The 288,358-nt window shown below is 41.0% G+C and overlaps 1 protein-coding gene across 1 annotated transcript; it reads right to left on the reverse strand.

Moving 5' to 3' along the window:
• Positions 1-64,747: 64,747 nt before the first annotated feature.
• Positions 64,748-222,578, reverse strand: TBC1D32 (TBC1 domain family member 32). Its single transcript, XM_065401287.1, is given in 34 exon segments — positions 64,748-64,867; positions 92,892-93,080; positions 96,802-96,942; positions 98,614-98,768; positions 99,990-100,105; positions 101,681-101,750; positions 116,921-117,004; positions 131,983-132,108; positions 141,975-142,068; positions 143,016-143,124; positions 145,645-145,767; positions 166,051-166,139; positions 168,509-168,625; positions 169,539-169,657; positions 174,688-174,775; positions 176,257-176,395; positions 178,333-178,415; positions 184,145-184,346; positions 185,601-185,728; positions 186,970-187,112; positions 187,373-187,465; positions 188,156-188,315; positions 188,686-188,757; positions 192,222-192,281; positions 193,069-193,213; positions 195,306-195,367; positions 195,457-195,560; positions 195,694-195,772; positions 197,801-197,926; positions 198,936-199,007; positions 201,882-202,059; positions 210,482-210,643; positions 219,593-219,751; positions 222,542-222,578. Coding segments are annotated over 33 exon segments (3,903 nt in total). The 5' UTR covers positions 219,748-219,751; positions 222,542-222,578.
• Positions 222,579-288,358: the final 65,780 nt, after the last annotated feature.

The following is a 288,358-nucleotide window of genomic DNA, read 5'->3' on the forward strand; positions in this document are numbered from 1 at the left end:
TTTCTGGATTTGTCCTAATTTAGTTAAAGGCTTTTGGAGACTTTAGACAATCCCACCTCCTGCTTTTACTAAATAAAATGCTTTCCTCATTATGCATTCCAGCTCTGCAATTGTCCTTTGGAGAGCACTGGGTTATGGGGTTTCATGACTGAGAGCTCCATAAATCATAGAAGCCCAAGTGCTGATGAGTAAGTGTTCTTACACAATTGTTTTAAAGTGACTACTTATTGCTAGCTGTAGTTATTGTGTTACATTGGCAATTAATGATTTAGGAAGCTTGTCTGAAGAACACTTAATGCTATTTTTTAGCATATAGACTGCTAATTTGCCATTGTAAAAAGATTATGGAGTACAGCAGTTATTCACCATTTTGGGATCCACAGTGAAATAACATGAGAGGGGGAGGGAACCAGCGAAATTGGGGATAAGAGAGGATAAGCGGGAGAGAGAGAGAAGGCTTCTGAAAGAGACATAAAAGCAGTAAACAGAATTGTGTTGAAGGAATAAAGCAGTCAGCTATTTACATGGCACTAGCAGAGTACATTAAGCAGGGGGTGGATGAATAATCTATTGTTTTTGCATGCAGCATCATTGGGTCTTAATAACAAAATCCTGCCCTAACTCCCTGAATGTGCACTGGGGAAAAGGAGAAGCTGAACACAGGGCCAGAGCCATCCTGTTGGCTCGGGGCAGGACTGTTTGGAGTCCCTGGGGAAATCAATTCTTCCACACTCCTTAGTGATACTCCAAAAAGGAGTAATGTATGCCCCCTCGCCAGCACCTGCTCCCAACTCTAGCAAGCATGCAGGGAATTGGTCTTGATTACAGCCCCTGGGGGCTGACGAGCTCCAGCAGGTTCCTTACCAAGGGGCCCACAGTGGGAAAGGCACTCAGCTTTCACGCCCAGTTCTTCTGTTGGCAGGTATATCAAGACCTATCTTTTCTCTGATTGGTCCTGTCTAAGCAAGCGAAAGACATCTGTGACAGAAAAGAGAGAATAATCCTGTATTCAGAGAATCACTGCAAGTAAGACGGTAAGCCCCGTCTCTTGAGTTTTAAACACCTCTTAGGTGGCAGGTCTTGCCTCCCTTTTTCCAAAAGATTTCTCTTTGGATTTAGTCGTAAAACTTGATTTAAGTTTCCCAAAATGTTGAACAGGGCAGTAAAGTGCTTTAAATAAATTGCTTGTTAAATGTTTTATGGAAGAAATTCTGTGAAGCCCCAAAGAAGGACACTTCTTGGCCTGAAAGCAAATGTGTAATAAATTATTTATTGGTCCAGCACAAGGTAGCACATTCTCTACCCTGTCTGTAAATTTTGACATTCACAGTACTTGGCCCTTGCCCTACAGCACGTAAATCCTTTTGATAAATTACTAATGAAAAGCTGAATGTCCAGTGGGCACAATGAGAATGGTGTCTCTTTCTTCTCCTCCCCTATTGATAAGGTGATACAGCATATTTGGCTTTACACTAAGTTACTGTTTTCTAAAAAGATCATAGTAATTGAATCAACAAATAGTCACAGCAGTGGCCCTGGCACAAGAGTGTCACCTTTGTGAATAGCTTCCATTGTTTTGCATTTCCCAGCTCTCAGTGGTTCCCCCATCTCTTTCTGCCAAGGGAAATACCAACTTATTTATACCTTCTAACTTACATTTTAGCCCTTAGAAAACTCCAACAAAGGGACACATCTCCTTAGCAACATGGGCTACCATGAACACATCAAACCTGTCCTCCACTCCCAACATTGGATTCCCAATAGAATATTGAGTCAAGTTCAAGGCCTCAATTCTGATTTTCAGATCGATCAATGGCCAGGGCCCAGCATATCTAAAAGATTGCCCAAAACTCTGGGACAAAGACTATATCTGACAACTCGGCTCCTCTGGCATAGTGGAACCTACTACCATACGGGTAAACCTCATCTGTGCAGGAGACAGAGGTTTCTCAGGGGCAAGTTCACAATGGTGGAATAAACTCCCACAGGAACAAAGGACCAACACCAACCTCATCACCTTCCTCTAAGTGGAAGATGCACATCCTTGACCTTGCTTTTTCTAGCGCTAAGACATAGCAGTATGTACATTTAATAGGGAGATTTCCGTAGCTCATTTAACAACACTAGGAAAGAAAAAATCTGATCAGGTGCTACAACAAACTCTGGTGACCTTATGAAGACAACTCACTGAGATTTCACATAAAGATTTTTGAGCTAATTCAAGTCACTGGGCTGGAAAAAAACACTCTTTAAAATGGATACACATAGTCTGTGGGGGAAAAGAATAGAAAAGTAAGGCCGAATTTAGATGGTGACATTTTCTCTCATTTCTCTTTTGTGGTCTTTAAGGTCTTGCCCACTAACCATGCATGGATGCGGGATGAATAACTGTGACCTTAAAGCACATTCCATCCAAAGTTGTGGGTAACTTTGTTTGACTTGGTGGCAGTGATTGCTATGTTAATGAGCTGTCTTGCAATAACTGGTCTGATCTGTATGAAAATGTCACATGCTATAATTGAGAGGGCAAGGCTACAGTTGAAACTAAATTTAACTTTCTTCCCCCCCACACACACACACATTTTCTTTTTAAGTTGCTCCTGCTGTTTTAAAAAACTTCAAAATGCCACAACAATTCCATGATCTTTTGCACAGAGCCTGGAGCTTACAGTATTAAAGCTTTTTTTTTTTTTTTTTTTTTGGTGGGGAGGGATGGCAAGGAGTCTGTAATAGCTTGAGGTTTTAAACTGTGGTCTTATCTACTCTCATGGCTCCTCTCTTGCTGGCTTGCCTTTCTCCCTCTTTAAGATGGAGGGGATAGGGAAAGCTTTAGAAGTGAGTGGGAACATCAGCACTTGCTCCTCCACTTTAGGAATGCGGCAACCCACCAAAAAACCCCACATTGTTTCATAGGTCAGAATAGTTGGGCAGAATGTTTCCTGCCTTGAAAGGCTTGTCAGTGCAAAAAAATCCCTAACTGTATCATGGCAAATGCTGGATAATGCCTCTTTTATTTAACCTGCTGGGAAATCAATTCATTTGAAAAGGGTGCCTTCATCGTCAGTTACCCAGACTGGTCCATTATTTTGGTCAGAGCTTTCTAATATCTTATACTTAATGGAAATAATAACTTTGCACTTATCTCAAGAGGCTTTTTATTAATTTTGTCTCACCACACCCCTGTGAGGCAGGTGAGTATTATTAGCCTCCATTTACAGATAGGGAAGCTGAAGTACAGTGAGAGCAAGGGCTAGACTCACACAGAGGATTAACTCCAATGCACTCTGCTGCCTAATGTAACTCACAGCCTTGAGCTGGGCACCCAGATTCCCTATACAATACATGTGGAGAGTTAGAAGCCTAAGAATGGGATCCACAGAAGCCACCTTAGTCAACGTTGTTGTTCTGAGGGTGTAGCCTTAAGCCCTGCCCCTCAAAGGAAATTAGGCACCTATCACCTATCTCCACTCAGGATTCTCAGCTATGAACCTTTTCCTGGAGTTAGGTTGCCTAAGCCAGGTCAGTTGTTTATCCTGAAAAACCAAGGTGGTGGAGGAGATGACGGTGGTGCCCCCATCCCTGTGACTTCTCAACTAGTGACTGGTGCACTCACCCAGGATATGGGAGTCCCAGGTTAAATTCTCCCCTCTGGCAGATACAAAGGAATTTGAACTTGTGTCTCCTACCTCTTAGGAGAGTGCTCTAATCACTGGGCTATGAGGTATCATGGAGCAGTTTGCTCTCAGTCTCTCCTGCTTGAAGCTGTTCCACTGTGTATAAAGAATTAAATATTCACTGGGCTAAAGAGAGCATGAGAGACTCTAGTGCCCAGTGGTTGGGCACTCAGTTGGTAGGTGTAGGACCCCCAGGTTCAAATCCCTGGTTCACATCAGGTAGAGGGGGGAACTGAACATCGATCTCCTGCCTCGCAGGTGAGTGCACTTATCACTGGTCTAAAAGTTACAGTGGGGAAACTACCATCATCTCCTTAGCCATGCTCTGAGCACACCTACCCACTCAAGTCCCAGAGGCAAGATAGGCACGAGAGCGCCTAGCTTGTGAATCCTGTTGGGACTTAGGCATGAGCTAGCTGCCAAGCACCTCAGTGGTGTCAGGACTTAGATGGCTGTGTGTGTTCCCAGCTGCTGAAATTTAGGTGCCACAGCAACTTTAATAGGGGAAACTCAGGTGCTTAGGGACTTTACACACCTACAGTGTTAGGCGGCAGCTGAGCGGCTTTGGGAATGTCATTGGCACCGAAATATTGGACATAGGAGCCTAAAGAGGCAGTGAGATTTGTGAATCTAACCTTTTGACTTGCTTCAGGTCACATGGTGAGTCTGTGGCAGAGCTGCTGTGATTGACAACTACTGAGCCTCATTCTCCTACTCTCATCTCTAGACCATATTGCCGCCCCAGAGCAAAGAAATGGTTCAGTATACGGTTTTTGTTTTGGGGGTGGGTACAGAATATTTGAAGTATAGTGAAGTAGGGGTGGATAGATGTGTGTTTGGGTTGCATTTCTTTCTCTCATTATTAAAAATAGCTGGAATATCAGCAATGGCAATAGCTAAGGTTGCTGATGGGTTTCTTCCATAGCCATTATACTTTTTTTTTTTTAGAGTTTCACCTCTCAGGCTGAAATTATCCAGGCTTGGTTTTTGTTGTTTTGGTATTCCAATGAAAATGGGTTGCAATTTAGACAAGGTGTATGAGACTTTAAAAATCTCACTTTACTCATGCCAGTAAATGTAATAGCGGCATTATTAAACTTACAAATGGATGGTCATACATTTAGGAATAAAAATATTGGTCACATTGACAAGATGGGTCACATTCAGAATGTAGTCACACTGAAAAAGAATTGGGATTCATGGCAGATAACCAGATGACCATAAATGCCTAATATGATATGGTAAGTGGGTGAACACAATCCTTGGATGTTATAAGCCAGCGAATATCAAGTAAGAGTGATGGAGGTGGGGCGGGTATTACTGCTGAATACAGCATAAGTGAGACCATTAAAAGAATACTGTGTTCAGTTCTGGTGTCCACATTTCTAAAAGGCTGTTGATAATTTGGAAAAGGTTCAGAAAAGGGCTACAAGAATGAGCTGAGCTCTGAAAATCATTCCTTATAAGTTAGAGACTTAAAAAAAGCTCAATCTGTTTAGTTTTCAAAGAAGGGCATAAAATATGACTTGATCAAGGGTCAGCAAGTACCTACATGAATTTCTGATATTAGATGGCTTTTTATCTAGCAGGAAAATGCATAGCTGGATCCAGTGGCTAGAAACAGAAGGTAGCCAAATTCAGACTAGAAATAAGGTGCAACATTTTAAGTGATGGTAATTAAGCGATGGAACAACTTATCTAGTGGCATAATGGATTCTTCATCACTTCAGGTCTTTAATGATTGTCCATCTTTTTAAAATATATCTGATAGTGCAAACAGAAGTTATGGACTCGATACAAAAATTAAAAGGTGAGGTTTTCACAGCTGTATTATGCAGGAGGTCAGACCAAATGATCATTATGGTTCCTTCTGGTTAAAAATCTGAGTTTTATGAGTTCATTCTATTAATGAAATATATTCTACTAGTGGGCACTCAAATCCTTGTGTACTAGGAAAACATTTTTTTCTCTTAGCCCCAATTTATCTCATTGCTTCCCACAGCCACATCTTTGTTACTAATGAGACAGACACCCCTTCAAGAAAAAAGTATGTGCTATGTAATACTCACTGTCTATGCTGGATCAAGGTGCATGGTTTGCAGGCAGCTGTGGCAGTTTTGCCTGTCCCTGCTTGGAGGAGGGCCCATCAACAGCAGAACCCTGGCTTCATAGACAGTGATGAGGAAAGACTGCCACAGGTCAGTAAAACTATATGCAGACAGCTGCATGTATAGCCAATACCATTATGGCTCCATTGGCCAGCTGTTCAGGTCCAGAGTGTCTGATGTCCCATCTATCCCTGCCTTCCTTGGATGCTGCTAAGCACAACATTTCTCATCCCATATCTTAACCTCGATCAGCCAGATCTGAGAGCTAAGTTTGTCACAGCCCAATTAATTGCTGTAGGCAGGGGCCCAGTGCTGAATAGAAAAAGATTATCTTGCATGATCAACACAATAGGATAGAGAAAGGAAAAGACAGCAGAGAATGTCAGGCAGGAAAGTCTCTGTACAACTGGGTATGTGTCAGATCTTTTTTCTAAGTCTTCAGTCTTAACCAGGACTTTATAGCATCCTTAGATGTGCAGTCAATCTGTGTCAGGCCATACAGTGCAAATAATGGGGACTGGCAGTTCACAGATTAAGTGATAGATGAAAAGACTTGGACTCCGTCGTCATTTAATTTAGTTCCAGGTTGATGAGCTTCAGGTGGCTTTGCATTAAATTCTGACATGGAAATCTTTAACTTTACTTTTGATGGAAGAAAGCTAGTCACCGGGGAGCTTCATATCTGGCTGAGAGAAGTAAATGGACTATAGGCCCTGAAACCCAGCGGGGTAGAATCATTTATGAAGTGGTAAGAACAAGACATTCTGTGAAGTCTTTACAATCTCTAGTATGATTAGTTTCTTATTGATCTGTGTGTTACATGTCCAGAGACTATCATTTCTGAGAGCTGCAACTAACCAAGGGGCCCCCAAAGCAATGAACAGGTCAATTTCACTTTTCTGCAATGACATTCCTCATCTTGGCTTTTACTGCCTGATTTGTTTAGACTGGAAAGGCTGCATAATCCCCATTTATGGTATTTCATCATGTTGATAGGGAAAGAGAATGTGCCGTGATAATTTTGGTGTGTTTAGTTTGTAGTTAGATACATTTGCCACACCGTGCTGTGCTTTCCAGATGTATGCTGAAACAATTTCTGTAGTTGTTTACATCTTCTTCATTTATTAGGCATGAGGGGACTAGAGGCCAAATGCAATATGTCTCTTCAGCTGAATTCAATCTGTGATTCTGGAAGGAACACTTGGCTGTTTTTTAAAAAGTTTGGAGTGAGGCTGAGGACTGTAAAGATAAGTCCTTTTGCTCTTTCTGCCACTCATTTTTGAGACTGAAATGTAAAGCCTGAACTTTTGCAAAGGTGCAGAACAGCAGTTTGGATTTCTTTTGTACAGGCTGTTCTTCATAATGGGCTTTTAAAAAAACTATTCTGAGTTTTTCAAATCATGGCTTATTTCAGGTTTTATCTAGCACTCCCAGCTTTACCTCACAACAACCCTTATTGTGGTAGCCAGAGACTGTGCATTAAATATGTGTTGCAGGGGAAGGTGGAGATAATTTTTTTTTTCTGAGGCATCACTTCTTATTTTTGAACAGCAGGGCATTTATTTGCTTTGTGTTGATTCACGTTGCTTGGTGCAGTGGTGCAAGTAGAAATCATTTCTTGCCAGTACGCTGCACTCATGGGAGGGACACAAAGGGGGACCTCCCTATGTGACCCCCCCTGTGGCTCCTCCCCTCCCCATGATTCACATCCATCCCAGGTTACCTGGGGAGAGGGAGGCTCTGTCCTCCTCCCGCTGCGCCAGAGACTTCTGCTGTACAGACCTCAGGTAGGACGACTCAGGAGACACAACTGCCTGGAAGGGTTGGGGGCGGGGCTGGGAGAGGGCTCCTCCTGTGTCTTTCAGGTACGCCATACCAGCTATAAATATCTTACTGGTATGGCGTACCGTACTGTACCACCATACTTGCACTGCTGGCTCAGATAGCAGTTTTTAAATTAATCCTGGGTACAGTTTTAGGGGCTGGCTTAAATTGTCATAGTTCCATGAGGTCAGGGTACCTGTGACAATTTACATCAGTTGAGGATCTGCCCCACTGAGCCTTAACATTCCACCCATGCTATATAGCTTCCTATCCTGCAGGGTCAATTCCATTGGAAGACACTGGGTTCCTATATTTAAAAAAAAAAGGTTCTCTTCTTGAGGAAAGGTAGAATTTTAAGAGTCAAAAGGCCATATTCTCAGTGGCTGTAAATCATTACCGTGCCTTGAAGCTATGCTGAGCTATACCTACTGAGGATTTGGCTTCAGGACTGGAACACCGTAGAGAAAAGTGAACTATAAAATCAGTGTTGTTTTGTGTTCATTACCATACATCACTTCTTTAAAAAGGACCTAACAAGAGCTGAGCTGGTGATGCGTCAACAAACGCAGCCCAGAAAACAGATAATATCCAAGTATTATATTAAAGAACGATGTGATGGAACAGCACTTATCATGCCTCACCTGTACTCTGCCCACAAATTAATCTCTGTCGGGATTATTGCATTCCAAATATCTAGAAAACATCCAAAAGCTGCATTTTTAAAACAAAACAAAACAAAAAAAGAAAAATTTTCCCCACCAAATTGGACTGACCCAAACTGAAGGAAATGAATATTCAGTCCTATGTCAGTGACAGCTTCAAAAGGGCCAAATTGTCATAAACCACCATGGCTAGGAGTAGGTGTGTTATACCATAGGACAGCCATTTCCTGCCCACCTGCAAAAGGAAAGCACATGTAGTCCTAGCCCTGACATGCTATAAAATATCAGACATTAAAATTATAAATCTATGCTTCATACCAAAGCAATTATACATAATTTTAGCAGTTTCTGAATCAAAGTTATAATTTTCCTTTCTCTCACCTAGCATGAGGGTGGAGGAGGTGACCAATATGGAAGCCAGCAAGGTTCAAATGCACCACTAACAGCACAGGAAATGCCAAAGACCTGTTAGCCTGCAAAAATGTGTTTTGTGTGTACTTGTTTGTATTCCTAGAAAATCTATATTAAGATGCGGGTTACGGTTGTGAGCACATATCAGTAATTTATGGTAACATACATTACAACAATGTTGTAATTATCCCAAAGGCAAGTGTTATAGATGCAGAAAATCCAGAGTAAAGGTTACATTTAAAAGAAATCTAAGCATATTAAGCTATATAAATGTACAGTTAGGACACCCAAACTTAGCTCTGCACTGCAGGGTCACCATGCATAGCCATACAGTAACAATTGACACATATTATTGATTGTGCTTCCAGATTAGATGACATATTTTTTTAAAAATACATTGGATAATTTCATAGGTTTTTTTCCTCCCCTCATGGTGTCACTACAGGGCAGTTATGTCTTTTTTTGTAAATAATTTTAGATTATTATGGAGGCAATGGCCACAATGCCATAGTTAATGATACACATGCGTCAAACTACTGCACCAAATGTCCACATCTGGGAGAAGGTAGTGCAGTGGGGGGGGGGGGGGGAAGATTGAGGGTTAATCTGGTGGTGTTTGGCGGGCGTAACTTGCTAAAAGGGGATCGGGAAGGTGGGAAGCCCAAAGTACCATGCTGCCCCCTGAGGAGAATAACAAGCTCCTGTGCTGCCCTCACAATTGGCCTTGGTGCTGACACCATGAGCTGCTTCTGAGTCTGTCCAGGGAGGCCCCTGGAATAGCCCTAAATTAAAGTAAGAAGAAAAGAATGGCAGGATAGGCAGGCAGCCTTCCCAAATGTGGTATGTGATGTGGGAATGTATCCTGTAGCCAAAGATTTTCCATCCCTACTGGATATGTAATCAGGTGGGCAACTTTACCAACAGGTGATGAATAACAGTATGTGAGAGAGGAATTGTTTTGGATTATTCAGATGGTGAGAATTAGGAGCACATCAGATGCATTGCAATCTGCATGGAACTTGGAGGGAGAAGCAAAGTTTGCAGGAGAGAAGATTTTGGAGGAGACACCAGGAAGTCAGGTTGTTTGCACATGGCTGTAATGCTGGCTGCAATTGCATCATTTCAGTAAATAATTCTCTTAATGTATCACCACTTTACTTTTAGAAACATAGTGTATGTTCATGTTATTCCACAGCATGCAGTATACAAACCAAGATTTACACCAGGCCTGCACAACTCGTAAAGCGGCGAGGGCCATATTACTCCAAAGAAAACAGCTGAGGGCCGAAACCCCCCCGAGCGCCGCCAACCCCCCACCCCAGCGCCACCCAGCCCCCCCCGAAACACAACACTCCCCCCCCCCAGCGCCACCCGCCCCACGGAAACAATCCCCCCAGCGCTGCCGAAACACACACACCCCAGCGCCACCTGCCCCGCGGAAACAAATCCTCCTTCCCCAGCGCCGCCCCACTGAAACAGCAGTATTGAACCTCGGTAATTTGTTATAGCGGGCCCCTAAGGTAGTATAATTAAGGTAAAAGAAAAATGTCTTTTTGCTAGAAGTAGAATAAGATCTTCCCCCCACTTTGTAATCAATGGCCCTGTTGAATGAATGAGGTGCGAATGAGGAAGGCGTGGAAGGCAGGCACCTCCAGACAGCTGCAACCCTTGGAGAGGGCAGGGCCAGCTCTAGGATTTTTGCCGCCCCAAGCAAAATAAATGTTGGCCGCCCCGCCCCTGCCCCAACTCCAGCCCTTCCAAACCCCTTCCCCAAATCCCCACCCCCGCCTCCTCCCCCGGTGTGCCGCACTTCCCCCCCCCCATTGCTTCCTGCGGGCCTCCCGCCATAGCTCACCTCCGCTCCGCCTGCTCCCCCGGGCATGCTGCCACTCCGCTTCTCCCCCCTTCCACTCAGGCGAGGGAGGGCGGAGAAGCAGAGCAGCGGCGCATTCAGGGGAGCAGGCGGAGCGGAGGTGAGCTAGGGTGGGGGGGCGCAGGAAGTAACGGGGGGGGGTAGAGGAACCGCTCCCCGCTCCAGCTCACCTCCGCCACCTCCCCCGAGCGCCCCGCCGCTCGGCTTCTCCTCCCTCCCCGCCGCTCGGCTTCTCCTCCCTCCCAGCCTTGCTGCGCAAAACACCTGGGAGGGAGGGGGGAGAAGTGGAGCGGCGGCGGCGTGCTCAGGGGAGCAGGTGGAGGCAAGCTGGGGCGGCGGGGCACTTTTTCCCCATGCCCCGGAGTCAGCGCCTGTGATGGCTGATGCCAGAATGCCACCCCTAGAAATGTGCCGCCCCAAGAACCTGCTTGTTTTGCTGGTGCCTGGAGCCGGCCCTGGGAGAGGGGATGGGAGCTAGACCAGATCAGTAGAACAGGTCAGCCACTGATTCGCTGCTCGCCTCCTCAGCCCCCCTCCCCCGGCTCACCTCCTCAGCCCCCCTCCCCTGGCTCGCCTCCTCACCCCCCGCCACTGCCCGCGCGCTCGCCTCCTCAGCCCCCCCACCCCTCCCGGCTCGCCTACTCACCCCCCGCCACTGCCCGCTTGCTCGCCTCCTCAGCCTCCCACCCCTCCGGCTCACCTGCCCCCCCCGCCACTGCCCGCCCACTCGCCTCCTCAGCCCCCCACCTGCCCGGCTCGCCTACTCACTCCCCACCACTGCCCGCCCACTCACCTACTCAGCCCCTCTCCCTCACCCGCCGCTTGCCTACTCACCCCCCGCGGGCCGCACAGTGAGCCCACCTACTCAACCCCTGCGGGCCGCACAGTGAGCCCACGAGGGCCGCATGCGGCCCCCGGGCCACATGTTGTGCAGGCCTGATTTACACCTAGCCTCATGAGCTGCTGCGCCCTGCCTCCTCTCTTCATTTTCCCTTTCACTGCACTCCCTCACTCTTGTCCCTGTGTTCTTCCACAGGGGGGAGGGATAGCTCAGTGGTTTGAGCATTGGCCTGCTAAACCCAGGGTTGTGAGCTCAATCCTTGAGGGGGCCACTTAGGGATCTGGGGCAAAATCAGTACTTGGTCCTGCTAGTGAAGGCAGGGGGCTGGACTCAATGACCTTTCAAGGTCCCTTCCAGTTCTAGGAGATAGATAGAATATCTCCATACATTTAATTTATGTTATTCCCTTCCTGTCTCAGCTAATTAAAATGTAATTGTATCACTTCAGCTCCCATCCATTTCATGTGTGTGTGGCGGCGGGGGGATCACATGCTAACTGTCACCAACACTGCTTCATGTTACATTCTGTCCCCATATCAGGTTAGACACTTAACTCTCATATGAAAATCAATGGGTCTAAGGCACCTAACTTGCTTAGGTGCTTTTGAAAATCCCACTCAGCCCCTATCTGCATCATTAGGCAACCTAAGTACCTTTTGAAATCTGGCCCTAAATCCTTTGGGAGCAGTGAACTTGTCTTTGTATGTGTCTGTAAAATGCCTGGTGCACAGTTGGCAGTGTACAAATACTGCAAACACTTAATAGTGAATTTAAAATATTAATCCACAGGCATAGTGGTATCAAACCCAGAGCAGAGTTAAGGTTGTTTGGGTGTGACCTTGCTGACTGTAGTTGATGTGCTAGAAGAATGGTTAGTGTGTGCTAGAAGGTAATGTGTGTAGATATGTGGCTTTACAATGTGTTTTCTGTTTTGTTGTGGCTTTGAGTTTTGAGTTATTGCCCCATAGCAATATTATCTGGTATTTTTAATCTGAATAATAAAATAAGAAATGGAAAATTTAGACTGAGCATCAGGAAGGTGGGTTTTTTCCTAGTTTTTGGAACCCATCGGGCTGTGGAGCTCTTATTAAAAACAAAGCACAGAAGATTCCTCACTAGGCAAGTACATGTCAAACATCCTCTCCCCCCCCCCTAATACCCACCCTCCCACTGCACGAAACAGCAAGAAAAGCTGGAGGATCTGTCTTCTCAGAATAACCCTTATATAGAGATGTAGCTCTGCAGTATCAGTGTCTACATCTCCTTCCCCTCCCCTCACCCCGCAACTCTTGAGTCCCAGGTGCAGGAGGTATGTCTTGGAAAGCATGGCCAGGCAATTCCTACTTTGGGATAGTCCCTTGGGGCCTTGGGAAACCTGGTGTAGGTTAGATTAGGCCAGAGGCTTAAGGGCATCTTTTCTCCAACCCCATTCTGGTCCTATGCCAACTACAGGTTGACCAGAATACAAAATTTGATCCATTGTCTTCTGAATGCAGCATAGCTGTGAAATAACTGCCCCCCCTCCAATATTAAAATACAGCAACATTTGTAATTATCCTGACTGCTGCTGCTCTCCTTACATATCTGGCAGACCTCTAGTTCCCTCCTATATACTGCTCTTAGTGGCCATCTTACATCTCCTCCTCCAAAGAAGCGAGTTGTCGTAGCCTCTTTGAAAGCTTTTACAGTCATATTTTAGCTGCAGAAATCCTATTTCAAGGCATTAGTAATGCTCCCTGTAGTGGAAGTAAAAATGCTAGTCTGTTAATGTGATATACCAGGAGACATTCATGTGATAGAATGTTGTCACAAATCTGCGGTCTCTAAGCACTTTAATGGTTCTCCTGTTATGCACCAAGACTACCTGGAACTTAATGGTGGAAGTTGATCCTCAATATAGATTCTTCTACTCCAAAAGCACAGGCTGTTACTAGTTCAGCTAAAGAAGAATCTTTGTTAGTTAATAATTAGCTAAGCAAAGCCTGTAACATACAATCAAGCAGTTATGATTCCATTGAGCTCCAGCCAATTCATCACCATACAAACATTTGTAGCCATATTTGCAGTCATCTCTTATGTACGAAGAGCAAAGCACAAGAAAACTTTGATTATTAGAAGGCTCAAGAGCCATCACAAACGTTTTCAGCTTTGGAGTTATGATCCTCATTTATGTCACCAGGGGTCTTTGGTGTCTCTCTGGCCTGTGTCCCACACTAGGGACAACTAGTATATTCCTATATCTGCCTATATGTTAAAATATAATCTCCCAGTCACCAAGAGAGGCACTTATGACACATTGGTGCAGAGTAACATGAGGAGAGTCAAACAGTTAGCTAACTAACCCTGTTCCAAATACTGAGCCTATTTGTGCAGACTTCTCTAGTAGTGCTGACACAAAGAGGGTGAAATCACTCCTGAAAGTCACAATAGGACTTAAGTAGAAGGACCTGTCTGTAATGGACAAACTGGAGTTCCCTGCTCCTTTTGGGTACAGATTATCTCTTGGTACCGAGACCTCAATCTCCAGACCACCATCATCCAGTATCACAGGACTCTACCCTTTTCTGCAGGTGCTCCTCCATTGGGTGATACTGAGGAGGATGAGAGAGACATCCAGTCAGTCTCTTCTATTTCTGTTCAGGTTTCCCAACATATCCTTTCAGAAACCCATTCTTTGACAGTCACAAGGAAGATCACACTCATCATCCAGTGTGGTAGCAACAACCCTGTATACCACCCCCATTCCCCCCTCCCAAAAAGGGCCACACAGGGAACCCTGAGCTGCTTATTGTCAGCAATTAACCAGACCACCGATACCATCTCATAGAGAGACTAGAGTCTTACAGTCCTCTCCGCTCATCCCACAGGAGGGGATGTTTGAGGAGTTGAAGGCCAGGACAGATAAAGAGGCCACTCCTCAAATACTGATATAATCTTCATCTCCAGACAAGGCGGTTATGCCTCTGCCACCTTCCATGGCTGGTGATTTTGAGAAACTTCAAAAAGAGGGTAGCAGATGCTCTTCAGACTCCACTTGAAGAGATTAAGGTGTCTCAGCAAAAACTGTTGGATATCCTGCAGTCAGCAACACATTCTGGAGTGGCTTTAGTGAGGCTCTCCTGGATCCAACTAAGACTATATGGCAAACACCTGCTACCATACCACCAACTTGTAAGCAGGTGGATAAGAAATATTATGTCCCTTCTAAGGATTCTAATTTTTTTGGGTCTCCCACCTCTCACCTAACTTTTTGGTGGTGGATGCAGTAAATGAGCAGGGTAGGTAACACTTTTCAAGTCTGCCCCATATAACAAAGTTAAAAAAGAATTGTTTCTCTTTGGACAGAAGTCCGACTTGTCAACAACCCTGCAATTCAGGCAGTCAAGCCCAAATATAATTTTACAATTAATAATGGATTTACTCCCTTTACTGAGCATCTGCTGCAATTCCAGTCTGTCATCTTGGAGGGCTAATTAGTGGCCAGACCACCCTTCAAGAAGCTTTGGATGATGTGGACATTGCTGACAGGTTCCTCTCCATAGCAGCTATTATGTATAAGGCATCATAGCTCCAGCTTTTGTGGTTTCCTAGAGAAGAACAGAACATCATTGAGAACCTCCTCTTGGACAGTTGTAAGCTTTTCTCAGAGACCAAGGATGAGTCCTTGCACACACTGAAGGACTCTAGAGCCACTTCATGATCCCTGGGCATATATACACCTATACATAAGAGAGAGTTTAGTACATTACAGGCGGCCCCCAAAATATGTCCTGATTAGTTCTCTGGATTCCACGGATTGACTGAACCACACAGGAAAAGACAAATTTCAAAGAAAGAGGGCAGCTCACCCACTGTCTACAACCACCCAGTCATCATCAAAACAACAATTTTGATGGGTTTGTATCCTCTTGCTTCTCTGGTTTTACAGCTGCATCCATTTTCCCACCTCCCCCACTTCGGAGACTGCCTTTCTCAACATGCTTGGAGGCAGATCACAACAGACAAGTGGGTCATATAGAGGTCATAACATCAGGATATACCATCTACTTTATGTCACTCCCTCCTTTCCACCCCTGACTTCCCCATCCCTCATTAGGGACCCCTATGACAAGCATTTCTTGAGACAAAAAGTTAACTCTCTCCTTTGATTAGGAGCAATAGAGCCACTCCATCCTCCTAACAAGGGTAAGGGGTTTTACCCAAAATATTTTCTCGTGCTAAAGAAGGATGGAGGGTGGAGACCAATATTAGATCGAAGAGTTCTAAACAAATTAACAAAGTCCCAAAAGTTCAGGATGGTGACTCTGGCAGCTATAATTTCACCACTGGAGAAAGGGGATGGGTCTTCAGCACTCGTACAAGATGCCTATTTCCATATAACGATACACCAGGGGTTGGCAACCTTTCATAAGTGGTGTGCCGAGTCTTCATTTATTCACTCTAATTTAAGGTTTCGTGTGCCGGTAATACATTTTAACGTTTTTAGAAGGTCTCTTTCTATAAGTCTATATTATATAACTAAACTATTGTATGTAAAGTAAACAAGGTTTTCAAAATGTTTAAGAAGCGTCATTTAAAATTAAATTAAAATGCTGATCTTACGCCACCAGCCTGCTCAGCTCGCTGCCAGCCTGGGGTTCTGTTCACCTAGGCCGGCAGAGGGCTGATCAGGGCCTGCGGCCGGGACCCCAGACCTGGGGGGGGGGGGTGTTTCAGGGGTCAGGTCAGAGGGCTGGGGGAGGGGGTTCAGGGCAGAAGGCTGGTGTGTGTGTGTGGGGGGGGGTTCCGAGATCAGGGCAGAGGGCTGTGGGGGTTCAGAGGGATGGGGTGCTTGGCTCATGGGGGAGCTCCCAGCCCCCTGCCCTGAGTGGCTCAGGGCAGGGGGCTGGAAGGGATATGCCCTGTTCCACCCTCTTCCCCCAGGCTCCGTCCCTACCTCTCTCTGCGTCCTCTATGGAGCTCTGTGCACGCTGCCGCTCTTCCCCCTCCCCCTCGCTAGGGCCATCAGCTGATTGGCCAGGGACGGAGAGGAGGAGGGGCAGGAAAGCACCGCTGGGGGAAGAAGCGGGGGAGGGGGGAAGCTTGGCTGCTGCAGAACCAAGCTTCTGCCTCCTGCCCCCGCAGGGGAGAGCGGTGGGCGGGGGGGCTGAGTGGGGCTGGGGGCCGGGACCACGGCAGGGAGCTGCGTGCCACTTAAAATCGGCTCGCATGCCGTGTTTGGCACGCGTGCCGTAGGTTGCCGACCCCTGCGATACACCAATCACCAGGGCAGTACCTACACTTCACTATTCACCAGGATACTTTCCAATTCCGAGTGCTTTCCTTTGGCTTTTCTTGGCCCTAAGGGTGTTCTCAAAGGTCTTGGCAGTAGTGGCTGCTTATCTCTGACAGGGAGTCCTTCTAGTCTTCCTGTATCTTGACTGGCTACTCAAGGGCTACTCCTATGAAGCAGTGCTATCTTCCACCCAGATGACCCTTGCTTTATTCCAGGAGTGGATCTGCAGCTGAATGTACAAAAATCCAATTGACCTCTTTTCAGAAGATGCAGTTCATAGGGGCGTATTTGGACGCATTGACAGCAAGGGCCTACCTTCCCTTAGACAAATCCGTAACTTTGTCAGATCTGGTGTAGGCAATTCAGGGGAGCCCTCAGATTACAATAAGGAACTGTCTCCTGGCAGTTTGTACCTTTGTGACTGATCACGCAAGGCTACACCTCCTCTGCTTTCAAGGTTGGCTCAGAAAGACCTATTCTCCAGTGAGAGACACCTTGGACAAACAGGTGATGGTCCCTCTACAAGTTAGACACTCCCTAGACTGATGGAAGATCAACTAAGTTTCCATGCAGGGATTCCTTTCTGTGGCCCAGCTCCATCAGTAGCTTTAACAACAGACACATCACTGTTGGGATAGGGAACCCATCTCAAAAGCCTCACCACTCAGGGCAGATGGACAACTCAGGAAAGTTGCCAAGGTGTTGGAGCTCAGTGCTGTCAGGAATACATGTCTTCATTTCCTATCTCTCCATCAAGGGCAAATCAATCAGGGTCATGACTGACAATGTGTCCTGAATGTTTTATATCAACAAGTAGGGAGGCACAAGATCCCCCTCCCTGTGTGCTGAAGCCATGAAACTATGGAACTGGAGCATAGCTTATCAGATCCAAATTTCAATGGTCTACTCCTAGGTATTCATAACACTACAACTCAGCAGACAGTTCTCACAGGACTATGAATGGGAGCTAGAGGATCAAGTTCTCCACAGCATATTCCAAAGATGGGGACTGCCAGAGGTGAATATCTTGGCCACTTCCAGGAACAAGCTCTTTTCTGCTCAAGAAGAAGTCTGGGCCACCACTCTTTTGGAGATGCTTTTCTTCAATCTTGGAAGAAAGGTCTGTTCTATGTGTTTTCTCCACCACCACTGATACTAAGGGTGACAAACAAAATCAGACAGTACAGGGACAGAATTGTCCTTGCAGTGCTGACCTGGCCGAGACAAGCTTGGTACTGTTAATTGCTTCACCTACATGTTCAACAACCGCTCAAGGTCCTGACCACACCTCATGTCCTCTCATAGGATGCGGGTCATGTGCTTCACCCCAATTTGGGGGTTCTCCATATCATGGCATGGTTCCTTGATAGTTCTCACGGGGTAGAATCCTCCACTTCTATTCAGTAACACCCATTGCAGTTTCGTAGTAGAAAAAGTTCAACCTGTACTACCTACCTATAGAAATGTAAAAGGTGTTGTCGTCGCTTCCCCCTGCCTGAATCTGTGCCACTTTGAGTCATTCTGGATTACCTGTTGGATTACCTAGTAGCCATCATTCCTTCCCCCTCCCCAGTATTCTTCAAGGACAAAGTGTCTTTACGTCCAGACCCAAAATTCTTACCTAACGTTGTATTGGAGTTCCACCTTAACCAATCCATTCATCTACCAGTGTTTTTTCCCGAAGCCGCATAGCTCTCTGCAGGAGTCCTGTTTTCATACCCTGAATGTTAGAGGGGTGTTGGCTTTCTACTTAGATAGGATCAAGCAATTTTGAAAGTCACCTAGGCTCCTGCTTCATGGATAGATCCCAGGGGTCCATGGTCTCTGGTCAGAGACTATCAAGATGGATATCTGGATGTATTATCACTTGTAATGATGCTGCAGATATTCATCCTCCCACCCCCCACAAATGGTGATAGCACATTTGACCAGATCACAAGCAATGTCTACTGCATTTCTTAAGAATATGCCAGTATCTGAGATATGTAGGGCCACTTCATGGACTTCAATACATACATTTTTGAAACATTATGCTTTAATCCATGCCGCCAGATCCGATACAGCACTTGGTACTTCAGCACTATCTTCAGTTCTAGACTCAGTTCTGAAGCTCCCTCCTCCCTCTGAGGATACATGAAGTGGAGAACACATAGGGATGCTACTTGAAGAAGAAGAAGTGGTTACTAACTTGGCGCAGTAACTGTGGTTCTTTGGTCAATGTGTTCCTATGTATGATCAATGTGTTCCTATGTATGCTCCATTATCCATCCTCCTTCACCTCTGCTTCAAACTCTGGGATGTTGTGGTGAAGTAGGAACTGAGGCCAGTTCGCCCATGAATCCCTATATAGCCTCAGTGTCCAGCACGAGGAGGTATAGGCCTCATGCACGAGTCGAACAGACACTGCTAATGGAAAATCTCCAATCAAGGGCTCGAGAGTCGCGCACACACCGAAGTGGAGCACCCATAGGGAGAACACATCTCAAAGAACTTCAGTTGCTGCACAAAATGAGTAATCTCTTCCTTGTAGAGTGTATGTTTTCAGGCCAGAAGGGACCACTGTGATCATCCAGTTGGACCTCCTGCAGAACATAAGCCATAGCATTTCCCTGTATCAATTCCTGCTTCAAGTCCAATAGCTGTGCTAGGAAAAGCAGTTTTCTTTTATCCTTGCTCAGATGCCATCAGAAGTAATGGAAAAATAGAAAGGTACACGAGAGTGTCCCTTTAAGTTCTACTAAGATTTAACAGAGGGGGGAAGGAACTAACTCCTGTTTTCTTTCTGATGGGAGGGAATACAACTTCTGAATGTGCTGGTGGAGGTCAGCAGAGTAACTTTATTCAGAGCAGTATTCTTCCTTTAACAAGGGCCAATGTGATTTTTATGGTGTGGATAAGGAAGACTAACACTTTAGTCAGAGTCTAGTGTAAATAATAGTTCATAGTGAGCTACAGTAATACATAATTTTTGAATTAAGACAGGGCCACCAAAGAGTTGCTGAGACTTTTTTCATGTACAGACCAGCAAAGGAATGAATTATTATCCTCATCTGCCTTTGAGCTATCTGTGTCACATTCATTATACCCAATCAATGCATCAGCAGTGACATTCTATAGCAAGAGTCTCACTGCCTATTAGTCATGCAGTAAAATATCCTATTGTTTAAGTCCAGGTTGTTAAGCAAAATGAAAGTATTCCATTTTCTCTCTATCATAAGGGCTGTGCTTTTGATGATGACATTTACTACTCTTGCACGAGGGAATATGTCTCAGCTATTTCTGACAGCACTAAGTGCCTCAAACAGGCCAACTCACTAAATCACTCTCTATATCAGCTGAACTGCGATCAATCTCAGTAATCAACAACAGGAACCAAATGTCAATTTGTTCTGACCCATTGAACATCTAACATTTGCTTATTGCTCATAAAATCTCTGTCCTCCTCTCTCTCTCTCTCAACTATGTTTTACCAGACATCAATGGGCTACACAGACCGAAGATTAGAGTAGTGAAAAAAATGCTTTAACTTATTTTATTGACACACCATGGTGTAAAATGGATTCAGGTAGGGTGAAATTAACACGCCTGTGCTGAGCTAGTGATCTGGGACCAGGATACCTTCAGAAATCAGTTCTTGGCAGAGTTCACCTTGGTCTGGGTACATGTATGGGCTGCTAGATGTCTGATTTGCAGTTTAGTACTAATCTGGAGCTAATAATTGTGGGCAGAATTGCAAAGCAGAAAGAACATATAATGACTTTCAAATAAAGCAAAATAAATATATGCTAAGTGGAGGAAAGGATTCCAGTCTTTGCCTGGAAAATTTGTTTCTGTCACTGACCTACTGCTAAAGGCAGTAGCATTAAAGTGGAACTGGGATATTAATAACTTTTCCTCAGTTCTTTCTGATGATTTAGACATTACACACCTTTAATTAAATTTATTGGAACACACACTCTGCTTTTCTTGGAAAGGTGAAAAATGTCGATAAAGATGCATTGCTAATTTGGGTGTTGCATTTTCTAACAATCAATGCAATTAGTGATGGGTCCTTGGGTAGTTTGCAGCAAAATGTAATGTCATGGCTTTTGCATGTTTTCCATAAGCTTTTTAGAAAGTGTAACTGTTTGCTTGCTGCAAAATAAAATAGCAGCAAGACATAGTGGAAATACCTATTATTCCTTATTAATCTCACCATACCTGCATAAAGGTTAAATTGTTATTCGCCTTAGACAAGTAGAGTAATGAAGTATCATTCTCAAAGTTTTAAGTCATTTCCCCTTCTTATGATACAGAAGTGTTGCTTAAGTTTTATCTGTTAATTATAACTGATGTAACCTTTGTACCAGTTGGACGCAACAGCAATAAGGGACAGGTTCAATATCTAGGAGGTTCCTCTTCACAACACAGAACAGTACCATCTTAAGCCCTACTCAGTAATCTGGAAAAACTAAACACCATTCCTGGGTGCTTCAAAGAGGCAATACTTTCCCACTCACAAGCATAGAGTCTGTGTACAACAAAAGAAAAACCTAGCATTAATTTGGGAAAACATCACACCCAAATTGAAAACCATCAGCAAATACTCACCCTATAGTATGTTGGGCACTATTCTTTGCCTCTGTTTCCCACCTTGCGGTGTGAAAGTGTTGAAACACTGTACCTCAAAGTAGCACCCTGGAGCCCCCATATTCACTACTGATGTATGATTATGATATGCTTTGTACAATGCGTGAATTGTGAGGTGTCATTGTAAGAGTCTTGATGAGTAGAACGTTAATATGCTCTTGGATTGTATGTACTTTCATTGTATGGAAAGTTATGAAGTATTTTTGTATGTGGTACTGAAATATGTTGTGAGGTTGGGAGATGCCCAGAGCTGGCCTTTCAGTTGCAACAAAGGAGCAGCCATCACTGGCCAGACTGACGTTAATGGCTTATTAAGAAGAATCCACTATCCCAGACGCTTCTCAAAGAGGGCACGTACACAATGAGGTGGCCTAACCCACCTCACAGCAAGGATCTTTCTAGCAGCTGGAAGAAAGTATAAAAGAAGGGCAGTGGCATCATCACTTGGCCTCTCTTCCCCCCCCCGATCTGAACAGCTGGAAGGATCATCTGTAAGACAAAGACATGGAACTAGGGAGATTGGTCCCAGGCTGGAAGGGAGTTCAGTCTAAGTATTGAGAACTGTAAGCTCCCTGTAACAGCGCTTATGGTTATTCAAATCTTGCTTAGTCTGTTAAAGTTAGAATTTTGACTGTTTCTGTTTTTGTTTCTTAGGTAACCAACTTTGATCTCTATGCCTGCTACTTATAATCACTTAAAATCTTTCTGTAGTTAATAATCTGTTTTATATTTTGCCTAAAAGTGTGTTTGTAGTTGAAATGCTTGGGGGATCTCAGCTCAGATTACAAAGGCTGGTGAATGTACACTTTCCTATGAACAAGTGGTGAACTTATTAATGAGCTTGCACTGTCCAAGGGAACCTTGAGCAGTGTAAGCCGGTATATTTGTGGGGCGCAAGGTTGGGAGCTGGGGCAATTTGCTGGTGCCTCTCTCTGTATGATTCATGAGTGGCTATGGGAGTATTCATGCAATGTAGCTGGGCGTGCGGCGCCACATGTTGACGGCTGAGTGATCACAGCACCTGTAAGGGCGTTGCTGCTTGTCACTGGCATAGCATTGTATGAGACAACCCAGGCTAGAAGATAGGTAAGGAAGCACAGCAATCCCACAATTCCAGGTTGTACCCATCACAAGTGTAATGAACAAATATCTCTTTAACATCCTATTCCCCTTTCCCTCTGTCACACCCCACCCACAGTTGGTTGTCCTGGGTCAGCGAAGACTCAGAGTTCAGAGTTATGGTCACATGGCTTCACCTCCTACTCCTGAAAAGGGCAGGGGGTGGCATCAAGTAATGCCTCTGCTGCAGCCACCACCTCTGCAACTGGCTCAGTGCCGCTGCCACTCAGCATTTCTGCTGTTATTGCTGCTGCTGCTCACTGCCACTTCTGTGATGCCATGTTTTGAGGTTCCCCCACTTAGCCCAGCGCTAGTGATTTCAGCTATTACTGATTTGCCTAAATAGTGAGTAACTTCTCTGCTGCTGCCTCATTGTTTCACTTCATTACAGTACTGTCCCCAAGCCATGTCTAAGGCTTAGCCCCTAGACCTGCTCATCAGTAATATCAGTTCTAACAATCACTGAACTGCAACAAGGACTCTAAAGACAATGCAGATGTAGCACAATTGAAACACTAGAGAGGAAATGGCTAAATGACATACAGGACTCTTTAGTCAGCAGCCACACCATGAGATAGGAACACCTATTTTCACCCTCTCTCATTTTCACTGGGATTTGACATCCATACCCTTTGCTTAGCAAGTGAAGTTTAAGTTAGCATACCTTTATTGAGGGGGTTAATGTAAGTAAAGATCTGCTGCCCTTTATTCATACAATAAGGATAAAAACATTTCATTACCCCTGCATTCAATACTAAAGTGAATTGTAACCCAAATTCAGCCTAAACTGGTCACTTTGCCAAAGCAGCTCTGTCCCCGAGCACCCAGGCAGGGTAGGTGTGTCTATGCAAATACAGTTTGTTCCTGAAGTGTTCCCCCCCCCCCCCACTATGTCACTAGATGTCAGGGGAGAGTTCATTGAGACCCTGCTTATACTGGGTAAAATGCAATGAGTGAACTCTTGACTCCACTGAAGTAAGTGGCAGAACTCCCATTGATTTAAGCAGGGCCAGGATTTCATCAAAATAACTTAGAATTACAAAAATGAACACAAAACCCTCTGGTAGATGCCTCCCAGATTCCTAACTTATGTAGAGATTTGCACATTTATTCAAATGTTGGTTGAAATGGGGGTAAGAATTTGGATAGGATTTTCAAAAGACCCTAAAGGACAGATTTTTAAAGGTATTTAGGCATCTAAGGAGGCAGACTGGGATTTTCAAAATTGCCTAGGCATTTTAAAAATCCTACTAGGTGCTTATATGCCTCTATGGACATCTAAGTACCTTTAAAATCTTGCCCTAAGTGACTTAGAAGCACAAGTCCCACTAACTTGCACTTGTATTTGGGTGTTTTGGAATGTCCCTCCAACAATCCCATCCAGAGCCAAGGTTAGCATTTTGGGGAGAAACAGTGAGATGAATTATTTGTCCTCTTTCCCTCCTACCCCCCAACTTAATCAACATTTGAAAATTATTTCAGTGCACATTAAAATAAAGTTAAGGATGAGAACATCTATTAGTAACTGAGTGGTAAAAAAAATTACAGGATGTTACAATTGAACCAAAACCAATCATTATAAACTCAAGGTTACACTTAAAAGAAATGCCAACATGTTAACATGTCAGAAATGCAGCGTTAATGCACAGAACCTCAACTCCATCCTGGAGCAACACTAAGCCACATGATTATGATTAAAGCATCTTAAGGTTTGTGGTCCCAGATTATATTAAATTGATTTTTAAAGATGCATTAGATATTTTTTCATATTTTTTCTGCCTTGCAGGACAGGACAGCGTTAAGGTTATTTGAATGTCTTAAATGTGCTTTTTCAGACCTTAACATATACATATATTTTTTCCCCTTGAAATATCCTTATTTTGTAAAAAGCGACAAAGAGTCCTGTGGCACCTTATAGACTAACAAAAGTATTGGAGCATAAGGTTTCGTGGGTGAATACCCACTTCGTCAGACGCATCATAATATTATTTTGTAAATATTATTAAAAACTTCAAACATAAGCACCCCCATACACCCACAAATGAAAATTCTTCATGGGCTATTCCAAATAACTTGAAGATATGTACAATAAATCTTAAGTAATTTTACATTCTAACTGTTAAGGGCACATTCACCAGTTACACCAAAGCAGCCAGACCACACTAACCAGTTAAGGTGAGTTTATTGATGCTTTGCATCACTAGAGCAATGCAAAGCAGATGAAGTATACAGGTGAACTCTTGACTTCAATTTACTTTTAGAGGGCTGTGTTACAGAGAGCTGTACTATGTGAGACAAGGGGCAAAAGAAGCCCAGTCTGTGCAGGTTAAAGGCTACCCATCATGTTTCCTGTCTCAGCTCCACTGTGCACCATGGTAGCACTGCCAGGGGAACTGAGACAGCAAGCCATGGGTGCAGCCATGAACTGTTTAAAGAGCAAGGACACTTGGGAAAAATAATGAGAACTCTTGATACATGTTTCCTGTCTCCCTTATACCTCTGCATCATTCTATCCAATAGAACTGCTGCATGTGACTTAGCTGTAGAGCCAGGCTGGTGATTGGTTGAGTTACCAATGATGTTCCAGTGGCCCCACATAAGAGTCTCTACTTTCTTTGTAGATACAGCAGTCTTTAGAAATTGAATGTAACTACCACCCACTTTAAAAAAAATATGGCCTATGAACAAGAACGTTTAAATGATACGCCATTGTTATCATCATTTGGGACAAAAACTGACACAGATGCTAAATTTCATGAATCCCATTCTAATCAAATTAAGCTCAACCTAATTAACAAATATACTTATAAATGCACCTGAAATTCATATTCAAAGTGCTGTAAGTTTGGCGAGAATACACTCTATATTTTGTAGAACTCAACCTTAACTATGGAGTCTTTAATCAGAGAATCATAGGACTGGAAGGGAGGTCATCTAGTCCAGTCCCCTGCACTCATGGCAGGACTAAGTATTATCTAGACCATCCCTGACAGATGTTTGTCTAACTTGCTCTTAAAAATCTATGACAGAGATTCCACAACCTCCCTAGGCAATTTATTCCAGTGCTTAACCACCCTGACAGTTAGGAAGTTTTTCCTAATGTCCAACCTAAGCCACCCTTGTTGCAATTTGAGCCCATTGCTTCTTATCCTATCCTCAGAGGTTAAGGAGAACAAGTTTTCTCCCTCCTCCTTGTGACAACCTTTTATGTACTTGAAAACTGTTATGTCCCCTCTCAGGCTTCTCTTCTCCAGAAGAGGGAGTGAACTTTACCATCATGGCTGCCAACTCCACTGTTTTCTGGGATCTCAGGGTCCACCACAATACAACTGAGCCTTTGCTGTCCTAATCCTGAAGGAAGACCTGGCCAGACCAAGCCAAAGAAAGGGACCTAGATGACACGGTCACCTCCACTATTTCCAGCTAAATTTCAACCACCACCTGGAATCTGAGGCTTTATCTCACACACACATCCCATCCCTCACGTTCTTTTCCTTCCACATCATATTTCTTCTCTTTCCCATCCATCTCTTTTTTTCTTCTGTCTAATAGAAGCCTGGCTTAGCAGGCCAAAAGTGTATATTTTGCAAAATTGCTGTAACCTGTGCCCAGAAAGAGGAAGCTAAAGACAATGCTTTAAATAGCCCAATGCTGGTACAAGTTTTCCTGGTATTGGACTGGCTAAGAAGACCATGTGCCATGCTTGTGTTTTTCCAGTACTGAAGTTGCAAGTAAGAGTCAGCACCCAAGACAGAAGCTGCATTTTCTATCTTTGCTGTTGTTTTCTCTTCCCTCGAGTGTGTTCGTCTTGTTCTGTCTTATAAGAAATGGAAATGGACTTCTCACAACAGCACCAACAACAACAACAGCTCCAGCCCATTTCAACTAACTGCTTCTCTTCCCCCCACCCCAACCAAAAAGGACAAGTATTACCATCTTTAACAAATGCCACCAAAGACTGTCAAGCATTTTTTTTTCCTTCTAACTTTCTGTATCTAAAAGGAAAGGTAGTAAGAGATTCTGTTCCAATGAAAGCCTTATTTACTGCTTTACATTTCAAATGCTTTAACTGTTTTTCCTTCTATTTCTGTATATTTAATAAAAAATGAAAATGTTGTATTTACTATAACTCTAAGCAGACTTAGGTCTCTGTATACCAAATGCCAAACCATGTTTAAGATTGTTTAATATTCGAGATTGATAAGCTCATCCAACACCCTTGATTTTGGGGCCCATTTACACCATCAAGATTTAATAGAACAGTACTTAATATCCATAAGGAAACATGGGTTCTGAATATTTGTCTACTACCAAAAAGAATCATTCTGCATTGTCAATCTGAACTATTTCCCAGCTAATCAGAGGTATTGCCAATCTCAGTCTACACACTGTCTCACTGATCATTGGTTTCTTGCACATCTAATAGGACAAAGAAGACAATGGCAGATTAGAAACCACCCTATAAGGGTAAAAAGTTAGTGCAAGTAGAAGGGTTTAAAGTTTTTGGGACTAAAACCAAACCTGGCACCCTACAGAGGGGGTTCCTTTCCCCTATGCAGATGCTGGCTGTCACTTATCCATGCAGTGCTGGTTAGGGAGAAGAATTGCATCCCAGGCACTAGGACCAGGTGTATGCTGTCTCCTTTCCTAATTCAATCTTCTCCAAGCTTGTAGGTTAGGTTCCTTCTCCCAGAGGTGATGAAGAGCAGTTACCCCGTTCATAGTCTCCTCATCCAGTTTGTTACCATAAATAAATGGAAAGTGGATAGAAAATACAGATAACATCACAAGATGAAAGATAATAGTAAATAAATACATCTAGCCACACTCTGTAAGAAGCCCTGCTAGGAAGGTATAAACCTTGCTATACAAAATATGAAACTATTGGGCCAGATCCTCAGCTAGTGTAAATTAATATAGCTCCATTGAAATATGGCATAACAACATCTGTCCCAATTTCCCCAGGAGAAAATAAAGATGCAGCAATTGCTGAAGGGGTACTTGGTTATACCTTCTGTCACAAGACTCAGTTTTTCAAAGGGAACATTGTTTATTAAACTGTGATTGGGCAGCTGTCCCTCACTGGCAGAAAAGGGTTTAAAAGCAGCCTGAGGAGGCAGCCAATTAGAATGGGGCTGAGAGAAGCAGCCAATCATGGCTCGGCAGGCTCATATAAGAAGGGCTGCAGGACGGCGCAGAATTCAGTAGCTGATGAGCTCAAGAAGAGAAGACCAGGCTCTTAGCAGGAGGAAGATGTGCTAGCACCTTAGACAAAGCAGCACTGCAAGCAGGGACTGGGGGAGCTAGAGAGAGCTCCTGGCAGGCTGCTAGAGCCCACAGGCTGAGGCCCTGAAGTAAGGGCAGAAGAGGGTGCTGCAGCTGCATGGGAAGCAGCCCCAGGACAATGGACTGCAGTTGCCACTTGGGGAGTGGCTGGCCAGAGATTGCAGGTCCCCCAGAAGAGGAGAACACAGAGCGAGGCACAGAGGGCAGTGTCACTGAAGAGGATGCTGCAGTCCTGGGAGTAGTAAGGATTCTGGAACAAAAGTGATGGTGGCGAGACACCACCAGAGGAGGGCGTTCTGGTGAGCAGAGCTAATTCTCATGACACATGGCAGGAGGTGTCAGAGTAGTGAGTCTCACCCTGTCACATAAACTTTGTCCATAAGCAGTATCTTTCAGTCAGAGAGCTCAGTACACAGCAATGGGCCAGCTTCCCCTTGTTATAGCAAAACACTCTCTCTGCACACTTTAGCCCCTGCAGTAGCTCACTCACCATGCTCCCACCCTATTCCGAAATGGGAAGCTCCCATTCTTCTATTACAGATCACCATTAATAATAAATAAATAAATAAATAATGATGATACACATATTCAAAATTACTAAATATAAACCATATGAATCTATTTCTAAGACATCTATTCCAGGCACCTCACACTCTGTGCTGGTTAAATAAATATTGTCTCACCATTAAACAGCTACTCCATTACATATTTCTATTTTTTTCCAAAATGCAGCTTAGCATGGTGACAGGCCATGTCCACCAAACTCTATACTTGTATAAGATGTTTGTCCCAAATGATCATATGTCACTGTCTCCTTTGGCTGTTGTATTTTATCTAATTGTCTTTGAAGTTTTCCTACAGATGGTGTCCTTTTGTACGCTCATTTCCTGATACGCTGAGCTATGTCTGTTTCCAAATGTTCTGAAACAGAGTCATTGGCATGCAGTTCAAGGTCAGTAGGCCTTGTCGTCAGATATTCAACTGCGTGTGTGTTCTTCCTGTGTGCTGTCCCAGCTCTGTGCAGACAGCTGGCACAGCAGACCTCGAGCGAATGACCAATCACCACAAAATCTGTTAAGGTGTGAAAGTGCTTGGTCAGGTTTATTGTCCACAAAGCACAGTCCTAGTTCCCCAGATCAATGTCTACAGTTACACTAGCATATGTATTCCCGTGACAATGGATGCAGCTCAGTCAGTGGCAGGACTTTTCACTGTCCCCTCAGCTGGACAAAGACACTTCCTCTGAGATACACCAATACAAACAAATTACATTTCACCTGTGACGTATCAGGGTGCCACCCTCAGACATATTAGGGTGCCACCCGTTGACTTGTATCTGTAGCTTCAAGCAAAACATCTCTATTCATCATGCTGTCATCCTGAACTTATCCTTAAGATGGGACGGCATGTTCCTGTTATCTTTGGGGAATGTGTTTATCGGGGTGTTCTGGTACCACCCTTCTGGAATATGCTTGTGTGGGTGTTTTGTGCCTATCACCTACTAGGAATATGTGTTTTTGCAATATCAACCCTATGCTTGCCAAATTCTGTGAGCAGGGCCTGCCTCTTGCTCACAGCTTAACTTTGCTTTATATCAACAAGGTTTTGACTACTTTAGCCCAGGCCTCAGAACTCATACCAGGCCTCTGATACATGGGCTTATATTTCAGGTCCTCTTCCTACTACAGGCCTCAGTCTGTCTGGGCATGGTTGGAGCTAGTAATGAACTCTCTTGCTTCAGGAGTCAGTGCTGACCTTGTTTCTTTGTGAAGAATGTTTTGTCATCTGCTAAGCAGATGGCCAGCTGGATCGCCTCATGAAGCTGGTCCAATTCCAAAATCCTCCCCTTCTGAGTTATCAGAGTCCTACAGAATACTCCGCAATTCCTACAGTCTTTTCTGTGAAGACATTCCCTTTACTTTGGAAACATGTTTCCCATTGGATGGTTCTTGGCTGATGAATGATCGTACACCTCCCTGCTCCATTTTCTGGTTTGACCTCACATATGGGGCTACCTTTTCTCTTAGCGGCTATATGAATCTGATACTCCCCAGATGCTCAAAGTTTTCCTGGACCTCCCCTCTCTGACAGATTCCTGGCAAATATGCAGTCTCTGGGCTGAAGATCAGGTTCTCGCAGTTTCCTGTTGTAGAATTCTTTTCCTCTAATCACTGATTTCAGACTTGTGTGCGTGCGCAATCTGATAAATATCTTTTATCTGCTTCTTTCTGTGCTTAACATATCCATGTTAGGTGACAATTTCTTGATCTGGCTTCAGTCCAAATAATAAGTCAATAGGTAACTTTGGGTGTCTCCCATACAAAAGGAAGAAGGGTGAGAAACCTGTTGCTTTGCCAACTGTAGGCATGCACCACTTTGTTCAGCCATTCCTTCCAGTTTGCTTTCTTGTATATTTCTAGAGCTCTGAGCTGGGATTCAGCTGGATTTGCTTAAGAAAGGTATCTAAACCAGTGCCTTACCAGTGTATTTCTGCAGTTTTTAAAACAACTGGTTCTGAAATTTGTTCTCAATTGGTTCGCTCCTTTGTCCTGGTATATCTTTGAAGGGAATCAAAATTTCATTGAGAAGTCATTGAAGATTTTCTCAACAGTAGTTTTACCAGACTTCTTTGTTGTAGAGTATACTTCGGCAAATTTTGTGACGTTATCTGCAATCACCAGGATTTATTCATACCCTTCTTTACTCCTCTCCAAATAAAAATAGTCAGTGCAAATCATTTCAAAGGGTGCTGTAGAGAGGACACTGTGTAGATGCTCTGCTAGGTAACTAGGCCTGTCTTGCTTCACACACTTACAAACTCTTGTGATATAATATTCTGTGTCCTGTCACGTATTAGGCCAAAAGAACCTGCCTCTTGTTAGGTGTACTACTTGTTCTGTTCCCAAGTGTAACCTTTTGAGGTTCACTCAGGCCAAGGAGTGATTCAGTAAACATATGCCTTGTAACCCTGGGTGTCTTGTGGCTGTGTGCTTTGGTCCAGAGCTCTGACCCCAACAGCCTGCCAGCAGGCCACAAGCCTCACCCTGGATTTGCTCAAATTGGATACTCCTTGCAGGCTGGCCTTAGTGCCCTTCCAGCCCCAAATTCATCCCAAAATCCTCATTCTCCTTCAGGGCCCTGTCCCTCTCACTGGCCCCTCACAGAAAACTTATTAAGTTCTCTGTCTTTACTGTGACAGTGTAACACTCCCACCTGTCAGCTTACTAGAAGCACACACACTTTACTGAACTCACCCAATACTGATGATTTATAATGAATGCAAAACAAGTTTATTAACAAAAGAGCATGGATTAAGTGATACCAAGTAAAAGAGGTAAAGGCAGAGCTGGTTACAGTCAAATAAAAGTGAAAACAGGCACCTACAAGTCTACAACTTAATCTAGCAAAGAGTATTTATTCAAGATGTTTTTTTCTCTCATTCACAGCCTTCTTTCCAGCTCTTTAGTGGCTGGCCTTAAGGCAAAGGATATTTTACAGGTTCACTCCCTGTCTCTTTATAGTTCAGTGAACCTTTGAAATGTATTCTCTTGAAGGGAACCCCCAGATAAAGTTCATTAGTTGAAACTGAGTAAAGGAGCCATGAGGTCTGGAGAATGAGGCTCCATGCTGGTTCCTCCCCTGCTGGTGGTTGCAACTATGCAAATTGTCTATTCCTGTTGCAACCGCCAGTACAAATGAATAGCCCATTGAATTTGGCCACACACGAGAGGTCAGCCTCTTTCCTTTGTCTGGAGAAAATGTGTTATCAATTCTCACTGATATGCCTGGGTTTTAGTCATAGAATTTCAAGCATAATATCGATGAGTAGCCATAATTTCACATACAGCATTGTTACATATATTGTGAAATGATATTATTGACCAGTATGGTGTTAGTTTTCAAATGATACCTCAGAAGGCATGTTTTGTTCAAAAATCATTGCAGTAGTGTGTGGAGTCTGAATGAATGTCTAGGGTCACACCAAGTATGTCATTGTTTCATCCAGTTGTCTATATACTAGCTCCTTATATTGCCTTGGCAACCCAAGTTGGGGCCGTTGGCTTCCTTGTGCCTCAAAATATCATTACAGTCAATATGAATTGGAGTCAACTTGTTAAAGTCCATAGGATTCCTTTTTCCTTTATTTCCTTCAGACTCAATGTATGGTTGCTTTTCTTTAAGGCTATAATTCTGCCAGTTGCAGAAGTGCTTGCTTGAGCTGATTTTAATTCATTGGACGCCTCCACCCCAACTACTGAGGTCAATATGTTCTATTCACTCGCTTGCAGAGTAGATAGATTTGCTGAAATTCACTCCATGACCCTCATATTGGGCTTTCACAGCTTGAACCACTGATGAGATATTCTCAAGCTCATCTTCTTACGTGCATTCTCCCATATATGCTTCCATATTTAAAGGTTCCCTGGCTAAATAGTCTGCATCAATGTTCATTTCCCCAGGACAATATTTAATGGCAAAGTTGAAATCTGCAATCTCTGAAACCCATCTATGACTTGAAGCATTCAGCTTAACCAATGTCATCACATACATTAGTGAGTTATTATCACTACAGTCTGTAAAGGAAGATGCATAGAAGAGGTAGTCTCTGAACCATTCTATTATAGACCACTTCATAGTTAGGAACTCTAGTTTCTCAGAATGTGAGTTATAGTTTACCTATGGATCCAGAACCCTAACAAATGAAGAGAAAACCATGTAAAGTTACCTGTATTGATGCCGATAAAGGGCTGTCCCTATGTCTACATTTGAGGCATCAGTAAGCAAGATGAATGGTTTCTGGAAATCTGGGTAGGCCATGATCAGAGGATTGGACAGAGTGTGAAGCAATTGTTTTAAAACTCTGGTATAGTTCTGTTCATACCACTGATTGATTGTTCCCTTGACATTTTTGTCTTTTTATTTTTGAAGTCAGGATGTTTGTTTGGGATTGGAAAGGTGATTATAATGTGGTTTTGCTATCTTCAAAAGATTCTTTATAAATTCTCTGTAATAGATAAGGAACCCAGGCATTTTTTTTATCTTCCTGCACTGTTGCAAAGCCTGTACAGCAGCTATGTCTTCCAGGTCCAGTTTATACCCCTCAATTGACACCATCCATGCACAATAGCATACCACCTCCTTGAACAGATCACATTTACTTGGTTTCCATTTGAGACCACTTTTCTACTGGCTTTTGAAAATTTTCCTAACATCTTCCACCTGGTCCCTGAAATCTTTGTTGTAGATGAGCACATCATCAAGGTACAGTATGCATATTTTGCCTCTCAAATGTCCCAGGCATTCTTTCTTGCAGCTCTGGAATGCTTCCAGGGCATTAGTGAGTCCCAAAGGAATGTGAAACCATTCATATAATCCTCACAGTGTGATGAACACAGTTATAAACCCCTGGTAGTAAGTTTTACCTTGATAAAGGACAAAGAAGCATGAGTTTTTGCCTAACCTGTTGAGGGTCTCTTGAATTCTGGGTATAGGATGTTTGTCTGGAATGGTATTTTTGTTTCACTCTTTATATTCTATGTATAGTCATAATATGTCATCTTTTTTCTGATACAAACCATAGGTGAGGAATGTGGTGACTTGGACTCTTTATCCAGCCTCTGGGGATGTAGATCTTCACTTCATTATAAAATGGTCAGGGGACAGCATTGTGTGTTTCTGGACAGGAGTCTTATCAGCCAGTTTAATGTCCATTTTCAAAGTTTCAGTATACCCTACACTCGTCACACAACATTTCTCTGACCACTTCCTATTCTTCTTCTGTGAGATGTAAGTTGACAGGAAGGTCCTATATTTAACTAGGGATTGGTGAGGTGTCTTTCTGCTTGGCTAACATTGTTGATTGGTTATTGTAATGTTCATTACCTTTCAATGGAGGGTCACTTTCTGGTTGCTGTGGTAATTGCATAGAATAGACCACACTGAAATGCTGTAAATTGTCCTCATAGACTCAGACTTTAAGGCCAGAAGTTATAGTTCTCCCCATTAGTGTGATATCATGTTTAGTGACATTCTCAACATTTATTCCAATCTGATAAGCATTTCCTTTTGGGAGACATATTAGGTGTATTCTATAAAACTAGACCTTCAGCCCATAGTGCTATTTCATTTGGAAGAAATAGTACTATGGTATTTCCCTCTGTGCAAATTGGTTCTCATTATACATTTCACTTCAACTGCTTGTCCTCTTGGAATAGTGATATCTCTTGCTCCTTTCTTAACAGTGCAAATATCCTATGCCCTTTTGCTGCACGCTTTTGCTCGATTTGCCTCTGTATGAAGTGCTGAGGTTAAGAATTGCACACATTGTGAGAAATGGGAATTAGCTTTTCCTTGAGTCACACTAATAACACTGGTCTACAATTTTTGAGCAGTCATCTGCTTCAGAGATAAAATGTGCTATTTATTATGTATTTTGATGTGCTGAATTCAAATATGACAATTAAAACAACTGATTGGCTACTGTTGCTAAGTTATTTAAGTTTTTACATTTTATGTCTATGTATATTGTGTAGATAGTAGAGTTTTAATCATAAATTGTAAACCTAGGTCTCTTTATGTGTTTATGGTTGCTTTACATGATAATATTTCACCTGTCCTGTTTATGTAACACTTTAAAAATCAGCAAAGGGGTTATATAAATAAAATTTATTATGAAACAAAAGGCAAAAAACTATTCTGTACATACTTTAGTCCTATTCAGTGTCTACTCGGTGCTTCTTGGCTTGTCTCTTGTATTCATTAAATGGAGCATCTCTTGTCACTGTCCAGCAATAGTCTGCAAGCATTGATGGGCTCCATTTGCCCTGATAGCATTTCTCCATTGTTGCAATGTCCTGGTGAAATCGCTCGCCGTGCTCGTCGCTCACTGCTCCGCAGTTCAGTGGAAAAAAATCTAGATGAGAGTGCAAAAAATGTATCTTTAGTGACATGTTGCAACCAAGGCTTTTGTATGCCTTGAGGAGGTTTTCCACCAACAACCTGTAGTTGTCTGCCTTGTTGTTTCTGAGAAAATTTATTGCCACTAACTGGAAGGCTTTCCATGCCGTCTTTTCCTTGCCACGCAGTGCATGGTCAAATGCATCATCTCGAAGAAGTTCACGAATCTGAGGACCAACAAAGACACCTTCCTTTATCTTAGCTTCACTTAACCTTGGAAATTTTCCACGGAGGTACTTGAAAGCTGCTTGTGTTTTGTCAATGGCCTAGACAAAGTTCTTCATCAGACCCAGCTTGATGTGTAAGGGTGGTAACAAAATCTTCCTTGATTCAACAAGTGGTGGATGCTGAACACTTTTCCTCCCAGGCTCCAATGACTGTCGGCGTGGCCAATCTTTCTTGATGTAGTGGGAATCTCTTGCACGACTATCCCATTCGCAGAGAAAACAGCAGTACTTTGTGTATCCAGTCTGCAGACCAAGCAAGAGAGCAACAACCTTCAAATCGCCACAAAGCTGCCACTGATGTTGGTCATAGTTTATGCACCTCAAAAGTTGTTTCATGTTGTCATAGGTTCCCTTCATATGGACTGCATGACCAACTGGAATTGATAGCAAAACATTGCCATTATGAAGTAAAACAGCTTTAAGACTCGTCTTTGATGAATCAATGTTGAGGGCTGCCATTACACCATCGATGTTGTTGCAGGCTACAAGATCACCTTCCATGAAGAAGAATGGGACAAGATCCTTTTGACGGTCATGGAACATGGAAAGCCTAACATCACCTGCCAGGAGATTCCACTGCTGTAGTCTGGAGCCCAACAGCCCTGCCTTACTCTTGGGTAGTTCCAAAACCCTGACAAGGTCATTCAGTTCACCTTGTGTTATGAGGTGTGGTTCAGAGGAGGAGGATGGGAGAAAATGTGGCTCCTGTGACATTGATGGTTCAGGACCAGAAGTTTCATCCTCTTCCTCGTCTGACTCAAGTGAGAATGATTCTGGTGCATCAGGAACCGGCAGTCCTTCTCCGTGGGGTACTGGGCGTATAGCTGATGGAATGTTTGGATAATGCACAGTCCACTTTTTCTTCTTTGACACACCTTTCCCAACTGGAGGCACCATGCAGAAGTAACAATTGCTGGTATGATCTGTTGGCTCTCTCCAAATCATTGGCACTGCAAAAGGCATAGATTTCCTTTTCCTGTTCAACCACTGGCGAAGATTTGTTGCACAAGTGTTGCAGCATATGTGTGGGGCCCACCTCTTGTCCTGATCTCCAATTCTGCAGCCAAAAGAAAGGTGATAGGCTTTCTTAACCATAGTGGTTATACTGCGCTTTTGTGATGCAAAAGTCACTTCACCACAAACATAGCAGAAGTTATCTGCACTGTTCACACAAGTACGAGGCATCTCTGCTCACTTTGGCTAAACAGAAATGTGTCCCTTTGCAAAATCAAACACTGACAAATAAGAGAGCACGACACTGTATGATTTCTAGAGCTGATATAGGGCAATTTGTTCAGCAGAGTGATGTAAGCTTTGTTATGATTGCATCATCCATGACTTCTAGGAATAACATGATGCAATTCATATCATGTATGACGCAATACCAGCTTCAGATTGCATCATTCATTGTTTTGCCTAAAAAGCAAGTACTGTCCAAACCCAGTCATAGATTTATTCATAGATCCAGTCAAAGATGTATTTTAGTCATTTCTGGTTTAAATTGAGATCCCTTCCCTTTATAACTCACTTATCCTCCGCCATTCCCAAGTCAAGGGTCGTATATACTGACCCAATAGCATATCTTGAAAACTAGAGCCAATCAACAATTTTAAGCATCATTTTCGTTCTCAGTGACCCAGAATTAGTAAAGTTTGACTACATTTATTTCAGAAGCATTTTGGCTGTAGAGCAGTGTAATCTCTTAAATGACACTGAAGCCTTGCTCCATCTCCCACAACTCACCATCATAGGAACACATAACTTAGTCATATGATTGGCAGTGGGTGTTGACAAGCAGAATTCTATTTCAACCCAGTCTTCAAAAGGACCTTCAGTATCATTCACTGCTTTTATATCTGGTCTCCCTTCGATGCCTAACAGTTCTTCAATAGGTCTTATGTTCCGCTCTGGGAGATGGTACTTTTTCCATTTTTATCAATCACTTATACTTGGGCGCCTGTGTCCCATAATGCTGTTACTGTCCTATCATTAAGAACACCACACTAAACACCATTTTCCAGCTAATTTGACAACTTTTCCTTGCTGTATGCAAGCAACTACGTTAAAGCTTTCAGTCCCAGGTTTGGATAAGTTATTAATGTTCTCTGTGGAACCTTGCTGGCTTTGGCAGACAGTTTTTTATGTTTTCTCCAGTGGTGCATTTGATAATCCCTTGAACAATACATTTCCTGAAGATACTTTAAACACTGCATAAGCTGTCCTTCATTTCCTTTTTGTTGGCAAAAAGAGCAAATATACTGCGACTTCTGCTTTCCTGTCCCACTGGTGTTGGCCCTCTTTCATTACCCAGTTGCTGATATTGACTTTGCACGCAACATCCTCTTACCCAGTGTTCATGCTACTGTACTTGTGGCAGTGATCACATCTTTCAGTTCTGTTTCCCCATTGACACTTCTGACCGTTTCTCTGATCATTATTTTGCATTTGTCCTTTCTGATCAGCATAACTTGGGGAATTTATTATATGTCTTCCCTGACTCCTGGTCTTTGAGAGCAGCTATTTTCAATTGCTAGTTGTTAGATTGCTTCATTTTTATGTTCCACCTGAGTAACTATGAATTTTGGTGGCAAGACCTTTATTTTCTCCTCTCTTTCAAAACAGATTGCATGACATTTATTTGTAAAGGCATCTGTTGCCCCAATGCTCTTAATTTTTTGCTGGTGTTTCATTTCAGTGCTACAGGCAGTATTCAATTTTTTCCAACAAAAGTTCATCTACATTTAAGAATAGTTTTAGGTCCGCTCCAACAGAGTGTAGAAAGTGACTGAACCAGTTCAAGCTGATATTTTAGTGTAGGATCTGCTTTCTCTGGTGCAAAGAAAATGTTTTGATGAAGATCCCACTGCACACACCAAGAAATCCAGTGGCTTCTCTTTGGATTTTTTAAATTCTTTTTAGCTGTGTGTAGTTAATTAAAATCCCTTATTGCTTCTGGTTTGTACCAAACCATTCACAAATGCCACACAAATGGTGGTAATGGCTGCATAATAAATTGCTCTTATCATTCACTTTTCAATATATACTCTTTGCATGAATCTAAGTGCACAGAGACTTACTCTGACATTCACATTTTAGTATCATCACCGTAGTGGAACTGTGGATTCTCATCCTCATTCATTAGAATCAGGTGAGGAGCATGCATCCAAATTCATGCTTCAAAAGAGCAGAAGCAAAAGCACTTACCACTGCTATATTCCTATTCCTTTTCCTTTTTTGTTTGTAGGCTGGGTTCTCTGTAATCAACTCTCTATGTATGTTTCATCAGAGGCTTGTGCAGATCGAGTTACTCTGTCACAGCAATGAATTGCAGGGAGAGAAGGTGGAGGCTTTACTTGCCATTTGACTAATCAGGAAAAAAACATTCTCCTGAATAAATTCTTTTTAGCTGTGTGTAGTTAATTAAAATCTCTTATTGCTTCTGGTTTGTACAAAACCATTCACTTGGATTATTGGTGGCTTGTCAGTGAAACCTGAAAAATGCCAGATTGAGAAAGAGCAAACTATTTGCAGCCAGATGTTAATTAGAAAGCAATGTAGTAGCAAGAGCTAACTGGGATTATCAACCATGAAGGATCATAAAATCAAAGACAGCAAACACTTGGGGTCCAATTTTCAAACCTCCATACATCATTTAAACTGACCCCATATTTGGCATCTAACCATCCAAATACAAACTTTAAACATTTAGCCCTCATCCAGCAGTGGTCACCTGCTTAAATGCTTTGCTGAAGCAGGGCCTTACTCTGCATGCTGGGCATATGTGGAACTGAGTGGCTAAATACTGATGCCCAAGCTTGACAACTGGGCTCTCAGAAAGAATCTTGAGAGGGGTGTTTGATACCAGAAACTTTTTTTATGCTGTTGGACTACATTTCCTTGCACGGTACAAGAGCAAAGAGACGATCCTACCCTCCCATTGGGTAAGGGGTGTATTGTTTTAATTTGCATTGGGTGGGGGGGGGGGGGAGGTTGCTTGTGGGCAAAGGCATGGCCTATATTGTTCCTTATCCATTGGGACTGCAAAATGAAATTCTGACAGATAAACAGTGCTATTCTCTGATTATTTTATGAAGTGCTTTATTTTGTTCCTTCATACTGACATACTAATTTGCTAGTTACTCCTATTCTAATTTTTTAGCACCAGACCACGTTTACACTTCCTCTAATTGTTTTTTTTATTAATGCACTGACTGTTTTAAATTCTAGTGTCTCTGTGTAACTTAAGTACCTGGTTGCCAGTGCCACATCTTTGCTATACCTCTGTGCCTGTGCACACACTGTTGACCACTTGTGTTTGCATAATGAGCTAATCTTTGTTGGATGATTACTTTGTGGATAGACTTGAATATTTAACTGATAATAATTGCAGTATATCAAACATAGACTCACCTTCTGTGGCACACTGTACCTCACAATGGCACCCTGTAACTCCCATATTCATTATTCCTATATGGTAGTGATATTTCATACAAAGCATGCCATGTAAGGTATATCAGAGGTCATGATCTGCTGAAATTGGTTGTTCAATACAAATATGTGTCTCATTAGTGTGTATAAAGTTATGAGGTTGTGCTGTATGGTTGTAAGTTTGCTAGTGGCATGCAAAGGATGCTTGCCCAGATGGGTGTTGACCGTCCGTTAATCAACTGTGTGACTCCACTATGCAAGCATCACACAATGGGAACTGATCGTTCACTGTGTCTCAGAAAAGCCCACCAGGACATGCCTGGGATAGTGTCTGCCAGGCACATGGGCCAAGGGTATAAAATAAAGGACAGTTGCAGCAAGCTGGGGCCTTTCTCCTCTAACACCTATGCTGGACACAACTGGGACGCCATTTTAATGAAGATCTGAGGAGACTGGTTGAGACTTCAGGAGGGAAGTCTGTGCATTGAGGACTGTAACATCCAGTGGGGTGAGAATATTGCTTAATTCAAATCCTGTTTAGTTAATAGAATATAGATTGGGTGCTTATTTTTATTTTCTTTGGTGACAATCTCTGTCCTTTTATGCCTACCACTTAAGACCGCTTAAAATCTATCTTTCTGTAGTTAATAAACCTGTTTTATATTTTACTTAAAACACAGTGTTTTGCTTGAAGTGTTTGGGAAACCTCAGCTCAGGAACAATAGCTGGTGCACATCCTCTCCACACTGAGGGAGGGGCAGATTGGGTTATGAATTTACACTGGCCAGGCTTCGGACAGGGCAAGATGGTAGAGCTCTGGGGCCCTAGTCTGGGGAACTGTGGGGAATTGGCTGGAGCCTTTCTGCTGTTGGTTCATGATAAGCATTCATGTAACTCAGCTGGGTGTGTCCCTGCCTATGGATGTCTGTGTAAGTGCAGTATATGGAGAGGTTTTCAGTTTGTCACAACATCACAGTGTGAGAGGCAGCACAGGTTGGTAAACCAGAGGGCTCAGAGGTACCCTTACTCGAGGTTGCACTTGAGGGAACCCATCACACCGTCCAAGTGACTTCACTGTGTTTGGAAAGAACATATGTTGCATTTTGTATGAGCTTTAAGTAAGTATCCTGGCAGCTGGTTAGAAATGCTTAACACAGAACTCTCTGAGAAGAACACCTGGGATTTCTGCAACTGAATTAATTTGTTTCACTGAAGGCAATAGATTTCTACAAACCCCTTAATCCACTTTCGGATGTGTTTGAGATTCCAAAAAAATCCATTCAGCACTACTGTTTCATACTCTTTGTTAAATGAATCAACTGTCATATATTAACATATAACACATATTTGAGATGAATAGGGGAAAGTACACAATTCTGAGATTCAGACAGTCAGCAGACTCAGGCAGATACCTTTTGCCTGCACTTTTTTTACACACAGTTCACATTTTGAAGCTGCTTTTTTGTTGTTTTTGTTGTTTTGTTTTGGGTTTTTTTTGCAACCAAAAGAGCTGAAGACTTAAAAAAAATAATATTTTTTTTGGAGAACTTAGATCCTTTCTTGATAGACTTCATGATTCTAAGGAATGGAAGGAGTCAGAGGAGCAGAATAGGGACAACGGACTTCAAAAAACAAACTCCAATGAACTCAGAATACTGGTAGGTAAGGTCCTGTGGGAAGATAATCTAAGAGAATAAATTCAGGAGAGCTGGCAGTTTCTCATGACAATATTAAAACCATAAATACAAACTATCCTGATGCAAAGAAAGAATAGTAAGAGACCAATATGGCTCCATCAGGAGCTCTTTAATTGCCTGAAAACCAAAAAGGAATCCTACAAAAAGTGGAAACACAGACAAATTGCTAAGGAGGAGTACAAAATAATAGTACAACCATGTAGGAACAAAATAAGAAAGGCTCAGGCACAAAATGAGTTACACCTAGCAAGAGACAAAAGCAATGTGAAGAGGTTCTTTAAGTACAATAGGAGCAAGAGAAAGATGAAGGAAAGTGTAGGTCCTCTACTTAGCAGGGAAGGAGAGCTAATAACTGATGACATCAAGAAAGCTGAGATGTTGAATGCCTATTTTGCTTCATTATTCATTAAAGTTAATGGTGACCAGATACTCAACACAAATAATATTAACAATAAGGGGAAAGGAATTCTATCCAAAATAGGGAAAGAACAAGTTAGAGAATATTTAGATAAGTAAGTTAGATGTATTCAAGTTGACAGGGCCTGATTAAATTCATCCTAGTGTACTTAAGGAACTAGCTGAAGCAATCTCACAACTGTTAGCAATTATCTTTGAGAACTCCTAGAGGATGGCTAAAGTCTCAGAAGACTGGAGAAGGGCAAACAAAATGCCTATCTTTAAAAAGGGGAACAAAGAGGACCCAGGGAATTATAGACCAGTCAGTCTGGAAAACTACTGGAAGACATTATTAAACAATCAATTTGTAAGTACTGAGAAGATAATAGGGTTATAAGGAATAGCCAGCATGGATTTATCAAGAATAAATCATGCCAAACCAACCTAGTTTCCTTCTTTGACATGGTTACTTGGCCAGTGAATGGATGTGGGGAGTGGAGCAATAGATCTGATATATATATATATATATAGAGAGAGAGAGAGCTTGATTTAAGTAAGGCTTTTGACACAGTCATATCACAGTCTCCAGCAAACTGTTGTCTAGATGAAGTTGCTATAAAGTGGGTCTATAACTGGTTGAAAGACTGTACTCAAAGAGTAGTTATCAATGGTGCATTATCGAACTGTGAGGGTGTATCTAGTGGGGTCCCACAGGAGTTATCACTGGGTCTGGGACAATTGAATATAAATAAAAATAAATAAATAAATGGAGATATCCTATCTCCTAGAACTGGAAGGGACCTTGAAAGGTCATTGAGTCCAGCCCCCTGCTTTCACTAGCAGGACCAAGTACTGATTTTGCCCCAGATCCCTAAGTGGCCCCCTCAAGGATTGATCTCACAACCCTGGGTTTAGCAGGCCAATGCTCAAACCACTGAGCTATCCCTCCCCCCGAAGAAGGAAAGAAAGAAAGAAAGAAAGAAAGAAAGAAAGAAAAAAAATTACTATTTTCATTAATGATTTGGATAATATGCTTATAAAATTTGCAAATGACACCAAGCTGGGTGGCGTTGCTAGCACTTTGGAGGACAGGATTAGAGATCAAAACAACCTCAGCAAATTGAAGCATTGTTTTGAAATCAACGAGATGACATTCAATAAAGGCAACTGTAAAGTACTTCACTTAGGAAGGCAAAGTAAAATACACAACTACAAAATGGGGAATGACTGACTAGGTGGTAGTACTGCTGAAAAGAATCTGGGATTATAGTGCATCACAAATTGAATATGTCTTAACAATGTGATGCATCTACAAAAAAGGCTAATCTCATTCTGGTGTGCATTAGCAGGAATGTTGTACTTAAGACACAGTACTTGATTCCTCTAATTTGTAAGAACTGGCTTGACCCTATCTTTTGTGTTATTCTACAAAGTATAAGTATTGTAAATGTGTTTCTTGGAACAGTAAAACACAGTTTTAATGTCTAAAATCATAGTAGAGCTATATTCACTTTTTCCCATTGGTGTTTTGACAAAACACCCCTACTATCCTTAGAAGAATAGTATTTTAACTTTACTATTGCCACAATGTTTGAGGGAGAAACCTCAATGATTTTTCAGATGCTGGGACGATTCCTCCAGAGCTACTCTGCCACTATGTTTATTCAAACCTTGGACAGGCTAAAGAGAAGAAACAAATTTGAAATCACCTGTCAGACTGGAGGATAGGACTATCTTAAAGAAGAACATGGTTATGTTGTGGGATGTCCCATTGCATTTAAAATGACCATAAGAACAGCCATACTGGGTCAGACCAAAGGTCCATCTAGCCCAGTATCCTGACTTCCAACAGTGGCTAATGCCATGTGCTTCAGAGAGGATGAACAGAACAGATAATCATCAAGTGATCCATCCTGTCACCCATTCCCAGCTTCTGGCACCAACCCTGCCCATCCTGGCCAATAGCCATTAATGGACCTATCCTCCATGAATTCATCTAGTTCTTTTTTTAACCCTGTTAGTGTCTTGGCCTTCACAACATCATCTGGCAAGGAGTTCCAGAGGTTGACTGTGCATTGTGTGAAGAAAGACTTCCTTTGTTTGTTTTAAACCTGCTTCCTATTAATTTCATTTGGTGACCCCTAGTTCGTGTGTTATGAGGAGTAAATCAGACGTCCTTATTTACTTTCTCCACACCAGTCTTGATTTTATAGACCTCTATCATATCCCCCCATTAGTTGTCTCTGTTCCAAACTGAAAAGTCTCAGTCTTATTAATCTGGCCTCATATGGAAAAATATATACAAAATATTTTAGAACTGCTTTTTTTAAAAACAATACTTATTTAATAGGCTATTCTTCTATTGTGAAAGTATATCATTGAGCTATATACAAATATTTTAAGAAAGTCTGATGGCACAAATTCACAATTGACCCAATTTTAAAGTCATTATTCATAGATAATAGAAATGTGGAAAACGAACAATGGTATAAACATAACTCTATTGTGTGCTTGAGTGTGCTGTTATTGCAACTGAATTGTCAGTGACTAGTTCAAGAAGTAACCTCACAGAGGAAAAGTGGTTGGCCCTGAACAAAGGAACTCCACACTTGTAGCATGTTGGGAGTGTCTCTGATTTATACTCCTACACAAATTCATTTGTTTGGGTATTTGCAGTCCTCCGTCAGATACCTATAGAATGATATGCAAATGATCAGTTTATTAAAACATACACAAATGTTGATCTTCAGCAGTAGAATTATTAAGAAAATAATACTTTATAGAGCACCTGTCAACAGGGGAGTGTAAAATGGGTAGGTAGTGTGGCATAGCTATTGCATAGAGCTCCATTTTGAATTCAGCTATGAAGCATTTTAAGAGTCCATAAGAAAACTAAGTTTGAAATTACAAAAATATAGCTAGTAATATGACTGCTTTAAAAAGATTAAGACAAAGAAAATGTTCAACATAATATAAAACCAGTACTTGAAAATAAAGCAATTTATGTCTATTTTTCATACCACTTCTTTCTGGCTCTGCAGAATAAAAGCACATCATCATCTTTGTTATTTTTTCAGCAGAGCTCTGGTTGTGTTGACTTTTCTAAGGACTGCATCTTGCATTGTGTTCTTATGCAGGGCAGTCTATGGTTTTATGGGGAAAAAACACCTTGGTAAGGGGTGTCGATGAATCATTTTAAACAGATTAGTTTGAGGGCCTGGAGTTTTATCTTAAATAAATTCTGGATAAATGGACTCCATGTCAAATTCGTTCCTTGAAGCTGAGAGCTCCTTATTGTCTCTTAGTTGTTGCAAGAACTAAATATTCGGAACACTATGAGACCAACTCATTGCACTGTGTGGATGTGCTAATATGTAGGCAACAAACAACTGCTGTTACCTGTTTGGGGTCAGATACTCAAGTCTAAGCAACATATCTATAAAACGTTTGCTACATATTATCATGGGTTTTGTACAAATCTTTTGAAACAGAGACAGTCAGCCAGAGAGTTGCTTTAAGAAAAAGACAGCTACATGCCTACTTTTTAATGAAGTGAAGTTAGTGCTTATAAAAAGCATGGCCTGTTGACCACTGAACAGGAAGCTGTGGTGCCATCAGACCTGATCAGGAGTGACCACCAGTACAGGTGAGTGTATGCGTCAGTTCCCATGTATGCATTGCCTCTCTGCAGAAGAATGCCAACTGTAGTAGGGTTTTTCCACTGTGAACCTCTTCCTATTAGAAACTGGAAGATTATTGATTGATTTCACCTAGAGTAACAGCTGGAAGCTGTGTTTGATCAAACTGACCAGGCCAATATGGGGAACTAATAATGGAGAGGAAGTAGCTTCACTGTCTTGTTGTCAGACTACTGAGGTGCCGGTGATATCTTCTTTCTCCTCCCCCAGCAGCTCTAGAGAGTATTTTTAACATCTGTTCTGTAGAGTAGGAGACAGAATAAGTAAATCTTCCATTGAAAAATACAAAGTAGTGAGCTGTGCTACTTTAACAACTTCCTGGCTGCATCCGGTTAGGTAGCATCCCCCAAACAGAGTCCGTCAGATAGGTTGCTTCAGGTCACCTAGTTTAACTGGAATGAAGATATTCCACTAGAAGTGTATGCAAAGAAAGTCCCTGCACTAAGTTTAAACAAGATAAGAATAGGAAATTTCTTGCTGCACAGAACTTCCTGTCCAAATTCAGCAGCTTAAGTACTGTGGCATGTTTCTTGTTCTGCGTACTACAAAAGATAAAACATGTGTAGCCTTCTTTTACTACTGGTATTTATCAAGTGGGAATCACTCAGTCAAAACATAAACTAGGGATCGGCAACCTTTGGCCTGCGGCCTGCCAGGGTAAGCACCCTGGCAGGCCAGGCCGGTTTGTTTACCTGCCGCGTCCGCAGGTTTGGCCGATTGCGGCTCCCACTGGCCGCGGTTCGCTGCTCCAGGCCAATGGGGGCTGCGAGAAGCAGCGCAGGCCAAGGGATGTGCTGGCCGCCGCTTCCCACAGCCCCCATTGGCCTGGCGGCGAACCGTGGCCAATAGGAGCCGCAATCAGCCGAACCTGTGGACGCGGCAGGTAAACAAAGCGGCCCGGCCCGCCAGGGTGCTTACCTGGCAGGCCGTGGGCCAAAGGTTGCCGATCCCTGACATAAACTATTAAAAGGTTTAATATCAGCTGCAGGAAGTTGCCCAACAGGGGAGTGAATCCAAAATGGCGGCCTTCACCCTCTGCAGTGACATTTCACAGTTCCTGTAATGCAGTGTTCTGTGGGAGCTTCAGTTCCAGCACACAATTAAAGTGAAAGCAATGAATCTGGATACAAAATTAATTTCTCTAAAGGAGAAGTTGTTTCTTTGGCTCCAAATGATTTGGCTGAAACATTCATTAAATTTCATTTTCAGTGGGGTCCTGAAAGGGTTTAGGCATCTGGGGACTGTGGTTTCCCCTCATCTCCCTGATCTATACAAAATGAATTTCCTAAGAGTAATTGAATACATCCAAAGTGCTCTAGACAGATGGTCTCACTTTCTGCTCACTTGCTGTCTGGGTGCATAATTTCCCTAAAAACGAATTCCTTGCCAGAGACATTGTATTGATTCCAAATCTTGCTTTGCTGTTTTCCAGCAGGAGACTTTTCTCTGTTGACTTGGAACAGGAGAAAAATGAAGTAGAAGCTAAACACTGTCATGAATGAAAATGTAGAAATAGGTATGCTGGGCCTAGGGAGATGTCATAATTAATGCTGTAGCGCCTGCAGCTGTAACATCTTGCATTGTTAATATCAGTGGATTTTAGAAGCAACAATAGAATTAAACTAAAAAAACTTCTCCAGGAACCCTCCAAGGGAAATCTCTGCTGCAAGAGGTAGTCTGGGTGACTCCAAAGAAGGTACCGTATACAGTCTATGAAGAATTTGGAGAGCGGTTTTTTTGGTTTTTTTAGATTAAAGATACTAATATGATAAAAATGGTGCGTAAATTACTGGGTAAATTGGACACAAGATTTGGTTTGGTAACAGTCTGAATTCTCTCTGGGTTTTTTCTCCCTTCTCACTTCCTTGTCAGAAGTTTTACTTGTCTTTTGTTCTTTGAAGTAGGCAATTAAGTTCTGTTAACAAGAAGCTTTCTCCTTTCAAGAAGTACCCTTTTCCTGAGTTGGTGAGATCCTCAACCTTCTGCTAGCTCCCTTGTAATCCCCCCCAAACACTTTCCCTGATGTCCAATGAACAGCTGCCACTCCCTTAACACACACTTTAAAAGAAAATTGCAGAGTCTATATACAGCAGTATAGGCTTACTAATGAATATATTAAATTACATAGTGAAAAATCACTAAAATAAATCAAGTCAAATGTAATAAAGGCAATAACACATCCATAAGGAAGCTGCCATCATGATAGGTTGTATCTGAGGATACAGGAAGTGCCAATAGAAGATAAAGTCTTTCAGAATTGTAATAAAAAAATAAAAAAGTAGCTTATAACAAATGTCTCTAGTCTTTCAATTCGTTATTCTGAATGAATTTCATACATTTCCTATGTCTCATTCTATTTTCAAACACCAAGCCCAGCCTGATGAAGTATTTGCAAAGTGTCAGCACCTACTTTTACCCTGTCTAAACTAATTTTTCAGATCATGTCAGCACCATCAGGTGGCCTTTTTGTGCTGAACCTGAGTCAAGCAGAATTGTGTTCCGGACCTGCTTTTGGGGGGGAGGAAAACTTACTCCTCATTGTCTGAGATGCCAAAATATCACACATGGAACTTGCAAACATACAAATCATACTTGCTAACATACAAAAGCCAGTAGGAGAACACTTCAATCTCCCTGGATACTCAATAAAAGTAGCCATTCTTCAACAAAAAAACTTCAAAAACAGATGTCAAAGAGAAACTGCAGAGCTACAATTCATTTGCAAATTTAACACCATTAATTTGGGCTTGAATAGTGACTGGAAGTGGCTGGCTCACTACAAAAACAATTTTCCCTCTCTTGGTATTGATACCTCCTCATCATTTATTGGGAGTTGACCACATCCACCCTGACTAAATTGCCCTTCAACATTAGTTATCCACTTGTAAGGTAACTCCCTTCTCTTTATGTGTCAATATATATTTATGCCTGTATCTAATTTTCACTCCATGCATCTGAAGAAGTGGGTTTTTTTTTTTACACAAGAAAGCTTATGCCCAAATAAATCTGTTGGTCTTTAAGGTGCCACTTGACTCCTTGTTGTTTTTGTGCATACAGATTAACACGACTACCCCTCTGATACTCAGGAATATGTCACACATATTTTTTTTGGGGTTTTGTAGAACTTCTGTTGTACTCTACAAATGGCTTCCTCTGTGTACCACTTTATATGGAGTTTTTACCAATAACTTTTTTTTGACATTGGTATAAAGCTATCAGATTCCAACCAGTTTTGATTTTTTTGTTCCATCTGTTCAGGCTGGTTAACACTGTTGTGCAATTCAAATCCTACATATTTTTATATACTGTAACTGTTATTTTGAAAAATGCCTACTGTCTTTACCATCCAATATAAATCCCTTTTTAAAGAATGTTCCAGCTAACATTAGTTTCTACCTTGTCCTGCTCTTATTTTGTTAGAATTTCACAAAAAATGTATTGAGAGAATAAGTGTAGACCTCACTCAATCAACTCTAAGCTATTTTAATAGCCATTTTTAACAGATTCGGATAGTTTTAAGGCCATAAAAATCAATCATCATATAGTCTGACTTCCTGCATAACTCAGGCCATACACTATCACCTACTTATTTCTGTGTTAGACCTGTAACTTCTGTTTGGCTATCTTTCTAAAATATATGCTCTAGCCCAATCTTGATTTAAAGATTCAAGGCTCAGATGCACAAAGAGACCTAGGTGTTGCAACATGGAGCATTGCAATGCCTAACTTTTAAGCACCTAGAAAATCACTGGAATAACACTAGGATCCACAAAGCTTGAGTTAGGTGTCTAGGTGAATGAGGGGAGATAAGCGACTGGGATTCACAAAAGCCAGCATGCTAGGCAGCTCCTTGCCTAAACCAGCCAATGGGAGATGCTGATGAGAAGGGTATATCCTCAGCTCTGCCCCACTCGCAGAGGTAGGTGCAGCCTTGCAACCCAGAGGCACCTATCTAGTGATCCACAGCTGGCAACCCCTCTCCGAGTCAGGCAGCTTCTTGCGGGGGGGGGGGGGGGGGGAAGGCGGAAGTGGTGACTCCCTTATCATTTTTAGCCCACTCAAGAGGGCACTAACCTGGCATGTGGGACACCTGGCTTCACTTTCCCCTCCTGCCTGATGGGAAGAAAATACTTTAAAAGAGGTCTTCTACTTCTAATGTGAGTGCCTTAACAAATAGGCGATGAGACATTCTGATCTGGGGGCTCTCTCAGTCTCACCTATTGAAGCTGCTCCACTGTGGATACATACTTAGAGCCAATGGATCAAAAAGAGAAAGACTGAGAATGTCTCTGCAGCCTGATGCTTAGGGCACTTACCTGGAAAGTGAGAGACCCAATGCCCAGTCCCCCTGCGCCAAAGACTCATTAATTATTTATCTAACATGGAAGCAGCTTCAACAGGAGAGACAGCAGGAGCCCCACATAAGACTGTCTCCTGCCCATGGTAGGGTTGCCAACTTTCCAATTGCAGAATACCGGACACCCTAGTATACGGGAATGAACGATCCAGGCCCTTTAGAAGGCGGGAGGTCATATTGTGGGAAAAGACCGAGTGGCCCTGCACCGGCAGGTGGAAGGCTGATATAGCCGCCAAATGCACCCTGATGGAGGCGGGAGCTAGCCCTTGAGTCCTAAGGGACAGTAGATAATCGAGGATGAGTTGGAGAGATGCAGATGATGGGGAGGTTCCCCACTCCCCTGCCCACCGAGAGAACCTGGACCATTTGGCCAGGTATGTCTGCCGTGTGGACGGCTTTCTGCTTTCCCACAGAACTCATTTGACGTTCTCCGAACACCTCCCTGCCTCCTCATCTAACCACAGAGCAACCATGCTGTCAGGTGAAGCGCGGCCATGTTGGGGTGGAGGAGGTATCCCCCTTCCTGGGAGAGGAGATCCGGGCGAAGTGGCAGCCTGCGCAGGGGAGCTGCTAAGAGTTGCAGGAGGGTCCCAAAGCAGTATTGATGGGCCCAATCTGGGGCTATGAGGATGACCCGCGTCCTGTCTGCTTTTCCTTTTTGCAGGACTTTGCCTATCAGGGGGAAAAGTGGGAAGGCATAGAAAAGTTGGCCCAACCACTGAAGGAAGAAGGCGTCCGAGATCGCCCCCCTTCCCGCCCCTCCCCTGGAGCAGAACTGGGGGCAGCGTCGGTTCTGGTTGGTTTCAAAGAGGTCAACCCGGGGAATTCCCCACTCTCGGAAGAGCTGTAGGGCGACCTCCCAGTGGAGTGACCACTTGTACTGGTGGGGAAAAAACCCTGCTGAGATGATCGGCTCGCACATTGCAGATGCCGGGTAGGTGGAAGGCTCGCAGGGAGATATCGTGGGCTATACAGAACTCCCATAGGCTCAGGGCTTCCAGGCATAGGGCTGAGGAGTGCGTTCCTCCCTGTCTGTTGATGTAATACATCGCAGCCGTATTGTCCGTGAGGACTCTGACCACCTTCCCGTGAAGGTGCATGCTGAAAGATACGCACACCAACCGTATTGCCCTGAGCTCCCTGACGTTTATATGTAGGGAAAATTCCGAGGCCGACCATCTCCCTTGGGTTTGAATGTTCCCTATATGGGCTCCCCAGCCCAGGTCCGAGGCATCCAACACCAGGTCTAGTGAGGGGGAGGTTTCTCGGAAGGGGACCCCTTGCAGCATGTTGTGCGGGAGGGACCACCATTGCAGGGCAGCAACTACTTGGGACGGTATCGTGACAACCTTGTCCAGCCCATCCCGGGCCTGGGAATACTGGGAGGCTAGCCAGAGCTGGAGGGGCCTCATTCTGAGCCTGGCATGGCGAACCACGTACGTGCATGCCGCCATTTGACCGAGGATCTAAAGGCACACCCTCGCCGTCGTCATGGGGAAGGCTGTGACCTAGGCAATGAGACCTTTGAGGGTCTCGAACCTGTCTTGGGGAACAGAGGCTGTGGCCTCTGAGTCCAGTAGCGCCCCTATAAATTCTATGCGCTGAACTGGAACTAATGTAGACTTGGTCTCGTTCACCACTAGGCCAAGATCTGCGCCCGTGGACAGAAGTCCCACCTGGGTCTGCACCTGGGACTGGGAGTTGCCCTTGAGAAGCCAATAGTCCAGGTTTGGGGAAATCTGCACCCCTTTCCTCTGGAGGTAGGCTGCTACCACCGCCATGCATTTGGTAAAAACCCTGGGGGCCGTGGAAAGGCCAAATGGGAGGACCGTGAACTGGTAATGGTCCCCCCCTACCAGGAATCAGAAGAAGCGCCTGTGTCCCTCAAATATATGGATATGGAAATACGTGTCCTGGAGGTCCAGGGCCACAAACCAATCCCCCGGGTCCAGGGAGGGAATGATAGAGGCCAGGGATACCATCTGGAACCTGTAGCGGACCATAAAGCTGTTGAGATCCCATAGGTCTAGGATGGGTCTGAGCCCTCCTCTCGCCTTCGGGATCAGGAAATACCAGGAGTGGAAAACCTTGCCCTGGAATTCTACTGGTACCCTTTCCACCGCCCCTAGATGGAGGAGGTGTGCCACCTCCTGGTCTAGGAGGCGGGCGTGCTCTGGGTCCCCGAGGCTCACCCGGGGCGGAGGATGGTGGTGGGGGGGTGAGGTGAACTGCAACATGTAGCCCTTGGAGATAGTGTTGAGGACCCACTGGTCTGACGTTATACGGGACCACTCCACTCGGAAGGCAGACAAGGCGTTGCAGACCACAAACTTTATTAACTAGGGGGTTTCCCTGGCAACAGGCCCGGTGGCCCCCTGCAAAGAGTAAAAACCGCCTCTTTCCCTGCCTTTTGCCCTTCGAGGGTCCTGGCCGCGGGGCCAAGTGGGACTGAAGTTGGGACCTACGCCTCTGTTCCCTCAGTCTCTTGGGCGGGGGCTCGTATCTGCTCCTAGCAGGAGGAGCCGAAGTTTGTGGCCTGGGCTTGTCCTTCACCGGAGGGACACACAGGCCCACGGTTTGCAGGGTGGTGCAGGAATCTTTCATCCCATGCAGGCGGACATCTTTTTGGTCCGCGAACAACACTTTCCCATCACAGGGAAGGTCCTGCATCAGCGACTGGGACTCTGCGGACAGACCGGACAGGAGAAGCCACGACGCCCTGCGCATGGATATGGCAGAGGCCATCGAGCGGGCTGCCATGTCGACCACGTCTGACGCAGCCTAGAGGGCTGCTTTTGCCACTGCTGCTCCTTCCTCTACCAGAGCCCCGAACTCCTTTTTGTCACGCTCCGGGAGGAGAGGTTCAAACTTTGGTAGGGACCCCCATAAATTGAAGTCATACTGATTCAGTAGGGCTTGATGGTTGGCCACCCGGAGCTGGAAACTCACCGAGGAATAAACCTTCCTGCCAAACATATCCAGTCTCCTGGCATCCTTGTCTTTGGGGGTGGGCGCGGGCTGACCGTGATGTTCCCAGCGACTGTGCCGTGTCGGGGAGGTCTGTTGTGCTCCCAGTGGCGGCTTCCCTCGAGACCGGGGGCCCCAGGTACCGGGAGGATTAAGATGTCACGCGCGGCCTGTGCGGCCTCCGGTGTCAACGGCATCCTCTCTGCAGGGGAGGCACGCACGCACGGACGGGACCGGGCTGCTCCGCTCAACGCGAGTTGGAGGCCTGGGTCCCGAGGGGGATCACGGGCTACCCAGCTCGGGTCCGGCCTCACCCCTTTCCTTCTCTCAGCGCTGCTGAGTCTTCCCCTGCTTCTTGGAGGGGGAGCAGTGCCCGCTAGTGGAAGGGACTTCACTATGCCCTGAAGACGCGGTGCCGGGCACCGAGTCCGTTTGGCGTGCCAGTGCCGGGGCCAGCACTGATTCCATTAGGAGAGCGCGAAGCCTAATGTCCCTCTCCTTCTTAGTCCGCGGCTTGAATGATCTACAGATCCTGCAGCGCTCACTTACGTGAGTTTCGCCCAAGCAGCGGAGACACTGAGTGCGCGGGTCGCTTCTTGGCATAGAATTGTGACAGGAGTCGCATGACTTGAAGCCTGGGGCATGGGGCACGCCCCGAGCCCAGTCAACTAACTTGAGAAACTATTCAACTATTGGAACAACTGTACTACTAAGGCTATCTAGAGAAGCTGCAGCAAGGCTGGAGCCTGAAGTTCCAACTACCTTCACTGGCAGCAAGAAGGAACTGAGGGTGGGGGAAGTGCGCAGCTCCCCTTATAGCGCGATATAGAGGCGCCACTCCAGGGGTTGCAGTGGTGGCCCTCCCCCCCCCCATATGGCTACTGCTAAGGGAAAAACTTCCGGCACCGGTGCACGTGGCGAGCACGCACACCTACTGTGGAATACACCTGAGCAATCACTCGAAGAAGTGTGGATGCCAGAACTGGACATAGAAAAGGGGTCACTGATGCCATAAATAGTGGTAATACCTCCTCCCTACTTCTACTTGACATTTCCCTGCTTATGTAGCCAAGGATTGCATTAATCGTTTTAACTATAATACAGCATTGGCAGCTCAGGCACTACATTCCAGGATACTTTCTCTTATCTTGTAAGTCTGACCTATATTCTTTGTTACTAGATGTGACATCTTGCATTGGGCTGTATTAAAACACGTTGTTCAAATCAATCCACCTTACCAAGTGATCCAGATCAATCTGCATAACCATATTGCCATCATTATTTACCACTGCAATAATTCGTCATTTTCAAATTGTACCAGCATACAATTAGTTTTGTGATAATTCCTCCCCATTGAGGCCTAAGAATTCTGTACACATGCTTTTACATATGCTTGTCCATGTGGGATGGAAAAGACTGATTAGCTGCCCTTTTCCTTAAGAAATGCAGCTTGAAATAATTGCTTCTAATGAATGGTTTCAGTAGTGACATTCAGTGACTTATGTTTTGCTCAACCATTGACAGAATTCATTTCCTTCCCTTGGGAAGAGCTATTGATCTAACTCATATGGATGATCTAGGGCCCCCCTCTAATCTCATCACTGTCACTTCGATAGGGCTAGATGATCCAGGTCTCTGGAGCCCATCTTGAATCTCGGAAGGAGGCAGCTCTGCTTCTCCCACCAAATTCCTTGCCAACTTTGTAACGTCATCTCTATGTATAAAAAAAATAGTGATGCAAACAAATAACTAGCATATCATACAGCTCTATTGCTTCTAGCTAGATGTGGAGGAATGGATGATGCAGGGCTTGGCCAAATACAAAGGAATTGGAAATGAACCAGTATGTCATCGATTTGCAACATATCAGGGTGCAAGCTTTCCCTGTAGGCTTGCTATTGCAACTCCCTCACAACTGCCAAGGCAGACTTAACCTCTGCCCTCACTTTGAATGTGGCTTGGGCTCCTCCTATTAGTGAGAACATAAAACAGAAACAAACTGTCCATTTTAAAAAAAAGGTGTGTATACTGAATTTAAGCTCAGTAGGTGGGATTTTCAGAGTTTAGTGTTGGCCTAATACTTCTTCTGAAGTCAGTGAAAGTGGGAGCAGATTGAGACCAAGACTGAATGTGTTTTATAATCTCAGTTTCCATTGTCCTAAGCAATGCTTACCTTGAACATCTTAAAATATTGACAAATCAGATTTTACAATTTAAAGAACTGACCTCAATTTTGTTTTCTCCATTGAACTTAAGCTGCCATTTAAAGTGTTTATAACTGTTTTTGTGTCTCCTTCACAATATAATTTGACTAGTGTTTCCTCATTATAATGTTATTATTTAGTTCTTTTCATTTACAGAGCTGTCTGGAGCTAAAGGCAGGGCACTAGGATTCATCATACCCACATCTGTTTGCCCACCAGCACCTGCTGTTAATGCCTTCATGTCCTTCCTTCTGGACCCTGGGGACATGACTTTACACTCCTCTCTGGTTTGAGCCAGAGGCATTTGTTCTGGTCAGCAAACTTCTGTTGCCTCAGCTTGGCAAAGTAATTTTACCAATGTCTTAGCCTGATTTTATAGACAGGGTAGCTGAAGCAAACATGGGTGAAGTCTACTGTTATAGAATTTAGATAGCCCTGTTCACAACTAGCAACTCTTGAATGGAATCCTTGCTGAACAGGGTAATATGCTATGCTTTAGGGCCTGATCCAAAGCCCACTGAAGTCAGTGGAAAGACTCCCATTAACTTTAGTGGGCTTAGGAACAGGTCCTTAAGCTGCAAAAGTTAGGAGGATGAGGTAAATTAAAAGATACTTAATTTATTCTACATGGGGAAAGGGAACATTTCAAGAGGTGGACAAACTGGAGAAAGTCCAGAGATGAGCAACAAAAATGATTAAAGGTCTAGAAAACATGATCTCTGAGGAAAAAATGGGTTTGGTTAGTCTGGAGAAGAGAAGGCTGAGGGGGAATACAATAGCAGTTTTCAAGTACATAAAAGGTTGTTAAAAGGAGGAGAGTGAAAAATGTTCTTGGTAACCTCTGAGGATAAGACAAGAAGTAATAAGCTTAAATTGCAGCAGGGCAGGTTTAGATTGGACACTAGGAAAAACTTCCTGTCAGGGTAGTTAAGCATTGGAACCAATTGGTTGTGAAATCTCCATCATTGGAGGTTTTTTAAGAACATGAGATAAACACCTGTCAGGAATAGTCTAGGTATTATGTAGTCCTACCTTGAGTGGCCGGGACTGGACTAGATGACCTATTGAGGTCCCTTCCAGTCCTACACTACTATGATTCTACGTCTGGGACTCTTTATGGTTTCCAGTTAATGAGATTTGGGGTTGGTAGGGTTCTGTATTCTTTTTATGGACTTGAACAGCTGATTAATAAAATTGCAGGCTTCTGCCATTTGATGTTGATTCGGATGTATATTCTGTGAACAAAACACTGACATAGGAAGTCAAACCACTTTAAAACAAAACAGTCTTTCTGCAATCAGAGGAAGACTCTGGGTTGGCTAAACAGGTGTGGGGGTGGGAATGGTGCAGGGGACAGAGGGCTATGAATAGAGATAAAGGCCACTTGGTTAGAAGAAAGTATGAGACAGAGGTGAGAAAATGATAAAAGGGGAAAACTGATACACAAGAAGAAAAAGAAAATATGAAGATTAAAGTGAACAATAGCAAGGGAAGAAGAGAGAGGAGCAGAAGGATAGCACCAGAGAGAGAGAGAAGTAAATAGATCAGGGAGAAAAAGCAACATACAACTGTAAGGTTAGAAAACTGTATTTTATTTCCTTATATTCCTGCATTAAATTGTATTTCACTGCTAGAAAAGGGGAATCTCACCAGAGAGCAGAAGCTATTTTTAAATCCTCCAGGGCTGGAGGGAGGAATATTGCAGCTGAATTTCACTCAGGGAGTGGATGTATCTTGATGTTTGTGGCCCAGGTAGTGTTGGAGTGTTTTAGGCTGATCATCGAGAGGACATAGCAGCAGTTTTTCTTCTTAGTTCAAGCTCTGCTTCCCTCTGTCCCATAGTTGGATGCATGTCAGTGGTGCTGTCTCTCATTCATAAAGCGCTCTGGAATCTTTTTGATTTTATACTGTAAGATATTAATAATTAGCTCTTATACAGCACGTTTCATTTTCTGAGTGCTCTACAGATATTCCCTAATTAATCATCACAACACCCATATGAAATGACTATTATTGTTCTCATTTTACAGATGGGGAAATTTGAAGTTAACTGACTTGCCCAAGGCAACACAGCAGGACTCTGTCAAAATTAGCATTGGCACTCAGGAACTCCTGAGTCTTGGCTCTGTACTCACACCTCACCTGTCTTTCTGATTATTTAATGTGTTTTTGAAGTACTGTACCTTTTAACTCCTTCAAATCATCCACTGTGTTTTAGTAGCAGCTGTCTTTGAATATATAAATCTTATTATTCCTGATGATTTGAAGATGTGGTGGTGATGCTGAAAGCTGTTTTTGAATTGGCAGCTTTATATATAAGCGGTGTTTTAATGACCTCTTTTCAATGCCTATTATTTGTGAGTGGGGGTGGTTGCTGATAAACTGGTAACAGTCCCCTGGGTGTCCCAATGCCTGTGGCAGGAGACATTAATTTCTGTAGTGCATATTTGCCAATGATATGTGGATTAATGGTTATATAATGGATGAGTAATATAATAGCTATCATCCTCAATATATCCAAAATGCACAACTTTGCTAAATATTCACGTTTTAACAGCCTAGCACGCAACAACTGCCTGGACAATTGCTAGCTGGTATAGCTATAGAGCATTGTGGCAATGAAGTTAGGTACTTTAAAAATCAAATAAGAGACAGTACTAGCATTGAGAACATAGGTTTGATAGTCTGACACTGATTTTAGATAAATATGTGGTAGCATTAACTATTGTCATAATTCTTTTATTTCACTCTACAGTACACATAACTGACGTGTGAAATCCACCCAGCAGTTTAAGAAACTATTTTAATCAAGTTTAAGAGTTTCACTTTCTTTCTATTAAAAAAGCCCCTACCAAACACATTTTATAGACAGAAAAAAGCAGCAGCAATGGAAAATGTCAGTAATTTCTGGCTCATCCTCAAATTTACATATAGAAAAAACCAAACCAAAACCCCAAACCTGAAAAACCCAGCTCTACTGAATGCAAGTATTAGTTAATATTTTACCTTTGAGTGTGTTCATATGTATGTATTCATTTCACACCGGTGGAAATATAGGAAAAAAATCAAGAGACATTAAGAGTGGAATTAACTGTCCCCAAACTGACAGTACTGCTTCATTCACATTACGAGAAAGTGTTGTGATGACATTGGGTAACCTCAAATACAGCTGAGATGCTTTATTTTTTTCTGCCATAGATTTCAATTTTAAAAAGTTCTGATGAAACCACACCTAATTTGTATAGCTAGCTAGCTTTATTCATAGGTGGCAATCCCTTAGTGCATTGCAACATGTTCTGTAACCAAGTACTTCCCAAACTTAAACTTTCCTGAGCACCCCATTTCACCTGGTAATTCTGCCTACATATACAGGAGGCACTATGGTAGTTTATATTGCTTTGCTACTAGAACTAACCACAGCATGCCCTTTGTTTCCAATATTAGTGTGTTCTTCAGGGTGAACTGTTATGCTGGATACTTGCACCTATCAAAATAGAAAATCTTTGTGGAAAGCCTCTATACTCTTGCACAGTAATCTGACTAAGATTTCTTAGTGCAAAAAGGAAAATGTAGTTTGAACTATCAGACATAATTTGTGCCTTCTTGTTATTTTAGAGAGACTGTATTCAGAATGGCAGCAATAGAAGCTGCCACCACGAATATCACACACACACAATCTATCACTTAAATGGGGAATAAAACCCCATTATAGGGTGCTGTTCATGTGACTAGTCACATGCACAGATCGACTTAGAGAAACCACATCATTTTTCTTCCATTCTGAGACATTACTGTAATAGATGGTGGCATAAGAACAACTTTTGCAGCATACTGAATTTTCTCTCTTTGTGGTTTTAATTTTTGGCAGATAGTACACAATTATCTTGAGCTGTCTAGCCACATTTAAAGTTCACAGTCAATATGGCCCATCCAGGTATTGTAAAGGTTAGGTTTCTACTTGAAATTTTCTTCTTGAAATTTGATAAACAGATTTGATAGACAACCTGGCATCATCCTGTGACCTTTTAATCTTTTTATTTTCTATCTAAATCCTTTGCTGATTTAGCAGAGGTTGGGTAAAAAGCCCACCTGTTTGCTAACAGAACAATAATTTTGAGTGAAATACAAATCTGATGTTCTGTAATTACTAGTGGGACTACTGCAGTGTTCAGTTGGAACATGTTGACACTTAGCTGCTAATGTTCCTTATTGGCTCAACATCCTGCTCCAAGACTTGGCTTCAGAAAGGTGACTGAAATTAGTGCACAAAGATTGTACTGCTTTCATTTTTAAAAAAAATCTGATCTTTAGGGCCAGATTATGGTTTAGGCGAAGGGGCAGGGGAAAGAGGGTTCTGGGAATCTCTCCCAAGCGCACCCACACAATTCTCTCCCAAACCAATTCTTCAAAGTCAACGAAGGAAGACAGGATGCAATTCTGGCCTCAGTTAAATCAATGGGAATTTTGCCACTGATTTCAATTGGAACAAGATTTCACCAATGACATGATGGTTTCTGGTAGTCCTATTACTGATGAGAAGCAATAGGAGATGAAGCTCCTTCTGACGAGATTTCTCTCCATCCTGAAGAAGAGATGTGCTGCTTACACTGCTCTACAGCCAAAATGCTTCTGAAATAAATGTAGTCAAACTTTACTAATTCTGGGTCACTGAGAACGAAAATGATGCTTAAAATTGTTGATTGGCTCTAGTTTTCAAGATATGCTATTGGGTCAGTATATACAACCCTTGACTTGGGAATGGCGGAGGATAAGTGAGTTATAAAGGGAAGGGATCTCAATTTAAACCAGAAATGACTAAAATACATCTTTGACTGGATCTATGAATAAATCTATGACTGGGTTTGGACACTACTTGCTTTTTAGGCAAAACAATGAATGATGCAATCTGAAGCTGGTATTGCGTCATACATGATATGAATTGCATCATGTTATTCCTAGAAGTCATGGATGATGCAATCATAACGAAGCTTACATCACTCTGCTGAACAAATTGCCCTATATCAGCTCTCGAAATCATACAGTGTCGTGCTCTCTTATTTGTCAGTGTTCGATTTTGCAAAGGGACACATTTCTGTTTAGTCAAAGTGAGCAGAGATGCCTCGTACTTGTGTGAACAGTGCAGATAACTTCTGCTATGTTTGTGGTGAAGTGACTTTTGCATCACAAAAGCGCAGTATAACCACTATGGTTAAGAAAGCCTATCACCTTTATTTTGGCTGCAAAATTGGAGATGAGGACAAGAGGTGGGCCCCACACATATGCTGCAACACATCTTCGCCAGTGGTTGAACAGGAAAAGGAAATCTATGCCTTTTGCAGTGCCAATGATTTGGAGAGAGCCAACAGATCATACCAGCAATTGTTACTTCTGCATGGTGCCTCCAGTTGGGAAAGGTGTGTCAAAGAAGAAAAAGTGGACTGTGCATTATCCAAACATTCCATCAGCTATACGCCCAGTACCCCACGGAGAAGGACTGCCAGTTCCTGATGCACCAGAATCATTCTCATTTGAGTCAGACGAGGAAGAAGAAGAGAATGAAACTTCTGGTCCTGAACCATCAATGTCACAGGACCCACATTTTCTCTCATCCTCCTCCTCTGAACCACACCTCATAACACAAGGTGAACTGAATGACCTTGTCAGGGATTTGGAACTACCCAAGAGTAAGGCAGAGCTGTTGGGCTCCAGACTACAGCAGTGGAATCTCCTGGCAGGTGATGTTAGGGTTTCCATATTCCGTGACCGTCAAAAGGATCTTGTCCCATTCTTCTTCATGGAAGGTGATCTTGTAGCCTGCAACAACATCGATGGTGTGATTGCAGCCCTCAACATTGATTCATCAAAGACGAGTCTTAAAGCTGTTTTACTGCATAATGGCAATGTTTTGCCATCAATTCCAGTTGGTCATGCAGTCCATATGAAGGAAACCTATGACAACATGAAACAACTTTTGAGGTGCATAAACTATGACCAACATCAGTGGCAGCTTTGTGGCGATTTGAAGGTTGTTGCTGTCTTGCTTGGTCTGCAGACTGGATACACAAAGTACTGCTGTTTTCTCTGTGAATGGGATAGTCATGCAAGAGATTCCCACTACATCAAGAAAGATTGGCCGCTCCGACAGTCATTGGAGCCTGGGAGGAAAAGTGTTCAGCATCCACCACTTGTTGAATCAAGGAAGATTTTGTTACCACCCTTACACATCAAGCTGGGTCTGATGAAGAACTTTGTCAAGGCCATTGACAAAACACAAGCAGCTTTCAAGTACCTCCATGGAAAATTTCCAATGTTAAGTGAAGCTAAGATAAAGGAAGGTGTCTTTGTTGGTCCTCAGATTCGTGAACTTCTTCGAGACGATGCATTTGACCATGCACTGCGTGGCAAGGAAAAGACGGCATGGAAAGCCTTCCAATTAGTGGCAATAAATTTTCTCGGAAACAACAAGGCAGACAACTACAGGTTGTTGGTGGAAAACCTCCTCAAGGCATACAAAAGCCTTGGTTGCAACATGTCACTAAAGATACATTTTTTGCACTCTCATCTAGATTTTTTTCCACCGAACTGCGGAGCAGTGAGCGACGAGCACGGCAAGCGATTTCACCAGGACATTGTAACAATGGAGAAACGCTATCAGGGCAAATGGAGCCCATCACTGCTTGCAGGCTATTGCTGGACAGTGACAAGAGATGCTCCATTTAATGAATACAAGAGACAAGCCAAGAAGCGCCGAGTAGACACTGAATAGGACTAAACTATGTACAGAATAGTTTTTTGCCTTTTGTTTCATAATCAATTTTATTTATATAACCCTTTTGCTGATTTTTAAAGTGTTACATAAACAGGACAGGTGAAATATTATCATGTAAAGCAACCATAAACACATGAAAAGACCTAGGTTTACAATTTATGATTAAAACTCTACTATCTACACAATATACATAGACATAAAATGTAAAAACTTAAATATCTTAGAAACAGTAGCCAATCAGTTGTTTTAATTGTCATATTTGAATTCAGTACATCAAAACACATAATAAATAGCACATTTTATCTCTGAAGCAGACAACTTCTCAAAAATTGTAGACCAGTGTTATTATTGAAGGGGAGAAACTGGGGTATGAAGTCCCTCTAAATGAAGAGAAGCAGCTTTTGTCACTTGATCCTAACCCTGGTCTAGAAAGTCAGCAGATGTCTCCTTCTCATCCACTGAATCACAGACTTTGTAAAGGGTAAGGGGTCGTTTTCTCAAGTCCGACTCCTTGGGGTTTGATGGATTTAAAGATGTGATTATGCTCCAGATCATCTTTCAACATTTCACATTAGTTGTCTTGGTGTTTAAAATGTTGTTTAAAAAAAGAATAATTAATAACCTTTCTGCATTTACTCCATATTTAGCCTACAACAAAACAATTTGATCAAAATTATTATTGGCTCTGTATTGTCTAAGGAACATCTAATGGAAAAAAGAATGCATATACAAATGCTCAAAACTACAATGCATAAATGAATAGCTGTGGCTGAGATCACAAATGCGCACAGCCCTCACTCGGCTAAAGCAGGGAACCGTTTTTGGAGGTATGCAGGTAAGTACATCATCCACAGTTATAAGACTAATAGTTGTCTGTCAGGGAAGGAAAACTGGAACAAGATACACATTATTTAATCTGGAATAAATTGGTACATTCAAGTTACATTTCTGAATTTAAATGAGATAAAATAATGACCTCCTCCTACTGATGTACATGAATAAAGTTCCAATTGGAGTTCATCTTCTGCATATGCAAGCACATCCATGCGTACCCACTTAGCCTTTGACAAGTCAGCATTTGCTAGCTTGCCCCACAGTCATTTCCTGTTCTAAGTACAGGTGCAAACTCTTCTCTTAGATTTCACTGTGGAATGAAAGTGAGCAAATATTGACCAGAGTACATCGCCTATAAACACACTAGCAAAAATGAACATTTAGAACCCAATCTTCTCCCAGCATGCTAGGGCAAGATGTAGCCAAAATACCATATTTCTAATATGTTAATGGGGAAGGCAATGGAGAACCAGCCAAAGGAGACTCTATAACCTCATGTTCACTATGGACATATGAGTAACCCACATAGTTACAGGAAGGGTGGAGAGCAATGGCTGTTGCTAGTGAGTCTGCACAGAGCACAAATCTGTATATCTCAAATTCAATGGAGTAGCTGAACAGTGCTCTGCTTTGTCTCCTCCCTTTGATACCTGGGGCAGCATCCCAGCTGTGAGAGCCTTTGGGATCTTACCAGCAGGTAAGCACTGAAAATCCAATTCCTTTGCTATTCCAGGAAAGCACAAGCCTTCGTTCATAACTACATGGTACTTAAGTCTTAGAAATCCAAGAAACTGTTGGACAGTCATTTTTGGTCTTAACTCAGTTGTTAAAATCAGAGGATGTGTATGGTACAAAATTAAGGTGAAAAAGACTCTCAGTAGTTGGCACAGTTAACAACTGTTATCAACTAATCAAACTGTTGTATATTTAGTCAAAAGACTTTCCATGGTGACATAAAATTTGGCCTCTCAGCATAAGATGAATTCAGATTTCTGCAGTGTAATTGTTACCTGCTTCATCTTTCCTCAGATCCCAATCAAGAGAGGGAGAGAGCGTTTCAAAATTAATTTATAGCCCCTTTTTTCTATTCAGTTTTTCTTGTTATTGTGATGCAGCTTTTTAAAAACAGTAACAAAGCACTGCAAGATTCTCTACACCAAATACAATAACTCACCAGTATAATGGAAAGAAAGGGAACCATAAACTTATATTATACATTGGGAAACAAGTTTGGAAAATGTAATTTTAAAGTAGTTCTTGTGCTTTTAGTACCATTTTTAGGACTCCTTTGTTAAATTCATATCAGTTGGGGCAAAAAGTCCAGTATGTCAAGCTAACTCACTGAATTTTTTTTTTATAGACTTGCCATGCTATTGTAATAACAGAACTATAGGTTACATTGTAATGGAATTATTTTTATATACTCCAATTTTCAAGTCAGTATTTTAACTGTCTGAAGTCACAATGAACAGAAAAGATAAAACAAGTAAATGAACCTTAATGAACATTTGTTTTGCAAAAAGTATTTTAGATTAATTGCCATTTTTTGTATTAGTGATACATAACAAAATTATTTTGACTTCTGTTTCAGAAACCCAGGCTTATACACACCAAAACACACATTTCAGAATGTTGAAATCAATCATTGTATAAAAACACAAATGAATCACTAATTTCCAGAATTGATGTCACACTCATCTTTGACATGTTTTCTGAAGTTGACTCCAGATCGGACAGAAGAGTAATCCACACTGTTCATTTATTTACCTCAGAATTACCTTGCTTTTATTAGTGCAAGGTTTTATATAATGGTAATATGTACAAGTCAAGCCAATCAATAAAATGACTGTACTGAATAATGCATATTTTAGTAATCTGCCTTCCCATTTATCCATTCTGAGAATATAAAATTAGCATATAAGATTACAAATATATATTTATGGTATAGAAATATTTTTAAAACCATTATGGCTGAGGGCAGTATCAGTCCTTTGTTCCACTTGGATTTAACTATTCTTCCTCAGCCAAACCACAAGGTCAGATCAGCTGCATCCAGGAAAGCTGCTTTGCTTTTGCTCATCCCCATTCACATAAATACAGGATACCCAAGTGATTATTCTCAGTACTGCTTCTTATTGCCAGACCGGTGCAGAATTTTAAAGTTTTAGGTAAGATGGTGTAGGTAGGAGATGACCAAAATGTTTTAGTTTGGGAACAGCTTCCAGAGAATACAAACAAGACCCTGACGTTAGCTAAGGGCAGATTCTCAAGCAATCTACCAAATAAAAATAAGGCAATACATACAGTATGGCTGGAAAAATTAATTATTTTTCAGTTGATTCAATTCAGATGATGTCCCCTTGAAAAACCTATATTCTGAAAACTTTATTATGGATTTTAACATATGTGTATTTCCACAGCATGAATTTTTATGAAGACTGATATAAAACAATCGGCATTCCCTTTCAGAACTTAACTAAAGCTTGAAGATGAAATGCTTGTTTGCTTGATCTATGTGCTCTGCATTCTAATGTTCCTCATGTCTCTCAGCAACACTGGCCTGTAGGTTGCCTCCAAGCTTTCCATGTATTCTAAATAATCACTCACTCGAAATCTATGGAGTGCTTCTTCCTGCACAAATACACACAAAAAATTATTAGCTATGACAAAAGATGCACTATTACAGTATAATTAATTTTAGACGTTTCAAGGTAGCTTATTTTACTTTTGCATGTCACTGCCTTGGTGTTTTATAGTGCAAACAGATACTCTATTTCCCTTTGTTTAAAAGTGAAAAATCAGTGTGCTCATGTTCAGACAGCTCTTCCTAATTAGAAATTTGCTAACAAATGGCTTTTTCAGACTGAACCCATTTCTTCACTATTAGGAGAGCATTCCATTTGATGATTTCAAGGAATAAAAAATAAGCCTTAAATAGAAAATGACAGGTTACAAAAACACTCTTTTCTCAAAGTGTATACTAGCTCTGGAAGCCCTAAGGTTGTTAATGTGCTAGGTATAATGAATAGGTTCCCAGTACATTGATCCACCCTTTTTGCTAACAGCTAGCTAGGAGAATAGCACTAGTTATATATTTTAAAAGCCAATTATGAACACTGATCTTCAAAATATGCTCTTTTAAAGCAGGCTAAGATACTTTTGCTTCATCATCATCATAAACAATGAACATTCTATAAAGCTCTGGATTTCATGTCCATATTTAACAGGGCAAAATAAGTCTGTTTGAAAAAAAAGATAATCAGGCCAAATCCTTCCATGGGACTGACAAGGTAGACAAGGGAGAGGGATGCTGGCAGATGTATCCTCTGCAAGAAGAAACCAAGAGTAGAGCTGGATTCAACAGGGACACCAAGAAAAAACTCTCTGGTACACTTTGATACTGCTTAGAGCAGGAACAACCTGTGTGCTGACCATCTGCTGAGCAGTGTTATTGCTAAGGCAGCATATGCTGTAACAAGCATTTAGGAGCTAGACAGTGCTAGGCCACATGGCATACAGGCTGGTGCATTAGCTGAGCATCTCCCCTAACTAGTGGTCTGCTGAGCCTAGGGTGACCAGATGTCCTGATTTTATTGGGACAGTCCTGATATTCAGGGTTTTGTCTTATATAGGCACCTATTACTCCCACTCTCTGTACCGATTTTTCACACTTGCTATCTGGTCACCCTAGCTGAGCCCATGGACCACAATTTCCTACAGGCCGAAAGTCTGCGCATCCCTGTTTGAATAAGGGTCTAAGGATGTCCTTACCCTTTTCCTCGCCTCCTCACAAGTGCAAACAAGGGCACAATTTTGTTCTATTTGGGGAATCTTTTTTGCATATTGGAATGGGAGAGGATTACACTAGGCACTGGAGGAAAAAGATCCTGTTGTAGGAGGAGTTTAACTCCCTTTTTCAGGCAGCCAAGTTTGTATTGATTAAATGTGTGTGTGCTCTATACTGGATGTCTAATAGAAACTAAATAAAATAATTGCATTTGTTATTAATTATTCCAGATAATGTTTATTTCAGCTACCTTTGAAACAGTCTGCAAAACTGTTTTGAGTCCCTCTGCATATTTTATGCAAGGGAGAATAAGAAGCTAATTAAAGTACCTACTGACCACACTTCATGGCCATATTTGACTTCTGAAATAAAATGGTCCTTGAGTTAAACTCCTTTTACATTCCCAAGTAGGAACCCATCTTAGTTCCTTAAAAAGAAGAAAGAAAAGGTACCTGATATATTGCCTCTCCAGACCCACATTACAGAACCTCTTTGTTGCATGACAAGACCCATGAAACATCCTAAAGCAGTTTGACTGTTAGAGGATGCACACACATCAGTACAAAGAACCAACATATTGGTAAAAGCTGACCAACTGTGATTACAAAAGGCCCCATCCCTGTAACCATTCCCAGTTCCCCTCTGCTTCACCTAAACTAGCTATAATACACCATAGATTCAGAGAAGGATGGCGAGTAAATGTGGATTTGCAGAGGCAGTGGGCTAGAGTACCCAGACCCTCATGTGGATGGATGGAAATAGGAAAGGTAAAAGTAGCTTTGCCCCAACCCCCATGCAAGGGCCAGTGATAATCAAAGACCTTGCACTTAAGGAAGCACCACAAGACCTGTTGATTGAAGTAATTCTGGGGCGGCAAGACACCTCAAAGAGAGAGGAGACATAGCCTTCCCCACCAACACACTGGCCAGTGGATCAGCTAGACACAGAGAAAGGAAAAGGCTGTACTATCCTAAGGGAAAGTGCAGCATGCACAATCCCCAAGTGCTCCCTGGAGCTTTGGCCTGGATTGTGCTTCCCAAGACACATCCCCTCTCAAAGCTCTCAGCTTCATAACGCCCCCACTGAATACAGTTGTGTAAATATACAATCTTCTGGAGAATTCCAGTTACTAAGTACACTTTGTTTCTTCCTGAAGAACTCCACTGTAGGAGGGTAGCAAGCGGAAGCTATTCCCTGGGGGAGGGTTAAGGAACGTTTAACTCAAGAAGGCTGCCTACTCCCACTGAAAACAAACATCCAATTTAGCTTCAGAATCAGAGAGCATTGCTGAGTAAAAGTGTAAATTTAATTCCAAATGGTGATTTGAAGCCTTACAAATCTCAGACATACAGCAGCAGCCAATAAAATCAACATCTGTCACAAGTTACTATAAACTGGTCTTAGCTACTCACGTTACTTCCTTGGGGGGAGGGATAGCTCCAGGGTTGTGAGTTCAATCCTTGAGGGGGCCACTTAGGGATCTAGGACAAAATCAGTACTTGGTCCTGCTAGTGAAGGCAGGGGGCTGGACTCAATGACCTTTCAGGGTCCCTTCCAGTTCTATGAGATAGGTATATCTCCATAAATATGGACAATAACCTCAGTATCTCAGATACCAATGTGTGATAAATTCTTGGAAAACACTGACCTTCTAACAGAATGAACCTAATGTGGATATATTATGGAGATGAGTCTTGGAGGGGACTATATCTCTGATAGAATGGACTCTAAATGTATCTATTTTAGGATTATGTATTGGAGCCCTTCTACATAATAATCTCCATCTTTCTGGAATGAGCCTCAGCTACCTAGATTTCAATTTAAGCCTCTCTGTTGGCTAGACTCTTTCAGGGATGCTCCTAAGTGATGTCAAGTAGACAGAAAATGAAGTCTTATGTCCGAAGAGCCATAAACAGTACATTGAACATAAGGGCCCATACCTGACAAATTTGTTCCCCGTATGGCTGGGGAAGATTTGGGAGGAAGATTCTTGCAAATATGAAGAAACTGGAGTCCCTGAACCATTGGAAGTAGGAGCTGAGTAAGAGAGAGACTGATCAATATGAATTTCCTGGGTTTTAGGTTGCACCTAAAGGAGGGAAGATCTTCACAACAAAGGCTCTGATTCAATAGAGGTGGTTCTGGATGGATGAAGCAGACTTAGTGTCTTGGATCTGAGCAGCTATACTTTGTCTCTCAGATCAGAAAGCATAAGTAGGAGCCAGAGAATCCTTCCATTTTGGTGAGTGTTATATCAAAGGATTAGGTGGGACCTCTCAAGAAACCTTCCTGATCTCACTGACAACTCCACAAATGGTGAATAAGGTCTTTAAAGGCATCAAATGCAAAACTTCCTCCCATGCCTAACATACACATTGGCACTCTACATTAAACAGTGGCTAAATCCCTCATAATCAATAAAACTGAATGTACTGAACCACCTCACATCCCTAAACCATATCTGCAAACAGAAAGTTGAAGAAATCCCTTCTGTTTGCCTAGATTTGGAGCTCTTCTTGAAGATCACTATTTCAGAGTGAAACGGAGTCTCAAGTACTGCTTCTGTTTGAGTAAAGACTCTAGGTCTCTTTCGCTAATCTATTCATAGAGGTGGCAAGTATTTATCTTGGGACCTAGAACAGGTTAGTGGAAGATAGGGTTATTCACTTTGTGTAGTAACTGAAGTCCTTCAAGATGGTTGTCCCTATGGGTGCTCCACTTTAGGTGTTTTGCTGCCCTGTGCTTGTAATCGGAGATTTGTGGTAGCAGTGCCCGGTTGGGCTGCGCAAGCGCCGTAGCCGTCTCGTGTCACTCCGAGCGGTTACATAGCGGTGCGCAGCCAACTGTCCCCATGTTCCTTCTCTACCTCAGAGAATCGGCCTGAAATTCTGAAGTAAAGGGGAGGAGGGAAGACAGTGGAGCACTCACAGGGATAACCATCTCGAAGAACCTCAGTTACTACACTAGGGCCTTGTCTACACTACGAGAGTACTTCGATTTTAGTTAATTCGACTATGTGGAATCGATATTACTAAGTCGAACGTGTGTGTCCACACTAAGGACAGTAATTCGACTTTGTGAGACTTTGTGAGTCCACACTAACGGGGCAAGCGTCGACATTGGAAGCGGTGCACTGTGGGCAGCTATCCCACAGTTCCCGCAGTCCCCCCTGCCCATTGGAATTCTGGGTCGAGCCCCAAATGCCTTCTGGGTAAAAAAATGTGTCGAGGGTGCTTTTGGGCGCCTGTCGTCATCCGTCCGTCACTCAAGCCCTCCCTCCCTCCCTCCCTGAAAGCGCCGGCGGGAAATCAGTTCGCGCGCTTTTCTGATTACTGACAGCGCGGACGCCACAGCAGTGCGAGCATGGATCCCGCTGCGACCATCGCTGCAGTTGTGGCAGTTCTCAACGCCTCGCAGCTTCTCCTCCACCTGTACCAGAGGCAGCTGCAGATCAATCATGAGAGGAGGCTACGGCACTACCGTGACGGCATGAAGTCGGACACTAGCTCCGACCTCTCTGAGAACATGAGACCCAGCGCCCAGGACATCTCGCTGTCACTGGGTCTTGTTGATACTGTTGAACGGCGATTCTGGGCCCGTGAAACCAGCACGGAATGGTGGGACCGCATAGTGCTGCAGGTCTGGGATGAATCCCAGTGGCTGCGCAACTTTCGCATGCGGAAGGGGACTTTCCTCGAACTGTGTGAGTTGCTGTCCCCTGCCCTGAAGCGAAAGGACACCCGGATGTGGGCAGCCCTGACTGTCCAGAAGCGAGTGGCCATAGCCCTCTGGAAGCTCGCAACGCCAGACAGCTACCGGTCCGTCGCTAACCAGTTTGGCGTGGGCAAGTCTACCGTGGGGGTTGCTGTTATGCAAGTAGCCAGGGCAATCGTCAAGCTACTGCTATCTAAGGTAGTGACCCTGGGAAACGTGGAGCTCATCAGAGATGGCTTTGCCGAGATGGGATTCCCAAACTGCGGTGGGGCTATAGATGGGACTCACATCCCTATCCTGGCACCGGACCACCAGGCTAGCCAGTACATCAACCGGAAGGGCTACTTTTCCATGGTGCTGCAAGCACTGGTGGACCATCGGGGACGTTTTACCAATATCTACGTTGGATGGCCTGGCAAGGTTCATGACGCTAGGGTGTTCAGGAACTCTGGTCTGTGTAGACGGCTGCAGGAAGGTATTTACTTCCCGGACCACAAAGTAACTGTTGGGGATGTGGAGATGCCTACAGTCATCCTCGGGGACCCTGCATACCCGCTAATGCCCTGGCTCATGAAGCCCTACACTGGCGCACTGGACTCAGGGAAAGAACTATTCAACTACCGGCTCAGCAAGTGCAGAATGGTGGTGGAGTGTGCTTTTGGCCGTCTCAAGGGCAGATGGAGAAGCCTACTCACTCGCTGTGATCTCAGCGAGACCAATATCCCCATTGTGATAGCTGCTTGCTGTGTGCTCCACAATTTGTGTGAGAGCAAGGGGGAGACCTATATGTCGGGGTGGGAGGTTGAGGCAAATAGCCTGGCTTCTGATTACGTCCAGCCAGACAGCAGGGCGATTAGAAGATCACAGCGGGACGCACTGTGCATCAGGGAGGCTTTGAAAGCCAGGTTCCTGACTGAACAGGGTCTCCAGTGACTTTTTACTTTGTGGACACAGATGCTGAACCTGCCCCCGTTTCTTTACCCAGTTACTGTTGACTATCCTTCCAAGTTACATACCCCCTTCCCCACCTTCCCAACAAATAAAATCTGTTCTGTTCTGTTAATGAACAAGGTTCTCTTTTTTACTGTTTTCGCGGGAATGTTTTAAACCGGGGACGCAGACTGTGGCGGGGGGCGGGCTTACTGTTTTGATGCAAATGATGCTTCTAAAGTCCGGGAATGACAGGCTCCGCAGTGCTGCATTGGTTGTTTCAACGCAGCCTGCCAGCAGTCCTGGGCGGGACTGGATGTATGTGTCGGCCAAGTGACTTTCTGGCAGGGGGCGGAGGGTAACAGATCCCCTGCTGCGTGGCTCTGTGATCCAGGATAAGGACCGCGGCATAGGATCTCTAACTGCCCTCCCCCGACACAAAGTCACAGATCAATCCCCCTCGCACCCCAGAACAAGAAAACCGCCTCCCAGACTGACCAGGGTAACTGGTGACTGTGCTGTGTATGTGTCCTGATGCTGGACCTGCCCCCGCCTCTGTAGCCTGCTACAGGTGACTGTCCTGTCCAAGTAACAAACCCCTTCCCCCCCTTCAGACAGAATCCCCTCCAAAAGACACTCTCGGAAACAGTACTTAACAGAAACCGATGTTTTATTACGAACCGCACATGAAAAGGGGGGGGGGGAAGGAAACTTGGACATGGGCTAGTGTGAGATGGGTAGGAAAGGACTTTTCAAACTTTGGAACGAGAGCCTTCCATTGCTGCAGCAGTGTGCAGTGGCCGACTGACAGTTTTAACGGCCCTTGCCGCCCCTCCTTCTTTGTACTTTTGGTGAGGGGGGTGTGGGACTTGGTGGCGGGGGAGGGCGGTTAGAGATAGACAGCAGCAGTGCTCTGTCCTCCTGCCTCCGGTCTTGCAGAACATCCACTAGGCGCCGGAGCGTCTCCGTTTGCTCCCTCATTAGTCCAAGCAGGGTTTGAGTAGCCTGCTGGTCCTCCTGGCGCCACCTCTCCTCCCGTTCCATGACTGCTCTGTGCATTTGTGACAAGTTCTCCCTCCACTGTGTCGTCTGGGCTGCCTGCTCTCGTGAGCACTCCATAAGTTCATAAAACATGTCTTCACGAGTTTTTCTCTTCCTTCTTCTAATCTGCGCTAGCCTCTGGGAGTGTGATGCCAGGCTGGGTTGGGAGACAGTCGCAGATGTGTCTGTGGGAATGGGAAAAAGGGAGTAAATTCCTGAGCCAGATAAATGAAGTTGCTAACAAAGAGCATAGTCTTTCTCTGTGAACAACACCATGCACTGCACCTTTCACATGCGCACTCAGGACAAGGTCGAATTTTCGGCCCTCGCCTTATGTGTCTGGGGTCCTGCAGTTGCGATCAGAGAAGCGTTGCAGGACACCTCTACTTCTGCTGCGGGCAAATATGGTAAGCCGTAGACTTGTGGCAGCTTAAACATGTAATAGTAGCACTGGGCTCCTTTCGCACTGAATGCAAGGCCACTCTCTGCTGGCAGCAATCAGGGAAGCATGAGCTCTGCCCCTGTCCCACCACCTCGCGGCTGTCCCCGGGAAAGATCCCTGTATGCTGCCCCTCTGCCGCCTCCACCGCGTGGCTGTAAAGCAGTCCAAATACTAACATTCCCCTCCCTAATTTAAAGCAGGGCGTCATGTGTGACATAACCCTCATGAGGATCTCGGAGACCGAGAGGGGAAGGATGCTGCGTGAATGCATGCAGAGGCCTGGGCCATATGCCGCCATGCTGTGCCGCGCACTGATCCCCGACTACCTCATGGACTCATGGCGTGGGAACGTGTGCTACCACGGGGGACCAAACAAGATTGCCCTGCCGTTGAACCTCGTGCGCATGCTGGAGCGGTACCTCCAGGAGAGCTATGCGGAGCTATCCCAGGAGGACTGTCTGTCCATTCCCGGGCACATTGACCGCCTTTTCCTTTAAGTTGAGCATAACGGACTACAGAGTGGAGGGGCCGTGTTGTGGACTAATCATGAATATCCGGACAGTACTTGATTTTCTATACATAGTTAGTAGTAAAAAGTTTACTAAGCCAAATAAATCATGAACAACAAATTACTGAAATAGTTATTATTCCTGTTTTGTTATAAATAAAAGTTTCTATGTTTAACTGAGTGACTGAAAAGCCCATTCTTAACAATATAAATATTCCACTTATGTTAAAATGAAATGTTTAGATGTTTAAAGCACTCACTGCTTGATCCTTCCCCTGATTCGGTGTCCGGGGTAAGGGCTGTGGACGGTTGGTAGGGGATCTCGGTAAGGGTGATGAAGAGCTCCTGGCTGTCGTTGAAATCAGCCGTGCAAGCGCTGTCGACTGCCTCGTCCTCCTCATCTCCTTCCTCATCTTCCCCGTCACCTAACATTTCCGAGGAGGAACCGGTCGTGGACAATATCCCATCCTCGGAGTCCACGGTCACTGGTGGGGTAGTGGTGGCGGCCGCACCTAGGATGGAATGCAGTGCCTCGTAGAAACGTGATGTGTGGGGCTGGGATCCGGAGCGTCGGTTTGCCTCTTTGGTTTTTTGGTAGCCTTGTCTCAGCTCCTTGATTTTCACGCGGCACTGCGTTGCATCCCGGCTGTATCCTCTCTCTGCCATGGCTTTAGAGATCTTCTCATAGATCTTTGCATTCCTTCTTTTGGAGCGCAGCTCTGAAAGCACGGACTCATCGCCCCACACAGCGATGAGATCCAACACCTCCCGATCAGTCCATGCTGGGGCCCTCTTTCTATTAGATTGCACGGCCAACTCTGCTGGAGAGCTCTGCATCGTTGCTAGTGCTGCTGAGCTCTCCACGCTGTCCAAACAGAAAATGAGATTCAAAGTGGCCAGACAGGAAAAGGAATTCAAATTTTCCCGGGGCTTTTCCTGTGTGGCTGGTCAGAGCATCCGAGCTCAGACTGCTGTCCAGAGCGTCAACAGAGTGGTGCACTGTGGGATAGCTCCCGGAGCTATTACCGTCGATTTCCATCCACACCTAGCCTAATTCGATATTGCCATTTCGAATTTAGCGCTACTCCTCTCGTTTTCGAGGATTACAGAAGTCGAATTTAAAAGAGCTCTATTTCGAACTAAGTAGCTTCCTGGTGTGGACGGGTGCAGGGTTAATTCGATGTAACGGCGCTAAATTCGATATAAGCTCCTAGTGTAGACCAGGCCTAGGTGGTTAACCCTCTCTTGCTCTTTGAGGAGTGTCCCTGTGGGTGCTCCACTTTAGGTGACTGTGCCCTTCAGTGGAGGCAAGGGGCTTTGGAGTTGCTCTATTGATAGTGGATTACACAGTAATTCCAAAGTGAGCATCTGACACTGATTGTTGTTCTAAAGCATAGTGTTTAATGAAAGTATGGACTGATGCCCAGGTAGCCGCTCTGCAAATGTCAAGTGATAGGGACATTATTGAGAAAGGCCACAGATGCTGCTATTGCTCTGGTGAAGTGTGTGTGAACTCCTGGGAGAGGCTGTAGACTATTGTTTTGGTAGCACAAATGGACACATCCTGATATCCATTTGGATAGTCTCTGTTTTTTGATGGTTTGACCCATCGAGCATTCTATTATGGAAACAAATAGTCTACGTGATTTTCTAAATGTTTTTATTCTTTCAATGTAGAAAACTAATGCTCTGAGAACATCCAATGTGTGCAGTGAGGCCTCCTTCCTGTCCGCATATGGCTTAGGAAAAAATACAGGTAAGTAAATGGGTTGGCTTAAATGAAAAGGGGAGGTGACTTTGGATATGAATTTAGGATGGGGTCATAGGATTATTTTATCTTTAAAGAATATTTTATAAGGTGGGTATGCCATTAGGGCACCTAGTTCTGCCACCCATCCGGTGGACGTGATGGCAATGAGAAAAGCCACCTTCATGGATAAGTGCAACAAAGAGCAAGTTGCAAGGGGTTCAAGAAGTTTTCCCATGAGTCCTTGTAGAACAAGGTTGAGGTCCCACATGGGTGTATGGTTTATCATTGTCGGATAAGTGTTTTCAATGCCTTTAAGGAAGTGTTTAATCATTGGGTGAGCAAATACGGTGACCCTGTCCACCTTGTCATGGAAGGAGGTAATAATAGCCAAGTGTACTCTGATGGAGCTTGTGGATAGTCTGTCATCTGATGCAAGTATGGGAACCACATTTGTCTGGGCCACGTGGGCGCTATGAGAATGACCCTGGATTTGTCCTGCTTGATCTAGTGAATGACTCGGCTTAGGAGTGGGGTCGGAGAAAATGCATACATCAGTGGTGCCTCCCATTTTAGGAGGAGAGCGTCGCCTAGGGAGTGGTATCCCATTCCCGCTCTGGAGCAATATTGTGGGCACTTGGCATTCTGAGCTGTTTCAAATAGATCTGTGGTGGGGAACCCCCATCGTTTTAATACGGATTTGAGAGTTTGGGGATCCATCTACCACTTGTGGGTTTGTGAGAAATCCTGGGTTAGTACATCCACTGTTGTATTCGGACATCCTGGCACATAGGATGCCAATATCTCTATGTTGTTGGTGATGCACCATTTCCAAAGGCATATCACCTCTGTACATGATCGTGCTCCCCCTTGGCAGTTTATATAAAACATGCATGCTATATTGTCCATGAAGATCTTGATTGTATTGTTCTTGATTAGAGGGAGAAAGTGATCACATGCATTTCGGACTGCCCTTAGTTCCAGTAAGTTTATGTGCAGGTTGGACTCCGCTGGGGACTAGCGGCCTTGGACCGTATTGTTGAGTAGATGTACTCCCCATACCAATTAGGGAAGCCTCTGTCGTGATTGTCATGGTTGGAGTTCCTTGTTGGAAATGGACTCCTGAGCAGATGTTCTTTGGTTGTGTTCACCATGTTAACGAATCTTTTACTCTGCGTGGCATTATGAGGTATCTGTTGAGAGAGTGTCTGTGCGGTATATACACCGTTCGAAGCCAGGCCTGCAAGCCTCTCATGTGGAGTCTGGCATGCTTGACAACAAATGTTGTTGCCAACATGTGCCCCAAGAGTTGTAAACATGTTCTGGCGGATGTTTGTGGGCTTTCCCTCATCGTTGAAATTAGGTTGACTAGGGTGAGGAAGCGTTGTTGGGGTAGCATTGCTATTACTGTTAGACAGTCGAGACAGGCTCCTATGAATTCCAACTTTTGGACAGGAACCAATGTGGACTTTTGCACGCTTATTTGCAATCCTAGGTTTGTGAAAAGTGTTATTGTGCTCTGTGTGGCGTTCATTGTTTCTTGCTGTGTTGGTGCCAGTATGAGGTAGTCATCCAGGTATAGAAATATCAGTACTCCGTGTCAGCATAGGTGAGCTGAAATGACAGCAAGAACCTTGGGAAAAAAAACCCTTGGGGCAGTGGATAGGCCGAAGGGTAGTAGTCTGTGGTGGAAATACTGTTTTCCCTAGGGTGAATCTCAGGAATCTTCTGTGTGACGAGTGGATAGTAATATGAAAATTAGCGTCCTGAAGGTCGAGGACTGAGAATCAATCAATCTCCTTTCTCTAATGCTGGAATTATTGTGCTAGAGTCACCATTTTTAAACGTGTTCTCACAAATTTGTTGAGTTTTCATAAATCCAGGATGGGTCTCCACCCACCAGTCTTTTTCTGAGTTAGTAAGTAATGTGAATAAAAACCTCTCCCCCTATGTTGTAATGGTACAGGTTCCACGGCACCTAATTGCACGAGGTGGTTTATTTTCTGTTGTAACAAGTGCTCATGAGAGGGGTCCCTGAAGAGGGACGAGGAAGGCGGGATAGAAATAAAGAGGATGGAGTAGTCCCTTCTGGATAATCTCCAAAAATCATTTGTCTGTCGTGATGGTGTTCCAGACTGGGTAGTATGGTGACAGAGTCTCCAAATGGGCGGGGGACTGGTTCTGGAGTCAGAGTGAGTGGCGGTCTCGTGCCCTTGACCACACCTTCAAAATAATTCTTTAGAGGTGGATTGTTGAGATGTCAAAGACTGATCTTGGTTCTGCCGACATCTGTTCTGTTTTTGTTTACGCCATTGGTCATACTGTCTTTGGGGCTGAGAGTATGGCGTAGACCGGAATCTCTGATTGTAAAACCTGCTCTGTTTGCAGGTATGTAAATGCCACGGGTTTTTAAGGTCGCCCTTGAGTCTTTAAGTGTGTGTAATGAAACATTGGTTTTGTCAGCAAATAGTTTCCGCCCCTTGAAGGGTAAGTCCTCGACCGTTGCCTGGAACCTCCCTTGGGAACCCGGAGAGGTGGAGCCCATGACCACAGATATCACAATGGCTCATGCTGCTGTGTCTGGCCGAGTCAAGGGAGGGCTGGAGGGCTGTCCTAGCGATGAGAGACCCTTCAGAAAAGTTTGCCTTGTACTGTACTTTTTTGTCATCTGGTAAATTTTCAATAGAAGTTGACATTTTGGTGAGCAACTTGTGTGTATATTTGGCTGGCAGGGCAGCATAGTTGGCTATGCGGAACTGAAGTGTAGCTGAAGAATAAGCTTTCCGCCTGAAAAGGTCTAGCCTTTTCCAGTCCTCATCGTATGGGGTCGTTTGAGACTGGTATTGTTTCCCCCCTTTGGTTGACCGCTTCTACTATTAAGAAGTTTGGTGCGGGGTGTGTAAATAGGAACTCAACGCCTTTTGGTGGTACGTAATATTTTTTGTCAGATCTTTTACATGAGGGTGGTGCTGTAGCCGGTGTCTGCCAGACTATTTTTGAAGGCTCCATGATTGCATCATTAATTGGCACTATCTTTTCCAAAGGGGATGCCTGGAGTATGTCTGTGAGCTTGTGTTGGGCTTCTGGTAGCTGAGCCAATGAAATGTCCAGGAATTCAGCAACCCTTTTGAAGAGGTCCTGAAAGGATTTGAAATCATCCCTCATGGTGTGTGTGTGGGGGACATTATGGTTTCGTCCAGTGTTGAAGATGAGAGGTGAGTAGGCAGCAAAGTATCATGTTTGGCTGTGTCCTCAGGTTCCTCAGTGACTTTCCTCTTGTGTTTCGGAAGGTGCCGGGACAGTTGGTGAAGGGGACCAGGATGTTCTGGACCTAGGCTGGTTAGGGCGGCTGCGGTTTTCAGTCCTATACATTGCCCATGGATCCCAGTATGACCAGTAAGGTGGGAATGGTATGGGGGGTGGTGCCCATGGGTGACCATACCATCCTCATATATCTGCAGGTGGTTGGCGATGAGATGGTCCTGGCTTGGGTGAGAAGTGGCGAAGAGTATTTATTACTGTGTAAGCAGAGTCAGGATGAGCTCTACCCTGACATCTGGTGGTGAATTATGGCGAGTGTGGAAAAGAACTCCAGGGGCTGATCTTGTTTGCATAGGCACACCCACCCGCCTGGCATGAGACAACAGCAACTGATAGTGGTTACTTTGGATGGGGTGGGATCCCCCGTTTCTCTGTTATTGGGGCAAGAGGAATAAAGTGTTGTTACCCTGATTATGTGAATCAAGGACAATGAAACTGTTTTATGACAGAGGGTCTCACCATCACCTAAGTCGCACTCGCTAGACAAGCGACATGGGTTCCACAACTCAGTGAATTGAGAGAGGATGGGGATGGGTATTTGTACCTGATGGTATGGGCCCCTTTTGAGGGCCTGAAACACCAATTCTTCTCTCCACTTTTGAATGTCAGAGCTAACTTTGATACCATTAGGAGTCTAGTTACAGGCTACTGAGCTGAATTCACTTTGGGCCAATGGTGCACCAGCACTAGGGCTCCCCTACTACGAGCTGAAATCCCTAACAGCTGAAATCACAAAAGAGCTAAAGTTACTAAGAGCTGAGATCACTGAGTGCTTTGTTAACTAGTGGGGGAGCCTGAAGATATATTGCTAAGCGGCTGGCGGAGCAGTTTGTGGGGACGGCTGGAGGAGCAGCGAGCGGCGCGGAGCCTTGCGGGGACGGTTGGAGCGGCTCACAGGTCGGTGAGCGGAGCGGAGCCATTTGCAGGGATGGCCGGAGCAGCTCACAGGTCGGTGAGCGGAGCGGAGCAGCTCGTAGAGCAGAGCAGTTCATGGGACGGCAGGAAGTGGACTGGCTCGTGGTGAAGGCTGCGGCGGAACCCCATGGAGAGACGGCCGGTCGGCCTCGGATCACATAAGGTGCCCCTTAACACCCTGCGTGCCCCCCTTTTACTCTGGGGCTGCACTGACCAGGGACAGAGAATTTGGGGGTTGTTGGACTTTTGGTGGTTGCTGGACCCAAGAGACTTGGGGGGTGTTGGACTTTGGGGACTCTGGGTGATTTTTGGGTTGCTGGATTCAAGAACCAAAGGGAAAGGACACGGCCCAATTTGCTGGGGTGGGACTTTTGCTCATGGTTTGTGTTATGAATCCTGTTTGTGGTGTTTTTTCCAATTTAATGCTGATGTCGTTTACCTCATGTTATTAAACATTTTCTGCTACACTCAGACTCCGTGCTTGCGAGAGGGGAAGAATTGCCTCTTAGAGGCGCCCAGGGGGTTGTATGTAATTGTCCCAGGTCACTGGGTGGGGGCTCGAGCCGGTTTTGCATTGCATTATTGAAATGGAACCCCTAGATACAGAACCCGGCCCTTGTTGCTGCCAACTTAGATGGGCAGAAAGGTTACAACTGCATCATCCTCTTCTTCCTCAACACCAACCACCTGCAGATATATAGTGGGGGGGCTGAGTTGCAAGGAGTAGTAAGCTGGCTTACTAGTGATCTAGATGGGGTACCCTCGGTGTCAAGTAGAGGAGATTCAGGCGTTGAGGCCACTATCAGGTCTACATGCCTCGTGAATTGCTGCGGAACCGTGAAGTTCGGTGCGGGGGACGGCATGGTGGACAGCCCAGGAGCATGAGTTGAAACTGCCAGTGCCGAGGATTTAGAGCTGTGAGGCATAGGTACAGCAGGTGGCGCCATTGTAACGCTCAGTGCCAAGATTTTTTTCAGCTCTGTGGGTGCCAAGCTGGAAGATTTCACTTTAGTGTGTGAACTCTGGGTTCTTCTTCAAGGAGTGTCCTTGTGGGTGCTCCAATTTAGGTGCCTTGACGTCCTGCGCTTGCAATCGGAGATTTGTGGTAGCAGTGTCCAGTTGTGCCATGCACACACCATTGCCGTCTCGCGCCGCTCCAAGCAGTTACATAGCGGTGCGCAGCCAGCTATCCCCCAGTTCCTTCTCTACCGCCTTTGGCTTGAGTCGGCGCAATCAGCAGCGCCCTATCTTACCTCAGATAAGATTTATAGTAGATAGTTCACAGTGATAGTGTTAGCTTAGTTGTAGTTAGTTTCCCTAGCCCCTTGCATTATTCTAATTTCTTTACAATTAAAAAAAAATCCTTTACTTTCCCTATCTACCCCTGCCTCTCTCACAGGCATACAGCCTTAGTCTCAGACAGGGTTTACCCTTGTTTTTTTTCTCTAAGAGACCGACTCTCAGGCATGCCCAGCTCACCTGGCTTTAAACGCTGCCTGACTTGCAGATTCTGGTCTCGGATTATCACACTCAGTGTTGTCCACTGCCTTGGTGAGACACACATTACTCAAAAGTGCCCATACTGCAGAAAACTGACAGCTAGGACAAGAAAAGCCAGGGATCTCCAACTGAAGCGCCTCATGATGGAGAAATACCTCAGGCCAGCCTCCAACCCTGAGTTCAGGTCACCCTCTGGCCAATGGTCGCCAGCAGTAGCCTCTGATAGGGGCTCCGCTTCAACAATGGCTGCCAAGAAACCTGCTCCTAGAAAGGCTACCAAAAAGCAGTTGCAGACATCCCCACACCGAGAATTACTAAAAGAAAGCGATCTCCAATTGAAAAATCTGCCCCAGTACTGATGGCACCGAAATCACTGGACCGCAAGGCACTGGGAACCTCCAGCACTGAGAGTTCCCGAAGAGCTAAAGCCTCTATGCGGGCAAGCTGTAATGGATGTTTTTTCCTTTCTTTTCAGTGATTGATGTACTGGCATCTGATGACTCCAGCTTTTTGATACAGAAAGTTGAACAAATAAGGCGTCCTCCAAAAGGATTAAGTCTGTCTCTCTTGCTTCTTGCCCGCGCCACGGAGCTACGGGAGGCCGTGCCTGCGTACGGTCGATGTAAACAAACTGTCTCGCAGCCCGCCAGTGGATTACCCTGACAGGCCGGGTGTGGTCCGCGGGCCGCAGGTTGCCCACCACTGATCTACTCTATTATTTTATTAATTCAAGTTCAGCAATTTTATGGACTGCCAATAGGGTTAATTCGGTTTAATACCCATAATGCTGTTGGCCAGCTACTAGTTTTCTTGAGTTTTAACTTCCCAGTGCAGGGATTATCCACTTACTGTACTGAAACAGTACTAATAAAATAGAAGTATAAAAGTTTCTGCATACATAGTAATTGCAAAAGGAGTTGACTATACATTTTACCATTTCTTTAGATGTGCTACATCTCCTCCATTTCTTATTAATAGGAGTCATTTGATATGTACAGAATCCCCAACCCTCCCTATCATATATAAATATATGGTATAGTGCTTGATGGTTGTATATTTTATTTTTTCACCCTCTGCCACTTATATTTTCTCAAGTAAAGGATCATGATTGGTCAGCAAACAAATTATTTATCTTGCTTATAACCACCACTGTCTTTCCATACTGGCCTACCTTACTATTCCAATTTCAAAAAAATATACTTTTCCTTAAAAATATGAGGAGAGTTTTATTTGCACACAAAAAAAGAAGCTACAGACAAGCATTACATTCAGCACCAGGTAATATTAGCCCTAACTCTTAAAATTCTCTAAATATTCACATGTTATGAACATTATATGGTTCAAGAATCTTTTCCATTATACATAAAAAAATAGGAGCTAAAATGTGAAAGAGACAAATTTTTAAAGTACCTTAGTCTGATAATTTGCCCGTTCTATAGAGCCCTAACCACTTTCTTTTCGTCTGTAAATAATAAGATGCACTGTTCCTGACATAAGATTTATTTTTTCTTTTGCCGCTCTCTTCCTCCTTTGTTGTCTTGGCATCTCCTTTTCTTTTCTCCTACCTTCTCCTACCTTGGACTCTCCCTCAAAGCACTTACTATCATACTCCCCTCCAAACACAAATCAGCCCTGGATATTCAGTGCGGCATGTGGGTGGCACTTCTAGTGTATAATACAAGAGAATCTCAATTTTTATGAACACCAGTACTACAAATGATGACTTATATGAACCATTTTTCCTGATTAAAAAAAAAAAAAGATATAACATCCCTTCACATTCTAATGCCTTTAGTACACTGGAAATGCCTTGCCATGGTTTGAAAAACAAGAAAGCAATTACTTCTGTCAGAATTCCAGAATTCATATAGCCCACATTTTTCTGTGCAGAAAAATGCAAAAAAAAATAAAAATCTGCCAGCAATACGTGGTTTTTCTGAGGTGTCTCAACAGGAGCTAAAATTGTACAGGGAAAAGATTGTGCCTGAAGCTATTCAAAGTCAACCTATTTTTGTTGACCTCCATCACAGGACCTAACCAGATCAGCTACAACATCACCGGCTCATTCACCTGCACGTCCACCAATGTTATATATGCCATCATGTGCCAGCAATGCCCCTCTGCTATGTACATTGGCCAAACTGGACAGTCACTACGCAAGAGGATAAATGGACACAAGTCAGATATCAGGAATGGCAATATACAAAAACCTGTAGGAGAACACTTCAACCTCCCTGGCCACACAATAGCAGATGTAAAGGTAGCCATCTTACAGCAAAAAAACTTCAGGACCAGACTCCAAAGAGAAACTGCTGTGCTCCAGTTCATTTGCAAATTTGACACCATCAGATCAGGATTAAACAAAGACTGTGAATGGCTATCCAACTACAGAAGCAGTTTCTCCTCCCTTGGTGTTCACACCTGAACTGCTAGCAGAGCACCTCACCCTCCCTGATTGAACTAACCTCGTTATCTCCATACTGATTTATACCTGCCTCTGGAAATTTCCATTACTTGCGTCTGATGAAGTGGGCATTCACCCACGAAAGCTTATGCTCCAATACTACTGTTAGTTTTAAAGGTGCCACAGGACCCTCTGTTGCTTTTTACAGATTCAGACTAACACGGCTACCCCTCTCTGTTACTTGACTCCAAGTGTTTTGACTTTCAGTGACACAGAGAATTCCAAATATCGCCAAACTGGCCTTGAATTGCATAAATGCTATCTCAAATTCTGCAGATGTAGAGAGAAGTTTTTCACTGTACAATTGGATCCTTTCTAGCAGAAGGAAATCACTAAGTGAGAAAAACTTGAAGGCTCTGTTTTCTGTACTATAATTTAAATGAAAATACTGGATTGCACAGAAATGCAGGACAATGATTAGCAAAACTGTATGACTTTCATGTGTGAAAGTCTGAGCAATTTAAAATGACATTCTCCTTTTTTTTTTTTGGCTGTTTGGTGTTCTGTAATGTAATTTAAATGAAATTCCAGAATTATAACTGGAATGCAGGGTATTAGTTACCAACTGTTTGTAACTTAAATTTCATGTGTTTAGGAAATGCTGAATAGTTATTGTGACTTTTTTCTGTATTGTAGTTTAAATAAATTACCCAACAAATTGAAACTGGTGTGAGTGTATTGCATTATTTTGACAAATAAAATATGCAGAATTTTGAATTTTTTGGTGCAGAATCCCCCCAGGAGTAAGCAATACAGCACATCATACTGCAACTTATGTACCATACCTACTGTAATATTGTAAGACCCCTTACATCTTTCCAAAAATTGTCATGTAGCATCAACAACTTCTTTAATAACTATTTAAGCTAAGGACATTCTTTAAAAATATTTAGTATTAAAAGTGCATTTTAAAAACTGAAAACGTTTACATAAAGAACAGGAGGTTTTGGACTTTTTGAAAAGAGAATTTTATTTACTGTGAAACTCTAATAAAATTGAAGGAATATCTCAAAAATGGACTGAATAAAAAGTTAAAACTAACTTTTAAAAGTTATCTGATGGTTTCCAGCCATAAGAAGAACAAAGGCAGTTAACAATGTTCTGTTTCCATTAGACTGCATATTCAGGAACTGAAGGCATCACCTAAGACAGAGGTGGGCAAACTACGGCCTGCAAGCCACATCCGGCCCGCGAGATCCTCCTGCCCGGCCCCTGAGCTCCTGCCCTGGGAGGCTAGCCCCCAGCCCCTCCCCTGCAACCTCAGCTCGCCCCACCGCCGGCGCAATGCTCTGGGCGCGGGGCTGCGAGCTCCTGGGGCAGTGCTCTGTGATGCGCAGTGCGTGGCTGTAGTGCCGCCAGCCACCAGTGCTCCAGGCAGCGCAGTAAGGGGGCAAGGGTGTTGGATAGAGGGCAGGGGAGTTCAGGGTGGTAGTCAGGGGGCGGGGGTGTGGATAGGGGGCGGGGCGGTCAGAGGGCAGGGAACAGGGGAATTGAATGGGGGCAGGGGTCCGGGGGGGCAGTCAGGAAGGGGGAGGGTTGGATGGGGCGGCGGGGGACAGTCAGGGGTTCCGGGAGCAGTGGGCGTGGGCCGTCAGGGGGCGAGAAGCGGGGGGGGGGCTGATAGGAGGTGGCGGCCAGGCCACGCCCCCCTCCCCTAACCGGCCCTCCCCTGTCCGGCCCTCCATACAATTTCCAAAACCCAATGTGGCCCTCAGGCCAAAAAGTTCGCTCGCCCCTTACCTAAGACAACCCTGAAGGCATGGAGTCAATGGAAGAGTGATAGCAACCAACTTTGGATCTAAACAACCCTGAAAGAGGTGCATTTTCCTATAATTTAATGAAAATAGGAAGGAGATGAGTATTAAAAAAAAACCTTTGAATTGAGCACCTCTCCCTCTCACACACATACTCTCTGCTATCCTGCTTAAAGAGCTAGTATTCATCAACTCATCCTGTCCATCTCTACAAGCAAGCTGCCACAATGGGTCAGAAAAACAGAACACTCAAGAAGAAACTAACCCAAGGAAAACTTCCCAAAGACCTCTCATGGATTGGTGAGAGAAAGTTAACTAAGACACTCACAAGGGATTAGATACTGTATAAAACTCTTGTAATGATTTTACTGGCATATGGAAATATTATTATAACTTATTTAACAGTTTCTCCTGGATTTAAGATTCTTAATATTCAGAATTTGCCTGTCTCAAGACAGCTCCTTAAATGTCTTCTATTAAATAACTGACTCAAACACTTTCTTCGATGTCACAGGATTTAGTTAATATTGCTTACTTTGCCTAATTAAAAAATGTCTGGCTATTATTAATAACCAACAATATCCACCTTTCCTTAAAAAAAATATTTTGCCTATTTATAAACCTTCTTAGTTACTTAAGGATGTACTAAGACTGGCTTCAGGATAATTTTGGAAAATAAGATATTGGTCTCAATTTACCAAGAGAAAAGTGCCCCATCAAAGGCAGCCTCATTCTCAGAGGTGAAATCTCTGCTCAAAGCTCTCCACAGAACATCATACAGAAGAGAATGTAATGCAAATAACCAGTTTATCAGTTATGTTCTGTCACTTGTGTTGTTTTATGTTTCACTTCCTTTCTTTAATAATAAAATAGCCACAGTGAATAATTGTGATTATTTTGCTTGGTCTCAATCATGCGATTCTTACGGTGTGTAAAGAATCCCTTTGACTAAAATAGTGGGAGTTGCATGACTGAGTTTAGATTAGTAAGAGCTGGCCTACAATTTCTTGTTTCTAAATATTTTTAATACCTTTTAAAATAAAATCACTTGCCATCCAACAATTTAATATTACCCCTTTCCAGCTCACAAGATCCTTTACTAACAGGATTTGTGCACCATGTAAAAACAATGATTATGGAAGTGAAAAGCAAAACAGAAGCAATTTCTAGTATACAGTAGTATTTACCACAGAGGATTATTCACTGCACAGTGCTTTTAAACAATCTTTTCTCTCATTCCTGCTTCCTATAAAGTGTGGTACAAGGAAACCAGGACCTAAGTTTCTCAGTAATCAAACAGTGAATATACAAATCTCGGTTCTCTAATTAAAATCATAGAATATCAGGGTTGGAAGGGTCCGCAGGAGGTCATCTAGTCCAACCCCCTGCTCAAAGCAGGACAAATCCCCAACTAAATCATCCCAGCCAGAGCTTTGTCAAGCCTGACCTTAAAAACCTCTAAGGAAGAAGATACCACCACCTCCCTAGGTAACCCATTTCAGTGCTTCACCACCCCCTAGTGAAAAAGTTTTTCCTAATATCCAACCTACATCTCCCACACTGGCCACCCCCACTAGCCACTATAATCCCTCTGCTCATCAATGTGTTAAACAGAAAAGAAAAAATATGAACTACAAACAAGCAAAACAAGAAATGCATGTAAAATTGCTACAAAGTTGCTTAGTGCCAAATTGGGGCATAAGCGGCATGGTAACACAGGGATGCAAAACACCCCCTTACTTTCCTATACCAGCTACTTCTTGTATTGCTACACAGGTAGCAGCACAAAAGGGGAAGCAAGCTCAACACAGCCACTACATCCCTTTCCTTTGCAAGTGGGAGCAAGACGTAGGTGCAGTTTTGATCCTGGCCCACCAATTTGCCACCAGAGCAGCTATGTTGGTGTGGTGGGGAGCATATGCCGTGGCAGGGATAGATCTGTCATGATATACTCCATCCCCAAAGCAGTGGGGAGACTGATTCCATGCTGCAGAAAAACAGCACTGCTCCTTGCAATGAGCTATATCATAAACTGATGATTTAGCCCTTATTTTGTAAGTACTTTTAAACAACCTTTCCAGGGCTACCCAGAGGGGGGGGGGGGGCAAGTGGGGCAATTTGCCCCAGGCCCCGCAGGGGCCCCCGGCCCCATGTTTGATGCTCCCCCGCCCCGGGGCCATGGGGCCCTGCCCCATCTTCCCCCGGCGCCTCAGCGCGCCGCCACGTAGGAGCGGTCCTGGAAGCGCTGCAGCGTGGCGTGGCTCCAGCAGGACCTGAGCTCCGCCTCCTTCGGCTGAGCCAGAGCCGCTCAGCCGCGTGGTAAAGGGGCGGGGCTGCGACGCGAACTCCGGTCCCACTGGAGTCACGCCCCTGTAGTGCTGTCGAGGGCAGCTCGTGGACAGCAGCGCACGCTGAGGCTCTGAGAGAGGGGAGAGGCAGGGGTAAGCGGCATGGGGGACCGGGGCCAGGGGGGCAACACGGGGTACATAAGGAAAGAAACCCCTTGGGAGGGAGCTGCCACCACCCCACCTGATGTGCCCAGAGAGACTACTTCTAGCCAGGGCCGGCTCCAGGCACCAGCCGACCAAGCACGTGCTTGGGGCGGTACCTTGTAAGGGGCGGCCAATCTTGGGGTGGCGGGGCGGTGCTCGGGTTTTTTTTGTTTGTTTGCTTGTTTTGTTTCGGCAGGGCGGCGCTCGGTTTTTTTTTTTTTTTGGTTCAGCAGGGCAGCGCTGGGGGGAGGTTGTTTTCGTTTTTGGTTTGGCGGGACGGCGCTTGGTTCGGCGGGGCAGCACTGGGGGGAGGTTGTTTTCATTTTTGGTTTGGCGGGGCGGCGCTGGGGGGGTTGTTAGGGCGGGGCAGCGCTTTTTTTTTTTGCTTGGGGTGGCTAAAAAGTTAGAGCTGGCCGTGGGCACATGGAATGCCCCCGCCGTCCGCGGTGGCAATTCGGCGCGCTGCTTGGGGCGGCAAAAACAGTAAAGCCGGCCCTGCTTCTAGCCCTGCTTTCCCTGCCAGCTCAGGACTCCAGCACCCTGTCTTGCTGAGCCAGACACTCCTGCTCCAACAAAGACCCAGGGTCTGAATTACTTGCCCCAAAGCTGCAGGTTTACATGTCAGGAAAATTTCAGGGAGTAAAGACAAGAATTTTGGAAGAAAATGCCCAAGCCTATTTTTCTCCATGCAGCGCTCACATGCTGAACCTCTGTGGCACCCACACTATGGAAACCAGTGCAGAGGTAAAAACATATTTTGGAAATGTTCAGAAACTCTATAAAGTATTTGCTCTTAGCCCTGCGAGATGGAAAATTTTGCAGACCACTGTGAATATATCTCTTCACTCTGTATCTAAAACTAGTTGGAGCACAAGAGTTGATGCTGTTTGCCCCCTAATCAAAAATCACACAGGCATGCTGGAAAGTTTAATTAAAATTGAAGAGGAGCTTCATTTACCTCCCGAAATCCAGGCAGATGTTGACTGTTTGATTAAGTGGCTTAAGTCATTTGAATTTGTACTTCTTACTACAATATGGTTTAAAGTGCTTCATTGTATTGATGATAAGAACAAGGTCCTACAAAGTGCCAAATTAACAGTGGAAGAGGGAGCTAAACACGTGAGCAACTTAGTAAAGGAAATTCAAACATTGAAAGATTCTTGGCCAATTTTTTTTGAAGAAGCCAAACAAGTCGCTTCAAGCCTCGGCATTGACCCAAAAATGAAAAGTGACTCAAGGATCCGGAAGAACAAGCGATTCTTTGACTACACAGGGGATGCAGACTATACGTTTGACTCTCCCCATATTCAGTTCAAAGTACAGGTGTTCTTCCCGACAATGGATTTGCTTCTGTCTGAGCTAGCTTGGTGAAAGAATGGCTGAAGTCTCAAATTTATTTTCACTCATTTTGTGTCCGCCAGATAAAGTGGATGAATCTTCTATAGAAAATTTTGTTGACACTTTGGCCACAGCATATCCAAAAGACCTCCAGAGAGAAGATCTTAAAGAGGAACTTAGAATCTTTTACAAAATAAAAGAAGATTCCAACTTAAGAGTTGATGGACATATAACCTCTGCACTTACACTTCTTAATGCTCTCTTCAAAAAAGGGTTGGAAAATGTGTTTCCACAGATTTGTATTTGTTTACGCCTACTAACAGTAGGCGTAAACATCGGTAGCATCGGGAGAGCATGCATTTAGTAAGCTAACATTGATTAAAAATCGTTTGCGTTCAGCCATCGGGGAAGAAAGGCTGAACCATTTGCTCACCTTGAGCATAGAATATGAAATGGCCAAAGACATAAGTTTTGATGACATTATTAATGAGTTCGCCAAAATGAAAGCGAGGAAAAAAATTGCAGCTGTATAATTAACGTTCAGAACAATTTGTAAAAAAATGATTTCATAAGAAGCATTATGTAATTGCAATACATACCATTAAAGCATTTAATGTTTTTAAATAATATATTTTGTCTATTTTCAATTTATTAAAAATTAATTTTTGAATGTATTTCACTGGTTATTTTTTACATTTCCAAATACATGTTACTATAGTATTGCAACTTTTTTTTATGGAAGGGGCCCCCGAAATTGCTTTGCCCCAGGCCCCCTGAATCCTCTGGGCAGCCCTGAACCTTTCAGCTGCTCCTGTTTCTTTTCCATCACCCTGTCAGCCAAGTTCACCCTCTTCCCTCGCTAGCAAATCAGATCATTTGACAGCTTGCTGATTGCGTGGAAATTAATCTGATTATTTTAAAATTATTAATTCTTTTTAACATAATACACAGGATTTACTTGAAGTATTTTAATTAAGTACTTTGCTTTTCAAAAGCCTGATTTTTACTGGAGTGGAGTACAGTCTTTCTTCCATGGTCAGGGATTGCATTGAAGCTCATTTCCTTGGTGAATGTACAGATGGTTGTTGAGTCCACCTGCTGATGCTTAGTCTTTTCAGGTGTCTTGCCAATCTACTGGTTATTTTGATTGGGAAGCAGAGCATTTTGTTCAACTATTTTGATCTATATTTTCACAATAATAAACAGGAAACATTCACCATATGTGTTTCTAAATCAGAATATGCTGCTTGCTTCTCCATCAGCATGGTATAAAAGTTTTGTGCTTTTTATGTTTGTCATGGCAGTGGTTCTCTAATGATGCTAATCATTAAAGCTCACCACCATCTGGAATATTGCAGTGTCAACATAGAAACCTGATCTTTGTCCATCCCCAGAAGGAGGAAATCAATGACCAATGATACCAGTGGAGAAAAGGGAAAGTCCAGAACAGAATAGTGATTGGTGCCGCTATTAACTTTAAATAATGACTTCTTGAACAAGGGCTCAAACCATTACTTTGTTTAGAGGAAGCTGGCACCTTCACCTCCTAAAGTGAAGCATTAACAAAGAGAACATGGAGGTTGAATAAGGGGGTTGAATCCCATAGGTCATAGTTTGCAGATTCTTTAGAACATCTAAAACCACTATTAAAAAAAAAACCTGAATGAAACTCAGCCAGCCAGGATGGTATGTTTGTCTTGTTCCTGTTCTATAACTGCTCTCACAGACATAGCCAAACTGATCTTGAACCAGTCAATATTACCTGTGAACTAGGAGGAAAACTACCCATTGCAAGTAATGTGCAACTTTGTTTATCAAGTCTACAAATCTATGAAATAAATCAAAATCTATATTTTAATATTTTAAATTAGATTTCAAATTCTCAATTCACCTTCTTTCTCCAAATCTTAAACTGGTGGCATGCTGTACAAACAATATTTGTGGAAATGAATGAAGGGTAGAGATCATCTTGGCAGCTGTTCAAGGTTTAGTATAAAATATCTTAAGATTTTATTGAAAAGACAGTTTCCCTCCCAGGCTTTATAATCCATCCAGGTGATATTCATGGCAGGAGGAACGCTAACTATAAGCCTACAATAATAGAAATGAGCAAACCTTGCAAAGTCCTTCTAAAGAGGCAGCTATCAAAATAACAATCATCTGAAGGGAAAACTTTGTGATTCAAATGTTTTCAAGCTTCAGTAGGAGGATACTGCATAACTCTACACCTCTGAAACACACCTAATTCTGAATGGAAGCCACGTACATACAGAGGGAGTTAGAGTCCAATCCACTTCCCATTGGAGTCAATAGGAATTTTTCCACTGATTCCAATAGGAGCTGGAAAAGGCCTATATGTATCAGTACTTTTCTCTGGAGAACACTATACTTTTTTGCCCTGCTTGATGAAGAAATATAACTACAGTATAAGTGAATGACAAGTGAAAAAAGGGTCATATAGTGAAGTTTCCAAAGAAAGGAGACTTCAGTAAGGGTAAAAACTGGAGGGGCATTCAATTGCTTTCTATTCCAAGTAAGGTATTTAAAGGTATTATTCTAGATAGAATAAAGAAAGTGGTAGGGTCACAATTTCAACAAGAAGAGGTATTGTTCAAACAAGAGAAATCATGTATAGATCAAATAGTAACCCTATGTGTCATCATAGAACTGTTGATCAAATGGCATTTACCACTTTATATTGATTTTATAGATTTCCAAAAAGCCATATAGAGGATAAAACTGTTTTATGGAAGTTGTTGTGCCATTATGGAAATTTCCCTCAGAAATATGTGAACATCATTCAGAGCGTCTATGAAAATATGACTTGCTAAGTAATACAAAGCAGTGAACTGATTAAATCATTCAAGATTACTGTAGGTGTCAGACAAGAATGTCTTATGTCACCTATGTTCTTTTTTACTGGTAGGGGATTGGGTAATGAGAAAGACCACAGGGTCAGACAATGGACTGCCACACAAGTTAACAGGAGCTTGACTTTGCAGATTACATCAACTTGCTATACCATACTCACAGAGACATGAAAGCTCCAACGTCTGACCGCCAGGCCTCTGCAGAGTTAGTAAGATTGAAAAATCAACACCAAGAAAACTAAAACCATGAGAATCAACACACAACATGGAACACCAACAGAAATTTCAGAGACTGACAAAGAAGAAGCCTGCTATTTTAAATATCTTGGCAACACTGTAAATACAATGGGTGGAACAGATGAAGACTTTAAAACCAGAAGAGTAAAAGCCAGACGTGTTTGTAACTCTAAAGCCAATCTGGAGAAACAGAAATCTTTCCCTCCAAACTAAACTTTGAATATATAACACCACTGTACAGTTGGTCTTACTATGTGGCACTGAAACTTGGAGACCTATTATGACCATATTATTTAAATTCCAAGTTTTCATTAACAGCCGCCTTAGACAAATCTTCAATATCAGATGGCTAGAAAAAAGTCACAAATAAACAACTCTGGAGAATGACGAAACAGAAACCAATAGGAAAGCAAATTACATAAAAACAATTAAGTTGGCTAGAACATAGATCAGGGGTGGGCAAACTACAGCCCGCGGGACTGTCCTGCCCGGCCCCCAAGTTCCTGGCCCTGGAGGCTAGCCCCCGGCCCCTCCCCCACTGTTCCCCCTCCCCCGCAGCCTTAGCTCGCTCGCTCCGCCGCTGGCGCAATGCTCTGGGCGGCAGGTCTGTGAGCTCCTGGGGCAGCACAGCTGCAGAGCCCGGCCTGACCCAGTGTTCTGTGCTATGTGGTGGTGGCGGCGGCGGCGGCAGCGTGGCCCAGCTCCAGCCAGGCGGCGCAGCTGTAGCACCGCCAGCCACCGGTGCTCCAGGCAGCACGGTAAGGGGGCAGGGAGCAGGGGGGTTGGATAGAGAGCAGGGGAGTTTGGGGTGGTGGTCAGGGGGCGCGGGTGTGGATGGCGGTCAGGGGGAAAACAGGGGGTTGAATGGGGCAGGGCAGGAATCCCGGGGGGCAGTCAGGAAGGAGGGGGGGTTGGATGGGGCGGCAGGGGGTAGTCAGGGGCAGGGGTTCTGGGGGCAATCAGGGGACAGGGAGAAGGTGTGGTTGGATGGGGCAGGGGTCTCGGGGGGGGGCGTCAGGAATGAGAGGAGGGATTGGATGGGGCAGCGGGGGTCCAGGAGCAGTCAGGGGACAGGGAGCGGGGGTGTGTGGATGGGGCAGGGGTCCCGGGGGGGGGGCAGACAGGAGGTGTGGGCCAGGCCACGACCCCCTCCCCTAACCGGTCCTCCATACACTTTACAAAACCCGATGCGGCCCTCAGGCCAAAAAGTTTGCCCGCCCTGATACAGATGGAGGAAAGACCTGAATAACATAGCAGTAGAGGCCTTGGACTGGAATTCCCAGGGCAAGAGACAATGATGTAGACGAAGGATAACATGAAAATGCACAAAAGAAACAGAACTGAAAGCTATCAGAATGACATGGGAACAAGCTAAGAATGCAGCAGGAGATCAGCAAAGATAGCAGGTAGTGGTGAAGGCCCTTTGTTCCTCATGGAAAACAGACATGAGAGAGAGAGAGAGAGAGAGAGAGAGATGAATGAGACTAAAATAAAATCAATACTGGAAATTCAGTTGTTTGGCAAAATAATATCTCTTTTCAGTCTGGAAAGTGTAGCTTTCCTCTAATCTGGTAATCTAAAGAAAAAAACATTACTTTGAGAAAAACCTGTAGATCTTGGGTCTGTGTGTGCTGCAGAATATCTTGCTGAAGATGTTTGAACACAGATATACTCATATAGATCTGATAATCAGGACCAAGGAAAATACATGTAGCAATGTAGTGACAGATCTCACTCCAGTCCAAGTAATTCCAGAAACACTGAGCTAGCCACTGCTGACAAATCTAGAAAAATACAAAAACAAATTCAATTTCTTACAGTAATTCAGTGATTAATTAATAACTTTTCTATACCACAAACCCCTTTTCCATACCAAGACCATCCCATGCCCCCTTCTCATCCAGCCAGAACCCCTACCCAACCCATAAGTTGGTGGTCATGACTAACAGGCAGAGAACCCCGGCTTAATATATGCATTTAAAAATTATACACTACGTGGTTGGTATATTGAATAAAAATATTATTTACCATAGTAACTGTGGTTCTTGAAGAGAGGCCTGTGTAGATCCCCACTCTTAAGAAAAGTGTGCCTCTACTGCACAAACACAGAAGTTTGTAGCAAGCAGTGTCGGTCTTAAACTCTTCCCTTGTACTGGGATGTAAGAGCATAAAAGAGGTGTGGCTCCCAATGCCCTTTAGTCATTCCCATGTATTGAAGACTCCCTCACCTGAGACTCTAAAGAAGGTATACAGGGAGTCTGAATTCCGATGGACAACCATCTCAAAGAACTGCAGTTAGCACACTAAGTTCAGTAACTATTTTCCTCCTTTGAGAACTTCCCATATGGCTCACAACTCTTGGGAGTTTAAAAAGAACAAGTGACTCTCCAGGAGGTGGTCAGAGAAGGATAAGATCAAAAATAATTCAAAGCCAGCTACTGGCTTCAGTCATGTTGGTCTCAATAGTGTCTGGGTTGGAACAATGCAAAAGTGATACATAACAGTGCTGTCCTAACCAACAAAGTCAATCCAACAAAACAAATTTACCCCCAAAGTGAAAAAACCTCCAGATTAATTGTCCTAAACGTATTCTCTTCTTAACACCTATTGTTCTGCTAACAGGAAAAAGGGGTTTTGAAAAAGGATCATGAAGTGAGCTTTGAAGTTTGGCCTCACTGCTTATGATGGTTAAAAAGAACTGAGGTGCAGCAGGGACCATGATCCTCATTTGATATCAATGGCCCTGAAATAATGCATGTACAGACCTGATGGACACTGCTATATAGAAGAACCCAATGCATGTATTCCAGTAATGTACATCTATACAGGCAATTGTTTAAGTTGAAACACAACTTTCAAAGTTTAATGACAGAAAAAATAAACTATTCTTTATGTATTGAATTTTCTTAAGATTTTTTTAAATGGCATGGATGTCTTTGAAGGTGTATTTAATGTGTGTTTCCCTTTAAATTAAAGAATTTCTGTGCCTTGTAAATGAATGGTAGGTCCTTCCCTGAGGCACCTTTGGATTTAATTGAATGGTATGGAAGACGCGGGCTTTAGCAGCTCTTGTTTTTTCCATTTCTAAATCACAATTTGTTGCTTAATCCCTTGTGTATAGCACACTTCATTTAGCTCTAGACCACAAATCCTTTGTTAATCAGCCCCTAAGTGTTTAAAAATATGCAGCAGCAGAAAGTACTGTGTTTCTAATTAGATTACAACGGCTATGCTTTGGAATGAGATTGCATTCAGTTGTGTATTCCTATACACTGACATTTATATATGTTAAAGTTGCTTTCATAGTTAATTGAAGCATTATTTTTTGCAATAAAATAACACAATAATGTAGCCAGAGGATGTGTGCTTATTACAGTGGTGTCCATTCTACGTGTTTCCATTAAAAACTTATTCTTGCTGTGGGTATTACTGTGAATTGTGATAAAACTTGGCATACAAGTTATCTTATATATTTTTGCAAAGACAGATTATTTATTATTTTTAAAAGTAAGTGCAGTGTTTGTGAGAGTGATATTCCTGGAGGGAAAGCCTCTATTCCACTCAATAGCCTGCATTATTGCTGCTTGTGCAGTACCTTTCTCCACACTGCCCCACAAATATGCCTCAGCCCTGACCCTGGAGGGACTGCATGGAGGCTAGTTCAATCTCCATGTTCATTCAGTCTTTAACATCCCTGAGACTTCCAATAAGGGTGTTAATGCCAATATTGATTTATTTAGTTAGTAGGTTGTTCAACTGCTCATCGCTGTAGTATTTCAACACCTCACGTACAATGATTTTATCCACATAACACCCCTGTGGAGGTAGGGAAATATTACTACCTCCACTTAACAGATGGGGAACTGAAGAATAAAGAAATTAAGGAACTGATTTTCAGATGAGTTGAGCAGCAACAACTCTCATTGACTTGGGAATTCTTGACCTCAACACCTTTGATAATGAGGCCTTAAAGTGACTTGCTCAAGATTGCACAAGGAGGCTTTGGGACAGATGGGAAAAGAGCCCAGATCTCCTGAATCCCAGTCCAATGCTTTAATACACGACATTCATTCCCTTCATGTGAGCTTTTTTGTGATAAGAACATCTGTCCTGTAGGAACTAGAATCCAGTGGGAGTTGGGAATGCTCAGCATCTCTGAAACTCAGGCAATTAGCCTTTACTGGGACCAGATCCTGCTCACTATGCTTGTCTAAAGGAGGAGAAAAGGTGTGTTGTAAGGATATGTTCATTAACAGGTACTAACAAAGTATTTTTAATCCTAAACTAGACAAGGACAATTGACTTCAATGATAGCTGGATCAGGTCATGTGTGAACTGTGCTATTACACTTCCTCCCCTTTCTTATTTTAAAAAAAACAGTCCGTTCCTTTCACTTTGAAAGGCAGCTTTTTCTTATATTTTAAATTTTGTCCTTTATGGGTAAGACTGAGCAGTACACATAAGGAAGTAGAATCAAATTCAGACATTGTAAATCTTGATGAGTTCATGTTTTCTCTCTTTTAATCAATTCTTGCATCACATCCACACCCATTCCCATAAAGAACACACTTGGGCCCCCAAGTCTTGGCACAAAATGACCTTTTTAATGGGTTAAGCCCAGGGCGAAGAAGAGCCTGGGTGTTTGTTCATCCATAGCCTTGAGTAAATCTCTAGAAGCAACAGCACTTACATTGGACTTTACATCTTCAAAGCACGAGAGGACCTACGGTTGCTGTGTTTGAGTCATATCTCAGCCTTAGTATTACATTAATATATGACAGGTTTCAGACAGGTTTGTGTGGCACAAGTACTCCTGTTCTTTTTGCGGATACAGACTAACACAGCTGCTACTCTGAAACCTGTCATTATGCAAGGCACTGCATTTAGCCATATGGAGTGGAAATATATTTTAAATTTGTTAGTCTCTAAGGTGCCACAAGTACTCCTGTTCTTTTTATTAATATATGAATTTGGGTTTGCTTTTTCACCTAATTGAAATGATTGGTTGTGATATCAGGAACTTTAACTCCAATATAAGCTGAATTGTCTTATACCATACATCATACAAATGTACTACGGAATTTAAGACCCTACTGGAAATGACCGTGCCACTGAGATTTTTTTACCCCTTATGATTCCATTAAAAAAATCCAGCACATTTTGGTCAAGTTTTTGCATAAAACAGGAAGGGGCAGCTCCTCAGCTGAAGTTCCATTGAAGTCAACTGTTTTCCATTTTAAAATGTTTTAACTGTGTACTTTTAGTCCTAAACATAAAAATCTATATTAAAAAAACCTACAAAATGAATAGTTACCTGATTTTCATAACAATTTACTTTGTGTGGCTGAAGACTAAAACTTTATTCTTTAGTCATTTTATTGTGGCTGGGTTTTATAGCTTGTTACGTAGCTGAGCCATAGTAGCTTCAACCTTTTCTGAATATCCTTGATTTTGTGGATTTAAGTCAAACATTTAACAATGCTTTAATATGCTTTTGTAAATTACCTGTGATGGAGTGAAACCAGACATGTGGAAAGCTGAAAAGACAAGTGGCAACTCAGCCTTCAGCAACATCTCAATGTAGTGAACACTGCAAAAATAGATGGGGTGGATGCCAGATTCTGCTGTGTCAGTAGGTAGGTGTACCTGACCAACAAAGCAAACAACAAATAATAATTGTTAGTTACTATAAAAGAAAATGTATGATTTTACTTTAAAAGACACTACTAAATAAGTAAATATTCTTTGGTAGCAGGAGAAAAGTGTGGCAAAATGTGTGGAAAACTGTAAAGAGAGTAACTGTTACAAAAATGTTTACCAGCTATTTCTCTCGGTTGACAGCCCAATTCCTTATTACATATATGGTTTAATGAATGTTACCTTTGTGAGTAGGAAGTGTGATTCCCACCCCCCTCCGTTGCCCAAGCAGACACACGGAGACTGTTTATAAATGAAGGAGCGGAGAATACGAGAGGGTTTCTTTTTGCAATTCTATATAGTGGGTAGAGAGTTCAGTTGGATGGAGCTGTCATGATTTGCCCAGGTGTGGTGTGTGTATGTGGAGGAGAATATATATGGAGGGTAGGAGTGAAGTTCTATTTGAATGGGAGAAAAGAATGAGAGGTTACCAATGTGGAATGTTCTGGGTAGATGGATGTGTGGTTTGTAAGTAATGTGGTTTTGGCTTGGGGAAGATGTGCATTCCTTTGAACTTTTCCTTCTTCCGCCTTTGGGTCCTGGCTCACAGGAGGTTGCATGTATACTACAATCCCCCACTCCATATAGGTGATAACTCAGTTGGGATTGAGTTACATAATGGGAGAGATTAAGATTTCTGTTTGGGGCAAGAAGGAGGTAGAGTTGGGTTCTGGATTGTACATGTTAATGTTTTGTTGGAGCTAATTAACATTTAATGTGGGGATCTTTAGCCTAAAACTCCGTTATACTTTTGCCTGTAGTTTCCACACTTGTTAATATAGCTATGAAGATACCAAACTCCTCAGTACGGAGGATGGTCAGCACAAACAAGACTCACAAAATGAAGCCAACCTTCTCAGTGCTGGAACAGCCACAGAACTGGACCAGGTGCTGTTCATATGGTATGTACTACAAGTGGGAATATACAAACACCCTCTTGAAAAAAAACTAGAGAATCATCTAATAAACCCACATTTTTCTAGTGACTGACTATAGCTGATAGTTTAATTTACACCAGTTACAGAACCTGACAATGTACAATACCTAACCAAACCAAAAAGATTTTTTAAAATAGATGACATCATATTTAACAAAGGATGAAAATTATGGAGCTTGTGTAACTAGCTTGATTTAAATACCAGCCATTTGAAATATGGAATCATTTAGTACTTGGTCAGTACAGAAGTTTCTAATTACTAAAAGCATTTTAGTATTTTTCTGTACAACTCTGATATTTTGTGGTGTTTATTGATTTTATAATACAACAAAGCTAATAATCAAAACAATGAACTTGCACAGTGTAATAATAATAAAAAAGGCCACTCAATAGTACCTTCTCCCTACACAAAGAATTTAACACAACTAATAAAGTTTATTTTATTGCCAACTTTAACATTCAATAACACTGCCATTACCATTAGTCTACCTGTTATTTCACTGCCTTTAAACAACCATTTGAACAAATGTCAAATCTATATTTTTCTGAGAGAATTTTTAAGGGACAAGCATTCACTTAGAGGATGTTAATGAAAAGTGAAACAACAACTCAGTGAAACTGATAAACATTCCTTTTAAAATTTTCAAAGCCACCTTTAAAAAGAAAAGCTTTTAAAGTCTTACAGAAACATGCAGTCTTCGCAGCCAGAGAAATGCTGAGATGAGAAGACTGGAAAATTGCTGAAGAAATGTTAATGTTTTCTCTCTCTCTCCTGACATTATCAGAAATACAGACGATGCAAACCAGTCATAGCCAGCATAACCTTCCTGCAGACAACCTGTAGGAGAACGTTAAGGAACTCTGACCAACGACCAACTATTGCTGGCATATAAAATAATCAGCTAAATAAAAAAAAAATTAAAATAGATTGTGAATCACAACAAATCAGGTACTTTAAAAAAAATGGGATTCTGAAAGTTAATAGAACAATTCAAACAGAACAATGTCAATATGTGTAGACCTAGGGTCCTATTGCAGCAGCTCCAGTGTTGCACCAGTGTAGCTACACTGAAGATGGTTTCTTGAACATAAAAAGTCCATTAAAGTTAAATCAGCATAAAACTGGAGTAAAATTCACTGGGATAAATTAGGCCCCTAGACTTTGAACTATCTAATTTTCCTCTCCGCAAAGTCCACATAATTCTTCCATGACCCTTGGAAAAACAAAAACAAAAACACACAAACCTAGGTTCTTGTATGCTTATTTTAAGGTAACGCCAGTAGCCCAACACCCATAAGTACTTTTATAACACTAAACAAGTGTGTGCATGCAATAAAGAGGAGGGTGGAAAAAAACATTTCAGTAAGAAAACAGGTTGCAGCTTCCAAACTTCCAAGGAGATATAAAACAATAGTAAACATAAAAAATTGAAAGGCTTTAAAAATGAAGTATATTTTGCCAGCGTCCTTAAATATTTTATAAAATAATAAATCAAACACATTACTAGGTAAGATAGCCTGTCAAAGCGTTTTTTTGTTTTGTGTTTCTTTTATACAAACAAGTAAAATACACAATTATATGAAAAAATGTTAGATCAAAACCTTAGTGCAAATCAAATTATAATTACAGATGACTAAATGTTCAATATTAGTAATATTATCATCAATATTACAGAAGAAACTAGCAGACCTAATGGGGATCAGAGCTAATTGCTCTGGGCACTGTACAAGCATATTAAAAGACATGATTCTGCCCCGAAGAGCTTAAAATCAAAACCAGACAAGACACGCAAGCAAGTTTAATAATCAAATGAAAGGGAAGGATGAAGATTACAGTCAAAGATCATACAGTTAATCTGTCAAGTTCACATTTTAGTGATAGAAAGGTTTCATAATAATGGATTTTTCTTTTGTGTGTGCACAAAATGTAATGAAAAATACTATGTAGTCTGCACCACCACCAGGAATTCAAAGAACAAGATATATGAAAAATTTCTTTGACAGTTCAACTGTCACTAATGTCTTGGTCAATCTAACTTGTGTCATCAAAAAAGGATACGAAGTGAGGACTGTACAGATGTTTGCTGTTGTTTCAGAAATTTGTCACAGTGCATTAACACCAGGCACAGATCATTTTCAGCACCATCTTTCAGCAAATTTAAATATTTACCATACCTAATAAAATAAAGTTTAAACAAACGTAGACACTTAAGTTTAAATAAAAGTAAAACATAAAATGTCTATTCTTTAAAAACAAGAACACATTTTCCTGGATGCATTTAATATAGTTCTAGAATTTATGAAAAGTTAAGAACTCATAGCTCTATATGTCATAAAGTGTATACTGTGGTTAGGGCAGGGGACTCAATCTGGTGACAGTTCGGGAAGCAACTGGTGAACTGATCTAGATTTCATTGAAGGAGCACAGCAGACATTCATTACTAAGGGCTTGTCTACATTACCCGCTGGATCGACGGGCAGGGATCGATCCAGCGGGGGTCGATTTATCGCGTCTAGTCTACATGCGATAAATCAACTGCCAAGCGCTCTCCCATCGACTCTGGTACTCCACCAGGGCGAGAGGCGCAGCCGTCGACTTTCCGCAGTGAAGACACCACGGTAAGTAGATCTAAGTACGTTAATTTCAGCTATGTTATTCACGTAGCTGAAGTTGCGTAACTTAGATTGGACACCCCCCACCCCACCCCACCCCCGTAGTGTAGACCAGGCCTAAGGTTTGCAACCTATCATAGGAGTCTTATTATATCCACAGCTGTCCCTGGACATTCAGATTGCAGCAGTTGACAAAACTGTATTTTTTTTTCAATCTGCACTGTGCTAGAAGGCCTCAACCATTTGTTTCAGACACAGACCTTGCTTCCATTATCCATTTCTTTGTGATTTCAAGATAAGACTATTGCAAAGTCCTACATATGAGGCAATTCTTTAAGATCATTTGGAAATTTAGGCCTCAAACCTTCACACACTTATGCAACCTCGCTCACATGAGCTCTCCTATTGACTTTAATAGGATTACACGTGTTTAAAGTTAAGCATGGATGTGATCCTTTGCAAGGTCAGGGTCTGAAATTCCTATAGAAAGTGGTATAGAAATTTGGTAAAGAAATAATCTGCTTAATCTGCAGCAAGGGAGATTTAGGTTAGATATTAGGAAAATATTTCTAATAGTAGGATAGTTAAGCATTGGAATACAGGGCTTTGGAGCGGAGCCCAGAGCAGCTCCGGAGCAGTGGAGCTGCAGGTTTTTGCCTGGAGCTGGAGCAGAGCCGGAGCACAGCTCCAAAGCCCTGTATGGAATAGGCTTCTAAGGGAGGCCGTGGAATCTCCATTGTTGGAGGTTTTTAAGAACAGGTTAGACAAGCATCGGTCAGAGACATTCTTTGTCCTGCCTCAGAGCAGGGGAATAGACTATATGACCTCTCGAGGTCCTCTCCAGCCCTATATTTCTATGATTCTATAATGTAAGTTTAGCTGTAAATCTTGCTAAACAAGTTGCAATTAGCCCTTAGAACAATCATGAATAATAACCTATTTAATTTGTTGCAGATAATTTAATCATGTACTAATACCTTTTTCATCTTTAAAATAAGAATTCATTCGCTCAAAAATGATCTTTAGATTTAAATGGTACAAAATGTTGAGTTGATGGATTAAATATCATTAAAGTCATTGCAAAGAAATCAAACAAACTCTAGAAATACACAAGGGAAATAGTTTAATACAATGTACCTGACTGTCATTTTAATGCCAAGCTGCTGCACAGATGAAAGGCTTTCATTCTTCACATTTGCATCATCAGCTAAAAACAAAAGAAAAAAGAATTATAAACATGTAAAAAGTCTGCATTATAATGATCATTTTAAATGAAAATGGATGAAAGTAATATTTTTACATATTTTAATGCCAAGTCTAGAACATTGTTTTGTATCTGAAGTGCTGTCAGTAATCTCTGCAAAGATTATTACAGGAAACTATATACAACTGAACCCTCTGATTTTTTTCTAAAAAAGATGTTTGAAAACAAAAAGCAAGTATGTGCATGTTTCTCATGGTCACAACCAGCCTTCAGCACAACTAGAACAAACAACTAGTTGGGGCACTACTTGGTGATACCTCCATTCTCAGCATAACATCCTCTCTCTGGCAGGTGAAACAGACAAAACTGTAACTCCTGGCCCAATTGCCTCCCTTCCAGCAGTTTGAGACCTCACAAGTATAAAGCCAACCTTGTTTGCACATACAGTGTTGTAAATCTCACCAAATATATTAAAAATATTGAACTGAAAGGGATCTACAATTACTTTCATCATTTCTTAAAAATGTTTTTGTGGAAACAGACTAACACGGCTACCCCTCTGATACTTGTTCATCATTTATTGTTCTGCGTGACTGTAATGTACGCATCTACTTTAGGCACTTTGTATTGGATTAAAAAGCTGTAAAGTAGAGCAAAAAACTAAGAAATCTGGTGCATTAAAACTAAGCATCCTCTATAAATGTTATTTTTTCACACATTTAAATCCTAAATGCAAAAGACCTAACAAAAGGATATTCTCTCACACACACATTATAATCAAAGACAAGTGTAGATTCCTCAGCAAACAATTAGCACATAATAAATGTTCTGAGTTGGAGGGGTCCAGGGTCAAACAGGTTCTGATTTTCATTTTCTAGTTTAGTTTCTGTTCCTGGCTAGAAAGTACTAATAAATTTACAATAAGCAGGTTTTTGTCATCTATCCAGTGGATGGCATGATTCTCTTAATATTCGTGATTGTTTTTCACATTTTTAATATATCTCAGCAGAAACCAATATATACCATTTTCCCGGGATGGAAGTGATAATTCTGTGATGGATCAGATCACTTTCTAATTTGATGGGTATTTTCTCCCATCCCACTTGAACAGCCATAAGAAACTAAACTAAGGGCAGGTCTACACTAACCCCCCAATTCGAACTAAGGTACGCAACTTCAGCTATGTGAATAACGTAGCTGAAGTTCGAAGTACCTTAGTTCGAACTTACCTCCGTCCAGACGCGGCAGGCAGGCTCCCCCGTCGACTTCGCGTACTCCTCTCGCCGAGCTGGAGTACCGCAGTCGACAGCGAGCACTTCCGGGTTCGACTTATCGCGTCCAGACAAGACGCGATAAGTCGAACCCAGAAGTTCGATTTGCTTGCCGCCGAACTACCGGGTAAGTGTAGACCTACCCTAAAGGTGCTACTAGTACCAATTTAAGTGAGCTCTCTAGTTTCCTTGTTTGCATACAAGCCATGGACACCATTGTACTAAAGATAAAATATTTACAAGCTGGGGGAGGTGAAGTCCTGGCTGGAATGAAAAAGGTTAAGAAGAGCAACTAAGAAAATAAGCCCTCCATTTGGATCAGAGGAAATAGATCAAAATGTTATTGAAAGAGTGAAGAAAACACAATACAGGAAAATTACATTTAACAAAGAAGAGAGACAGTTCAACAGTAGAACAGTGATAAGGAAACACAAGCTGTGTATTAAAACATTAATAAGTAAGATATAACCATCAAAGAACATGGGTCATTAGAAACTGACCTTGTCCATCTGTGAAACATCATTTATAGGTAAGAAAAATAATTTGTTCTCTGAGCAAGACAAGGTCTTTCTCTAATGGGCTCTAAATAGCAAACCCACAACAATAGGAGGGAATTATTTTTCCAGGCACCCAAGTCAGAATGCCTTGTGTAATTAGGGCCAATGATACTATGAAAAATGACTGCATCACAGCCCAGAGTCTGAGACTCTTTTTCAATTTACAACAGTGAGTTATTATTATCCACTTGGTATTCAAAGAACATAATTGATTTCATTGATTTTATTTGCCTTTTATTCTCCATTGTCATAATTTCTTAGTTGCTGGAAAATATTTTCCCTTTATTATATTCCCTTTTATATTTTTCTCTGCATTTTAAAGGAAGATAAAATTAACATGGGGTTTGGATTTAATAACAATTCCACATTATATAGTACCTTGTCAAGCCAAAAACTCTTGCTTTTGTGTAATAGCATATCTGATGTAATCATAGCTCTGAACATAGTGCAGGTTAACTGCAAATCCAGCGCTAGCAAAGGGAACATAAAAATTGTACTTTTCATCCTATGTAAAGAGTCATGACTTTTCATTTTTTCAATTAACGGACTGGAAATGAAGATTTAACAAAACAAAACAAAACAAAAATATTTAGAATCCAGAGGACTATCACCATCTACTTAAAAAACTGGAGCTATAAAACCTTAGTGTTCCTTTAAGATTACCAAAAAATTGTATGGGATACTTAAATATTGTAGATCACAATCCATGGACAACAGGTGGATTTTTGTTCTTGGGAAGAAAGATTGACTGTGATTGTAATGGAGTCCAAACTGTCTGATTCAATATGCACAATTTAATTTTCCACAAAACTGATCTGACAGACATTTATCAATAAAACTGTTATGTTTAACTGTCTTGAAACACTACGGTTTTCAATACTCGAGCCTCAAAAGATCAATTTTCTCAATAAGAACATGATTTCTCTTCAAACAAAAGGCAGAACATCTCTGAAATGTCAATTAGATGGAGAGGTGATACAGGAACTGTAATTAAACAGAAGAAAATAGGCTATAGTAGCATTTTCCCATATGTCGAATCCAGCAAAAGAATTAAATATAAGGGACAGATTCACTTTCCTTTCACAGTTCACAGGAAAAAAAGAACTATACTGAACATGTGTAATCTGATTTTTAAAAAGAATGAAATGTAAAATAGATGTTTCTTAATCCATGTAAAATTTCATGATTTGATGGATGTCAGGATTCCACACATACACCCTTTAAAAACTCATACTGAGAATAATATAATATATGGCAATAAAAAAGTCAGATAATCTTTCCCACTCTATGACACAGACTGGACAATTTATTAGTAGAGGAGAGAGATTTTTGAAATATCGTTACCTGCTCTTTGGATGAAAATACCCATTATTTAGTGCAATCCGGTTAATTAAAAAAATAAAATTTTCTTCAGAATATCTTTATACACCAAGGACAAAAGTCATCCCTGGCAATGAATAGTTTAGCAACAACCAGAAAAGGGGATAAATTCTACAAGAGATTTTTTTCTGCCTTTTTTAAAATCTGAAAATATTTTTATCATCTGTACCCATCACATCTAATTTCCAAGAATACCATGTTGCCAAGTATCAGAGGGTAGCCGTGTTAGTCTGCATCCACAAAAACAATCTTAAAGACTAACAGATTTATTTGGGCATAAGCTTTTGTGGGTAAAAACCCCCACTTCTTCAGATGCATAGAGTGAAAATTACAGATACAGGCATAATATACTGACACATGCAGAGAAGGGAGTTACCTTACAAGTGGAGAACCAGTGTTGACAGGGCCAATTCAATCAGGGTGGATGTGGTCCACTCCCAATAATTGATGAGGAGGTGTCAATACCAAGAGAGGGCAAAACTGCTTTTGTAGTGAGCCAGCCACTCCCAGTCCCTATTCAAGCCCAAATAATGGTGTTAAATTTGCAAATGAATTGTAGCTCTCCAGTTTCTCTTTGAAGTCTGTTTTTGAAGGCTTTTTTGTTGAAGGATGGCTACTTTTAAATCTGTTATTGAATGTCCACACGAGGATGGACAACAAGCTTTCAGGAACAGTATCCCTGATGAGGCTACGACACACCTGGTCTCATCAGGTGTCCTCTTTGTCCTCTCCCACAACGATTTCAGATTTGGGGACAAATTATACCTTCAGCGGCTCTGCTATGGGTACCCGCATGGCCCCACAGTACGCCAACATTCTTATGGCTGACTTAGAACACTTCCTCAGCTTTCGTCCCCCAGCGCCCCTCCTCTGCTTGCGTTACATTGATGACATCTTCATCATATGGACCCATGGGAAGGAGGCCCTTGAAGAATTCCACCTGGATTTCAACAATTTCCACAGCACCATCAACCTCAGCCTGGACCAGTCCACACAAGAGATCCACTTCCTGGACACTACAGTGCAAATAAGTGATGGCCACATAAACACCACCTTCTACCGGAAACCTGCTTACCGCTATACTTACCTACATGCCTCCAGCTTCCATCTAGGACACATCACACGATCCATTGTCTACAGCCAAGCCCTAAGATACAACCAAATTTGCTCCAATCCCTCAGACAGAGACGAACACCTACAGTATCTTTATCAAGCATTCTTAAAACTACAATACCCACCTGGGGGAAGTGAGGAAACAGATTGACATAGTGAGACGGGTACCCAGATGCCACTTACTACAGGACAGGCCCAACAAGGAAAATAACAGAACACCACTGGCACGTACAGCCCACAGCTAAAACTTCTCCAGCACATCATCAGCGATCTACAACCTATCCTGGAAAACAATCCCTTACTCTCACAGACCTTGGGAGGCAGGCCAGTCCTCGCATATAGACAGCCCCCCAACCTGAAGCAAATACTCACCAGCAACTACATACCACACCACAGAAATGGTCTGAACAGGAGACCTAGGCTGAAGACCTTGAGATGTTATCTCTTAATTTAGTGGAAACTAATCAAGTTATAAAGATGCCAACCACATCCCTCTTTAGCACACTGCAGAGGCCAATTAACTGAATATGAATAAATCCAGTTATTCATTAAGTCATGCATACTAGTCTTCTAAAGAAGCTACAACAGCAGTCAGGAGCTGAAAGAGCTACAATACCAAGTAGCAATGGAGGTCATGCTTGGATACCAGTCTCCTTGCTGATAAAAATATAGTTAGTAAAACTGATAATGATTGAAAGATAAGAACTTTTTAAAATTATAATACTAATTTCTGAATGAAACTGTGCAATAAGTATGGACAAATTGCATTTTAGTGATGGGGAAAAAAACAGAAAGTTTACTATTTAACTTAAATTAGTATTCATTTCCATTTCACATCATTCTGCTTCATAACATCTTCACTAGTCTATCTCCTCTACAGTTAAACTGGAAAAACCTCAAGTTCAACGAAGCTATTAGTTGCATTGACAGCCATTGCTAATGCAACTCAGACATTCTGACCCAGATTATCACATAGTGTAAATGGGCTCAGCTCCACTGACTTCAGTGGAATTACACCAGTTTACCCCCAGATAAGGATCTGGCTATCCCTCTTTCCAGCAGGAGGACCACGTGGTGGCAGCAAGCTTATCAACTGTGGTTTATTAGTATAATTTAATATTAATAATACAGGAGTGCCAAGATACCCCAGTCGGAAACGGGGCCCAGTGTCTTGGTTCTGTATGTAGACAGATATGTTTAGGGCCCTACCAAATTCACAGCCAGGAAAAACGCATCGGACCATGAAATCTGGTCTCCCCCCGTGAAATCTGGTCTTTTGTGTGTGCTTTTACCTTATATTACACAGATTTCACGGGGGAGACCAGCGTTCCTCAAATTGGGTGTCCTGACCCAAAAGGAAGTTGAAGGGGAGTCACAAGGTTATTTTATGGGGGGGGGGCACGGTAGCCACCCCTTACTCTCCACTGCCTTCAGAGCTGGGTGGTTAGAGAGCGGTGCCTGTTAGCAAGGCACCCAGCTCTGAAGGCAGCGCCCTCCCAGCAGCAGCACATAAGTAAAGGTGGCAATACCATACCATACCACCCTTACTTCTGTGCTGCTGCCTTCAGAGCTGGGTGGCCGGAGAGTGGTGGCTTCTGACTGAGGGCCCAGCTCTGCAGGCAACAGCACAGAAGTAAAGGTGGCAATACCTTACCATGCAATCCTTATTTCTGCACTGCTTCTGGCGGTGGCTCTGCCCTCATAGGTGGGCTTCTGGCCAACAACTGCTGCTCTCCAGCTGCCCAGCGCTGAAGGCAGCACTCCTGCCAGCAGCAGCGCAGAAGTAAGGATAGCAGTATCACAACCCCCCCTACAATAGCCTTGTGACACCCCCCCCCAACTCCTTTTTGGGTCAGGACCCCTACAATTACAATACTGTGAAATTTCAGATTTAAACAAATGAAATCATGAAATTTACGATTTTTAAAGTCCTATTACCATGAAATTGACCAAAAAGTGAATTTGGTAGGGCCCTAGATATGTTTCCTGACAGCAAGAATTTGTAATCTAAGACAAACAACATAAGAAGGTCTGTGCAGTTGCAGTTTAACATATATTTGTATTTTTTATTTTAAACAATTATAAATAAAGGGCCAACCCCCTCCCACCCTGTCAAGCTATCATTAATTGGCTGATTTCTTATAGACATTATTACATAGTCCATATTCATGTTTGATATTTACCTCTTATACAAAATAAAACTCTATTTGTATTACATGTGGATTGATTATTTTGGTGGGTTGTACTAGAATCTTGCTAGAACTCTCTTTACTGATACCTCTCCTCTTTCCCCACTATGCAACACCATGACAGAGCTCACAAACAAGCACAGCTCCAAGGCAAATAAGTGTTCCATTTGTGAGGCAGCTACTGAATCCTCAGCAAACACGGAATTATGCCTACCCTGTTCTCAGCTCATGAATCCATAATGTGCCAGAGAAAAGGGTCCCAAGTCTGATGCAGAACAAGGCCTCCTCCACACAACATAGCCAGGATTCCACAAAATGGTACAAGGAACACTTTCAGTCTCTGCTCAGATTAGTTACACATAGGGCTAGTCAATATGGGGGAAAAGCCCACAGTAGGTGGTGTGCAGCAGCTCCCTGCACAGTCAGAGTGTGCACATGGAGAGTTAGTGCAGAGAAGCTAATGGACTTTTTTAGAGCACCGAGGGCACACTCCAAAGTGCCTTAAGCTAATGATTTAAAGTTTATTTCTGCGAAAATCTCTTCGCAGAAGCATAGCAAGGAGCGGAAAAATCCTCCCAGATCTTCAAGTGGGTACTATGTAATCTTGGCAAACAGACAAGCATCCACTCTGAGTCCCAGAAGGAACTGCCTGACTTAAAAGGTTTTCCCCCAATATTCATTAATTGTATGTCTCACAATAATTAAAAACCAAGCAAGTCTGTTCTCATTTCAGATCCACTGAGGTATTGGGATACTTTTAGAAAACACAAAGCTTCCCCCATCTCTGAATGGCCTGTGGTTCCACTTAAGAAATAAAGCACCCCCAAAATAAGAAAAAAAATCTATATAATCATTCCTCCTCAATCCTTCCTGAAAGCAGACAAGTTTTCCAGTTCTGAGCATAAGCAGATACAACCAGACAGAGGATTTTTTCCCCTTCCAAACATGTAAACAATACACTAAATGGTGATTGCTACTTAGACATACTGCTGGCAAAAGTAAAAACCAAAGGGAAGAAGAGAAAAGATCAAAACCAAAATGAAAATAACTAGGTTTTTTAGGTAGTGGTTTTCGTATTTTTTATAAACCATTATTTACTTCAAAGTTAGAAAACCTAGACCAAAACCAAAGGAGAAAATAAACAGTTCATTACATTTGATAAGTTTCAGGATCTCAAACTCTGATGGCTAAGGCCACTAAGGTCAAGGATCAGTTTCAATGGGAAAGGAAATGACCAATACCATCTGAAAGAGATTTTTCCCCAACGATATCTCTTGATTGGAAATGCTAAGCATACTCTGAAGCATATGTGGCTCGTATCTCTGGCAAGAATCGGATTCACAATTTGTCCTGATGCAATGACTTAAAGAACACAAACTTTGAACCAACAAGAATTCCTATCAGTAGTGAAGGAAATTGGTTGTGAGCTTACTAACTGTAAAGGTTTATTTACTAAATTAGGTTTCATAATATTAAATTTAAGTTGAACTTGTGCAAGGATTATCTTTAGCTGTCTGGGTATTAATAGGAAGTGGCAGGGCTAAATGGACAAATTGCTAACCAACATTTTGAGCCACTCCCACTCACCTCTAAAGAAGGGAGTTAACCAAGTATTTTGGACTAATGGACTATGTTAAGAACAGAAAGAAATTATTAGATAATAAACTTTACCTCACACTCTATGGTATTCAGTACAGGCATTCCCTTATGGTGGAGTGTTGAGTACAGGCACTACATGTGTAGCTACACACCACAGTGAAAAGCAGGCTACCTCCAGTATCACTGCAGAGGGGAAAGTCTCCAGCAGGGAGGAGATAGCAGGGAAACTCTCCAGAAGCGGGGAAGCAGCAGGGAAAGGCTTCCCTCTGCCAGAGCCTTTCCCCACTGCCTCCCTACTACCAAAACCTCTCCTTTCTGCTGGAGCCTTTGGCTGAGGCAGGGAAAGGCTTTGACAGTGGGTATGCAGAAGCACACTACATTGCTAAAATAGCAATGTAAGTGTGGGAGACGCTGCTTGAGCATGTAAAAAGCTATGTAGGACACATACAATAAGGGTTCAAGTATTTATGACACTCTACTCGCCAAGCCGTGTCTCACCCTCTATGCTGCTCTTTATACCCAAGCTAGCTGTCTGTATTCTCCACACAACTATAACTGCAGATGTAGCCTTTGCATCAAATTGTATCTGCTCCTGAGCAGGTAGGAGAAGGAGAGGAACAGAGGACTGGCACTCAATTCCTCAGCCCAGTGCAACTGTGATGGAGGCAGCCATAATGAGGTTGCTTGTACTTCCTGCATGTAAGGAGAGGCTGCTAGAGCTACTGGCATATTCCAAGAAGGACATGTCTGGCTGGGGGTTGGACTGGGAATTCAGCATTGGGACAAAGGGAAAACTGCATCTGTGCTACAAGTATAGGAAGTGGTTATTTCAAGACTGGGGTCTCTCTTCCCTTCTGGAGACGCTATACCTCCCCCTCCACCACCACTGCAGTTTTCCATTCCTTGCCCTGCTCAGTGCTACACTTGCTACAAGAGCCACAGTTTAGCTCTAGACTATTCATTACTTAGGTCAGAGGAAAAATAAAAGCAAAAAGGAAAGTACCAGTGGCAGGAGGCGGATAGAGAGAATTCATTAACTTGTAATGCCATACTATGTGCATGTGCTCTCATCTGAGTACAAATCAGAGTCCATTTTCAATGCTGATAACAGAAACTTAGCTTCAGTTAAGATTTGTGTTGCTGTTTATAATTAAGTATTGCAACTGCATAAAGATTTATCGGTTTTTTTTCTCCTCTGATCTTTGAAGGGATAACAACCCAACCTAATTTGATTTTTTCAGATTTGCAAATTTTACAATAGATTGAAATCCTGAGGGAGTCCACAACAGATGGATGATTGTGTTATTCTAATTTCAGCTACCTAAGGGCTGTCATTTTTTTAAAGATAATAAATTTCTTATTTCAAGGAACATGATAAACACTGAGTATCCATGCATTGTACTGAAACTACTTTCATACAAATTATAGCTTCTGTTTATTAAAATAAAACATCTGGCTTCTGTTAAAGCCTCTGTTGTTCAATGTTCAAATCCCAAGGAGTAACGTCAGAAGGAGGATGGAGCATACCACCATCCATCAGATATTCTGTGAGCTTCTTTGGAGGTGGAGGTGGGAGAGGTGTTTGGGAAAAGATGTGATCCTAAAATCTACTTATACATTATTGGCTAAATATTACGTAGTAATTCTTGTATTTTTGTTTCTGTAGATTGACTGATTTGTTTTTGTTTTGGGCTGATTCTTTTTTTACACACACCCCATGGGCTAATTCCTTAATAATGCACTAGCTGGTAGGGAAGCAGCCATTCCTTATTTTTGTATTAAATATTAGTATTTATAAGACTTGGCTCAGATTGCATTAACAGGCTAGTGAAGGAACGACAATATCATGTAACACAAGCAATACAATTAGTCTTGGTCAAGAATTAGTTGTCCCCTTTCTTAGAAAAATTCTTCCAAAACACCTTCTGATAGAGGTTCTTGGAAAGTCTGGGTATTAAGGTGGTCATTCATTATCAGATCAATCAGAGAGTGGCAAACTTGATATCCAAGAGAAAAGGAAACTCAGTTCCTAATGATCATGGGTTTCTATTTTTCTTTCATTATTTTGCCGCTGGAACCTAACATTTAAATTTGTCATGGAAGCATAGGTCCTGATTCCCATTTCATTCAGCACTGGAACAAAAACAAGTTCCAAACCTTGAAAGCTTTCAAGGAACAAAATTGCTTTCTGGCTGGCCCTACTCATTTCATAGCATATGAGGGGAAAAGGGCTTATTTTTTGCCCTTAAGTGTATTAATTTGTAAGCAGGATCTGAATGAGTTCTCCCCTGACAGCTAGCTGGGAGGGGGAAGAGACTTCAGGAGCAAATTATATTTATGAATGAATCCCACCTTTCCAACAGAATCTAGGACTTACATCTAGCTCTGAAAGATCTTGAGACACAGAACTTTAAAATCATGAACACACCTACTCTGCCTAGATATCCAGCAGATAGAGCAGTGTTGCTCAAAGTGATCAACTTTGGCTGGTGTTGGGTTACAAATCACTTTAGTACTGAATGCAGGGGTAGTGAAATGTTGTTATGAGTGTTGTTGTCTTTATTGTATAAATAAATGGGAGCAGAACTGTGCTTAACCTGTCCCAAATGAGGGGGTCACCCTCAGCTGAAAGGACCTCATGAAGCCAGGGGTTTTAATGCCAGACCCCTGTGAAAGTAAGAGGGGTGGGGACAGGTATCCCAGCCAGGAGGTGCGGACTCTCCCTAAGGATCCCCGGTCTGATTTTACCTGTTCCTCCCCACTGTTCAAAGATAGAGCTAAACAGGCTCCATTAGGAGCCTTCTGTTATTTATGTCAAAAGAGCTGACAATCACTTGTAGTGGGGCAGCGTATCTGCCCAGCCTAAGAGCTGCAAAACACCGAGAGCTGGGTGAAACCTCAAGAGACTGACGTGCAGAGGTCATAGTAGAGAGGCGGCCAGCAGAGAAGAACTGCAGCTAGTGGGGTGGCCAGAAGAGAGGAACCACAGCTGGCGGGGCAGCCAGCCACAGCAAATGGTCAGATGGTAGAGCAAGCAAGGTGCCTTCTTCCCCAGGTGGGAGGTGAACTCACACAGATGCACCTTTGAGCCCTGGCTCACAGACCAAGGACAGCCACTGTGAATGGGGTATGAGGAGGGAGCAGTGAGGGGCACAGAAAAGGAACTTTTGGCGGTAGAACTCAAGAACATGAGGCAGAAGACACTGCCCCATGTACTCTGGGGTGGGTGTCCTGCTCACAGTTTTATGATTATGAATCATGCTTGTGGCATTTTCCCTAATTAATGTTAGGTGACTTCACTCCTTTCAATTTAAAGTTTCTTTTCTACACTCAACACTTGCGAGTGGGGAAGTATCGTCTCTCAGAGGCACCCAGGAGTGGTGTGTAATTTTCCCAGATTACTGGGTGGGGCTTGAGCTGGTTCTGTATCGTATTGTTGAAAAGGAACCTCTAGATATTGAACCCGGCCCTGGTTGCTGCCGGCTCCACCTGTCAGAAGGGTTACACGTTACTTTCAAACTTCTGTATGTCACAATACTGTCTAATACTATGTTCTTCATAATCATAACAAATATATTTGTTTTATGACCTAGACGGAGTGGAGGACTTTATACAGGGCAAGAATAAGAAATCTAATACAAATCGGGGTATCACTATTTGTGACAATGGCACAGATACAACTGTGGAAAAGAGACTGATAAAAACTAATCCTTTACGGATAATGAATTCTCAGAGAGCCTGGTACCAGTAATGTTAAGGAACAACACAATGTATACTGGAATGTTTGTTTTGAGAACTGAACATTCAGTCATGTTCCAAGAATGTGTGTCCAACTTTGCTTTGTTTATAAGAATGATTATGTTAAAATACTGCTGGGAAACTCTGAAAAGGGCTGTCATGCAGCCTGAGTTGTTTACCATGGAAAGAGGAAGTGTAAAACCCAAGGTAACCCAGAAATGAGGCCTTTGCTTTTGTCCGTTTTTTTTTCTTGCTGTGTCCATACTTTTTTACTTTTTCCAGCTCTGAGTAATGAAGCTAATGAGTATAAAGCCTACTGAATATTGAAGTTGGGTGTTTCCCAAGCCTAACATGCATCCTAACATTTCCCTTGCCTATTCACTCTTTCTACTGTACTTGACATGTGCAGGAGAAACTCCATCTTATCTACAAATTGATCAGAATTGGGCTTGTCTTCTGATCCCGCTTTCTAGCCTCCCACACTTTAGAGGGACCAGGATGCAGTGCCTGCTTGAAGGATTTTTCTCTCAGGAGGAAGCTGGTAACTATTATCCAAACCTCTTTCATTCACAGCTTTATTGTAGGGTTTTGAGAATAAAGCACAAAATATATGGTTTTGAGTGGATAATTAAATTATGCTGTAGTCCTGGCGTTTCTGTTCAAAGTAATACAAAATCATACAGTAATTCTACATGAATTTACATAATTCTATACATCATTAAAACTGCGATTGGAATCCAAGAATATAATATATTTATATCGGCAATATACAAGTGATAAATTGGCTAGGCTTGTACAATTTTTCACATGCTTATAGCTGTATCACTTGCTTACTAACCCCTGGATTTATTCTAACATTCCAAACTCCTGAGCAGCTTTTAAAGCATGTCATTTAAAAAAGAAAATCAATCCATCAAGGAAATATTTCTTCTTTCTCTCCAGAAATGTGGAACAACCCTCTCTCCTTCTACCAGCCCAAGGTGAGAGCAGGCAAGATTGAGTGTGTCTACACTGCAATTAAAAACCCACGGCTGGCCCGTGCCAGCTAACTCATGCTTCCGGGGCTCAAGCTAAGGGGCTGTTTAATTGCGGTGTAGATATTCAGGCTCAGACTGCAGCCCAAGCTCTGGAACTCTCCCCTCTTGCAGGATTCTACACCACATTTCTAAACCACAATTATACAGCCCCTTAGCCCAAGCCCCGGGAGCCCGAGTCACCTGGCATGGGCCAGTCACAGGTTTTTAATTGCAGAGTAGTCATACTCATTAAGACCTGGCCCAGATTTTCTATACATACAAATGTCACAACTCTGAATTCTGATACCTTGCGTCCCTACAAGGCTATACATGTAAGTTTTATATCACTAGAAAGTGGGTTGAATCCCACCTTTCCAACAGAATTTAGGATGATATGATGTGCAAAGAGATTTGGGGCCAACTGAAGCTAGAGAAATTTACATTAACCGAGTATCTGTTCCTTTACCTGCATTGATTTGGGCTGATGATAAAATTTTCAGAAGTACCTAAGTCTCTTAGGAGGCTAAGCTAGATTCATTTTCAATAGGACACAGGCGCTTTTGAAAATTTTACTTCATAAAACTCATTCATGAATAACTACCCTAAGCTCACAAAAAATTAATGAAGCTGGGAAGAAAATGGTAATTCCATTTCATGGAGGATTTAAAGATCTTTAAATTTGTCTTTACTCTGATTTGGAATAAAACCAAAAATTTTCAAAATTCTTTGATAAACTGTTCTCCACCCAGCTATACAGGGAACCTTGGCTCTAGGGCAGTCTACCTGGGTTCTGTCAGAATTTAAGCAAAATCAAACCATTTCTGCAACATATTTAGATTTTGACAATTTGGCAAATTCTAATACAAAATGTCTTACTTAATTTTTTCTGACCAGCTCTCAATTAACCCTTATGCTATACTACATATTTTGTGGTGATAAAAATGCTGTTAAACTGCAGAGCCAGGTGATAAAATTTTATTTATCCTTTATCTTTGACTAACTCACCTGCACTCTGCTCACTAATCTATATGCATCAATATTTATTCAGATATTAATAACTTCTGAGTAGTTTCCAAGAGCTGCAATTAAACAAAAACAAACCCCTTACCAAAAAAAAAAGTCTTTCTTCCTTCACAAAATTCTCCCTATGAACTTGTACTGAGGTTCAAGATGGACAACATCGCACAAGAAACAGATTTAAGGTAAGGTATCTTCTGATCTAGTAGTGTAACATGGTGCTGGCCAAAAGGCACTGACTCAGCCCCTGTTAGCTCAGAGCCTGCTAGCTCAGCTCCCAGTAAGGGGAAGAGATTGGAGCTGACAGGCTGTGGCTGATTAAAGCCCTAAAGGAGAGACACCTGTGAGCTTGATGGGGGAAGGCCTATAAAGCTAGCAGGAAGGAAGTAGGAGGAGAGGAACAGGAAAGTGAGGCGTGAAGGCCTGTTGCTCTCAGCTAGCTGTAAGAGCAAGCTATTCCCCAAGGGGCTACCTGCCTGATAGCGAACTGTATAAAGCTGTATATAAGTGAAGGTGGGAAAATACAAGGAAATAAAAGGGCACTGGTGTTTGAAAGAGTGGTCTCCCGTGAATTTGTACCGTGAGCAACGGGGGGCATGTCTACAAGTAGGGATAGAAAAAGGAGCTTAAGACCATTCAAAATGGGAAGATTACCAGGTTTCCAATAGGACACACAATATTTCCTTCTAGTATGGAGAAAATTTAATTATAAAGTCTTAGCATTTAATGTACGGGAAAGTTAGTTTGGGTCATTCTTAGAGTTTTAAAAAGTATGTTAATTGTATTTTTAGTTCCCTGACACATGTAGATGGACTCACAGTAACTAGAAGGGAGGGCTGGCATTACAAGAAACCAGCCCTCACTTGCAATTAAACTATTTAAGACATTTCTAAAATAGCTGTTGGTTAAATGTGTGACTTATAAACAATACATGATGGGTTTTACTGGCATTTGTTTGGAATGGCAGCATTACTCAGTCACCTATGTAATTAATTCCTAAACAAGCATCCATAAGACCTTTATACCACACCATCATTTATTCTGTATCTCTCTTTATGTACTGTACATATATTACAAGAAGGTTCAAAATTTCATTAACATTAGTCATACTATGCTTCAACAAACAGGTGCGGTTCCAGAAGGACACTAAATGTTCCCCATGATTTGAATAATGAATAAATGAACTGTTAAACAAAGAATATTAAAGATGTCTAGCTACTTTTTTAATAGTCAAAAAGCTATGGATATATTATTCTTCTTTTAAATTCAAATATGAAGTGCCTGCAAACTTACCTTCATATTCTTCAGTGCTGAAGTAACATTCTGATGGGTTTTCAGAAAGATGCAACACAAACTTTTCAATTAATTCTGCCAAAACTGTAATAAGCAAAAACCCATTAAAACATTAGCGGCAATGAATGGAATGTGGAACTACATTACCCAACAAAATTACAAAATGTGGACAACTAAAGCAATTTGAACTCCTGAATGTTTATGCACATTTGTATGGGGAAACAATTCAAAATATTGTGCTCTTGGATTCATAACATTCCTGATTCAAATTAAAATTGTAATAGCTTCACTGAGAATCTATTCAGTGTTAACTGAAAGGGAATTATTTATTATCTTTAGATCCTCCAAGGATTACTTCAGAATTTGTTACATGGTTTCAATATACAAAGAAAATTAACTCTAATTAGGCTACAATAACTTACCACATTTGTATGTGGATGTAGACTGTGCATAAAAATGTTACTTGAAGACAAAAGACAAGAGGCAATGCACTTTAAGGGTTCTGTCCTTCCTTCTGATAAGCAGTGCAAAATCAATTGTTTGCATATTTATACAAGAGTAATGGCCAACTTTCCAAAATATGAAAAATACAGTATATATTATTAGATATTAGAGGAAAAGAACAAATCTTAAGGGATGCTTCTACGCTTTATTATTACTACAATCTTACTCAAAGATCTGCTCCTTCCATGGAAGCTCCCATGGGGATTGTGCTCCACTCTGAATGTCTGTATTGTGGGGTCAAGCAGGATGCTGGAAGTTGGTCACTACTCGTGGCCCTAAGCACCCCTCTACAAAATATGCCTTGTGATATATCATTTGAAAACTAATAACTTGCAGGTTAATAACATCATGGTAAAATGTATATAGCAATATTATATGTAAATGTATGAATTCCCCTTATAGGATGTCATTGTCATATGTTCAAGACCAGGTTCCCTAGACTAGGTAAAGGTATTAAACAAGTTTATCTCAGACAAAGGAATGTAGTTTCCTTACCTAGGAGTTACTTCCATAGTACTTTGTAAGACAATGAGACTGTATTTACATAACGTGTGAATAGACCCATCAAGCTAACAAGTGGTGGAGACAAACCCTACATTATCACGACAGAGGAGGACATTTTTTAATGCTCATTAAGTTGCACCGGAGGGAGCAGGAACTAAAATAATTTGCATTTTAGCAGACAACTCCAGGAGGGGAAGAAGCAACAGAAAACTTCCTTCAAGTTGCTGGGAATAGACTTATCTGACATATTCTTCAGAAGAATCCATTTCAAAGATTTATTTAAAGAGAGGGGCCAAGGAACCCCAAGTTATTTATCTTTCACCTAAGAAGACAAAGCCCTTTGACACATGAAGAGATAGATCCTGGCCCAGGGGTTCTGTCAGCCATCTTGGTGAAAGCACATGGTGAGGATTTTACCTTGAATCAAGTCTAGCTTGTTAAGTTTTAGTTGCTAGAAAGCATTTTATCTTTATTTCTCCTGTAACCATTTCTTACTTTAATCCTTATACTTGTACTCACTTAATATTCATCTCTTTGGAATTAAATAAACTTGCTTTATTTTTAATCTAAACCAACCCAGTGCTGTGTTTGAACTGAACTGTTTGGTAACTCCAGTTAACGTAAAAAACTGTTGTATATTGACTCTTCAAAGGACAACAAACCTTATCATTCCTCTGGTTGTTCCATGACAAGGTTGGACATTTCAGAACACGTTTTGGGGAAAAATTCGGGGCTGAGGAGAGTGTGGAGTCACCTTACCAGTTGTTAACCAAGGCGGGGGGTGGGGGTGGGGGGTAAGTGGAAGTCCAGTATCCCAGGCAGAGGGCTACAGTAGCAAGACATTGTGAGGCACTCAGGGTTACAGGGTAAGAGGTGACAATTCCTCACTGGTCTGTATTTCACCCCAGAATGTGACACTACCCAGGGAATTGTACCTCCCTCCCTTGTACGATAATAGCCAATAACTTAGTGCTCACCCTGTCAGCATTAGCTTACCCTGCTTTTCTTGATCATGTCCTGAAATGCGTCCTGAAAAACTGCTAAGAGGTTGAGAGCCACTGCAATTGCACAGGCTCTTCTCAAACTTAAAATTGCCTGTAGGTTTGGGGAGGCTGCGTCCCTTTATACTTCTGTAGCTGGGCAAAGTACATCACTATTTTAAACAGAAGAATGTAAATGAAGCTTTCCCATCTCCTCTATGGGAATATCCCATGTAGGGAACAATAATGACCTACATTAAAAACTCAAGGTAGCACCAGTGAAAATGTAACAAGGAGAGCATGACCCAAAGCCAGGTATCATCACCAGGACAATTCAGATTTAAAAAGGCTTTGATCTCACCCTCAATTTACAATATCCCCTCACCACTCCTAAAACTAACAATTAAAAAACTATAAAGACAATCATTTTTACAGTTTCTCCAGCCACTGTTTAACCTAATCTTTTCTCATTAAATTATACACATTGATGGTTTAATTGTCCAAAAGGTTCATAGGAATCACATTTTTACAGATCTAGTCTATTAAAAATGCCTTAATTAAGGAAGAAAAATGCCACTAAGAAAGACTGTCTATTTTTGCATACAGAAATCTATGTCTTGTCAATCCACAGTTGTAAATATTGTAGGAAGTTGCTGGGAGATTACAGAGACTACTCTGTGTGCCAGAGTTTTCCCCATTGGGGAAACAGACCCATATGGAATTTTAATGCATAGGAATCAGCTCAAAAGAAGTCTTCAAGAACTTTAATTATACCACTATTGATTTCACTGCAGTAGTAACAAAGAGAGTATATGCAGTGGCAGTTGGTATAGAAAATGATGATTGTTGCAACACCAAGTTCACATTGAGAAGCATTACATTTTTATTGAGAAAGATCAGTCTCTTGCTACATCAAAGCAATAGAGACTGCACAGAAATTGGGTTATTTCCCTCTTCTGTTTGAATAGGATGGTTGAATATATTTAATATCATTCTTTTCCCCCTGAAATCATGCCTCTATAAAAATTAATGTAGACAGCACAAGCATATTTATTCTATGAGACTCATTAAAGCACAGCCTTATGTTCATTTTGTGGGTACCTGAAAAAAAATCAATTTAGAGACTGCAATATTTTCTAGTCAAGAGCATAGGAGTTTGGATCCCTGAAGATGGCGAACTCTGCCAAATTGTTGCTTGTTCTGTATTTTTTTCAAAAGAAATACTATTTTCAGAACTATCACATAAAAGCCCCTTCTGCTGCTGCCATAGTTCAGCCACTCCGTGATGCAGCATTTGCCTTTGAAATTAGACATTTGTAAAAGCTTTCTTCTTCTTCCTCTTCTTGGAATCAAGTAAATCCTCCAATATAGATTAACATGTTAATATGAATGTAGCAGCATGGACCCCACTATTGAAAATATATGCATGTGTTTAACTTTACATTCTGAGAGTAACCCTACCATTGTACTTAAGCCTTTGTATGATTGGGGCCACAATTAGCATAACATAATTAAAATAAGAAAAAAATTACTGCTTAGACTAAGACATAGAAACTAAAGAGTTTCTCTTGGGAAAACTTGCAGTTCACTTGTAACAGTACAATTAATATATGACTGTTCACATTCAGATCAATGAAATATGTTATGCTCGAATAATAAATAGGAGCAATGTCGCAAGATTAAAATATTGCATAATTCACAAAATTTAAAGTCAACAGAGAATATTTTAATTTGATCTTTTTTATTGGAAGGCATCCACATGCTTGACCCAACAGCCAAATACTTCAGTTCAGTTTATGAGTTATTGGGAGAAGTACAGTTCAACTGCTAAGCAGGTTATTTTTTTTTTCAAATTCTAGAACAAAATTGATTTCAGCCATCTGTAAGTATTCATCTAAGTGCCCAACAGGGGTCTGTGAAAACTCAATCAAATTTGTGAGAGAAAAAAATACGTAAGTGGAGTGTATTGAAATAAACTTGGTTATGAAGTAAATTGAGGGCTTTCACGGGACAAGACATTTCTTTTGAGATAATATTTATGTAAAATGATAGGCTGTTCTAAGTTGCTGTAGTTTGTGTGCTTTAACACCTACAAGTTTACTTTAGCTACTTATGCTAAAGCTACTTTCAGTTGGGCACCTTCTGGAATCCAGAGCTCTCTGGTTTCGGAAGTAATAAATATTGCAGAGCAAAGTAAATCTTCATTAAAATGAAAATCAATTCAGTGATTGGTCATTTTTTTCAACCAGATCAAAAAAAAAAATTGTGGCATACTCATGGCATACAAACTCAGTATTGCTACATTACTGCAAGTAATACAGTCTACTGCAAGACACAACCACTGTTCCATTGCTGTCCGTCATGGTACTGTGCGTAGAAGTATACCTGGACAGAAAGTTTCATACACTCCCTTCTCTAAACTCCCTTCAAAACTTAATGTTTGTTGCTTTTGTTCATCTTCATAAATAAAAAAAAAAGGAAAAAAATAATCCTAATACATTTATTCACTCATAAAACACATGCGAGCAAACAACATACCAAGTCTCCCATAAAATATATTTTATTAAAAACCAAGCGTTCCCAAACCAACACAGTTAGCTGGAATTTTGCTGGTTCTGAAATAGCCCCATTCAGATCTACTGTATTTGAACAAGAGCTTTTAGCACCCTGGGGTTAGCAGTATCTTCCTCGGTTAAAGTATTATCTTGTGGTAGTATTTTTGGGAATAATTAAATTGCTTTTCAAGTCATTCAGTTTCCATTGCTGTAATGTTCTCTTCATGTACCATAACATTTCTTTATGCATTTCCAGAATCCATGTGATATATGCTTTTATGGGTACTTTCTTGCTTAGCTATTCCCCATGCTGTTCAATGCAAAGATATTTATACAGTATATAGCTTTTGGATTCATGTTAACAAAATGCAATATTTGCTTGAAATTCTCAGTTGTCACTTTTGATATCTTTTCAGTGATGTTATGGAAAATAATGCACATCAGCTTTTGACATTGGATATGGCCCACTACAAAGCACAAAAGAATAAATCTCTGTTCTTTCCTTTGGAAGCTCACTGTTTAAAACATCAAGTGTTCTTTTTTAGAGATTAAAATTGTTTTTCTTCGCAATTGCTTGTTTCTTTTTATACTCAGTAGGATACACTGACAATTTTCAACACTAATTTCATATACCCCAAGCAAAGAGAGCAAACTAGTAAAAATGCTGCGTTCAAATAAATTGATTATGCACACATTCCAATTATTTTATATTCTGCATGATGCACAACTTTTAAGAAAAACTGCTTAGAAGGTTGGGAGGTCAATGTGAGAGATGCAAGAAAGTAGGTGTGAAAAAGTCAGCATATTTTTATGCTAGAAAAAATCTATTTTAAAATGTATTACATTTCAATTTATCTTTATTATACTGACAGAAGTTCATATAAAATGCACTTATTGGTTTGAGTTGTGGACCTCCATTTGTTTATCCTTTCTACGGAGTGCTTGGGAAAGAAAAACCCTGACTCTCAGTGAACTACAGTCATCAAAAACTATAAACTCATAACACAGAGTTTATGAGAAGGAAAAGCCCTGAGAATTTAGCAACTTTTGATCACTGCTGACTTGAGCCACATTAAAACAAACTAGTAGTGGAAAGTTCCTTATTTCATTATCTTTACACTGAATCTCTTCCTTTACAGATTACTTACTAAGTTTTCTGTTACTTTGGCACTAAAGCCCCTAGATTATTTTACCTTATAAGTAAAGGTGAAATTCTGGTCCCCTGGGTTGCACTGTCTCTCTATAAAGGGAACACATATTGGCTTTCCTTTAAGCTTTCTTATGTTTGTTAATTATATTGACCACCTTTCTAAAGTATGACATACTTTGAAAAGTGACTTTCTGAAAATGCCACCTTTTTACTCAACCGTTCTGTTCCTATGTGAGTTGTATCTGTTCCTACTTTAGTGGCAAAAATATTTATACTCTTTACTCTCATCAGCACTGAAGAGGCAACTCAGTTAAGACGGAGTGAGGTGGATTCCATTCCTTTTTGTGCATCACCAACACAGAAGTTTACATTCCCATCTACACTCTCATTCACCAGCCTTCTGAGTTCCTAATATTTCCATGGTGGAGAGAGATTTCATCAGGTTAGAGGCTTTCTTCCATAGATTCACCTGGCCATTGTCTAAGAAGCTCTGGTAATCTACAGCTTTGAGGACTGCAACCATAGCTTGGTAAAAATGACACCAAAAAAATCCCAACACTGAAGGTCATGGTTTTGGGTGCAGTACCATGAGAACAGTCTGCCTTCTCTCCAGCCATCATTGTTTCCAAACACCAACCTTTTGTGTTGAAGGTAGGAGAGACAACCAATGACCTGGTCAGGGCGGAAATATTTTTTTCAATTGCAAATGCTACTGTACGTCCAGAGGAACACCTCAATGCTGAAACTTGAAGAATTTGTGGCCTAGTGTGACTTAGCTAAATTGATGAGCACATATTGCATATGGAATCACTGTCTCCATCCCAAGAATACGAATGAACAATAGGAACACCCATTACCATCAACTTCCAAATATTAGGGCTCAGTGTGTTGAGCAGCTTATATTTGACAAAGACCTTGACTTTGAACAAGGAAGTGTGGAACGTTTCCATGACAAAGCTGCTCCCTTACTCTTCCCAGAAGGAAACTGGGGTTTGGTGGTGACACTGAATTACAGGTGATCGGTGTCTTGGCTGACTCGTACTTCTGTTTCAATGATTTACCCTTCAAAATACTCTGGGGTAGCTTCATGCTGGACATAGTGGAAACTGCTTGGGGTGTCTTAAAAAGGGCTTAGAGGCATTTCTCATTCTTCCATAAAGCTCAGGATCACATCTGGAAGCGAACCTGGCATCCTTTGACTTTGTGATCAGTTCCCAGATGATAATGTAACTGATTTTGTGGTCAGTCACTGGCATCGTTTACTGCCAAACACAGGCACTAAAGGCACTAAGGCAGGCTATCACAGTTACAGGGTGAGCTGCACTTTAGATTCTTTGCAATCCTTCTCAAATGCACTTGCCAGGTGACAGGCTTGGCTTCCTTCACCTCTTTCAAGGGTGGAAGCCACTCTTAGATTGGAGCTCTGTTTCCCAAATGCAGCTCCTCTGGCAGGTACATTTGAACTTGGTTCCGCACAATATTTCCCTTTTGGAGGTGGGACCAGCAGCTGATTAAAGTGACTCAAAATAGATTCAAACAAACAAACAACTTGTTTCATCACCCAAAGAAACTGGGTCTTACCTAAACCTTATTTTTTCCTTGCAAGTTTTGTAAGTTCCAATTATGTAAGCCACTCCTATTTCTAGACTGGGATATTGTTTCCTCCGCTTCTTTGAAGTTCTTTATCTAGAAATGGATTATCACTGACCATTGTTTCGTTTCATTTCCTGCTTCTTTCCTAACAATCCCTTATTAAACTGAACCAGTTCATTCACACATTTCAATAACCTAATATTGCTATGCATAACTACCTTAATAACTAGGTCACATATTCATAAAATTATTACAAATTATAAACCCATGTTCTCCACACAGGCACTGGAAAACAGTCGTATCAGAAGTGCAAGACAGATGTGGGAACACCTTGAAACACTGGTATCAAAACATCATAAAGAGTCAGAGAAAAGAGCCTGGCCCCAAACATTGAAAATGATCACAGCTAATGCACGGAGTTAACAAAACTGGAAGAGGAGGATTAAGACAGTTATAGATGCAACAGGGCACTGAAAACACAGGTACCAAAGCACAGGAAGAACTGGATGACCTTGAAGACTGAAGTAATGAAAATGGGATGAAATTTAATAGTAGTGCAAGGTCATCCACTTAGGATCTCATAATATGAATTTCTGCTATAAGCCAGGGGCTCATCAGCTGGAAGTTAGTGAGGAAAGAGACCTGGTTGTGTTGGTTGATCACAACATGACTATGAGCCACTGTAATGTGGCTGCAAAAAAGGCAAATGTAATCCTAGGATACATCAGGCGAGGCATTTCCTGTACAGAAAAAAGTATTAATGCCATTGTACAAGGCACTGATAAGACCTCATTTGGAATACTGTGTACAATTCTGGTCATCCATGTTCAAGAAAGATTAATTCAAATTGGATAACTGCAGAGAAGAGGATGATCAGGAGGACTTATTTTATGACACTAAAAAGAGGCTGTTTAGCTTAGCAAAATGAAGGCAGAGAGGGGATATGCTTGCTCTCTATAAATACATCAGGCTGATAAACATCAGGGAGGGTAAAGAGAGAGGTATTTAATCTAAAGGATAATTCTGGCACAAGAACAAGGAGTCATGGGCAGGGCCGGCACCAGCGCAGCAAGCAGGTGCCTGGGGCAGCCAACGGAAAGGGGCGGCACGTCCGGCTCTTCGGCAGCAATTCAGTGGCGGGTCCCCCAGTCCCTCTCGGAGGGAAGGACCTGCCGCCGAAGTGCCGCCAAAGAAGCGGCGGTGGTAGAGCTGCCGCCGAAGTGACGCTGATTGCGGGATTTTTTTTTTATTTTTTTTTGCTGCTTGGGGCGGCAAAAACGCTGGAGCTGGCCCTGGTCATGGGGGCAAACAACTTAATTTTTTAAAGAGAGAACTGAACAAATTTATGAGTGCAATCATATGACCAGGCTGCTTGTGATGGTGAGGGAAGGGCTCAGCAGTCCTGGGGGTCGCTTCTGGTTCATGTCAGATGTTCCTAAAATCTTATGCTTCAGGGGTTCAGTCGGTCACTGACGGTTCTCAGGGTGCCCAGAACTGAGAATCACCTTGTTACCTCCCTGCCTCCAGACAGAGAGATTTGCTGGTGCTTAACTGGGTGTCAGCTCCCTGACCCCTCCAGTCTGTTAGCTACCCAAACAACATCCTCTGAGCTATGCCAGCCCTTACTTTGCCTTGCAAGTTAACAAACGGTGCACTCCAGACCCCTAGTCCTTGTGAAGCATTCCCCCTGTAGTGTTCAGCCCATTATCCACTGATCACACCCAGTAAAACCAGGTTTGCTGTTCCCAAAGGAACAGTATACCCACTAGCTTGAAGGATTCAACCTAGGATCAGCTCTTTGTATAATACCAGAACATTGAGTTATATTTATAGTGAAAACAATCATAAGTTTATTATCAAAGATTAAGATTTAAGAGATAGTGAGTAAGGATAATGGAAACAGAAGGGTTGCATATAAAACAAAATCATAAGATACTTAGATACTAAACTTAACTTTAACAAGCTAACCATCTGTCTAAAGTAGCTTATCTCACCACAAATGTCCTTTGCAGCATTTCCAAGCAGGCTGGTTGGGATGCCGTTTTCATAAATGTAAACATGTTATCCATTTACTTGCTCGGTGCAGAACACAGTGCTTTTCTGTCTTCCTCTTAAATTTTCCAAAGTTCACTGTCTGCCTCATGAGACAGGGCAACCCCCTGTGGTTCAATTTCATGTGTCTTGTCTCCCTATTGACTTCCGACACTCCTGTTGACTTCCCACATAAATGGGGCTTGATTGTGCTAGCTTACAGTGCTTAATTTACATTTTGACAGAGATACACATCTTACCTCCTGCCTGGAAGAAACCTATTTTTCTCTTTGGTTGGTGACAAACTTTAAATCATATTTTTAGTACATATACACAGCTCCTTATATATTATTTGTATATGCAGCTTGTTATGATTATGACAAAAGCTTTTATTAGAGACCTCACATGATATCTGTCAGAGCCTGTAACAGGGTGGTCTGACCAAGTGGTCGGAGCCAAGGGTAGAATCAGGGTCATGGTTGGAAGTCACACCAAATTGAAAACCAGAATCAGAGGCCACACCAAGTGTGAGAGCCAGAGTCATGCTAAGGATTAAGCCGTAGTTAGACTCAAAAGTCACACCAAAGGTCAAGAATGGAGACAGCTGCAGGGGTCAAGAAAAGGAATCAGGAACAAGGCGCAGGGCATGGTAAAAGGAGAAAGGATGAGGGGTGGTGAAAGAAACAAGGAATAGAAACCAAGCAAAGAAGCAAGAACTTGGTTTCAGAGAGCTCGGCGGTAACAGACCTAGCAACTAATTGTTCAGACAAAGGGTGGGATAGGAATAAGAATATGTATGCCCAGAGGGGTCCAATCAGCAGTCTGCTTCAAGTCATTTGATCCCATTGATTCAGCAGGTGTAGCCTCTGGTACTGGGGTCTCAGTTGCAGTTCCCTCATTTGACCTTGCAATGTTTGGGCATAGAGGGTAAGGCTCTTACTTAGCAATCTTGTGAGCCTGGGTTCAACACCTAAGGAGCCTGACAACACCATTTATGGGCAAATACCATGAAAGTGGTATGCCAGGTACAGTGAATTTGTCAGGCCCGTTAGGAGTTGTTGCTGTTAGGAGTTGCTGACCTACTAAGTGTGATATGTACAGGGGTGGCTCTATGTGTTTTGCCGCCCCAAGCACAGCAGCGAGGCGGCTTTCGGCGGCACACCTGCGTTCAGTCCGCTGGTCACACCGATTCGGATTTGGTCAAATGAAATAAAGACGGATTTGGTCAAATGAAATAAAAGCAAAACGCATTCTAAGATGATCTTAACACTTTCAGTGCCCTTACAAACTTAGAAGCTTCTCACCACAGGCTGGCTGATGGTGTCGCTAGAGTAGATATGGGGACAGAGTAGGCAACAAGGTTTGCTACAGGGATTGGTTCCTGGGTTGGCGTTTCTGTGGTGTGGTGTGTAGTTGCTGGTGAGTAATTGCTTCAGGTTGGGGGGTTGGCCATGTCAACACTGGTTCTCCACTTGTGAGGTACTCCCTTCTCTTCATGTGTCATTATATAATGCCTGCATCTGTAACCTTCACGCCATGCATCTGAAGAAGTGAGGTTTTTTACCAATGAAAGCTAATGCCCAAATAAATCTGTTAGTCTTTAAGGTGCCACCGGACTCCTTGTTGCTTTTGTGGATAGAGACTCACAGGACTACCCCCTGATACTTGAATAGCAAATGTAACTTTTCTTGTCTGCATAGTAAACATTGGCATTTTTATCTGTTTGAATAATCAAAGTGGTGCTTTCCGTGCCTTCTTGGTTGCAAAGATTTGAACTGCTTTCTGCTGAAGGTCCACAGTCTGGACCAGCTCATGCTCTATTGAGATGGTTGCAAGGCCAACCAGCCTCTCCTGTGTCATTGTAGAGCGTAGATGTGTTTTTATTAACTTCAGCTTGGAGAAGCTGCATTCTCCACTGGCAACTGTTACAGGAAGTGTTAGAAGTATGCGCAGAGCAACAAAAGCATTTGGAAAGAGGGTGGTCATCTTATTTGTGCACATATATTCCAGAACAGCCTTTGGAGTTGATCCTGCTGAAATGTATCTTGAAAGGGCTCTCAGTTCATCACCTAAATCACTCGCATCAATATCGCGCATGTCAGCATGTGTCAACACTGTCTCTAGTGCCCTGCATTGCTGGTGTAGATATTCTTCAGGTATAGTGAGGAGTTTTGGAGTATCATACAACATACCAAATATACTGCTGTGTTTCTTGAGCTGCATGAAACGTTCTTCAACTGACTGTATTGCACAATCTAGCACCTGGTTAAAGAATTCAACTTTGAATTGTTGTTTGGGGTCTCTTATGGGATTATCCCATGCCTCGTAATCAAAATGTCTTCTTCTTCAGTGACTCTTGTATTCTTGAATGGGTGGGAAAATAGCTTCAATGTGAAGTTCCTCTGCCAACTTCTGTGCACTCTTCAAAACATTTTGAAATCCCTCATCTGACCAGTAAGACTAGGTATGACTTTGCTTTGTCCGGTTGTTCCATTGCTCCAGATATATCGAGGTCGACACCTTAGAGTCTCTTGCTTACAACATTTATTTCAAACAGTATGTCATGCCACAACACTAAGCCACAAAGAAATTTGAAGTTATGCATGTTTCTGGTGATTCCATTTACCTCTGCCACTGTTCTCTCATGAACAGTTCCTGTCATAGCATTATCCTCCATGATGGCAACTATGGCATCATCAATCTTCCCAATTTGGTGTTTGATAGGCTTTATCGCCTCCACTCGACTTTCCCATCGTGTGGCACTCAGTGGTTTCAGTGTCAGAGAGGGTGTTCCCAGATGTTGCTTCAAAATTTGCCATAGATGAGTTGATGCAGAGAAAAATACATAGATGCTTTGAATTACATTAAAAAAATCAGCAGCCTCACTAGAAGCTGATGCTGCATCACTGACCACCAAGTTCCATGAATGAGAACTGCATGGGACAAAAAACAGCTTGAGGGTTTAACTCTCGGATCCGTGTCTGCACTCCTCTGTTCTTTCCTCTCATGTTGGCACCATTATCGTAGCCCTGACCTCTCATGTCAGCTATGGCAATTCCCGTATCTTCCAGCTTTTTAAGAAGCACATTTGTCATACCAGCTCCTGTAGTATCATCAATGTCAATTAATTCTAGAAAATGTTCTCTGACAGTCACCATTGCAGGGACATTTTCACTAGGTTCTGTTGTTGTTACAAAATGCACCATTAAAGTCATTTGTTCCGTATGGCTGATGTCAGGTGTGCAGTCCAGAATAACAGAGTAATATCTTGCTGACTTCAGATCTGCCACAATCTTCTGTTTGACTTTTGTTGCCAGTAACTGTATGATCTCATTTTGAATTGTTTTTTCAAGGTAGTGGTGTGTGTACATTTCTTGGCTGGTGACTCTTCTTAGATGCTCCTGGAGTACAGCATCAAACTCAGCCATCAGCTCCACAATTTTAAGGAAGTTTCCATTGTTTGGCACATACAGCTGATCTGAAGTTCCACACAGTGCTAGGTTTTGTGTAGCAAGCATTCTCACAATCGCAATGAGCCTTTTCAGAAATTTTGCCAGTAAAAAGACTCTGATGCAATCTTCTCTTGATGCTGATCATCTATGGTGGCCTTTAACTGTAGTCTCATCTCAAGCTTTTTCCACCTATGGAATGCTCTCTGGTGATTTGCTGCCTTCTCATGGCATGCCAGATTTCTAGCCCGATTTTTCCAGTCCTTTGTTCCTGGAGAACCCAATGTGGCTGGAACATTAGACTGGAAGAGTTTGCAACAAAAGCAGTATGCAGCATTCTGGGTTTTTGAGTACATAAGCCATGGCCTCTTCACTTTGTCACCATTGGGGATTTCATGCCAGTAATGTGTTGGATGGAAACGTCTATTTTCATTGTCTTTGGGGAACATGAAGTTTTTCCACTTGCTGTGGCCCATGCAGTACAATGAAGTCCCTCAGGCTACTGCTGAAGTGGGTCCACAGTCCTAGATTTAAGGAACTAAACTCAGCAGCAGCTGTTTCTTGCGCCTCCACCACACTCTTCTCTGATCTACACTTTTCTTCAGGAAAGTGCATGGTTACATCCATTTGAGATGGAGATATGGATGCTGCAGTAGCTGCCAGGTCACCTGCACTCTGACTAACTGGAAGATCAGGCATCTCTTCACCACTCACATCCTCACTGGGGGCGGAAGGCTCACCGTGAACATTTGCATCTATGTATCTCAGGAGAGCTCCTTCCTGCTTAGATAGAAAAGCTTCCTTTGCTTTCTTTTTTGTACTGAATGCTGCCCCAGAAGGGCTTTTTCTTCTTTCACTCATGACTGCTGGTCTGTGCCAGTTATAGTGGCTCTCAACACTCAACTGAAGAGCACAAATAAGCAGGCTGGTATCAGGGCCTGAGTGAGGAAAGATATCAGCGTCTTAAAGGCCTAACTGTCTCCTACTACTTCAGTTGACTGCCTGTTCTCCGCAAGTGGGTTCAGAGAAGCAGCAGGAAACAGGAAGCTCCCTGAGAAGCTGGTGTTAATCAGTCCAGGCTCCTGGGGGTGCTAGAGAGGTACATAAGAGGCTCCTCCTCCTCTCTCTCCCTGCAGCTCCTGCTGCTTTCTGTTATTCCCTCTCACCTTTTCTCCTGCCTGCCTGTTATGTCTCTTGTGCCCTCCTTCCTCCAGCACAGCACTCCACCATCTCTGTGCATCTAGAGCAGAGAGAATACATATGCACCAGCAGCAGACACAATTTTCTACACTCTGTGTCCTAGTGGCGCCCCACCACAGTCTGGCACCTGAGGCGGCTGCCTCAGTTCGCCTCATGGTAAGGCCAGCGCTGTCCATCACAGACTTTAAATCCTTACTAAACCTCTGAACATATTCAGCCACTGGCCCCCCTTTAACCTCAGTACCACCCTGCCAGGAGTCTATGATGAAATCCAAGGGACTTTTGACCTTTCTCCCAAACAGGATATCAAATGGGAGTCCTTGTGGACTCTTGGGGTACTTCCCGCTAAGCTAATAACAGATAGGGTAACGTTATATCCCAGACATTTGCCCTCTTGGTTGCATTTATTCCCAGCAGAGTTTTTAGAGTCCCATAAAAACCTTTCAACTGAACCACTTGTCTCTGAGTGATATGGAGTAGATCTCAGCTGTTTTACCCCACATATTCTCCATAATTTAGTAAATAACTGGGAGATGAAATCTGATCCATAATCTGACACAGTCTCCTTTGGAAAATCTACTCAGCTGAAAATAGTGAACAGAGCCGTAGCCACTGTGTCAGCCTCTATATTAGACAGTGCAACTCCCTCTGAGTATCTGTGGGATACACCAAAAATGACATGTGTGATAGTCATAAAAATGGTACTGAGTGCATTAGTCCACCAGTATTTCCAGTGCTGCAGCATCTTTCCCTGATGTTCTACTTTAAGGTGTGACAAAGTGGTAGCCTTTATATCTGAATGTTAATGTATGACAATGCTAACCTGAGACCACAAGCAAAATACCAATCCCTGTTCTTCCTAAACAATGCTGTTAAAAGAAATGAAACTTTTCTCATCTGTTTGGTCATTTTCAAAAATGTACTGGCTGAACCTTGGGAAACAGTAATTTGCTGATAGTAAGGGGGGGAAAAGTAACCATAACCAGAGTCAATGCATAATTAGATACAGTAAAAGCAATGCAGTCCTCAGTGAAAATGTGAAAAATAGTTGTTTACAAGTGCCTAGTGGGGGGGTGGAGGGAGGAAATATACTCACTGGTTCCACTGATGACATCAGGTTTGGCTTTCATGATTTTGCAAAACTGTCTTCTACAGTTTTCAATCCACACTGGCTGTTTTTCTGGATTTTTTAAGGATGCCAACAGCTTGTTGAGATCACTATCTAAAATAAAAATGAAACACACATTGTGTTTTTCTAGAACACAAATCAGCTTTACCATAGCAACATTTTTAAAAATAAACAGTAAAAAAGATACAAGCTACAGACAGGCCTGAGGGCTACTGCTCCTTAGCTTCACAGGGAGTGAGTACAGACACTAGTACTGTTCAGAGAGGAACAGGAAACTCGGCTGACTCCTCCATCTCTTTGCTATTATCTTAGCCAATGTTTGAGCAGCCCTCAAATGCGCTCACGGAAAAAAGACTGTTCAGCACTCCATAAATAACAATCATGTATATCCCATGCTGGCTGTTCACCATCACATGGGGGACGTAACCAATCCAACTGTGGAGATAGGAAGCAGGATTTTTTGTGCTTTATCCCAGGTCTTTGTACCCACCACATCTGATGGAGGACTCTGGGTCATGTCTCACCTCCAGAATTCCCACACCACCTCCTACTGAGAATGGGGAAGTGCCTTGACACTGGCATTCGTAAGTGCTGCTGTTGAAGAGTATTTGGCTTTTTTCAGGAGTGCACCTGAGCCTGGACACATCTTACTAAAGGATCAGTGCCTTGATTATCCCCTTTCTAGGTTTTAAAAGTAACTCTTCAGAAATGAAGTCAGGCAATTGCAAGTGACTTATCTTTAGGAATCAACAAGCTATCTTGTTTGTTTTATCAAGAAAATGACCTTTTACAAATGTTCTTATTTTTTACTTCTTAATAATACCTTAATATTCAATTTTAAATTATCCTACAGCAAAAACACTTCTTGCAAGTAACCTTATTGCTTTGAACCGAGCGAGGATATTTATTTTTTGGTTTTCACAGAATTATTACATTGCACATCATTTATTTTAAACCAGTCTCAGGATTTTAACAGTTTACTCATTATAAATTGTTTCCCTGTCACTGGGATTTATTTAACCAATTCAGAATAAATCAGAAAAGCTGATTACACTACTTAACTATTAACATTAATAATTCTTCCAAATTAATTAACAAGGAAATTCCCTTGTTATCTCCAAATAATTAAATCCTCAGTCAATGTCTTTCCAAATAATATGTGCTGACTTTAATAGTTGGTTATGAGAGCCTGAATATTTAATGTGAGGCAGGATTATAGGACTTGTAGTTGTTTCTTTCCCCTTTGCCATAATATGTTGCAAAGGCTAGGGTTTAAGATAATTTCAGAACAGTGCAGAAGTATCAATTTACAAGTTAATTAGTTATTTTGCTTTACAAAGTCTTCTGGTGGAATTAAAGTTGGCAACTAAGGATCGGCTGGTATGTAGTTATACCCAGATGTACAGACACTCTTTTCTTAACCTGTGTATTATATAATCTTTTAACATTAGCTTTAATAAACATTTTAAATCTGAGATTTTTGTTGCAGGAGAGCAAAATAAAAGATCAGGGTGAAATCCTGACTCCATTGAAGTCAATGGCACAATTCCCAATGACTCAACAGAGCTAGGATTTCATCCATTTCACCATCGCTGCTGGTTCCTCCTGGTCTCTTAATCTGATTTTTTGTCTCTTATCTCTCTTCACATAGTTACTCAGTCAGTCTCGATGGCTTTTTCAGTAATGTTTTTCTACATGTTCTGTTTTATTCCTGTCTTTCGCCTATAGTCTTTACAACAATTGAGTCTTCACTGTGCTTAGGTTATGTCTCCCAGAATTCTGCCTCCACTTTATATCCACACAATCTCTTCACAAATCACAGTCAATCATGCAGATAGAGTTTAGTGATAAACTCATTCCTGGAACTTCATTCCCCAAAACACTTCATCTGATCCTGCAAAAGCAGCTAGCATCTGGCTTGCTCATGTCTCATACAGCTGATATGCATAAAAAGTACCAGTGGAGTCAGTGGACACAAGACCTTGCAATGTAACTTTTTTGTGGGTGTAACATTTTGCAATTCTATGTCACATGATCAGAGAGGGGGGGAAAAAAAAAAGACCAGACTCTTATCAGCATTCCTGTATATAACACCCTTACTGCAGCACAGGTAGAAGTTTCTCTCTGTCCTTGGAAAGAGTCCAGATGTCAGACAAGCACCTTTCTGAAGATTCTTTTTTTTTTTTTTTTTTTTTTTTAAGTAAATCTCCAACTGGAAAGAAAATCTCAAAAATGTGAACAAAGTGTAGTTGATGTAGAGATGCCTACTTGAGTCTGCAGAGGGTCTGGAAAGGTGAATGGCTCTGAGAGGTGTAAATTGCCCCATTTCACCTCATTGAAGTGTTAACTCGGACAGACAGATTATAATTTATATGTCAACATTGTTAACTTTCCTTTCTCATGTAACAAAGGACAGATCTGAACAATTCACTCTGAGTGACGTCTCATTTTAATGCTACAAATGGTGTTTGGGGGATATCCCCTCCCCCCTCCAAAAATAAAATGGTGAAGGAACCAAACCCAAGGAGTCTAGCACAGCTCAGAGGCATATTCAGGCTCCCCCAATGGGGAGCCAAGATCTAGGAGCCAAGACGCACGCATAATCATGTTTTTATATCTGCATTAGGTACTGTGAGAACGGTCTCATTTTGGCACATGGATGGAGTTTATTTTATGGACAGAATTTCAAGGATTATCACCATCTCTTTTCCTCCACCCAGGTTTCTCTTAACAGTTTGTAGTTAAATAGACAATGTCATTTCTTCCAACTTAGAATGTAAAATATATTTCAGTTGATTCTGTAATAAACCAACGTATCTTGATTTAACTTTTGAATTGCAATGGTTACCTCCAACAGAACTTGTGAGAAAATAGTTAAGTTTCAGAAGTTGCTAGGCAAGAGTATCCTGCCCTAAGGCTATGATCAGCCAGTTAGAACTCCAGTTACATAATACATCTATAATGTGCTCTATTGGTTAAGTGGGTTAGTACTCAATTTCCTGCAGTGCATTTGTATATGTACAGTTTCTCTGAAACTGGTCTGAACCAGAACATTGTAGCTCTCCTAAAGTTAAATTAATCTCTCTCCATAAAAGAAACTATTTTCTAATTCTCCTCCAAACTCTACTATTACTCAGATAGCTTTTGTGTCTAAAGTGTCTTGGCATGAACTAGGGAACATAAATGCCACAAGCCTTTATATCTGATTGCTTTTATTGTGAAAATCTGAATGAGTTTCTTCTGCATTCAAGGGACAATAGCAAAGTCCCACTGTGATCAATTTAAAACCTGCAAATTCACATGGATAATAACCAAAATAATAAGCCTAATGGGCAAAGTGTCCAACTTATAATTCACAAGCTATTGAATACAAATCCTATTAAGGGTATTTTTTAACTAAGGACTTTATACAAGGTTTTTCTCTCGGTGTCAACTGGGTCACCATTTAATTATCTTTATCAGCTGTCTTAAAATGGTGGACAAAGGACGGAAGCAGGGAAGGAAGACCAGGTCATAGAAGAGAAATGCAGGTGAGGAAGATAGTTGTGTTCAGAGTTTTGAGCAGGGCACCAGGAAGACAGAAATAGCTGGTAACTGGAGCGAGGGAGGAAAGAGCAGGACAGCTTGATGATAGGATTGAGGAGTATGTAAAGGGTGTGGGGCTGGGTAAAGGAGGGAAGCAGAATCCAAAAAGGGCAAGTCCTTAGAGAAGTAGGTGCTCCCCACCCCAAAAGTTGAAGGAAAAGCTCTAGATAGGGGAGGGGAGGGGAAAGCTCAGGGAACAAGGGCTGAGGGGGGGTGTATGGGTAAAAGGTTCTGAGCAGAGAAACAGGGTTGGGAACAGGGTCTGAAGAGGTCTGTTGTGGGGATTCTAGGCTTTGAGAGGCAGAAAAAGAAGGAAGCTTTGGGAGCAGGGGCTGATGAGGTCTGTGTGTGGAGGGTCCTGAGCTGTGGGATTGCTGCTCTAGGAACTTCATGAACTCTATATGGCTAGATTTCCAGTCTTGCACAGGTCCTGAATTATACTGGAGGCCTAATGCTCCCACCCTTGCACAGTTCCTTAGCTAGAGAGGAGAGAATGACAGTGGGGTCTTTGGCGCAATAGAGGAGCAAATGTTACTGTAGACAACACGAGGATGTTGTACACTCACAATGGAAAAACAGAAAAGTTGGGAGAGGAGGTGGTCCATGCAATTCTAAATAGAAAAGAAGTTTCAGTGAGATAACTATCTACACACCAGAAAGTTTGAGAAACCCTGATCTTTATCATCAAAACATACTGCTCCTGAAAATTAGACAATGCATCTATTAAATGTAATTTTGCATGTGACAAGAAATGCAAAATGCAAATTAAAAGCATAAATCATGATAAGTTAATTTTATTTTTAGTATTATTTTGCTTGGAATAACTTATGGTATCGTTAATACCACAGATAAAGAAATCTCACTTATTTTTAATTTGGTATTGCCCCTAAACAACAAGAGGATTGTGTGTATCATTCTAAACACTTACCCCTTAGCAGTTCTACCCCAAATTATATTACTGAAATATAATTGAACACTTAAAATAAAAGAAAAGTAACAGGGTATCTTGCTACAGTGTAAACAGGTGGAATTTACATAATTTATTTCCTCATGCAAATAATGGCCTAAGTCATTTGAAGTTTCATCATAAATTATGTTTCAAATTCACACTAACAGAAGAGACACACAATATATTATTCTCCAGTGCTTCAGCCTGTAGGTCTCTAACTCCTGGCTGTGATAATTCTTGCAAATAAATCACATTTTATGATTTTATTTTCCACATATCCTTTCCTAATAAAACAGAAACCACATAGACAAATGCCTAGCACCTGCCAGAACAGAGTAGCTTCTTGGAAAGTTTGAAGCAGTATGTCCTTTGGGTAAATCCTGCCAGCTCAAGTTTCTGCCATAAAGGGGAGCTGGGTGATATTTCTGCCTGCATCACAAGAACCTCATTTTCAATCCAGTGAACAAAGATGTCTGGTTGCCACAAAGGGCTCATCATTAAGAGAAAGGGCTCTCTTCCTTCATATTCCCCATTTATTGAAAGGGTATGTTCTGCACAAGGCAGGTTAAAACCACTGGACATGTTTTTGACTATAATCTTTCCATGCAAAGCTACAGGTCCAACATGGCATGAAAATGTTTTCACTTTTCATGCCATCAGAATGCACATGTATTTATCTTTCAACAGCTTCAAATGAGTTCAGGGTGACAAGGCTTGAATATTTTAATTCCCTTTTAGTAGGGCTTCCATCAGCGTTCTCACCTTACAGTAAATACTGAGTCCAACTGTACACCTGCTGAGTAGCTGTGATCATCTTACGCACATCCTGCATTCTTTGATGGCTGTCTATAAAGTGACAGACTGACTTTATATTGTCTTTGGTGGTCTATACACTCTTACAACAGGGGAGAAACCTAGCTATTTTTGGGAACTCCTCTGTGAATCTGACAGGTATCTACATGCTGACACTACCCACAATAGCTTTGCAGATTATTTGGTTTTATTGTAGCAACAACAAAATGCAGAACTTGCTCCCCTGGACATCCATCCATCTTAGCTTATTCACCCCTGCATTGTAACATGGTATCGCAGAACTTTACTTTTTCAGGCATTTTCAGCTTTAAATCGTTTTGAAGCCCCCACATTCCTTTTAAAATATCATCAAATTGTTTGACTTTTTAAATAGTTTATCCAGTTTTCTTATATTTGTTTTACAAAATTATTAGTCACAATTTCTTTAAAATGGTTGTGAGCACCTTAGCAAGGGGGGAAGTGGTGATATAGGAGTAACTACAGTATTATTACTGTTATCAATAGTTACTGGATGTCAAGAAGCTTGACATCTAAAATGTGTCTGATATGATAAGGGCTTGCTATGCTAAGTAATGAATGAGCTCAATGACTATGGCAGAAAAATTTCATATAAGTGGATGAATCACAGAAATAATAACCCATTTGAATCATTCTGACAATTGTTATTTTAAAAGGAATCTCTTTTCCATTTGTTGGTGTTTTTACTCCCAGAAGGCACAAGCTTGTCTTTAAGAAGAGAGTTATGAACTAGAATTCACTTAATGTGTATCAGCCCTTCAAAGGATTTATAAACTCATACCTTAGAGTTGACAGCTGGGATTCAGTGACCCCAATGGAATCCCATTAAACTTATTCTATTTATTTATGTATTTATTAAGTAAACAAATAAATACATAAATACATAAATAAATAGAATATCATTCCTCACCCCAGAACTTTCACTGTCTTCCACCCATGCAAAACATATTTATTTTAACAAGTAAACAGTATCAGGCTGCTGTCTGCATCTCATAACAATGCCATCCTTGGAATGTGCATGTGCATGACAAGAATGGTCAGCAGTGCTTCCCGTATTATAGGCTTCAGGCCAAAGCACTAACAGGAGTTCCTGATGCACCGCAGGCTTCTCCAACAAAAGACGAACAGGAGCCACTGCTCTGTTTCGTCCAGTGGGGAAAAGGGGACCAGCTGCCCTTGAGGTCCTTGCCAGAGGGGACAGCGAATAGGAGACACTGGTCCAGACTTCCTCCTCTTCTCCATAGGGTTGGAGAGAGAAGCGGCACAGACCACCAGTGAACTGCAAGAAGTGAGAAAAAAAATTTTGCACTCTTGGCCGGCAGGTAATAACATTTCTCTGCCCCTTTGGGGCTAGAAGCACAGGTGTGTGTGTGGAGGGGGGGAGGGAAAGGGGGGGCAAACTGTCCTAGCTGGCTCCAGAATGGCTTCATTAATGGGGAGAGCTATTCTGTTGGGTCTGGGAGCATGCAGAATGTCTACGAGTTTGTGCTGGGAGTCTTGGATCTCCTCGAAAGGAATCTAAAGTTCTTCAGCAACTCTGCAGAGACGGTCCTGGAATTTCTTGAAGTCATGGGGGGCGAGGAGGGGATGTAGAAGTCACCACTTTGTCTTGGGATGACGATGCCAGTCTTGCAGGTTCTGGCAGAACTGCTGGATCTGGAGCTTAATGTTCCTCCTCCTCTGTCGGATCTGGTGACAGATCTGAGCATTCCCTTGGTGGGAGGGGAGACAAGAAGTGACTCCCTGGCAGATTGGATCGACTCTGTAGGAGAGTACTCTTCCCAAGCCTCCAATATGGCCAGTTGGAGGGGTCGATAGGTGGTTGCGGGGGGCCCCTATGGTGTGGGGTACCAGCAGCTCTGAGTTAGATGAGGCGGAGGTTGGTCTCAAACCAGTGCAGGTCTTTTGGGTAGTGGAGGACATGTAGGGTAAGGGAAGAGTATTTCATTGGATGGCTCAGAATCTCCCAATGAGGAGAAGGCTGATTCTGGTTCCAGTGGCAATACCATTGGTGCTGTTGAAGGGGAGGTGTATTCTGTGTATGGGCCGGGTGATCAGCTCCTTCCAGCAGTCAATTCTCTCAGAGGTGATATTATCCCCCTGGAAATGGAGGGCCCCAATGGAGAAGGGGATTCTGGATTCAGAAGAGTGAAAATGTCTTGTGGGGATGGCCACAGATTCAGCTCTCCCCAATGTGAGAGGGGTTCTTCTTGTCCAGACCATCGGAGCCGGCAAGGAGGGTGGTATCTGCAGTTGGCAGTGACCGGAATCCGTTGGTGCTGACAGATCCTGGGGTTTGGGAGGAGCCGGGGATAACAGTACTGACAGAACATGGGCTTGTGCTTTCTGGTCATGCGACTGGAACTCAGTATATCCTAAGTTCTCCTGGGCTGAGTTGGTGGGCTTGTTTACAGCGGAGTCCAATTTCTTTGAAGTGGACTTAGAGGAAAACTCATGCTTATGAGAGTAATTTTTTAATTAATGGAGATATCCCATCTCCTAGAACTGGAAGGGACCTTGAAAGATCATCGAGTCCAGCCCCCTGCCTTCACTAGCAGGACCAAGTACAGATTTTGCCCCAGATCCCTAAGTGGCCCCCTCAAGGATTGAACTCACAACCCTGGGTTTAGCAGACCAATGCTCAAACCACTGAGCTATCCCTCCCCCCACCTTGGGGTTTGTGGGGGGTAATTCTCCCACACCAGAGTTGGACTTCACAGCAGGAGGCCCACTCCTTGCTGAATCAGGCCGAACCGTGGCCACTGGGAGCTGCGGGCAGCCATGCCTGAGGATGGTCAATGTAAACACTGTCTCACGGCCCACCAGCGGATTACCTTGACGGGCCACAGATTGCCCACCACTGCCTTATAATCACTTAAAATCTATCTTTTGTAGGTAATAAACTTATTTTGTTTTGTCTAAAACCAGTGTGTTGAAATCATAACTTGGAGCAGAAAGCTGTGTATATTCCTCTCCACATTGAGAGAGAGAGGGCGAATTTCATGAGTTTACGCTGCACAGTTCTCTGTGAAGCGCAAGACGGTATAATTTTGGGTTTACACTCCAGAGGGAGGTGCATGCCTTAGGAACTGGGAGGTGCCTTAACTGAGCCTTCCCATGCAGAGTTGATTTCAGCCTGTGTGTGTATAGCTGCAGCTAGGTGTGTCCCTACCTGTTTGTGTGCTGGTAAAGTGCAGTGTGACACCTGGGGGAGGGCTTTGCAGGCTGCACAGCAGTGCAGTGTAAATGGAGCCCAGGCTGGTGGGCTCAGTGGTACCCCAGTTCCAGGTGGCACCCCTGGGGTGGGGGAACCCCTCACACTATTTACAGAGATAAAGTTCCCACTCTTCTCAGGTACAGCTAGGGAACAACTGGAAGATACTGCATCTTGCCAATGTGAGCTTCCCCAAGGCAGTACAGGCAGTGTTGGTGGTCATCACTGACATAGAAGAATCGCGGGCAGGAAGCAGAGAGTTTAAATTCTGGAGTACTGAGCATAGTCCAGTAACCGAACAGGGTACAGGGATGGAGGGGGAAATGCCCCTGGGAAACTATTCTAATGCTAAACAATTAAAACTATTAAAAACTATTAAAACTATTTACAAACTAGATTATTTTTATTTTGTAGAATGAAGCCAAAGATGCAGACAACGACAGGTCCCAATCCAGACCATTAAGTGGTGAGAAGGAACTCGAGAGGCAGTCATTCCTCCCAACACTTTATTTCCTCGGTTGGAGGCACATGGTGAGCCAGGGCACACGCATGGACCAACAGAGACTGGTTTCAAATTCTCCAGCCCTGGCACATGGTGCATAACCCAGGGTATCATAAGTCATACAATCAGGGGAAGAAATCTATACCATGTGAGTTATGCAATTATTTTGCTTAGTCTAATTTCTGAGTATTCACAATTTGAATAATTGTGAATGACCAAGAGAGAAAGAATTATTTGCTGAATATATTTACAAATAATTTCTCATCATGAATACATCTGAGTATGTTGTGATCTGTTGACAGATAAATGAACAGGCAAATTCCACATGAGAAATTATTCATTATAAATTATTCACCAAGTTCTAGTGTACTATGTGCTCAATATAAAACCTTAAGATGGTTTCTGTATATGCTTTGTCTAGATGAATCTACAACAGACTACTCACTTTGCATACATTCCACAGATCTCAGTGCAAGAACCAACTGTTATAAACATTGTCTGTTTCACAGACCACCACGCTCTGCAAACAGAGACCCAAATCAAGAAACGGAGTACAAAAGAAATCCTGTATCTTAAGCATATTGTTTTACTCCAGCTACCAAACAAGATGATACGTTTATGTCTCATGTGTCTCCCACCTGAGCTTAGCCAAAAGGTTAATCTTGAAGTTTGCATAAGAAATGGATTACTAAACAGAGCTTTTCAGAATGATTGGTATACAAAGCAACACAACTAAAAACAAATTAACCCATTTGGCCACAAATGGTTCCAATAATATAAATCCCAGGCTATTTATAAGATTTCATTCCAAGAAAAGAATTAAAATAAACTGACATAAGATGTTTGTTTGGCATCTGAACTATTAATATGTTTAGTACCTTGTCTAAAATCAGCTTTCTTAGGAGCTTCTGAAAGATAGCACCTTGGCAAGGGGTATGATGAAAACATTGGCCAGGGATATGGATCAGTGCCCTAGAAAAAAGAACCAGAACAAAGTGATATTAGGAGGTAAATTAATAGTAGTTTACCCGACTCATCCACAGGTAAAGTTTGCCTATTGTACAATGAATCTCCAACAGATTTGTCAGAATTATTGACACTACAATTTAATTGTATGATTTTCTATAATTAAAAGAAAAAGTAATATGAAATCCAATAAGTATATGAGCCAGAAGGTTTAAGCAACTTGCTCTGGTAACTATTGTTAACAATTCTGAATTTAATATTTTTTCATTGAAAGGAAAATTATAGCTTTCAAAAGAAATACTGTATTTCCAATTTTATACATTGATCTAGTTGTCTTTTCTGTGCTGACAGTAATTTCCATCTTCTCCTTATGAGTGTGACAGTCAGTAGAAAACCATAGCACTTAACAAAAGAACCTGCTTAACAAATACTGCACTGTGAGAATACTGATGAGAGATACAGGTATTTGATAGTGCAGATGAAATGCAAGCAGGTTAAAACCATAGGCATATATTTGAGAGGGCAGTTCTAGTTTGGTCAACGGGACTGCGCCTGGGGGGCAAATTCCGTACCAGCCCAAGACTTGCAGTTTCGGGGGGTCATGCCCCCCATACCCCTCCCAAACTATGCCCATAGGTTAAAAAAATCTGATAAAAGGAAGATATTGCAGATAGAAATCTATTAATTAAAGAATTAAAAAAAAATCACTTCCACAGTTAGAGAAACAGATTTTTAATTTAAAAAAATGATAACCTGACATGAACATGGCATTACCTGAGCACTTAGTAGCCCACTGACACTAGAAATAACATCTTCGCTAAGCAAATCTCTTCTTACAATGGAAGGTGTTAACACTCTTGATGTGCAGGCAGTTGTTGTCTCTTGATGCTAAATAATATTTATATTGTGAATTAGCAGTGGGAATACTTAAGTCCTAGGACCAACACACTAACCTTATTTAGTACTCTTTGAGGCAAAATCCGTTCCACTGGTCCTCCCATAAAATTTATCCTAACAAGAATATGGTTCGTCTCTACCGATATCCCATCAATTATAACATTTCTGAAAAAACAAAACAAACAAACTTGATTTACCTTTGAGTGCTGCTCTCAGAAAATATTCAAGGATGCTAATCATTCTAGGGACAAACTATAATTATAGAGCTAGATTGTGACTAGGACTACATACTTGTTGTGTAAGGAAAAATCTATACAATAAGATTCCAGGATTGTCACTCTAAGACTAGAATATCTGTTGAGTCAGACTGAAGCAACAGCTACAAGCATGGTTGAGTGCTCTTTTTGTTCAGACTATCCCAAGGTTCAATCATCACTGGGATCTGCAGTTCATGTCAGCCATTTTGACTTTATGAATTATACCTACGTGACAGCAAGCCATGCATCTATTCCATGCCAAGAGTCCTAGATCAGTGATATCAGAGGTAACTCAATCACCACCTTAAAGCTAATTTGCATGCAACAATTTCATTGGCTGTACGAGGGAGACTGCACAGATTGTGGATTACTTGTCCCAACTGCCACACGTAAAGCATCCACCCACACAACAACAAAACCAGCACTCACAATAACGCCAAACACACAGAGCCCCTCATGACAGTATACATGCAACTCACACAAATCAACACAAATCTCCCAGCACAGCCCTCCAGAGACAAATCAACACAGCCAGCACACAGAATAACCCCAAACACACATAACCCTGCACTACAGTGTACACCCCACACTGCAGTGCACACAACTCTCTTTCACCACCCAATCAAATCAACAGTAAACTACCAGCCAACACACACTCCCCAGCCCTCAGACATACTTACCATAAAACCATAAACTTGAGTAGCAAAGTCATTCTGACTTCACAAATTACATCCGTGCTACAGCATGGGCTTTCAGCTACTAGTAGGGCAGTAAAAACAACTCTCACATCCCTAAGTTGGCTAAAGGAACCTGGGGTCTTGGGCATGTAGGAATAAGTAGGCTCTGCATGCCTACTTCCCACCTGAGGCAGATTAGAAGCAAGTGGGTGGGTTGGGATGGAGAATTTGGGGGACCCTTGGTTACACCTGCCAATTCAGTGGCAAGAGCACCTGAGCTCAAGTGGGGGTTTTAAAATTTGCTGCTGATATAGGCCAGAAGCAAATTACTACTCCAGGAGCAAAATAAAGCATGGAGGGCATAGTGATTCAGAGCTTACATGCCACCCCTTGTTCAAGACTGTGCCTAAAGTCACAATGTAGCCCAAAGGAAATTTGTTTTAGAAAGGAAAAACACTTTCACTTTTCATATACAGAGTCTGCTATAAGAACAATGTGTAGCCATTATTTAGAAAGATAATAGGCCGAATCCTCAGTTGGTATAAATCAACGACATACACCAGTTGAGGATCTAGGCCACTATTAGAGTCTCAGCTCTATACCGATCACATATGTAAACACTGTGACAAGTTCTTAATGTGCAACATACTGAGAGAGCTAAAGAACAAATTGACTTCTAATTTTAGTAATGTTCCATCACTCTATGCTGTGTGGGGCTGCACTGCAGGCCTCTCTAAGGAGAACGTGGTCTATTTACACAAGATAATTTTACTTTGGTAATTAGCAATTAGAAGTCATAAGAGGAGGAGAGAGGGCTGAGGTTACAAAGAGGAAAATTCAAGGTATATTTATTTGTACATATCAGATCTTGTAGCGGGGCAGTCACCCCGCTCCGGCTAAGTAGGGGTTAAAAGCCAGCCATTGGAGAGGGCCGGGGCTGAGAGAAAAGGCTAGGCTGATTGGGGAAACAGCCACAGCTGGGGCCATGCCCCAATCAGGCCACAGCTGGCCCTATAAAAGGGCTGTGAGCCAGGAGCTCACACACACACTCTCTCTCTCTCTAGCTTATGAGAGAGAAGGACCTGGCTGCCTAGGAGCTGGGTAGGGTACCTGAGGTGAGGCAGTGCTGGGGAAGGGCAGAGGGAGCTGGGGAGCTTCAGCCGGATAAAACCCCAGGCTGCAGGCAAGGTGGGGATAGCGGGTTGGGGGTTCCCCAGGGAGGGGAGACCCAGATTGTGGGTTACTGCAGGGGGCAGAACCCTGATGTAAAAGGGCACCGAGGTCCGGGAGGCACACGGGGGCCAGCGACAGGCGAGACACCGGCCTACAGAGGGCGCTCCGGGGCTGGTGAAGAGCTAATTCCCAAGACTACCAGCAGGAGGTGTCGCACAGGTGAGTCCTGGCCCCACCGCAGACCTTTATAAGGGTCCTTTAATAACACAACTTGACAATCACATTTACATCTGAAAATGTTGTGCCTCCTATTATTACAAGTTGCCTTTAGGATTATTGTATATTAAAGAGACTAAAGACAACATATTTCTCTCTTTTTCAGTTTGTTAATTTTGCATTTTTTTTACTATTAAAGATTAAGGCCTCAATCTTGCAAACATGCATGTAAATAATTTTACATATGTTAGGAGTCTAGTTGATTTCAATTGGAGTATTTGTATGAATAAAGCTATTCAGATGTGTAAGTATTTGCTAGACTGAGTCTAAATAACATCATATTTATATTGATCATTTCTTACCCAGGTCCTTCAGAAGTTTCTATGACGTTCTCCTTCTGGGCATTTAGAAGCACTTGGGATACTTTATATTGAGACTCTAAAAGTAGAAGTGTATCTAGATCACAGCACAGCACACTTAACAACCTGTAGAAGGACACACATTGAAATAACAGCATGATTTAGGAATCTGCTAATACAGACTAAGGCAGACCAGAATAAACATGAGATCTCAAAGTAAAAAAAAAGTGCTTTAAGACATAGGTGCTGGAACTAGGAGTGCTGGGGGAGCGGCAGCACTCCCTGGTTTGAAGTGGTTTCCATCATTTGGAGGGTTTACATTTTTGTTTTAATGGCTTTCATCACCCTCACTATAAAAGTTGTTCCAGTATCTATGCTTTAAGAAACCTGGACAGAACTAAGAGACAAAGCATTCCTTTATATCCCTTTAGTAGCCACTCTGTTTGCTCAGGGTTATGCAACTAGAGACTAGCTCCCAATAGATTTTTAATTTATACTGAACAACTGTAAAAAACCATTCACAAACATATGCTGGTCAGCTTAGTCTGCTGACTGCACCTCACAGAAAACAAGCATGATGTGGAATTAATAAAACAACCAATGCTCTGAAATGTCAAGAAATGATACAACACTGACTAAGTTCCTGATGTAACTTCCAATTAAGCTCAGTTGAAAAAGAGTCAAGATAAAAAAACACAAATTTATATTCTCTACTATAAGTACTCTATTGTTTAGTCAAATTTCATGCAAAGATCAAAGACAACAAAAGATTTAGCATGCAATTAAAACAATGCATCTGTTATTTTTTTATGTCAGAACATTCTGGCAGGTAAAGGTAATAATCTCCAGAACACATGACAGCAAGTTAAGTACAATTTTATTTTATAACATCAGGCAAAATTCACAATGATAAATGCTCTCTTTCTAGCTTGATGTTACCTATTGTAGAATCTGAGGTATCACCAGGATAATATATGAAGCACTGAAATTGTAAACTTTTTTGTATTTTTTGCATAAATCTGATTACTGTAACGTCACATCAAAAATTATTTAATCGGAAGTGCCCTATTTATGGAAAAATATATCACTAAAATTCTTGTTGCTGCTTTCATTCTTTTATCATAGAAGTAAAACACATCATGAATAACATCTGATTAGCATTACATTTTTCATTCACATAATATCGGATGTAACCTAGGGAATACATATTATTTGACATTTGTATCTGTTAGTCAGTGTTCTCAATATGTTTCTATTGAAAACAGGAAAAATTCAGGAGCCATACTCGCAATAATTTAATACCTGCATATTCAAGTGATGATAACCAAGGAATGCATAACCAAAATGACTATTCTTAACTCAGATCTGCTCAGTTTACATCCTGTTAAAATTGTATTTCTATTTATTTTCTATTAACTTGTGCCTATCTATGAGATCATAGGTTCATTCTGAGCACTTTTCTAAAGCACAAAAGAAACAGCAACATCTGGACTACAATATTTCATGTGTTTAAAATAGCCAAGTTAGAAAAAGAACACTTCAACTATTATGAAGATGTTGGGCTGAATTTAGTCCAAAATGGACGGTAGCTTTCACCAGCATATAACCTGACTAAGCTGCCCAATAGAGAAAAATCTACCAGGAGCAGAGTTTGACAGTATACAACAGTCATAACATCCCCGCTTGTGGGCAGAAGAGAGTAACAACCCCCTAAGTGGGCAGATCTGGCCCAGGAAAGAGAATGGCATTGCGCTGATTCAGAACATCCCATGAGTAATCTCCATTGGGGCATTCATCCGGAACTCGGCTATGTTACACAAGATTAGCCATTAAAAGGATCAAATTAAACAATATACTATATATAAACAATATACTTCAAGCTAACATTCCCCTCCTCTACCTCTCAAGTTTGAATCACAGGCGGTCTGGCTTAGTGGCTGGAGCAAGAGTCAGGCCTAGTGGAGGCACAGGAGTCAGAACCAGGAATCAGAACCAGAGCCAGAGTCCAAATACCAGAGCCAAGCGTCAAGTCAGAGTCAGAACCAGTAATAGGAAACGGGGATAAGAACCGGATTACCTGAAGTCAGGGAAGGCAAAAGCAGGGTTGGTTCCAAGGCAGAAAATAAGCTGGGAGAGGACTGGAAAAAGGCTGGGTGCGGGGCAGGGTCTAGGCCACATCAGGATAGAAGCAAGACAGTCGCAGGCTTGGAGTGCCGCAAGCACAGGGAGGCAAAGAATCCACAAGCGTGTGCTTTTAGCAGCCAGAAAGCTACTGCTCCTGCTGGGCGTAAGAACCAGCCTTCTAGTTTCCTCAGCCAATCAGGCAGGGCGGTCCGCCAGGCAGCTTAGTTTATTTGTAAGCCTGTCAGGAGATGGAGCACCTGCAGGGACTTACTCCTGATAGAACGTGTAACAATTTGGGGAATATGTCTGTACAACTCATGAATTCTGTGTGAAATTAACTCTCTCTATATATCTTTACCAAGCTGCAAACTCCATTTTGAATGTACAACCCTTTGCCTCATCTGTTTTCTGTTAGTAGCATAGTGGTTTTATATTTGATTTACTCATAAAATTTTCCCTTCAAGACAAATACTGATTTGTTAATGTATTCCAAGTATGAATGCAGATATGCTGAGGATATCAATACTTATATCTGATGTTTTATAAAGATTTATTGAACCAAAAGAAATAAGAAAATCGTATTTGTATTTCTTTAGCTACTCTTGTGAAATATTTGTGCTATGAAAGTGATTACCCTGATTTACTTATGAGTAATCACAGACATTTTATTGCAATGCATTCAACATCAATGCTATATCAAAATCATTTTTTATGTACAGGTTTGCTTCTATGTATTAGGAACTTATTGGAATACCTTTGACAATTTGCTTTGAAGGTTGTCAGAAGAGTCAAAAGCAACCAAGACTGCAGTAACTTTGTGTATAAGAGATGGTAACCTATGAACCAAAACAAATGGCTACATCCAAAATTGTTAGTTGACATTCTGTAAGGAACATGGAAATATTCTGGACTCAGAGCAGAAGAATCTGCCTCTGAAATTTGCGAGGTGGCCACTTGGTCATCTCCATATATTTTGATCTGCCATTGTATCTGTTTCTCTTCTGCTGACTTTTGTTGGCTATTAGGTGTTCCAAAAGCTATCATCAGGTAAGCTCTGACTCTCTGCTCTCAACACCTTCTCTCTTTAATTGTCACTATGTAGGATGGGAGAAGAGGGAATGAACAAGGGGAATTACTGATGAGTAATTCTGTTTGTTGCATCTTCTTTCCTCCCAACCTATATCACTTCTCTCTCTACTTGGAAGCATCTCTTGGTTTATTTTTTCCCCTTAATTTCTCATCCATTACTTTGCTCTGGACATTTTTAACTAGAAAAGCATTTGGTAGATAGGTTCTTTATATACTAGTTTTGACTGATGGAGCTTTTGCCTCGTTGCTTGCTGTGGTGACCCAGCTAGGCTAGACTATGCTAACTGTGAGAGAGGCAAAGCCAAAAAGGGATCATTATAAATGTTTAAAACTTTATAAGGGAAACCCCCCAAATTGTATCAGGAGCATCAATAATACTGAATATTACCAAAGCCTTACTACTTATAATAATAACCTGTAGGTTACCAACTCATTAACCTTTGTGAGCTTGTACATGCGGTGCAGGTAGTGCCAAATGCATTGCTAGTAACAAGAACGAGAGAGATTACTTAACAATATACTGTGTCACTTCACAGAAGAATAAACTTTTCCTCTCCTTGGCTGTAAGTCCAGCTCTACTCTTGCTGTCCTGTTCTTTGTTTCTCTTCGGCTTCAATGTTCCCATGGCTGAACCTCTTTGAATAGAGTTTATCCGCAAGTGGGGCTTCTTCACCTAGTGGGCCCTCACTTAGATCCATTAGGCACCTTTGAACTGTACTCCTTCAATAGATAGATGTTCAAACAGTCACTCTCTCTACTCATTTACTGTAGGTCATTTGTAGGTGGGCTTCTCATTTACTGTTGGATCTGTTTTCATCTAGTGCAGCTTTTTGATCAATTCCCTTTTTCACCTCTTATATTTCCTTTCAGATTTTTCCCTTTATACACTCTCCCCAGTATATCTGTAAATTTTATTTCTCTCTACTTCCTTTCTCTAATAGTGCCTTCTCACATACCTAGATCTATTGTTTCTACTTCTCCTAACCTGAAACCTTTCCTATTTTCCTTCCTTCCTCCTTCTCGCTTCCCAGTGCCCTACTTTTATTCTCCTGTTCTTCTTTTATTTTATTGCCTCCTCTCCTACCCAGGCACCAGTGCACATGCTACCTCAGCATCTACATTCTTCTCCTTGTCTAACAGATTTTATTCCAACTGCCCCTTCAGGTGGATTCCAAGCACCCTCCGCAACTTGAGCTGCCCTCTCGTTGTCTCTCTCTCCCCCCAAGATAGCATTCATTGATGCTGCATCACAGCTACAGCAGGTGCTAGTGCCAGGGTGTGGGTTACTACAATGCTATCAGTAACTATAGTTGCTAGCTAAAATGGGAGAAGAAGGAATTATGACAAACAGAATTCCTGGTGAATAATTTTCCCATATGAAATCTAGCTTGTCAGTTTTGTTCATTGGCCCTTCATTTAAATTTTTCACATCTGAAAAACAAAATTGGAAGTACAGTCAGATTACCTAAAACTTGGTTTGATTTATTAAATGAGGATATCCGAAACAGCTATAAAGATAGCTAGTTTATAAGATAGTAGCTTGACTTTTTTTCTTCTAATTTGATTAAGAATCAACAAATGTGAGTTGGAAGGATTAAGTAAAGCAACAAGGTTTGAAATAGTATTTGCCATGTTAAGTTTACATTAACCCTCGGGGTCACTTGTGATATGAAAGAAGTAGTCATCTGTAGTTCACTGATTGAAAAGTTACATTATCACAGTATGTCACACATCCTTGAAAGTCTTATAAAATTGCCCCAGAATGAATTTGCTTTTCTTAAAAAAAAAAATGCAACTATGCATTACTTTCTAGACAGAAAACACATCTACAATAATAACCAGAATATCTGACAATAAATTAACAAAATAAATTAGGAATGACTGAATATTAACTGGGATTTGATGGCAATAAAACCAAAGCATTAGAAAGTGTCCTTTGCTTTCAGAAGATCTAGTGATCTTAAAATGGGGTTGAGAGAGGGAAGAAGTACCTCCTCCAGGAGGTTGTTCTTCCCTTCCTGGACCATAAGAAAGACCCTCTATGGGCATACCATAGATCCCAAGGATGCAAGTCATGGGGCAGGAGAAGCCACTGTCTATGGCCTTCTTTCCTTCACAGAGACATAGTTATGCCTAAGTAAAAGTAAGTTCACAGGGATTTTGCAAAGCATGAGGGTAACTGACCAATAGCATCACAGGATTCTTTGTAGGAGTATCAAAGGGGTAGCCGTGTTAGTCTGGATCTGTAAAAGCAGCAAAGAGTCCTGTGGCACCTTACAGACTAACAGTCTGTTAGTCTATAAGGTGCCACAGGACTCTTTGCTGCTTTTGTAGGAGTAGGCATTTTGGCTCCTGTTAATCAAATTTTAGTAATCGTAAGAGTTATCAGACCCATCAGCCACTCTTACTGGCTGACTGTCAACCTGTTTAAAAATGGAGATAATTGCATTGGCCATTTAGTGCTGCTGGTGTATCTGCATGTTTGCAGAACAGGACCGGGGGAGAATATCTGAAACTAATGAGATAATTCATGATTCAACAATGAAAAACAAGGTCCGCAAATGGAAAGGAATATATTACAAACATTTAAAAATGAAAAATTACATATGGAAACTACTTTATATGGAAAAGTGTCACTGTAGTTTAAACTGAATCATTTTTAATTTTTAAAAAGGTAAAAATCATTAATTTTAAAATTTGCTGATAAGCATAATGTAAGAGGCATTGTATTAAAAGGGAAAAAAGGGCCAACTTAAATAGAATACTGACCTGACAGAGGAATGTGGAAGGTTGAAGGCTTCCCTCTTACAGAACAAATTAATTAATATTCCCTTCATTGTGTTTCAGACATTAGTTCACACACTTAGCTAATTAACAATACACATACTATAGGTACAATTAATTGAACAAATTATTTAAAATGATACTATTATGCCCCTGTCCTTAAGATGCAATTGTGGATACAGAAAGAGTGAATATTACAGTGTAAAAGAACAGAAAATCATCTTTAAAGCACAACTGAAAAGCACGTTACAGTGTTTAGTATTTGGATCTCCTAAACCCTCGAAGCTATGTCAAATTTATAACATTTGTCTAACAAATATATGTCTGCACATCTCATAGCTTCTGTGGAATTTAGTGCATTCATTTGAATTTGAATAGAGTGAACTAGATGAAATGTTGACTAACACATACTGCTCTGAGGCATATTTCAATAGGCTGCTTGATTTTCAGATAGATGTACACTGTAAGCCGTTAAAGCTCCCATTCCTAAATCTTTTTCCTGACTTGTTCTGTAGACCTTTGGAGATTTTATATATATGTAAACTGAGCTGAACCACATCTGGAGGCATCATATGTGAAGCCTGGCAGGTGGTATTAATGCTGTGCCCGCTGCTCTATGCCTAGGGCCCTATCAAATTCCCAGTCATTTAAAACGTGATGGACCATGAAATCTGGTCTCCCCCATGAAGTCTGGTCTTTTTTGTACTTTTACCCTAATACAGATTTCATGGGGGAAACCAGCATTTCTCAAACAGGGGGTCCTGACTCAAAAGGGGTTGAGGGTGAGGGGGTTGCAAAGTTGTTGTAAGGGTGTCATGGTATTGCCACCCTTCTGCGCTGTCTTCAGAGCTGGGTGGATGGAGCATGGTGGCTGCTGGCCGAGGGCCCAGCTCTGAAGGCACCAGTGCAGAAGGGTAGCAACACCATACCATGCCATCCTTACTTCTGCACTGCTGCTGGCGGTGGCACTGCCTTCAGAGTTGGGGTCCCATCCAGCAGCTGCTGCTCTCTGGCCACCCAACTCTGAAGTCAGCGCCGCTGCCAGCAGCAGTGCAGATTTAAGGGTAGCAAAACCGAGACCCCCCCCAAAAAATAACCTTGTGACCACCCCACAACCCCCTCCAGTTACAACACCATGAAAATTCAGATTTTAATATCTGAAATAATGAAATTTATTATTTTTAAAGTCCTATGACTGTAAAATTGCCCCAAATGGACTGTGAATTTGGTAGGGCCCTACATATGCCCCAAGAGTTGAAGGCAGTGTCTGGCTGATATTTGTGGGCTTTTTTGAATGGTCTCTACAAGTATGGCCAAGGAGAAGAATCTGTGTTGAGGTAGGAGAGCTCTGGCCTGTACCGAGTCGAAGTCAACCCCTATAAATTCCAGGCGCTGTACTGGAAAGATGGTTGATTTCTGGGCATTGATCTGAATGCCCAGCTCCATTAACAAGTTTATTGCAGATTTGGTGACTTGGCGAGCCTCTTGTCACAGGCTCGGAGGAGGAAATCATCCAGGTAGGGGTAAATCGTGATCCTTTGGGAGCATAAGTGTACTGCCATTACTGAGAGAACCTTGGAGAATACTCTCGGAGCAGATGATAGGCTGAAAGGGAGTAATTTGTACTGGTAATGTTCTTGTCCCAGGGTAAATCTGAGGAACCATCTGTGAGATGGTAGGGTTGAGATATGGAAGTAGGCGTCCTGAAGGTTGAGAGCTGAAAATCATCTTCCTGTTCCAACACTGGAATACTCATATTTAGCATGACCATCTTGAATTTTTGAGCTTGGCAAACTTGTTGAGTGCTCTGATGTCTAGTATGGGTCTCCAACCTCCCTTTCTGTTGGGTATTAGGAAATAAGAATAAAAAGCTTTGCCTTATACATGTTGAGGTACTGGTTCCAGACTTCTAACTGGAGGAGACTATCTATCTCTTGTCGTAGTAAACTCTTGTGAGAAGGGTCCCTGAAGAGTGATGGGGAAGGGTGTTGTGGAGGGAGAAGAGAGGTAAAATGGATGGAATACCCATTGCGAACAATCTCCAGGACTCATCAGTCTGATGTTATGTGTTACAAGTGCTGCAAAACATTACAAGACAATAGCCGAATGGGTGGAAAGCAGCGGTCAGCTGTAGTGATTGGGGGAAGTGGTCCGTTAACGCGTTGACCAACACGTTAAAATTGGTGCTTGGAATTAGATGGTTGCGACGTGGAAGACTGTGGGCCAGATGGTTTACGCCTAGGGAACTTAGATTTTTTACTCTGTGGTTCGTAATAGCGCTGAGTTTAGTATTGGGAGGTGCATGGTTTGTGCTGGGGCTGCAGACTAAATTTCCACTTCTGTCCAGGCATGTAGATACCCAACAAATAGAGAGTGGCCCTGGAATCTTTAAGGGTATGTAGGGAGGTGTCAGTTTCGTCCGCAAAGAGCTTTGTGCCTTCAAAGGGAACGTATTCGACGGTCAACTGCACTTCTTTGGGGAAGCCCGAAAGGTGTAACTATGACATATGCCGCATAACCACCACTGTGGAAATGGACTGGGCTGCTGTGTCAGCTGTGTCAAGAGCAGACTGTAGCACAGTGTTGGCCACTACCTGTCCCGCCTGCATGATTGCTTTGAACTAGTTATGCTGTGTGTGACAGGGTTGGGACTCACCACCCAGCGCCTCCTACTGGTTTTCTCCGGGAATTAGCTCAGTCCAGTGGCGCGCCCTCTCATGGTGGTGTCCCGCCCGTTGTCTTACCCTTGGTTGGTGTCTGAGCCCGCGTTGCTCTCCAGCTCGTGGCGTCCTCTTCAGGACCACTGCCCTCTGGCAGTGCCCCTTAGTCCATCCACACCCCCTTCTGGGGAGGGTGATCAGCAGTCTTTCTACACCCCAGCCACAATGTCCAACCACACCCCCAAAGTCTAATCCCTCCTGTCAGGGATCTGGCGTAGTCTGTGATGGCCGCTCCCCAAGGCCGATGGCTGGGTATACTGCACGGGGGAAAAGGGGGGACCCAGGCCCACCCTCTACTCTGGGTCACGACCCAGGGACCCTCTGGCGGCAGCCTCGTTAGCCTCCTTCTCTCCCCTCGTCTGTCCACTTTCCTGGGCCGCTTCCCCTATGGCCCCTTGCACCCGCTAGGCCCTCCCCTTCAGGGCCTGCAGCCTGCCAGGCTACGGGCTAGAGCTCCCTTCTGCTCCCCAAGCCTGGCCAGCACTGTGCTGTCCACGGTGCTAGTCTCCCAGCTCTGGAGACAGACCTTCGCCTGTCGAAGGTCTGGGACAGACTGCCTGCTCCCTTCCTGGGCAGCCTTTATATAGGACCAAGCTGAGCCCTGATTGGCTGTCTCCAATCTTGGCTCTGATTGGCCCCTAGTAAGCCCTTTTCTTATTGGCTGCCGGCCTGCGCAGGCGCCTTGGCCTGCTGCAGCCCCTCCTAGCATGGGGGTGGGGCAGACACCCCACCACACTGTGACTCAGGAATCTGATCAATAAAGTTGCTAAATTTCAAATAATTGAAGTAGTCATATTTCGGAGTCAGGCTTGGTAATTGGCGATTACTTTGGAATTTATTACTGTTACTGTGGTGCCATACAATCTGTAACCACTCTGAAAGTAAAAGCATGTTAGCAGCATTAACTTATGAAGTGTATTTAATTTGTTATCAGTTACAACAGCTTTAGAAGAACTTTGCCTTCAAGAGGAGGTGTGTAAGCAAATGCCCACGTGACAGGCCTTCCACATAACTGCTTTTGTTGCTTCTCACAATCAATAGTACATAAGTCATGATCAATTGGCATGCTTTTCTCAGAGAAGAAAAACTGACAATTAAACCAAAGCTACTCTTTCTCCTACTGAGAATGCTAAGAGTTGATTACTTTGAGTACTGCCCCTGTAGATTCCCCCCTCCAGAGATGTGTGCTCCCACGGCACTGCAAGTTCAAAATCCTCTAGGAAGCAATGACTATTGAGACTGCAGACATGCCTCCTTGTGCACCTAAATGTTGGTGTAGTAATACATAAGGAAGGCTGGCTCCAATAGCCCTCACTTCCTTTATCAACCACTGTTGACAGATTGACTCAGAACTTGATCTTCTCCTAGGAAGGTCAAAACCTGCCATGAAATCTAATGGTGATGATTTGGAGGCCTGTCTACGTACAACTTATTAATTCTGTTTGATAGTATGAACACTCTGCTTGTGATCTTATGGATAACTTTACTATATTCTTGCCTCATACTTCTTGTTGCTAAGGAGGAGAGGAGGACTGGGGACTGGGTGTGCACCTCTGAATAGGGTGGTCATTAAAGACCATTGTGACAGACCCAGACCAGTGGGGTACAGGAGTCTGGTAGAGGGCAAATATACTGGTCACTGGATGAGTAGTTTTCTGTTCCCTGAGTGACCAGAGAAGGGGCTGCACTAGAGTAATCAGGAACCTGCTAGAACCAGTTAAGGCAGGCAGGCTAATTAGGACACCTGGAGCCAATTGAGAAGAAGCTGCTAGAATCAATTAAGGCAGGCTAATCAGGGCACCTGGGTTTTAAAAGGAGCTCACTTCAGTTTGTAGTGCGAGAGTGTGAGGAGCTGGGAGCAAGAGGCGCAAGGAGCTGAGAGTGAGAGGGTGAGCTGCTGGAGGACTGAGGAGCACAAGCATTATCAGACACCAGGAGGAAGGTCCTGTGGTGAGAATAAGGAAGGTGTTTGGAGGAGGCCATGGGGAAGTAGCCCAGGTAGTTGTAGCTGTCATGCAGCTGTTACAGGAGGCACTATAGACAGCTGCAGTCCACAGTGCCCTGGGCTGGAACCCGGAGTAGAGGGCGGGCCCGGGTTCCCCCCAAACCTCCCAATTGACCTGGACTGTGGGTTCTTCCAGAGAGGAAGGTCTCTGGGCTGTTCCCCAATCCACATGGTGAATCTCTGAGGCAAGAAAATCCGCCAATAAGCGCAGGACCCACGAAGATAGAGGAGGAACTTTGTCACACCATCAACAACTGAATAAGCTTTGCCCTAGAAAAACAATGGGATGGTTGCAATCTAGATAAAACCATTTTTTCAAAGTCTGGACTCCAGGTGGATGATAATCAAGCAACAGACCATCACACATAAGAACATAAGAACATAAGAAAGGCCGTACTGGGTCAGACCAAAGGTCCATCTAGCCCAGTATCTGTCTACCGACAGTGGCCAATGCCAGGTGCCCCAGAGGGAGTGAACCTAACAGGCAATGATCAAGTGATCTCTCTCCTGCCATCCATCTCCATCCTCTGACGAACAGAGGCTAGGGACACCATTCTTACCCATCCTGGCTAATAGCCATTTATGGACTTAGCCACCATGAATTTATCCAGTCCCCTTTTAAACATTGTTATAGTCCTAGCCTTCACAACCTCCTCAGGTAAGGAGTTCCACAAGTTGACTGTGCGCTGCGTGAAGAAGAACTTCCTTTTATTTGTTTTAAACCTGCTGCCTATTAATTTCATTTGGTGACCCCTAGTTCTTGTATTATGGGAATAAGTAAATAACTTTTCCTTATCCACTTTCTCAACATCACTCATGATTTTATATACCTCTATCATGTCCCCCCTTAGTCTTCTCTTTTCCAAACTGAAGAGTCCTAGCCTCTTTAATCTTTCCTCATATGGGACCCTCTCTAAACCCTTAATCATTTTAGTTGCTCTTTTCTGAACCTTTTCTAGTGCTAGAATATCTTTTTTGAGGTGAGGAGACCACATCTGTACACAGTATTCGAGATGTGGGCGAACCATGGATTTATATAAGGGCAATAATATATTCTCAGTCTTATTCTCTATCCCCTTTTTAATGATTCCTAACATCCTGTTTGCTTTTTTGACCGCCTCTGCACACTGCGTGGACATCTTTAGAGAACTATCCACGATGACGCCAAGATCTTTTTCCTGACTCGTTGTAGCTAAATTAGCCCCCATCATGTTGTATGTATAGTTGGGGTTATTTTTTCCAATGTGCATTACTTTACATTTATCCACATTAAATTTCATTTGCCATTTTGTTGCCCAATCACTTAGTTTTGTGAGATCTTTTTGAAGTTCTTCACAATCTGCTTTGGTCTTAACTATCTTGAGTAGTTTAGTATCATCTGCAAACTTTGCCACCTCACTGTTTACCCCTTTCTCCAGATCATTTATGAATAAATTGAATAGGATAGGTCCTAGGACTGACCCTTGGGGAACACCACTAGTTACCCCTCTCCATTCTGAGAATTTACCATTAATTCCTACCCTTTGTTCCCTGTCCTTTAACCAGTTCTCAATCCATGAAAGGACCTTCCCTTTTATCCCATGACAGCTTAATTTACATAAGAGCCTTTGGTGAGGGACCTTGTCAAAGGCTTTCTGGAAATCTAAGTACACTATGTCCACCGGATCCCCCTTGTCCACATGTTTGTTGACCCCTTCAAAGAACTCTAATAGATTAGTAAGACACGATTTCCCTTTACAGAAACCATGTTGACTATTGCTCAAGAGTTTATGTTTTTCTATGTGTCTGACAATTTTGTTCTTTACTATTGTTTCAACTAATTTGCCCGGTACCGACGTTAGACTTACCGGTCTGTAATTGCCGGGATCACCCCTAGAGCCCTTTTTAAATATTGGCGTTACATTAGCTAACTTCCAGTCATTGGGTACCGAAGCCGATTTAAAGGACAGGTTACAAACCTTAGTTAATAGTTCCGCAACTTCACATTTGAGTTCTTTCAGAACTCTTGGGTGAATGCCATCTGGTCCCGGTGACTTGTTAATGTTGAGTTTATCAATTAATTCCAAAACCTCCTCTAGTGATACTTCAATCTGTGACAGTTCCTCAGATTTGTCACCTACAAAAGCCAGCTCAGGTTTGGGAATCTCCCTAACATCCTCAGCCGTGAAGACTGAAGCAAAGAATCCATTTAGTTTCTCCGCAATGACTTTATCATCTTTAAGCGCTCCTTTTGTATTTTCATCGTCAAGGGGCCCCACTGGTTGTTTAGCAGGCTTCCTGCTTCTGATGTACTTAAAAAACATTTTGTTATTACCTTTGGAGTTTTTGGCTAGCCGTTCTTCAAACTCCTCTTTGGCTTTTCTTATTACACTCTTGCACTTAAGTTGGCAGTGTTTGTGCTCCTTTCTATTTGCCTCACTAGGATTTGACTTCCACTTTTTAAAGGAAGTCCTTTTATCTCTCACTGCTTCTTTTACATGGTTGTTAAGCCACGGTGGCTCTTTTTTAGTTCTTTTACTGTTTTTCTTAATTTGGGGTATACATTGAAGTTGAGCCTCTATTATGGTGTCTTTAAAAAGGGCCCACGCAACTTGCAGGGATTTCACTTTAGTCACTGAACCTTTTAACTTTTGTCTAACTAACCCCCTCATTTTTGTATAGTTCCCCCTTTTGAAATTAAAGGCCACAGTGTTGGGCAGTTGAGGTGTTCTTCCCACCACAGGGATGTTGAATGCTATTGTATTATGGTCACTATTTCCAAGCGGTCCCGCTATAGTTACCTCTTGGACCAGCTCCTGCGCTCCACTCAGGATTAAATCTAGAGTCGCCTCTCCCCTTGTGGGTTCCCGTACTAGCTGCTCCATGAAGCAGTCATTTAAAGTATCGAGAAATTTTATCTCTGCATTTCGTCCTGAAGTGAAATGTTCCCAGTCAATATGGGGATAATTGAAATCCCCCACTATTATTGGGTTCTTAATTTTGATAGCCTCTCTAATTTCCCTTAGCATTTCATCATCACTATTACTGTCCTGGTCAGGTGGTCGATAATAGATCCCTAATGTTATATTTTTACTAGAGCATGAAATTTCTATCCATAGAGACTCTATGGAACCTGTGGATTCGCTTAAGATTTTTACTTCATTTGAATCTACACTTTCTTTAACATATAGTGCCACTCCTCCCCCTGCACGGCCTGTTCTGTCCTTCCGATATATTTTGTACCCCGGAATGAACATTAATCATCTGATGGGGTTTTGAAGCTGACCAGGGAAGTCACCTGACACAGGGGACTGTAAATGATAAAAGGACAATGTCTGCTTTCAGTAGCCCTCTTCCCCCCCAACCAGAAAAAGAAGGCAAGATTGAGCAAGGTGAAAGAGGGAGGAGAGAGGGGCAGCAGAATCCTGGACCCAGTGAACAGATGTTAACCAAATCCCAAAGGACTCTTGGAGTGATGAGGAAAGTGAGGCAGGGATTTGCGTGCAGATTTTGCTGTTTTTTCCCCCACCGATCTATATATCTCTTGTGCTCGCTATGAGAAAAGTGTGATTGGTTTAGAATTCCTTTGGCAAAGTCTGTCTTCTTTGGTCCATAAGAACATAAGAACGGCCATACTGGGTCAGACTAAAGGTCCATCTAGCCCAGTATCCTGTCTTCCGACAGTGGAAAATACCAGGTTCCCCAGAGGGAATGAACAGAACAGGTAATCAAGTGATCCATTCCCTGTTGCTCATTCCCAGCTTCTGGCAAACAGAAGCTAGGGACACCATCCCTGCCCATCCTGGCTAATAGCAATTGATGGACCTACCCTCCATGAATTTATCTAGCTCTTTTTTGAACCCTGTTATAGTCTTGGCCTTCACAACATCCTCTGGCAAAGAGTTCCACAGGTTGACTGTGTGTTGTGTGAAGAAATACTTTTTTGTTTGTTTTAAATCAGCTCCCTATTAATTTCATTTGGTAATCAGCTGAAACGTCCCAGTCTTAGTAATCTCTCCTCATACAGAAGCCGTTCCATACCCCCAATGATTTTTGTTGCCCTTTTCTGAAGCTTTTCCACTTCCAAATATATCTTTTTTGAGATGAGGCAACCACATCTGCACGCAGTTTCAAGATGTGGGCGTACCATGGATTTATATAGAGGCAATATGATATTTTCTGTCTTATTATTTATTCCTTTCTTAATGATGCCCAACATTCTGTTCACTTTTTTGACTGCCGCTGCACACTGAGTGGATTTTTTCAGAGAACTATCCACAATAATTCCAAGATCTCTTCCTTGAGTGGTAACAGCTAATTTAGACCCCTTCATTTTGTATGTACAGTTGGGATTATGTTTTCCAATATGTATTACTTTGCATCTATCAACATTGAATTTCATCTGCCATTTTGTTGCCCAGTCACTTAGTTTTGAGAGATCCTTTTGTAGCTCTTCGCAATCTGCCTAGGACTTAACTATCTTAAGTAGTTTTGTGTCATCTTCAAATTTTGCCACCTCACTGTTTACCCCTTTTTACAGATCATTTATGAATATGTTGAATAGGACTGGTCCCAGTACAGATTCCTGGGGGGCACCACAATTTACCTCTCTCCATTCTGAAAACTGACTATTTATTCCTGCCCTTTGTTTCCTATCTTTTAACCAGTTACCAATCCATGAGAGGACCTTCCCTCTTATTCCATGACAGCTTACTTTGCTTAAGAGCCTTTGGTGAGGGACTTTGTCAAAGGCTTTCTGAACATTTAAGTACACTATATCCACTGGATTCCCCCCCTTGTCCACATCCTTGTTGACCCCCTCAACTAATAGATTGGCGAGGCATGATTTCCCTTCACAAAAACCATGTTGACTCTTCCCCATGTCCATCTAGGTGTATGAAAATTGTGTTCTTTACTATAGTTTCAACCAGTTTGCCCAGTACTGAAGTCAGGCTTACTGGCCTGTAATTGTCGGTCACCTACATTGGGGCCCTTTTTTATGGATTTTGAGACACTGGCAGCTCAAAGGCATGTCTTATTTTCTTTACTGTGATTTCTACTATGCATTTCTACCAAGCATTTTCTCTACCCTGATTTCTATAGTGCTGAACAGATAGACTCTTAAAAAAGGAAGCTGATAATGGGGTCCGCACAGTGTCATCTTTAATCTATCTTCATCACAACCAACGAGGAGATCTGACCCTCAACTCAGGAACAATGGTCATGCTTACTCAAAAGAAAACAGTAACACCAGAAAATATAACATAAAAGCTTAAAAAATTAATTCGATATCTGTATATTTTTCAGTTGAAAAAGGTCGCTATTATGGGAAATGATCTATAACAACTATATTAAAAACTAAGATTAAGTTTAGGAGGTACAATGAAATTTGAAGTTAGACAAGCACAGCATATGACTGAGGGAGACTAGAGTTTTTAACCCAAAACTTGTGTTTGAAATGCAAGAAAGCAAATTTAGAATTTCTGTGCTCTAGGCAGAAGACTTGTAAGAATTCTGTGTATTAACCATGAGCTAAAACTAAATTGGCCATCATTGCTTTCAAAGAGTGAGATGCATACAGGCCTTCAAATGACAATCCCACCAACCAACAGCAGTACAGAACACACGATGACAGCTACTTTAGCATATTCTCTTGGTCACATCTTGTCCTGTTCTCTTGATATTGAAAGAGATAAAGACTTTAGAGCCTTTTTATATAAGTTTGTTAAGTCTACTACACTGATTTAAAAAAAAAATCACCAAAAACATGCTGTGATAGATTGTTCTCAAGCTTCAGCTGCTACTGAATTTTGCAATATTTGATTTCTCTTCATTGTCAATTTAACTAGATGTGTGTGTCTACACAGATTCTTTATCCATTATAACTAACCTGCTGCTCCTACCAGATTTGTTCAATGATGCCACAATTCAGTGCTTGACATTACAGTTGCTTCATATACTAGCAAATTTGATATCAGTGAAGGAATTAGGTAGGGGAGCATGCTGACTATACAAGACAATGTTCCTTTTGAAAAAGACAGACATCTTTGTACTCAGCAATTTTAGGAAAGTAGATCAAAATTAATCTCAAATGGATTCTAGTGAAATATATATCTTTCAAGTTTGACTCCATGGAGTTCAGAGGTGTGAGAACTTGGAATGAGTATGTAATAGTACAGATTCCTTATATAAGGAACTGAATTAGTCAGAATAAAAGTTTTGTATTTACGAATTCTAAAACTATTACCCATGAAATAGTATGTGTGCACCTTCCAAAACTCATGAAAAGCCATTAAAACAATAAGAAAACATTCAGGCTATTTAATAACAATTTTCAAACTTAAGGTACAAAAGGGAAATGTAACATGAAGCTGGATGCTTCAAACACACTCAAGAATAGACAGTATTCAGCTGAAACGTGTTACTGATGTTATAAAAATGCAACATAAAACTAGAGGATACTAAGAATATTTTCATTTTTTCTCAGCTTTAGCCCACTATCCTGTACACTTCCTTATGAGGAATGCATTTTGTGGTCTGATTTTTAAAAGTATTAAAACTTCAGTGACCATCAGTACAGTAAAGGGACAAGTTTAATCAGTTTTGAAAATATAGTTTCCAAAATATTAATATATTGCTTTAAATATATATTTGGGTAAGAAATAGTGCACTGTCTCTGATTTGTGGTGCTTTTGGTCTCACCTAAACCATCCACTTAAGCCCATAAATACAGAAGAAAGCTATGTAATAAATCATAATGATATTTGTTATGAAGTATTTTATTGTGGTAAAACACTTGTCAAAACACCGTTCAAATTAATCTTTTCATAAATATTGTAGATATTGTTGACAATAATATATACAGTTTTCTCTTTAATCAAACTGACAGCTTAAAAAAGCATATTTAAGCCACCTGAGATGTCACAAAGAAGGTAGACGTAGACTTTGCTAATTTTTCTTGGAAACCTATTTAATGGAAACTAAATGCCAAGCTTACTGCTATGGCTAAATATATTTGAAAAGAAGGTGACAGGTTGCTTAATATAGAGATCATGGCTTGTACTTCTGACATTGCATACCCTTATATGGGGTTCAGAGTTTGTTAGAGATCAGAGGACTTAGTGCCTCACTTTGGCATTCTAATACATGTAATGAGCAGTGTTGAAAGGCTCTAGAGTGAGTTGCATCTTCCCTTCTTCTAACGGAAGGAAAGTTGACAATAAATGGGGCCTTTGAGGGAAGACAGGAGAAGGGGGGACGTTCGTGGGAGGCTGTGAAATGGTAGATCCAAGGCATCACTGAGGTTATAAAAGGAGCTTAGGTGGCCCCACAGAAAATTATGGTTCAGTAGTTAAAGAATCTTTTCTTTGATTTCCTAGTGTAGCAGCCATTTAATATTATATTAAAACATTACCTACTTTGATATGCAGGACATTTTCATATTGTGAATAGCACATTACTTATTTTTCCCCCTAAAATAATAGTGGCAACAACAATAATAATAATACTATCTAGTTTATATAGAGCTTTTCATCAGTAGGTCTCAAAGAACTTTACAAAGGAGTTCAGCATCATTACTGGTGGAGAAATAAAAATGCATAGGCTTGGAAGAATTAAATGTTTATCAGTAAATGATGATAAATGTTGATTTCACTATATACACATAAACCAACGAAAACATATTTCCATCAGTAATGACTGAAATTTACAGATAGGCAAAGCAAGAAAAAATGCTGCTTGAGAATTAGAGTTTGATTTAAGGCTATTTACTTTGTACATTTTGACATGTGATGTTGACAATTTTTTGGTTTAATGGTTCTAAAAATAACTCTTTGAATATCAGTGTCTACTGTTATTAAATAATTACTGTCTGACCCCTCTCCCATTGTCTGACCACCCATAATTTCCAGGAACTGAGTAAAATGCAATTAACAAAAAAAAAGATGCTTAACACCCATAATTTTTCACAACTGTGAAAATTTAAAATCGATAAATATAGAAAAAAATGCTTAAAACTAAATACTGATATCTGTCAAAATTATAAAAAATAAGTGTTCTGCTAAGCCTAAAAATAAGACAATTTGTCTCTTTACATGAATTGAGAAACAGAACAATGTCCCTATTCTCAGAAGCTTTCACTTGCTTTCTGTCCTTTTCATAATCCAGTGCAAAATTTCCTTCTATGCTTCAGGTTCTTCAGTAAATGTTAAGACCCCTCTAATCTATTTAAATAGGTGTTTGTAAAATGGTTTCAAGTGTCATGGTTGTGGTACCCATGTACACCGGGTACAAGCTTGTTAAACACATTTTTTTAAAGCATTCACAATCAGGTTGGAATATGTGTACTTGTTTAATTTTGTCAATCTAAAAGGAATCAGGGAGTCAGCTGTGAACCCACTCAAAGAGATTAGCTGAAAGTTTTATCTCTGTGTATAAAACATGCATTGGAGTTCATGATTTTATGGTTCAATGAGCACCCCATTTATTTATTTATTTATTTATTTAGCAGTGTAGACAGGGCCTTAATGAAAACCACAATATAAACACACAGACAAAACTCATAGTTCCTTTTCAGAACAGCCTGCCCAACTGGGAGTGAAATCCTGGCTCTACTGAAATCAAAGGGAGTTTTGCCGTTGACTTCAATGGTGCTAGGATTTCACAGTTGTGTCTAAGTAACTACTAGTTTTTCAAATGCTATCTGCGGACTCATCACCTCTACCTAACTTAAGACTCCTATAGTCCTATATTATTTTATGAAACCATCTCTGACTCCCAGTTTCATAGTACAAGACTGTACTTCTCATATCTCAAAACTTTGTCACTGTACATCTCATACCTGTTCTGCCAGATGAAAAATGTTACCTGGATTATTTGATGTAATCTACAGTACATAGTTCACTATTATTTGCATGTACAGTACAGATTAATTTACTCTGATATTTTGGTATAAGTGAGGCTATAGAAAACTAACTTTGGACTTTATAAACCATTGGGACCATTATTTTGTCCAATCAGACATTATCAAACTTTTTTTCACAGTATGGATCACATCTTAATAGAGATACCCTAAGCAAACTATTTATCCTTCAGGCTAGGAAAGAAGAAAGAAGGAAAATGATAGATTGTTATTTCTATTTTTAAATACTTGGAAACCACACAGACACTATATTGATGAGCATCATATTCAGTAGACACATTTAAAATGTTCATTCAAGTTCTAGACATATTACTGGTTCTAGTGGTAGCTCCCATTTTAAGCACAGGGAATATTGCTGGAATTGGTAATATAATTAAAACAGAATGAACTTCTGAAATGCATTCATTGTAGATAAATTAAATATATAAAGATGCACATGGTAATGTAAAATCCTCAATTTATTTCAGTATTTTAGCAGGAAGTTTGTTTCACGTGTCATGATGGATGTACTAAATTTGCTTTTCAACCATCCATGCTAACTAACCTTGTGCAACTGCTTTTATTGCATCGGGTAAAGGAATATTAAATAAAAATTGGCTTTGCTGGTTTCCTAATTCTGTATAATGCATTTTTCATTCAACCTTTCCATGTTAAAAAATAAAAATAAAAAAATAAACCTAACTGAATTTCACTTTCATGCACAATAAGAAGCAATAATATGGGTTTATTGGAAACCAACAGAAACTTGCTGTACTGTATTCTCATTTTGAACAGAGAGTGGATCTTACCTCAGACCAAAGATGTGTGATTGTTCATAATTGAATAAGGAGTGAATTTTAGCTTCTGAATTCAAAATTATAAGTCTGTCAATTACATCCTGAAAAAAGAAGGCATTATTATAAAATTATCATGCATCTTCTTATATTTCTTACACTTAAGGTTGATTTATGTGTAAAAATACAGCATTATTTTTTCTAAATGTTACCTTTTTTTTTTTTTTTTTTTTTTTAAAGTATTCGTGCTTAATGTTCTTACTTCCATTAAAGTCAATGGTGCGGAATCAAGGCACATTATATTTTTTATATATATATATAAAAAAAAACAGAAACACATAACTCAGTTAAATACATCTCAAGGCACTGAAATATTAAGCATTTTAAATTACTATTGAATGTTAATATTGGATAGCTCAGTGGTTTGAGCACTGGCCTGCTAAACTCAGGGTTGTGAGTTCAATCCTTGAGGGGGCCACTTGGGGATCTGGGACAAAATCAGTACTTGGCCCTGCTAGTGAAGGCAGGGGGCTGGACTCAATGACCTTTCAAGGTCCCTTCCAGTTCTAGGAGATGGGATATCTCCATTTATTATTATTATTATTATTATAAAGCAGAATATCCTTTATTTAAAATGCATTCTTATTTAAAGATAGTGGAATCCTCTGACACCAAATTATTTCCCTCCCCCACAGAACAACTTCACTGTAAGTGAAACTGCTACTTTACACTGCAATGCAACTAAACAATTTAACATTTATTCTAAATCACTGGAAATTCGATTTTATTGGATCATTTGTGTATACAAAGATTCTTTTGAATATAATTTCCTTTAACCCCAAGATTGCTGCTGCCTTTTCAGTCAGTTGGTTGGCCATGAACTCAGTAATGTAAATAATTTATAAAGGACTTAATGCAAATTGGCTATTTGTGTGCACAAAGAAAGAGATGCTGAGAGATGTTTGTCTGACAACTGCAGCCTCTTCTGCCATTGTATGTTTTAGCAAGGAGCCAAGAATGAGGGGTGGAACACTGCAGACACCAGGGTTCTAAAGAGTGACCCAGGGACATCTGAGCCACGGATGGGGGTTATGAGGGAATGGAAATCTGGAGAGTAACCCAGAGAAGAAGCGCAGGTGTACAGGGGCCAAGAGAAGATTCTGGGCTTTGGAGGGGCTTGTGCAAACACCAGGGCTCTGAAGGTGGAGAGAGCATAATTTGGAGAATATTTAAGAACTTTTACTACTATCCATGTGAGCAACTATCAACACTGAAATAACACTTCTTTACAAACCTAAGAAATTCCTCAAACAAAAAGCTTTATTAAAAAAATCACTTTGAGGTGTTCCAGAGTATATTCCACCAACCCAGATTCATAAAGCTATGAAATCACTACTTAAGTCTCACGCAACCCATAGAACCTTCAAACATGATTTTGCTTTCTTCATATTACATCACTTGCATACACTACCCTCAACAAATGACTACTCCCCTCCTATGCCTCACAAAACATGCAATTTGGACTCTGAACACAAATAACTACTGAAAACAGAAAATAGCACCATACTGCCCCATTAATCACGTAAATAGTGTTACAAGATTTCAAAATAGTAACTTCCAAACATGACAGACAATTTTACAAACTATTTCCACTTTTAAAAATATTCCCTGCACTAATAGTCATCCAAGACTCTCATGCATAACTAAAAATCTACACCATAAAAACTAATCAAATATTTTAATACAATAGTCAACAGTTTGAGCAATTGACAAACATCCAATTGTAACCACTTTGTGTGGTTAGAGTTGAAGTTTACACATGACGTGTAGAAGAGGAGGGCAGGGAATGTGGATAAAATAACGTGGAGAATGAGCAATCATTAGCATACATACATAGGACTGGGTAAGGAAGTTACTAGGTAAATCCTGACTTTTTATGTTGTGTTGGTAGTTTATGCACTTCAGCAACTCTAACCCATTTTTAATTAATTTTTTTGTTAAAAGGTTAAATATTTGTCACTACAATGGGTGTGGTATAAGACTACATATATAGTCCCTCCTCCCTCCACTTAATATATATAAGTGGAGGGAGGAGGGACTATACATACATACACGCACACACACATATAATAATGTATGATACAAATATATCCATACATATGCACATGCGCGCGGACACACAAAATTAGAGACGTTCATATATATCATTATTATCCCTGGGAACAGATTTATAATACAAGTGAGGAAGGAAAGTAAGACCTTCAAATTATGTAAAGATTTTATATTACCCAATATACTATGTGCATATGCTGCCCTCATGCTGCACACAATAAAAAATGCAAAAACATTTTAAAATATATCATTGAGCAGAAAATAGAGCATGTCTTTAATTATTAACATAATACTTGCTCAGGCAAAGTGTCTAACTACATTGTAATATTTTGAAAAAAAAATCAAAGAAAAAATTACTTACAACAACATTTGTAGGAACTTCACGGAGAGAATATTCTGATTTATTTGGTATCTCCTGATCACCTATCAGTTCATAAATAGCAGGATAGGATAGCAAATTTACCAGCGCTAGAAAAGACTTAAAAAAAAAAAAAAAAAGTTGATCCTGTGAACTTTTGTATTTATATAACCAAACATTTGATAGCATTTAATTGGCAGTTAATTAAAACAATGTAAAGAAGTTAGGCCCAGGTCTCAGCCTCACCCTGCTCTGCAGTGTGAAGTTTCAACAGGCAGAGCTGCCCAACAAAACAAATGTGGAACATTACTCATATCCTCATGAGAGACACATGTATGCTAGCCTAAAGGTAGTGCCCATGCACCTTGTGAGAACTGTGTGAACTGATGGGCTGTCACATTGCAGAAGCAAATGGCCCAGTGAAAGTTGAGAATTCTTCTATGGGTCTGAATGAAGTACAATTCTGGCAATAAATGTTGAATGATTTTCGAATGCTATACTACTTATATCATCACATACTTGTAAAATTTGGTGGTTTAGATCATCTTGAACTAGTAGTTGTAACTCATTCTAAGACAAAGTAACCGTTATCAGAAAGAGAACTTTCCACTTGAAAGAATGTAACCTCATGAAAAACAAACTAACTGAAAATCAAATATAAAATCAAATCATATTCCATCTAAAATATTAGCCAATTTAGGTATACATTTATATGCTGTTCTACAACACTGCTCATAAATCTCAATTTATGCTATTATAAGAACTCATTTGGTCAAGATGATCCTCTATATCACTCTTTTTATGATATCGTTTTAAATTGACTTTAAGTGACCCTTGCAATTGTGACCCTCCATATAACACAGGAACCTATTTCATTCAGTCATTGTTTTGCTTGTTGTACTACACCAATTTTGCCTTAAGTGGCTAAATTAGAAGCAATGCTGATGAAATGTCTCATTTAAGATATTAATGAAAGCACCTGTGTATTTATACACAGTAGTAACAAATTGCACAAAATAAGATAATTTCTCACCTTCTGACAGCTTCGGTCAATAGGATCTACTGGAGTAGAACTGGGGTGAGTTACTCTAAGATCATCTCTTCCACACTCCAGAACAGCCCATAATTCAGTTATAAGTGCTTTTATAAACCCTAAAATTTAATGTTTGATTTAGTCACAAAAATGCTTAATAAAACAAGTAAAATAAAACTCAAAACTCTATACAATGTGGACCAAATCTTAAAAAGAGATTGCCTCAGGGACTACTCTCCTTTTCTATCCATAATATGGTAGGTACACCACCATCCTTCCCACTGATGATCAAATAACATCATTAGGACAACTACAGCAACTCTTTACAAGGAAAAGTAATATTACTGTAGGTAATATATTTTTCCATTTTTGTTTGTTTGATTTTAAGCGATTAAGTAGCTGGAAACAAAGAAGACCCAGTATTTTGTCACAAACTAGCTCTTATAGACCACAATTTGGGAACCATATATTATACAGTATCATTGATTCTAAAGACACAGGATTTAAGACAACTTGTTTGGAAACAACTCACTTGCACTTGCATAATAAAATAAACTAGATTTACCTAAAGAGAGAGTAGTTTTGCACAGCTGCCTGTGCCAGTCTACTGTAATATACAGGGTCAGATTTAGGGGCAGGCTATCCAGGCAACCGCCTGGGGTGCCGGGCTTTGGGGGCACCGTGCTTGGGGTGCTGTTTTTGTTGTTAGCAACAAAAGGGAAAATAGAAGGTTTGAAGTAAAATGTTTCAGGTATTCAGCTTGTGGATTAATTTTTCACTAACTACCTAGAATGTTTTGGACCTTTGTAGAATCTCGTGGAACCTTCCAGACTTTCTGAGAACTACATTTTCCTTGACCCTCCTAGAATGTTGTCAGCCATGCCCTTGCAGGTATATAATGGACAGGGCATTGCCAATCAGTCAATGAGATATAAGAATGAAGTGAGAGCCCAGTTGCGACACTGCAAACCTTGTTTTATCGTGCAATTGTGAAAGTGTACTTGTGTTTTAAGACTTGAAGAGTGTAAGTAGTGACTAATAAAGGACATATCTATCGAACCCCATCTATGCAACAATATAAAAGAAATATTTCTTTTGCCATGCTTACCATGTAATGTTTGATTACTTTCTAAGACTGCAGAACACAGACTTTTGCTCTCCCTAATACTGACCATTTCCCCCCCATAGAAAATAAAAGCTGCCCCTGAAGAAGCCTTCAGGAGCTCATTATAGGAAGTTAAAAGCTCAATTGCAATCTAGTTTGCAGCAATGGACAAATTTTATAGGAAAATATCTGAAATAGAACACCACAGACTGGGCTTTAGGCAGTAGCAATCATCCCAGTGCAGAAGAAATTGAGAAGTGAAGCGTAAATTATGGAAGTCCTATTAGTAAGGAATTAGCAGATTTACTTGAAGATAAGGAATGGAAATGAGAGGAAAGTGATGGAGAATCGTCCAGTTTTCCTGGCAACATAAAGGAGAGTGATGATAGAGAAAAATTCTGTTTTACATGAAAAGGAGAGGAACGATAAAGTAGAATCAGCCTTGCATGATGACAGAAACAGAAGTGAGAGAAACTGCACATCATAAATCAATACATCAGATCCTGCTTTATGACCAGCAATCCTAAAATCTGCTGATACTGATCACAGAATATCGAATGAGGGTATGATGTTTCCAGTAAATGACAGAAGCAACACTTCTCAAAGTCAAATAAGTTGTTCATTGAACACAATGGTAATTTTCTCAGTTTGGTAGAACTCCTGGAGAAGTATGAGGATGTCATGCGTGAACACCAATGTCAAGTAGTTTGTAAAGAAGATGTGGACCATTACTGCAGCAAAACAATTCAAAACTGATTGACTGACTTTATGGTAAGGCAGGTGCTTGATAACATATTGATGCGGCTTGGCAAAGCAAAGTACTACGCAGTAATAATGAACTGCACTCCCGACATTAGTCAGAGTAAAGAGATGTCATTTACAGTAAGATTTGTTAACAAGGATGGCTGTATACAAGAAAAGGAACGTTTTATCTGTTTCTGGTCTGTGGACGACTCTACTGGAAAAGGCCTAACAGAACTGTTTATGAACATTTTGAACAAGAATAAAGCTTCAGGACTGCCGCAGCCAAGGCTACGACAACAGCGTAAACATGAAGGGAAGAAACAGTGGCATCCAGGCAAAGATCCTTATGTTGAATCCAAGAGCTTTCTTCATGCCTTGTGGCTGCCATTCCCTCAACCTGACTGAGTCAGATGCAGCATCATCTTCGTTAAATTCAATATCTCTTCGGAGTACTGCAAAGGATATACATCTTGTTTTCAGCATTAACTATCAGGTAGTAGATCCTCACGGACAATGTTACAAATCTGACTGGGAAGTCAGTAAGTGACACTCACTGGGAGAGCCATATTGACAGTGAGGTACCAAATGACTGAGGTTTATGATGCTCTGATGGAACTGGTGCAGTTAAGTAAAGCTGTGGCCAGAATCCGACACAAGATGCAAAGCCTGGCAAACCAGATCACTGACTTCAAATTTCTGGTCTCAATTGTGGTTTGGCATAATATCCTGTTTCAAGTAAACATTGGAAGCAAGGCATTAGAAACTCAGTTGATGGACATCATGACAGCTACTACTTTGATGAGAAGTTGCCTTGATTTCGTTGTGGACTACAGAGACAACGGATTTGAAGATGCCATCACTGCTACCAAAGAAATGGCAGAAAATGTAGGAGTTCAGCCTGTATTCAAGGATACTCATATTGATCAGAAGAAGAGACAGTTTGGTTACGAGGGTAGGGATTAGGTGATGGGAAGCTCGGAAGAAAAATTCAAGAGGGAGCTTTTTTGCTCACTCGTTGACACTGCTACAGTGTCCATCAAAGAAAGCTTTGGACAAATAAAGCACCACTAAAAGACCTGGGGATTTTTTTCTGACCTTCATAAGCTGCTGGCGGACAGGAAAACTGTACGGACCTTCACCAGATGCTGACACATGGGGAATGTTCAGTCATCATTGATAAAGATCTCTATGTTGAATTGGACAACATCTGTGACATTTGGCAACACCGGAAGCCCTCTCCATTCCAAGTTCTCTAATTCATTCATGATGTAGAGCTCAAGAACACGTTTCCTAAATGTGTGGATAGCTTTGGGGATTCTGCTCATGCTGCCGGTCACAGCTGCAAGTGGTGAGTGCAGCTTTTCAATGCTCAGACTCATTAAAACATATCTTTGACCGATGATAGTCGACAAGAGACTGACATCACTTGTTATTTTATTGGTTGAAAATGCCATTGGCCAATCTTTGGAACTCTCTGACACTGTGCTTCAGTGCGCCAGGGCAAAGGCGAGAAAAGTGACCTTTTGAACTAAAGGATTAGGGTTAACATTCTAAGGTTGTCACCTACCGTAACACTATTTAATACTGGTCCACCCAGTGTTGGTGCACAACTCAATTTCTTGATGTTAGTACATTTCAGTTATTCTTAATATTAAAGTTTCTATAAGCTTAGAGGAAACCAATTTATTTTTTATTTGCTTATATATGGCATGAATAAATACAGATTTACAGTGTGCAAATTTATCATCTTATATGCCAGGGATAAATCATGCATGCAAATTGTGCATCAAAGTCGTGAAATAGGCTACAACTACAATAAAAAATAAGGTATTCAAAAGTTTAAAAAATGGAGGGGGGACGCCAAAGATGCTCCTCACCTGCGACGTCATATGGTCTAGGGCTAGTCCTGCTAATGTATATTGCTAGCTGATTGTAAAATATGTTAAGAAATCTTATCAATATATATCTTCAAATGAAAATTAAGGGAAAGATAAGTAGAAATACATATCTTCTGAGTACTGTCTACTGTAAATGATAGGCTGATATTTATAACCTCAGTCATGTTTGTATAAATGCCTTCTAGTAGGGGTGAAGATCTGGGCTGATTCTTTCAGGTATTTCACCTGACTTCAATATCATTAACCATAGGATGTGTCCTGGCTGCGGACCATAGTAGGACAGAAGGAGTCACTCAAGTTAATCTGTTCCTCATTTCCTGAGAGACTCCAGAAAGTAGTAGCAGACTTTTTTTTTTTTTTTTCAAAATCAGCCACAAGGTTTCTCTTATGTAACATACCATAGGGCTCCATTCTGTTGTGCAGGAACTGAAATATGTATACAGATCATTTTAAAAGATTAATGAGAAAATTGGAGCTGTTGTGTCTTCAGTATGAGGACTAGCTGGCTGAAACTGAACTAAGAACAGACTGAAATAAAGCTTGTGGTTTAGGGACAAACTGAAGAACTGGTAGAGATTATTTCAGCTTCATTCATTGGTGGAGTTTGCCTGTCATACTCTTGCCATCTTAATTACTTCCCCAACTCTTCTGGATGAACAAACAGAACAGTTGCCAGACAGTTCCATAATCTACTCTGGTTGCAATTCAAGTTATCAGTTTTAATCTTTGAAACACTACATGGTTTAGGTGCAGGATATTTGAGCTGTGGTGCCAGTCCCTGGTTTAACTTGGAGAAGCTTTCTGGCACAGCATTTTTAGTGAAGAATTCTTGATTCTGGAACTCATTTCCTCACCAATCAGTGGTCCTAAAGAGCTAGAGTTTGTTGATGTTCAGACCTATCCATCTTCCCAGGCTTTTGAGAAATGAGTGGGTCATGAAGATGGTATATCAGTTAAAGAAGCTGGTATTTATTAATTATGATTAGTTGATGAATGAGGAAGGTTTGTGATTTATTACCAGTTTATTTTGTAACATTCATTAATGTATTCATGCATTTAGGTGAAAGGATAGATACATTTCTTTGAAATCAAAACAAATGAAATAAAAATAAAAAGAGGAACATTCTTTTACTATGCTATCTTAGTTTTGTTTCACAGAATATACAAGATCATATTCTTCCATCTGCAAAAACTTAATGCATAAGGCATTTCTGTACTTAAGAAAAAAACATTTAAAAGAATAATTTTCCACCAAAAAATCAGCAGGCTCCAAACTAGTCATTACTAGTATTGCATATCTATCTTAATCACATCTGACTTTATTTTGTTTAGAATTATATTATTTTAATTCATGATATTACAATGTGTTAGTGCCTATGATAAAGTTCACCCTTAAAATTACCTGAACGCTGCAGAGCTACTGCACCTGGAGATGTCGCTGCCATTTGTGTAACCATCACTCCATAACCAAACCTTTCACATCCACTCACCTATTCATAATAAATGTAAGAGATAAAAGAAGTTTGGAGAATACAACCAAGACACTCATATTCTCAAATGTTCTCTTATGTATTTTGACTTGTTCCCTGCAGAACTTTAATTTCTGTAAACAAATGTATCTAGACCAATCAGGGTCAGATTACAACACAAGCATGTTTGTTTAGCCAGTAAAGGAATCTCTCCCTTTGCTATTTCAAAGTATAAATAGCATAATATAAAGCAAGTGCAACTTCAGCACACAGAATAACAACTTTTTAAGACTATAACCTTCCAAATCCTTTGCACCCACCGATTAAGACTAGGGGCCACAAAACCTTTTAAAAATTCATGTGATCATAGAATCATAGAATATCAGGGTTGGAAGGGACCTCAGGAGGTCATCTAGTCCAACCCCCTGCTCAAAGCAGGACCAATTCCCAACTAAATCAGCCCAGCCAGGGCTTTGTCAAGCCGGGCCTTAAAAACCTCCAAGGAAGGAGACTCCACCACCTCCCTAGGTAACGCATTCCAGTGCTTCACCACCCTCCTAGTGAAATAGTGTTTCCTAATATCCAACCTAGACCTCCCCCACTGCAACTTGAGACCATTGCTCCTTGTTCTGTCATCTGCCACCACTGAGAACAGCCGAGTTCCATCCTCTTTGGAACCCCCCTTCAGGTAGTTGAAGGCTGCTATCAAATCCCCCCTCACTCTTCTCTTCTGGAGACTAAACAATCCCAGTTCCCTCAGCCTCTCCTCATAAGTCATGCGCTCCAGACCCCTAATCATTTTTGTTGCCCTCCGCTGGACTCTTTCCAATTTTTCCACATCCTTCTTGTAGTGTGGGGCCCAAAACTGGACACAGTACTCCAGATGAGGCCTCACCAATGTCGAATAAAGGGGAACGATCACGTCCCTCAATCTGCTGGCAATGCCCCTACTTATACAGCCCAAAATGCCGTTAGCCTTCTTGGCAACAAGAGCACACTGTTGACTCATATCCAGCTTCTCGTCCACTGTGACCCCTAGGTCCTTTTCTGCAGAACTGCTACCTAGCCATTCGGTCCCTAGTCTGTAGCTGTGTGATAACATATTTTGCCTCCATAATTGAATGCATAATTCCCTATGTAATTTGATGTCTGGCATGTTAGATCTTGCCGTTTTACTGGCAACCACTGTACCTATATTTCAATGTACATACATCACTGAGCACTAGTCTGACTAAGGATTAGGTCCCAAAATTAAATGTAGTGTAAAAAGTATCCTTTTGCTTAACATTTTGAGCTAAAAAGTAACAGTGATAATATGACATTATTATTGACATTTTGCAGAGTAACAACTGAAATAAAATCAATGTACCATACATTTAGAATGTCAGATTACATTTTAACTCAACTCTTCCAATAAGATAACAGATAAACAATGGTTTATGGTTTTCCCTTCTAATTACCTTAATTAAATAAGTGATTGTACTAGACTCTGACATGCCTACCTGGAGTTTTTTTGAGAATCTGCTGAACATAAAGGTTACACATTCATTGAGGGCTCCTGTATTCTGAAGCAGAAGAAGACCTTTTGGAGTAGCAGCAAAGTTTAATAAATCATCTAATAAAGTCTCTTCCCATACCATACTGAAAATGATAGAAAAATAAAATGAATAAAAAAAGATTTAAAAATAAAAGTAGTGAAAAGCAAGAGAAAATATAAACTTTTCAGGTTAAAAAAAATCTACCTTTCACTATGTGTATAGTAGCAAGTTAAACTACTTCTTGGGGGTTAAACTATGTACAGAACAGCTGTACGGTATACAAATACTGCATCGAAATTCGAGATCACAGAAAAGATCTCACATGGTGAGATAGGATGGTCTAGTGGATAGATAACATGACCAAGAGCCAGAAGACTTGGGCTCTAATTCTCAAATCTACTGCTGACTTACTGTGTGACTTTGGGTAAGTCACCTCTCAGTGTCTCAATTTCCCCATCTGTAAAGTGGGAATAAGATTGCTTTCTCACCACTGTAAAGCAAATTGAGAGCTACAGTTAAAAGCACTATATAACTGCAAAATATTATTAAAACTGTTTTGTAGGTGTTATATACTAGACATGAAACAATACTAGAAAATGGGGGCGCTGTTTATGAAAATGAGATGCTGTTACATACAATAACCCACATCTGGGTAAGCATATGTGCATTCTTTCCAAACTATTAAAATGTGTCCACTGGAGTCCAGATACTAGTGACTCCATGTCCAGTGAGAAACATTTATATATATATATATATATATATATATATATATATATATATATATATATATGAATTGGTAGGGTGATGTGGGAAAAGGTGACTATTAGAAGCAAGTGTGAACACACCCAAACCGTCCTCTACCCAAGAAAGAGAAGCCCAGCATTGAAACGATCTCTCACTAGACACCATCCCATCACCATGGGATTCACCTTGTAATCCGGCTTCCCTGAACACATTGCCTTACTGGATTCTCATTTCTGGGTCTGAGCTCCCTTGGTGGATGTTTGATTCCCACCAGCAGCAGTGACAGATATAAGCAGAAACCCCACTTCCAACAATGGTCAAACACCACCCTAGACTTTAGCCACCGTATCTAGAATCTTGAAGTTATTTCTTGTTTAGTGGGAAGCAAAAGCTTCATCTAAAAATAATTCCTCAAAGTCTCTTATTCCATAAAAAAAATGTCAAATTCAGCAGTTAGGAAGGGATTGTAGTTTATAATTCACTGAAATTAACTATTGATAGGCATCTCCAGCAGAGCACTTCATATAGGGTTCCCTTACTCAACACTGATTTAAAGTCACTACAGTCACTTCACAAAAGGGAAAAAAATAAACCAACAACAAATATTGTAATTCCTATACAAATTACATATGGAAGCTTTTAGAAACTATCCCACAGCAATTAAAAGGAAAAGAAAGACATACATAAGTCTATCGATAACGTTTAATTACATATTTTTATACCCCACATTCACATGCAATATAGAGTTCATGTATTTCTTACCATGTAAAACTTAACATACAACCATCTACTGGGGAAATGAAGTTTGCATTAACATCAAAGGAGAGATGTCTTTTCTCTCACTGTGTGACAGGCTTTCAGTCAGTATTCTGGTAATCTCCCTATATGATGTTTTGAAGGCATTGATGGTATTCTACAAAACAGGATTTTTAACTAATAACACAATCAAAGCCATGAGAGAAAAACTGTCAGCTATTTTGTTTTACGTCTTTTAATTCATATTTTCCCAGACAAATTTTGATCCACAGACAGCAAATTATGAGCCAAATCTATATAGAACTTAGTATAACTACACAGAGCTGGGAAGAATTTTATAACTCAATGAGCCCTGTGCTAGGAAGGTCTAAAATGAGAAACCTCAGCTCAAGATATGTACCTTCGTGTAGCTACCAACCTGCTCTTAGCAAAAGCCTAAGAAAACAGATGGGCCTAATAACTGTCCTGAAGGTCAACAAATCTGGGCTGCAGTGGACTTGTGTATTTTACCCAAATATGAATAGACCCAGCAGTACTTACATGTTTTGTGACTCTTGATTTCCTGATGAAATGGAGTCTGCCCCAGGTACAGGAGTAGGAATCCTTTCTGAAAGTGAACTAGCCTATGAAATAAAAAATATAGTTATTATTACATCATTCTTAGAAGTCCTGACTACCACTAACAAAAAGGATGGAAGGATGGTCCAGTGGTTAGGGCATTAGCCTGGCATTTGGGAGATCTGAATTCAATTTCCTGCTCGGTCAACAGGCTTCCCATGTGCCTGTACACAAGGCACTTAAGGACAAATTTTAAAAGGTATTTAGGATTCTATCTGCAACTTTAGGTACCTAAATATCTTTACAAATCTGGCCCTTAGTCTCTGTGTGTCACAGATTCCCATATGTAAAATGGGGATAAATAGTCCTTCCCTGCTTCACAGGGGTATTGTGAGGATAAAGACATTAAAGATTCTGAGGCACTCAGCTACTATAGTAATGAGCCATATAAGTGCCTCAGTTAGATAAAATAAAATAGATTAGATGAAATAAATCCTGAATATGTTTTAAAGGGAATATATTTCAAGGTGACACTATAATTTCTGTTAATAAAATATAGTTTTATTATGGACCTTTCTTTCATAGTTTTTCAATTACTAGACTATTTTTTAAATGACAGTAGCAAAAAAAAAACTGCTCACTGTAGTACGTGCTTCTGTAGTGGGGAATTACATTGTAATTCTGCTTCTCTAAGTATGTCATTCTGGTAGGAGTCTCAGCTCCTTAGTGTGAGCCAAGCAGAACTTCCCAAGTTTTTGAGGGGTTATTTGATCAGTAGTAGCTGATGGAAGCACAAGTCACTACCCCAGCTACTAATGACTGAACATTAACTCTTGAAACCTCCTCATCAGTTCTTGCTTGACCATAGTCAGCAAAGGAGTAATTCACCCAAACTGTGCTACTCCAATCACCATTCCAACTTCAACCCATCCAACATCATTTGGATATGATATCCTGTACTCAGAGTCCCTCCTTTCCAGTTAGGTCTGTTTCTTTTTATTATGTTTTTCCCATAGCTCTTTTGTCACAATTGACCCAGAAATGTAAATGAGGCCGTGGTCTCCAAATATCCTTTGACTCTCCAATCAGGCCTTTTTTAATGTCCTGTAAATGTTTTGGTACTTTTTTTTTTTCTCAATGCTTTCTTTGGTTTTCTAAAAAAACCACCAAAACTCCTATGCTTTCCTTTGACAATGGCACTGTATAATTCAAAACACGATGACTGTCACTATACTGAGATATTATCAGTACCCTTTTATGTGAGGTAAGGAAATTCAGTGTCAGGAAAGAACACCTAACATTACAATATACAAAATAAAACCAAATTAATATGCTCCAAAATAAACGCTTAGATCCAGAATGTCCTGGCATATTGTGCCAGAATTCTGAATCAGAGTAGTTCAATTACATTAATAAACACCTATCTGCCAAGTTGTAAAATACTGTGGAATATTTACCAGAGGTGTGAAAATGTTAAGGTTGTTAAGTAAATATTTTCTATATCACTTATTTATCAGCAGAGCGAAAAAATCCTGAAAAAAATCTGAAAAATTGTAATTCTATTTCTATATCTTATATGGTATAGAAAGAAATGCAAATAATATATTTTTCCAATCTTGCTTAAAATAAAACTACACACTCTCTGAAATTTTGTAGATAACTTAGTTTTCTTTTTAATTACAAAATTTCACACACAAAAAGAAGGAACTTTTTTATTCCATTCGCATCTATGGAGATCAGTGTTCTTAACTGTAGGATACTGGTCTCTTTATTGCATATTAGCTTTGATCTGATCTGAAGTAAGAAGTACCTTCTGAATCATCGATACAAAATTAAATATATCAAACAACCCTATCAACGTTCAGAAAAAGTCAACAACTTTGATGGGGAAATGTAAAAATGTAAAAGATATCTGATTTTTTTTTTTAAGAAAATACTTTATTTAAGATCAATGATTTCAGATTTTTAGGTTTTAAGCAATGATGGGGATATTACACTACTTAATCAAATGATAGTGGATGTTATAGATTATATAATTTCAGATGTGTAATTTCGATGAGCATAATGAAGTTATATTGTAACATACACATGATCAAATACATCCATAATATCATTGTGTAGTATGCTATTGCTCTTTCTAGGTCTGTCAACTCTCCTTCTTTTTAATCATGCCAGCATCTGCCCCAGAATTCTACTACTGCCATATACTTGATCACGAGCACTTTTTAGTGGCTTTGCCTGCAGAGTGAAACTGTTCCTTCCCCGTCTTACTGAACAGTGCTCATGTTCAGAAGTGCAGTGCTAAAAGAGTTACTAGAGCGAGCAGGTCCATTCGTTGGGAAAGAGATACCATGATCAAAATATTTGTAAGTACAAAAAATTGAGATTTATAAGTGTCCCAATGGCGAGTCCACATATTAGTATTGAGAAAAAGCTGACACATTTGGGTTATATTTTCAAACTACTTTTACAGTTTTTATTTTGGAGGGTAGTAATGGGATTCTCCCATTGCCCCACTCTTAGCAACTGTCGGAACCTTGCAAGGATCTACAGGTTTCTTAATGCTGACACACTGTGGAAGTACTCTACATCAGATTGCACCATAAACAGAAGGGAAACTAGGGTTTGAGCCAGACAGGTCCTGAAAGAGAGAACCCTAAAAACAGCCAACCCTGGGAAAAAGTGCTTAGGTTGAGAGATGGCACCCACTGTTACTTCGGAATTACCTTTTAATAATAAACTACTCCACACAATGAGTAACCTCTTTTAACTTTATGAATAAGTAATTTCTGTTTGTTGCTGGGTGATGACTCCAACACCTTACAAAATGGCAATGTGCTTGCCTCTCATACTCCTAGAAACTTTTTAAAAATCATCAGATTTATCCTTTAAAACCAGCAACTCCTAATTTCAGAGATGTATCACCTGTTCAAACACTTTGGTACACTACCAATGTCTGGAACTCGTAGAGCTTTTTATAAGTTGAAGCTAATTTTAAGAAACCAGGAATGGAAAACTACAAAGAAAAATACCCAAGATGGCGAAGCTAAAAACTCAGTTTGCTTTACTAGTTTATTCAGTTCATTAGGGATGAACATAGGGCACATTCACTCTGTAATCTCAACTTGGCCTCTGATGTGGGATACAGGAAGAGCAGCTATATCACAGTTATATGTTTGATGGATTTTTCATTCTCAGTATTCTTCATATTCATCTTCTGCACGTCAAATTTAGGTTTTTTGTCCAAATGATGTTCTGTGCTATGACAAGAGAATTTAATGTGCATAGAGGTTGTATGTATGCCTAGCTATATCACTTGTAGCACTTCATCACAGCAGGTAATTGAAAATGCCCATCAAAAGCTTGCAAGATTTCATATATCGTAAAAATTAAATAAAGTAAGACAGACTGTTTAAGCTAGACTGAATAGCATCCTCATCACAAGGATAGACAACTTGCTGAGTTACATAAATTACAGCACAATACATGTAAACTAGTTCACTGAAGTCGGCAGAATTCTAGTCCAGCGTTCTCAATGCAACAGACAGCACTAGCTTCAAGATCAACTTTGTTCAATTAGAAATCTAATTTATCATTATAAAATTGAGATTCTGGTAATAACTTATTTTATTTTCACTATTTTGAATAATTAACCTTTGCCTTTCACTGCAGTACCTGTGCGCAACAGGGGCAGGAAATATCCAAAATAAACTTATGATTCAAAGTATCTCTTATTCAGACTTTAGATTACTGTAAATGAATGCTTAAATTTGGATTTGTGACTGTTTATATTACTTTAAATTATTACTTAATTAATATTGTACACACATATATATTATATTCACATTTATCATAGGGTGTATATACAGTAATGTAGTGGAAGCCGTAGCTGTTCCATTCTAACTCCTCTCTTCCCCACGTTTTCAGTCTCATATCTTTCTGAAAATTTAACCTTCAAAGCCTTTTTTTTTTTTCAGGGCTGGGCTGGTTTCTGTCTCTAAAGTTAATATTTTGGGAACATTTGAGCCAAAGTATTCCATTCATTTTTGAGCATGAAGGGAAAGAAAAAATTCCACCACTTTCCCAATTGAAATATTTCAATGACTTACTTGAAATCAACTCTAGCCTCAAAGTGCTTGAGGGAAGAAAATTGAAATTTGGCATGAAAATCATCTTCATCCTCTTAAACATTTGTTTTGACTTAACTAAGTTATGAATGGTTTGACAACTGCACTCTCAGAATGTGCAACAAATGGTTTTTTTTCTTTTCACAATGACTATGCTAATCTCACAACATGCTTAGATAAGAACATGTAGCTCATGTGTGCATGACTAGCCTATCTGAGCAATGAAAATATTAGTGAATGAATAGGCAGGCCATCCCTACCCATACGCAAAGTACGCAGTTGCATAGGGCACCAGGAAATTTCGGACACCAAATTTCCTGGGGCACCAAATTTCCTGGTGCCCTACGCAGCTGCGTGCTGCTCCAGCCCCTGCTCTGCTCCAGCCCCGCCTCACCCTTTCCCCAAAGCCCCCGCCCCTGCTCTGCCCCGCCTCTTCCCGCCTCTGCTCCGCCTCAGCCCCGCTCCTGCTCCACCCCTTCCCCAAAGCCCCCGCCCCGCCCCATCCTGCCCATGCTCCACCCCAGCCACGCCCCCACTCCTCTAAGGACTGCAGCAGGTGGCAGGCCTGCACTCACCAGCGGCGGGAAATGCAGCGACCCAGCCCCAGCCGCGCCACCAGTGAGTTCTGGGGGGCAGTTGCCCCCTGCCCTCCCCAAGGCTGGGAGCCAGGGGATCAGAGTGGAGTGGGCTAGGGCCGGGTCGCTCCACTTCCCGCCGCCCCGTGAGTACGGGGACAGGCCTGCCCTGCACTCACCGGGCGGAAGGAAGTGGAGCAACCCGGCCCCAACCCGCCCCGCTCCGCCGGCTTGTGCTGGGGGGCAATTTCCCCCTGCTCCCCAAGCCTGCTCCTGCCCCCCCCCCACACCCCGCTGGGGTGCTGTGTAGGGCACCAGAATGGTGAGGGACAGCCCTGGAAATAGGGTCACAAAATAGTTTATTCATGGAGTATATTGTAAAGTAAAAGCTGCACAGCTCTTCAAGTTTCAGGAGAAGGGCTCTTTAGGACAGGCTTGCTGAGGTACACAAGATAAGAACTTCCTTGTGCAGGCCTCATAGGTGCAAGTGTTAGGGAATCTCAGTTGGGTCTAACCAATAATTTCACAGTTTGAAATTCCTTTTTTGTGTGTCTTTCCCCATCCCCACCCAAAAAATAGGAAAATTCATGTTAAAATAATGACTAAAGCATTTTTTTTTTGTTTTAATTTTACAAGACCAGGAACCAAGAGTGGCGATTAGAAAAGGTTGGCGATAGAAAGTGATTCTTTGAAATCTTCCTTTGATATGCGATGAGCACTGACCAGTGGCGAGTCACAACCCCAGAGGAGCTCTTTCATGGACAATTGTGAAAAATAAATTAATGTGTGGACAGCTGAGGGCAGCCTATGTACCTCATCAGGTATGGTATAAAATTTCCCAGTTTAATCCAAAGGCATAAAACTTCCAAGCTATAAATGGGATCCTGCCATGCCCGCATGCAGATGCATAGACTCAGGAATGGGAATTATCTGTAGAGCACAATGTTGTACAATAAAGGGTCTTCTCAAGCATACCAGTGTCCCTACTACAGTGTAAATTAAATATAAAGGATTTAATCTGAAGAGCAATAGAATAGTAAAGATATATTTTTATTGTTCACAAAAAACTTAGGTTTGCAATAAGCTAGTTACCTTCTTCCAAGCGTCGGCAATGGATTTATGCAAACCATAAGGAATCAGCACCTGCAGACCTTCACAGGTACCATACATCTGACGACACACAAAAATGAAAGCTCCTTTAAGGGCTGGCAACGTCTCGGTTCCAGACAAAACAGAAATATTTTCATCAAGGAGTTTCTTTGTAAATTGAACAATTGTATGAGCTGCTGTAAGACTAGAAACAAAATAGCCCTTTTAAAACATTGTTTTGTAGTCACTAATAAACAGCATACAATTAACCATTTTGATTAGCTCATGCAATTTCTACAGCAGAAGTGTAACAGGACTGCTGGGAAGTCCTAGGGGTTGAAGTCATGGCCCCTTTCAGTTAGCCCCCCCCCCCCCCCCCAAAAAGAGAAAAAAAATTGTTCCAACCTCAGTCAGAGGAAAATAAAGATCACTGGGCACTTTCCTTTGGGCTACAGATCCAAACAAAACAAATGTGGAACAGATTTTGTCCACCTAGTTCAAACAAGGGTGGATAAAAATTAATGATTTAAGACAAAAATGATTTTTTAAATTTAAATCAAATTATCTTAATATAAATTAAATACATTTTTCTTCTTTAAAATGCTAAGGACTCAATTTACTATAATCTATTACAATCATTTGAATTAAATTTTAATATGTATATATTCAAGCAGTATGTTTGCTGATGAAATTTTAAAGAAAGCCAAGTGACTGAACTGTTGGAAATCACTGGTTAAGCATCTGGAACCAGGTTTATTGAAGTGCTAACCCAGCTTTTGACAGTAGCTACCTCTGCTGCAGGTACAGTGAGACTATTTACTTCATTTCAATTTATTCTACTAGTTCGGTTCAGTGACTAACCCATTCAAAATTAAGAAACCAGCTGGGAGTTGAAAAAGAAGGAAATCTCATTTTCCTCAATCAATCTATGAATAAAAACAAATTGTGAGAAGATGAGATCTACTATTCCTAAAATCTTAAAGGGCATAGTGACCAGAAACAATCAGTTCAACACACTAACTACAGATTATATATATATATATATATATATATATATTGTTTCATAAATCAGTTAGTTTAAAATACAAAACATGTTTGGTAAACTTACTTTGTTTTTCAAAGTCGTTTTATTCAACTAATAAAACCATTTATAAATGTTGTTTTGGGGCATTTTCATTTAATTCCAATTTACAGACACATGCAGCTTAACACAGATAACAAGTAAAAAACTAATCTAGTAAAAAAGTGCATCATTCACCATTTTTACATAATAAAATGTAAATATTAAGAATTTGAGAAAATATATGTTAAGCTATATAACTGCTGATATAAGCAAATAAATGTGTATAGATATTTAAAGCAAAAACAAAACATATGTACTTTATAAATAACAGGGGGACAACAAATGACTTCAAGCTCATATTTAGTGGAGTAACAATTTTTTTAAGTAGTCTCTTACCTATCCTTCTTGGCAGAGTTCATGTTTCCTCCATAAAGGACAAGAGAAAGGCCATCTTCTACAGCAGCAATCCTTGCCAAAATATCAGCTATATGTATTAAAGAGGTTTCAGGGCAATTTATATACATCTGTTTTGTTAAAAAAATACATTAGTTTTTTAGGTAAATGGCTTATAAAGGTTTTTTTTACATTTGTAATATGTTTCTGTAAAATATGCTTGTACAAGTCTGGCTCAGGTCTTTAGTGACCGATGGCCACCCTTATGATGGATGTTCAATGGCCTAAATCCGTGATACTCAAACTGAAGCCATGTCTACACTATCGGCTAAATTGGCACTGCAGCGATTGATGCAGCGGTGTCGATTTAGCAGGTCTGGTGAAGACACACTAAGTCGATGGGAGAGCGTTCTCCCATTGACGTCTGTACTCTACCTCCCCAAGGGGCGGAAGCTATGTCGACGGGAGAGCATCTCTTGTCAACATAGCACGGCGGAGACACCACTGTAAATTGATCCAAATTACGGCGACTTCAGTTACGTAATTTACATAACTGAACTAGTGTAACTTAGATTGATTTATAGTGCTAGTGTAGACCAGCCCAGATGCTTGCGAGCCACAAGTGGCTCTTTAATGTGTCTTCTGCGGCTCTTTGCAACACATGATATTAAAATACTGTGTGATTTAATTATTAACCAATTTAAATTATTACTAACATAGTAAAAGCATCCTGATTGGTTAATCAATTAAGTTATTAATTTATTTGCTATGAGAGTGTGCGTGTGTGTATTACTATAGTAAATGGAACAATGAATTCACACTACTGTGGCTCTTTTGGGTCATGTTGATAGCTAATTTGGCTCCTGAACCACTGAGATCTGAGTTTCACTGGCATAAACAAAATTAATAAATGGCCTCTGTTCAAATTGAAGCACGTACACATCCTCATCATAATTATCACCTTTAATGATACTGCCAGGAAAGATTTCAGAGTGGTAGCCTGCTCCTGTATTTTCCAATCCATGCATCTGATGAAGTGGGTTCTAGCCCACGAAAGCTTATAGCCAAATACATTTGTTAGTCTCTAAGGTGCCACAAGGACTCCTCGTTGTTTTTGCCAGGAAAGAGTCCATGGACTGAATCAGCATGGAGAATGGACTATCCATACACTAAAGGTGATACTGTAATGAAAATAAACTATACCAATTAAGCACCTTTATAATGGATAACAACATCCACACTATCAGGTTGCACTGATTTCCAATACCACAAGAATACACTTTAACAAAAGTATTGATTTTTCTCACACATCTCTTTGATATCGTAAGATTTAAACAAACATTTCAAGTTTATTTGAGGGAACACTACAAACCTCTGTTCCATTCAGTAAATTATGAATGGGATGAAGAAGTGCATCTATCACCATATTAGAATATAAACATTCAGTAGCACATTCAGTTCGGTCACACAGAATTTGTAGCACCTCTGTAACAAGGATTGCTGGAGAATAATTGCCTGTCAAACACAAGAAGTATTAGTTTACATTTTTAATATAAATGAACATTAATATATTATCATAACTTTTACCCAGATGCTTACTTGAGTCATCTTCAGTTGGGTAATATCCAGTCAAGAAAGAAAGAAAACTAAAAAAAGTTTGCAAACTGTTATTTAAAATGTCCAAATTAAAAGTAACCAGATACAAAAGGTATTGAATTCTTCCTTTATTCACAAAGTGATACAATTAAGAAATTAATTAAAAAGGGCAATATTACCTGTGTGCACTGTCAGAGTTGTCTTTGGACAAGTGGGAGAGCAATAAATAAATCGAATAAATAGTACCAACAGGTCGGTTAGGGATATGAAATCTACAAAAATCACAAAGGAAAAAAAGGAGTCTATAAAATAAAGCATTATATTAACCTCATAACAAAAATGAACTTTCTAGACATAGGTAAGCAACTTCTTGTTTTATTGTGATTAACGGCTTTATCTACAGATGACACACTACAATAATTTTGGACTGTAGCCACTTAGCTAACCACTGTAAATACTTCCAGATCATCTTATATGGCTTGATCCTCTCCCATTTAAATCAACTGGACTTTTACCACATCTTCTGTGGAAGTAGGAGGTGACCTATAATTTAAAGGTATTGAATACATGTACGATATTTATGAATAATTGGACAAACTCCATCAAGTTTATTACAAGTTGAAGTTAATTGTAAAGGGAATTTTCCATAAATTTGCAACAAGACTGTGGATTTAACTTATTATCTCAATGTCGTCATAATTTAACCGTTCTTAGTACATTAACTGCTCCATTACTACTTTCACTACTCAGACAACAATACAAATTTACTTAGTATCAAGGATGAAGAAATTAGGCCCCAATCTCAATTTTAGCCACACTATGTCTAACAAAGACTCCCAGTTACAGAAGTGCTGAATAATAGGAACAAGCTCACTAACATCTACAATACCACATTTGAAACACAGCTTAACTACAAACACACTGTCATTAAACACCTTCCTTTTTCCTCCACTTGCCCATACCTTTTCTATTTTCCAGCTGTACAGGAAACAGGTTTCTGCCTTGTTTATATATCAACAATCTTCCTAAAAGGCACAGTGAATGAACAAAATAGATATACTGTAATTCTTGTCCTGAGTAGAAAGTCTTCTGGTTATTGCCTTAAAAAAAATAAGAACATTTCTCACAATTCAGTTATAATTTTCAGTACCATACCTGTCTATTATGTATTCCTGTTTGAACCACCAAAAATGTGTAGTACTACATTTGTAAAGGAAGTTTCCCAGATAACATAAATAAGCAAATATCACTGAAATATACTTTTTTTCCCCATTTCAAGTGAAAAAGACATAAAGAGCTATTTCAAAAGATTATATATAAAGATATTTTTGTGGGGTGAAAGCGTGAGGGTGTATTCTTCTTTTGTCATGTGGAGCTCAGATATCACAATAATAAGCATAGTATAAAAATCTAGGTTTTATACATATATATAAAATTGTACAACACGATAAAATAATTACTTACTGCTGTACTGCTGGGGCAAAACATTAACTCTAGAAGTTGCATCAACTGCTGATTCACATGATTCAAAGTAGTAAACACACTGTTGAACAGATGCATTAATCTGAAAAAAGCACAATACAATAAAACTTCCAACACCTCACAATAAATTAATTCTCCTTTAGATCCAAGTATTGCCTCTTAACAGGGCCTGAATTTTCATATGATTGCACATAGTTTAAAATGAATCAGCCATTTACCAAAAGGAGGGAAAATTTTCCAAAGCAATATAAGTGCCACTGAAAAGTCCATAATGTTTATCAATAGAAACCTCAGATCTACAGGTATCAAAAGGATTATTCTGCGAAAAGGGTACTGTGTAGGTATTTATGAAAGCTAAGAGAAGGACAGTATTTAGTGTTATTCAGGAACATTGATATGGAAACTGTGTGGTGGGAATTATTTTGGGATGTCAAGAAGTTCAGCAGGCCAATCTAATTCACAACATTGTCCAGTTATACTGGAAGAAGGACAGAAGACACTGGGTATGGTTTAATCAGCCCCCAACTTTATTATTAGTTGTCTCAGATAACCCGGCAGATAAAATAATATAGTGCAGGTAATTCCATGTTCATTTCAATATCTACCTGGGGGCTTCCACCAGCCCCCCCTTTTTCCAGCCAACCCATTGCTGCTCCTCCTGGTCTGGTGAAAAGGGGCTTCTCTTGCTGAGCTTGCCCTTATCAACTCCCCAGCTCTTCCAGTCCCTGGGGGAGGAGTCAACTGACCCACGGTGCTTTCTTTCTTTTCTTAAAGTGATATACCCCTTCTTTCTGCAAACCAGACAATGCCTCCCCTCCCACAGCTTAACTAAATAAAAACATGTTGTAGGGTAGCATTGTAAAGATGTCAGGAGAATAAGCTACATATGTCCAAAAAGCCAACTGCATTCTTTAACTTATCCCACATTTTAATCACCCTTTTAAAATAATTTCACTCATGGTCTCTTTTCACTTTTAATAGCCATGTTTTAAAGTCACTTTGCCCACTACACATATAGATGTTTTTTTCCTGCTTCAAAAGGACACCTAATCTGGTCTTCAAAGCCTCAAACTATTTCTTCTTTTTCTTCTCCCTCCCAATGTACCGTACAATGGTGTCTATATCACTGAATATGACTGATCAAATTCAGCGCTGGCTTAAATGTGTATGCTGCTATAAGCTAGATATTTGATTAAGATGATCTGAAAGTTTGTGGTCAACATTTTCAAACCTATGTGCCTAACATTAGGCTTCTAAATTGATGTTTAATTATTTAAATAAGTGGCCTGATTTTCAAAGGTAGAGAGCACCTGCAGCTCTCATTGATTTTGATGGGATTAGTTGGTGGCCAGCAATTCTGAATATCAACTACACCTCTTCCCCGATATAACGCTGTCCTCAGGAGCCAAAATATCTTACCGCGTTATAGGTGAAACCGCCTTATATCAAACCGAATTCGTGTTATATTGGGTAGCATTATATCGGGGTAAATATATTTTATTTAGGTGCTTAAATATGGACTTAGAAGCCTAAGTTTTGTCATCGAAATTTGAAATGTTTGGTCAGAGGATCCATCTATACTAGTCAAATGTATCAGTCCTGAACAATATTGCTAGCACTGATGGTCTCTGCAAAAGGGTAGCGTGTTTATGCTACCAAATATTTTTTTGTTTAAAAAAAAGGGTTTTCAGCACACAGCACTCTACTCAACAGGTGCTGCAATCAAAACTGCAGATGGACACCTCCCCAGAATCATGTTTTTGAAATTACTAAATAATGCAAGAGTAGGCCTGAAGTTATATTTGCAATTATATAACTTCAGGCCTACTCTTGCATGACGTGTCTTTTACTATTGAACCATGTATTGCATATACATTGAAAAAAAGTAAAATAAATGCACAACTTGGTAGTGGGCCTAACTTATATTTATGCAACATGTATGTTTAACTTTACTGTGTGTACACTTTATATTATGAACTCTTTGGGGGCATGGACCACATTTTCCTCTATGTTTTCAGAGAGCCGAGCATGATGTTGGTACACAACTAATAAACCTAAATGCACCTAATATAAAAGGTATTTTTATGTTTTTTTATGTATTTTATTTAATATATTATAATTTTATCATATATATATATCATATCATATATATATATATCTCACATCATATCTCTTCATTTGTATTAACCTATTTTTTAAATTACAGCCCTGATCCTGCAACACGTTCCATACATGTGGACCCCCACTGCATGGAGCCCACTGAAATCAGCAAAGCTTCGTGCAAGTGCAGGGGGTCACAGTTTCAGAGTCAATTGCACCTTTGAATCTCCTCCTGGTCTTCCTCGAGGGCACCCACTCAAGGATTTAGGCTTCCCAGCTGTCATCTCTTTTAGGGTGGGGACCTGCATCTCTCTCCCTTGAGACTGGGGGTTTAGGTTTGCAGTCCCTTTGCAACTCGCTGTAATTTTCCAGTAGATTTGACCAGGATCCAGAACCTGAGGTTAACTCTTTCTCCAGGGACTATAACAGTATACACCAACTACCAACCGGCCTTCACAAAGCAAATTGCATTTATTCTTCAAGCAAAGACATTACAGAGAAAACATATAAAACCAAAAAAGAACCTACATGAATGCTAAATGCTTACCAGCGGTCACCCCTAATTCAAACACAGGGTTCTGGTAGGTGTCAGTCTTTCAGACCCCACAGCTGGGTTTGCCCCCTTGATTACAAGTTCATGGTCAGTTTTTAGACCAGGAACCAGACCCCCGTGGACAATTCAGCTGTTTCTTATAGAGCTTGGGCCAAGGTAACTAGTCAGTAGCCATCTTTTTGGGCTTTTGCATAGCCCGGGCTGTGGAATTTGCATTATTCACTCTCCAAGGATTCCCCAGGAAACCCACTTAACACATTGTGCTAAAAGTCCATGTCTGCTGCCACATTTCAATATAGTCGTTTGAACTCCTTACACTTCCCAGGCCCCACAACTGTCACACAAGGGTCTGCTCACGTGGAACAAGTTGCAGTATTGGTGCTTTACATATGTGATATGTTCTGCCTTAGCCTTACAATTTTTGATTGATGATGCTTGATTTCATAACCTTAATATTGCATTAACAGGAGGGGTCTTTTTTCATTAAACAGTTTAAAGCCAAACTCAAGACGTATGTTTTTATGACAATTTTCCACATGTTTATCATCATCTATATGTATGTCTTATGCAATAAATCTATAATATGACATGTATAAATAGTATTAAACAACAGTCTCATTTATTAAATAGCTGATATCAAACGTTTCAATTTCCCCTTATTCAAATCTGCTCGCATGCCCCATATTGCATTTAGCACTGACAAAAGACTATCAGATTCTGAAACAATTTTTTTAAACCAAAGACGTGGCCAATTTAAAAATCTATCACATGGTCCACCGAAGGAAAAAAGACCAGCCACAATGGAGGACAGGAACAAACAACTGCTCAAACCACAAGGAACAAAATGGAAATAAATTCCAAGCAGAATATGGCAACCACAAATATAGACTTACCAGAGATTTATATTTCTTTTCAAGGAGCCTTAGCACCACTGTTCTGCTATAATTTGCATGCTAAAATTGTAAAATAGAAATAGTGTGAACATCTATCATTTATTTAATTTTTACTTTGCAACACAAAAATCAAAGTTCTCCAATTCTATTCCAATAATTACTGCACAGAATTAAGTTCTAACTCATGTTAATCACTATTGTATACAGGTATGTTTTTCTATTGGCATTAGATTAGGGTAGCCATAAAAAAGAAAGGATTACAATAAAACTACAGTAGTTCTAGAGATAGGCCAGAATGAAAATAAACACAATGTGCAGTTTCACCTGTACCAAACTAGAAAACCAGTAACTATGCTTAGATGACAGGATATGGCTTCATATGGAGCTATGCAAATCCTGAATGGTATAGTTGTGAGAGGCAGAATGCAAATTGACCCTTTTGTGCTCCCTTGGAGGATAGCTAATTCTAACCTCAAAAGGAACCTACACCACGCCTTCCCAATGAAGCTATTCTCTATCCTTCCACCTGTACCCTTCTCTTTAACATGGCCCAGGACTATTGCCACACACAACTTTTTATATATGTTTCTCATTGTTTTATGATGTTTAAATTTTAACCCTTCATTACAATATAATCACCTTTACTTAAAAACTGTCACAAAAGATGCATTTTAAACTACTTCTGCACCAATTACTTTCTGCCCCCAAAACCCTTTAGCAGGTATATATACCATATGTTATAGTCTATAGAATTGGTTACAACCTGGAATCACTGTTTCCAATCTTTATGAGTTAAACATTCTGAAATACATAAAATCCATCAGCAGATCCTTCCATTTTTCCTTACCATCCATTTTTTAAACCACACAGCTTTGATATCAAGCAGAGCCAAGAAGTAGACTGGATCCAAAAGTTTTGGAGAGACAAGGTGTCTTTGCTCACGTTTTACTGACAACAGCAATAAGGTACTCTCAACTATTTCTTCCATATACCTTAAGAGATTATGAGAAAAAAAAATTGGTCAAGTGTTAAATTGAATTAAATTTTATACTGGTACCATTCAAAAATAATCTTGCTTATAATACTGGAAAACTTTTTGAACTGAGAAATATTATATATACACACACTGTAAATGGAAACTGAATTACATTTAATTTGATCTTTTAAAGTTCTTTTTCAGCCCTTGCTGTGTTACAGTGAATAAAATGGATAACAACATGCATATTTTTATATAGCATATTACCAACAGTATATAAAACAGTATATAAAAGTTGGCTAGTAATTATTATTATTAATTGTTTACCCACCATTGAAATGCAGTCTCCTCCACGTCAAAAGAAGGTAAATGTTTAACTATGCATAAAAACTACTACCCAAATTGTTAGGAAAAAGAATACACTATCATTCAATTGAAACTGCAGGGGAATTTAAGTAGGTAGAATGTAATTACTCAGACTTGGATTTGGCCAGAATCCTGGGGCCAAAGTCTCTGACTGTTGGGGAAAATGCCACTGATCTTTTAATTAAAGTGATTAGCCACTTTTCTCTCATCTGAAAAACACCTCCAAAAGCAAAGCCCCTCTGATATGCTGTGGCCCTGGACCATCAATGACTTGGAATTAAGACTGCTACATACTCAATCACCAACACTTCCTGCATCATGCAGTCATACTGAGTATTGGAGATCCTGACATCTGTTGGCATATGCTAGAAGATGTGAGGAGAGGATAAGGTTTCCAGAGAGTCTGGAGAGGAGGTAGATTATTTTGAGTGCACTGATGGGGAATTGATATCATGCAGCTGATGCCAAGCTGTAGTGGAACTAGCAGGGAAAAGTGTTTGCCTGCTTCCCCAAAGGTAGGGGGCCTGAAGGCTGAAAGACAGTAGGAGAAAAGGCTGAAAGGCACAGAAGACTAAAAACCAGAAGCTGAACTAGCTATGGAGAGAAGAAAGCTAGGGTTATTTGTCAAATGATTCTTTATGATTGGAAAATAAGGATGGCGGGAATGGAAAGAGTATATATCAAAAAATATATTTACACAAAGACACCTGCATAGCTGATAGCAGTTGAGGGAGATAATGAAGTAGTAGCCCTGAACTGGCAGATGGGAAATGGAAAGGGACTTCCTCTAAGACTGTGACTAATTAATTGGAAGAAACCAATATATTTATATGAGTAGTATACTAAATTAAAGAGGAAAAGAATATGGTACCAAAAAAAAAAAGGCATAGTGGGGCACAAAAATGTTTTGTACATGCAGTAATCATCCTACATGTTTATTCAGAGATTCACAAATTTGAAGGCCAAAAGGAACCACAATGATAAAATCAAGTCTGACCCTCTCTGTAACATGGGCCATAGAATTTCACCAAGTGGTTCCTGAATCAAGCCCATAAATATGTAGTGAAACAGTTGAAAATGCAGATCACTATGAAATCCGTCAAGCAAGGCCTGACTAAAAGGGTTACTGAAATTATGCAGAGACTGTAGAGTGAATTCATTCCCTCAAGTGTCTACACAACTGGACTGCACCCATTACTATAACCTATGGATAGCATCGCTCCTTTAAACTAATTTCTTCAACACAGCCTTTTAACTCCTTTTTCCTCATTCCCATCCAAAAGTGCTTTCCTTATATAGACCCTTTGTATGTGCACAAGAGAAAGAAAACAAGGAACAGTAAGTCATACACTGAATATCACTACTAGTTCCACCACTTCCTCTCCCTCACCCTCCACCCCCAATTCCTCATGTGTTCTTTGTTTAGGTTATAAAATTCTCCGCATAGGGGCCTTGCCTCTTGATCTGTAAAGAATCCAATAAAATAAAATAAAATAGTAATGAAGGGAAGGAGTATAGACCACTGTCCACAGTGAGCCTCTAAGTAGTTTTGTGATCCAATGGATCCATGCCATGACAGATCCACTGGCCATTCCCCTGTCCCATGCTCAACCAACTCTCAGTCCCTCTCCATCACCCCCACAATCCAGACATTTGGATACACATTACTAATCTTCTGATAAAATTCTATGCCTTTAAACACTAATGTAAAAAATATTTATCTCAGAAAAAAGGTGACATACTTTTCTGGATGACGAATCCAGAAAGAGGGAACCTCTCTTTGGTACTCATTTAGAAGACGCACCTGTGAACATAAAGGTTATAATTTTTTTAAAAAGAATTAATAATATTTCAATAATTAAAAAATAAAAGGGATAGAAAGCTAACGTATACCTTTTTAAGTAAACGAATTATTTCTGGGTTAGTTGTGTCTATACCATCTGAAATAGTAGGAACACAATTTTCTCCAGAAAGAAAGTACAATTCTAAGTGTTTCGCTGAAAAGAGTGGGGGGGGAAAAACAGTATTACTAGTAATATAGACTTCATTAGGTTGTGATTTTTTTTTAAATGATTTCAGAAAAGCATATGAAACATGAAAAATTATTAAAACATGATTAAATGCACATACCTAAGCTTGTATAGACTTCCCTTGTCATATTTAGTGGAGAAGATGAAAAGGTCTTTGCATAGAATCTCAAAATTTTGTCCTAAGAAGAAAAAGAAATAAAATTAGTAACCTATGCTCAAATAACCTTATTAGCATGGTGTATAATATGGTACAATTAAAATGTATTGTGCGTTATGCTCAATATTACATACTACTTAAATAGCACTAAAGATGCACCTGGCGCATTACCAGGATAAAAAACAGATCTGTGGTCTCAAGAACCTACAATCTAAAAGGAACAGTGCCCTGATCTTGCAATTTGCTGCTCCCGCATGGAACTGCACTGATCTATGCAGGCACAGGATCAGGGCCTATATTAGTATATTTTAATTGTTTTAATGTCATACAAAATGCAAGTAACTTACACAGTAACGCTAATGATATGAAGTTTAACCACAGCTTTTAAACCAATGAAAGCACTTCTTAGGAACAAGGAGAGAGATAAATGACAGCACTTGGCGCAGCTTTAACAATTTTAGTTTTGGCAGATATGAAGGGCACTTCCACACTGAAAAAACCCCACATCACTTCATTTGCATTGCTTTTCCAGAGGAGATGTGCCCCAGAGATCATGCCAAAAGTAATAAAGAAAGCATCATTTTTTTTTTTCTGAACAGTGCATATGCAACACTGTATCTTCAAGATGTATCATATCTTTTGTGACAATGAGAAAATACACTGCTTTACTGTGAGAGATCACCATCACATTTTATATAGTAGTTAGGCAATCTTTTTAACAAAATGATAAATACATTTTATTTTTATGCTATTACAGGGAACAAAGCAAAAGATACAACTTAAATAACTTTTAATAACTTTTAAAGTGCAAATTTAATATACCACAGTGAGCACTATAATACAGAAATAATGAAGTTCTCTTCTCAATAGAAAAAAAAATCTTTACTATATTCATTTTAAAATTAGCCCAGTCAAAACCAATCTACACAAAGCAAAATTTGGATACCAGTCATATACCCACTGATTTAAATGTGAATTTAACTGGCTGCATAAAGCTTGTCTGAAAAATGGCAACTGAATGCAAATACTGCACTATATACCTGTGAGGTTTCAACAAACATATGTAAACTCTATGCTGAGTAATTTGTTGGGGCTGATGTGAATTCCAGTAATCTCTGCCAATCTGTCTCACTTTTTAAGGTCCTTTATCTCTTCGCACTCTAGTTCAAGTCATGGCCTCTTAAACAATGATCTTCAGGTTCAGAGAATCAGAATTGGACCCAGCTTGTACCACATTCTACTGGAATGGGAAGCATGGTACATTCTCCAACTGATTGATATTATAACATGTAGATTCGTTTTCACAGAAATTCATTTGACTGCCTAAAACTAATGTAAGCTGACATTTTCACAAGGATCTAAAGAAATTAGGCACCAAACTCCCACTAAAAGACAATGGATGATGGACATGTTGCTCAAATTTATGCCTTTGAAAATTTCTCTCACTAATAGCATTTCTAAGAGTTGTGGAACTCCTCCAGGCTATACTGGAGTGAAATTACTGAATAAAGCAGTGTGCAGTACACTAGATAGATAGAGTAATTAAAAAGTGTTACTTTTTACTTTAAAAAATTCTCTATATCTGTTTAACTTCAATGACTAATGAAATAATATTGGAGAAAGGAAGTCTTTGTTAAAGATTCAATACAAACACCCACACCCTTTCAATTAAAGTATGAGAACACACAATACACATCCTCTGAGACCTCTAGCAAAACCAGGAAAAGACAGATATTTATAAGGGGAAAATAATCAGAAAAAAATCTATAAAAAACAAACACAATATTTAGGCATCTTCATATGTCATAAAAAAATCAATACAGGGAACAAGTCCAGTTATTACACAATCCTGTGCCAGTCACCTTTAAATCAAGTGCTGGAGAAATGTGGTAAGTTGTTTTACCTCAAGAACAATTTAACTGATAAATATACAAATTAGTTACCTCTTGCCAGATCACTGGACTACCATGTCACAAATGTACATGTTTATTCCTGTGAACTATTTAGAATAGATAAACATCTGATTGCTACATATAAACCATTTGCTTACACTGAACGTGGAATCAGGATCCGAGAGAGACATTGTCAGATGTTTACGCAGATTAGACCAACTCTCACAGTTTAGTACATCAGAGGGAGGCGCAGAACACAATGTCTGCATTGCTTCCTGGCGCACCTGAAATAATCATAGAATCATAGAATATCAGGGTTGGAAGGGACCATCTAGTCCAACCCCCTGCTCAAAGCAGGACCAATCCCCAGACAGATTTTTGCCCCAGATCCCTAAGTAGCCCCCTCAAGGATTGAACTCACAACCCTGGGTTTAGCAGGCCAATGCTCAAACCACTGAGCTATCCCTCCCCCCCTAATCAAAAAATATAAACAAAACAATGCTGTCAACAGTACCATTACAATGAAATACTTAAAAATGTGATTTTTGTGGGGAAACAGTCCATAGTGATAGGACACAAAAAGCAAGAATTCAAAAAAAAAAAAAAAAAAAAAAAAACCCACCTCTTCTGCTAGTAGATTGTTAAAATAATTTGGACAAAACAGTGAGGAAAACACAAAAGCATACACTTTTAAAATACATAATTAAAGTAATCTAAGGATTATGTTGATTCCTATTAGTATTTTGCTCTCCCATAGCAACTATATATTTTGTTATCAAATACAAGATTTATACTAGATCATTAAATTGCTTTACTTTATTACTCAAATGCCACAACCTGGAGTAATAGCACTGCAAAAAATAAACAACAATAAATATGAAGCAATTTACTGCCAGACACCTTTCAGTGATGTGCTGCTGGCTGCTGCTTCCCGCAGCTCCCATTGGCCGGGAACAGCGAACCGCGGCCACCGGGAGCTGCAGGGGGCCGTGCCTGCAGACGGTTAACGTAAACAAAATGTCTCGCAGCCCACCAGCAGATTACCAAAGGTTGCCGACCCCTGAAATGGAATGATTGCAACTGTAACTATTGTTGTTATTATTTGTATTATTGTAACTATAAAGCTGAAGTCCATAAGATGAAATCATGGACCCACTGAAGTCATTTACAGTTTTGCCATTCATTTCAGTGGAGCCAGGATTTCACCCATGTTTATCTACAGGTACCATATTCTCAAATATACCATAAGTTTTCATTTATATGAGTGATATTTTAGACACTCTTTTCACTTACCTCCTTAGGTTGAGCAGGGTCAAGCCTTTCCACAAGTAGCTGTAATTGTTCTTGATTCATGAATGTATAACTCTGTAACACACAATGTAAAACGTTAACTAAGTAAATCCTATTAAAATGCACCACTAATGACTAAAATCATCAGACTTTATGGATATAAAATTTATTTTTGAACAATTAAAGTGTTAGCATTTATCTTAATGCAACATTAAAGTTGAGATTTTAAATGGCCAAAGTTCAGAAAACCCAAACTTGAAGGTCCAGTAATAAAATTCTTTCTTCTCCATTCTGCCTCTGTATTATAAAATTATCAGAGGGGTAGCTGTGTTAGTCTGAATCTGTAAAAAGCAACAGAGGGTCCCTGTGGCACCTTTAAGACTAACAGAAGTATTGGGAGCATAAGCTTTCGTGGGTAAGAACCTCACTTCTTCAGATGCAAGACTTGCATCTGAAGAAGTGAGGTTCTTACCCACGAAAGCTTATGCTCCCAATACTTCTGTTAGTCTTAAAGGTGCCACAGGACCCTCTGTTGCTATTATAAAATTGTTATACAATGCTAGGTAATGTGGCATGCAATTAATATAGCATAGTATTGCATGTTGGAAAATAAATACATATACAGTATTTTACTGTTCTTCCAGTAAAAATGCAAAAAGTTAAAATGAATATTGTGTTTATGTAAACTTCACCTTTTTCCTCACATTATTTGCACATATTTTGCAGATTATATATGTCCACGCACTTGCATGCTCACAGACATTGTAAATGCAAGGAACCATGTTTTCCATGACTCTAAGGCAACAGAACTGCGAAAGAATTTACCCTTTGCAGACAAATCTGGCTGCAGAATCTAAGATTTCATTTTTTAAAAACGATTCAATTCTGCTACTGCTCAACTGAAAAGATTCTTTAGACATCATCTTTTTAAAAAATCACTTCAAGGTTAAGACCACATGTGAGGATATTCAAACAAAAGGGTAACTTTTTGAAAAAAGGTGTAATCAATTGAAAACTGGGGTTTACAGTGAAAGTGCCATCTCATCCTTAATTGTAATATTACTACTCACTACTCTGATGGAGAACCATAAACATCAAATTAATCAAGATCACAAGTGTGGTTAGATGTTAATAGATGTTTGGCTGTGTGTGTGTGATCCCTTTGTATGCTGCCCCAGCCCTGCGCAGACAGCTGGCACAGCAAACTTCGAGAGTGAACCTCCCAATGACCACAAGAGCCGTTAAGGGATGAAGGAACCCAGCCAGGTTTATTGTCAATGAGGCACGGTACTAGTATCCCGCAGACTCTACCGGACCAGTAATACATGTATGCCTGTAACAATGGACCAGCTCAGTGAATGGCGAGACTTTCCGTTCCGTTCCTTGGCTAGCCAAAGATACTCCCTCTGAGATATACCTTCATATACCCAATACAAACAAGCTAGTACTGCCCCTCTGTAGGAGCTGGATTTTATAATGTACTATGAGAATTAATGTATGATTTGATTTCATCCTGTCAGCCACCCTTTTTGAATAGCAGAAAGGATGACAGACCAAAACAATCCTTATGACTGATTATGGTCACCCTTTTGTTTTATAAGAAGTTATAATGTCTACTATGGTTTCCTATATGTATTACAAAGTAGGCACTCTAGTTAAATATACATTTCTTTGTTTTAAGGTTTAGTAAATAAAAGACAGGGTTCTCTATTGGGTCTATGTTAAGTAGATTAGAGGAACATTGAAGGCCTGGGTCTCAATGTAAATTGTCTTGGTTATTGATTGAAAAATTTAGCAAGGTTTAATTTGCAATGCCCTTTTGCTCAATATAAAATACTACTGTTTGTATTCTCAATCTGTTTGCGTGAATGAGGAATGTATGCATTAGGAAAAGATAAGGTGTGAAGGCCATTGTTATAGCCAGAGTCAAGGAAGAAGGAGTGAAGAAACTTAAAGGACATCAAAGAATCATCAACACGCATCCATAATGAAGGGCAGATTGACAACCATGAGGTAAAGGCTGGCACCCCTAAAGACAATTGATTAAATCGGAACAAAGGACAGGATGACCCTCTCGGAGGTGTATTGGAATGTTTACACCAATTAAGAAGTAACCGGTCACAAAGTGACACAGCAGAATCCATAGGCTTCAACAGAGAAGAAAACCTATAAGAACAGGGTGCTTTGCCATAGGACTTTGGGTTCGTCTTGCCACACTCCAGGAGCATCGGATCGCGACTGACAGAACCCCGCTCCCCTCTGCGACCAATCTGGCTGGCCACTAGATTGATCCAGACTCTGGACTGGTAACTATAAACATCACTGCAGGAGAGTGTGTGTGTGTGTGTGTGTGTGTGTGTGTGTGTGTGTGTGTGTGTGTGTGTGTGTGTGTGTGTGTGTGTGTGTGTGTGTGTGTGTGTGTGTGTGTGTGTGTGTGTCTAAAAAGCATATGCTAACTGTGGTATTCTCAATAAATGCTGTGTGTATTTACCTTCCTCTATAAAGATCCCGTGTGTTTTGTATGAGCATAACACCTCTGACATAGTTAGTTACTTCCCCCTGATGTGGCTAGTTATCACCCATCACCTGGTACATGTTGGTTTGATTAAAACATTTATATTACATACTGTCATCCTGACCTTATCTTTTAGGAGGGGTCAGTGTGTTCCTGTTATCCTTGGGAATGTTTTTGTACCATTCTTGATATTTGGATATTCTCGTACTGGTACCACTTGATATCGGGATGTGTTTGCGTGAGTACTCTGTGACTAGCACTTCTTAGGAACATGTATTTCTGCAATATTAGCCCTGTTCTTGCCAGATTCTGTGAGCAGGTCCTGCCTCATACCAGGCCTCTGATACAAAGGCTTACGTCTCAGGCTCTCTTTCTACTACAAGTATAAGTATTTTACTTATTCCACAATACAAGTCCAGATCGTAATATCATACCTGATTGAAAGATGAGTCACTATCAGAGCAGTTGTCTGTATAGTAAGCACTATGTTGCTCTTTCTTGGTTTTCCTATGCATCTCCTTATTACGCATCTGATCTTCTTCAAATTTGTTAATCAGAGATTCCACCACCACCATCATGACATTCTTCAAGGAATGCATCATTTCTCTGTACCTTCAAAGTCAAGGTAATGTTAATATTAAACAACATAAAAATCACTAATTAAACTATGAATAATGGAATAAGGCATGCCATTACATTTACATTTCACAGAATTTACTCAGTGAACTAAAAAGGTTTTAAAATAAATACAAAACACTATACAGATCCCAAGTAATTAACAGAATGTGTGTGCAAACTTAAAAACTATAGATATATACATTTTAAAAAGCTTTCCTACAACTATTCAAATAACAATACTAACATTTATAACAAACAGCATAGGGACCTGCATTCCCAGTTTTGTCACGAAGCTGTATTCTGCACTCAGATGTCTTTCAATAGGAACAATGTGCAAGCCATCAGCAGAATACAGCCCTAACAAAATACAAGAGACCAAATCTGATCCTCATTACCGTTTCTGTCTCCACAAGTTTAATTAAGGATTTTTCTTCCACAAAAGTCCTCTGCGGAAGCAGCAGTACAGAATGCATGGACAGAGTAGCCTTCAGATAACCAAGTTAATCTAAAATGTATAATGTTTAATAAGCAGAAGATCCACATGGCTATAATGTAGCTAGCCATGCTGTTGCGCAGAATGAACTTCCACCTCAAATATTCTCTTGCAAGTCTTCTTCCTTCATCAAGAGTCAGTATGGGAAGATTTAGGCTTCTTAAATCCCTCAATTTCATCTTCCAACCTCATTTGTTGTTGACCTCCTGTTCTGCTTCCTTTTACCTAAGTTCCATAAACCTTCTTTAGAACCGTACCTTCTTCTGTATGTTGGGCATGACCCCACCATTACAGTTGTCTTGTTCTCAGCTGGTACAAGACTGCAACTTACCAGGATTGTCTGTGACAAAATCAAACGGGTGTTACGAATACTGTGTAACTTCTGACACTGAAAACTATTTAGTTTTCTCTCCTCAGCTGTTTCTAATGGACATGTTTCTGCTCCCTGTAAAGGGTTGTTGTGATGAGGTGTCCAACCCACACTAGCATGTAAGGGGTTAATAGAGCCCTAGAGAGGCTGTGCAGGAAGTGGCCAATAGGCACCAGCGCTCCAAGCATGTGCTTGGGGCGGCACTTGGAATGGGGTGGGGAAGGGGCGGAGTTGGGGCGGGGCAGGGGAGCGCGCAGGAAAATGTTTTTGCTTGGGGTGGAAAAAAACTTGGAGCCGGCCCTGAAACCAGGGGCAGTTACTCCCTGGAGCTCAAGGAGGGAGAACTGGGTGCCATGGAGGTGGATGGTAGCTAGCACCCTGGACAGAACAGTACTGGGCAGGAACAGGGAAGCAAGAGGGAGCTCCTGGCTGGCCACTAGGACTGGTATGCTGAGGCCCTGAGGTAAGGGCAAAGAAGGTGCTGGGGGTTGGGGGAAGTGGCCCAGGGAAATATACTGAGGACTTGGAGGGGATGCAGCACATGGCTGCGCATCGACAGGGTTCCTGGGCTGGGACCCAAAGTAGTGGGTGGGCCTGGGTCCCCCCACACACACTTGTCACTGGGCCAGTGGCTAGACAGTTGGCTGCAGTTGCAACTGAGGGAAGTGGCTGGACAGTTGACTGCAGGGCCCCTGCAAGGGGGAGCACAGATCATGATACAGCCAAGAGGGCTGTATCATGAAGAGGATGCTGCGGTCCTTTGAGTGATGTGGGTCCAAGAGCAGATGTGACGGGGGCAAGGCACCATCAAAAGGCATACCGACATGTGGAGCTAATCTCCAAGATGGCCAGCAGGTGGCGCCACTGTGATGAGTCACACCCATCACATTTGTCATCAATACCACTGCATTAAACACTTGCATCTTTGTTGGCACAGAAATCCTGCTGCCCCAAGACAGGCTTTGAAGATGCTGAAATACCACTGATGTAAAACGAATCCAACATGTGACTTCAGTTATAGAACCGCCTGCTGTCAACCAAACATTCAGATAGATAAAACTATTCACCCATTTGTTATCATTACCATCATCTACCTGCAGTGTTGGCGAGACATTTTATAGGCAGAGTGCATAACTTCTATTTTATCACCATTGATCTTAAGTTCCATTGATTCTACAATTCTACACAGCCTTTCCAGCATTAGCTGCGGTTGGTCAGTAGTCTCTCCAAATAAGGCAATTGCATACTCAAGATCCTCTAAAAAAGAATCTTTACATTTCACACCACCTATTTTGGCCTCCTTCAGCTTTGTCATCAGATAGTCTATTAGAATGTCAAATGATGTAGGTGAGAGAATAGGCATCTCTGGCCTATTCCTGATTCTACTGAAAACTAGTCCGTAATAATTGTTGATCCTTGCCCAACTAAGTGTACCATGGAAAAGTGTTCATTAGGCACACTAAATCATTAAGTACCCCATCCTGACATAGCAGTAAGCATAGTGCTCATTGATGCACTGAGTCAAAAGCAGCTGCAAAGTCAATAAAGGCAATGTTAACTTTCTTTTTTTGCGCTAGTCATTTTACAATAGCATTCCACAAGGCATACACAGAATGGATTGTAGATCACCTTTATGGAAACCACACTGGTTGCCTCTCGTTATAGAGCTGAGACAATATTTGATCATAAAATGTGGTAAATAAGGTAATATGATCATAAAAGCATTCTCTGGGACTGATAACATTGCTATTCCACAATAATTTGAGCAATATGATTGCTTTTCCTTTTTTGGGGGGGGGGGGGGGGGGAAGGCATGATGCAGCCCCTTTTCCAATCTTCTGGAATGTGACTGGTTTCCCAAACTTTTAAGACAACTCTATGAAGCCAAAAGAACAGGAGTACTTGTGGCACCTTAGAAACTAAACTAAACCCAGACAGTCACTCTTCAGCAGTTCATTGAAATGTTATCCAGGCCAGGTACTTTATCATTTGATAACTGTTTGGCTACAGGTATCACTTCCTCTAATGTCACTGGCATATTTTCTACTTAGTTCATTTTTGGATTAAGTTGTAGTTTACATCTTGATAGGGATCTGTTCATTAATTCTCAAAAATGCTCAGACCAACGCTTAAAATGTGCATCAATATCCTGGCAATAGTTTCCATTTTTGTCCTTAACTGGTGGAAGTCATGAGAATGGATATCTCATTATGACATTCAAAATCTCAAATATGTATTTCTGGTCATGTCTTTCAGAGGCTTCCCTCAATGTGCTGTGCCATACTATTTCACCATTGACTATGGTAATTTTGGTGGACCCTCTTAACTACTTGTTCAACACATTTCTTCTCCTCTATTGTCCATTTCCTCCTTTCTTCATTAACTTGCCTCAACTTTTACTGCACCCATTCTACACTGCACTTCTCTTTTTTCCCCATAATTTGATGGTATCATCTGTAATCCTATGTTGCTTTTTCATACTCCTTAGTTCTAGCTGTTCTCCAGTGATTTCTGTATCAGATTCCCAAAATGAAGTCCACTCTTCCTCTGTGGTAGATAACTAGTCATCCAATATAGAATATTTATTGGAAATCGCTACCACATAACTGTTAGTGATAGCTTCAACATGAAGCTTATCAACACTGAAGCATTTTGATGCAGTAGGTACTAAAGCAGATCATCATTTCTACTATTAGGAGTCAATAATCAGATTCCAGAGCAAGATCAGTATTCCTAAATACCTGAACATCCCAGATGAGTTTAGTCACATGGTTCCAAAGTAGAATGTGATCCAAGGTTGAACTGTTGCCCGATGGATACTGAAATATATACTTATGAGAATTCCTGTCATGAAACCCGGTAGTCATTAAAATAGTTCATGTGGGAAAGCAAATTCAAATAAACGCACATCATTATCTAGTCTCTCTTCCAGTAAGCTGTGTGTCCCCAATACCAATTCAAATCCATTTCTGTAATGACCAAAGTTAATGTTTAATAAACCCCCTCCATTCAAGAAACAGAATGGAGATGGAGAAAAATAGTCAATTTCCAGACCTTTGTGAAGTCAATACTGTATGTACATGCATGAAAACAAAACTTGATCTGTAAAAGGGAATTATGCAATAATGTTGTATTTTACATGTATAATAGTGTTTTTCATTCTGAAGGAGGACAGGGCACTTCACAGACTATATATGCCCAGCACCTCTAAAATGCAGCCATATATGGGATGCAGGGCAGCAGCCCAGTGCAAAATTTGCATGCTGCACAACACTGGGCAAGGAGCAACTTTGGTCAAACATCTGTATGAAGAAAAAACAAAGTCAATGAGATCTTTGGTGCCTCTATACAGCAGGTATAGCTTGTATATTTAAGGTTTGCCCAAAGACCCACAGACAGTAAACTGCACTAAACTATGTTTATATACACTACAAAATGATAAAGAGCTTGACTACCCAGAGACTCAGTGAATGGCACATTCACACTTGCTGTGCACTAAGTCACCATGTGAACCCTGCTACCATGCACTAAAAGTTCCATAGAGCACTTTGACAAACTACAGTTTCAATCTGAACTTTTAGTGAACCACATGGCCAGTTAGTGCATGAGAAGCTAGTGCGCTGTAGATTTACATCCTGGCTTGCTGCACACTAAGTCTCTATGCAGAAAAACCCAAAAGAACTGAGTTAGTGCTGCTGGGTTTTGAACCTAGGAATTCAAGGAGTTCGGGTATTTCAAACTTAATGCTTAAAGCATTAAACTACTTCCACTGGAATTATGCTAATGTAAGCTAGTATATCTTTTGAGGGAGAGACAGCTAAAGACTTCACATTAAAGAACAAAGCTGGCACTGCAAATGCTCAGGAAGGCCCTGGGCCCTGATCCTGCATAATTAAAGTCAATGGGGGCTTTGCCATTGACTTCAATGACCATAGGATCAAGCCCTAATCCTGCAAGACTTATAGACACGTGGATAACTTTACACACATGAAGGTCAAAAGCTTAGTTCAAAAGCACATCCCACAAACTATTATATTTAATGCCAAAAGGTTAAGAACTGATTTGTAGTCTTTAATGTAAATGATTGACTTATAAAAGATATTTTTGCTACGTGTTTCTAAAGTAATTTGTGAATAACAATTAGGCACTAATTAATGAACTTGCTCATGCAAGGATTTTATCCTGCAATAAAACTTCAAATTTCTTCTTAAGAACATAAGAATAAGAACATAAGACCATAAGAACGACCATACTGGGTCAGACCACAGGTCCATCCAGCCCAGTATCCAGTCGGCCAACAGTGGCCAATGCCAGGTGCCCCAGAGGGAGTGAACCTAACAGGTACTGATCAAGTGATCTCTCTCCTGCCATCCATCTCCACCCTCTGACAAAGAGAAGCTAGGGACACCATTCCTTACCCATCCTGGCTAATAGTCATTAATGGATATAACCTCCATGAATTTATCTAGTTCTCGTTTAAACCCTGTTATAGTCCTAGCCTTCACAACCTCCTCAGGCAAGGAGTTCCACACGTTGACTGTGCGCTGTGTGAAGAAGAACTTCCTTTTATTTGTTTTAAACCAGCTGCCTATTAATTTCATTTTGTGGCCCCTAGTTCTTATATTATGGGAACAAGTAAATAACTTTTCCTTATTCACTTTCTCCACACCACTCATGATTTTATATACCTCTCTAATATCCCCCCTTAGTCTCCTCTTTTCCAAGCTGAAAAGTCCTACCCTCTTTAATCTCTCCTCATATGGGACCCTTTCCAAACCCTTAATCATTTTAGTTGCCTCTCTGAACCTTTTCTAATGCCAGTATAGCTTTTTTGAGATGAGGAGACCACATTTGTACACAGTATTCAAGATGTGGGCATACCATGGATTTATATAAGGGCAATAAGATATTCTCCGTCTTATTCTCTATCCTTTTTTTAATAATCCTAACATCATGTTTGCTTTTTTGACTGCCGCTGTACACTGCGTGGACGTCTTCAGAGAACTATCCATGATGACTCCAAGATCTCTTTCCTGATTAGTTGTAGTTAAATTAGCCCCCATCATATTGTATGTATAGTTGGGGTTATTTTTTCCAGTGTGCATTACTTTACATTTATCCACATTAAATTTCATTTGCCATTTTGTTGCCCAATCACTTCGTTTTGTGAGACCTTTTTGAAGTTCTGCACAGTCTGCTTTGGTCTTAACTATCTTGAGTGGTTTAGTATCATCTACAAATTTTGCCACCTCACTGTTTACCCCTTTCTCCAGATCATTTAAGAATAAGCTGAATAGGATTGGTCCTAGGACTGACCCTGGGGGAACACAACTAGTTACCTCTCTCCATTCAGAAAATTTACCATTTATTCCTACCCTTTGTTCCCTGTCTTTTAACCAGTTCTCAATCCATGAAAGGATCTTCCCTCTTATCCCATGCCAACTTAATTTACGTAAGAGCCTTTGGTGAGGGACCTTGTCAAAGGCTTTCTGGAAATCTAAATACACTATGTCCACTGGATCCTCCTTGTCGGAGAATAACAGAGTTCTCACTTTTTGTTTGGGTACAGCAAGTCAGATACTTTATTTTCTCAAGCAATTGCGTAGAGGGAGAGAGCTAAACAGGTCTCTCAACAGGTAAACAATTACAGCAAGCATTTATACCTTTTGTTACAGACAATAATGAGCAACAGCTGCATTTTGTTTATACATAGTGAGAAAAACAAGATATCAGAATGACCTAATGTAGACTCTTAGTATACATTCCATATTATCTACACATTATCTACACAAGGTCGCAACAACTTCTCACACAGTTCTTTTCCACTCGTCTCACACATTCCTTGCTTCTACAAATCTCGCGTTATTAGGGTTACAGTTAGCCTGACTCTTGCTAACAAACTGTCATGCATTGCATCCCCTTCCTGTCAGTTCTTTCTCTGCTTCCACACCCTTGCCCACATGTTTGTTGACCCTTTCGAAGAACTCTACTAGATTAGTAAGACATGATTTCCCTTTACAGAAACCATGTTGACTTTTGCCCAACAATGTATGTTCTTCTTTGTGTCTGACAATTGTAGTATGACCTACCTATATACACCTCTACCCCAATATAACGCTGTCCTCGGGAGCCAAAAAATCTTCCTGCGTTATAGGTGAAACCGTGTTATATCGAACTTGCTTTGATCCACCGGAGTGCGCAGCCCCACCCCCCTGGAGTGCTGCTTTACCGCGATATATCTGAATTAGTGTTACATCGGGTCGCGTTATATTGGGGTAGAGGTGTATTGCCAAAATAATTTCAGAAGTATTATCATTAAATGTATAGCTCATAATCAAAAGGTCAAATTCCCAAGACAGACCCCACCCCCATGCACTTAAATAGTTATATATCCAGCTAATAACAGGGAGACTATAGTTATCCACAATAGGGGCTACAATAGTCTTGAAATCAGACCTAATAGACTGTGAGACCCAAACAGAACATTATCAGAGCACTGAATTTCTTGCAGTCATAATGTGACAAATTTTGGAACAGGTGACATGTACAAGACACTATTTAAGCATAGTTTAAAACTTCAGTTGTTTTGTTTCCTTTTATATGTGAAGTCTTCTGAAAGCAAACATTTAAAAATTAATTTCTATCAACACGAAACAAACTTTGATTGTTTTCACTTCCTGCTGAACTGAGAACTTAAAATTAAAACAAATGGTTTTGGTAACAAAATCACTTTCTATTCACAACACAACAAATAGAGATGGAGTTCATACTGTGCAAGAGAATCAAGAGAATCTGCAAAGAAGGGATGGCTAACCAGGTTGTAAGAATTATCTGGCATATACATGGGCTTTCCATTTAAGGTCATGCCTTCACTAAATAAACCACTATCTCAAGAAATCTGGCTACAACTCACATATCCCCTAACATGATTATAAATATGGTTCTGATGTGTAACGTAGACCAGAGAATTTGTATGCAGACAGGATCTAAAAGAAGTTCAACTAATCCACTTTAGTTGAATTACAGCTTTCAAAGTATGTATATCTAGATAATCATGTTCAGTGTCCACTTAAATCTATAAGGAAATTTAAAAATTGTGCATAAACAAATTATTTCTCAGATACACACATTTATATTTGACAAAGACCTCATTTCTCATATAGGACTATTTGTAAATCAAGTGTGAAATTTAAAATACAGCTATTTGAGTTTAAGTGCCACCAAAATCCTAAATAATCCCCTAACCATACAAAGTCAAAAATCTTAAATAGTTCAATGGATTGTCTTCAAACCTTCCTAGTCAGCAATATACTTTCATTTCCAAGATAAGACAATCATGAGGAATTTCAACCCAAAAGGCAATATGTGAGGAAAGTTATAAATGACAAAAAAACAGATTTTAGAACCAAAGTACCTTCATCCATAAATATTACAATTAAGAATTATTGACTGAAAAAATATGAAAGGAAAAAAGAAAAAGTTGGGCCAGACAATCCTGCCAACTGCATATTTTTAAAAATGGAATTTTATATGTATCCTGTGCACATACTCACTCTTTTGATTCCCGAGTCTTCTTTGTAACATGTTGGACAAGAGTGTCATAACCAGATCCTTCACCCTGATTTTGAGCAGAGGTACATTTTTCTGTTTCTTCTTCAATCACAGAGCCCAGAGTGCTACATATGTATTGTCTAAGGTATTTCACAAACTCATAGCTGCAACAAATATCCAGAAATTAAAATGCAATGTATTTCATGATATTCATCTTCCAAACATTTTCAACATTACATATGCAACATTTTTCCAGCAGACACATCTGTTTAAGTATCAGTACTTTTAAGAATTAAAGAGGAGTTTTTCAGCCGAGTGAAAAGTTCAGACACCAAACCAGAGGCGCTGGAACAATTTGCATAGGTGGGGTGCTGAGAGCCATTGAACCAAACTGTAAACCTTGTATATGATGGACACCACTTCAAATCAGGGAGTGCTGCCACACCCCCAGCACCACTAATTCCAGTATCTATGCACCAAACAATTTTGCTTTTCTTAAATGTCTTTAGTATCGGTTTATCATATGAAAAGAATATCTCAGTAAGTTAAAATTCCCTTTTGTGCCTATGAAAATCTTCCCCTAAATGCAAAGATCTATATTGATGCCATATTAAGGCTGCACAGTCAAAAATCATAAAGTGTTAGGAAATGCAAAAGTTAAGGCTCCAAGAAAAACATTAACTTGAATGCACTGATAAAAAGTACCTTGAAGCATACATGTTATGACAATTAGTAATAATTGATCCAAGTTATACATGTAACTAGGAAAATTGGTAGAGAAAATGACCACACCACACCTTTAAGGAGGGGGTGAGAGGATTTGTCTGGCTAGCCTAATGAAGGGAACAGTGTTTTATGGCTGGGAGAAGAGAGAGAGGAAAACTGCTGCAAAAGGGAACAAGGGACCAGCATGACGACGCTGACTCATCCCCTGGGAACTGGATGGGCAGAAGGGTTTAAAAGGGCTGTGTGTGAAGCCCCCTTTTACACGGAGCAAGCGGAGGCTTGAGATACCAGGTTTGGTCAAGACCTGCTGTGGGCTGTGCGCTAGCCACCCCTTCTTTAGGGGGGCTGGGAAGGAATTTTTCCTTTGCCACCAGATTGGCGTAGGTGGATTTGGGTTTTTTCCATCTTCCCCACAGTGGGTTCAGGAAGTGCTTTTCTCATGCGTAGCATGAAGGGTGGTAGGCTTTATGTCACAACTCATTATTTAAGTGTGGGGCGGATGTCCAGTGCAGGTACTCCACAGGGAAGGTATACAGTGACCAGATAAATGGCTTGGGAAAGGACTTAAAAAGAAAAGGGGGTGGGGACTCCTAGGATTGGTATGGCAGAGAGCCAACCCCCTTTTCTTATAACTCACCTTAACCCTCCTACAAGGGGGAGTGGATGGTAAAGTCCCAGCAATGGATTTGCTGGGTGGATCTGGATGGAAAAAGAAGGGGAGCTGGCAGAAGCCCCCTGGGTAATTATGGAATGAACTTGGGGTTACCTGCACTGTATAGTTTTATCTGCCGGGTAGTCCCAGACATCTAATAATAAAGTTGCAGCCTGATTAAACCCATGTCAAATGTCTTCTGTCCTTCTTTCAGTATAGCTGGACAACAGCACATATATGCTATGCAGTTGAGTTAAAACTTGTTGAAAGCTTAACTTTTGAGTTTCCTGACTTTTTGATTTTAGCTTCGCAATCTTCACTTTGCATTAATGCAGTCTTTTGCATTTAAATTACCGGAGTTTGTCAAGGAAAATATCTGAACTCAGTTTACAAGCTCTTCCAGCAGAACTAGTAAGTTCTTGAATCAACCAGTGCACAATTCACTAGTTGCATGATCATGCCCCTCCATGCAAAAAAACATCCCTATTCAGTACAAAAGTTGCTTACGTCATTAAAGCAAATGGGACAGAAGCATGTGCTTAAGTGCTTTACTAAATCAGGGCCATAAGCAGCATATCTATATTTACATGTGTACTTGGAACATTAAGGACATTTTCTATGTTGTAGTTTCATTAAGCAATTTTAAAATAGTCATAACTTTGTTAAATTAGAATCACTGGCTTTTCAAACGAACAAAAAGCAATAGTCTGCATTGAGGACTAGTCTGTAGCTTCAGGGTTATTTGAATTAACTATTTTTTTAAAAAGATGTCCAGACTACATGAGCAATGTAATCTTGATAATCTGTTTATTTTGCATTAGGGGCAAGACATACAGCAAGTTACCACAACAGTGACTGCGCAACAGCTGTTTGTAGGATTACACTACCTTTTCATTATATCAAACGTGGATGCAAAGTGAGAGTACATGAGCACGTACTTCGTGTGAATTGAGAAGGATCAATATATGGAGTGGACATGCTTATATATGGTTTACTGGCTTTATTACATGAACTGTCCAATCCTGGAAAGTGCACATGAAAACAAAAGCGGCTGCTGCAGTTGCTGGTGTAGTTTCTTTTTTCTTGAACATTTTAAAAACGAGTAAGAGTCAAGTCATTTTTGTTACCAACTATTTCATATAATGTTCTTTTCATCAGATTAAACTCTTGACTACCTTAAGTGTAATGGCTCTAAATTATTTCCTCTTCCATTTATTCACTTTCATATTTTATTGTCACTGCAGGTAGAGGCAACATAAATGCATCTCAAGGAAAAATGTAACTCTTTAGCTTCTCTGTTCATTTTCTGTCTCTTTCTCCTTTCACTTGTTTATAAGGGTAGCTCAGCCATTACTATTACTATAAAAAATAGCACTATGGCAGTCTGCCGAATGAAAGCTTTCATAAGTCTTTTTCCTCATTTTTTTTTTTTTTAATGGCTGGGGTGTTTGTAGAAAATGTATTTTTGGCAGTAACTGCTTCATTCTCTCAAATAAATAATAATAATAATAATAATTTAGAGATCACAGCACAGTGTATTTGCTGCAGAGAAAGATGGTAGACCAAAAGAGAGACTAAATTTATTTTATAGTTGACACTACAGTGTTGCTCCTTGCAGCATTCTTTCATCTTTTTCACTAGTTTGTAACAAAATAATGGAGAAGTCAAATTTCTGCACAGGCATGCAAGTTCCAATCAAGCTATATTGTTAGTGTTCCCCAAGTCTGAATAAAACAAAGTAAATCTGATTATTTAAAAAAAAAAAAAATCTAAGGTCCTAGATTATTGATGTAAATCAGCTTTGACTGAACTTTGAAAAGAGAAATGTCATCCATTCTGTACTTCTGCGGCAGACTCAAATTAAGGGCTCCATGTTTCCTGCTGTTCAACATCAAAGAAGAAAAGGGTAAAGGAACACCTCAAAACTTAAAGGAACTGGGGGAGCAGAGTCTCCATGGCATATTGCCACCCCTTCGTGAACCAATGAAAGCCCATCTACACCACCAAGGATCTATGGTTAAGTTGAAAGAAGAATGTCACAGGGGTACAGCTCCAGTGCAGTGACTGTGATACATGCTCCCATCAAGCATTACTAGATTTTCTTATTGAAATTCAAATTCTGGTCAGATTAAAATTAAGTATCTTTGACTCCTAACTGTGTTATAGCCCAGGCACAAGAGGTGGGGGACAGTCAATAGCAGCATGGCTCACACAGAAACTTGCTAAGAAGAGGGAAAAGCTGAGGACTCCCAAGAAGCTAACCCTCATCTTTGCTGCTCCAGATTGAGACTACTTTCCCCATAGTATTTCTAGGATCATCTCCTTTCCTCTCTTTCAATCCCTCAACTCATTTTCTTTGAGCACGATGAGCTCCAAAAGATGAACCTTGTAGAATTTTCTGTGTACTTTTACACCATTTGTGGAGGGGAGTGTGTTGCCAGAAGCTACAAATGCTTCTTCAGAAACATCAGAAAACTTAATTTCACATTTTATAATGGGCAAGTCACCTTATTCTAATTAAAATGTGTTATTGTCCAGAAATTAAAATGTAATTTTAATACTGATATCTGTGCAACCACTTTTCTTCTCGTGTTCAGTATCCACTGATCTAGAGCAGCAGTTCTCAGTTGGGAGTCTGGGGCTCTAACAAGTTTCAGGAAGTCCATCAAGCAGGGTCAGCATTAGACTCACTGGGGCCCAGAGCAAAAAGCTGAAGCCGGAGCCACAGCAGGGCTGAAGCCCAACCCCAAGTGCAAGCAACTTAGCTTCATGGGGCCTCCTGCAGCCCGTGGCCACAAACAATTGCCCTGTTTGATACACCCTAATGCTGGCTCTGGATTTTATATACAGAACAACAGTTGTGGCACAGGTGGGCTGTGGAATTTTTATAGGATGTTGGGAGGGCCTCAGAAAGAAAAAGGTTGAGAACCCCTGATCTAGAGCTCAAATTGAGTGGCTGCACCGATATTAGCATTAAAATGTCATTAATAATTGCATAATACAAGTTACAGGTGAAAAATAAATTTTAAAAATAAAACCATGTAAGACATAAATAGGCTTGGAAAGACAGTCAATTGACCAGTTAAATAGTGTCAGATAACTGCCTATTATTTGATCATAGTCAAATATTGTCAAATATTCCAGCAAGAATTCCTCAATGTAGGCAATGGCCTATCTTTTTTGATTGCATCCTGGTGCCCTTCTTTCATTTTTAAAACTTCATTTAATTGTTTTTCATATTTTTCTAAGTTAAAATAACATAGTTAAGTAATTTGGGTTTTTTTTAATTAGGCATAAGCATCTAAGACTAAGCCTGTTGGAGGCCATAAAATCTTACTTTTTGTGTATTTTTTACTGTTCTAATTAATCAGTACTTTAAAATATTTTGACGAACATTTGACTGGTCCACTGACCATTTATTTTTGGACTGCTCAAATGCACAACCCTAAATCTAAAATCATTAAGAGAAAACATGTGAAGGCATTAAAATTCTGAATTTAGTTTTAAAAATAGCTTAGAGTCATTTCTGTTTTTTACTTTACTTACTTGCTATCACCCAAGTTTAGAGATGTCGGGTAGCTTGCTACTGACAACACATCACTGACACCTAGTTAAAGTATAAGGAGTGCAGTTAATGCACTGCCTTGCATTATTTAAAGATATTTTTGAGGTCACTGGCTTTTGCAGAAGAAACGAAGGTCACAGAACCCAGGTTTTAACAATTAAACATCTTTCAGTATCAGGGGGTAGCCGTGTTAGTCTGGATCTGTAAAAAGCGACAAAGAGTCCCGTGTCACCTTATAGACTAACAGATGTATTGGAGCATAAGCTTTCGTGGGTGAATACCCACTTCGTCAGATGCATGTAGTCATCATCTGACGAAGTGGGTATTCACCCACGAAAGCTTAAACATCTTTTCAGTTCATCTAAGTTAAATGGCTTCTCTCAGACCTCACAACTGTGTCATAAAATCTGCCATGTAGCAAAATGCATTGTATTGGCTAGAAGCCTGAGCACAAAACCATTACAATATTGTGTTTGTGTAATGGAGGTGAAGTGCAAAGATGACTGTGGCCTCAGGAGAATTTGAGCACAGTACGTAGGTAAATATGTGAGTGTGCATTAGCACCAGTTGGACATCCAAAAGTCGTTAAGAGGTAATAGAGAAGATTTTCAGTTTTATTCCAAATGTAATAAATTCTAGTTTCTAACAGAAATCCTATCTTATCAAATATATAAAAAGAGAGTTGGCTAAGGACTAACTGTGAAAGGTGCCTGTAAAAGATCATATTTTAGCCATCTTGCTTGTATTTCACCTACATGAGGAACAATAATAAGGACCCCAACAGCAATTACAAAAATCATCTGGCAACCTTCAATTAGGATTTTTTTCCTAGCTCGTTTGTCTCTGAATGTAGCAAATTTATCAGAGTTAAATAAATTTAGAGACAATGGATTTTCCCTGAAGAATCATTTACTCTTGTCATAAACAGACAGTTAAGGGTTAATGCCTCTTTTACCTGTAAAGGGTTAAGAAGTTCACCTAGCCTAGCTGACACCTGACCAGAGGAACCAATGGGGGAACAAGATGTTTCAAAAGGAAGGAGGGAAGTTCCCTTTGTCTTAGTTCAGTTTCGGCCAGAATGGAAAAGATCAAGGAATCAGCCTCGTATCAGAGTAGTGAGTATTAGAAAAGGAATAAATAGGTTTATGTTTATTTTCTTTTGTAACTTGTCTTGTGCATTAGGGGAATAATCAAATTGGGTATTCTTTTGTGTAACTAAGGGTTTTGCCCAGGGGAACATCCTCTGTGTTTTGAATCTGTTGTCTGTGAGATCAGCTTGTATGCTATCTCCCAGAGGTTTTTCTTTTACCTTTCTTTTCTTTAATTAAAAGCTTTCTTTTTAAGAACCTGATTAATTTTTCCTTGTTTTAAGATCCAAGGCGGTTGGATCTGGACTCACCAGGAATTGGTGGGGGAAGGGAGGGGGGATGGTTAATTTCTCCTTGTTTTAAGACCCAAGGACTTGGATCGGTGTTCACCAGGGAACTGGTGGAGGAGTCTCTCAAGGCTACCCAGGGAAGGGGTATAGTAATTGGGAGGGAAAGATTTTGGGGGAGAAGACAGTTTCTCAAATTACTCAAATATTTGGGTGGTGGCAGCATACTGATCTAAGCTGGTAATTAAGCTTAGGGGTTCTCATGCAGGTCCCCTAAAGTTCAGAGTGGGGGTGAAACCTATGACAACTCTATTGATAACACTGGTCTACAATTTTTGAGAAGTCGTCTGCTTCAGAGATAAAATGTGCTATTTATTATGTATTTTCATGTGCTGAATTCAAATATGACAATTAAAACAACTGATTGGCTACTGTTGCTAGGATATTTACGTTTTTACATTTTATATCTATGTATATTGTGTAGATAGTAGAGTTTTAATCATAAATTGTAAACCTAGGTCTTTTCATGTGTTTATGGTTGCTTTACATGATACTATTTCACCTGTCCTGTTTATGTAACACTTTAAAAATCAGCAAAAGGGTTATATAAATAAAATTTATTACGAAACAAAAGGCAAATAACTATTATGTACATAGTTCAGTCCTATTCAATTTATTGCCACTAACTGGAAGGCTTTCCATGCCGTCTTTTCCTTGCCACGCAGTGCATGGTCAAATGCATCATCTCGAAGAAGTTCACGAATCTGAGGACCAACAAAGACACCTTCCTTTATCTTAGCTTCACTTAACCTTGGAAATTTTCCACGGAGGTACTTGAAAGCTGCTTGTGTTTTGTCAATGGCCTTGACAAAGTTCTTCATCAGACCCAGCTTGATGTGTAAGGGTGGTAACAAAATCTTCCTTGATTCAACAAGTGGTGGATGCTGAACACTTTTCCTCCCAGGCTCCAATGACTGTCGGAATGGCCAATCTTTCTTGATGTAGTGGGAATCTCTTGTACGACTATCCCATTCGCAGAGAAAACAGCAGTACTTTGTGTATCCAGTCTGCAGACCAAGCAAGAGAGCAACAACCTTCAAATCGCCACAAAGCTGCCGCTGATGTTGGTCATAGTTTATGCACCTCAAAAGTTGTTTCATGTTGTCATAGGTTTCCTTCATATGGACTGCATGACCAACTGGAATTGATGGCAAAACATTGCCATTATGCAGTAAAACAGCTTTAAGACTCGTCTTCGATGAATCAATGAACAGTCTCCACTCATCTGGATCGTGAACGATGTTGAGGGCTGCCATCACACCATCGATGTTGTTGCAGGCTACAAGATCACCTTCCATGAAGAAGAATGGGACAAGATCCTTTTGACGGTCACGGAACATGGAAACCCTAACATCACCTGCCAGGAGATTCCACTGCTGTAGTCTGGAGCCCAACAGCTCTGCCTTACTCTTGGGTAGTTCCAAATCCCTGACAAGGTCATTCAGTTCACCTTGTGTTATGAGGTGTGGTTCAGAGGAGGAGGATGGGAGAAAATGTGGGTCCTGTGACATTGATGGTTCAGGACCAGAAGTTTCATCCTCTTCCTCTTCCTCGTCTGACTCAAGTGAGAATGATTCTGGTGCATCAGGAACCGGCAGTCCTTTTCTGTGGGGTACTGGGCGTATAGCTGATGGAATGTTTGGATAATGCACAGTCCACTTTTTCTTCTTTGACACACCTTTCCCAACTGGAGGAACCATGCAGAAGTAACAATTGCTGGTATGATCTGTTGGCTCTCTCCAAATCATTGGCACTGCAAAAGGCATAGATTTCCTTTTCCTGTTCAACCACTGGCGAAGATTTGTTGGACAAGTGTTGCAGCATATGTGTGGGGCCCACCTCTTGTCCTGATCTCCAATTTTGCAGCCAAAAGAAAGGTGATAGGCTTTCTTAACCATAGTGGTTATACTGCGCTTTTGGGATGCAAAAGTCACTTCACCACAAACATAGCAGAAGTTATCTGCACTGTTCACACAAGTACGAGGCATCTCTGCTCACTTTGGCTAAACAGAAATGTGTCCTTTTGCAAAATCAAACACTGACAAATAAGAGAGCACGACACTGTATGATTTCTAGAGCTGATATAGGGCAATTTGTTCAGCAGAGTGATGTAAGCTTCGTTATGATTGCATCATCCATGACTTCTAAGAATAACATGATGCAATTCATATCATGTATGACGCAATACCAGCTTCAGATTGCATCATTCATTGTTTTGCCTAAAAAGCAAGTACTGTCCAAACCCAGTCATAGATTTATTCATAGATCCAGTCAAAGATGTATTTTAGTCATTTCTGGTTTAAATTGAGATCCCTTCCCTTTATAACTCACCTATCCTCTGCCATTCCCAAGTCAAGGGTCGTATATACTGACCCAATAGCGTATCTTGAAAACTAGAGCCAATCAACAATTTTAAGCATCATTTTCGTTCTCAGTGACCCAGAATTAGTAAAGTTTGACTACATTTATTTCAGAAGCATTTTGGCTGTAGAGCAGTGTAATATTTCAGCCAAAGAAGAAAGAAAATACCAACAGAAGAAAAAAAATAAGAACTAGTAAAATATAGTTTATTAAATCTCTGAAGTAACATTCTTCCAGAGCTCATCAGTAATAGGGAAGTTAAAAGTATTTTCTTAATATATAAGTCAATATAGGTAGTAAACATTTTCCCTTCACAGAACAGTTGACAGCACTTAGATGACTCCATAAAATTAAAATAACAAAAATATTTTTACTTGTGAAAATTTTCATCCGTTTCTTCCAAATGTAAAAGAATCTCTTCGGCACATTCCACTGATGGTGCTCCTGTGATTTTTTCCTTCACACTCTGCAGTAATTGTCTGAGCATAGACTGTAACAGAGCTTCATCTTCACAAGAGAAATGAGACATCTGTCTGAAACATATGAAAGTACTGTAACTGTACATTTCCTAGGTCTGTTTTCTCAATATCCTAAAATAAGAGTACTAATCTCTCATACAAATATCACTTTTTTCCTCTGGTCACCAATAATATGAAGATATACCCTCACTTTGCCAAAAATTGTAATACACATATAATTGCATTCATACAGAGAAAGGATTTAAGAAGTTTATTTCCATTTATGCGTGCCCTACTTCAAAATGGCAAATCAATTTCTTATCTACTTAATTTAAATTGAAATAGGACACTCTTAATCTGAAATAAAGATGCCCACACTCAGCCTTACACTGAAATAACTAAAGGTGAGAGAACTACAACCTATTTATTTTGTTTCCAGTTTGTATGCAGACAACCCCTTGAACACTTACTACTCAAAGGACTAAGCCTGTTAGATAGCAGCAGATATAAAAATATAGGGGCCTCCTCACCAATAAGATCTAAAGATAATACCTTGATGAGAAACCCAGAAGCCATCTCCCAACCCTTCATATACATAAGCATGGCTGCAAAATGAAAGGGCATTGGGAGTCTTATTAGGAAGATGCCCTGGGACTGGAACCCCTCTTATAAGCACCTTCTTTCATACCAGCCTCTGACTAATATGTGCTTGATAAATTTACAGCACGGACCAGTTTGCATGTTAGAAGGGAGAAATGACTTTCTTTTCTCAGTCCACCATAGAGCCTTCTATAGTCCAAAGGATCTCTCCTATTCAACATCCTCCCACAACCTCTGATTTTCGGATTCTCCTCCCCAAGAATAGCTCCAGGGCCGGATTTGGCTGGTGCTCATAGTTTTCCCAACATCAAGAGCAAAGTGAAATCGACATCATTTTTTAACTGTCCACATGGCTGTCAATATCACAGTGGCCTGACCAGAGACTTGTAAATTTCACTCTACAGAGGCCTAAGAAAACTATGAGCAGCAAAAGTAAGGCATTAGAGCTGTCTGTATGCCAGGTCAGCAAGACATCCTTGTGTCAGCTCATGTTGTGAGGGTTTACTCTTTCAAAGAAAGAAAGAAAGAAAGAAAGAAAGAAAGAAAGCTTTATTTCTGCCTAGAGTAATGGCGTAAGCATCTCGTTTTCCAAGGAAAGTTTCCTACTCCACAGCGGTGATTGGATTTTTCATAATCTGTATCAAGGAAGGATGATTTTGAGACGATTACTTTTTTTCAAATTATAAAAAGTACTAATCTAAAAACCTGTAAATGCCTGTATATAAATGAGATATGCAAAGTTAATATCTGTACAATGATTAACTGCCACTAACAACCACTATTAACCAACCCAGAACAATTTAAGGACCCACTTTCCGCAAAAGATTTCTAATATTTAAAACCTGAACAATATTTCAACAACAGTCAATAACGTTCACAATTTGAAGCATTTATCTAATGATAGTGGAGATTTTTATATTTCAAACCTGAAATCAAATTGTGGCAAAACATCATTGATTAGAGTCATATTTAATACAATCCAGGGCTTGCAACTCTACTAAAATACTATTTTCAGGCATTATTTTAATTGGTTTAACATTTTCCTTTGCCAAACTAGTAAACTTGTACAACAACATTTTATTTTGATCAAACACAATTCAAAATTAGCTCAGGTTTCTTGCCACCAAAAAAGCATGTCAGAAATAGCTTTAAAATAGACAGGGAATACAGCCTGTCGTATTCTTACAACTCCTTGGTGTCCATTCCCTATTTTTAAAAACCTCAGTCTTTCCAAAAAATTAATCAAACTCAATGCATTCCAAGGAGGTAAATGACACACCCTCACAAGTGTCTCTATTATCAGTTTGTGAATTTGATATTTCCACATGTAATCTTCAACCCCTTAGTAAGAGTCATTTAACATTTTAATGTTTTTATATATACACAACACACACACACACGAACAACTTGGTGTTTTTAAATTGTGTAAAAATTTAGAGTATTGGTTAACAGGCACATCTAAAAATTAAAATAAAGGAAGAAAGAGATCATTGCAAAGTGTTTGTAAAGACATCATGAATACTGTTTCTAGTTTGCTCTGAATAAACATTTGGTTTAAAATACCATCAGCTGAAAGGGACCACATAAAGGTGTTTTTTTTAATTGACACTTTTTTTTTTGATCCCCTGAAAGATTTAGATCTACCTTTTAACTGAAGGTTAACTGAAATGTCAAGTCTAGTTTTCCCTGGTTTTAATATAGGACCTCTCAGTTACGATGTCTATGACCTGTCCTGTAAAATGATCCATGTAGTCAGATCCCTGTTCACAGCTCCATAATAATAAGGGTCCGTCCATGAGAAAAAGCTCGCAGGACTAAAGTTTAACATTCTAAACGAAGGAGTAGGGGTAATGAATTTTACCAAAAGCCACCTTAAATCCAAAATGTTAAAATTAATTTAGCTTCAATAATAAATTAACAGCATTTTAAAATAGTCTGACTAAAAATTCCTACTCCATTCAATTTCTCAACATTTACTCTTGACGCCTATGATATAATCATTTTGCTAGGAGTCCAGACTAGAAAGGACCTGAATTTCTAATGGTAACAAGTGGAGGTAATGGATGGGGAGGGAGTTTTTTGAGGGGTGGGACAGTTTTTCAGGTCTTTCTTATATATTATAAAGAAGCATAAATGGGCACATACCCATTATTCATTTTGGCAAGGTACCTTTCAAAATTTTGAGAGAACAGCCTGATTTTTAATTTACAGTGGTTACAAATAACAGTACTCTGTGCACCTGACAACATAAATGATGTCAATTACCTTCATCCACATCAATTGCTGAAATCAGAATATGGGCCCTTGTCACCCCCCTCCTAAAGAAGGTGACTGTCAAGCCTACAGATTTGAAGCAACTCAGCCGCTTTTAAAAAACAAAAAAAACCGCGCAATTGAACTGCTGGCTGCCCCTGACACGGACGCTTCTACCCCGTTAATGTGCAGTGCCCAAGACGCCCGGAAACCCGGGGGGGGGGCGAGTTTACCCTGCCGGCTCGCGGCCCCTCACCGCTGCCAAGGGCGGAGGAAACACCTTTGATTCGTGGGGCTGGGAACGCGGCTCCCCCGGCCTGGCTAAGGCCCCGCAGCGTCCCGGAGCCGCTTCGACGGGGGCTGCCCGCACATTAGGTGACGGGGGGCGGCTGGGGCCTTAACTCGGCGCATTTGTTTCGGCGTTACGGGGGGGCTGAAAATCACCAAATTACGCGTGACCCACGGACAGCCCCCAGGGGCGGGGCCCGGCAGCGGGGCCCGGGGCCCTCTCCCCGGATCCAGGCTGACCCCGCTCGCCCCGCCCCGAGCAGGATCGCCCGGTTGGTTCGCGGGCCAGGCGGGGAGCGGCTGCCGGTCTCCGCTCACAGACACCCCCTTCCCCGCCAGGATCCCAGCCCGGGCAGGGGCTGGGAGGGAGTCACTGAGCCAGGCCCGCGGAGGGGCAGGTGCCAGCCCGGGAGGCGGGGTGGGAGCCAGGCCCCGGGAGGTCTCCAGTGCAAAGAAGCGGACATGGGGCCGGTGGTTCCAGGGGGGCGGGAGTCACCTTGTGGCAACGGCGGGGACTCCAGCGTCGCTTCCCCCCAACCGCTCGCGGAAGCTCCGGCCCTTAGCAACTAGCCACGCGCCTGCTGCACAGTCTCGCGGCCCCCTTAGCAACATCGCGAGAGGCCTGGCGGGGCGGGGCGACTGAGACAGGGGCCGGCTGGGAGGCGGGTGGGAAGAGCAGGGACACAGGAGGGACTGGCCCAGCTGCGGCGCGGGCGGTAGGAAAGCAGGGGCAGCTGCTTATTTGCTGGAGCGCTCTGAGGCGGCTCCGAGCTTGGTGGGATCATTGTGCAGGAGGAGGGAGGGAAGACACCGCTGAGTGACACATACCCTAACCCACCCCACTTTCTCCCTCTCCCCATCCCACTTACCACATCTGGTTGCCTTCTCCAAACGTGAGAAAGAGCTCTGTGAAGCTTGTCCCTTCCAGCGGAAGTTGGTGCAATACAGCATATTATCTCTCTCCCACTTTGTCTCTTTCATATCCTGGGACCAACAGGGCTACAACAACGCTGCACACATCTCCTGCTTTCAGCCACACTCTCATGCTGTCAGTTTTCTCTGGGAAGCTCCTGATATCTGTACAGTGTCCATCTGCTCTTTTGCCTGTCTGCCCTCTAAACACTTAGGGAATTTTTCTGCCCCATACACCCAGGCCGACAAGAGGGGGCGGGGAAGCCGGTACAAATTACTGGGGCCCGGCAGTCCGGAAGGGGGCCCGGGGCCCGGCTTCCCTCCCCCTCTTCCCTCCCGCTTGGTCAGCCCTGTTTAGCCGGTCTGCCCTTGCTGGGGGGGCCAAAAAAATTCCGGGCCCGGCTTCCCCCCCTCTCATCGGCCCTGTTTAGCCAGTCCGCCCTTCACCGGGGCCCGAACCCGCTCTTGGTGGCCCTGCATACACCCACTCTTTATCATAAAGTAATGGCAAGAGAGCAGAAGTCATGGGTTACTTTTGCCCATGGGTCAGTAATTTGGAGAACTTTCCAGGGAAGGCCAGAGTTTATGGAAGAACAACCAGACACTACCTAAAACAATTTCAGAAAAATCTGTTCTCGGAATCTCCAACATTAAGGAGTAAAGACTCAGGCCTGCCCACCCTCACTCAGATGAGAAGCTAGTGGACCTGATTATCCTGTCCCTTACTTTGCTTTTACATTGGTGTGATTTGTTTGATTTTAGTGCTATTAGTACAGATTTACACCAGTAGGAGAGCAGATTCAGGTACAATGGGGCTACCTGCACGTACAAGGATTTATAGTGTCATAGGACAACAGAATTTTCCATGAGAAGAGGGAAATATTATAACAAGTGCATTAAAATTGATACCTACTGAGATTTTCTTTCCTTCAAGTAAGTGAGCACCAAGCAAGAGTGGAAGCAGGACTGCACCATAAACTTTAATTTCCATATCATTTTTCAGCAGATGGTTGCAATAAACAATACAGTAATATGATACAATACATGTACATTAAGGAGAAAGAGATAAAGTTGATAATTATTTATTAAATGTCATGCTACATAAATATAATTATATTTTTAAAACTTGTATATTTTATTCAAAATGTAATCATTTTATTGATTATCAAATTATCAGTGTTACTGGTATTCTTTTTAAGACCCTGATCCTGCAAATGACTGGGCAAGCTTTGAGTCAACAGGGCTCTGCACGTATGCAGGGATTCACCTGCATGGACTCACTTGCAAGTTGTGGTCCAAGTGAGCAATATTTACTTACTAATTATCTGTTGTGAGGTGATAAAAAATAATGTATCAGATTGAAACATCCACTTGTCCTATCAAGTAGGGTTTAAGAAACTTCCTCAGGTGCATGGATGACAGCTGTCAGCAGTGAAAGGAAATTGACAATATTTTGGCCATTCACACTGCCTGTTCCTAACAGGCTTGGGAAACATGGTAAAACTAACTGAAGTCTTGTCAGTTTCTGGCTTTCAATCTGCAGTCATTTAAGAAGCTAGATGAGCTCCTGCAGAAGTTAGGAGGATGAAACAAACTGGGCAGGAGGGAGAGGAAGAGACTAGAAGGAAGACCCCAAAAATGATGGTAAAGGGAATATAGTTTCAAAGTTGTGACAACTACCAGTCAGCTTAATACGGAAGGTACAGGCACCTAACTCACCGACTCTCACCTTTCTTAGCAGCTGGAGAAGGATGCTGGGCATCTTACTTGCTCACTGCCCTTGGCACCTGCTAGCTTTCTCCATATTTTCTATACTGTCCCTGCCTATCAGTTTCTGATAGACTTTTTAAGTCTTGATAATAATATAGGATTATATTATACCCCCCTTCATTAAAAATCTGTGGGTGAGTAAGCTTCACAAGGTTCACTTTCAAGATTTTCCTTGGAATGTTCCTATCAAAGTGTTACCAGAAGATTTGAGACCAATTATATCGAACCAATGGGTTTTCCTAAAAACACTACTTTTAATTTAAAACCTTTATTCTTAATTTATCTATTCCGGTAATTAAGGAATTTCCAGGGAAAGCAGTGGCAAGCTAACTTCCCTTGAAAGGACATAAATACAGCCTTCTGATCAAGAATAGACAGTTAAGCAGTAAATCTTTGAAAACAAAAGTAATATTTATTTAGAAGTGAGTGGTTTCAGTGAAAGAATAGAAATAGATATAATAGGGTTACGGTTAAAAAGGGAATGAAACGGCACGGCAAATAAAAAAGGCAACACTATAATAACAATTTCAATTAACTCTATGGCATATAACTATATAACAGTAGAATCATTCGCTTACTACTCTATACCTTATAACAATATAACAATCAAGCATGTTAATTAAACATTCAATATTAAATACTTAAACTAAGCATCTTGTAAGCACTGGCGGTTACTAATGGGTAGGAGCAGATCTCACCACAAACATCCAGCTTTATTTACACTTGAGGCCCATACATTCTAGGACGGTAAAATAAAAGAAAGACTGGACTTATAAGGGCTTTCTTAACAATCCCTCTGAATCATGTTAGAGGTCCTTCTGCTCTGTCTATGCCAGGGGTCTCAAACTCAATTTAGCTTAGGTCCAGTGCCAGTCCTCAAATCCTCCCAGGGGGCCAATAATATCACTCACGCCACCCAGAACCCACCCCCCAAAACTCTGGCCCCAAAAAACTCCACCCCCCACCTGCCTAAGGTTCTGGGAAGGTGTTTGGGTGGGGGAGGAGGTCTGGGGTAGGGGATTGGTGTGCAGGCTCTGGGAGGGAATTTGGGTGCAGAAGGGGTGAGAGGTTGGGCTCTGGGAGGGAGTTTGGGTGGGGGAGTGGGTCTGGGGTGCAGGCTCTAGGATGGAGTTTGGGTGCTGGGTGCAGGCTCTGGCCTGAGGCAGGGGATGGGGGTGCAGGAGGAGGGGGTGGGGTTGTAGGCTCTGGGAGGGAGTTTGGGGGCGGGATGGTGTGTATGGGAAGTGGAGGGTGCAGGCTGTGGGAGGGAGTTTGGGGGCAGGAGGAGGGGTGTGGGAAAGGGTGGGGGTGCAGGCTCTGGGCTGGGGTAGGGGGTGGGAGTGCAGGAGGAGGGGGTGGGGTTGCAGGCCCTGGGAGAGAGTTTGGGGGTCGGGGGGGTGTGGGAAGGGGGAAGGGGTGCAGGCTCTGGGAGGGAGTTTGGGGGCGGGAGGGGTATGTGGGAAGGGGTGGGGGTGCAGGCTCTGGGAGGGGGTCGGGGGGTGCGGCGCTTACCTGGGGCTCCAAGGCGGGGCGGGGGGCCTCCGCGTTCTGCTGTCCCCAGACACCGTCCCTGCAGCTTCCCATTGGAGCGGGGGGGGAGCGCCCGGGGGCAGCAGGTGGGGCCAAGGGAGAGACCCGGCCCTAAAACTGCTGGAGCCCCACAGGCCACATTGGGGAGGTTCGTGGGCTGCAGATGGCCCGCGGGCCGGGAGTTTGAGACCCCGGTCTATCCTTTGGGAGCAATGTTCAGGTAGCGCTGATGGCAATCTGTGCTGTTGTTCAAGGGGCTGCCTGCTTCCACTGAGGTAAAGCTTCTCCTCAGGGAGCAGATACAGAAGCCTGCTTGGCTGCTGCTGAGGTACAGAGGGTCGCCTGTATATATTGGGGTTGCGTTCTTGAAAAGGTATACACAACGTATACCTGGGAATTGTTCCCCATAAGAAATAATGGAATAACGGGAGGATCCGTTCACAACTTCACTACACTCACCTATGACAATGCTTTTTTTGCCTAAACAGTGTACCTTTTTGCAATGACAGGTTAAATAGTACATTTTACACATAAAACATTTAATAAAATAATGTAGAACCCTACCATTCAAACACATAGAACATTTTAATACAGTAAATACAGTACAGTAATATAGTATAAAACAGTGCCAATTACGTTAAACTTAGGTAGGGGTGGTGGCTGGGTTTTCTTGAGCTGGCTTTTCTGTGGCTGACTTTTTGGTTGCAGAAATTTTAAAAAAGGATTTTATCAATGTCTGTTCTCCTGCATGAATCTTTGAACGATAGATATCCCTGTAGCAAGCCAGTGTATCATTGAGAGCCCTGGGGACGTTGGCAGACCATTCATGAAAAGGATCACCGTTCTGTATGATTTCCGTCATCTCATCCAGCAATCCAAAGAAACGGGAGAGATTCTTTGTTGTCAGACTCCTGGTTTCCTGCCCTACGTCATTATCATCGTCATCATCATCTTTGCTTTCTTCAGATGTCCGTTGTTGGTCCAGCTCAATCCATTCCTCATTTGTCAGTTGCTCAGCGTGAGACTCCAACAACTCCTGTACATCATCCTCCTCCACCTCCTTGAAGCTGACATCCTTCGTCAACTTGACAATTTCTTGCTCAAGAGCAGGAACGGCATCAAATCTCACGAAGCTGTGGATGGCATCTGGGCATGCACAGCGCCAAACGCTGTTCATACATTGCAAAGTGACCTCTTCTCACAACGCGTCAATGTTTTCCATGCTGTTCAAGATGTTGTAGGACTTCCAAAACTCCTTTACACTGGGCTTTCCTTCACCTGCCATCTCCTTAATCAGCATGGAGAACATCGTCCATAGATAATAAGCCTTGAATGTGGCCATTACACCCTGGTCCATAAGCTGCAGCAACAATGTGGTATTGGGTGGCAAAAATAGGACCTTGATGTTCAGGCAGAGGGCTTCATAGTCCAGTTCATGGGCACTTGCATTATCCAGAAGAAGCAAATTATCCAGCAAACTACGGGGAGACAAGACTTGACGTAGCCCCTCATTGCTCTTGAGTTTTCACTGTGGTAAACAAGCAAGGGCTTCAAACTTGTAATCGCCTTCTGCATTTCCCCTAAGCAGAAGGGTTAAGTGATCTTTTGAGGCTTTGAACCAAGGAGCAGTCTTTTCGTCATGAGAAATATAAGTCCTCGTTTGTATCTTCTCCCAGTGAAGGCCTATCTCATCAACGTTAAAAACTTGTTTTGGAGAGTAGCCACCTTCCGAAACAATTGTGTATAGCTGCGTAGGAAACATTTCAGCTGCTTCTTCATCCGCACTAGCCACTTCTCCTGTGACTTTTACATTATGTAGATTGGCACACTTCTGAAATCTGTGGAACCACCCATGACTAGCATCGAAGGCCTCCTTTTCTGCTGTTGAGCTCTTTCCCTCTCTTTCCTTTAAATCAGTTTACAGGCTTTTGGCCTTCTCCTGAATCAAGCTTAAACTCATAGGCATTTTCTTTTCATGGAGGTCATAAATCCAATCAGCAAACATTCCATCTTCTCCATTGTACTGCTTCTCTGTTTCATTATCTTCATTGATGACAATTTTGTAGCACTTCTGGTGCTTTCACGAATTCAAATGGCACTCTTAAAAATTGAACGTAACATTGAAGCAAGCAAACCGAGAATACGAGCAACATCGTCTGCATGCTCACCTCTTTCAATATGCTTTATCACATCTAATTTCACTTCTAATGTTACACTCTTACGTTGCCTTTTAGACACAGACCCACTCTTAACACTTTGAACGCGTTTTGCACTCATGATCGGTACAGGACAGTATTGTACTCTGGGCCGCCCCGCCTCTTCCCATCCAGTTCTGCCTTCTCCTCCGAGCACCCCATCCCCGCTTCTCCTCCTCCCCCCCGCGCCTCCTGAACGCCACCTAATGGCTGATCGCAGCAGGCAGGAGGCACTGGGAGGGACGAGGAGGAGTCCCTCATCACCGCTCCTCCCCCGCGCCTCTTGAACGATGCCTAACAGCTGATTATGGCAGGCAGGAGGCACGTGAGGGAGGAAGGGGGAGGAGTTGATTGGCGGCCCTGTGGGCCACTGGTGGATGCAAGTACTGTACTGTATAATAGGGGAACGTGTTCCAATTTACGTCGGTCCCGATCCGTGCAAACCACGGATATGCAGATGAGGACCAACGTGAATCAGAATGCATTCCCCTATTGATTAGCGATGGATATCCGAAACAACGGAAAAGGGGATGTATACCAGGGACCCCCTGTAGCTGCTACGGTGGCCTCTGCTGGCTGGGTGGCAGAAACGGCCATTGCCAGGGCAACCTTGGAACCCTGCATGGACTGCTGTTACTGCTGCAGCAAGAGCTGCTTGGGAACGCTGCTAGGAAGCGTGGGTTGCAGTGCTGTTGTAACTGCTTTGCTAGGATGGAAAGGCCATTAGCTACTTACAGAAGCCGTTGCTATGGCTTGTGATGCTGCTACAGTAGTAGCTGCTTTGTGAACGATGGCTGATAGTGAGCGTTGTCTGAGGCTAACGAGTGTTGTCAATGGTTGTAATCATGGGTAGCTAGCTATTCTGCTGCTGTAAGGCAATAGTTAGCTTTCTTACCCAGCAATGTTCTGCTGGTGTGGTTGCCGCAGCTCTGTGAATCCACTCTCCTTCAGGTCCCTGTCCCCTACAAGGTTTTAGTCTGCTGGCCATCTCCTTTATATATGATTGGCAGCTCATTAGCTATGATTTATTATCATAATTCAGCCAATCAACTTTCAGGGATTTGCCTATGCTAATTTATGTCACGTGCACCGGCATGTGACACTCAGCGAATCAGCTTCTAGATATTAGCGTATGTTAATTATATGCTAATTAGTTGCATGTAGTAGTAGCTCCTCCTCCTCCCATAGACTTTTATGGGCTCAATGTATTCCTATGGAGTTTTTCAGCTGACCTTTGGATGAACCCTAGCTACTTCCTGTTTGAAAGCCCCATGTATTCCTATGGGCTTCAATGGATCTCTATGGAATTTTGCTGAGTCATTCCCCACAGGAAACTGAATTAACCATTGCATCACAGGAAGTGGAATCATTACATCATAGGCAATGGACCCCCATGTGTCCTAGAAATGGGATCTCCCACTATATTACATCACCCGATAGCTGCCATTACTAGATTTTCTAATTTAAACTATTCTTAATTTTTATTTAATTAAAGATTTATTCATAAAAGTAATTATTGTTCTGAGCATTCCAAAGGATCCTGATACTATCACCACTCATTTTATGTCCAATTAAGCACTTCATAATTTTTCTGAATTTAAACCCTTTCTCGAAGTTTCTGCAAATCTTCAATTTAAAATGTTGTAAGGCATTTCGGGCAACAGAGGCAAAATCTCTGGTCACAAAGGGTAAGAGACATGAGGTCGGACAGCAAGACTTTCATCCCTGCAAATCCTGGGGATCAATGGAGAAAGCTCTCTTTGAGACTGCAGTGTCCTTTCTAGGATGATAATTGGTCCTCATCGAGGAAGTGCAGGAGATGTCTCCCTTCACTACAGAGGTTGCATACTTGGAATAGAATTTACGCTTCTTGGAGCAGTATTAATTTTTGTGCAGTCAATCACCAGGCTTGGAGGACAGGATGCAGCAGAGAACAGCTGCTTTCTGGCATGCTTCTCCCAGTATATAGAGCTCCTGTCCTACAGTCTCTGGGGCAGACACTTCCAGGTTCTCATGCGGAGCCTGAAGAGGAACTGATGTTTTCCCTCTCATGCCTTCTAACCCAATTCTGTTGGCTTCTGCTCCCTTCTGCTCGTTTTAGTTGAAGTAAATCACAGTACAAGCTTTAATTTTCTCTTTCTTTCTTTCTTTCTTTCTTTCTTTCTTTCTTTCTTTCTTTCTTTCTTTCTTTCTTTCTTTCTTTCTTCACAAAATATCCACAGAAAAATTTCCTATAAAATGTATGTGGCAAAATCACAGGTTGTGAACACATGAACCTACATTTTTATCAATAAAGTTCATATTTGTGATCTGACTTGGTGGCCCTGAGTTGGCACTCAGCACTGTTATGCAAGAGTCCTTTTTGATTTGTTGTCCCAATTTCTAACCTCTCTCCCCTGGAATAAGAGGCCAGGAATAACAATTTTAGGCCTGGTCCACATACAGAATTGCACCAACATAAAGGTGTGATTTTATACTGATTTAGTTAAGTTGGTGAAATGTTTGTTTGTGGACTCTAGTATATCAGTTTAAACTTGGTTTGTATATGTTTAGCTATCACCAGTGAGATAGAAACTGAACTGATATTAGCCATTTTAAACTGATATAATAAACAAAAGTGGCACCAGTTTAACTAAACCTATCTAAGGCCTTGTCTACACTACGAGAGTACTTCGATTTTAGTTAATTCGACTATGTGGAATCGATATTACTAAGTCGAACGTCTGTGTCCACACTAAGGACAGTAATTCGACTTTGTGAGACTTTGTGAGTCCACACTAACGGGGCAAGCGTCGACATTGGAAGCGGTGCACTGTGGGCAGCTATCCCACAGTTCCCGCAGTCCCCCCTGCCCTTTGGAATTCTGGGTCGAGCCCCAAATGCCTTCTGGGTAAAAAAATGTGTCGAGGGTGCTTTTGGGCGCCTGTCGTCATCCGTCCGTCACTCAAGCCCTCCCTCCCTCCCTCCCTCCCTGAAAGCGCCGGCGGGAAATAATTTCGCGCGCTTTTCTGATTACTGACAGCGCGGACGCCACAGCAGTGCGAGCATGGATCCCGCTGCGACCATCGCTGCAGTTGTGGCAGTTCTCAACGCCTCGCAGCTTCTCCTCCACCTGTACCAGAGGCAGCTGCAGATCAATCATGAGAGGAGGCTACGGCACTACCGTGACGGCATGAAGTCGGACACTAGCTCCGACCTCTCTGAGAACATGAGACCCAGCGCCCAGGACATCTCGCTGTCACTGGGTCTTGTTGATACTGTTGAACGGCGATTCTGGGCCCGTGAAACCAGCACGGAATGGTGGGACCGCATAGTGCTGCAGGTCTGGGATGAATCCCAGTGGCTGCGCAACTTTCGCATGCGGAAGGGGACTTTCCTCGAACTGTGTGAGTTGCTGTCCCCTGCCCTGAAGCGAAAGGACACCCGGATGCGGGCAGCCCTGACTGTCCAGAAGCGAGTGGCCATAGCCCTCTGGAAGCTCGCAACGCCAGACAGCTACCGGTCCGTCGCTAACCAGTTTGGCGTGGGCAAGTCTACCGTGGGGGTTGCTGTTATGCAAGTAGCCAGGGCAATCGTCAAGATACTGCTATCTAAGGTAGTGACCCTGGGAAACGTTGAGCTCATCAGAGATGGCTTTGCCGAGATGGGATTCCCAAACTGCGGTGGGGCTATAGATGGGACTCACATCCCTATCCTGGGACCGGACCACCAGGCCAGCCAGTACATAAACAGAAAGGGATACTTTTCCATGGTGCTGCAAGCACTGGTGGACCATCGGGGACATTTTACCAATATCTACGTTGGATGGCCTGGCAAGGTTCATGACGCTAGGGTGTTCAGGAACTCTGGTCTGTGTAGACGGCTGCAGGAAGGTATTTACTTCCCGGACCACAAAGTAACTGTTGGGGATGTGGAGATGCCTACAGTCATCCTCGGGGACCCTGCATACCCGCTAATGCCCTGGCTCATGAAGCCCTACACTGGCGCACTGGACTCAGGGAAAGAACTATTCAACTACCGGCTCAGCAAGTGCAGAATGGTGGTGGAGTGTGCTTTTGGCCGTCTCAAGGGCAGATGGAGAAGCCTACTCACTCGCTGTGATCTCAGCGAGACCAATATCCCCATTGTGATAGCTGCTTGCTGTGTGCTCCACAATTTGTGTGAGAGCAAGGGGGAGACCTATATGTCAGGGTGGGAGGTTGAGGCAAATAGCCTGGCTTCTGATTACGTCCAGCCAGACAGCAGGGCGATTAGAAGATCACAGCGGGACGCACTGTGCATCAGGGAGGCTTTGAAAGCCAGGTTCCTGACTGAACAGGGTCTACAGTGACTTTTTACTTTGTGGACACAGATGCTGAACCTGCCCCCGTTTCTTTACCCAGTTACTGTTGACTATCCTTCCAAGTTACATACCCCCTTCCCCACCTTCCCAACAAATAAAATCTGTTCTGTTCTGTTAATGAACAAGGTTCCCTTTTCTACTGTTTTCGCGGGAATGTTTTAAACCGGGGACGCAGACTGTGGCGGGGGGCGGGCTTACTGTTTTGATGCAAATGATGCTTCTAAAGTCCGGGAATGACAGGCTCCGCAGTGCTGCGTTGGTTGTTTCAACGCAGCCTGCCAGCAGTCCTGGGCGGGACTGGATGTATGTGTCGGCCAAGTGACTTTCTGGCAGGGGGTGGAGGGTAACAGATCCCCTGCTGCGTGGCTCTGTGATCCAGGATAAGGACCGCGGCATAGGATCTCTAACTGCCCTCCCCCGACACAAAGTCACAGATCAACCCCCTCGCACCCCAGAACAAGAAAACCGCCTCCCAGACTGACCAGGGTAACTGGTGACTGTGCTGTGTATGTGTCCTGATGCTGGACCTGCCCCCGCCTCTGTAGCCTGCTACAGGTGACTGTCCTGTCCAAGTAACAAACCCCTTCCCCCCCTTCAGACAGAATCCCCTCCAAAAGACACTCTCGGAAACAGTACTTAACAGAAACAGATGTTTTATTACGAACCGCACATGAAAAGGGGGGGGGGGAAGGAAACTTGGACATGGGCTAGTGTGAGATGGGTAGGAAAGGACTTTTCAAAGTTTGGAACGAGAGCCTTCCATTGCTGCAGCAGTGTGCAGTGGCCGACTGACAGTTTTAACGGCCCTTGCCGCCCCTCCTTCTTTGTACTTTTGGTGAGGGGGGTGTGGGACTTGGTGGCGGGGGAGGGCGGTTAGAGATAGACAGCAGCAGTGCTCTGTCCTCCTGCCTCCGGTCTTGCAGAACATCCACTAGGCGCCGGAGCGTCTCCGTTTGCTCCCTCATTAGTCCAAGCAGGGTTTGAGTAGCCTGCTGGTCCTCCTGGCGCCACCTCTCCTCCCGTTCCATGACTGCTCTGTGCATTTGTGACAAGTTCTCCCTCCACTGTGTCGTCTGGGCTGCCTGCTCTCGTGAGCACTCCATAAGTTCATAAAACATGTCTTCACGAGTTTTTCTCTTCCTTCTTCTAATCTGCGCTAGCCTCTGGGAGTGTGATGCCAGGCTGGGTTGGGAGACAGTCGCAGATGTGTCTGTGGGAATGGGAAAAAGGGAGTAAATTCCTGAGCCAGATAAATGAAGTTGCTAACAAAGAGCATAGTCTTTCTCTGTGAACAACACCATGCACTGCACCTTTCACATGCGCACTCAGGACAAGGTCGAATTTTCGGCCCTCGCCTTATGTGTCTGGGGTCCTGCAGTTGCGATCAGAGAAGCGTTGCAGGACACCTCTACTTCTGCTGCGGGCAAACATGGTAAGCCGTAGACTTGTGGCAGCTTAAACATGTAATAGTAGCACTGGGCTCCTTTCGCACTGAATGCAAGGCCACTCTCTGCTGGCAGCAATCAGGGAAGCATGAGCTCTGCCCCTGTCCCACCACCTCGCGGCTGTCCCCGGGAAAGATCCCTGTATGCTGCCCCTCTGCCGCCTCCACCGCGTGGCTGTAAAGCAGTCCAAATACTAACATTCCCCTCCCTAATTTAAAGCAGGGCGTCATGTGTGACATAACCCTCATGAGGATCTCGGAGACCGAGAGGGGAAGGATGCTGCGTGAATGCATGCAGAGGCCTGGGCCATATGCCGCCATGCTGTGCCGCGCACTGATCCCCGACTACCTCATGGACTCATGGCGTGGGAACGTGTGCTACCACGGGGGACCAAACAAGATTGCCCTGCCGTTGAACCTCGTGCGCATGCTGGAGCGGTACCTCCAGGAGAGCTATGCGGAGCTATCCCAGGAGGACTGTCTGTCCATTCCCGGGCACATTGACCGCCTTTTCCTTTAAGTTGAGCATAACGGACTACAGAGTGGAGGGGCCGTGTTGTGGACTAATCATGAATATCCGGACAGTACTTGATTTTCTATACATAGTTAGTAGTAAAAAGTTTACTAAGCCAAATAAATCATGAACAACAAATTACTGAAATAGTTATTATTCCTGTTTTGTTATAAATAAAAGTTTCTATGTTTAACTGAGTGACTGAAAAGCCCATTCTTAACAATATAAATATTCCACTTATGTTAAAATGAAATGTTTAGATGTTTAAAGCACTCACTGCTTGATCCTTCCCCTGATTCGGTGTCCGGGGTAAGGGCTGTGGACGGTTGGTAGGGGATCTCGGTAAGGGTGATGAAGAGCTCCTGGCTGTCGTTGAAATCAGCGGTGCAAGCGCTGTCGACTGCCTCGTCCTCCTCATCTCCTTCCTCATCTTCCCCGTCACCTAACATTTCCGAGGAGGAACCGGTCGTGGACAATATCCCATCCTCGGAGTCCACGGTCACTGGTGGGGTAGTGGTGGCGGCCGCACCTAGGATGGAATGCAGTGCCTCGTAGAAACGTGATGTGTGGGGCTGGGATCCGGAGCGTCGGTTTGCCTCTTTGGTTTTTTGGTAGCCTTGTCTCAGCTCCTTGATTTTCACGCGGCACTGCGTTGCATCCCGGCTGTATCCTCTCTCTGCCATGGCTTTAGAGATCTTCTCATAGATCTTTGCATTCCTTCTTTTGGAGCGCAGCTCTGAAAGCACGGACTCATCGCCCCAGACAGCGATGAGATCCAACACCTCCCGATCAGTCCATGCTGGGGCCCTCTTTCTATTAGATTGCACAGCCAACTCTGCTGGAGAGCTCTGCATCGTTGCTAGTGCTGCTGAGCTCTCCACGCTGTCCAAACAGAAAATGAGATTCAAACTGGCCAGACAGGAAAAGGAATTCAAATTTTCCCGGGGCTTTTCCTGTGTGGCTGGTCAGAGCATCCGAGCTCGAAGTGCTGTCCAGAGCGTCAACAGAGTGGTGCACTGTGGGATAGCTCCCGGAGCTATTACCGTCGATTTCCATCCACACCTAGCCTAATTCGATATTGCCATTTCGAATTTAGCGCTACTCCTCTCGTTTTCGAGGATTACAGAAGTCGAATTTAAAAGAGCTCTATTTCGAACTAAGTAGCTTCCTGGTGTGGACGGGTGCAGGGTTAATTCGATGTAACGGCGCTAAATTCGATATAAGCTCCTAGTGTAGACCAGGCCTTAGTTAAACTGGTGTAACTGCTGTAGACAATCCCTAAGACAGGCTTTCTTCCAAGTGGCAATAGAAAACACTAACACAGCTATCTATGGCAGGCTTCCCCTTAAAAACAAAACAAACAGACAAAATTTGTGTTTATGCATTCACCATGAGTTCTCTTTGTGTTTGTTTTAATACAGAGTCTTTGAACATAATTACATTAGTGCAGACATCTATGAACTGCTTTCAGTGTTTCCTCAGGATTTCAGGCAAAGGTGAAATAAATGTTATCAGAGAAAGGCAATGACAGATGGTAAAACTGTGGTCCGTGAAAGGGAAAATTATCTTTGGAGTTGTTTTAAAGAAGCTGTTTCCCATAAATAAGTAAATACATTTATTCCATGTGTGAAAATCTGTGACATTGTAGCAGAAATTTTGGAAGCCTTCATGATCCATTGCTAACTTTGGGCAATCAGCAGCTAACCTTCCTGTGATCTGCTACACACCATCCATCCATCTCCTCTCAGGTTTTCCCCTGCTATGATGTGTCCCCCCCATACCTTCCATGCTAACTTTCTCAATGTTATTTTCCTTGTTATGCCTAATGTGACCAAAGTACATAAGTTTGTGTTTGTTGATTTCTGACTTCAGGGTATGCTTCTCTCCAATAGTATTTCTAACATAGGCATTCATCTTTTCTTTTTCTTTTCACACCCAGAAGATACACAAGAGTCTTCACCAGCACTACTTTTCGAAAGCTTCAATTTTCTTCTTGTCAGCAGCATTAACTTCCCATGATTCATGTCCATAAATGGTTATGGAAAAAATTAGGTTTTTCAGCAGTCCACACTTTCTTAAGGGAGGCCATAGCAGACCGAGCTATCCCTAGTCATCTTCTGATTTCTTTGGAACAGCATCCTTGGTTGGATATAGACGATCTCAGATATTATAGTAAATTACAATATTTTAGAATAGTTTTATTTTGTATTCTAATTGGCTACCAAAATAGTTTGATTGTTCATCTCTAAATGTGGGTATAAATCTCAATGTTAAAAGGTTTCAGGCATCAGCATTAGGTCACTTATTTGTGCTTTTCTCTTTTCCCCCATCTCATTGAATTATTGCAGTACCTAATAATGTTTTTGATCACTGCTTATTGATTTGGTATGTAACTAGTTTAAGCTATTCCATTTACTGCATTACAAAATAGGTAAGAATGAAGGATTAATGGCCTTTATCACCATTATAGTGACTAAGAGGCAGAGCCAAGATTAAAACCCAGAACTTTCTTGCTCCCAGCTTGGGGTTTAGCCCTTAATAACACCACACATCAAGTCTTTCACCCTGTACAATACAGTACAGGGAATATACTCTGCACTTAAATAATGAATAACAATCTCAATGAGTCAATAGCAAAACAAGTCTCAGTGACAGTAGTACATGTCTGGATGGCCAAGGCAAGGATTTAATGGGCCAAATTCTTCTTTGGCATAACTTTAGGGGAGGCAAGAACTTAATCCTGGGTATGTCACTGTTTCTGTATGGTTTTAGGCAAATTGCTTAATACTGGGTTCTTCGTTTTCTCATTGGTAAAGTGGGGATAATAAAATCTACTTCACATTGCTAATGTGAAAAGTACTATGAACATGTAAAGCACGATATAAGTGCTAACTGGTGGTTTTACCATAATTCTCCAATATAATCTAACAGTAATTTCTCTTCTAATTAGTTTTTGTGGTTTATACCATCTGTAACCTGAAGGTGGCAGCAATATTTAACTGCTGCCCTGCACATCTCTCAGATTTTTGAAGCTATTGACCTGAAATCTGACATTTGTTTAAGCATTAGTTTATTAAGGAAAAGAATATGACGGTGCGGGTTTTTTGTTGTTGCAATTACTACACAAAAATATTTCCCATTGTGATTTTTCTTTTGTGGTGGAATTACTAAAAGGTGTGATTTATATTCATTCTTTTTAGTTAATGTATGCAAGGTAAAGCAATAAACTATAAATAAAAACAGAGTTGTACCAATCGTCATGCCACTTGAATGTGGTATATTAAAACTACAGCTTGATATCTCAGATATCAAAGTGAGCACATTATACAAGCATGGAATAAATACAAAGTAAAGAATAAAACACAGATTATTATTGTTTGCTTGCTTTTAGAAAATCTCTGATAGAAGTTCACAGATTAAAGGGGTTGATTTCTGGAGACGTTTCCTAAAGTACTAAAATGTTTTGTGTTAATAAAACACTCTGCTCTCACACACAGTTAAAATTATTCCTACCATTGACTTCAGTGAGCTTTGGATTACTGAACATTGTGGGGTGAGTTGCCTAACCGATGTCTGGGCATCATTCCCATTAACACTACAAAAGTTATCTATGGACAGCAAGTGGAGAATATAAATGGTGCTATGGAATCCCACTCAGTCCCTCTTCGCAGTTTGATTTTGCACCATTTATAATCACTCTGTTTCTAGTCAGTCAGCCAATTTTATCTCCATACCAGACACCATAGTATTTTAATTCAAACAACATCCTTTTGATCTATCTCCTCACATCACATTTGTCTTGAACTCAATATACTTCACATTGTTTTCAAGCATTTTTGTTACAGGCTGGGGCAAAGCAGTTATTGGTGGTTTCATCCATTGTAGGGTCATCTGATAGATATTATCCCCATTTGGAGACTTGTGTGCCCTTCTCCAAGGCTTTGTCTTCACTACCCGCCGATCCGGCGGGTAGCAATCGGTTTATCGGGGATCGGCTTACCGCGTCTAGTGAAGACGCGGTAAAATCGATCCCTGATCGCTCTGCCGTCGACTCCGGAAATCCACCTCGGCAGGAGGCGGCAGCGGAGTCGGCGGCAGCGCGGCAGCGGTCGACTTTCCCGCGTCCTCACCGCTAGGTAAGCCGACCTAAAATACGCAACTTCAGCTACGGTATTCACGTAGCTGAAGTTGCGTATCTTAGGTCGGACCCCCGCTGTAGTGTAGACCTAGCCCAAGCAGAGTGGATTGGGACCTGCAGATCCCAGCTGCAGTATAGTGGGAGGGTCATCGTGGAAGAGAGAAATGATATCTGCAGGATACTTTCCCTGTTTGCCACTCCTTAGAAGCCACTTTTGTAGTGCTTTGTGGAGTTCCAGCTCTGCAGAAGGGAAGGGGCCATACTGCTAAGAGTGGTTTGGTAGCAGTACAAAAGCTGAGGGTTTCTGCATGGATGCTCATTGCCGCCAATGGATCCCCTGATAGCCTCACTTATCTTGTCAGTTGAGCGACCATAGCTGATGGAAAAATAAGGAAGAAACTCCATGGGTATAAATTTACATACTCCTATGTGAGTTATCCCCATGTAGGGACGCATCGGGGCCTCAGATTTTTAAATAAATCTTTACTACCCTTCTGTTTTATAAGGAATCTGCTGGATGGTTTTTTTGTACTTCTCCTATTCTTTTACTGAACATGAGTAATTTTTCTTCTTTCCTCCCAGTAAGTCCCTATTCAGTATCCTTAAGATGCTGCCACACTGTCCTTTTAATTTCAGCAGGTTTGCCTTTCAGAAGCTGAATACCTTTATAACTGCCTGCATTTAATCTTGTCTTCCGTACAGTGAATGAATACAACTAGTCCATGATCTCTTGCTCAAGATTTTTCTTACTAATTCCTAAATTAGTAAATTAGCTGAATACTAATTCCTCTGAGAGTGTCAAACTGGTATGTTTCAGAAGCAATTCATCAACTCCTCCTCTTTCCTGATGTGGTGTTCTGCAGCTGACAAATCTGTGAATTCCCTTTTGTTTTCTATCTGTCTCAACTTAACCTGTACAATGTGTCATTGTTATCAATTACTTCATTGTTCCATCTGAGTTACAATGCTTTTGTATAGAGAAACCACACCCTCTCTTCCTTTCCTCTGTCCCCCATCCTTACACAAATTTAATTCATTAATATGAACTATAACATTCCATGCATAGGGTTTTCCCACTACAGTTCTGTAATACCAGTACCCAACAAGACAGAATTTCCTCTCTAGCATCACCTCAAGTGTTTCCCATCTTCCTTCTATTTGTTTGTAGAGCCAGACACTTAAGATATTTGCTTCCTTAGCATTTAATGTGTAATGTTCATATTTAGTGACCTGTACCCTTCCTTTCGGGGGGAATACAAAGGGGTGGGGGGATCTAATTAGAAATGATACACAAGTAGGTTTGCTTGGTTCATTTTTAAAGTGCTTCAAAAATGCTTACTGAGATTACTCAACTCAAGCGGAGTGCCCCAAGGGTCGGTCCTGGGGCCGATTTTGTTCCATATCTTCATTAATGATCTGGAGGATGGCATGAACTGCACCCTCAGCAAGTTTGCAGATGACACTAAACTGGGAGGAGTGGTAGATATGCTGGAGGGTAGGGATAGTATACAGAGGGACCCAGCCAAATTAGAGGATTGGACCAAAAAAAATCTGATGAGGTTCAACAAGGACAAGTCCTGCACTTAGGACGGAAGAATCCCATGCACTGCTACAGAGTAGGGACTGAATGGCTAGGCAGCAGGTCTGCAGAAAAGGACCTAGGGGTTACAGTGGAGGAGAAGATGGATATGAGTCAACAGTGTGCCCTTGTTGGGCTGTATAAGTAGGGGCATTGCCAGCAGATCGAGGGACGTGATCATTCCCCTCTATTCGACATTGGTGAGGCCTCATCTGGAGTACTGTGTCCAGTTTTGGGCCCCACACTACAAGAAGGATGTGGAAAAATTGGAAAGAGTCCAGGGGAGGGCAACAAAAATGATTAGGGGGCTGGAGCACATGATTTATGAGGAGCGGCTGAGGGAACTGGGATTGTTTGGTCTGCAGAAGAGAAGAATGAGGGGGGATTTAATAGCTGCTTTCAACTACCTGAAAGGGGGTTCCAAAGAGTATGGGTCTAGACTGTTCTCAGTGGTACCAGATGACAGAACAAGGAGTAATGGTCTCAAGTTGCAGTGGGGGAGGCTTAGGTTGGATATTAGGAAAAACTTTTTCACTAGGAGGGTGGTGAAGCAGTGGAATGGGTTACCTAGGGAGGTGGTGGAATCTCCTTCCTTAGAGGTTTTCAAGGTCAGTCTTGACAAAGCCCTGGCTGGGATGATTTAGTTGGGGATTGGTCCTGCTTTGAGCAGGGGGTTGGACTAGATGACCGCCTGAGGTCCCTTCCAACCCTGATATTCTATGATTCTCCTTGGGACTGAATTCTGCTCTCAGATGCTCATGCATAGCTATAATTCACTTTAATAATGTGTGTGTATGTGTGGGCAGAATTTGGGCAGAATTTGGCCCTTAGTTTTCCAGGCTATGTCAAGCTATATCAACTTTTTAGTAGAAGTGTGTATATATAGGACCATGAAAGAATTATGCTTTGTTTCTCAAGTATTTTGAATGACGGTAAACTAGCTATGACATCTGCAACTGCCTAAGTGCTGTTAAAAAAATTAAAAGCATTACAAATAGTAACACCAGTGTTTATTTCAATTCAGGAAGACAATATTTTGTACTTTTATTTTCTTTTAGTTGTTTAATTTCTCTTGAAGACTGCTGTAATTTTACATCTAGAAAAGTTTTTAGATCTCATGTAAACAGCTGCTGGTGTGAAGTAGTGGAAAAGGGAGAAGGAATTTTACAACAAAAATAGCTTTAATGCCTTCTCACCATGACATTTTGCTCTTTTATCTGTACACTGAAGTTAGTATTTGGTTCCTAAGTGAATTATGCTGTGTAATAGAAGGTAATTAGAACACACACACACACATATATGGTGTTAATAGATAATTAATCCTAATCTCTCAGAGAGAAAAAAATGCATTACATGTATGTCTTTTCTAAAGTTAATGAGTATAATTCCAATAAATTAACTGAAATTATGTTCTGGATTAATTTGGCCCAATAAGTCTGCAAATATATTTCATTACCATGCATCATAAAATAAGCTCCAGATAACAAAGAAAATAGTTAATATTTTACTGATAGTTACTGTAGCAGTTTGTGACATAAGTAAAGGTCCAGCAGACATGTGGCTGTATCCATCAAATTCATTCCCACTTGTGATCTAATTCCAGATTTGATTCCAGGTGCCTACAAGAGAAAAGCATGTCTATTAACTCTCTTGTACAGTTATAATGCTGAGTTAACCCCTTTGCACAATATTTCTCAGGCTGAAACTAGTATGTTGACAAGGAAGTAAAGTAATGCTTTATTTTTAGTACTTTTAAAAGTAAATATAATGTTCATAAAAATGCCACATGGATACCACTGCAGAATGAAGTCCCCTGTTAGCCACAGAACAAGTATAGCATAGAAAGTAACAGTGCAGACTTCCCTGCCACTACCTTACAAATGTGCTTCCAGCCTGACTTAGATGAACTATGAAAGAGTAGTTTTTATTTTCTATGAACTCTCACTCCTTGACCTTGAAGCAGGAACAACCAAAAAGGTTGCCAATTTGGGAGTTTGTGAGAGGCATCATATCAGCTAGGGAGTGGTTAATGTGATATTTTATGTGCACATCACAAAAGTCACTATCACAGTCAGCTCTAATTGGCATCTTTGTTCGCACTCTCAGCAGAGTAACCCCATGGAAACTGGACTGCCTGCTAGTTAATGTTTGCAAAGTGCATTGAAGATGGAAAGCTCTGTATAACATAATTTATTGCAAACTCTCAACCTACATTACTAGGTTATACCACTCAAAAAAAAAATGGCACCATAGGCTCTAGGGGCAAGAAGTATGAATCATCTTGAGATTAAAGTGTGGCACTGAGAGTCAGCTGATCAAGGTTTATTCCTGGCTCTCCTACAGATTCCTTATTTGATTTTAGCTGAGACTTTTAGGCCCAGTTTTGATTTCCATCAGAGCATAAATAACTTTTAGGATCTGGGTTTATTTCCTCTATTCCTTGGTTTCCTCATCTGTAAAATGGGGACACATGGATGTTGTGAGCTTTTTATTAGTTGATTAATGTTTATAAAGGTCTCAGGATTCTCGGATGAGTGGTGCTACACAAGAGTGAAGTATGATTATAATTTCTGTAAGTAATATTTTTTCTCTATTCCTCTTCGAGTCTTCTCCTCTTTGCTCAGTACTGTTTTCTTGCCTGAGCACTGTGCTTGCCTTGGAAGATGATGGGCTCACTGAAGGGATGAAGAAATCAGTGGAAGAGCCTCAGCTGATGTAAATTGCCGTAGGTCCAGTAACTTTAATCAGAACCCTCTGGTTTTAAGAAGGATGTCCCAAATCCCCAAATGTGATTTCAGTGGGATTTAGGCACCTAAATACCTTTGGGGATCTGGGCAGTTGTGCTTACTGCTGAAGTGTACTTGGCTCTTTTCATTTAGTATCTTGAAGAATTTTAATGAAATGCCCCTGCTCAGTGTCTAGCATTTTAATTTCACTAGCTTCCTTTGATGCTTTGTAGCACTAAATAATTGTAATGTCAATGTGTTTCATATTCATTACTTTATTTTTTATATACCTTATGGCAGTGATGTGTAATATAGTGCATAGAACTCAATACAATAAACATGGTGATGAAATCAAAGTCAATTTAAAAAAAAATCATTTTAATAGGTGCCCTAGTTGTGGCAAAATGTATATATATAAAATGTAAGCAAATTCTTCTTCTTCCTCCCACTTTTGTATTGAAGAAACAAACAACAGTAAATTAAGTGTAATTTTCATGGAATTTTATAGAAAAATAGATCTTGATATGAATTAGAGAATAAATTTTCATTGAATTCCATAGCTCTTACACCCGATTTTTAAAATTCATTTTATTCTTGTAATGCTCTGTTTCAAGTGTAATTTGAAGCTCAATCCTGAGAATTGCTGCACACTCTCAACTATTGGAGTTAATCAGTGTCTGACCTTGCAGAACTGAGTCCTTGATCTTTCTCATATCTGCTCAAATATGGGCAAGGTTTCTTTAATTATAGAAACCATAGAAATGTGGAAATGGAACGAACCTCAAAAGGTCATCTAGTCCATCTTCCTGCACTGAGTCAGGATTAAGTATACCTAGACCATCCCTGACATGTGTTTGTTGAACTTGTTCTTAAAAGCCTCTAAGGATGGGGATTCTACAACCTCCTTAGGTAACCCATTACAGTACTTAATTATCCTTATAGTTAGAAATATCTTAACAATATATAACCTAAATCTCCCTTGCTGTGAACTAACCTTATTACTTATTGTCCTGCCCTTTGTGGACAGGGAGAACAATTGATCACTATCCTTTTACAAACATCCCCTTCAAACATATTTGAAGTCTTATCATGTCCCCTTTCAGCCTTCTCTTCTTTAGACTAAACATGCCAATTTTTTTCAACCTTTCTTCATAGGTAATGATTTCTAAAATACTTACCATTTTTGTTGATGTCCTGTTTAACTGGACCATTTTAATCCCCAATCCTGCAAAGATTTCATGCATACTTAACCTTACTCATGTGAGTAGTCCCATTGAAATCTACTCCCATACATAAAGTTAAATATATATGCAAGTCTTCGCAAGATTGGGGCCTAAATGTCTACCATTTTTCATATTTTTTTTTATTTTTTTTAAGGAAGGTCAGTGGTGATTCTTATGAATAATAATAAAGTACCACTCTATCATATCTTTATATAGCTAAGCTATTTTTTCTAAATTGGCTTTTGTTCTGCATATTCAATAGGCTTTGAGTCAGATAGATGTTATAGCAAATTACAACCAAAATGATGAAATGAAGGAATTGAAAGCAAAGCAGTACTGGACCATATGGAACAAAATAGATTTTGCTTCAGTGTGGGTATGCATTGGAAGTTAGAGGTTTTATATGACCGATAGGTAGGATGCTTGAAATTCAGCCAGTCCTTTATGTCATTTTTCTAGCAAAGTGAGTTTTCATGTTTCTCAAAGAGTCAGTTTAACCTGTCATCTCTTAACAGTATGTTGTTTGTGTCCTGGTATGAAAGCATTGGTGTATAATTCATTATGCAGATTCTACTATCTTGAATAATTCTCGCAATATCATTAATATTGGCTTTTTCATAAATGGATAGCAATGTGAGACAAATGGAGATACCCGCTCTTGTTCTTCTCTTGCTCCAATGTAACTCGCTAGTGTTAGTGAGAGAATCACACCTAGTACTTTTAGTGTGAGTGCAGTATATGTGCTATAATGTGAAAGACTGGCACAAGCACTCTATGATCATTACTATTCAGGCTGGTGCATTTATGGCCCCCATGGATTTTTAAGCAGACAGATTGCAGAGGCTCATTGAAAACAAATGAAGCTGTTCAAGTGCTGATTATTCCAGAAGAGCCTGACCAAATTAATTAATACATAGGTGTGAAATGAACTTACGCCTTCTGTTTTCCCTAATACATCTCCATGGTACTAACTTATTTTCACTATACGTTGGTACAGAATGGATGTAAGGAACATATGTGAGGCTGAGTTAAAACCTTCATTAGATAAGCATTGCCACATTTCTTGTAAGTTTTAGTAGCATAGCTGTTGCCTTAGCCTTAGTTCTTTAAAAAGTGTAACTTGCTGATACTTAAACACTGTTAGTGTCTTTCTAAATGAGGTATCTTTTGATGATAACAAAGAGAAATTGGTACTTAGCAGTTACATTATAGCACAGTATTGTATCATTCCACAATCTTTTACAGTGTACATTTGAGTTTAAAATGGGTTGTTTGAAGGTTTTTGTTGAGGATGTGTTAAATGGAAATTGTGTGAGTGGATGTTATAGCTGCAATCTTGCGTGCAGTGTAATGCTATGTTGCTGGAGGGGCTTTATGTTTATGTGTGTGTTAAGCAGATTTTTTATGGCTACGGTTGTCTCTTGAGCATTTTTAGTATGAGACATCCACAAAATGAAGCTGAATGGTCCCGACGCCTTTAGTATGAGCAAAAAGGCACTTAACCATAGAGTGTTCCAAAGTGCAATATAAATATTATAGACATTTCGGTCAGTGCTTTAAGACACGATCTGCATTTTGATGGGGTGTGGAAGAACCTCCTGGGACTCTGATTTAGCATAAGCTAGAATGAGAGCTCTGCTACATTTTGAAAATGGCAGCATGTGCTTTTGCCTTTGGGGGGCCAACTTTGGGCCTGATATAGAGGATTAGTGAGGGGAATAGTCCTTCCCCAAATTACACCTATCATTTGGGTATTAGCTGAGAGCAGGTAGTGGCAGTAGCCCCCTCCATAGGATTAGTTCTTCTGCTTTCCCCTGGGACTGTGGTAGGCTCCTGCACAAGGGCAGAAGATGGGGACAAAAATACCTTGTGGCCCAGCCTTCGGGAATTCATGCATGGCCTGGTACAATCTAGTCTTTAATTAAACTAGAAATTTTAAAATGCAAATTAAGGATTACTGGTAAAGAACTTCTCAAGACACACATATCAAAGTGTTCACACCATCATCAGATGACAAGTCATCTGGAGAGGAAAGCTCTGTGGTCCTTCCCTAGGACAAAGCATCTTTAGAGGGAGAAGGAGGCCCAAGGATCTTCTGCCAGTCTCGTCATCCTCCTGGAGTCAGCTGACCTGGAGAAGCCTAACAGGATCTTTGTTGAGCTCCTCAGTTACTTGTTTTGAATTTGGTGTTATTCTGGATTTTCACCTTGTGTTCCAGCCCAAGTATATGACACGCTTCTGGGAAGCCCCAAAATAGGAGGAAACTCTTCCTAAAAATCTCACTGTAGATGCTTCTTCTCCTGCTGCCTGAGATAGGTGTAACCCTTCTGCCAGTTGGAGAGGGCAGCAAGAAGAGCCAGGTTCAAAATCTAGGGAGTTCCCTTTCAACAATATAACCCAAACCGGCTCGAGCCCCCACCCAGTAACCTGGGAAAATTTCACTCTACCCTCTGGGCGCCTCTAAGAGGCAATTCTTCCCCTCTCGCAAGTACAGAGTCTGAGGTAGAAAGAGTTTCTTTAATAAAAGTAACCTAGCATTAATCTGAGAAACCAGCACACACAGTATTCATAATCATAAAAGCATGAGCAAGATATCCACCCAGAATACTCTGGGCAGTGTCCTTTGCTTCAGGTTCTTGAGTCCAACACCCAAGTTCTTGTAGTGTGCGCCCCCCTTAACACCCCAGTCACAGGTGTTGTGCTGGGTCAGCACAGACCCAGAGTTCAAAGGTACATTTGTGTGAATTCTCCTCCGGCCAGGAGTGTGTGTGTGTGTGTGTGTGTGGGGTGGGGTAAATGCCACCATACTTGCTCCACTGCCCGAGCTCCTGCTGGCCACCAGCTTGCTCGCTGCTCTCGCCAGCCACCCCTGCCAGCCACCTGCTCGCTGTGACCGCCGACTGCCTGCTCACTGCTCCCAGGGTGGCCTCTGCCCATCAGTCTCATCCTGATTTTAGCTCTGGGCAGAAGCACAGTCTTGCCACAAGTGGTTTCAGCTCTGATTGAGCAATTAAAATAACAAAGAGGCTCCTAATGAAATCTGTTTAGCTCTATTCTTTGAATTCTGTGTGGGGGAGGGGGAGGAGAAACAGGTTAAACCAGTCTAGAGAGGATGTGAGGTTGTGCAGTCCCCTGACTGGGATACCTGTCCCCACACCTCCTACTTTCACAGGGCTCTGAAATTTGAGGCCCTGGCTTAAGGAGGAAGGTGGCAACCTCATTTGGGACAGGTTAAGCACAGTCATAGAATATCAGGGTTGGAAGGGACCTCAGGAGGTCATCTCGTCCAACCCACTGCTCAAAGCAGGACCAGTCCCCAGACAGATTTTTACCCCAGTTCCCTAAATGGCCTCCTCAAGGATTGAGTTTACAACCCTGGGTTTAGCAGGCCAATGCTCAAACCACTGAGCTATCCCTCCTCCCAATAGAGGGGGGTTTCCTGTATTCCTACAATAATTACAACATTGGTAACCATATTTCACTACACCTGCATTCAGTATTAAGGTGATTTGTACCCAGCACCAGCCAAAGTTGATCACTTTGACACGGCTGTATCTGCTGAATATGTAAGCAGAGCAGGAGCAAACTGTATTTACATAAACACACCCAAAGTCTCTCCCCCTCCCAGTTAGCTGTCAAGGAAGCATTCATTCAGAGACCCTGCTTACACAGATTTCCATTTTGGTCCACTATGCACAGAGAATAGTGAGAATATCTTAACATCTTTCAGCACCAGTTTTTGATGTAGCCACCTTCTCATAAAGTGAAAATAAAGCCTCTCTCTTGTATCTACTATGTAAATCATATTAATTAGGTCAACATAGCCAGTCTTGTATAAATTAGCCTTGCTGTTAAACCTGTCAGTACCTTAGCAGAGGGACCTTTCTGGTCCCAGAGCTTGTTTCTTTTATTGCTCTAATAAAAGGCAACACATTCTCTACTTTGGCTGCTATTTAGCATCATGAAACACAGGAAGAAAATAAGCTAAAAGGTAAATAATTACTTAAGCATCTTGTAAACGATACTATGCAGTGATGAGAAGATGGAATACATTCCAACAATTATAATTACAAAGGGGAGAATATATATATATTAACCCGAATAACAGCTTATGCAAAGATTTTTGAAAAGCTGGTTCATCAAAAACAAGTTACAAAAATAGAGGTTAGAATTAAATAAAGTCAAATATTAAGACTAGATTTAAGCTATTTGCTAATAGTTGAAAATGTCTGGCATGCTGTGTATTTCCACAGTCCTAATGACTTAATTTCTCTTTGCTCCTAAATTAGTTCCACTAGCTATGCATGGGGTAAATATTCTTATAGGGCCAAATCTGCTCTTAGGCATGCAAAACTCACACTGGAATCTCAGCTTGCCAAATCCTAGTGCAGCCATTGACCCAGGGGACAGTAATCCAGTTCTGACAGAGGAGGGCCCCTCAGCCATAACCCTGGAACTGCCCTTTAGCTACCTAGCCTTTTCACCTTCCATGAAGGCAGATTTCCAGACTCTGTGCTTGTGTGGGGGAGGAAGAGGAAGACTGAGTAAGAGCCAGGCCCCATCACTACCAACACCAGAGCCAGCTAACAGCTGTGAAATGGAGCTGTCAGCCAGGGATGGTGGTCCACCCAGAAGGAAAATACCTCCCATACCTCAGGAAAAGGTAAGTAGGGAAGAACAGCAAACCCCCTTCAATTGTCTCACTCTCCACCCCACCAATACCAACTCTCCCTCCCTTTCTGTGGATGTTATTGCTGCCACCAGATAACAGTATTCTCTGCGGTCCTTGAACAGGAAAGAGAAGGATCAGGATCTATCGCAAGTCAGTGAAGGAGATGTGAGCTCATTTATATGAGCTCCCAGACACATCTTAGATTAAACAGGTTCCAACCACAGAGCAGCCTAACCTTATCCTAAGTATTGGTCAGTCTGGTGTACATGACTTAAAGCCCTGCCAGAATACTGCTTGTTTAGCTGTAGTGAACACTGCAGGATTTAGCTCATCGGCAGCAAATTACAAACTTTTACATTCACTGCTAGCTTGTGCTAAACTCTATATCGCAAGACAGTGGGGCAATCCTCTCCCCAAGACACTTTTGTCCATCCAACATTACAGAATGCTACTTTGAACCGGAGCCATCCCATGATATGAGAAAAAGTGATGAGCTATAGGTGAGCTGCTCTCATGGATGTCAGTTCCCGTATCTAAACTTCACTTCACTCATCCTCCTGTAGATTAATGTGTCCGTTATTTTCTCCATGAACCAAAATGAGCTTCTGTTTTAATACAATGGTGTATAATGTTGTTTCCCTAGTGATATTACAACTTAAGTCTTATTATGTGACTGGACTTCTGATACTCATGTGTGTTCTTTCTCCCTCCTACTACATTTACTATGCTTAAAACTTGCTTATGGCTTAAGGTCACACATAAATGGTCTGGTTTTGCTTCCCTTATGCTCATGTAAATTGTAATACTCTAACTCAACTGAAAGCAGAAGAATTGAAGTACACTAGTGCAAGATCAGTGGTAACAGCCTGATCCAATTCCCACACTAAAGATAATGGGGATATTTCCATTGACTTCAGTGGGCTTTGGTTCAGGCCCTAAGTGAGAGCAGGATCATATCTGCAGCAAAGTCAGAAATAAAACACATCTGCTTACTCCCAACCCTGTGCTTTCATCATAAAACCATCCTTCTTCATATGTGACACCTCTATTATATCTTCATAAGCAACCAACCCATCACATATTTTATCCTGCAAAAATCAATGGGTGTAATCTGGTAGAAGTTCAGCAGCCATCGTACAACTAAAATATCTGACAAAATGTCCAGCTCAAGCATTCTCTTCCTCCATAAATGACATTATCTACCCTTAAGGACCTAATTTAAAGGAGCAAAACCAGAGTAATTCAGAATTGCATCTGTTGAACCATCCACAAAAAATTACACAGAAGATGTGGATGAGATATGGAAAAATCATTGGAAGCAACAAATGCAGCATCATTAAGTATGAAATCCTCGGTATTAGGTACCACCCTATACAAAGGAAGCCATTGTTTCCATGCCATATTTAGTAAATCTTTTTTTCTGGCTATACAGAGTCACTCAGGTCAGCATGTTGTCTTTTGTAGTAAGTTTCACCTTGACTGTAAACTTTTTGGGGGCAGAGACATTGTCATATTGTGTTTGTCTGTATTATGCATACTTACAGGATTATAGAGCTAATAATTAATATATTTTTTTCAGATTCTGTGAGCAAACACCTAGAAAAACTTGCTTTCATGTGTGACAGGTACAGACTGGTCATTTAGCTGATGTTCACTTTCTGTAGGACAGGTTGTGTGCAAATTAGCTTGGCATTAGGATAGTAAATGTGAGGTCTACCCTCCATTTGTCTTTGTCTTACCTCATTTAGTAGATTTGGTGGAACTGTATGAAAATCAGCATTTTACTTGTCAAAGTCTAAATCCTCTTGAAAGGGAAGAGTAAATATTACTGAACTAATTCATCATACTTATCATATAGGATAACTGTACATCTTAGATTGTATCATAACAAATCTTTCACCATCTAGGATTTCATGATATGATGCACATGATAGCTTTATGGTAGCATCACTTACAGAACTCAGATCCTTTTCATTGAGCACAAGCTCCCATGCCACTGAAACTAAAGAAAAAATCTCCATTAGCTGTTAGCAGGACAGGACCTATGACCCATAGTTGAATAGTTCTGATTCTATCCAGTAGAGGGCAGTAGTACATATACACACTATCCAAGTTCATTACATTATTCTTGATGTTTTATTTTCAGTGGTTTGGGGATTAGCTTAACCAACATTCTGGGGACTGGTTTTCTTTAACGTGCTCAGCTAACTAGACTGTTGGTGAGTGTAAAACAGGACTTTTCTGTAAGACTCTGCCCACTGAAAATCATTGCTAATCTGAGAAAATTATCTTCTGTTGCAATGAGAATGTTTTTTTTCTCTGTAAGCTTATTTAGTCCTATCATTTTAAAGGAAAAACCACTAATAACTCTGTTCAACTGTGCTAAATGTGAGATCTTGCTGTGATGGGAACAATAGTCTCTCAGAAACGGAATTGAAAGCACTAAACTTCTTTTCCTTAATACTGGCCAGAGTTGAATTTAAACTGGCTGTTGAGGCAAAAAGCCAGGAACATGTCTTTTTTGACACCCAGCTGTTAGTACTTTCAGTCCTTGAATTGGAAAGCGAAATAAATGATCTACTGCAAACAATCAGATATCAGAATGTATCGTTCTTTTCCCCACTTTAAATATGATTGGTGTTTTTTTTCACATGCATTTCCAGCACATTCCTGTTTGTGTGCAGCCTAAAGCAGTCCTAGGTTTTGCAAGCCTTGAATGCCAGGAGTATAAAATTATATACTGTATAAAATTGTAGTAGTGTAGATCTGTATTCTAATTACATGTGTCTATAGCATACATTGTTATTAGTTTTCCCAACTTAGTCCCAGATCCTTCCCTTTTGACATAAACGCAGTGGAAGGAGAGAGTTATTTAGGAGGGGAAAAAACTTTCTTTGTTTTTGCCTCATCTCCTGCACAACCTCCATTTTTAAATTTGGAATAGTGGCCTAGCAGAAGGAAAATTGGGAGGGGATTCATAGGCTACTCAGGACCTGACCTCACAGATCTCTGACCAGACACACACAGCTGCCCTATGTATGGAATCACCACTGGCTTGTGCTGTTGCTGCCACTAGCTTCTTCATTCCAATCTGCTAACTTCCATGATAAAACTGGTGAGGGGGTTTATTCCCTTCCTTACGGGATCAGGGCACATATTTGCTTCTTTGCTTGGCAATCTTGCAAACTGCCCCGTCTTCTACCCCCCTCCAAATTTCTAGCAGATCCCCAACATATTGTTCCCAAAGATGAGCTGCAGGAGAGAGGGAACATGCATTGTAGCTGTTACTTCCCTTTACAAGGTCTCCCCAGCCCACTTCTTCACTATTTTAATTCCCCCTTAGTAAACAAAGGGTGTTCGGGATCTAACTTCTTGGGCTTTCCTGATCCTTGGGCATTGGTTTGGGTTTTATTTCATTACGAGATGATTAAGAGCCCATTGAAGTCAATGGAAAGACTCCCATTGACTTCAGCAGGGTTTGGATCATTGTTTAAAAGGAACATAGGATTAGCTATACTCCATCAGGCCTTCAGCCCCACGTGAGAAATCTGCCTCGGGCAATGACCCATATCGGATGCTTCAGAGGAAGGTGAAAATCCACCATAACTCTCCAAGCCAATTGTGCAATATTGTAATTGATGGTGGTGAGGGATTTTTTCTTGACTTCTCTTTTGAGGACTTTGGTCCCCCTTGCCAATTTAATTCTAAAACAAAAATGCTGTGACTTAAATTTATAATTTACAGAACAAAAAGACCAATACATTCATGCAATCCATCTGTCTTCCAATGCAGGATTACTCCCTAGAGTAAATTGTCTAATGCTTCGTCTCATCTAGTTTCAAAATTCCAGAGAACAGTCCACCATTGGTGGGACTTTCCCCCCTATATTTAGTCTAAATTTTCCATTACTCTTGCTTTTACCCACATGTGCCACCGTGAAGTCTTCAGATATCTGTAGGCTGTTATGTTGCCACTTAGTCAGCTCTTTGCTAAATTATACATATTAACTCCCTTAATCCTTCTTTATGAATCAGTCACAGCCCTCTGACTATTCTTGTTGCTCTTATCTGAACCTCTTTTTAATTCACTAATATTTTTCTGGTTATAGAAATTCATTAAAAAAATCCCCATGGACAAAATTTACAAATGACAATATAATTATTTTGGATAACTTAATTATAATTATTTGAATTACAATTTTAAAATAACAAATTGTGTGTACAATGTAGTCTTACAACCATACTGTCACTTTTTAATGGTCTTTTCAATAAATTAGTTTGTAAATCTTAAGACACAGAACTGGCTTTCTCCCTGGAATGTGACTTTTAATTTGGTGCACCTGAGTATTTATGTGTCATTGGCTTAACTTTCATAGCCAAGATACTAGCTTTATCCTCTGTAAAGATCTTTGGCAAACTATTTTTGTCCTCAAGACTCAACTTTGCAATTTTTTAAAAACATTAACTGTAGGCAAAATATCCTCTCAGACATTTTATTCATTGTTAATAACTAGAATTTAGTGTATGACAATACACTGTGTCAAACAAATGTAGAATGCAAGCTATGTAGACTAAATCACACATGCTGTTTTGTTGCATTTTTATAACCCCTTTCTCTCTCCTATTTCGTCAGAATGTCTTGACTCAGCAAGAGTTTTTCACTGCTGTATCATTCCCAAGTAATACATTCAAAGTAATTTGGATGCTGGAAATAAAATCCAACATCTTCCTTCACCCAGGAGAAAAGGGGAACTGTAGCGAAGATGATTTTGTTATTTTAAGCAACCAGAATTTACACAGAGAATCATCATGGGAGTTGGATCAGCAGTCTGCTCAGTACTAATTGTGAATTTCAACCAAAAGGGGAAGCTCAGTCATTGTCAAACCCAAGTGCTCAAGTAATTTATAATAACTGATAGTCTGCCCATGAAAATCTGAAACTAGAATGAGACAAACTTAGAAGATAACCATTAATTTTGGTGACGTCAAATAGATCTGTTTTCCCTTTCAGGCATGCAAATGGTGAATTGCTTCCAAACTTCAATTTTTGATGGGATTCATACAGTTCACTGCATATACAAGGCTGTCATGCTTTGAAGACATATGCAGACCAGCTGTATCCAATTCTGAGCAGTGGAGCTAAAAAAGTTCTAGAATATTTATCATGCACCAAATAAGAAATCCATAGTATGAAATCAAGCAGAACTGAGACCCAGTATTCCACTGACATTGACTGAACTGCACCAGAGATGAATTGTCCCCCTCTCTTCTAATGTACACCTCCCCCCGCCAACAAGTCTTTGGTGCTGTGTTTTCATAGTATAAAGTGCAGTTGCTCTCTTTTTTGATGATAGCTGTGCTTTCCAGGAACAAGATTGACCATGTGGATGATGGCTGAAGCAGAAGAGCCCTACACTTATTACGCAAATGCACTTAATATGTCTTGTATTAGGTCAGCAGTGGCAGTTCTCATTCCCTTTGATGCCTACACCACATAGAAAATAAATTCTGCAGGTATTGGTAGTTGAAGAATTAGATACATTCATGGAGGATAGGTCCATCAGTGGCTATTAGCTACAATAGTGAAAGATGTAACAATATGCTCTGGGTGTCCCTAAGCCTCTGACTGCTAGATGCTGGGACAGGATGACAGGGGATGGATCATTTGATAATTGCCTGTTCTGTTCATTCCCTCTGAAGCATCTGGCATTGGCCACTGTCCAAAGATAGGATACTGGGCTAGATGGACCATTGTTCTGACCTAGTAGGACCATTCTTATGTTCTTGATTATGCCTGGCTCTTAAATGGTTGTGCAAGAAGAACTAAGGATTCCCCTCCCACTTTGCATCACTACTTAAGGGCTACCTGGATTACAACTCTGTGTTTGGAGGAATCCTAGGACTGCACACCAGAAGCACCCCGAGGAACAACTGGGTGGGAGTTGGTTGGCTCTGCCCCCAATTCACCATGTACGTATGCCCCACCCATCATCACAATAGGGAAGCCCCAGGATCTATTTCTGAGGAACAGTGTCTCCCAATGGTCTTTCTGGGACGGTCTGCCTGCGCACCAGCCATAACTATGGGCAGCATGAAAATAGCCTGACTGAGCAATCATTTTATTTTACCTTTAAAAAAATAATCTGCTGTTTCGGGGCCTGATGCAAAGCCCAGTGACGTCAACAGGAGTTTTTCTACTGGACTTCAGGGGGATTTGGATCTGTTCTTGTAGGTTGTATGTGTATCTAAGAAACACTTGCACAACTGTCTTGTGAAGAAAGGAATCCTACCAAATCACATGATGCCATTCTGTGGCTTTAAGAACTGGAAAAATAAATTACTAACATTCTCAAAAAGTAAAAGTTCTGACAGCATGTGTGCTGTGGCCTGCAGCAGTTTTATGAGAGAGAGAAAGCAAGACTATTAAACCGTGCAAGAAAGGCAATAAAAAATGGTTTGGAAGACAAGAAAGTCACAAGGAGTTTGAAAGCTAAGCATCCTAAATGATCCATGCAGGTGGTCTACCTAAGGGCACAAATGTACAGGAATTTGGGGCATTTTTGTTGGGTTTTTTTGCTTAATGCAACATTTTTGTACAAATTTGAGAAGGATGAAGGAATGATTAGATGGAAGGTTGAAATAAATGGAAAATGAAAGTTTCTGTCTGATGTTTAAAACATACCTTTTCGTAAGGCCTGGCCATTAATTTTTACTTTTGTTTGGTGCTCTGGAGAGTGTCAGTGCTCCTTGGAGGCACTATATATTTTATACAAAATGTTATAAAACAGCATCTTTCACAATTTTGTCAGATCTGTATTAAAAATAGTGTGGAGAAAACATCCTCTGATGCAACTCTACTGCCTTCAATTAATTTATACTACAGGATGAATTTGACCCACTGTCTCATAAATTATCATCTTTTTATCAACTCCTGTTGGACTTTCAGCCAAGAAATGTGAAGGAAGAACAAAGTAAATTGGTTAATGAATCGAATGCTGAACATTTCTTGCTGGGCAAATTTGAAGGTGATTTTGTAGAAACCTTAAAAAATATCTCAGGGCTCAGTTTCTTAGAAGTCACATATTCATTTATGTTGGCTAATGGCACTTCCCAGGGTTGTTACAAATATCATGCTGGGAAAGTTTAGGATACATTTTCAAAGTTGTGCATGAGTAGTTATTAGTATAACTTCAGTTATCAGCTAGAAGTGTGTTACTCCCTGTGCTCCTCTATTAACTCTGAATAATCTTTCTTTCTTTCTTTCTTTCTTTCTTTCTTTCTTTCTTTCTTTCTTTCTTTCTTTCTTTCTTTCTCAAATTATTAGCTTTTTTCTTCATCATATATTCTATAGGGAGCTGGTAGTGACCTCTCTAGATAGGTTGCTTTACACTTCCATTATAGGACATTCTTGCAGTCTTTTCTCTGAGAAGTTCTCACACTTCGATTGTTTACAGCAGGCCTTCAATTGTTGGCAGTGGGCTAGCCCTCTTATTTGTCCCCTGAAATTCTCTTCAGCATAAGGTCCCAGAAGCCCATGCGCCCCTTTGGTGGCAACTTCTGTGGAGCTGGAGAAAGAAGGAGCCCAGCCAATCTCCCCATCCTCAGCCACTACCTACCAGATGCAGAACATGGCCCCAGCAGTCCATTGCCCTCTCCCTCCACTCCTGGTGGCAGCACCTTGTGGCACCACCTATTAGGCATGGCAAGGAGAAGAGAGATTTGGCAAACCCAACCTGGGTTCCTCCTAGCCAACGACTGCCCCTCAGACTCCAGGACATAAACCCAGCTGCTGTCCATCCCTCCTCTTGTTGCCAGTTAGTTCTATAGCTCAAGTGGGGGAAGTCCGTTATGCCAAGGTTTGAAACTTTGCTGATGATGCATGATGAGGAGCTTGTTATAGATGCACACAATAGACTCTGTATTTACCTTTTTCCTTTAAAATAATTGGGAAATTACATTTGAAAAAAGGAAACCCTCAAATGTTAGTTACATTGCAAACACAAGCACTTAAAATTTTGGAAATGTCAGATTTTCAGTTGATCATGAAAGCTTAATTCAGCCCTCCCCCCCTCCTTTATGCCTATGTATCACAATACAGTCTTCAATTACATGCTCACATATTATTTCTTCCACAGGACCAGTGCACAGGCTAGACACACAAGGGATCAGAATTAAGGTTGCAGCAGCAGCAGCAGCAACTGCAATAACGGTATTTGTATGCTTGTCTTTGAAACCTAAATAGTGTTCTTTTAACATAGATTATTTTATGTAATCTACATGCAAACTTTATTACAAGGTGAAACTGAATGCATAGTTTCACAAGGGCCAACATAGCAAATACAGTATTGTTACACTATATTTTTTAGATGAATAAAGGACGAATTTTGCCCTTAGGTGCATTCATAGGGCTTCAACAACAGATGTAATATCAGTGGGAGAAGTGAGTAATATATATATCAGGGTAGAATTTAACCCAAAGGCCAGAAAAACAAGAAGGTGATCAGATTAACATGAAGTCCAGTGGTGAAAAGATATCTGATCGTACCCCAATACTTTTCTCTTTCTCCTCTGAGGATCTCAGTGTCCTTTACATGTGCTAGAAATGAATGCAGTACAGTATATATCACTGAGACATTTGAAATCCCAGCTTTCTGAGGATGAATTTAGCTTTGTTGGTTCATGAAATCATAGAATAATAGAAATGTAGGTGTAACCCTTCTGCCAGGCCAAGTTGATAGCAGCAAGGGCCGGGTTCAGTACATAGGGGTCCCTTCCCAACAGCGTGACACAGAACCAGCTCGAGCCCCCACCCAGTGACCTGGGAAAATCTTACACACACCCCTGGGCGCCTCGAAGAGGCAATACTTCCCCTCTCGCAAGCACAGAGCCTCGGTGTAGCAGAAAATGTTTAATAACATGAGGTAAACGACATAGCATTAAATTGGGAAAACACCACAACTAGAGTTCATAGACCCAACCATGAGCGAAGACCCACCCCAGCAAATTGGGCCGTGTCCTTTCCCGTTGGTTCTTGAAACCAGCAACCCAAGAATCACCAAAGTCCCAAAAGTCCAACAACCCCCCAAAGTCTCTGTCCCTAGTCAGTGCAGCCCCAGAGTTCAGGGGGGGGGGTGCGCAGGGTGTTAAGGGGCACCTTACGTGATCCGAGACCAACCGGCCACCTCTCTGTGGGGTTCCGCCGCAGCCTTCACCACAAGCCGCTCCACTCCCCCTGCTGTCCCGTGAGCCGCTCCTGCCGTCCCACGAACTGCTCTGCTCTGCCAGCTGCTCCGCTCTGCTCTGCTCCGCTCACCGACCTGTGAGCCGCTCGGCTCCGCTCCACTTCAACCGTCCCTTGGGCCGCTCCAACCGTCCCCGCAAGGCTCCGCTCTGCCAGCTGCTCCTCCAGCTGCTCTGCTCCGCTCACTGACCTGTGAGCCTCTCAGCTCCGCTCTGCTCCAACCGTCCCCGCGAGGCTCCACTCGGCTAGCTGCTCCTCCAGCCGTCCCCGCAAACTGCTCCGCCAGCCGCTTAGCAATAGAGCTTCAGGCTCCCCCACTAGTTAACACAGCCTCAGTGATCTCAGCTCTTTTGTGATTTCAGCTCTTAGCGATTTCAGCTCATAGTAGGGGAGCCCCAGTGCTGGTGCACTAGTGGCCCAAAGTGAACTCAGCTCAGCAGCCTGTAACTAGACTCCTAAGGGAATCAAAGTTAGCTCTGACATTCAACAGTGGAGAGAGGAGAAGGTGCAATTGGTGTTTCAGGCCCACAAAAGGGACCCACACCACCCAGTACCAATACCTGCCCCCAACCTCTCTCAATTCGCTGGGTTTTGTAACCCATGCCCCTTGACAAGCAAATGCTACTTAGGTAATGGTGAAGGACTCACTCAGTCCTTCTGTCATACAACAGTTCCACTGGCCTTGATTCACAGAATCAGGGTAACAAAACTTTATTCTTCCTGCCCCAATAACAGAGAAACTGGGGATCCCACACCAGCCAAAGTAACCACTTTCAGTTGCTGTTGTTACATGCCAGGCGAGTGGGTGTGCCTATGCAAACAAGATCAGCCCCTGGAGTTCTTTTCCACACTCGCCATAATTCACCACCAGATGTCAGGGTAGAGCTCATCCTGACTCTGCTTACATAGGGTTGGAAGGGACCCTGAGAAGATGTCATCAAGTCCAGCTCCCTGTGCTGAGGCAAAACCATGTAAACCTAGACCGGGGTAGACAACCTATGGCACACGTGCCGAAGGCGGCACGCGAGCTGATTTTCAGTGGCGCTCACACTGCCCGGGTCCTGACCACCGGTCCAGGGGGCTCTGCATTTTAATTTAATTTTAAATGAAGTTTCTTAATCATTTTAAAAACCTTATTTATGTTACATACAATAGTTTAGTTATATATAATAGACTTATAGAAAGAGACCTTCTAAAAACGTTAAAATGTATTACTGGCATGCAAAACCTTAAATTAGAGTGAATAAATGAAGACTCAGCACACCACTTCTGAAAGGTTGCCGACCCCTGACCTAGACCATCCCTGACAGGTGTTTGTCCAACCTGTTCTTAAATAACCTCCAATGATGAGGATTCCACAACTCCCTTGGAAGTTGTGGAATCCTCCAACCTTAGCTTAGCTACCCTCGTAGCCAGAAAGTTTTTTCCTAATACCTAACTTAAATCTCCCCTGCTGCAGATTAAATCTTCGGTAGACACAAAGAACAATTTATCACAATCCTTTTTATAACATCTCTTAACATAGCTTAAGACTGCTGTCCGGTACCCCTTCAGTCTTCTTCTCAAGACTAAACATGCCCAGTTTTCTTAACCTTTCCTCATGTTTTTTTAAATCTTTAATCATTTTTGTTCCTCTCCTCTGGACTTTCTCCAGTTAGTCCACATCTTTCCTAAAGTGTGATGCCCAGAATTGGACACAGTATTTCAGTTGAGGTCTCACCAGTTCCGAGTAGAACGGGACAATTAGCTCCCGTTTCTTACACATGACATACCTGTTAATACAATCCAGAATGATATTAGCCTTTTTTGCAGCTGCATCACATTGTTGACTCATATTCAATTTGTGATCCACTAGAATCCCCAGATCTTTTTCAGCAGTCGTACTGCCCAGCCAGTTGTTTCCCATTTTGTAGTTGTGCATTTGATTTTTCCTTCCTAAATGTAGTACTTTGCACTTGTTTTTATTGAATTCCATTTTGTTGATTTCAGACCAATTCTCCAATTTGTCAAGGTCTTTTGAATTCTGATCCTGTTTTCCAAAGTGCTTGCAATGCCTCCCAGCTTGGTATCATCAGCAAACTTTATAAGCATAGTCTCCACTCCATTATCCAAGTCATTAATGAAAATATTGAATAATAACAGACCCTGGGCCCTTAAATCTGTGACTGGTCCAGGAGTGAATATAGCAAATCCTGGATCTCAAGCTATTAATAATTGCTTTGACCTGAATCAATTTCCCACATTCTGTGGAGAATGGAGCAGCGTTTTGTGATACATCATTTTTGTGGTATATTTTGTGGCACATCCAACTGTTTGAGTATAGCTCAGAAGTTTGGAATGGATACAAGGCAACAAAAACACATATTGTGAAAATCATGGGAGCTTAGAGTCTGTTTGAACATGGCTAGTATCTCATCTTGCTTAGGTTTTAAATGATTTATCCAACACATCAGAAGTCTCTGAAATCTATTAAGGCTCAATACTATATATTCTTTCCCTTGTAAAGGGAAAAGCTAATCTGGTTGTGTGATATGAGCAGCTCTCAGAAATGTGGTTTTAATTTTTTTTCTTTGATTTAAGAAAAAAATAAAACTAAACTTGAGTAAAAATGAATTAATCTGTTCATTAATCAAGAATTGTCTGTTTTGCTTATTCTTTAAAAAACAAAACCCAACATCCCAATAGCAAGACTAAGTGCTGAGTCACAGAAATCCATTCTGAAACAGGATCAACACAAAGGGCCAAATTTGGCACTGAAATACATGCACACAGCTAGCACTGACTGGGAACAGCATTTGGCTCAGAGGATGGAAATATAGTACTCTCTGCCAAATTTCAGAAACCGCAACACGGCAACATTTCTTAAATGTGACTGTGGTTGTGGTCCAGTGATCTGCAAAAGTGAAAGAGAACAGAGAAGCATGAAATCAGCAAAACACATGTGTCCACAGGGCATTGAATATCAAGAGGGATGTGGCACAGAGTCTAGGGAGCCAGTAAACCATGCCTTGCTGTTTGTCTGACTTTCTGAAATGGTTTGAAAAGCATTAAAGGAAAATAATTTTATTCTTCAGTACCATTTAAAGAATTCAAACATACCCTTACTATAATAAAGATTACATTTTTGTTTATTGACTCCTAGAGGTATTGACAATGAATGGATGCCATCCTATGCTTGTATTTTTCTCTACACAAGAATGTATTAAAGTAAATACTATGGTAATAGTCATTCCACCTACAGGTGCACATTATATTTTAAATATGTTGCAGAAAGTAATTATTAGTTGCTTGGGTGATGACTGTGAAAAAAAAATGAAAATGTCTAATTATATGTTAAACTGATCAAACCAAATTACTATTTTTAATATACTTTTAGGGTACATTTGGTGTTATTATTAGCCTAATTTGAATTAAACCAGCCTCAGCAAGTCAGTGAAAACCTCTCAAAATGTGTCCAAATTATGAGGACGAAACTGGAAATCTAAGCCAGATTTGTTTGTTAAATGAATATTTGGTCACAACTTTTAGGGGGGGGGAGGGGGTTGGATAATCTTAGGAAACATTACTATTGCTCAAAGTAACTAACTGTATCTTTTAGACTGAGATAATTTTATTCATGTTTCTATATTCTACATTATTTTCTAGCTGTTTTCCATGGGGCCAGAGAAGGAAAGATGAGCACCCTCCTTGCTCCAACAACTGCACCCCTTTCCCTGTGCAGCTCAGGCCCTGGAGCTCTCAGAAGGTTTCATGGGCCTGGGGACTGTGCCACTGAGATAGCTGAGCCTTGCTATTATTCAGAAGGTGAGAGACCTATGTGCAGAGGTCCCCTTTAATTTGTAGTTCTTTCTTAGGGACAATCCAGACACAGCTTTGGCAGTGCTAGGCCACCCTGAACCGCTAAACTCCTGTTATCCTGCAGCACAGTCTGATACTGCTTTACTCATTTGAGCAAAGATTACTCATGGAAATAAAGCTTTACATGACTGAAATCATAGTCTTGGGCCTCTCCTGAACATAAGACACTTGGAGTAAAATTTTGGCCCCACTGAAATCAATGGCAAAACTCCCACTTACTTCAGTGGTGCCAGGTTTTCTCCCTGATTATGATGAACTGTATGTAATTAGGATGAGGCAGGTTTAATCTATCTTTTTTTCATCATGTGTACAGTATACAAGTAAACTCATACAATCATCTGTACAAGCAACAGTGAAATGTGATAAGTTGATGATTCTCTGTGTTTGCTTTTAAAATCCATGAAGGTACCAGGGACACAATTATTTGTAATAATGTTTAGAAAAAGTCAGCTAATACTTTTTTATGTTAACTTAAAAATAAGTGCTTAAGACATTACATTTGCTGTTTAACGTGCTCCAGCCAGATGCTGGATATTCCTGTCTAAACTAACCTTATCCTGCATATTGGTGGTGGCTAAGGTTTTTACCTTAACTCCATTTTTTTGGCTTTGTTGAGTTAAATAAATCCCCCAGAGTCATCCTTTCATTTCCTCTCTATTAATTTCAGGTAGTAATGAAATAAACAAACCCCATAACTTCTGGATGAACCTTCTGAGAGATCATCCCCTCCTGGTGGTAAAACCTGTAGCAGGAGGGCTCTGGTGATGGCATGTTCAATGTCATGAAAGGGCATGCAGTAGGAACCAGGGAGATCAGAGGGGCTTAGTTTAGAGTAGTCAAAGCAAGATATGGTGAGGGAATGGACTACGGTTTTGTTAGGGTTGGCACGCAAAAGATCCATTTTGGAGATGTTGTAAGGACAGACAGATAGGTTTTAATGTCAGGGTGGATACGAGAGGAGTCAAAGATGATGTCAAGGTTGTGACAGGGAGGATGGTGGACAGAGATAGAAAAGGGAGGGAGAAGGCAGGACGAGGGGGGGGGTCAGAAGCTCAATTTTTGCAATGTTGAATTTGACTTGGCAGTGAGATGAGATTTGGGAGAGACAGTTGATGATGTAGGACTGGCTCAAACAGGAGAATTCTCAATGAATGTCTCTTGAAACTGGGTAGATTTCTCAAGTTCTCCTCTGCTACTAAACAATAACAGTAGGCACTCTCTCTTAACTGCAGAGAGCCAGGCTGTAACCCTCATTTTCACACTGAGCAGAACCTTATGCCATAAGCAACCTGAATGACTTCTGTAGGACTGCTCATCGTGTAAGGAAGTGGTTCTCAAAGCTGGTCCCCCGCTTGTTCAAGGAAAGCCCCTGCTGGGCCTGGCTGGTTTGTTTACCTGCCGCGTCCACAGGTTCGGCCGATCGCAGCTCCCAGTGGCTGCGGTTGGCCGCTCCAGGCCAATGGGGGAGGCGGGAAGCGGCGGCCAGCACATTCCTCAGCCCGCCCTGGTGTAAGGTACTGTTCAGCATGTTGTAACCTGGCCCTTCAGAGTGGCTCTGTCACAGTACAATAATACTCTATGCCTAATGTTTTCCCAAGTGATAAGTGATTTTGGGTGCCTCCGTTTTTGGATGCCCAACTTGAGAAACCTTAAAGGGGCCTAATTTCCAGGAAGTGCCAAGCATCCATCCTCTGGAACTTGATGTATATCAAATTGAGCACCCAAAAATGCTAGTCGCCTTTGAAAATCTTGTCCTACATATTTACAGTCCTATGACTGTCTGATACCAACATTAGTTCTAGATGATGGAATGAAAAAAAAAACCCTTGCAAAAATAAATAAGTTAAGAAGTTACTGCTGCAGCATGAGGAAAACACATTTTACAGCTGAAACTCTCCAGCTCTTTATTTTTTTATACCCTTCCTTTCTAAGCAATGGCATGTGCTCTTTGAATCTGCCAATGTATACTCTTGTGCTTGTCAATAGTAGCAACAGCTTTAAAGTTGCAATTTCTATTTAAGGAAGCTCAACCAAGAGTTTTAATACTTCCACTTCAGTATTTTTGAATATAAAACCACAACTTTAGAGCTGCCAAAAAACAGAATAGAAGCCTGCAGCCAGTGGCAGACCAAGAGCCAATGCCTTTGACTGGAGCGGAAGGGAGAAATGAGAGAGGCAGACAAGCATGGGAAAACAAGAAGAAAGGAGACAACAATCAGGGACAGCTGAGAAGAGGGAAGTAAGAGAAAATAAAGCGTGGTGATACAGATAAGAAAATTCATTATTTATCATAGTGTAAATAATGGCATATTCTTCGCCAAACTAATGAGCCTAAGGTTGTAAGTCCACCTTAGGCGTTAAGATAATACTAATGAACCCAATGATATTGATGAATATCTCATGTTGTTTGATATGAGAACTCATTGATGGAAATATCACCTTACTGTTTGCAGACAGCTGGACAGTATTTAGTATGTTAATATTTGTGAAATGTTTATAGATTAATATACACTACTAGAAAATCATTAGAGTTAGAGAAGGAAGTGATCTGTCATGCCTACTTTTCAAAGGGATATTGATAGTTATTTGTATGTATTGCACACAGTCAGGTGCTTGGTGTTTGAAGATCTAATAAAATCCATTTTAAAGCCATGGAACCTGTTTGTGCCTACAGACTGTATATTTAATTTACACTCAAAGCTGAAACCTCTTTGAAGGTTTGGTCCTTGAGGTCATGTTGTCTCTCTGCATGCTTGTGCAGGTTTTCTTTCTCATGGGATGTTTCAGATGGTGTTTCCAGTCCACGCTTTTTTTTGTTTTGTCTAGTTTGTTCTCCGTGTGGTTTCTGCCACAACCCATGGGAAAGTATTCCACATTCTACTAGACAAGAGCATTGTGGAAACTTTTCTGATAAACAACCTACATTTTCCTTTGCCCAGTTTCATACAATTACTTCTATTGTGATTATAGTTCATAAATCTAATCTGTCTGTTTTATACTGCTGCCCATTCCTGTAGAATCTGTGTTTCTAATTGACTAGGTGGTACATTGGTAAGTGGATGTAAAGGTGTCTAAATGAGGCTAAAATGGCCTGATTCTTCTCCCACTTATCCCTGTTTTACACAAGTGTAACTCCATCAGGAAGTCATTCTTGATTTACACTGGGATAAGTGAGAGGAGAATCATTCTAAAGGAATATCTAGGAGTCTAAGTGAGTGGAGGGGTGCTTAAAATGGTGTTAATCATATGACCACGGGTTAGAAGAAAGTGCAAGAAAAAGTAAATTAAGTAGGGAGTTATCCATGTAAACGAATATATTCATAGACTCTCATGTGAGTCACTTTTTTCTGCTACGTCCCTATTGATATGTGAGTAACAACAACATAGACAGCGCCTCACCCTTAATTAGGGTACATCTACACAGCAGCTGGGAGGAGTAATTCCCACCTGAGATAGATGAAAACGTGTTAGCTCTGCTCAAGCTAGTGCCTGAAACTCACAGCGTGGCCACAGTGGCTCAGGTGGCAACTAGCTACCCAAGTATGCACCCACGAGGGTTGGGCAAGACTGCACTCAGGCAGTTAGCCCAAGCTGCCACTTGTGTAACTGAAGCTACACCCTCGCTGCTTTGTAGACATACATTTAGACTCCCTGTGACTCATTTGCATCCACATACATCATTTCTGAGTCTGCGAATTCACTGACAATATGGTCAACTGCCCTCAGTAACTTCCACTGGTTATCTTCAGGAGCTCTGCCAAGGAGAGGAAATGAATCATTGCATGCCCTGACCCATCCGTTCCTGCCTACTGTTCTGGCAGCAGAGGCCCTCTTTCTCCCCCGCAATGGGAATTTGCTGCTGCTCTTGCAGCCTTGCAACCTCCCACTGTGCATTATCAGTCACTGGACTCCACTGAGGTTTAGGCCATCATTGACTGGCATAACATATAGATAAATCTGGGCTATTAAATGGAAATCATAGAATTATCAATAAAATAAAATCAGAAAAAGCCGAAGTGTTCAATAAATATTTCTGTTCTGTATTTGGGGGGAAAAGGGTGATATAGTCTCATCATATGGTGATAGTAACATTCTTTCTCTGGGGGATGTTAAACAAAAGCTACTGAAGTTAGACATTTTTAAATCAGCAGGTCCAGATTAATGTGCATCCAAGAGTTTTAAAATAGTTGGTTGAGGAGCTCACTGGATCATTAATATTGATTTTAGGTAGGTCTTAGAAAACTGGAGAAGGCCAGAAGACTGCAAGAAAGCTAATATGCCAATTTTTAAAAAGGGTAAACAGGATGACTCAGATAATTGTAGGTCTGTCAGCCTGACATCAATCTTGGGCAAGATAATGGAGCAGCTGATATGGGACTCAATTAATAAAGAATCAAAGGAGAGTAATGTAATTCATGTAAATCAACATGGGTTTATGGAAAATAGATTCTGCCAAAATAACTTTATATCTTTTTTTGGATGAGATTACCAGTTTGGCTAATAAAGATAATAGCGTTGACTTCTGCTTAAGACTTCTATAAGACATTTTACTTAGTATTGCATAACACTTTGATTTAAAAACTAAAACAGTATCATAACATGGCACACATTAAATGGATTAAAAACTGAATAACTGATAGGTTTCAAAATGTAATTGCAAATGGGGAATTTCCATTGAGTGGGCATGTTTCCACTGGGGTCCTGCAGTTGTAGGTTCTTGGCCCTACGCTATTTGACATTTTCATTGATGACCTGGAAGAAAACATAAAATCATTACTGATAAAGTTTGCAGATAACACAAAAAGTGGGGAAGTGGTAAATAAATAAGAGGCCAGGTCACTGATTCAGGGTGATCTGGAATGCTTGGTAAACTGGGTGCAAGCAAATAATATTTGTTTTAACATGGCTAAATATAAATGTATACATCTAGTAACAAAGAAAGTAGGCCATACTTACAGGATCACCCTTTTCTGAGAACCATTGACTCCAAAAAAGATTTGGGGGATTGTGGTGGATAATGAGCTGAATACAAGGTCCTAGTGTGATGTTGTGGCCAAAAGAACTAATGAGATCCTGGAATGTATAAACATGGGAATCTCGAGTAGAAATAGAGAGGTTATTTTTACTTCTATATTTGGCACTGCTGTGAACGCTGCCGGAATACTGTGTTCAGTTCTGATGCCTACAGTTCAATAAGAATGTTGATCAATTGTAGAGGGTTCAGAGAATGATTAAAGGATTAGAAAACATGTGTTATAGTGATAGACTCAAGTAGCTATTAAGTTTAACAAAGAGAAGGTTAAGTTGTGAATTGATTACAGTCTATAAGTATCTACATGGGGAACAAATATTTAATAATGGGCTCTTCAGTCTAGCAGAGAAAGGTAGACTGTTCAATAACTGGAAGTTGAAGCTAGACAAAATCAGACTGGAAATAAGGTGTAAATTTTTGACAGTGAGTGTAATGAGCCACTGTCAAAGGGCGGTGGTAGATTCTCCATCAATGACAATTTTAAAATCAAGATTGGATGATTTTCTAAAAGATTTCTCTAGGAATTATTTAGAGGTTTCCAAACTTGTTCAGCCGCTTGTGCAGGGAAAATCCCTGGCGGGCCGGGCTGGTTTGTTTACCTGCCGCGTCCGCAGGTTCAGCCGATTGCGGCTCCCAGTGGCCGCGGTTCGGTGCTCCAGGCCAATGGGAGCTGCTGGAAGCGGCGCGGGCCGAGGGACGCTTCAGCAAGTGTTAATTAGTCATTCACTGGGCTATGTGAAAGACACTGATGTGCAGAATTGTGCAATGCAAAGCAATCCTGCTTAGTATTTGCAAGTTGTCATTGGCAGTGAGGATTGTAAATAACCCTGAAGATGTACTGAACATGCTTTGGAACAATTTTAAGATAATGACTGAAAATAATCTGTTAATAAAATCCAGCTTTTAAATTGGGCCAATTTAACTTAAAATACACTGCTTAAATACTGTCTTCCTGATATTTTATTGCTGTAACAGAATAGTGTGGCAAATGAATTCAAAACTATTTTATTTATTTAATCTTCCTGTTCATACATTTTGTTTCTATATTCCTTATGTGCTCTAGTCTCTTTTGGTGGTCTAAGTGGATTTTTTTCTCAAAAACATCAGAGTAGATATATATCTTTAAAGTTTACTGGAGAGAGTAGAAAAATGCCAAACAAAAATGGAACACTTCATTTGGACAAGGCTTTTTTAGAAAACCACTCAACAGAATGTAAAACTATGAGATAAATCAGTTCTAGTTTTGTGTAAAATCATTATTTGTTTTTCGTACTGTAGTACGTAGAGAACTCAACCAATATCAGTGTCCCATTGTTCTAGAGGCACTACATACACATTTAGAGAAACTTTAGTTACCCCAAATAGTTTACAATCTATATAGCTAAATCAGACAAAGGCTGCGAGAAACGAATTATTATTATCCCCATTCTACAGATGGAGAACTGAGGCACAGAAAGATTAATTGACTTGCCCAGGTTCATACAGGAAGTCTGTGGCGGAATTCAACTCAGATCTCCTGAGTCCCAATGCAGTACCTTAACCACAAGTCCATCCTTCAACTTTAAATCATATAGTTTTAACATTTATAGAGAACTTTTCCTTTTGAGGAATCCTATAGTGTTCAATTGTAAAGACTAAATACCGGGATCACTTCATGTAAGATGCAGCCACTTACTGTATGAAAAGCAGTAGCTATTCCATTCCAGACACATTACATGACAGTGGTATTAGGACAATGAATTAGTGAATACTAATTTCTCTGATGGAAACAAAAGGGAAGACTTAGACAGAATTATTGTAATTGAAATTTAGCTAGGGCTTGCACTATTTTTTAGCAATTAATATTTTATTTTGGTATCATCATCTTACGGTTCCTGTGGATTGATACAAACATAATGATCCTAACCATTAACTAGTAACTATTTGTATGGAGGTCTTGCAGAAGTGCACCTACTGTGATGAATAAGATTTCACAAAAACCCAGGTTAAATAAAGGACTGTTTGGCCATATAACAATATTCGACCAAATTTTCATCTCAGTGGAATTTCAAGAGGGTAACTGAGAGGAAAATTTAGTTTGTGCTATTTTTACTAAACAGCAGCATGTACAAAGCCTTAGCCATTTAGGTCCCAAGCCTACAATTGGAGCTGTTACATGCTCTGTACCCATGCAGAGCCCCACTGATTTCTAAGCCACTCCATGCAGACATAAGAGCCTGCCCATGCAGAACTGATTGCAGGATCAGGACCATGAAAGGTAAAGTTACACGCTGCAAAATTAAGGGTAATTTTCCAAGTCAGAGCTAAAATGTAGGTATTTATGGATCCTTGTAGGTGGATCAGTTTATCCCACTGTCTTTTTTAACTTGGCCATGGACCACAAAAAGCTTTTGCTAACATAGCTGTTTCTCAAGCAATTATACCTTTATTTGCCTAAATTATTTCTAGCTGTTTTGAATTCAGTGTTGTAAACAATGATTTGTCAATTTAATGCAGCGTTATCTTTCAAATTAGAAGTTGCAGTTATTTGTTTTCCCAGGAGGCAAGAAAGTGGGCAGCTCTTGAAAGTTGCAATGGCTCTTGATATATCAAGAAAATACTCCTTCCCAGGCGACAGGGAAAACAGGCTTAGCTGTTTGGCATACTAGAAACTGACTGTAGTTATATTTCAAAGAATGAATACAGAGCGCATAAATGTGATACTTGTCAGGTTCCTAATGCAAAAACATATTTCAAAGTAACACAATTCAACTCACCTTGAAGAACTATTTATTTGGCTGTAGGAAGAGAATTGTCCCAGGGAACATCAAAAATGATGGTGTGATAGATAGGGTAATTTCCCACCATATCCTTGAAAAACTTTATTAAATTAAGTGTCTTTGAAGTATGTTGCATTGAATGCAAAGTTTATGTATTATTATGGGATTAGCTGTAACTTCTGTAGGGGGGAGATGTGGCCAATGTAAACCCAGCAACGTGTTATGAGCTTCAAAGGACTATTTTAAACAATGTACCAGACAAGAAGGAACTTTTGGGACAAAGTTAAATAGGTTTCCTAGGAAATACCTGAGGGTGTGTAGGGGTGGGGTTGGGGAGATGCATGAAAATTCCCACCTCCAGACCCAACCTTTTGAAGCTACACCTTGAAGAGAGAACCATTGTCTGCAGATTCCCTATTCACGGAATCTGAAGATCAAAGGTCCAAGCTGTATAAAGGACAGACTGATTTATTTATGTGGGTGTTTGTTCTGAGCAGAGGCTGTTATGAATTTGTAACCACAGAAAACCCCCTAGTGTGGTTTGAAGGACTGCCAGAGCCCTGCTCTGTGTGTTTGTGTGTGTGTGTGGGGAGGGGGGTGATCTCTGGTAAGCTTATTGCAGGGGCTCTCAAACTGGGGGTCAGGACCCCTCAGGGGGTCGCGAGGTTATTACATGGGGGGTCGCGAGCTGGCAACCTCTACCTCAACCCCGCTTTACCTCCAGCATTTATAATGATGTTAAATATATAAAAAAGTGTTTTTAATTTATAAGGGGGGGTCGCACTCAGAGGCTTGCTATGTGAAAGGGGTCACCAGTTAAAACGTTTGAGAACCACTGGCTTATTGGCATGTGTGTAAGTTCTTTTATTCTTTGTAATATGTTTTCTCTGCAATACTTCCAAGTTAAGAATAAATGTGCTTGCTTAAAAAGGGCTGTGAGATAACTTATAACTGTGAGCAATCACAACTACTCATAGCTTATGAGGAGAAAGCAAAGCACAGACACAGGCCTGCTTAGGCAGCCTAGTTTGCTGGGAATAACACCGTATAGGCAGGGAACTATGCAATCTGAAAAAAAACAAAACTGTTAGAAGGTGATGATGTCTGGGAAGCCGAAGCATAGAGTGGGTGCCCTTACTGGACCACAGAGCAGGAATATAGGTTCAGTTGCCATGAACTTGACAAGTGGAAGTTTCATAATGGATACCTAGAACTTGATTCATCCTTCTCCAATTTAGAGTCAGGCCATTAGGATATATAAATTATATCAATTTGCTATGACACAACATGCTAGAAATAATTTAGAGGTAGATTGTGAACCCCTTACTCCTTAATTGACTTCAGTCTGACTATTCCTGTGAGTAATCAGACACCAGTAAGACTAAGTGGGTCATAGTCTGGCCCATAATTAATGAAGGATCAAATTCTCTTCACTGAGATCCAAGGGGTTTCATTAGATCTGTAGAGTGACTTTGGAATGAGAAAGGAAACTGTTACCCTATTTTTATGTTGCCCAAGTGTGGATTATTTGTCCTGTAGATCACAAGTTACTGCAGGTATGGGGTGGTAACTTGGCATGGATATTTGAGCATGAAAACCTTATTTTATGAAGAGTAACACATATTGCATATTATCTTTCAGTTGACTTGTCTCACTTTTGCTCCTGGCATAGCCCTCATTTTCAGCCTAATTCTGCCACCCATGCTCACTCTGAGTAGGACCTTAACCCAGAAGTAGTCCCATTTCATTGCAAAAGGAATTCTTGTGCAGTAAGGTTCTACTCGTTTATTTGAAATCAATGAGACTACTTGCAGAGTAAGATATTGCTCTGCATGAGTAAGGGTAGTAGAATTAGGCTTTTTAAGATCAGATTCCACAACCATTATGCAGACAGCAACATATGTGGCAATCTGACAATGACATTATACCATGCATCCTGTGCATTCATGTGGATGCCGTTAGACCGAAATTGCTCAACTTCAGACTATTTTCCAGTTGTGCAGCTGTTGGGAACATATGGGCCTTAATGTTCTGGTACTTAGTGATGCTTCTCTCACACACACAGACACAGTCTGGCTTCCCCTGTACACACTAAAAAATTCTACAAAACATATTTGCATTAGGAATGGGATAATGATACACTCAACTTCCTATAAATATTTAATAGCTCCATTGGTTTGGAACAATTTGAATCTGTTGCCAACTCTCTTGTCTGTTTCTTTAGTACTGTTTAAGATTTTTCTCAGCATATTCACACAGGCAAATGGGAGAGTCTCAAAACTCAGCAGGGAGAGCCCTATTTTTCTGAGCAACGCTGACTCTCATTTCTTAATTCTATAGAATGGTTTCCATTTACCCACAATCATTACATTTTAAATAGCTATGATAATCCAAGGGATAATTAGTCATTCTGAAATTAAGTTCTTATCAAACAAAGTAGTGAAGCATGTGCTTAGCTTTGAAATCTATAGGACTACTCACCTGTTTAAAGTCACAATGGAAAATAAAGGGAAAATATCATGTTCTATTTCTCAATTCAGTTGTACAGATCTGTTTACAGAATTACTTCCATTTAATTTTTAGCACAACTGCAGTATTTTTTATAGAACTATGTGCCTCATCTTTCAAACACAGGATAAATCCAACCCACATTTTATAATTATGACCCAAGTCTGACTGCTAAAAGATTCTCTGGAATGTAAAGAACAAGTTTGTATCACTAAAATATTTTCCTGCTACCAAAGAAGAAATGATAATGAACTAAAATAGCATCTCACTGAAGGGGCAGGTATGTATGTGTGGGTTGATGGGGGGATGTGGAAATAGCCTCTCATTACAATTGTTTCCGTATTATTTTGATCTGTATTATGATGAGTATAAGAGTCTTGCATCTATTTTGACAGACTGTCCTGATTTATAGTTGGCCACTTATAGGTCCCTGATCTGAATTCCTATTAAAAACTTTAAGTTGTCTCAGTGTCTTTAATGGCAAATCAGGAAACACTGCATTCCCCTGTAGCAGTATTTCATAAATTGCACTCATTCAAAATTATAGCAATAGTCAGAATGTTAGTAATGAAGCTCCAAAGTAAAATACATATGCATGCCAGCTGTTTTCACATCACCAGATTCATAGTAGTGAGAAAATCCAACAATGTTCCCCTTTGGCAAACAATGCTTTGCATGGCAGAAAACGAAGGAATAGGAAGGGATTGTTAATATGGTAGCTGAGTGATTACTGAAAAACATTATCCATATTTGCTCAAATCTAAAAATGGCTGTGACCCTTTTTTGTGGCAGTTCTTGTGCCCCGTTTAGTGTTTACTTTCCAACTTGATTTTTTAAAGGAATCTAAGGGAGGGAGGTGCTCAACTCCCATTAAAATCCAGGGGGAGTTGAGTGCCTAATTCCCTTGAAGATCCCTGCTTCCATGAACATTCACCTGATCAAGTTTTACTTATAGGAATGTTCATGCAAGATGGATGTTAAGTTTGCATGCTCAAATATCAGTACCAGCATGGGTATAGTTTGTATGGAACACTACACTGTGTGACAGCAGGGGGACAGGGTTCCCAAAACTCTGGCACAGGGGCAATTAAATGAGCTAGACAAGGAGCTGCCCAAACCATCCACAAGTAGCATTGCAGGTGTACATGCTATCACATGAAATTGACAAGTGAAAGCTACATTTCCACTCTGTTTGCATCCAACCTCTAAGCCTTGCAGTATCCTAATGCTTCTAGGAATGATACTTCAGACAAGGCCTATCTGGCCCAGAAAGGGAAAGGTTGCAAGTGTTCTAAACTTCCCTAAACCTGCTTGTCTGCTTCTTCTCCCTGAGCAATTCAAAGCCCCTTTAACTTGTGCAAGCCCTACATTTGATTTTAAGAGTTATGCTAGGCCCATGAGCAGAGAGAAACAACACATGTGACTTACATGATCTACCAAAAACACCTAATGCGGTTCAAATTTTAACGCTCCTACTGTTTTGGGGTCTATCTGACCCCAATGTGTACAAAAGTGTAAATAAGATTTTTACTGTCAGATCTGTGCTTCTTCATACATCAAGAATTCTCAGACGAGGGTGAGGTCAATTGTTCTACATTGGTTTTATCATCCTACTTGTTGTGGTTTTTGTGTAGCAAAAAAGTCACTAAAAAGGTACTGGGGTGAATTAGACCCATGAATGTTAATCAATGGGGAAAATGAAAGTACTACAATTCCAAGGTGTTTGAGGGTCTCTTGGACCCCAAACTCATATAAACATTTAAGTAAAACATGCTATGCAAACGGCTACCTCTTCTTTCTTTAAGAATTCTCAAACTATGATGAGAACAACCTGTTAGTGTTGGTTTTATCTGTATACCTATTGTGGTTTTAATGTAGTGAAAAAAGTCACTCAAAAGGTATTGGGGTCAGTTAAAACCCAAATTAATTACTCAGGTATTCCAGCATCAGATTGTTTTTGTTTTAAGGCCACAGTTATGATTTGATTATATGACTCTTTCAGTATTGTTTTTATCATTGTAGTTTCAGTGGTTTGGGGTTTTCAAAAAATACACCAAAAGGGTCATGAGGGTGGGGGGAGGGGTGTCTCTGAAATCCAGATAACATATGTGTCATGTATCATAACAGTTGTCCAGCAAATTGAGTTTCTTGAAAGATAAAGCCATCATAGTATTTTCTCAGAAGCCTACACTTGCTAGAAAGAGTTTCTGGGGAAGCCCCAATTGTCAGATACATTTTCTGGCAAGCCCACACTTGACAGATGCTATTGCTGGGGCAAAGTCAGTTGGTGTTGCTGGGGAAAAGTCTCACTGTTGCATTGCACATGTGCATGGCATGTCTGAATACATATATTGTTTGGATTTTGTTGAATTGCACATGGCATAATAAATCTTTGAGTAAGTGACAGCTGTTTCTCAGAGACCTAGGTACAGAAATGGTGAAGCCACTGGTATAGGAAAGGAACATCGCAGCCTTGCCTCAGGCTTCCAGGGAAACAGTGTCTAATGTGCTGGGTACTGATGCATAGTCTAAGAAATGGGGAAGATGTTACATCTGCTCCAGAGAACTAGACAGAAAAACACATACAAATGTATGAAGTGTATGAACCTTGTACATTCAGAACATGCCACCTATTAACTCCATTTGTTCAAATTAGTAGGCCATTTACTGCCACTTTGCTTTGTTTGTGCCTTTTATATTGTTGCTGTTGCTATATATTTTCATTATGTAAACATGGCTTCAGTCAGACCCCAACATCTGTATAGTATGTAGCTTTTTTTTAAATATGTTTGATCATGTGGTCAGTTAGACTCCAACACAAGTACTGTGTAGTGTGCTTCTGAATATATGAAAGATTTGACTTGTTCATAGTTTTATAGTTCACTGGTTAGAATAAGTCAGTTTTAAATGCATCCCATTTGTTTTGGTTTTTCCAATTTTGAGATACAAAGGGTCTCCAAGACCGCAATTTGGAAATAGCTGGGTAATATTTGGTCTGATATGAGAGTTAATTACTGAGTAGTGAATACTTGAAGTGAACTGCTTACAATCAATCCAAGTAGAAACCAAAACAAATATTTTTCAACAAGCTAACAGCGTCAATATGAATAATGACTACAACCAAGGAAATCTCAGTCTGATTGCAGACATTCAGCGAGCACAAAATTAGGCTAAATTTGTCAAGTATGATATTTGCTGTGAATTATTGCTTTAATGTCACTATTAGGCCATTTTATTGTTGTTATTGATGCCTAATACACATTTAGGGGCATTTTTAAAAACACTGTCAGTACAAACCACCCACATTCATATAGCTTCCATCCTATTAGGTGTAATTCTTTATTGATTGACTAATGGGAAGTCTTGAATATATATGTCGTCTTCTTCCAGAGATTACAGTTTACTAGTGTGCTGTGCTTTGAATGAATCTGTGCTCATCCATCACGCAGTGCATGGCTTTCAATAAGAAGTTTTCATCTTTATCTGATATGTTTCTTTTTCAGGTGAAAGTTTCATCTTCTTTGTGTCAATGTTTAAAAATCACCCACTGCTTTGACAATATCTTGTTCCACTGTTCACTTCATGGTGATAAATCTCTGCAACCTTCAAAGATGACACAATCAAAACACAACCTGGTCTGATTTTCCTGTGACTACATTTTACATTCACATCCCACAATGAATGAATGTAAAATAATAAGAATTAGAATGGAAATAACTTATTAGGTCATCTCATTTATCCCTTTGCCATTGGAGGGCTTGTTCCCTACAGCATACTATCTTGTGCTTTGTCCAGTTTAGTTTTAAATAACTCAAGCTATGAAAAGAAAAATATGGTAACCTAGTGTATGTGACATTTTTTTTCTATTATTTTGGTTTTGAGCTCCTCAATAGTTCATTTAAGAATGTTTTCATTCTTGATCTCCTTCCTTCAGTACAGAAAGTCCTTGGCAGTTTGTCCTTTATTTTTCATTTCTTGTATCTGCACTAAAAATTATTTTGCTGCTACCATCTTCATTCTCAATTTGTATGTCACTGACTTGAATTGTAAATTCCATTGACCTTCTTCCCTTCTTGATCTATCTAGACTTTTAATACATCCACCACCAGAGTAGATGTCATATCCTTAAATAAACACTGCAAGAAAGTGTTTATGAAAACTTACTTCAATAAAAAACACAAATCTGCTTCAACAGCATTCACAGATGAATAAGATTCATAGTGTTTAAGGCCAGAAGGGACCATTAAAACATATGGTCTGACCTTCTGCATATGACAGGTCATTACATTAAATCGAGTTACCCTTGCATTGAGCTTAATAATGTAACACGTTTGATTAAAGCATAACTTGTGTTTGGCTAATGCATATTCATAACACTTTACAGCTTTTTGCGGATATTAGCGAAAGGAAAAATTGTTTGAAAGAATATTTGTTGAAAGGCAAAGTGTCAGAAATATTCACGTGAATGTGCATTTATACAAGTATTTGTACCAGAAGTGTTCATTTAGGTGGCCATCTGCAAAGTTCTTTATGGGTTTAAGACTCTTCCAATCAGAGAATAAAAATAATACCATATGACCTATGTACACACTCACACAGTGCAAATAGTAGTTACAGACCCTGAATACTAAAAGCAGCAGTCACAGCCCATCATGAACACAGTTCATGATGGGCATTCCTTAGGCTGAAATATATTCACATAAACCTTTAGCTGAATCATTCTGAATAATGAATAAATTTGTAACAATCAACGTCTGTTTGAAAATCATTTCTGAACAAGAAAAGGAGCTAAATTCATCAAATATAATGTTTATGGTGGATATTGCAGCCAGCTCAGCATGACTGATACTACCACTTAAATTCAGTGGTGGAAATAGTACAATTATGGCTTTCTGATTTCCTGGTTTGTTGTCCTTTATAGTAACTTTCACTTTCCTCAATAGAGTTGGACAGATGCCCATTATTTAACTAAATGGTATATTTTTTGTTTCATTAATAGAAATGAGTAGGATTTGAAATTCCTGTCACCTACATGTACCAGGGATGCACCATATTATCCATGTATTCACTGACCCATTTTGCTTGTACAGCATCCCTGAATGTCTCAAATGTATAAAGTGGTATTTCTGGAAGTGACGTTACAATGTTAGCAAATGAAGCTTTTCTCTTCTGTGACATTAAATCCCAAAGTATCAGTATCTAGAGGTGTTGCTTCTGTTAATTTACTTTAAAAGAATTGCCGTGCCTTTGTAGATAGACAAAGGTGCAGGGATCTAAATCCTCAGCCTTCTTGCACAGCAGAACTACCCCATTATTGAAACTTCAGCGCTTGTCAGAAATTCTTGTGAGATTTAAACAATTGGTAAAGCAACCAGTTCCACAATAGTTAAATACTTTCCAGTTGGAGTAGATCAAATCAGTTGTCAGTGATCTTTTATCAGCTTATTATATATGGATCATTGACAGATTAGACCACAGACGGCAATGCATGATGTGTTTTTATTGATTCTAGAATACAGCATCATGCTAAAAGCTTGAATATTTGTATGAATTAAAATGCAACCATAGTAAAGAACATACAATGCAATGGATATGATTTTTCACAACAAGTCATTGGAAAGACTTGGGTGCAAGCCCAAATGGTTGTATAATACATGCAATGTGCTTTGTAGATGTTGCAGAGATGCACTGGTGTGAGGCAAATTAAGCGAGGCACCACTGAGTCACAATATATGGTATTATCATATTCATGTTCTTGGCGAACCCAGAGTGATTTTGCAGAGTGGCCACAGTGAGTTGTAGTAGAGTTGTGAAAAAAATTCAAAAACTCACCTTAGGTTTCTTTGGAAAATCAAAACTGAGTCAGCTTTGTAGAGATTTGTCAGGGTCTGTAAACCTTTTGGCAAATGTAGGCCATGGTTCCAACAAGCCTGGGATAAGTTTCAAAAAATGGAACTGAGTTTCAAGCAACTTGGGGTCAACTTATAGTTTCAGGTGGAACCCATGCAAGACATTGTGTGGGTTTGTGATTTTAGTTTCATTCAAACCTAATGGTCAAAGTGAAATGAGAAGAGGGAGAATCTACCGAAAGCACAATGATTCACCTCTGCAAACAAAGAGCTGATGAGTTTTGCTTGTCAATAGCTGATACCCGCAGCCATGTATTTCTTGCAACAACAACAACAACACAACACTTTTTTAAAAAGTGTTTGCTGAAGATATTGGGTTTTTTTTTGTTTTGTTATCTCAAACAGGGATCAATAAATAAGAAAAACTGTGCAGGCCATGAATAAGTGTTTTTGTAACCCACAATTAGTGGGCAGATTTAGAGCAGATGTACTTGGATTGGGAGGGATTTTGGGGGTGGGAGGAGAGGGAGGAAGAGCTTGTTATGTAACATCTCCCCCTAGTGGGAAGTGATGTGAAATGTTAACATCCAGTAGTTTCTAGAGAACCCAAACTTTCTAAACTTCACTTCTGTTCCTAAACCAATAAATAAATAAATATATCCTTTTCTTTGAAGAAGAGCCTCACACGGGGGGAAAGCACTCACTGATTCACAACTGATTCACAACTGTCTTAGTGATATTAAAAAAAAAATCTGTAGGAAAATTCTAATTTAATAAATTTGAATTTTATTTAATAATTTAAAATTGTGTTTTAAAATCTGAAAGGAGACTGTAAAAATTGCACTATGGCATTCCATGCTTCCTTTCTCTCAGTGTATTCCCTGTTACGTTTGCTCAGTTTGCAGTGATGTTTTTTTCTAAGTTCCAATGCAGCAAATTGAGTTTGGGACCTGAAAGTCAAGCTGTGCTTCATGCATTATCACTAGGAATAAAGATTCTGCAGGGTAAACTCTATCCTCAGTCATACTTGTCTCTTTAAGAATCAATCAAAGTCTGAAAATTTTGTATAACAATCTGTAACTTTTTATCTGTGAAGTTGTTTGGAAATTCCAGCTTGTATTAATTGTCAAATAATTTGTAATGGCATAAAGATAGACCATACTTTAAGGCATAAGTACAAGGGACAGAGTTAAGATTCAGAATTAACACTGAACACAGTATTATTACTAGCCTGTGTGCATGCATTTTCTAAATTATATCATGAACATAAGAAAAGTACTCATGTTTGTAGTTCACTCCTTCATGACCTTTCCTTTCTTCTGAGATAAAAATGTTGCCATCCAATCTTGGATGCCATGGGACTAAGGCCCTGAACTTTTCTGCAGGACAACCTATAAAATAAAAGGGAAACAAGTGCATTATTATTCCCTGGACCACCAAGCCCACATTTGTGAGATTATAGAGAAGTCAAAACTGACTGTCATACATTGTTTAGTGTACAGTACTGTTTAGAATGTGTTTTCCTAAAGCTAATGTATATTTAGACTAGCTATGAAAGGTTATGTATATCCACGTAACTCACAGTTGCCTGTCTTTTGTTATATATATATATACACATGCCCACTCAAAGGGCAAAATTCTTCTCTCTGAACCACAGTATGGTTTTCTACAGCATAGACCTTGTTTGTTCTGTATGTAGAATTCTTGTTGACATCATTGGGAATTCTGTGCATGGAACAAATGTTGAATATGCGATGGAGATCTGCCAGTGGGGATTAGACAGAATAATTTTGCCCTGTGTGTGAATAGGTATCACTTTACACTAAGTGGACATTGAGTCATGAAATGATTTGATATGTATATAGCATAGCCATATATTTGTTACTGAAATAATACAAATAGGATTCATCTTGGTTTTAACACTGGGATTGCAGCTGTTGCTTTGTGTTCTCACTTTCCTAGGATTTAGGCTGTCTTTAATCTTTCTAGCTCAGTGGCACGATTACTCTTCCTTTATCTAGAAATCTTTTTGGCAAGCTCTTTCCACCTTTATCAGGCTAACTGGCTCCACACCTGAGACTAATTTCTATGTTTCAAGAAAGGAATCTACTCTGTGGGATGCCAGACTATTAGCAAGCATAAACAGAGACTTACAAAGATTGCCTGTTCCTGAAATATCTTAAGCATTCACCATTTCCAGAAGTCAGTATGTGATGGGTACATCTGAGAGTTACCAGATATATACAGATTGCATCTGTTTGTTCTGTGCACATCTTCAAATGCCAGAGATGAACAAAATATTTTATTCACACACCTTTCTATGGTTCGGTACCTTGAATTTTTTATTTTATGTCTGGAAACAGATGTTAAAAAACAAGTATCAATGTTTTGGCTTCTCGGCACATTGCCAAAAATTAAAAGAGATCATTGTCACAGTACATAAGACAAAGATCTTTAGTTATAGCTAGTGTATAGCTTATACACGTGAAGCTGGGGAAAATAACTCTGCTAATAGATATTACAATTAGTGTTGGTCAACATTTCTCCAGATATGATGTTGTATTATATTATATGTTGTAATAATTATTTGTATTATTTATTATTATTGTATTTGTTGTTATTATTATGTACTGTGTGCCAGCAATGTGCTCTGAATTGCATAGCACATAAAGGAAGACCTTGTCTCTTGTTTATGGGTTCACATTGTCTGGAACCATTATTTGCTCTTTTGAAAGAGAAATACATTGCTTGGAAGAAGAACAGACAACCAACCTTCTCTCATCTTTGAAACCTTCTCAGCTGCAAGGCATGCAAGAGAAGAGACTTACCCTCTACTTCACCCTGGGTTCAATATTATATATCTGGGTTCAAAAAATAAATAATTAGATAAGCATGGAGGATAGGTCCATCTAGGGTGACCAGATGTCCCAATTTTATAGGGACAGTCCCAATTTTTGGGTCTTTTTCTTATATAGGCTCCTATTACCTCCCACCCCATCCTGATTTTTCACATTTGCTGTCTGGTCACCCTAGGTTCATCAATGACAATTAGCCCAACCCCAAGCTCTGGGTGTCTCTAAACCTCTGACTGCCAGAAGCTGGGACTGGATGACGAGGTATGGATCACTCGATAATTACCCTGTTCTGTTCATTCCCTCTGAAACATCTGGTACTGGGCACTGTCAGAGACACTGGGCTAGATGGACTATTAGTCATTCTTATGTTCTTATGTACCAACCACAAAATAAATATCTGTCATAGAGACATCAAAAGAGTACCATAATTTAGGCATCTATACTAGGCACACAAGTAATTCTTTTTTTGTAAGATTTCTACAGTCACACTGAAGGGGTCTATGATGGGATGTCCACCCCTCAAAAGGCAGAGCAGGTTAAATTAGGTCAATTAACCTTATAAGCCACACCTGGAAGAGTTTCAGAGTAGCAGCCATGTTAGTCTGTATCCGCAAAAAGAACAGGAGTACTTGTGGCACCTTAGAGACTAACAAATTTATTAGAGCATAAGCTTTCGTGGACTACAACCCACAAAGCTTATGCTCTAATAAATTTGTTAGTCTCTAAGGTGCCACAAGTACACCTGGAAGAGATTCAGGGACCAGTAAAGCTTAATGGAACATGAAGTCCTGTTGAGAAGTAGCAGGTTGGGCTTGTATAAAGCGATGAAGCTGAGAACAGAAGGGGCTGCAGGGGAAGTGGTCTGCAGTCACTTCTTGTGAGAAGGGAGATTTATTTGGGGCTACAGAGTCTGGCAAGAAGTCAGAGCTGGAAAGTAGTCTTCAGTTACTCACTGGTAGGAGGGAGTTTGGGTTGGTAAACCCAGAGCGGGGTGGTAGTGGGGGTGGGGGCAGAAGACAGAGAAGTAGGAAGGAGTCCAGGGAGATAGTGGCATGGTCTGGGAACAAACAGACCGTAGTTGCTGGACATAGGGTCCCTGGACTGGAATCTGGAGTAGTGGAAGGGCCCAGGTTCCCCAACTAGCTGCTGGGAAAATGGCACAGGACCTGGCCTTGGTTTGGAAAACTGTCTGGAATGGCACGTGGATGGCTCATCCAGTGGGACTTCAATACCCCAGAAGAGGGCTGGGTCACAAAGAGAAAGCACTGCGAGTCCTGGAGAGTGTGTGTGTAGGGGGGAATGCAATGTAAACAACCATCAGAAGGGAGGCACCAGCCCTGAAAGACCCAGCCACAAGAAGGCACCCCACTACAGAGTCATAATTAAAATATAGTCAAAATACTGGAGAAACTAGATGGGAATTAGTGTTGAAATAAAGCAGGTCCTCATGTTTGTTTTGAATAGCGCAGGCTAGAAAATGGAAGTCCCTTCCCATGAGAAATTTCACTTTTTTGAAAGTTTTCCATCCTGAATCAAGATGAAAAGTCAAATATACCAAAAAAAAAAAAAAATCCATTTTGGGAGATCTAATGCAGAATTTTTAGCATGCTGGCTGCTTTTCTGCCTCCTGCAGGCAGAAAGTGCAATTGTCAAGAGCCTTCCAGCTGGGCTGCTGGACGTTGAGAAATCAGACTTTTCATGACCCTGTCTGTCTGCCTCACGCCCATCCCCACAAAGCAAGTTGTTTACTGCATTAATTTGGGTTAAGGTAAAAGTGTTTAATTTGAAATGGCAAAGAGTATTTTGGTGTTTGGAACTTAAATGTTAATTTGATAATGAGCCTTGGAAGTTGTTTAATGTTTAGCAAACTTTGGGGATAACCTTTCCTATATTTGAAGCTGGAACAGATAAACTTACCTTGAATTGAAGTTAGTTTTAAGTAAATGAAAAATGAACTTTAAGCTTCAAGACTGAAGGAGTTTAAGAGTATTGTACATATACAACAGAATGCAAAGAGACTGCTACAGCTGTTCTTGAATGTTAGAAAACAAATTAACAGCAGAAAACAGAACTAAAAGACCTCAGAATAATACTGTTGGCATAATATTTTGAATTCTCTTTTAGAATTATGAGATTCTAGAAAGCACCTTTGTGAGGTCTGAATGCCAGCTATTGTATGGGTGGAAAGAAGTCAGTGACCCCTGACTAGCTTAAGTGATGGATATTATCTATAACCTGAAGAATAGTCATTCCACAAATTTGCTCTATCCAATGGTAAAAGTGCTGATATCAGAAGATGGTCCACAAGGGGATGGCCCAAAACCATCTATGAAACTGAATGGAAAATTTGTTCATAAAAGAAGACCCTCACCACCACAGGTTGGTGGAATAGCAGCCTCATCTGAAGATCCATACATCCTGAGTGAAGAGTTGTCTTGATCCTGATCCAGAGAGTCTCTACGCACTTCTTATAGTCCTGAAAAGGTAATCTTCCTCTCCCCAAAACAGAAGCATTTCCTTAACCGAATCCTCCATGGACAAAACTTTTGGAGGATTTTGAGTACTAGGATCCCATATCCTAACCAAAGTTGCCTTGGGAAATAGAATCTTTCCTAAAGATTGAGGACATGAAGAACACCTCTATGCAGGGATTCCAGAAGACTTCAGAGTGGAGGGTGAGATTGTCTTATCCTGCTTCAGTGTAGAGATGTTGAGCAAAACACTCATATTCTATAGGTGAACACTGTGCTATGAAGGGAGTGAAAGATTTTGACGGGGGAAAGAGGAAAGTACTGCTTTTCTAAACAGTTAAAAAAACTGGAATTAGAATCTTTGTAAACCAATTTTCAGTATCCATTTTGGTTTGAATTGTAATGAAGTTTGCTAGAATTGCACTTGTAACGGTTTCAACTACCCATGTGTAGATAAATATTAGCATTGAGCTATATGGTTGTTACCTGATTGAAAGTTTTTGCTTTTGAATACTGTATTAAGCTTTAGAAACTTTATTTCATTCTAAAGCAGTATAGAAAGAATTATTAGACTTAAACCTATTTTTGGTTTAATAACGCATTTATATTATTAATATAGTTTTTCTTACTTTATTTTTTATTTCGTGTGTTTCTTTCTATGATGATTAGGCTATACTTTAGGTTATATTAGAATATGATGATTTAAGTATGTCTGGATTGATTACAACATTCAGCTAAATAACTGCTATTCAAATACATAACTATGATTAAAATGATTTAAAACCATATAAAGAAATATAAATTCAAGCTTTTTGGTTCTTTATACATAGTGCTACTTTGACTCAGTTATTTACCTTGTATACTGTGTAATTCCATTGTACGTCCTTCACAGTTCAGTTACATTTACAATTTTGTTTAAGTTTTGTTTCAAAGTTAAACTGTTTTGTCTATTTGGTTGGTGTGCCTTAAAGAACTCAGTTGTATAATGTGGGACCACCTTTTTGGGATAGTCTCATAAATATTATCAATACCATCTGTTGATTTTGTTTCCCCTGAACTAGTCCTAAGAGAAAGAGTGAGTTAGTTAATAGTCATCTCACCAATTACTGTTTCTCTCAGTTGTCAATCTTGTCTTTTTTTTCTTTTCTTTTTTTTGGGGGGGGTAATTTTAATTAAGTCATGTGATGTTACTCTTATCTGCACCCCAAACAAGTTACAGTGTGGCATATTACCAACTGTCTTTCCTGTCATGGTTGTTGAATAAGAACAGGGCATTAAAGTTACCAACATATGCTGCATGCTGGTGAGTGCCCACGTTTACCAAGTTACATTTGGATGAGCTAGTAAATCTAAATATAACTGTGTGCACACAAAAGTGCTGCCTAAAACTTTTTTCTAATTTTGATATGATAAAAATAAAGCTAGTAATTGAGTTAGATCATGGTCTTCCTATAGGGAAGGAATAACAAATGCACAACTGACAAATGATTGGTTCTCACTGTCTCTTTTCTAATTTACAGCATGGACTCAAAGAAGAAATGTATTTCCGAACACCTCTTGGTACTAAGTCATTTGTAGAACACTACAATTAAATTCTCTAGTTTGATCTTGTGGATAAAACACTTTGTCTCCCATCCTCACACTCATATATCCAGATGCCCAAATGAAAAACTCGGTTTCAATAATATAAAGGATTTGAATGAAACTCAGAAAACCCAGGAAATTCTAAATTCAGGGTGAAAAGAATCAGTTCTCCTAGGTTCTCTTCTCCTTGCATACTGTTAACACTCTCAAAGGGGTAGCTGTGTTAGTCTGGATCTGTAAAAGCAGCAAAGAGTCCTGTGGCACCTTATAGACTAACAGACGTATAGGAGCATGAGCTTTCATGGGTGAATACCCACTTCTTCGGATGCATGACATGCATGACATGCATCCGAAGAAGTGGGTATTCACCCATGAAAGCTCATGCTCCTATACGTCTGTTAGTCTATAAGGTGCCACAGGACTCTTTGCTGTTAACACTCTGTAACTCAGATTTCCCAACCCAACCTTATGAGATATTGTAGATATTGGTGTTACCAGATATGAATGAATATTTGCAATCCTTGGAGAAAAAACAGCTATGTAAATGCTCTGGTAAGTATTATTATTTACATGTTAATCATTTCATTTATTATAACTACCACGGGCATGCAGATTATTGTGCAGACTAATTGTACATCAAATTATAAGAGCATTCAAATGATAATGAAAGCATTTTTAAAATAATATAAATTAAAAAATGTCTTAAACTGCTAAACCCTTTTGCAACCTCTTCTTCTTGTATTCATACATAAGGTTCTAGTTAGGGTTCCGACTTTGGAGCCCTTGCTCACTATAGCGAGCAGTTACTTGTGGGCAGAGTCCTAAGAAATTCAATGGGATTACTAATGTGAGTAAATACTTGCCAATGTAAGTAAGCGCTGCACAGTCTGCTCTAAATTCTAACATACCCTAATTGAATGACTGTCACTCGCCCTCTACACAGCAAAAAAATCTAAAAGAATCTAAAGATCACACATCTTTAAATAGTCCCAGCCGCTACCCTGACTTCAATTCCCTAATGTAAGTGAATTAAAAATACTCCCATATAAAATTATAAATTAAAGTGAATTATAAATAATCCCAAATAAAAAATACTCCCACTCTTTGGAACTGAATTACTGAAAAACCTCTACTTCAACACGTGGAGATGAAGATTCACTAAAACACATGAGAACCTATGTGGGTAGACTTTTGAAACTGAACTGGGAAGTAAAAACAATAAGAAGTGAAAATGGCATTCAAGACACAATTTCATTCATGTTTATTTTCACTGTGTACAGAAGGTGGAGCCAAATTCATAAGTATCTATAGACACATTCTTCTTTCCCTGCTTGAAATGCTCTTCTGATTGGCTTTTTAATTTATACAACTGCTTTGATGGAGGGTGGTTTGTTCGCAGGGGGGGGGGGGGGGAGAAAGAGGGTGGATATTAACCAGAATCAGTTACACTGGTCAGTTAATTTTTTATTTTATTTGAACAAAGCTACCACTTTTCAGTCTTTAAGTTCTCTTTATTAAGTTCTGCTAGCTCTGCTAGCACAGTCAAAAGGAATCAGAGGAACTATTCATTACCCTCCGCACATTCTGTCCACCAACCAGCGAATAAAATTGGGGTGAATTAGTATGTTCAGGATATGGCACGAGAAGTGGGCAAGCAGCACTGAGGACAGGGCCATGATCAAGCAGTGGTGAGATCTCAGTTGTGAAGAATGCTGTTCAGTTGCATGCTGTGATACTGGGAGTGGGTGGGGAGAGCCACATCCCCTGCAACCTGTCCTCACTTCAAACCTCTATTTACTTCAGCAACACCTGTTGTAATTTTAAAAAAATGGATTTAATTATTCTTACTGCTTAAACAGAAAGACTAGAGAGAGGTGCTGTACTTAGTAGATCTCAGATCTAGTTCTGTCTTTGCCAATGGCTGGTTGTGTGGCCATGGGCAAGCTGCTTAATTTCTCCATGCTTCAGTTTTCCTATGAGTTAAAATATTTTCATACTACATAGCTTTTAGGGGTAGAGTAAGGCTTAACTTCCATTGATGTTTGTAAAACACTCTGAGATCCTAGACAGATGTCAGGATAGAATCGCAAAATGTTACTACAGCAGGAGTGACAGTGATTGTTATAATTAAGGTTGAATAATGGATTCTTTTCCAACCACCTGGTTTTAGTCTCTTCTAACTTTTGGAAACCTTCAGCTGAAATTCTTCAATCTTGATCTCTGCCCAAAGATGATATCCTATATTTTTTTTAATTGTAATGTTTGATCAAAAATAGTTTACCTGATTTTGAGTAAAAGGACAGTAAAAAACGTTAGAAAAGATTGTTGCTACCTTTTTTT

This window comes from Emys orbicularis, chromosome 3 (genome assembly GCF_028017835.1).
Source record: "Emys orbicularis isolate rEmyOrb1 chromosome 3, rEmyOrb1.hap1, whole genome shotgun sequence".
In the NCBI taxonomy this organism is placed as follows: domain Eukaryota; kingdom Metazoa; phylum Chordata; order Testudines; family Emydidae; genus Emys; species Emys orbicularis.